Source organism: Schistocerca piceifrons, chromosome 2, assembly GCF_021461385.2.
Source record: "Schistocerca piceifrons isolate TAMUIC-IGC-003096 chromosome 2, iqSchPice1.1, whole genome shotgun sequence".
NCBI classification, from domain to species: domain Eukaryota; kingdom Metazoa; phylum Arthropoda; class Insecta; order Orthoptera; family Acrididae; genus Schistocerca; species Schistocerca piceifrons.
The window spans coordinates 188519547-188807904 of NC_060139.1; the positions used below are offsets into that span (position 1 = coordinate 188519547).

Sequence of the window (288358 nt, forward strand, 5' to 3'; positions counted from 1 at the left end):
ACTTGGGCTGCATGAATAGTACTACTGCTGCTTCACTTCAAGGAGCCAACACAAACACTTGAAGTAGAAAAACAATGTTCCTATCTTTCTGAACAATAGCTTTCTTTTTTTAGGTGTGCAAGAGGAATTAGTTTGGGGTAGCTGGAAGGGAAGAAAAATATGGAGTTGGAAAGTCACTCCAACCCTACGTTAAGAGAGCACCCCTCTCTCTCATCTTGTGGTCTCAGTGATATGACACCCCCACCCCCCACTTCCATCTCTTTGAACATCCCACAACCAATTCCTAAGTCTTCGCTAAGTTTTCAGCTCAGCTTTCTTGGATAATTATAAAGTGGTAACTACTGACAGACATATGGAAGATGCCTCAAGTCCACATAGGAAATGGAAAAAAAAAGCATGCTGTCCTTACTTGTATCCTTCCCCATCATACACACTGTGGTGCCACAGTCTTGGCACATACTGCAAAATATGGATCTTTAACTGCACCCCTTTAAACACTACCATCTTTTACCATTGATGCATACAGTCCTTTAAGACCACAATACAGTGGAGTTAAGAATTGTACTGGACACTAAGAACCTGCTCTACCAACTGAATCATTTATTTAAATCACTGAAGGAAAATGTTTGGTGCCAGATAAATAATGAGACGAGTAAAGGTAATACCTCACCATATGGCTGACCAACACATGCATAAAACTGAGAATATAGTTAGCTTTTAAATTAATATTTTTTCAGAGCTAACACAGTACACATACACCTGCACAGATAAATTGTTGTGACTATAATATAGCAATAGCTCTCTCTCTCTCACCTCTGAAGAGGGATTTATCTGAAAGCTAGCAACATTCTCAGTCTTTTTTACACGACAGTCAACAAATCCAATGACTCAATTATACTGCAAGTTGTTATCTTTAATTCTTCCCTTATTTACAGAAGGAACACAACTAGAAGCTGCAGGTTTCTCATATTATTTAGGAAGGATCACAAGACAAACAACCACGAATTATGGATAAGGTAAGTCTAATGTTCACATCAAATTATTATCTGACAACTCCCGAAGGCTTTGAAAGTTATGTAGGACTCAGAATGACCTACACTCAGAAAACACTGTGCGAGAGTGGACATTATTACAATGGAGTGACAGTGCAGTGAAGAGCAAGTCTAGAAGGAAAGTAATTTATGTTTGCCCTCACTATCCTGATACATCAGCCATTGCAAAAGAATTTAGAAAATGGCTTTGAATAACATCCACTAATACTTATGTTGCTAAACAGACTAGTTCCTTCTGGAACAAGTCCATAAAATAAGCTAATGAAATTAACGTAGCAGCATCCTCAAAAAATGCAGTGGCCTGTAGATGAGTAAATTGTGGCGACCAATCCATCAGAAGTCAAGTAGGCACAATGTGTGCAGAGGGAAAACAATGACAAAGGATAAGGCATGGTGATATGGGAGCACAACAATGGCAGGATGATACCATCAACCACACAATAGTCAGTAGCTGCTCATTGACAATGGCTAGGGAGTAATTTGCTGGAAGTTCAGTAAGCTGGGAAAGATTTAATTTAAGCCTTAACTGGCATCACATTTGTGAGACGGCTGTTGATCTTCATGGTAGCCGTCTCCTCCCATTCTGAGGTCATTTCGACTTTTCCCTCCAAGTACCCTTCAGATGCAATGCTGGCTTCTTGCAGTGAAGGTGGGGTGCAGTTTGTCCAATTTAACCATAAGTAAATATGTAGTAAATTTGATTTGAAGTCTTACAGATATATACCAGATTATTAAAGGTCCAATGAATTTACCAACAATTTGTGTTTATAGTGATAATTATGTACAATACACCATACTTATTACTGACAGTGCATCATAATTAATGTGCACTACCACATCTGTATCACCATTCACAACAACCTGAACCAACTGATTTTTCAATCAGTTCTGAGAAAATCTGAACCTAATCTTGAAATGATATTGATCCTGATTATAAGACAGAAAGAGGGGGTTTGGACCAAGTCCACAAACGAGATCTCCCATGCCATTTCCCCACATGCCCCCAATCCTCCCACCAACTCCGAGAGCCAGCCATAAAAAGAATGCCACCCCGAACTGGAACAACTTGTAACGCCGGAAATGCATGTCCTCCTATTTTCATCTATTGTACTATTATTTTTTTTCCTTGTTTTGTTACCTCAAGATATGACATTTCTGTCTCTTTATATATTGTAATTGTTTTACTGTTTGTATATATATATATTTATGCACTTATGTCGATGTATAATTGGTTTGTTTCGTAAATATTATTTGTATTTTTACGCTGGGTATTGCCTAGGGAAAACTGCTATCGAACGATTACATCGATGGGTCGTGTGAAGAATCAAAGTGTGTAGGATCTTTGGTAGTGAACTCTGCCGCGTGGAGTGCGGGCAGAGCATAGAGGGAGTCTGGCTGGAGTAGTGCAGTGGAGCAGGTGTGTTGTGTGACGCTCCCGCGAGTTGCCGCGCTTTCGGGGTTTGGCAGCATGTAATTGCGCTCGACTTGCGATGATAGTTTCTGACATGGTGTCGCGGACGGGAAGCATTAGCTGGCGCACATCAAGAGCCCGTTTCGTCTGGTGCCCGTGTCGAGAAGAAGGCGCGCCAACATCCAGCTTCTGCAACAGCGACGGCCGACAATGAGTGACTGTCGCCACCTCCTCGATCGACGGCTTCAAACCTTCAATCAACCAACAAGGAAAACTAAAAGCACGTAAAGTTTCAGAACTGTATGGCAGACCTCAGCTTTTCAAATTGTTCCATTTGCCTCGCAAAATTACAGCAACTTAGCATGAACCTTTGTTGCTCATTGTCCCAATTGCATTGCCAAGCAGGGTCCCTTCCTTTTCCGAAATGAACCCGAGTGTCGTTGAAATTCAAACGCCAGCATTAAAATAATATAATTAGATTTCACTGCTTTAATTTCAAAGTTCAGTTAAAGTAATCATAGCTGGCTACAATATTTAGGTTACACGAGCACAAATTAAGAGTGCGAGTTTTGTTAGCATATTTTAGCTTACCTGTGACTGCAGCTCAGCTTGGTACGTACTAAATTTTACTATTGTTAATTGTTCAGAATCATTTAATTCAAGTTCAAAGTTAAATCTCTTGTTTCTAAATTGCGTAGAGTCAAGTTGCTTTTGAAATGATTGTTGAGGTAGTCCAAGACTAACCGTATTTTACTGGATTTCGATGTGCTTCAGAAAGAAAGCTCACTATTAACTTCAGTCACTAAATTAACTTTCGATTTTCCGGTTTTATTAATTCTTTTGCTAAATTAAGTCAGAGTGTAGCGAAATTTATTACTTCTGACAAACTTTCAGTTTTCACACTACACGTGTCAACCTTCAGTTGCCACGCTTCTAGTGCTAATTATATATGTAATAACCTTTCTTTTTCAGTTACTATAGTAATTGTCCTTAGGACTGGCGACCGTAATTTCCCCCAAATCTCAAATATCTAATTACCGCTAGTTAATTGTTAATGTAACGGCCACACATTTACTTTCTTTATTAACTTTACCCCTTTTCAAAATTAATTTCCACCAGTTTCATTTGCATTTTTCCTTCATTTAGATGTAACCCTTTCCTCGCTCTTTACCGACAGATTAACTTCGGTGACGATTGCTTTTCCCAAATTTCCATTAGGTACACGCGGTTTAATTTTTCACTGTCATTAAGGTCGATAAGTGAGGGGGAGGTTACAAACTGAACCACTTCCTTTGTCAGGGCTTAGATTACCTATCATCATGGCTGAAATGATGGGCTTCCTACCCAAGATACTTCCCACCCCACCCAAAGTGTCGTCGTGTTGCCCACCCAACCTCCACAAAATCCTAGTCCATCCCTACGCCACTGCCAATCCCAACCCCTTGCCAGAGGGATCATGTTCCTGTGAGCTCCAGGTGCAAGACCTACCCAATCCACCCACCCACCACTACCTATTCCGGTAATGTCACAGGACTATGTTGTCCCACCCAAGGGGGCCACCTGTAAAAGTTGCCATGTTGTATACCAGCGTTGCTGCAACCACTGCACAGCTTTTTATATTGGTATGACAACCAACCATCTGTCCATCAGCAAAAACAGCCACTGCCAAACTGTAGCCAAAAGCAAAGTAGACCACCCTATGGCACAACATGCAGCTGAACATAATGTGCTTGATTTCAATGGCTGCTTCACAACCTGGGCCATGTGGATCCTTCCCTCCACCTCCTCCTTTTCTGAACTTCACAGATGGGGGTTATCCTTAAAACACATTCTCCACTCCCAAAATTAGCCTGGCCTATGGTAACCTACTGTCCCCATACCCTGCACCCAACAGTTTCTGCCCGCTTGTCCTATCACCACCTCATTTTTCACATTTCCTCACCCTCTTTGTGGGCCACACTCTGCCAGTGTAGCCACCCATCCTTTCCCATTCGATGATCCTCTCCTTTTCCACTCCCTGTTCTCCCCTCCACCCCCCTCTCCACAACCCACTTCTTGATGCTGCACCTGGCAGTCTGGTCCCTGCAAAACCTGCCAAACAACACTCTTCTCCCCATCCCCCCCCACCACCCAACCCATATCCCACTGTCCGTCCCCCTTCCCTGTCTCACTCTAGATGACTGTTCACATGACAGTCACATTCCAGTTGGAGCTGCCAGTGGTAGCAGCCATGTGCATGAGGTGTGCTTGCTTGTGTGAATGTGTGTGTGTTTTGTTTGCTGAAGAACGCTTCAACCGAAAGCTATAATGTATCACGACAAACAGCAATGTACATATTAAAGATTATGTATGACAGGCACCAGGACAAAGTTCTTACATAAAGGTTAACTTTATTCAGGAAAGGCCGTGATGGATAAAAACTCTCCACAGGTAACAGAAATTTAGTATCTCCTACAGAGTTCGTTCTGAAGCTTACCAGACCAACTGAAAAGACATGCTGAAATGTCGTAGCAGACAGCTCTACTGAACTTTTACGTGTCAATAAGCTTTTGAAAATAGAGCTCACATTTGCAAGAACTATGAAGAAAAACAAGAGAGAGATCCCACCACAGTTTCAAACAATTAAGAGATGTGCAAAGAAGTCTTCTGATTATGCTTTGCAAAGAACATTACTTTACTTTACTTTCTTTACATACTGAAGAAGACAACAGCAGTGATATTGGCATCTTACATGCACTACTGCACGACAGGTAATCCAGACACCAATAAGCCAGAGTTAAATTTTTTTTATAATTTAACTATGGCTAATGTTGATGGGCTAGTCAAGAAGAGTTCGAACTATGCATCAAGCAGAAAACTCAAAAAGTTGGTAACAGCAATATTTTTTACCATTATTGATGTAGGGTGCAGTGTTAATGCTTTAATTCATCAAGCCTACTCTCAAGTTAAGAAAATGACCAGACACTATTTTATAAGAACTCTTGTAGTCACTGGCATATCAACAAACACATTGAAGGATTACTGAGATGAAGAGTCTCTAATTAACATTTCGCATGAGGAGTATTCTAAAGATCATAAGGAACGTCAGATCTCAGAGGCTTGCATTTTCTGAGATTCGTAAAACATACTACTTTTGGAACTCTAAACTCAAAGAAAAGAACAAAGCACCCACATCAGAACTGCGGCAAACCGAACAGCTCGTACTGCACAAAAAAAATTGTGGAAAGTGTGTTGCTGATAAACAACAAACATAATACATGTGTGTTTTAAGCAATGGGAAATCTAGGATGGAATGTAACAATGTCAAAAGGATAGTTGCTTCTCTCCATATAGTGGAGATGCTGAGTCGTAGATAGGCACAATGAAAATACTGTCACAAAGAGAGCTTTTTGCCAAAAAGAGCTTTGTTGAAGGTGCATTTGGGTGGTTAGATGGAGGGAGGGGTGGTGGTAGCGGTACAGAAGAGAAGGAAAAACACTGACGGATCATTGTTGGAATAGAGAGCTGTGTAGTGCTGGAATTGTCCTTACACATCTAACCACTTCCCTGTTCCCACTCCATCATTACACAACCCTCTTTTCCACCAATGCACCTCCACTGTCTTTTTACTTCTCTCCTGTTCTGCTGTGCCCTCCTCCCCCTCTGCCCTCCATCTAACCTCCCGTCTGCACTTAGCTGCCCTACCCTCTCTCCACCTCCTCCCTGTCCAGTCTCACAAGCAGCACTACCCTACCCTACCCTACCCTACCCTACCCTGGTGTCCATCCCCCTCCCTGCCCCAGCCGCCTCCTTATCCACATCACCCAGTTGCCTCTCTCATCATACATGCTGCTGCTCGCACTTAGGCCTCAGCCACCAGCGACTGTGGTTTTTTTTTGTGTGTGTGTGTGTGTGTGTGTGTGTGTGTGTGTGTGTGTTTTGTCTATTTCTGATGAAGACCACATTGGCCGAAAGCTCACTTCCTGGCAGTCTTTTTGTTGTACCTATCTGCGACTCAGCATCTTCATTATATTGTGAGTAGCAACTATCCTTTTCATAATATTACTACATGTGTGTTTTATAAACATTCACTATGTGTGACACATTTTATATTTTAAAAATGTTAGCTGCAAGTGTGACATACATAATTTGAATATATAAGAAAAGAAATTGTATTATGAGAAGGAAAGTTGCTACTCACCATATAGTGGAGATGCTGAGTCGCAGATAGGCACAACCAAAAGACTCATTATTATAGCTTTTGGCCATTAAGGCCTTTGTCAACAACACACACACGCACACACACACACACACACACACACACACACACACACACACACACACACACACACGACTGCAGTCTCAGGCAACTGAAACCACACTTCAGTTGCCTGAGACTGCAGTCATGTGTGAGAGTTGCATTTGCATGGGTGTGGGTGTGTGTGTGCATGTGCATATGTGTGTCTATTGTTGACAAAGACCTTAATGCCCGAAAGCTATAATAGTGGGTCTTTTTGTTGTGCCTATCTGCGCCTCAGCATCTTTCCTTCTCATAATATTATTACATTCCATCCTGAATTTTCCACTGTTTGAGAAAAGAAATAGTGTATTATGTCACAAGGAAAATTGTGGTCTCTAACACACTGTAAAGTTAACATTAAAATATGAACCTATCCTTGAAATTTTCCAGAAAATTGGTTTCTGTTTCTCATTCTCAGTTGTTTATGAAAGACTGGCATGTGATAGAATTAATTATTAAAAGTGTAGTTCTAGATTTTTGAGAATTGTGGGGAAGTTCACGTTTTTGGGACACTACTTGCATTTTTTTCTGTAATACTCTCCTTATGATTAACATTTTACATTTTTTTCCTGTCATATGTTTGACAATATATGTTGTAACTAGCCAGTTCCAATAAACAAAAAAAGTTATAACAATATAGTATAATTTGGTAGTTACTTTAACTTCTGGAGCCTGACAGACACCTTGTTACAAAATCATATGATACTAGTTAAGAGTTAATTAGTATAGATCATTGACTTGTATGGAAATTTAAAGTTTGAAGTTACTGCTCTGAAGTGTCTGAATTTACTGAGTGTTGCAGACTGATGTGAATGATTTTTATCAGGAAATACAGCTATTTCCTCACAGCACTTTCTATTCAAGAGTTAGTTCAAAAATTGTAGGACAAACTCGGGCACTTTCATACAATATTTGTATGGACAGGTCTAAATATATACAAAATAATGTTTTCCTTTATCCTCTTACAGCTATTACTGCAAAATATTCCTTGCACCTTTTGCGTATACCACCTGAAATAAAGAAAGCTATACAATAATTTATTCAAAAAATATCAACATTTTATTAATTTAATAAAGTGCATGTAACACAACAAATGTGATAATACCTGCTCTTGTGGAGCTTTAACAGTATTTGTGGAATGTTGGGACAAATAAAAAGAAGAAAAAATAAACAGGCCAATTAAATAAGCATTACATAATACTGACATCCATACCAAATTCACAAAACAACCATTACAGTCTGTAACATGTAAGCTTTAAAAAATATATCATTTGTGTATCTGTCTTTGTAAATAACCATAAAAATAGTAAAAAAGAATACTACACTATAATTTCAGCTAAGTTCTTTGCAAAATAACTTATCTGTGACTGCAGAAAACAAGAACTATGAATAACAGTTTCATTGTTCTTAATGGAACTGTTCAGTGGAGTGCCCAGTTCTGGCTGCAGTGAAACATTTGTGGCAAGATCCAGTCTCCAGAGACACTTTAGTGACCATCTTCGTTGATAATCACAAATGAAGGAACAGTTTTCAACATTCTATTTTCTGAGCATTAAATGTTTTCATGTTGTATATTTGCATGCCATAGTCTAGTAATTCTGTATATATTTTCTGGTATTAATACTTGGATTTCAATCCATATTTAAATGCAAGAGGTATGAGGACTTCTTCAGTTAAGTATCACTGCCCATCAAAACAAAGCCATGGCATTTCCATTACAATATTCAAATACTTATGACCAATGTTGATGTAAATACCTTTTTACATTTACAGATATATCCTTCACTTATGCTGTACAGGAGTTATAAGTAACAAATTATTTTCAATAGATGAAGGGCACCTACTTCAGCAGTTGAATCTGAATTAATAAAGTTCGACAACCATGCAATACAGTAAACAATATTACATTCTGAACTTTGTTTTAAGGAACAATAGCATACGGAGAAAGAGTACCAGAATGTGAACTACATAATTAAAAAAAAGAGCCAATGTCCCACAATATTGCATCAAGAAAGGTTAACAAATACATAAATAACAGGTACCCAATAACTGAATTCCATTACTTTTGACTCTGCCACAGTTTCTCAAACATTTTATAAAATTTAGCATTCTGTTTCTAGGCACTGCCTGTTATTTTCTATATGTCCTTTAACACTTATGTGGTTTCAAAATTTTGCTTTATATGTATTAACTGAGTCACAGCTGATAAGAGGACTTGTTATCTACTTTAATATGGTCAGTGAACCTCATTTTCAATGCTATCAACTCAGCTCATTTGATTAGAGTGTTTATGACAATTTTCAAAAACTTTTATTGCTGACAGATACAGATTCCACAGTTGTAACCAATAACGACTGCTACTTTTACTGATATGTTTCAAAGTCAGTCTGTATTCTGACTAAAATTTAAAATATTGCTTCCCGTCAATTTTTATTATTATTTTTTCTCAACCAATACAAGATTCAACCATACCAAACTAACTTGCTGCTGTAGTTCTCTGATGGAGGAACATTAATGAAAATTTTAAAACAATTATGTATAAGGTTTTAAACATTTCCTTCTCCAGCACATGCAGACAAGATTTGGGGATAGTTTTAGAACAACTTTTATGCTGTAATAATGTGCCCAAAATGTGTGGAAGTCCAGCATAGATCATTTTACAACATACATACAGATCTGCCACACAATTTGTGACTGAGACACGTTTTTCCTCCCCAACACAGCTTATCACTTCCAAAAAATGTAAAGTGAATGTGCATGAGGAAGCACTTTTACGCTTTTTAGGTATGACCAGAATATTACTGTTCCAGTGATTACATCTCAGAAATAGAAAGATTGTTTTAGTTATTTTTAACAATCAGATCAATAATTAATATTTGCATAAAAATAACAAGTCCCACATAAATTTATTTGTTATGTTCATGGAAAAGTGCACTTGGCACACACATTTCATTCATGAAGATTAAATAACACAACATGAAATTCAATCTTAATATTCACACCTTTTATCACATTATAAATTGTATTTGTCACTTTAGATTTTCCACTTAATAATGAGATTGTGTTGACAGTAGAATTACCAATGCCCAATGCTATTAAGTACAAAATTTTCAATTAAAATGTTCAATAGATATGGAGCAGGGAGTGGCCTTCCACTGCTACGAGCTTCTGGCTTTGTGCTGCTACACAGTCATCAGTTTCCTTTGCACATTGTTGATGATGCAGAAAATCACCATTATATCCATTTGCCAAATACAGCTTCTGTAGACTCCAGCCATAAGAAGTCTTTTCCCCTCCAAAACCACTTCTGTAATTTTGAGTATCAGAAAATGCAGTCTCCAATCCAGTTAAACTGAGAAGGATGAGGCACACACGGAGTGTAAAAACATAAGTATTTACCATCACACGTCAGAATACTTCAGGCACATATAACAGCTGCACAGGCAGTCAACAGAAATACTGAAACAGCAGGGTGTACGTTTGTCAATATTTCACAGTTGTTCTTTCTGTTGCAGATCTGCCATGAGTACCGACTGCAGGTAGGATTGCTTTTTTCAGTTTTAGTGTAAGCTTGTAGCACACACTGGAAGGCATCAGGTGGCAGCCTGTGCGTGGTGTCAGATTCATCCCTTCTACTGTCGCTACCGTGAGGCCTGCCAGCGAAACTTTCCCTTCATTATCCACTGCTGTCCAAGGGAACCGTCACATGGCAGCAGCAAAGGTTGGCTCTGGTCCCGTGGATCCGGTTTTGACAAGCAGTGCCCCGTGTTCACATGCTTGATTGTCCGATCCTGGAAATAATAATATCTACATATTAGTTTCACTTTAACCATAAGCTGTATGAACAATGAAAGACAGAACCACTACACATTACTGAAAGCTTTGTCCAAAAATTATCTGTATTAATACTGAAGCCAGATTAAAGGTAGGGTGCAGGGCATGTCTACTCTGCAATTCATACTACTGCGTCTGGCAGAGGGTTCACTGAACCACTTTCACACTATTTCTCAACACATTCCACTCTCAAATAATGCGAAAGAAGAACACACACTTAAATCTTTCCATGCTAGCTCCGTTCCCTTATTTTATTACAATGATCATTTCTCCCTATGTAGGCAGGTGTCAACAAACAAAAACCCTTCTGTTTTAACGATTGCCACCCCAACTCATGTTCATATCTGACACACACACACACACACACACACACACACACACACACACACCTATGTCACAATAATACAAAATGATGACCTCCTTTGAACTTTTTTTGATGACCTCCACCAATTGTATCTGGTACAGGTCTACTGCTGCACAGCAACATTCCGGAAGAGAACAGACAAGGGTACTGTAAGCAGTCTCTTCAGTAACATTCTTCCAAGCATTCTGCCAATAAAATGCAGTCTTCAGCTCGCCTTTCCAACGATATATTCTACATGATCATTCAAAGTTGGGTCATTCTTAATTGTAAAGTCTGCGTGCATTTAGTTGAATTGACAGCCTTTAGATTTGAGAGATTTATTATGTGGCCAAAATTTAATGGATTGCTTTTAATGATCATGTGGATGACTTCACACTTTTCATTATTTAGAATCAATTGCTACTTTTTGCACCATATACATTTATTACCTAATTATTTTGCAATTCGTTCTGATCTTCTTATGATTTTACTAGATGATACATGACAGATTATCTGCAGACGGTCTAAGAGGGCTACTCAGATTGTCTCCTAATTCATTTATAAATATTCAGAAACAACAGAGGGCCTGTAACACTTCCTTGGGAAACACCAAATATCTCTTCTGTTGCTCTCAAAGACTTTCCATCAACTACTATGAACGGTGACCTTTCTGACAGGTAACAATAAATCTAGCTGCACAACTGAGGTGGTACTCCATAGGCAAGCGATTTGATTAGAAGTAACTTGTGAGGAATGGTGTCAAAAGCAGATGAAAAGGAAGATGGATTGAAGATTGATGGAGAGGGAGGAGGTTTAGTTCAAATCGAACATGACACATGAGTGTCTATTTGCTAACCATTGAGACAGTAAACATAAGCATACTAAGATAAAAAATGTGAGTTAGTATTCAGCAGTCAGAAGTTTGAAAAAGCACTTAAGCATCAACCACTTCCCTGCACCTATAACCTTGATAAACATCTTTTATAAAAGCTGTTTTATAAAATCTGACAATGTAATGTGTGTGCTTTCATAAAATATTTTGTAAAAATTTCACACTGGCTTAAAAGAAGTGGATAAAAACACCTTAGTCTGGCAACATCTGTAATGAATCATTTCATTGGTCTCCATTTTGTTGATAAAGTACCTACACTTCCTAAGAGATATGCTACTGCAGTTATTGGAAGACATTCCCTACACATCAGGCAATTCACATGATGTAAGATGACTTATGGTATCAAAATAATGCATCTCCCATCCTATTCACACAGATAATCACAGATCATCTAAACATAGCATTTTGATACTGTTGGATCATTCGTTCAGGACACACTAAATGGTCCGTACACTCACCAAACTTAACTCTTCAAGACTTTTATCAGCGAGGAAAATTAAAATACAATCTCTATGCCAATGACTGCTGAAGACATGACTTGCTATATAACACGGGCCCATACTGCAACAAGCCTAGGTGACATTCAATGTACAGTATGGTCCGTTCAGAATCACTGCATAATTCTTATCAAAGTTCTAAGTTAACATTTTGAGCATTTGATATGATCATCATAATAATAAGCACACAAACCTTGCCTGAATTATGTATTTGTTGGCATGTGATATGGTAGGCAGATGTTTGTAAGATCTTCTTTCCTGACAATAGGACAGGGGTTAGCATTGGTGTTATCTTTTTTGTATTTGATCAGTTAAACATGTCATGTTACTGATGTCCTCTCCAAAGGTTCATTCCAATGTCACAGATCAAATTTTACAGAACCACAAAAAAAGTTGCTTCCATAATTTGGCTCTTACGAATATTAATAACGGCTTGTACATGACAGAAAAATTGCCACATTATGTGATCTGCCTAAGCAAAAACAGCACCTTGATATATTTACACCTAACTGAAGTATGAGTTGTCAGCGGGAGTTCTTAACAGTTATATGCAGACATTACACTGCGAGGTATAAACAGTTCACAATGACACCTGGGAAACATAAGCCATGGATGTACCTCCATCCTCACCTGTGTATGATAAACCCATGCCTGGTTACCACCCATACCGTGGCAACGGACAAGCATCACAGGTCCCTTGCGACTCGATGCATCTAGGCAGTTGTCATCAGACATAATTTGCTGACGTTTCGTGTACGCGAATACCTGCAGGAAGAAAAATTTAATGCAGTTCTTTTAAAAAGCATACACTTTTTAAACAAATGTTTGTAGTATGCTGTAACACAGAATATGCTTATTACATTTTTACAATAACATCAGAGATGGCACTTCACAAAGTTGATGTTCTCAATAATGTTGAAATATACTTCACCTGATTGCCTCCAAGGCCATGGCAGTAACTCATTCCAACTTTCTCTCCTCCTTTCCGTCCCAACGTATCGAGGCAGTTCTGCGTTTCTGCATTTCTCACCTTAAGTGGGAAAAAAGTTGACTTTTAAACCCATAACAGTGATAGCTTTGTACATTAACTTATTCAGAAAAGGGTGAGTAAATACAAGAAAGTTGGACTATTGCAAATAATTTGAATTATGGCTAAATAACCTATATTCCATGAGGTTAGAAGAACTGATTTTATATTCTCCAGCAAATTTTGTTTCTTTCCCACGTACAGTTTAAGCCAGATTTTTGTCAAATCAGTATTTTTCAGATTATAGTGTGTTCTCCGGAATGTTTTCATGTTGTTGCAAATTTTCTCTCCTCACGGATGAATCTAGTTTCCAAACACAGATATCATAAAAATAGACTATTATGTGCATTTATTGTGGCAAAGACTTTTACTCCAACTTGAACAGAATTTCTTTTTTGCAAACTGTAAACAACAAAAAGAATGTTGATGCAGTCACTATAATGTAGCTTTATTCAAGTAAAGGTCTTAATTTAACTGTTCGTTTTCATTAATTATTATTTATGGCATAGATCTATAAAGATGACAAATGTCTTAAATTTACTATCTATAAAAGTCCTCTGATAACTATTTGGTACCAGCTGCAGTGTAACCAATAATGGAAGCTGCCGAGAACGATGGAATATATGCTGATAGTGATGAATACAGCCTGTACGAATTGTATGGTTCCATGTTTCACACCAGCATTATAATTTAACAGGGATTACTACCCACTGTGATATTTAAGGTTGCATTTAGAGTTCTGTGAGAAAGATTACTAGTTAAGTATTTCATTAATTTTAGAGGCTGTTGCTGAGGTATTTTTGAATTCTAACTCTGTCATCCCTGTACATACGAGGTCAGTTCAAAAAATTCTGGAACTTTGTCCACAAATTTTTTCTTTACTTACCTTTTACTTATTGTGCACGGTCTACTTCAAAATACTGCTCTACAACTGATACACTGCTCCCAATTCCGTTCCCACTTCCGGAAGCAGTCTTGGTATGCCTCCTGCTGGACTGCACAAAGTGCCGCCTGCAGTTTCTCTTTTATCTCATCTATCATTGCAAATAGTCATCCATTCAATGGGGTTTCAACTTTGGAAATTAAAAAAAAAACTGCAAGGGCCAGGTCTAGAGAATAAGGAGGATGAGGCAGCACAGTGATTTCGTTTTTTGTGCAATAGTCAAGAATGAATGTGCAGGTGCATTATCGTGATGCAAGAGCCGTGAATTGTCTCACCACATTTCAGGCCATTTGCTTCTCACATTTTCTCACAGACATCGCAACACGTCCCGATAGTACCAACTATAAATGGTTTGTCCCTGTAGCAAGGATTCACATTGAATTAATCTTTCAAAGACAAAGAAAACTATTAGCCTGGCTTTGACATTTGACCTGATAACAAAATCTTTTTTTGGTCTTGGAGAACTTTTCCCGACCCATTGTGATGACTGAATCTAGGTCTCAACATCATAACCATAGACCCACGTCTTGTCACCAGTTACGATCCTCTTAAGGAACATCTCGTTCTCATTTGTGCGATCAAAAAGCTCTTCGCAGATTGTGATGCCAAGATCTTTCTGGTCTTGACTCACAAGCTAGGGGATGAACTTGGCTGCAGCACGATGCATTCCGAGGTGCTGTGTAAGGATTTTATGACATGATCCAACTGAAATGGTCTATTCTTCTGCAGGCTCTTGGACAATCAATCTTTGATTGGCATGCACAATTTTTTTTGGGGTACAACATGTAGACAGCCTCATAGAAGGTGAACCCCACACAATGCAGTAACATGGGACAACAGCAAAAAGTCTACATAGCTACAGCAGCTGTATGCACTAATGCCTCCCGGCCCACACAAAGGCAAATGGAGCATGCAAGGAATTCTGACACGAAGAGACTGAATGCATGTCATTTCGACATAGAAGGCTACACAAGGACAAAGGGAGAAATCCTTGAAAAAATCTTAGCGAGAGAACGAGTAAGTGTCTTATTTCTACAAGAGACCCACCTCACAGATGAATATCAACCAACTCAAAATACCTGGTTTCACTAACGTAAGCTACAATGGCCACGGCAAATGTGGTGTGGCCACCCTAGTGAAGAATGATATCTTAGACACAAAAATGGCACCAGAACACACAATAGGCATAAAACTGGAGAACTGAAATTGTATAATGCCTATAAACCTCCAACACAGAAATGGTCCATGGATATCTTGCCCAAGGCTAACCACCCAGCAGTTTATGCTGGCAATTTTAACTCCCAACATACCAGATGGGACTACCAGAGTTCCACAGATGAAGGTATTGGACTGAATGACTGGGCAGACAACCAGGACCTACACTTCCTGTTCGACTGTAAGGACAAAGTGACCTTCAAATCAAAGGCTTGGGGCACAACATCCACACCCAACCTGACCTTCATCATACGTGGAGCAACAGGCATACCCGTGCAAGCAACGAGGAGAGTCCTTAAGGCTTTTCCACAGAGCCAGCACAACCCAGTAATAGTAGAGATTGGACTGTCAGTCCCAGTCATAAGAAGCCCTCCAATCCCCCGCTGAAACCTCAGGAAAGCTGACTGGAATAAAAACCGATCCTATGTCAAGAAGACAATAAATCGGATACCACCGAAACCTGAGAACTACAAAAGAGTCAGTAAACTGGTACATAAGGAGCCTTAAATGCTATTCCATGAAGGTCAAGGAAGGAATACAACCCCTGTTGGACGAAAGAGTGCGAAACACTAGTGGAGGAATTTGAGAAGTGTGGGGACATTGAGACTCCGTACCAACTGATAAATGCTATGAATGAGGAACAAAGGAGTAGATGGAAAGAGGCAATGGAAAATCTAAATTTCACCCATTCTAGCTGAAAGAGCTGGGGTCTGTCGAGGAAATTAGGCAGTACTACAGTGCCTCAGAGGCCGTCTCTTGGCACAAGTGCTTCTGAGATATCAGCCGTCCTGAAACACTCCTCCAAAATCCAACTAAAGGCAGGTGAAAAGAAAGAGGTTTCCCGAAACATGAACAATTTATTAGTCAATAATCCAACCAACATGGACATTGTGAAAGAAGTGGAGACAGAAGAGATTACTCAAGCTCTGAAGCTAATGAAGAAAGAAAAGCAACCGGACCTGATGAGATCCTGCCAGAATTCTTGAAGGAACTGGGAACTCTAGGAAGAAGGTGGCTTGCAAAACTCTGCATGGAATGTACCAATACGGGTGCTCTCCCCAAGATTTGGAAAGAAGCAAAAGTCATCACTGTGATGAAACCCTGAAAGACCGGAGATAACCCAAAGAACTACAGACCAATATCCCTGCTATGTACCTCCTATAAATTGTTTGAGAGAATATTACTGACTAGATTAGCTCTGTAAATTGACGCCAACCTTCCAACATACCAGGCCGGTTTCTGAGCAAGCAGAAATTGTTGCAATCGAGTGCTGTCCCTTACAACCAACATAGAGAAAGGCTTCCAAAACAAGATGAAAACTGGATTGGTTCTCACAGATCTTACATCAGCTTATGATACAATGTGGATCGAAGGGCTATTGTTCAAGCTAACTAGAATCATAAAATGCAGACACACCTACACACCACTCAAGAACACGTTAACAGGCAGGAAAATCAAAGTCTCACTTCATGGCACAAACAGCAAGAGCATGGTTCTGAATAATGGTCTGCCACAGAGTTCGGCACTAGCAACTGCTCTCTTCAACTTGTATATAGCTGACATGCCAGAAACCAAATCACGTAAATTTGCACACGCTGATGACCTGGCTATTGCATACCAAAATAAAAATTTCAATGATCTCGATGAAACAATGAATGCAGACTTGGAAGTCCTGAACACATATTACTCCAAGTGGCACCTACACCCAAACCCCAACCAGCACAATAATGCATCTTAACAACAGAAAAGCACATACAGAATTACAGCTTTCTATGAATGGACAGCAGATCAGACAGAAGAATAAGCCTAAATGTTTGGGTGTGAAACTAGATAGCGCTCTAACATACAATGCACACCTAGAAAACACAAAACAGAGACTAAAATTCTGCAATGCTATCCTCTCGAAACTGGCTGGAACAACATGGGGTTGTGGGGTGAGCACTCTGAGGACATCAGCACTAGCTCTTGTTTACAGCATAGCTCACTACTGCTCACCAGTCTGGATGAGAAATGTACACATAGCTAAAGTGGATGTCCAGCTGAGGGAGAATATGTGAATAACCTCGGGAACACTCAGGACCACTCCCTGTGCCTGGCTCCCTGTCCTAGCCAACATAGCGCCCCCTGATATCAGGCAGTCACAGCTAGCCTAAGAACATACTAAAAAATCCTAGACAATCTGGACATCCCTATCCAGGAAGATCTAACAGCTACAAACAGGCTTAAATCCAGGACAGCTTTCTGGAAAATCGGCAAAGAGCTTCAAGGCTTCAACTGAAAACAACTTGGAAGGAACTATGGGCTGCAAGTGCGCACAAGAACTGCAATTTGGTGGACGCCTCCAACAAGAAGATTGGAGGACTCAACCTCCCAAGGAAACTGTGAACAACTTTGAACCGCCTAAGAACAGGTATCTGCAGATGCAAGCAACTAATGAAGAAATGGGGCCTGTAGGACAGTCCTGAATGTGTGTGTGGTGAAATCCAAACAATGGACCATTTACTCGTGTGTAAAATGTATGAATATGATGGTGATTTGAAAGATGTACACAGACTCAGTGGCTCAGCCTTTGGTAAGTGGTTGGAGAGTATTTGTAAATGTTGTATAGTATTATAAGAGCACCTGTAAAGAGTATTGTTACCATAGTATATTGTAATTAATGTAAGAATGATTGCCTTTGTATATGCCGAACGAGTAAATAATGCACAATTTTGTTGACATACTTGACATGAGTGTCATCAGTAGAAGTTGAAGGGCATCCTGAAAAAGTTTTGTCTTTAACTTCCGTCCGGCCATTTTTAAACCATGTGAATTATTCATAACACTAAATATGTCTTAAGCATTCAGCACATTAGGCTTCCTGCATCACTTAGTGTGTCTCTGAAAATGTTTTCTTGAATTTCTTGCAAAATTTAATGAGGATGCGTTGCTCCTCTAACTCTGTTATCTCAAAATTTACAAACTGTGTGACAATGTTCTACTCAGTACAGCAATCAACAATAACTAACAGATACATAACAAAGAAACTTCCGGCAGTTACACGCTAAATATAGGCCTGTGCAGGGATGCAACTGCATTTTGCCCCAACACACAATTGGCAAGAAATTACGAATGTTCTGATATTTTTTGAACAGACCTCGTATACTCCATCGTTACATAATTTGTTGTTGACAATACTGACTTGTGCAGAAGGAATTGCACATTTCATTCAATGAACAACAACAACACAATGGTTTGCACTTAATCAACATACAGAAAGGTGTGTACTATTTAGCAGGTTTCATGTTCAACAGGTTTGCAACAGAACTAAAAAAACGGTGATGAACCCGAAGTGTTCAAACCCTAGTTAAAAGTTTCTTGGTGGCACATTCTTTTTATCCAGTGCAGAAGTTCCTCACAGTAGTTGAGAAATTTCCTCAATGTGTTATTTATTTACTGATGCTCTCAAAAATTTTAAATGTTTTATTAATTTTCTTTGTAAGTATTGTTATCATAATTCTATAAACTATGCGCTGACTCAGTCCATGACCAAGAAGCTTTGCCCCTGGTGGTCCCACAAATACAGACAAATAAATAAATACATAAAATTGACTTTTGAGCCTACAAAAAACACACTGACCCAATGTCAACAAAATCTGAAACAATTTGTACCTGCTACACCAAGCCATCATCAGCTGTGATTTTTTTATGTTATCAAAAGAAATGTGCTCACTGTTCAATAGAAATGTCTAGTCATACACATTATATTTAATTATGACGCTCAGAAATGAGTGGTAATTATTCTGCAATGCATATTTGACACAACAGTACTAAATGCAAATTGTCCAAAATTTAAGTCTCTACATCACAGTTCCCCAGGAAAGGGTAGTGATAAAATGAAAAGATTAGAACAACAATAGTGTTGTCAAAACATGAAGCCTAATGAGGAGGGAAACTACATGAAAAATTAAAAAATGCACGTTTCATCACCCTTTTGTAATTCATTCTTATTGGACAGAAAAATTAATTTATTACTGAAAGATACGTTTAGTGCATAATTATTGCAATAAAATAAATTTCACAACCAGAAATCAATAAAGGAAAATTATACACTTTCAGTACACAATTCGATCTGTTGCATCCAATGTGAAAAGGTGAATAAATAGATATCCACAAATAAATCTAGAAATGTCATACTCTGAATTTTCCATCAATGTAAAAGCTATTCCATTAATGCAAACAAGAAATAGCAGCTCATTCTTCCTACACAAACATTATCATCTCCCATTGCAATCATATGTAAATGCAGACACAGCAGCAGTTCCAAAGCAATTATTGTATTTACTCGAATCTAAGCCGCACTTTTTTTCTGGTTTTTGTAATCCAAAAAATCGCCTGCAGCTTAGAATCGAGTGCAAAGTAAGCAGAAGTTCTGAAAAATGTTGGTAGCTGCCGCCACAACTAACTTCTGCCGTCGTATATATGTAGCACTACACAGGCATGCTTTGTAGGCACAAAGATAAAATACTGGCGCCAAAACCTCTGTGTCAGTAAAAAAAAAAAAAAAAAAAAAAAAAAAAAAAAAAAAAAAAAAAAAAAAAAAAAAAAGGGGGTGGAAGACGAGCTTTTTCCTCCACCCTGAGTTTCGGCCACTGCATTTTCATACTTTATCCAACGAAGTAAATACAAATTCCGTATTGTTCATCATCGAATGTCGCAGCATTTCAATGCACTACAAAAATCTGACTGTCAAGACTGTTTGTGATGTTTGTCAATATGGCCAACTCTACATTCTGAATTTTTTCCTACCTGTCGCTAATAGGAACTTTTATGAATTGTGAATCACATGCAGTATTCTCTTCACCATAAGAATAATACGAATATAAACATTTTGCCATGTATTCTTTCGTGTTTGCTGCTATCTCATTTAAATCCTGTCTGCCTAATAAACTACGAAACTAGAATGACACAACAGCAAACGTGGAAGAATATACATATCAAGTAATGTTTATATTCGTATTATTCTTATGCCTAATAGTGATAAAGTCACAAAAGAAACACGGCAATTGAGTAGATTTTAAAGCTAAGATGACTCTGATTTCTGTGCAGAATGTAATGTACTAAAGAGGCGTCTGCAAAGATTTTCAAACAGAGAAAAATTTTCACTAAACTCTCATTCAGAACATCTTCTATCATACACAGTCTATTATTTGGTTCTTGTTGATCATTATCAAAGAAAGCAGCAGTGTAAGTAACAACAAATAGCAGTCTCTTGCCATTGTTTCGATAATGAGACGATTCCTCTCTCTCTCTCTCTCTCTCTCTCTCTCTCTCTCTCTCTCTCTCTCTTTTTAATTGTAAGTGGCGGTAGCATGCACAAAAGCAAGCCATGATGCGAGCGGCGACAGGCTGTAAACACTCATTATCAGAATGTGACAAACAATGCACAACACAGTACAGTAATGCATTTTCAGCTTAGAGTGACGTAAACACGTATAACAAAGAGAACGGCACTTATCAGTTCAAAGAAAAATAAGCAATCAATTCAAACCAGACGAAGCACGTGAAAACGGAAGGGTATCCGTATAAATATGGATGGAGCGCCTGATGCATAGCAATGGCTACCTGGTAAAGCTTAACTGCTAAGCTTACGACTCGAACCAAACTCCTATAGCTGTTCGACCTAAATTGTGTCTCATATTACAATGGACCAACTTTGTTTCGATTTGGGTGGGGCCTAAAACTTTTCTCTCCCCTTGAATTTCGAGTCTCAAATTTCAGGTGCGGCTTAGATTCGGGAAATTTTTTTTCCTTGATTTCGAGTCCCATTTTGCAGGTGTGGCTTAGATTTGAGTGCGGTTTAGATTCGAGTAAATACGGTAGATAAATAAATTGGTTACACAATTTTCAAGCCATAAAAATAAGTAAATAAAAAATATATCAAGCATTCTTAGTAAAAATATGTGCAGCAGAATGGCCACTTTAATGTGGGTCATTATAACTGATGAAAGCACTCAAAAATAAGAAATCAGACTGTTTGTTCACCATCACTCAACCTAGGTTGAACACTATGGCAGCACAACAGGAAGCAGCTCAGTATTGTGATCCAATGAATACAGTGCAACCATGTTGCACTCAAGAATGTAAAAACCATTCCTAATAAACTAACCACATCGTACTTTTCAGGTTAACTACTATTATACTACTCTATTAACATTATCAAAGTTGCAAGATTAGCTCTGATTAAGTACAAACCTCTCCCAGGTAGTAGTAATCAAGTGGCATCTGGGACTCAGGATATATATTTTCAAGATACCATCGGAAGCTCTTGCACTTCAGGCGTTCTCGAAGAGCTTTCCGCTCTGTCACATCACCTACATCCACTGCTCTTGCACCTGTTTGGACACACATACATGTTTTTCAGATGAATGGAAGAAAACAAGGGACATAAAATTTTACTATACTGAAATGTAAAATGCTTAAAAGACAAAAGCCAATACTGGATCCCTCTAACAGATGCAATTTAAAAAAGTTTGTTTTAAAAATACATCATAAGTTTATTATTATTATTATTATTATTATTATTGCTGTATTTATTATTTCAATGGTATTTGATGCCATATTAGGAGACATATATTGTGTCATTTAAATGAAAGCATTTTGATGTGTGATTCCACAATATTCTGATTTTCAATGAAAATATATGAGAACATAAATAGTATGGCAATCAGTGGAAGGTTAGTATGACTGACCCATATAAAATAACAGAAGTAGTGTTACCAATGAAATGTTATTAATGACTAGTTGCTAAAGAAGCAGAGCACACATTTCATCACTATACATTCACAAAAGAAGAGAGAGAGAAAAAATTTCCAACAACAGAAACAAAAATGACACAGTGAAGATAAGTAACAGTTAAAATGCATGGTTCTGGAAATCTATGAAAACAAATGATTTTAAGATTAACACATGACAGGAAAATCCAGGAAGGAAAATGAAAAATGTAATAAGTGACAATATAAACTCATCCCGGGAAAACACACACACACACACACACACACACACACACACACACACACACACACACACACACAAAACCTACAATGTCCTGATGCTGCATGTCAAGTGGTATAATTAGGAGCACAGGACTGAGAAAATGTTGTGGTGCTTGTTTGTGTTCTCTCTCTCTCTCTCTCTCTCTCTCTCTCTCTCTCTGTGTCTCTGTGTGTGTGTGTGTGTGTGTGTGTGTGTGTGTGTGTTTGTGTGTGTGTGTGTGTGTCCACTGTTCAGATCTTCACTATACATTGAACATTTAAAATTAGTTATTTCATTGTTTATACTTTTAGATTACATACATTAGTAGCAACATCAAAAAATTTGGACCCCCACCCCCCACATAAATACCCACACACTTGTGCACATACTAACTTTGGCATTTGCACAGACAGATACATAAAAGTGTTTACTGAAGCAGGAAAAACAACAAACATTCAAAAGCTAGCCATTATGCATTCTTTCTGCATGTCTGCATGTTTAGGCAATGGTTGTCTTGGCCTCATTTTTTGTAGGGTGTTTCTATCTTGCAATTTAAATCATCATAATATATAAGTGTAACAGGCAGTGTTTTAGTACAAGGTGGAAAGTGGTTTGCATATATGACTAGCCCAAAAAAGGCCAAATATGAATGTGAAAGATGTCCAGAATAAATGATTCTTTTCTTTGACCAACTATGCCTCATATTATTGGACACAGAATAGGCATCACTGCTTCTTTCACTTTCACTAGCACAAATACTGTTACGGATTTCAAAAAATTCAGCAGTTATATTGTGCTGCCAAGATATGTCACAAATCTCAACATTTGCCACTTCTAATGCAGATACTAATGACTGAAACAATAAGCTGTTACTCTACAGTTGCGAACATCCATTCAAGAATATTTCATGGCACAGTTCTTTCTCAGTTTATAATGTAATCCTATGATTTTAGTTGCCAAGTTTCTCCACTGCACAGATCAAATGCAGTGCATTGAAAGGACAGGAAAACAAACTTCTGGCAGTCCAATTGGTGGGGTAGGTGAGCAACCTGTATCCACTTAACTGAATCAGCAAGTCAAACCATTACATCCAAGCACAATCTTGTAGCGTACCCCAATATGAGAGGAATCTCCTACTGTGAGGACATGGGTTGTTTTCCCAACGTTGTCATAACAGTCGGATTGCTCTCACTGTAGGGTCTGAGTGATCAATTCCTCCTCTCTAACTTTCCTGAACTTACCCTTTTCCTCCTCAAGGAATAAACTAATAGTTTTGAAAGCTAGGAATAGTTATTTCACTTTTAAAGGTATCTATTGGTAGTAGTCGAATTTCACACCTTTAAGGTAATTATCAGTGGCATTATTAATTACCTTACACATGTTGAATTCCAGTACCCTCAATTGCCCTGTATGTTTTAGGGATGTCTTTTATGAATGCAAAATGTTAAGTCAATGATATTTGAAGAGAATACAGAAAAATTACCCTCGAGTGGAATCAAACTGCTGTTCAACATTAGGAATACATGGTAATCACAAAAAGTTATTTAAGATGCCTCAAAATAAAGGTTAATTTTGTGTGTCTATTGCTCTATCAATGGAATGAAAAATATATACAAAACTTGGGATAATTACTATCACAGTGAGACAGTTAAAAGCAGCTGACTCTATGATTAAGAGGTATGGCAATTTTGCTACATGTTCGAAATATTAATTCAACTGAGTATTTGGTGTACAATGGATATTTTGGTGTATCTTTCATGTAACAAAAGCAGGTATCATCATATAATGCTCAGTCTTGTGTGATAAAGGCCACCGATACTTATTATTGCATCTCATGAAATTTTGTTGAGACACAAAAGACGTAGCAGATGAATGTCCTGATAATTGAAGATTATTTGTCACTTCAAGCAATGTTTACTCTCACCTACATATGAGATGACAAAAGAAGTAGAAAATAAGTATGAAAAACATAATTTTGTTAAGATCAGATCAGCACCTACATTAGTTGGCTCCTATATTTAGAGCAGACCAATTAAATTTCAAGCGCATGAAAGAATATTTGCTATTTTGTTGTGTAAACAGATCATACCTTCTACAACGGTGCCTTCCCAAATGACATAATGTTCCAATCTCTGAATGTGTTTTTACTGGGCATGTTAGCACATGAACTAAAGAGTTGCAATTAGTGTTCTTTGTGTTTTACCATGCACAAATAAATTAGAATCAAATTACTGACAGTACTACTGAAATTTTAAAAGATAATTTGCTCTACACACATTAACACAGTAAAATTTCTCAAACGTAAGTGATATAGCTTTGTTAACAACCAGGTGATATAATACTTATTTTGTAGTATTAATACAATTTCAGTTTTGCTTATATTTGGTTAACAGACACAAATTAAGACGGGATTACAAAAAAATCATGCATTCATCTCTCTCTCTCTCTCTCTCTCTCTCTCTCTCTCTCTCTCTCTCTCTCTCTCTCTCTCTCATGCACACATCACATCACAAAAGCAACATATTTACTCAACTGATATAAAATATATTTATGGAAGTCAGTTTTCTACAAAGATATGAAGAAGAAAGGCATGACAAATATTAAGATACATAAATGGACCCGAAGCAATACAAATATTATATTCTTTCAAATCTTTGTTAAAGCATGCATGTTACAGATAAAGTGAAGTCATAAGCATTCTGTACTGCAATATCAAACTCCTGGATATCAAACTCCTGGAAATTTTTACACATAAAGACTGTTCAAGTGAAGCTGATTTAAGTCCATTCTGTTGAAAATTATTAGTACGCACTTCCCCAATTGGAAAATGTGCTATTTTGCAAATATTTGGTGTCTCCCATGTATACTGATGCTAACTGCTCTTTACTGTGAAGTATTTCACAGCACTACTGACAGTCAGAACTATTTTCTGTCACTGCTAACAGTCACACAAATACAATCAGATATGTGGAGGCAAGTAAGTACTATCTTGTATCACTTGCTGAAACGTAAATTGGTAAATTTAAAACAATATACTACCAAAGAAAGACAAATGAAATCATCTCCCCTGCTCATTTCCCCCCAGTTTGGACCACAGCCAAGAGAAAATGAATGTGTGTGTGTGTGTGTGTGTGTGTGTGTGTGTGTGTGTGTGTGTGTGTGTGTGTGTGTGAGTAGTACTAGTAGTAGTAAACAAATCAAATTCATGTTCCACCTTGTATGGGTGAGGGAACATTCAAATATACCCTGCTGCAAAATTGCTGTCCACTACCCCACTCCCTGACAAATAGTGCACACGATGAATTTAATTCTGGGGTCAACACTGTCCAGGAGCTTGATAGTGCAGTTTACAAAGATAGGAAGAAGCTCACAGCCTGACCTGGGTTAATGCTGTAATAAAAGTCCTTCCATTCGTCCAACCAGACCTCTGCGAGTCGTGCATTGTTGTGATTCACTATCCTAGAGGTACCACCAGGAAATGTGTAAGGAGTTGACTTGCGGAAGACGTGGCCTACGTGGGAACATGTTGCGATCTCCAGGCTACCTCCACACATCCAAACCTGGCACAGCAAAGGGAAGGCTCACTAAAAATCTGTGTGGGTATGAGGAACAGGGAGGTAAGGTAAGTGTGGGAAAACCACATTTATGGTTCTGGAATTATAGTGAAGTTAGATTTCCATGCTGAGTGGGTAGAACTCGTGCCTCAGAACAAAATCTGAAAGAACTAAAGGTATTTTACAACAATCAGAGTTTCCTGACCTTGAGATTATACAGTATACTTGAGAAAATAAGACAAATACAGATTTTCAGCACTGCAATAGAAGTAATGTGTTACCTAATTAATGGCAAGGGTAGTGGAAGCATTGTTAGTAAACTGCATTCCACTATAGGTGATGACAAAACACAAATGATATTGAATAATGAAGTGAATATTGTGCTGTTACAAAACATATATTATTCCTCAATATGTTACAATGCTACATGACACACAGTGACGAACTATGTACACCCACAAACTGCTGCCACTGAGGTCAACCAAACTGTAATCTCACAGATTCATTATTTTCTCTGCCATGTGACTGTCAGATTGCTACAGAAAATTTTTTATCTATGTGCATCATTCATCAATTAACTAATTTTCTCTGTTATAGCCCTTTCTATATACTTTTCATTTACGTACCAGTTGCAATACCGACAAACTTACCAGCACTTAGCAGTCTTTGAATGTTTTCACTTTCTAACACATCAAACTTTACATGCTGGAAGGCACAGTAAAATAATTTATACATTTTTGTATAATTTTGGTAGCTGACAGTGCAACAACTGTGACAAACACAGAAGAAGCATTTGGTTTTCTGCACAGGTATCAGTGATTACTCAAGTTCGCACTTAGATGTCCTACCAATCCCCTGCCATTAGCAGCGGCAGTATGCATTAACCTATCAAACCACAGGGTGCAAACTCTCACAAACCTTGATATAGCACAAACAAAATAAATTCTTTGTCATCATGTAAAGATAGTGCATGAAGAGAAAGTGTGTCATATTGAGAAACATGTAAAATCCAACAGGCTGCAACTACAATGTGAAGAATAGCATCAGCATTCCCATAAAACATGATGTAGCCAGCCAGACCTTACAGAGAAATGGGATATTTGTTATATTACTAAAATTATGGTGGGAGACTAGTATGTCAGTTGGCCTAGGTCCTGACTGCCCTTCTGATATTTCACAGTACAGTAGAATGTTCCTGTCTCTTAGTACTACACAATTTTTTATTATCTGTAAATGATGCTGTTTGATGTTCCACAGAAAATATCTTATTTACCACCTTCCCTGACACACATGTAACATCTGAGATTGTGAAAGCATGTATATCTGATTATTTATCTAAAGACACATTTTTCTGCTGCAGTATCTTAAGTGCTGCATTATCCTTGTTTGAAAACCCACAAAATCATCTACTACGTGAAGACCTATTTTTCACTGGAAACTAGTTTTGATCCATGAAAGATATTTGTAATCTTTTTCTTCTAGACAAATAATGGCCAAAGGTTCATTAAAAAAAGATAAACATATTTATGCAACTATGAAATCTTTGAGACAGAAGCACTAACTTTGTTTTTTGCAAATGGACTGCTTATAGATAATTATTTTCACCTCAGTCCACAGTAGAACAGAAAAGGGAATGACTAGTAGCAGCACAAAGTACCCTCTGTCATGCACTATAGTGCAGCTTATGGAGAATGTATTTAGATACAGATATTTTTTGGGTCAAAATATTATATATGTATGACACAAATACAGATACTTGACCCTCTTGAGAGTTATACTTAATAAGTGATTTTTGCATTGCTGATGTGGTGCATCAACTGGGAAGTTTACTAGACACTCTGTCAAGAATGGCATCAACGTCACCTGTCAGTTACATGTCTACTTCCACAGTGCTGCACCTAATAATTTAAAATAGCGATAAAAAAGAAAATACGGGGAGAGTGACTGGACAAAAGAGACACCTGTGAGTAGCCAGATACTGTCACAGATAAATTTAGCTGTGTTTACCAAAAAGACGACGACTTGTTGATAAGCAATTCCAAATGGTGCACTTCTTCAATTGAGAAGTACAAGGGAACAACAATGAATACATCTGTTGTGATTCACAAAATAAACAGGCACCTGAGAACGAAATGAAAGCTTGAACATCTCTCCTTCAAATGCCCTACTCCAAACTCATTTCGTTTTTTTCCCCAATAAACACTTAGGCGGATAATAACAAAGCAAGTATAATATCAACTGTAACCCTTCAGCAGCTGCATTACTGGAGACAATTACAGAGTCCTGATGAAATGTGAATAAAATCTGATGCAGTTCTGCAAATAGCAAACTAAAATAAGCTATTAAAAAAATACTTATAGCTGCCAATACATACACATAAAAGTACACACGCTATCCTAGCTTTAGGAACAACTAGTTCTGAACTACTTCACCCTTGAGAGGCAGACCTACAAACAAATCACGGGTATTGCTACAGGAACCAGGATGGTGCTGCCCTATGCCAACCTTCTCAAGGGCTATACAGAAGAGGCATTTTTTCAAGAGCCAGAAGATGTAACTTCTCCTTGGCTTGGTACAGATTTAGTAACTACACCTTTGTGGTTGAGATTCACAGTGAAGAAGAACACCTCCATTTCCTGCAAGAGCTAAACCTCTTTTCCCAGCTCAAATTCAGTTTGAAACTGAATCCCTGAACACTTACACTAACAAACTCTCCCACAAATACCCCATAGATACTGCTCACAAACAAATCTCCCATGCAGTATCCAGCCGTCAACCCATGGACAATACAGATCCCACATCCAAGAAGACTCAGAAGCAGTCCCTTTGTCACCCTGTACCACTCAGCACTTTAATACCTTCATACTTTACTCTGTCAAGGCCAGTGCTGTTTTTCTGGGAGAATGCTGGGGGATGCGTACCCCTAAACTTTTTCATCAACAAAATAATTTTTTTACGATGTTGAGAACTTGGAAGAGTGTTAAAGATTTATTTCACAGAAAAATTTTTTTATTTCATTTTTTCGTGTCGGTAATTGCAATACGAACGATGCCAGTGCAGTTTTTGGTGGGAAAAGTGATATCACTGACTGTTTCAAGCATTTTGAAGCTGCGGCAACCGTTCTCGGCAACTGAATCGTTGGCAACCAGTTCAACAAGCATGTAGTGCTCTCACCAGCTAATAGTGGGCGATGGTAGTGCTAAAAGGATATGCGTACGCTCAAACGCCAAGCTACCGATGGATGTCTCTACGGTCCCACTACATGGCTAAAAGCAGACGGGTGGTACCCCATGCTTCAGTTATAAGTAATTTTCGCTGCATTATATCCAATGTCGGAGCACCCTCAAACTTTTTTTTTTTTTTTTTTTTTTTTAGAAAAAAAGTGCTGGTCAAGGATATACATTTCTCACATCAAACCCCAAAATGAGATCCTCCCTCCCTAATAGCCTCCCAATATCAGCAACTGTCATCTTGTCATTCTCCTAAATTCCATAACTTGTTAGCCAAATCATATGATGTTCCTCAACCCTCATCCTTAGCCCAAGGTCCCTGCTTCTTGTGACAACAGCACAGTGTTTCATAATCACTATTAAACAGCATGAGTGGAGGAATGGGCATAGAGAAGAACTGTCTGCCTTTGTGTACATAACATCTCATTATTTTCTCTAGATCTTAGCTTTGTCTCTTTTTCCTCCTCTCCCCCCCCCCCCTTCTCATTTTCTTGTTTTCACTTTTATGATACACCCCCTCCCCCTTTTCATCTTTGTCTCCTCTCGTCCTCACCACTGTAGGTGGGTCCTGTTCACCCTGCATTGTGAGTGACTCTTTCCTTTTTAATATTCCCTAACTTATCACTTTCTCCTCTTGAAGACAAAATTAATAGTTCCTCACCACATACAGAAAGCACTGAGTCACAGACAGGTACAATGAAAAAGAATGCTAAAAATATTTCAGATTTTGGACAGTCTTCCTTCAGTAGTAGAAAAAACACTGGGGTCAAAGGCACCAACCACCTTACTACCCGGAGACAGTCGTCGTGTGTGCGAATTGTTTTTGTGTGGATGTGTGAGCGTTTTCTGCTTCTGAAATATGACTTTGTCCAAAAGATAAAATGTTTTTAGTGTTCTTTTTTATTGTGCCTGTCTGCAGCTCAATGCATCCTTTATGTGGTGAGCAGCTATCTATTCTTTCCACATGGTTGTTATCCCATCCTGGATTTTCCAATGGTTTTATTCTGATCTAATAGTTTTGAAAGCTAGGATAGAGTGTGTACTTTTACATGCACTCTATGTATTGACAGTGCTAAACACGTCACATCCTAAAGGTGATCATCACCCAACAGTTATCTCATATGTTTTTAGTTTTTCTGAGTTAAGTTTTCTTTTGATAGAATAAATATTTACTTCCAAGTTTGTTTCTGGCTTAATTAGGACACAAACACTCTCACAGTGAACATTTTCAACATCTGCACAGGAGAGTATAATAGCATTAAAGTAAATTCCCACACTTAGGAGCAAATTGGTTCATTACATTAGTTATTATTTCAGTACTGGCATACCGAATAAGTGCTTTCTTTGAACTGATGCTAACAAACATGTGTGTACTGACTACATGTTAATAATCACAGGTTAGTTAAGCATTCCCAAAACAATGCCTTCAAAGCAGTGCAACAAATTCATTACATGTTGAATACCACCCCACTGCAACCACACACAAGTAACATGTTAGCACACCAATGATACTCATGCTGCTAATCAGATTACCTTTTGGGACAGATGACAAAGATATGATAAGTACCTATAAGAAAATGAGATGAATGAAACAGTAAATTAAGGGTTTGTAAACACAGTGCATTTGGAACACACACTGGTTATTTCACAACAAAAGAAAGTCATTGCCAACACAGTCAATTACTCTGTTTCTTGGTTAAAAATACAATTCTGCCAGGATAATTGTTACAACCACATCTAAGGAAGTTAATCTGGTATGTTTATATCTACTTGTTATTAACCTGTCCATACAGAACACTTAAATTATATGGTTACTACTAGGACTCATAAATGAATAGCCAATGCACAGGTTTTAGAGTAGCTAACATGTAAAACAACAGTGAGGAATAAATTTTTATCTAATGATTGTTACCACATCTGTTTCCAGAAAACAAATCAGAAACAGAGAGAGAGGTATGTGCCTTGTTTCTTGATTTAAGAATAAAAACATAATGTATAAAGCACAAAATATAAAAAGGGTAGATTGCTATGTATCACATAGAGGAGGCATTGAGCCACTGGTAAGAGCTATGAAAAAAATGCTATATTTATATTCAGCTTTTGGACTAAGTCCTCCATCTCACTTGCGCACACGTACATGCGCGCTGCGCGCGCGCACGCACGCACGCACACACACACACACACACACACACACACACACACACGGCCACTGTCAACTAGCATTAGGGCCTCAGTGCCCGGAGCTGACAGCGGCCATTTTATGCTGATTGTGCTTGTATGAATATGCGTGCGTTTTCTATGTGTGATGAAAGACTTAGTCCAATAGCTGAACATAAATACAGTATCCTTTTCAGTGTGCTGTCTGCTACCCAACAGTTCCTCTATGCAGTGAGTAGCAATCTATCCTTCCCATATTATTTTTATTCCATCCAGTATTTTCCATTGTTTGAAAGCATAAATTATGACGTATTCCCAATTGCACTTTTCTTTCTTACTGAATTACATAAGCTCCACATAGGATTCAAACAACTGACGTGCACCAACATAACCGTTATTCGTTAGAGCAAAGAGTTATTGAAACCCGAACCCACATGCCGACCAAATGGCTAACTGCCATGATGATTATTCGGTCTGACCGATATGTCGGCAGGCCTGTAGCTGACCTGGATTCATGGCATAGTAAAAGTCACGCCACTCGTCCATCCAGACCTCGGCGACACGGGCGGCGTTGTGCAACACTATCTTAGACACTCCGCCAGGGAAAGTGTAGGGGGACTTGTCCCTGAACACGTGGCCGACGTGCGAGCAGGGGATGATCTCCAATTTTCCGCCGCACTGCCACACCTGCAAACACAACGCTCATGCTCCGCACAGTTTTCTGCAGCTTTATGTGGTACATGACCCAACATTCACAGCAATATAGTCTATTTCAAGCAGATGATCAGTCTGTCATAACAAAACAGGTATACTACCTAATATTCATGGGTTAATTTAACATTGACTATTTGAAAAGTTAACAAGTTAAAAGTAGATAACAATAGTTGTACAATACAGATTCTTTCTCTAGTGACACTATAAAATTATGTGTGTATATCAAATCAGTCATACACAGTATTTCCATTAACTACAGTTTCCTCTCTTCTATATTAAATGGGCCTTATTCTCACTCTTTAAACAATGATTATGACACATCCAATAAATGCAAAAAACAGTCCTGTCTCAATATTCTAAAAGGATTATGATGTTTTGAAGGAAAAAAAACAGACAATTGTCTTAATGGGAAAATCTCAACATTATCTTTTATCAGAAGCTTGCAACCATAATCCCTTCCACATGACTATGACCAAAAAAAAATTGTCGCTATGTGATTGGTGATTATAACTGAAGTCATTAATGTTGTAATTTCTCTTGATTCCCTTAACTGATGAGATTACTGTACCTTATGGTTTCATCAAACATACCTTTCATTGGTGTCCAAATAAAAATAGTCTATAATGAGAAACAACTTGTAACATTGGTCCACTGGAAATAGTGGTTATGTTCTCCTAGACAAAATAGGTTACAGGAATTAGACATGCAGTTTTCATGGAAAATGTGCTTCCCTCCATTATTGGAAAAGATTGCTTTAATTGCAAGACTGAATTGAGATCCTGTCCATTCTAGTCGGCACAACATGAAGCATGAACTAACAGATTTTTCCACCTCTTTTTGGTAGAACAACATTATAAATGAATAGCACAATACTATGCTTTTCATTAATAATTATGAAATATCAGCTAAGTCAAACATTATGTAAAACATTATGGCAGCAGAGACCGAAACAAATATAAAATAACACAAACAGCAACTTCCAGAACCAGCTTCTCCACCCTATTCCCACACAATTAAACAAAGGTCGATGTGGCACCTAGATTTTTATCAAATATTACTCCATTTTGCAATTTTTCTTACAGCTAGTGCTCAAAAATGATGTGCTAATTTAATTTTTATTAACTACCAACACCCTTCCCGCACCCTCTCATCCGCTTTATGTTTTACTCCACTAGATTTCTGTGAGCAATAGAGGCAACGAGACAGTAGTGTAACATCAATGATGTGATGCAAGACTGGATTACACAATGGTGGGATGGGAAACAGACCACGGCCTTTTCCAGAGGACCATCCCAGCTTTCACCATTTACAAAATTTAATTTTGGTTTATGGATCCTGAATTGCTAAGTTATCTGGTGTGCTTTTGTTCATTACTGTGATGTTTTATTTATGTACAGTACACAAGTAGCAGTAACTTCATACCTATTGAATACTGAACACACATTCATATTTGCATTCAAAACTGCCCATACTTTAATATTCTCAAACAACATGGGACAGCTGTGAAGTGATCAAATTTAATTCATTACTGAAACTACTGTTTTCCATGATGAAATAGTTCCTCTGCATGGAATTGTGTACTATGAGGGGGAAAAAAATTCAGCATAATTGTGTACTATGAGGCAAGAAACTCTAAAAAAAAAAAGTCAAAATAATTTAAAGAAACAGAAACAGTCCTAGTACACACGATACGACACAAATTGTAAACTAGTCCACTAATTGACTAGGGAAGGTACAGACAGTAGAGATATGCCTCACTGCAATAAAAATGTGGCATAAAAATCTATCAAAAATGACAAATTTTAAATCCCAGCTGCAACAACCCACAAGCATCTAAAATATAGCATTCACATCAGGAGATTCATAAAAGACTATCCATACAATTTCAATAAAACACAGCAAAATAACTAGATAAGATCAAGAATTAAATATCAGTGCACACACAGTTAAAAGGGTGCTGATTATTTTGGCTAGGTGCCTATTTAAATAAAATGGGTGACCAAGCCACTATGTGACACATTAAACTCTTACACTCAATATTTTGGGAAGGAGTCCTAACGTCACACAATACCTTAAAACATGAATCACACTCATCTCATTATCAGTTAAAATAGATGACAGCCCTGTTGGAGACCAAGGTCTATGATAAGGTGGTCTACAAAGATACTCAATTAAAATAGGCTGTATTGACACCTGTGTTCCACATCACTGATGCAGTAGTGGCTCCTTGCAATGGAGGAGAAAGCCATGTGTCAATGGGCAGTATCCTACTCTGGCCTGTAAGGTCTACTTCTTCAGCTCAGCTCATAATGGTCGACAGGAGGTAAGCCGTGGTCGCAATGAAGGTTTCACTGATGGCAGCTTATTACTCTTCACTACCAGCCATTTAGCCTCCCACAAACACATGGTCTTCTGGGTCACATATGTGGGGGTTGAACAGCAATCAGGAGGTGGAAGGGGGCAAGCTGCCTTGGCAGCCATGTCTGTGAGTTCACTGCCCCAAATCCTTGTATGTCCTGAAACGCAGTAGAAAATTATTTCCTTTTCATGTCTTTCCAAGAGAAAGAGAGTGTCCTGCACCTCTTGCACAATCCTACCTACTGGGTACATCAGACCAATGAAGAAGGGCACTTTGGGAATCTGAGCAGATGAGAAATTTCTTGCCACTACGTCATCTCATGTGCTCTATTGCCCTCAGGATAGCAACCAATTTTGCATAATAAATTTAAACTGCTCTGGGACCCCTATCCTAGGCCAAAGTCATAGAATATGGAGCACCTGATAAAATCCCCCTGCATAGGATCATCCAAGTAAACACTAATGAAATGTAGGTCGCAGTTTAAAATCTTGTAAAATTTTGAAAGTACAGGGTGAGGCAGTGAAACGGCACGATTTTGTAAAACCACCAAAGATTTATTTACAAGTAAAATCATAATAGTTGAACATGGATCTCAAGTACAAGAGTGGAAATTAAAGATTTAACTTAAAAACAATCATTTTTTAAATATGGTGTCAGTGAGGTGTCGTCCTTGGTTTTGCACACATTGTCTAAGCCTGAGATGAAATTGTCCCATGACGTTTCGTAGCATCTGTACTGGAATGTTGTTAATTTCCTGTCGAATTCGCTCCTTCAGGTCTTCTTTTGTTCTTGGTGGATTTTCCTGGAAGCCTTTGCACTTGAGGTAGCCCCAAAGAAAAAAAAGTCTGGTGCCGTCGGATCTGGTGAACGGGCAGGCCAGGGGAAATCGCCATTCCTGCTGATTAGACGTCGTGGAAATGCAAGTCTGAGCAATTCCATTGAGACATTAGCAGTATGGCTTGTTGCACCATCTTGCTGGAAGAGTGTTTCAGCATCTGGATCATGTCGATCAATTCCAGGCAGACCAAAAATGGTCAACATGTCAGCATAACGTCCAGAGTTTACCGTCACTGTGTTGCCATCTTCATCTTCAAAAAAATAGGGCCCCACGATTCCACGAGATGACATTGCGCACCAGACTGTTACTTTTTCAGAATGGAGAGGTTTTTCATGAAGTTCGTGCGGGTTATCTGAGGACCAATATCTGAAGTTTTGCTTATTTACGTACCCACTAAGATGAAAGTGGGCTTCATCACTCATCCATAAGTTATGCACTCTTTCTTCATTTCGTTCAATAACGTTAAGCATTGACTGGCAAAAGCATATACGGTTATTGTAGTCATTAGGTTTAAGGGCTTGCACTACCTGAATTTTGTATGGATGATAGTGAAGGTCACTCTTCAAAATCCGTCTTACTGATCGATTGCTGAGACCAAGTTCTGCGCTGTGCCGTCTCGCGGATTTTCGCGGACTTCGTCCCAACGCTTCGCGCACACGATTAATGTTCTCAGGTGTCCAGATTGTTTTTGTGCTGCCGCCTCTTTTCTTTGTTGTGCTAGCAGTAGCTTCAAAGGTTTTAACCCAAAGGAGAATGGCTTTCCTTGATGGCACGGGAGCCCGTGGCGGCAGGTTGAATTCACGACGAAAGGCGCGTTGAGCACCAACCACACTATCCGCGTTTTTGTAATATGCCTTTACGGCATATGCACGTTGCGCACTCGACCAACGCTCCATGGCTACTGAAACTTCCACCACTCTAGACGCCCTAGGTCACTTCCCCCACTCTCGCAACCCCCCTCCGCGCCCGACAACCACTATCTAAATCGTGCCGTTTCACTGCCTCACCCTGTATAAGATGGTGCACAGTTCTTCCTGTGCTCAGTGAATTCGAAAACTAACCTGAGCCTCTTTAGTAGCCAATGGACTCATTGCCCTGGTGATCTTGGAACAGCCAGAGTCCTGTGTGCTTGACATATGATGAGGAGGAAATATCAGACAGACAGCGGAGGCTTACTAGCCTCTGCACACAAACTTGCAACTGGACTCGTCCGACAAGCACAATACTCTCATGGTGAACTACATTCAGCATTCTGAGGTATGAAAGACTCACAGATCCATAAATCTGGCATCCGTATTCAAGCAAGGTTCCCGCAAAGACTTCGTAAAACTGGAGCAGAACTGCCCCGTCGGCTCCCATACACTGATGAGTGAGGCATTTGGAGATGTTTCAAGCCTTGAATTTTCTTAATTTCTGATCTTTAAGGTGTGGTGGCCACATTAGCCATTCACCAAATGTGAGGCACAGATATTTCAGCTTTTCCTAAAAAGTTTGAATAGTATCCCCCTGTTTTAAAACAAGACTCCAACTCCCAGAGAAAAAAGGCCAGGTGTTTCCTTCCATGTTAGTGGAATGGAAATCAAAACCCACCTTCTCCTGTGTCAACTGATAATGACAGAAAGTTGGGTCCCAGCTACAATCAGCTGTAATATTTGTATAATATTCAGCCAATGTCTGAGTGATGTCTCCCAGCAGTGTGAGGTGGCACCTCCATTCTCTTACAGCTGCTACTAGTGGATGGGAGCTTCACCTGAAAATCCTCCTAATCGCTTCCCAAAACTTTACTTGTGGATGTGGACCCACTGCTGGAGCTCAGGAACTCTTGCCAAGACCTTTCCTCATTTTCTCAAGTTATTCTCCTTCCTTTTTCCCTTGCCACCCAAAAGGTTGCAAGTTTCCCATCTCTAGGGCACCAACTGAACCTTCTTGTAGCTACCCTCCTGTCCCTGATTGCAGAAAAACACTCATCAATCCACCAAGGGACTTACTGCTTCCTCGGATTTCCTGAGACTTTGGAATGGATGCAATAGTGGCTTCTTGTATCATGGCTTTAATGGGATGCACCTAGTCATGGACGTACCCACATTGCTAAAAAACAGCTAAATAGCTGTAAAGGATCCAGTTAGCCTCTCTGAACAGGCATCTCAGCAGCCTCCTTTTGAGATCTGCTCCATCTGGCAGATGGATCCAGATTGAATAGTGGTCATTGCCATGAAGTTTGTCATCCAACTCCCACTGGGCAGTGCCCACAAAGACACGTGAGCAAAAGAAGAGGTCTACGGCTGTACATGAACCTGTACGGATGCTGAAATGAGTACCTTGACTCATGTTCATCAGTGTGATGTTTTCAGTTTGTGTGCAATCCTTAAGTACTTGATCCCTGAGACAAGTGGTGTTGGATCACCACAGTCCACTGTGTGTATTAAAATCTCCTAAAAAGAGAAAGGTATGGGGCAGTTCCAGCAACAAGCTGTTGAGGATCTCACCGTCAACTTCTCATGGTGCAGTAGGTACAACATAGCAGACTGTGACCTAATGCCGACCGCTAGTAGTGTTGCGATTAAGAGCACTGTTGAGGAGTGGAATGTGTCCTTAATGAACATCGCTACCTCACCTTTAGCCCTATCACCAATAAGGTAGTCTTTTCTGAGGGGGTGATAGCCTCCAAGAAGAGGTGTGTCAGTGGTTTTAAAATGGGTCTCCTGGAGACACAGGCAGACAGGCTTGTCCTCTAAGATGAGCCTCAATTCCCCAATCTGGATCCTGTATCCATTAATATTTTACTGAAGTATGGGAACCATTTCAATGATGTTGTTTCAATTTACTCCTATCTTTGTGTTGGGATGCTGAGGCACTTGTAGAGCAAGGGGGAGCGGAGGGGCTGTTACGGTCTCGTCATAAGGCATCTAACTCTATGACACCCTCCTCGTCAGTCAGATATGCCAGAATGATGTTTGATGACACCTGGAGACAATACTGTGAATCTTTCCCCGTCCCTTTTCCCTTCAAGGATGATGGAGCAAGGTGACATTGGAAGACACTCTGCTTTTGGGCTGCCTTGTCCATGTTCACTGCTGAAGTGTTGCACTTGTGTGGGTGTCAATGTTACCTGGATTGGTATGCCTTTTCTATGTTTGCTTTGGGATGTACAGCTGCAATTTGGGTGCTAGTGGTGGGTAATAGTTCACTCGGCATCAAACACATTGAAGCACTTTTTTGGAAACAGGTTTATTCAACGAGGAAGCAAAAAATGTAGGAAAGACAGGGGTTTCATAGCCTCATATTCCTTCTTGGCTGCCCGCATCTCGTGGTCGTGCGGTAGCGTTCTCGCTTCCCACGCCCGGGTTCCCGGGTTCGATTCCCGGCGGGGTCAGGGATTTTCTCTGCCTCGTGATGGCTGGGTGTTGTGTGATGTCCTTAGGTTAGTTAGGTTTAAGTAGTTCTAAGTTCTAGGGGACTGACGACCATAGATGTTAAGTCCCATAGTGCTCAGAGCCATTTGACCCTTCTTGGCTTCAGCATAAGGAAACCACTTTGTCACTTTTATTTCCTGGATTTTAAGCTCTTTGGCAAATACTGTGCAGTCTTTGCTCCACATTGGGTGACTCCCAGAGCAGTTGGTGTATACCACTGGAAAAGGGCAGTCAGTACCACATTCATGGGCTGCCTTTCCACATTTCCCCCAAGTTCCTTCACCTCTGTAACTCAGGGTTGTGTGGCAAAATCGATGGCAGTCATTTTTATCTCCCCATTATTCCAGCACATTCTTTGTACAATGTTGAATAAGACCAGTGACACCCACTCTTGCTTCAGTTCCGAGATGTCGAAGTCCATTATATCATAGGACTGACTACATCCGTGCTCGAGTTGAAGGAGTTTTAAGTCTCAACGCTATCACAGTGGCCCAGTTTTTTTTTTTTAAATTCCATAGAAGCCCCACCTGCTTTGACCCGTTAGTTTCAACCAAAAAGATTTTAAGGTACCAACCTGACCCTTTATGAATATAGAAGGGCGACACTTTTTCAAATGTCCCCTCCTCCTTGTTCAGTAGAAACACAATCTGGTTTATGACTCCTTGATCCCTATTACAAAATACAATCTCATTAACAGGAGAACCAACCTCCCTCAGTATTTTTGTTGAATAGGTGCGAATACTTCCAGATGGTACATCCACTGCATTGAGAGTGGAAGTACTAATTTGATTCACCATGGTTTTCCCTCGAGCAGCTAGGGACATGACAGTCCACCCAGACAGAACCCACTTGCCTGGGTAACCCTTACACAAAGTGGATGTGTTATTCTGATTATGATGCAAAGTTCCTTTATGCATGCATGCATGTCCATTGCAGTGACTACAGCTGTTATGAAATACATTACATGTATTCACAATTGTGAATAAGGACAACCATCAGCTGTAGAATGGAATGACTGCAATGAAAATTTGTGCCAAACCAGGTCTCAAACCCAGATTTCCCGCTTACTGCAAGTGGTCGCCTTACCATTTCACGGCCAGACCCATGGTTGACAACATATGGAAGTTTGGGTCTGGCCATGAGTCGTGCATGGATAGCCAAATGATAAGGCGACCTCTCGCGATAAGCGGGAAATCCAGGTTCGAGTCCCTCTCCGGCACAAATTTTCATTGTCCTCATTCCATTCTACCTGATGGTTGTCCTTATTCACAATTGCAAATAAATTTAATGTATTATATAAAATTAGGTGCGATGGCAGGTCCCAAGAGGTTGCTTAAAAATGACTTCCACCTCACCAGCCACACATCTCATCAGTGCACACCATACCTTGACACTGACACCTTTCTTTATAGAGGTTTTTACCATTCTCACGATTCGGGTGGTTAAGCCACGATCTCCACTCCCTGTGACACACAACAATCCACCAATGCACCACATGGTCGTCGCAAAAGAATAGCCACAGCTTACAGTTACAGAGGACTGGCGACCTTGGATCACTAAACTTCTCGCAACAAATGAATACTAAGCTCTCTCAGGTGCTCGCCGTTTGAAACAACTCGAGATGCAAACGAGGCTTTATCAAAAACATCACGGATGTGGCAAGCATTACACCCCTCTACCCCACAGGGAGGGAGGCAGGGAGGGAGGGGGGGGGGGGTGAGGGGAAGGGGGGATTTAAAATCGCATTCTATTTGACATCAAAGTTCCTACATGATTGGACATTTCTTTCTGCAACTATTTTCAGAGAACTGTTACCACCCAGCTGCTGTAAAAGCATATTATGTGCAAATACTATGCTGTAATGTTTATGGGCATTGTTATGGGCTTTGTCTTTGAATTCTATCAATAAATCATGTGACTGAACACCGGCTACTGAAGTAACTGTTTCTATGTTGTACAAACAACATTGTTCACCACTGTATTTAGTTCCAGGAATAAAGCAACAACTGCGAGCTCAAAGACAAGGTATCAAATGCCAACGGAACTCTATGTTTTCTGTGTACGCCAGTTTTCAAACTGTCCGCGAGTTCAGAGGCAGCACTAGAAACAGAGAGTTACAAATGGTCTTAAGACTCTATTTCAACTAGATACTGAAAAATGGTACATCTTGCAACTAAAGCTACTAAGAGTTAAATCTGCTTCCTCAATTTTAGGTGGACTTACCCTGAAAGACATTTCCAGATTTTCACCACCCCAGATGTCCATTCCTTCATCATATGCTCCTAATTCATAGAAGTAATCACGGTCAATTGAAAACAATCCACCTGCCATTGTTGGTGTCCGCAAGGGGGCAGTGCGATCTCCACTCCGCCTGTCCATTTCCCTCTGAGGCACCCGGTACCTGTAAAACACAGATGCTGACCACTGTTGGTATGAGCTTGATTTAACTTCCAGTGAGTCAATTACAAGTTACATGTTTCTGTCTTGTTCACTTGAACACTTTTACAATGTTATCACAAAACTTTTCCAGCAGAAAATTTTATATTACTTTGTTGGGATACACTATTCGGATACAGTTTGTATAATTATTATTAACATGACAGGTTTCTAGCCACTTTAATAATGTAGTCCTAACAGTTGAGGTGAATAAGGATGAAGACTTTTTAACTTTGTAACACACACTTTTCTCCAAAGTTAATCCCTAGGATCACTGTGATGCTATGGCCTAGAGAGTATGTGTATGTATGTGTGCATGCATATGCCCACATGTCTGTGAAGGTACTTGTTCTCATGCTTTATAAAAACAAGGCTATATCAATTATTTTGATTTGTTGTTTAACTGTTAGCATTTTTTCCTTGTGGTAAGTATTTGCCTACCTCCCAGATAACAGTATGACCTTCCATCCTGTATCTTCTACTTTTGCTGCTATTGATTTACTGACAATTTTTCATTCTTTACAAAAATTGTCTGTAAATATTACAGATGGTCCTTCTTTTACTGGCAGCAAACTCTAGAACAACCAACTGGATCCCTTTTTACGAATAACACTTTGTCGACAGTAAGATCATTAGACACACATAATTAGCTTAGTTTCAATACATTTACAGTCTATACACCTCTTCTTCTCCAATATCTAATTTTCCATTGTGATTTTACATTATTAGGACTCAAATATATGTTCAAACTGTTGTCTTTCTGCACCTTTTCTGTCTCATTCATGATTTTCTTTTCTGTTTTACCACTGTCTCATTCATCATTTTCTTTTCTGTTTCACTATTTTCCTTGTTTGCTTAATTGCTGCTGTTTTGTCTTGCACTGCATGCACCTGATAGACATATCACTAACTTGGTAATAGAGCTGTATCAGGAACACAGCTGGTAGGAAATGATTAAAGTACTGACAACACAAAAGGGAGTAAATTTCTCTCTTTCCTACCTGATAATCTTTGTGTTAAGTAATGTTAAGTTTCCACAGTTTTGCGCTACAAATATTTGTGAAAAAAAAAAAACCATTTTGTCACATGTTCAATTAATACCAAAATAGTAGGCAAATCATATCAGCCAAACACAGAAGATCATTTTGATTCACAGCAGATCGTAAACCATCCTCAACAATGCTAGCTGTGCTAGCAATGTAAGGTAAACTGCAGAGCAGTCAAAGTTCAGCAATCAGTTTCTAGTTGGTCCAGGTTTTATTTTATTTATTTTGACCTAATATCACTTTTATCTCTGGAAAAACTTTTCAAAATGTGGTTGCTCATCAAACACACACACAAATTCATGCTATTAAGAACTCGTGCCCATATTGTAACACAAATAATGTTACTCCAAGTAAATTATCTGTTTTTTATATCAAACAATGGAAAATCTAGGGCGGAATGTAACAATATTATGAAAAGGAAAGTCGCGACTCAACATAAAGCAGAGATGCTAAGCCGCATATGGGTAAAAAAAAAAAAAAAAAACACACACACACACACACGCACGCACGCACGCGCGCGCGCGCGTGCGACTGCAGCCTCTGGCAGCAGAAGCCACACTGTGAGCAACAGCAGCAATGCATGATGGGAGTGGCAATTGGGTGGTGGTAAGGAGGAGGTTGGGGCGAGGAGGTGCAGTCGGGAGGTTAGACAGAAGGCAGGGGAGAGGTGGGGAGGCAGCGGGAAAGGAGAGAAGTGAAAAGACTGAGTGCATTGGTGGAATGAGGGCTGTTTACTGCTGGAATGGGAACAGGGAGGGTGCTGGACGGATGAGAAAAATGACTGACAAAGGCTGAGGCCACGAGGGTTACGGGAACATAGGACATATTGCAGGGAGAGTTCCCACCTGTGCAATTCGGAAAAGCTGGTGTTGGCGGGAGGAGCCATATGGCACAGGCTGTGAAGCAGTCATTGAAATGAAGGATGTGTGTGTGTGTGTGTGTGTGTGTGTGTGTGTGTGTGTGTGTGTGTGTGTGTGTGTAAAACACATGCTGTTGTGTTGGGCATATATATGTATATATTTATCTCCTGAGCATGCTGGCCAACACGACATCCTTCATTTCCCTGACAGCTTCACAGCCTGTGCCATATGGACCCTTCCCACCATCAACAGCTCTTCTGAATTGTGCATGTGGGAACTCTCCCTGCAATATATCCTATGGTCCTGTAACCCTCATGGCCTCAAACTTCTTTCAAGGTGTATACACGGACAAGGAAAAGAAATTCACGGATTTATCCCGGATCTCCCGGTTAAAAATTCATTTTCTCCCGGGTGAAAACACACTTTTTCCATGTTAAATGACAGTATACTTTCCATCGGAACTGTAAAACGTATCCTTTGAATGGATATGGTTTTACACAGAAGCGTAGAATTTCCCGGCGCTTTAGAAAACGAAACTCAGGGCGAAAAAACATGTTTTGGAAAGATCTTTGATGTGCAGCAACAGGAAAATTTAATGGTTTAAATTAATATACATAGCAGTGCTACAAGAAAAGCAAAGCTTTCGCATATAGTATTTGTCTCAAAGATTAATATGCTACAAGAGAAGCTAAGCTTTCATATGTAATGTTGATTTGTTTAGCGCATGTTACACTTTAAGATACATCACACAAATATGCCAGTAAATTTTTTAATACCGACATAAATCTCTGATCTTCTGGGCTAGAAATTTTCTAAATGGCTTGTCATCAAAGAGTTGATTTTTAAAAGAGATTTAGGAAATTCATCGTACATTCTCGCACGTAGTTCATCTTGCGTAAAAGAAAATTTACTTTGAAAATAATGCTTTTTGAACAACAATTCGCAATATTTTCCCGCGACTTGTTAGAAATAGATTCATTTAAGGCTTCAGCTGTTGCCAGACAGCGCCAGATAAGAGGTGTCACCGCTTGCGCAGCTATAGTGACGTAGGATGCCCATATGTTCGTACGTGTAAAACATTAAAAGATCTTACATCTTGTTAATAAAAGAAACAAGACATCAGAGGATAATCCAAGAGTGTCGGAATTTCGTGAACCATACTAAAATGCATAGTCCGCCTTACAGTGCACATTCGTATGTCCAGATTCCCAATGACGTAGGACTTGACCTGATATGAAACTTTTCAGTGTGGTTTTCGGGACGTAAATTTTCTTCTACCAGTACTATATTATCTCATGTTTGCTTCTTTGTTATAGCATAATGCCATACGTGCTAGAAGATTAAAACATGCACTTGAAACGCAGCGAACAGTTGAAACTAGCCAATAGTGTGGAATTAGACACTTCGTTTCAAATAAATTCACTGCCTCAGCAGGAAACCCTTTTAAACGCCAAATTTCTTTAGCAAACTAACAAAAATAACTTTATTGTTCTGCAAGGCGATTAATGCTTGACTGTCAGAAAGGTGGAAACAAAATAAAATCTGAAACTAGTAACATATTTTAGCCTTCCGTAATTTTTTGAATGTGTTTTAATTCACTTGATAGCTCCCAGCCACAGAAATCTGTCTTGTTTTCATTTGACGTGAGAGCAGTAAATGAAGAGGAAACAGAAAAATCACTAAATGTAAACACGGGTCACATGGAGACTACTCCCCCTCCCCTCCCCCTCCCACTATAACTCAGACTGCTCTGCGCATCAGACATCTAAAAAAAGACTTTTCAAAAATAAGTTCATTTTGCAGCGCACATCTTTCTGAAGAGTCCGATACATAAAACATATATCTTTGAGGAAATGTAAGACACGTTATTTGGTCTTAAAGTGTGCAGTGCAGTGCCACGCCTCTTCAAACAATATTCTTATAGCGCACGTCACTGTATTTAGCGCTGTGGAACTCAAATGTGTATATTTTGTAATGGATGCCATCAAACTATTTCACGACAGTGGACATTAATATTTCCTTAAGTGCCTATCCTGCTCCCAGTGGGCCAGTTTGACATTCGGCCCAACCTCTCGCAATTAATACTGGATAGGATTGAGAATGAGGTCCCGAATTCAAGTCTCGGCCTGGCACACAGTTTTAATCTGTCAGGAAGTTTCAATACTGGATAGGATTATTTGCAACCAGGAGAATAAGTACTCTTCAGAAAATCTGGACTCTTTATTGCCTATTAGCAAATAACTTGCTCTTCTGTGTAACATAAAATTAAATATAGGATACCTAAAACAAGTAAAGACAGGAGACAGGCAAGACAGTACACATTTCTTCAATCCTTAGGTCCTAGCGATTTTTCTCTAATCTTGCTACAGCTTTACATGGCGTTCTTTCCTTTCTGCGAAAGAACTATTACCTTATCAAAATTCGTCAAACATTTTGCTACGTGAAAAATGGAAACGTCATTGTCTAATACTGAAAAAGCTGTTAATACGATTAGTACCTAAGACTGGTGAGGTTTCTAGATCTGATTACGTCTATTTTGTCACTGTGTGCCGCATAAAATGAAATAGGCCTTTCTAATATTGCAGCAACTGTAACACACACCAAATAAGCGACACTGTTTTGGCAATAATGCTCATTTTTATAATATGACAAAATAATTCACAAAGTATCAATAAGAAATACCTACTTGGCCTACTACAAGCAAAAAGCTTTACGTTAGAAAATAGTTTCACATTTCATTCATTCGCTCCAGTTTCTCATACACGAGACCGAAAAATAGAACGAAATTTTTGTATGAATTTGGGATCGTCATATTCTTTCATAATTTGTGTGATGTCCCTGTTTCTTCTCCTTCCTCGTTCTAACAAACAGTCTTATCATCACTAATTCTGTAACTATTCCTACCACTGTCAAAACTCTTTCTCCGGTTAACTTTACTACCCCTGCCACAATCACCGGTTTAGTTATCCAGAGATTATTCTCCGGTTAGTCGTTATTACAAGTTTGTACAATGCGTTTCCCAAGCTACTTCCAGAATGGGACTTAAGCGGCTGCTAGCCAGGGACTGCAACTGGCCCTGTCTAGTGTAACGATCTGGCCAAAAATTTTCTGTCAATATTTCACTTTCATGGATACATCGATAAGATAATACGTAATCTTTCTTACCTGTTATTCCTGTTAGTCGTTTATTTCCACTCTGGTGGTCTGAATCTATGGATTTCGCTAGTAATTATAACAATGCTGAACATTCGCAAAACGAAGCAACCACATAAACAAGCAGCAGTTGGCATTCTCCGGTTCGGTTTTATTCCGCTCAGCTCGTTAAGCCCTGTCCCGTTGCCAGAAGCGGGAAAAGGTACTAAAAAGCCTTTGACACATTCTGCTGTTGGCAGACGCTTGTACGAGCACTTTGTTATTTTATATGGTGCATTTCCTTTGCAATTTAAGTTTTATTTTTGTTTTTTTCACTCGTTCATGTTTTAACACTGCAGTATTATTCTGCAGTAGCGGGATATAGTAATATCCTTTAGTTTGAGTATCGGTTCTTACCAGTCAAAGTTACAAAAAAATTAACTGAAAACTTAATAAACGAAAAATTCCCGGAATTCTAAAAAATTCCCTCACAGATTCTTGATTAAGTTTAATTCTGGGGAGTTTGGTGACCAGGGGAGTACCGTGAACTCATCCTGGTGCTATTTGAACCATGCATTTGCACAGTCAGCTGTGTGACATGCTTTGCCTGCTGATAGATGCCATCATAATGAGGAAAATCAAACTTTATTTTGGGGGGGGGGGGGGGGGGGCATGGTCCCCAAGGATGGATGCATACTTGAGTTGATCTGTCTCTTCCAGAACCACGAGATCACCCACGGAATGCCACGAAAATGTTCTCCAGATGATAACACAAACTCCTCTGGCCTGTACCCTCTGAAGATTGTTGCAGGATGCTTACTTTCAGACATTAAACAATGGACACCTCGACAGCCATCTGTCATATGGAGCATAAAACATTTTCCTCAGAAAGCCACTTGTTGCCACTCAATGTATGTCCACATGTGGTGCTGTCATGCAAATTCTCCAGCCTTCATCATCAATGAACAGCAGTCAGATGGGTAAATGACCCATGCGCCTGCTGCTGAGGCCCATTCACAACAACATTCACTGACTGTGTCATTGAGGAGACGCTGTTAGCAGCCTCCTGCTTCATCTGGGTGGTCAGCTGCTTAACAGCCACATGTCTGTTTACTTGTACACATCTCAGCAGCCGTTTTTTGCCCCTGTTGTCCATGGCCCATGATATACCACAGCTGCTTCAGTTCCAGTTCTGGACAACACCATTTTGTCATGTTGATGTACTGTGACCACAGTGGCACACAAACAATTTACACACTTAGCCATTTCGGAAATGCTTCCACCCTTGGCCCAAAAACCAATGATCATGCCCTTTTGGATGTCAGATAAATTGCTCTGTTACCACATTGCAACAATGATTGCAGAGTTTTCTGCATCCCCGACATGTTTTATATACCCTCCACTGCTAGTGCTGCCACCTGCCATCTGTGAGTGGTTATTGCACATTGACATCGGACACAGGTGCTGGTCACAGTAACATGACTGGACTACGTACCTAAAGCAGAGTGTATGTATGTATGTATGTATGTATGTATGTCCAGGGTCGCTTCCCAAACCCCTGGATCAGTGTCAACTAAATTTCGCACAGAAGCAGAAGGCTTCACATATATCAGGACTGTGGGGTTTATAATGTCCTAGCTCCAATAGAAGCTGATATATGGGCAAAAACATGTTGAACAGAGCAAGGGGAAGAAGGAAATGGACAGAGGGAGGGGAGATGCATGAGGCACGTGGAAGGTAGAAGGTGTAGAGGGCCGGTGAGAAAGAGGGGTAGTGGGCAGATGGAAAAGGAAGAGGGGTAGTGGGCAGGTAGGAAAGGTAGAGGGTGAGGTGAAGATGGAAAAGGAAGATGCAAAGATGCAGAGGTAAATGGAAGAGGGGATGTGCAGATGGAAAAGGAGGAAGAGGAGGAGTTGTAGATGGAAAGAGTAGGGGAGGTGCAGATGAAAAGACGAGGGGGAGTGTAGATGAAGAGAGAGGAGGTGGTGCAGATAGAAGGAAAGGGAAGGTGCAGATGGTCAGGGTGAGGGTGGAGGAAGATATGATCAGAGGGTGGAAGAGATTGGGAGGGGGGGAGAGGGGGAGAGAGAGAGAGAGAGAGAGAGAGAGAGAGAGAGAGAGAGAGAGAGAGAGAGAGGGCGGGGGGGGGGGGGGGGTCATTATAGGGGAACACAGTGAGGGAAGAAAAAGGAGGTATGTTCAATATGTGCGTCAAACACATTTGTGTATGAACCAGTGGGGAGAGGCTAGTACCACAATAGACAAAAATAAACAAAAATGAAAATATGTAAATGGTATCAACATTGAATACATATATGCACAATTATCTTGGCTTATACTGTAATTTATACATTCAACTGCTCTGGAAAATTCTCATGTAGCACATGGATAAAACATTTTTGCTTTGTTTATCATTTCTATTAGTTGCTCTACTAAAACTGCACAAAAAAATTAAAATACATATATTAGTAAAAGCAAACCACATTAACTGAATGCTGTTGTAGAATGTCCTTACCATCTGAAATTGAGCTTCCAGTTGAAACCTCCCCACGTCATGTCTGAGGCTGTTATGTACTCAAAAGTCTCATCAGATATGACATCTATAATTGGACAAACAACAGTTTTCCTGAAACACAAGTATCATGAATAGTACTTCTATAAGTTATTTATATACAAAAAATATTACCCACATCTAACTTATTGCAATTTCGCTAGCAAGCAAACCCTGTTTCCATCGCTTGTTAATAAAAAAATATAGACAACTCTGAGGTACAAGTTTTATTCTACATCTACACTGATATTTTGCAAGTCACAGTATAGTGCATGATGGAGAGTATTTCAGAACAATATCAGCCATTCTTTGTCCGATTCGAATTTGGGTATTGAGCAAAGAAAAAGTGGCTGTAAGAATGTTTTTCTAAGTGTTCTAATGCCTCTCACCTTATTAAGATGATATACACATGAGATATACAATGGGAGCAGCAGATCTGCTGCACTGTTTACTAAAAATATCTTTGAAAGGAAGTTACTTTTCTGCAAAGGCAACTGTTTTATTTTTAAACACAATTTCATAATTTAGCAATTATCTAAAGTCATCCTGCTTGGGCATTATCAAGCTATCATCTCAGACACGGAGTCCACGTGTAAAATAGATAACACACAACCCTTGAATGTGTTTAGTCACCCCGCAAGCATACAACACATTAAAATATGTTACTACAGCTACAAATTTTACACATGTTGCTGCATCCGACTTAATATTTATTTTAACTGTAGTAGTTAAATTGGGAAAAAATTTACCTTCCACACAAATCTTATTATAACAAATGCACTCTCTCTCTCAATATTATGAAAAGGATAGTTGCTACTCACCATATAGCATTGATGCCAAGTGGCAGACAGGCACGCACGCCAAAAAAACTGTCAAACAAAGAGTTTGGCCAAACAGGCCTTCTTCAGCACACACACACACACACACACACACACACACACACACACACACACACACACACAGTCTCTGACTATCAAGGCCAGACTGCAGCCAGAGATGTGTGTGTGTGTGTGTGTGTGTGTGTGTGTGTGTGTGTGTGTGTAAAGCTTTGTTTGACTTTGCCTATCTGCAGTTCAGCTTCTTCACTGAAATGCGAGTAGCAATTACCCTTCTCAAAATATTGTCATTATTCCAGCCTGGAGTTTCCATTGCTTCTACTCTCAAGAAATCCACAGTGATTGGACCTGTACTATAAAAGACTATCAAAAACCTGTTCTTTACATTTCCCAAAACGGTTTTGTGAAAACATCACCATTTTTATTCCAAGTATTCCATTAAGTTCATTGAGCTTCTGTTATACTTTCTTATGGGCAATAGTGATAAAGTTACTTGCATGTTCTATGGATCACAAATGCAACCTGTCACTATGATATGGAAGTTCTAAAATTATAGTAAATCTCCTCAGAGGAAAACATGACAACATGTTGATCATTTTCATGAAATCTTTATCCTCCTCCTCCTCATCATCATCATCATCATCATCATCATCATCATCATCATCATCATCACTGATCTGTGTGTTTTGAACACTGTTCCTTTGAATTAGGTATGCTTCATTGTTGTACTAAGCCGACATCTCCAATATCTTCGAATTGTAAAATAATCCATGGATGAGTAAACAATTAAATTCTGTGATGTCTTCTGACAGGCCTATCAGGGTTGCAAACACTCAAGGAACACGCATATTTGCCCTAACACCTTTGGAGGAAGTTGCAATATTCAGCTTTTTGTTGACCATGTGACATGTACAACAGAAAACAAAAAGGGGGGGGGGGGGGGGGGGGAGAGGAGTTATTTTACGAATATTTTAATTGGATAGGTGAATACTTGCAGATATAAAAAGTGAACAAGCTGAAATTCATGAAAATTTTGCACTGGCAATGGTCATTAGGTCTTTATGGATAAATGACTTTAAACATTCAGTTGGAAAACAACAGATGATTTCACTCCGGACAGTCCACTAGAATCAAAACAACACAAACCATCTACAACATTCACGATAGGGCAATGGAATATCAGAGGCTGTAGATGCCCTAGAAAGGTGACACATATCCATCTTGGCTAAGTGAGACTACTATGTATGAACGAGAAACACAATGTGGATGAGCCCTGTACTCCACGATTTCAAGGCATATCTGACAATATCTGGACACACTCCTCAGGATGTCTTGTGTGTGTTTGGAACTGGATGGGACTTGAATCCATTACAATATTCCAGTGTCCAAGCAACAACCCATAAATAACAGTAGTTTTAAGGCTGTCGGGGTATCATCCACACCGATAACTTACGACTCAAGCAAACTGTGACTGGAACCTTTACTCCTTCACACAAAAACAAACAACACATCATATAAGAATGACCTCTCTCACAAAATCCACTTGCATAAACTAGCTGACAAAGTGTCTCTTCATCAGACACCTTGGTCTCTTGATTTAGCCCCAAGTATTTTCTTCCTACCTTCTGCCTCAAAACTTCAGCTTGCAAGGAACAAATTTTCATCAAAGACTGGGGGGCAGGGGGTTGGACATGGTGGAGGAAAGTGAATGTCTTCACAGTGCAATATTTTGCTGAGTCTCAAAGATTCTATTTTTGCTAGGGGGAACAGAAAGTTAGAATATTTGTGTGCCATGTTTACAGGCACCAAATGAGCCTAAATGTAGAGACAAGGTGGATTTTCTCAGTAATTTTTTTCTGGTTAGTCATTCTAAAATCATTAATTGACAGCATTAAATCCAGTCCAGTACAATAAACATTAATGTACCGAATACAGGAAAAGATCGTAAAATGGTGAACTGAATAAATAAATTCTATATTGACACACTTTAACTAGCTGAGTAAGTTCAAAGGGCAGAGGAAGGCACTATCTTCAATAGGAATATGCCCAGTAACACGCTGCCTTTTCAAATCTACATTTGAGTTGTCGACAGCTTTTACTTATGCAGACAACTGTGGTTTGGAGTGGGGAAAAAGTTACAATAATTTTTCCTGAATGCTCTAAGAAAACATTTACCTGATAGCAGAGCTAGTGACATTTAAAGTAAGACCTGTGCTATTTATTTCATACACACCTGTCCTCCGAGATACGAGCCAGAAGGGGTTCCAGCCAGCCTTCGGTGCACTCACAGTGTGCATCCAGGAATGTAATAACCTCGCCCGTGACATGTTTGGCACCCAGTAGGCGGGCACGGATCAAGCCTGATCTCTTGTCTGTGCGTAGAACCTTCACTGGCACAGGCAGCCTTGATACGTATTCCTCAAGCTGGTGACCTAAGTGCTCTGTAAACATGTGGAAGGCCATAGTACATTCCTCTATTTTATGAGTACACTGCAAAAAATAAAGAGAGAGAGAGAGAGAGAGAGAGAGAGAGAGAGAGAGATTTATCCATTTATTTTCAACATAGTATAAAAAATACTGCTTGTGCAAAAGCAGACCAATACTGTAGGATTCCTCTCAAAGCAATAAGAGTACTCCAAATATACAATGTCAACATGTAAACAATTACTCTTTGAAAGGATATTGCACAGTTAATTAAGTGATGAATATTTAGAAAAAAACCAAGTTACTTATTTCAGTAATGGATCAATGCATTTGATGGTGTACTGCCAGAGCTCGAACATTACAGTATATCAATTTTTCTGGAGCTAGGAAAAGAAATAACCTGCCTCCCCCACCCCCCCCCCCCCCCCTTCTCTCTATATCTTCACTTGAAGCATGAGTACGAGTCATGTATTTTATATTATTATTTCTCTCCTTTCTCAGACGTTATGTCTGGTTAAGAATGGAAAGTGACGGGGACCTTGATCAAGCGTGACTTCCTTTTAACTGTACGATATATGTTACATTGCATTTAGGAACTTTTGGGTAATTGAACACGTATCAATAATTACAGATTTATGTAGTTGTATATATATGTTGGATGCAGCTGTATTGCGTTGATGTACTGGTGGATATTGTGTGGTATGAGTCCTGTAGTTGATAGTGTAATTGGTATAATGTCAACTTTATCCTGATGCCACATGTCCTTGACTTCCTCAGCCAGTTGGATGTATTTTTCAATTTTTTCTCCAGTTTTCTTCTGTATATTTGTTGTGTTGGGTATGGACATTTCGATTAGTTGTGTTAATTTCTTCTTTTTATTGGTGAGTATGATGTCAGGTTTGTTATGTGGTGGTGTTTTATCTGTTATAATGGTTCTATTCCAGTATAATTTGTATTCATCATTCTCCAGTACATTTTGTGGTGCATACTTGTATGTGGGAATGTGTTGTTTTATTAGTTTATGTTGTATGGCAAGTTGTTGATGTATTATTTTTGCTACATTGTCTTGTCTTCTGGTGTATTCTGTATTTGCTAGCATTGTACATCTGCTTGTGATGTGATCTACTGTTTCTATTTGTTGTTTGCAAAGTCTGCATTTATCTGTTGTGGTATTGGGATCTTTAATAATATGCTTGCTGTAATATCTGGTGTTTATTGTTTGATCCTGTATTGCAATCATGAATCCTTCTGTCTCACTGTTTATATTGTCTTTTCTTAGCCATGTGTTGGATGTGTCTTGATCGATGTGTGGCTGTGTTAGATGATACAGGTGCTTGCCATGTAGTGTTTTCTTTTTCCAGTTTACTTTATTTGTATCTGTTGATGTTATGTGATCTAAAGGGTTGTAGAAGTGGTTATGAAATTGCAATGGTGTAGCCGATGTATTTATATGAGTGATTGCTTTGTGCATTTTGCTAGTTTCCGCTCGTTCTATAAAGAATTTTCTTAAATTGTCTACCTGTCCTTAATGTAGGTTTTTTATGTCGATAAATCCCCTTCCTCCTTCCTTTCTGCTTAATGTGAATCTTTCTGTTGCTGATGTATGTGATGTATTCTATATTTGTGGCATTGTGATCGTGTAAGTGTATTGAGTGCTTCTAGGTCTGTGTTACTACATTTCACTACTCCAAATGAGTAGGTCAATATTGGTCTAGCATAAGTATTTATGGCTTTTGTCTTGTTTCTTGCTGTCAATTCTGTTTTCAGTATTTTTGTTAGTCTTTGTCTATATTTTTCTTTTAGTTCTTCTTTAATATTTGTATATCTATTCCTATTTTTTGTCTTTATCTAAGATACTTATAAGCATTTTTTCCATCGCTTCTATGCAGTCGCTGTGGTTATCCAATATGTAATCTTCTTGTTTAGTGTGTTTTCCCTTGACTATGCTATTTTTCTCACATTTGTCTGTTCCAAAAGCCATATTTATATCATTGCTGAATACTTCTGTTATCTTTAGTAATTGGTTGAGCTGTTGATTTGTTGCTGCCAGTAGTTTTAGATCATCCATGTATAGCAAATGTGTGATTTTGTGTTGGTATGTTCCAGTAATATTGTATCCATAATTTGTATTATTTAGTATGTTGGATAGTGGGTTCAGAGCAAGGCAGAACCAGAAAGGACTTAATGAGTCTCCTTGGTATATTCCACGCTTAATCTGTATTGGCTGCGATGTGATATTATTTGAATTTGTTTGGATATCAAGTGTAGTTTTCCAATTTTTCATTACTATGTTTAGGAACTGTATCAATTTAGGATCTACTTTGTATATTTCCAATATCTGTAGTAACGATGAGTGGGGTACACTATCAAAAGCTTTTTGGTAATCGATGTATGCGTAGTGTAGCGACCTTTGTTTGGTTTTACCTTGATATGTCACCTCTGCATCTATTATCAGTTGCTCTTTACATCCTCGTGCTCCCTAGCAGCAACCTTTTTGTTCTTCATTTATAATTTCGTTCTATGTTGTATGTGTCATTAATTTCTGTGTAATGACTGAAGTCAATATTTTGTATATTGTTGGTAGGCATGTTATGGGGTGATATTTTTCTGGGTTTGCTGTGTCTGCTTGATCTTTAGGTTTCAGATAAGTTATTCCTTGCGTAAGTGTATCAGGGACTGTGTATGGGTCTGCAATGTAACTGTTAAATAATTTAGTTAGATGTGAATGTGTTAAGGTGACCTTCTTTAGCCAGAAATTTGCTATTTTATCTTTTCCAGGGGCTTTCCAATTGTGCGTAGAATTAATTGCTGGGGTGGCTTCATGTTGCAAAATTATCACTTCAGGCATTTGTGGTATCATCTAGTACATGTCTGTTTCTGCTTGTATCCACCGTGCATGCCTGTTATGTTGTACCAGGTTTGACCATATGTTGCTCTAGAAGTGTTCCATGTCTGTTGTGTTTGGTGGATTGTCTATTTTAATGTATGTGTTATCTATTGTCTGATAAAATTTCTTTTGGTTTGTGTTGAATGTTTGGTTTCGTTTCCTTCTATTTTCACTTTTTTTGTATCTTCTAAGTCATTTGGCCAATGCTTGTAATTTCTGCTTCTTTTCATCTAATTGCTCTATCGCTTCTTGTTGTGAGATTTTACCTAACCTTTTTCGTTTTTTGTCTGATATTTCATTTCTTATAAATTGTGTTAGCTGTCCAATGTCTTTTCTCAGTTTTTATATTCTGATCTGTAGCCTGTGTTGCCATGCTGGTTTTGTGGATTTCTTCTGTGTGTTGGTTGGTTCTGATCTCTGCCTAGTGTGTATATTTAGTGTAGTGAGTGCTCCTATATAAACAAATTCGTTAACATTGAATATAGATTTAAATGTTTAGGAAGACTTTTGTGAAAGCATTTGTCTGAGGAGTAGCCTTGTACGGAAATGAAATATGAATGGTAAGCAGTTCATGCGAAAAGAGAATAGAAGATTTTGAAATGAGATGCCACAACAGAATGCTGAAGACTAGATCAGTAGATCATGTAACTTAGGAGGAAGTACGGAACAGTCCTGGGGGAAAAAAGGTGAAGAGTCTTACACAGGACGGAGTAGCGTGGAGAGCTGCATTGGACTGAATACCACAACAACGAAATTATTATTATTATTATTATTATTATTATTATTTACATGTGATCCCACTAGACCACACACACAATGTACAACACAGCACACTTTAAAATGTTCTTTTCTCACGGCCATACTACTTCCATTCTTTCAGAAAGGGTACTTTTTCCTTTTCTCAGTCCAAGTGGTTCCATTCTCCTTGTGTTTTTCTGCCATGACAACTGTATAGCCACGAATTGTGTGGCTAAAATTTTCACGTTTTATATCCTGTTGGGTTAGCCATTCCTGTTTCAGGACTTCTTTTATTGCTGTGTTTCACCTTATTGTATCATAAGTATGGCTGCCAGCAGACATCGATATGGACGCAGATGATGTTACCACATGTGTTTACTTGTCAGTGGTGATAGACGTGGCTGGTCAGTTCTTATGATGACTTCAGCTACCTTGGGTACAAGTACGTAAAAGAGCCGTGGTCCTTCCTCGCAACAAAATGTTAAGGGCCCAAGTGTCTGCAGATTCAATAGTCAGTTTTTGAACTCTTCACTATAATTTATCGTCATAATTTGTGAAGCAAGATATAATTCTATCACCCATAATAACTGAAACTTCAAGGTCCCTGCAGAATATCAAAAATTTCATCTCCACAGGAAAATATCATTTTTCTTTCCTTCACGTACCAGTCAAACTGATTGCCTGACATCAAATATTCCTAATGACTCATGTTCACATTGATATAGTTCTATTTTCCAGCTACAGTGAACTGAATGAAGCACTTGTCTAACTAGAATTGATTGCTTCCACTCAGTTTTAGAAAGGAGGCAACAAAACAAGTTTCTATTGAAATAGTAATTAAACATAAAACAAAGTTCATAAGAAAAGGGAACTCTACCATTTTAACACATTTTTATTAGGTCTCTTTCTTGTGTATCTATCCAGTACAAATTTTGCAATTGGTTTTGAACTAACTTCCCAATGAGCTAGAGACTAGATAACTCGTAACTGGATGACAATGGAATATTAACACACTTTCTTGCCTGTCTGTTCAGTAGGGGTGGGTAATGGCTGACATCTCAATGGGCCTGGAGGAGCGGTATGCTGTTCAGGTACTATCTGGTATGCTGTACATACACTATCAGAATGTATTCCAAGTGGTATGCAAGAGGACAGGCACGACTGACCATATGGTGTGAGGTGGGGGTGGGGGTGGGGGAGGGGGGGGGGGGGGGGAGACTGACAGAGAGAAGGGGAAAAGCAGATGTGTTCAATATACATCATACAAGTATACAGACAATACCATGGGTACAAAGTCAGTATATATACCCTGACATGAGAAAAGTCATGGGATGCATGTTTACAGATGGTGGTAGTATCGCGTACACAACGTATAAAAGGGCAGAGCATTGCTGGAGCTGTAGTTTGTTCTCGGGTGATTCATGTGAAAAGGTCTTCGATGTGTTTATGGCTACATGACAGGAAGTAACATATTTTGAATGCAGAATGGTTGTCATAGCCGAACATATGGGACATTTCAGTTCAGAAATCATTAGGAAATTCAATATTCCAAGAGTCACAGTGTCAAGAGTGTGCTGAGAATAAAAAATTTCAGGCATTACCTCTCCCCATGACATGAATCCCATTGATCATTTATAGGACATAATCGAGGGGTCAGTTAGTGCGCAAAATTCTGCACCTGTGACACTTTCGCAACTTTCAATGGCTATGGATGCAGCATAGCTCAACATTCCTGCAGGCGACTTCCAACGACTTATTGAGTCCATGCCATGTCAAGTTGCTGCATTATGCCAAGCAAAAAGAGGTCCAACACACTCTTAGGAGGTATCCCATGACATTTGTGACCCCACTGTATGTAAAAAATTATTTATGTAAAAAAATCTGATTAAAAAGTTTAAATCCACTGAGAAAACACACACACACACACACACACACACACACACACACACACACACACACACAAGCAGAAAAATTATTATTTAAATAAACATTAGTTTTTAATATTAAACATTTTTTTAATCTGACTAAGAAGTACAATTTCTCCTAGCTCCCTACAGATTCCTAAGCCCTTATAGATAGTCCTGAAAACTTGTGCTTACAATGTTTTTACAATTATAGCCTTGACAATACTTGTTAAGGTTTAAAACAAAAATGTGGGGCACATACAACAGATAAAAGTTAGGAGGTGAACCATTTGTGCATCAATTATATGTTGCGTGTGCCCCACATTTTTTGTTATAAATCTTAGAAGTCTTGTTGTAGCTATTAAAAATTCACAAGCAAAAATTTTCACAACTATCTGTATGGTGTTAGGAATCTGGCTCGAGTCTCGAAGAAATTGTTCTATACTTTTTACTTCATTTTAAAATAAGTGCCATACTAGTTTTTTTTACCAAGTGGTGGCAGAACACACACATAAAAGAAGGTTGTCATTGGCAAGCTTTTGGAGCCAGTGGCACCTCCTTCAGGCAGAAGGGTTGAAGGAAAAGGACTGGAGGTCTAGGAAAAGGGGTAGATTTTGGTAAAATCACCCAGAACCACAGGTCAGGGGGGACTCACCGTACGGGATGAGAAGGAAAGATTGATTGCTGGGGATTGCATCAGACGAGATTTGAAAGGTTTTCATATCTCGTCTACATGAACAAATGGACATTGAAACTATGTACAAGGGAAGGAGGAGGAGGAGGAACAATAGGGTTTAATGTTTAGGTTTAATGTTCAGTATACTTGGTGATCATTAGAGAATAGCACAAGCTCAGACTGGAAAGAACAGGAATGAAATCAGACTTAAGGTGTAATATCTGGATGTCCAAATGGGAATTTGAACCTCCCTACTCCTGAATAAGAGTCAACTGTTTTAAGCTGTGCCACCTCACTTGATGCATACATGGAGGAAAAACCGAGCGAGGTGGCCCAGTAGTTCGCACACTGGACTCACAGTCGGGAGGACGACACTTCAAACCTGCATCTGGCCATCCTGATTTAGGTTTTCCATGACTTCCCTAAATCGCTTCAGGCAAATGATGGGATAGCTCCTTTGAAAGAGCATGGCCGACTTCCTTCCCTAATTCGATGGGACCGATGAGCTCACTGTTTGATCCCCTCCCCCAAATCAACCAACCAACCAATCAATCAATCATGGAGAAAAAAATGAAATACAGTAGGGGATTTAGAAATACTTACCCCTCTCACTGGCATCATCGACCAGAATTATTTCATGCAGAAGGGCACGAGGAGACCTGTTTATAGCACTCCAGATTGTCCGCAGTAGAGTTGACCAGGCCTCATTGTGGAAGACAATGACAATTGATGTGGACGGCAGTAACTCTGGATACTGTTTTGTTTTACACCTGTACAGAAAATAATAGAAATGACCAATAGACACAAAACATCTTTCAGCTAATTAATACAACAGAAAAACAGCCAAAGTTTCAACTTGTCCTGCAGTTACTCCAGTATGCTGAAAGTTCACATCTTTCAGCTACTTTTACACTAAAAATCAGGATACATAATCAGATAACTTGCTAAATATTTGCTATGATTACGTATAAGAAAATATGGTAAACCGCTTCTAATAGTGATACAATGTGTACATTAAATTCACGAAGAGACAGATAAACTGACTGTTACCTGAAAATTACCAGTACAACTGAAAGTCATACATACAAATATATGAGACAGTATCCCTAGCTTTTCGAGCTGCTGGTTCCTTCTTCAGTGGTGAAAAGAGGAAATGGTTGGGGACGACCCCTGGAAAAGAGGGAGTTCAGGGGCTAGAGGGGTAATAGATTTCTAAATGTAACTTTACACATTAAATAGCATGCCTGCTTCTTTGCAAGTTCAAATACACTACACTCAGAGTAAAGAACATCACATCAATTTACCACTATCTATGGATGCCAACTAAAATAGCAGCATTTGATTATTTCTCAGTGTGCCTCTCTCAAAATGGTTTCTCGTTGGCCATTGCTCATTCAAATTTTGCTTTTAGTAAGATAAATAGTCACTGATAACTTAAACCGACTAATATTATAAGGGGCATTCAAAAAGAAATGAGCCGGAGGAATAATTACAGAAACCAGTACCTGTATGTTAGAAATATTGACCTTAGCTGTTAGAAATATTGACCCTGGCTATTGAGGCACTTGTCCCACTGTGACCCAAGGCGGTGAATGGCTGTCTCATAAAATTCTTGGGGCTGCGATTTTAACCAGTTCTGCACATACAGCTGGACGTTGTCATCCGAGGCGAATCGTTTGCCCCTCAGAGCCTTTTTAAGGGGACCAAAAATGGCGTAATCACAGGGAGAGAGGTCCGGACTGTATGGCGGGTGTCTGAGAATCTCTCATTTGAATTTCTGCTGGAGTGCCACGACTGTGTTGGCCATATGACACTTTGCATTGTTGTGGAGCAGAATGACCCTACACGTGAGATTGCCTGGTCGTTTTGATTTGACTGCTTGGCGAAAGGTGGTCAAGGTTTGTGAGTAACTCTGGGCATTCACTGTTGTCCTGTGCTGCAGGAAATGAATCAGAAGGGGGCCATCTTGGTCAAAGAAGGACGCCAGATTCACCTTTCCAGCACTTGAGTGGATGGCGCGTCCAGCTGTACTTGCGGAACGGGTTAAAATTGCAGCCCCAGGAATTTTATGAGACAGCCATTCACTGCCTTGTGTCACAGTGGGATGAGTGTCTCGAGAGCCAGGGTCAATACTTCTAACACACAGGTACTGGTTTCTGCAATTATGCCTCCGGCTCGTTTCTTTTTGAACGCCCCTTATACTTAGACAGTAACATCCAAATTGTTTTGTGTCAATGTTGAGGTATGAAATTTGAGTCAAACTGAAACAAAGGGAGGAGAGGATTAGCAATGTTTACAAATGCCACTCAACCATGTCCTAAATCACGTGAGACAAAGACCTCACAGGGTTGTTTTTTAACACACAAATATACCACAGAAAATCTTACTTAATAAATTATTTTACTCAGTTCGTTGGAGGGGAGGGGGGGGATTAAGGATTAAGGGATAAACAGGGAGATAACCAGCCCCTTGTCAACAGATGGTTCAGTAGTAGACATTGGCCAGACATTTGACTGAACAGTGGAATCATGTAGGAGTAGTAAAATCTTGGCACTGAAAGCAATTTTGACAGTGCAGTGGATTCCTTATGAAAGAAATGTAAGGAGGCGTGCCACATAGCAATAGCCCACCAAATGATGTTCCACATCTGATTGAGGAGATGTCTTAACTGTGCCCATGAATCTGAAACTGAGGTCAGAATGTTGGGTGGGTGATTGCTTCTCTAGCCAAATGGTTGGCCAGTTCATTCCTTGGGATACCCATATGACTTGAGATCCTGATAAAGCCAGCAGAGCATGTATTACAAAGGAGGTCACAGATAGAACCTTGAATAGCAGCTATCACAGGGTGACAAGAATAACATTGATCAATAGTCTGGAGACTGCTCACCGAGTCACTGAAAACTATAACACAGTTGTGAGAGGGCTCTGTTAATGGTGTAAGACCAGAGCCTGGTAAATCGGGTGTCGAATAATGCGATCCACACTCCACGTGGTGTGGGTAAGGATGCAGATAGCGTTAAGCTTTTGCATGCATCTAGTCTTTAGTCAAGGAATGTAGGGCAGCCATGGCAGCTTTTAATCAAAGAGGTGTTCCAAAAACTGGAATGGGCAACCTAAAGCTGTGAGGGTGGGGCGTGAGTCGTGCTTGGGTAGCTCAGTTGGTAGAGCATTTGCCCGTGAAAGGCAAAGGTCCCGAGTTCGAGTCTCGGTCTGCCACACAGTTTTAATCTGGCAGGAAGTTTCAGATAGGTAGTAGTTCACATGGTGAATTTTCATGAAGTGGGTGGCCACAATACACCAGGAATACGTATGCCTGAAGTTATTTAAAGCACCGGCATTTAAAGCACTTTGTTTGATTAAATCTGGTCTACTGCATACCTTTCTGATAAACTATACTTTATCGGGCTTACTTCCCAGCAAGTGGATGATGATTTGACAAATTCCAGTTCATTCATCATGTGGGTATTAGTATAGGTACAGAACGAATTTTCATTCCGTAGCAGAGTGTGGCCTACTTCGTGGAAGGTTAGAACTGCATGCTGGACCAGGACTAGAACCTCAACTTTCACAGGAAAATGCTCTACCGACTGAGCTATCCATGCACAACTGATGACCCACTCACACAGCTTTAGGTCCGTCAGTACCACATCCCCCACCTTCCAAACTTCACAGACCTCCTGCAACCTTCCACGACTGGAACTCCTGCAAGAAAGACTGTTGCAAAGATGGGCTTAGCCACAACCTACGGTATGTTTCCAGAAACAATATCCGTCTTCCTGTTGTGTCAGTCCTGCAAGGTTGTAGGAAAACTTCTGTGAATTTTGGGAGTGTTGTGGCACCAGCGTGGAGTCATGAAATTCGGCACACTGTGTTCCAATTATCGTTCCGAAGAAATGCAGCTGGCAATACAGCCACCTTGCCGAAGAGCGCAAACTATTTCAACGTGCAGCAAGGTTCTAATAACAAACCAAGCACCGGGACGATAAATGGCTTTTTGAGACAATCTGACGGCACTTAGCAGACCGTTTATGTGACCTCGACCGCGACAAGACCTGCCTTTTCTTGCACAAAAGTGATGATGATGATCGTTTTGTGGGGTGCTCAACTGTGCAGTCATCAGCACCCATAGAAAATCCCAATTTTTACACAGTCCAATTTTTTACACAGTCCAATCTAGCCACCGTCACGAATGATGATGATGAAATGATGAGGACAACACAAACACCCAGTCCCCGAGCAGAGAAAATCTCCAACCCGGCCGGGAATCGAACCCGAGACTACGTAATCCAGAGGCAGCAACGGTAGCCACTAGACCACGAGCTGCGGACTTCCATAAAAGTGCCACCCGGCCAGACTGGGACATCGACATATTCGGACTTTGAACTGGCATACGCTGTGTACTGGGTTCCACCATGAAGACATCAAAGTTCTTCCTGGTTCAGGTTGCCACCAATGACGGTCGAGCCGCTGCCTTCCTAGTCACTAAGCAGCGGGGCACCTGACACTCGCCACAGCTTACAACTCTAAGAACGGCTCTTCCAACCCTCCGTAGCTGTCACTGCAACCCAGACCCGCTACGTTTTGGAGCCCAACTTGGGGCCACACCACACCGCTACAGGAGTTTTAATCTGCCAGGAAGTCTCAAATTGGTACTGGTCTCTGTAATGGTCTGCGAAGTTGTGGTTCCAAAATACTGTAAGTGCATTGGGGGATCAAATGAGTTTCCTAGTGCAACTGGTCTAACCACAACACTGTAGTGGAGTCACTCTCCTACGAACTAAGTGATATAAATGAGATGTCTTTACTGTGAAGATATACAATGCTTGTCCCAAAACCTTTCTTCGATGGAAGACATGGCATTTACTCTTCTTTTCTGATGCAGTTGCCTAGCTTCTAGAGCGGACCATAACTTGCTTTAAAAAATTCTCACAATTCTCCCCCACCCCAATCTCCTCTCAACCTCACCATCCTCTTCACACACACACACACACACACACACACATACACACACACGAATTTATATAAAATAAATGTAGTTTCACAGGTTGGCAACGATTACAACCTGCACGAAAACAAACGAACAGACATAAGCACTGTAATACTGCGCAGAATAGGAAAACACACACTTCAGTTTGATTTACGAAGGTGAAATGTAAATAACCCAAATGCAGTACAAGAAATATTGCGGAATGGCAAAAACTGCCAAGAGTATATGTGAAACGAAATCTTTCGATATCAACTGCTGCTGCTAGCAAGGAGGGAAGCAACAGCAATTTGGAGAATATGCAAAGAAACACCGTAAGTAACTTGCGCTCCAACTTAATAAACAAAAAGATTTTTTAATCTATAACAACAAAAAATATACAAATATATGTATCCAGTTTGCAGAATAACCGCGGAAGATGCTTTATACATAAAAGCGAAACGCATCTGGTGCAAAATTCTCTTTGTGATTGAATTGCAGTAAGCGCAAGACGGAAAAAACAATAATAACTGACCCCACAAAACATTTATGAAATGTAATAAATGTGGACTCAAAATATCCCGGCAGGTTTTGGCCTTTCATGTAGCACATTTACTGGATTGTTTTCCAATATACTTAAATACGAACATTAATAAATGTATCACCAAGCTATCGAATGTCTTTAGAAGTATTTAGTTCCATTTTAAAACCCATAGTTATTCCAAAACATGAATAAATAACAATATTATGAAGATTAAGCACACTATAAAAAATTGTTAAGATTTTCGTGGCCACTTGTTTGACAAACTGACCATTGGTTTCTGTCTCGGGTTCCACCGTCAGTAACAGACAATGAAGCTTGACACTGCCAGCCACTTCGTGCTGGACAAACTTCAGAAAAATCACCAAACAAAACGTCGGCCTAAGAATCCGAGACAGAAGCCAACAGGCAGTTTGTCATACTACACAAAAAAACTCGCTCGCCCGTTTGCGTTACCAAAGCACGCCAATAGGGTTATTTTGATATCGTGAACAATTAATGAAATGTAAGAGTACGTTGATACTATATAAAATAGAGGAGCCCTGTTAATGAGAGAGGCAATCGCAGTCGAAAAGAAATTAGGAGTACCTTCGAGATTTCTGACGACACGCAGGTCATTCGACTGCTTTAAGTTCAGCGCTGTACTGTTATCAAACGCAGTCAGCAGAATAGTTGTGGAAACCTATGAAGCAATTATATTTACTAGAGGATTTGCTACGTCTTTGCTACTTTATTAATTTGTAAACATAGCTTTATCTTGTTGAATACGACAGCGTGGCGAAAAACGCTTTTATTTCGAGGAATCCGTCAGATAAATGCAATGAGTAGTAAGATAGGTGTGAAATGCATGTCATATTCATTACATTTCACAAAGGGTAATAAACGGTTTATCAGTGCAGGGCCGATATAATGGCTTCACAGGCTTCCACAACGATTTTGCTAACTGTGTGTGCATTACAGCACTTACAGCACTTAACTCAAGCATTCGAATGACCCACCTGTCCTCAGAAATCTCGAAGTTACTCCTACCTTCTCGTCGACTGCGATTGCCTCTCTCATTAACATACCTGGCTTCCGTATTTCCTATAGTATCATCATTAACAATTTGTCATAAGATGCAGGACTTATCCTATTATAGTTTAAGAAATCGTAGGATCTATGGACGTGATTTCTGTCAGTAAATTAACATGCGACAAGTAGCTTCTTTTTTCAGCCATTCTCGGACCTATTTCCTCTTTTACGTTGTTAGTTGCCACATATGGCTAATATAATTGCGGCATATTCCATTGCCAACAGTCAATAGTATTTATGGAGTTAGAGTGGCTTCAATATACTGAAGATTTGACAAACTAGTACTGTCAATCAATAAATCTTGAAAGCGTGCAAGCCGCTTTAAGAATGACAAACGTGTTTTCTTCTTTCGTTATTGATACAACTGATTGTGCTACATGTGCTTTTTTAGTAAAACCCATGTCAGAAATGAAAATAAACGATAATATTCGCATTACTCATGAAATGTATTCGCAATTGCAAAAATGAACAACCGTCAGTTGTATAATGGAACGAAGACAGCGAAAATTTGTACCCGACCGGAACTCGAACCCGGGTTTCCCGCTTATCGCGAGCGGTCGCCTTACCATTACGCTTTCCGAGCATGACTCACGGCCAGACCCAAACTTCCATATGCCGTCATGCGTTTCCTTGCGAGATATAGGCGGAAAATCTGGATTCGACTCCCGGTCTTAAGCAGATTTTAATTGTCGTCATTCCATTATAAAGCTGATGGTTGTCTATATTCGCAACTGCGAATACGTTTCATGTATTCCATAACGGCTGTAGCCGGCTCAGTGCTTGTCATGCACGCATGTTCAAAGGAATGTTGTTTCGTACTTCTGAGCAACACAGGCACTCCATATATTGTATGGTGTAGTTTACTAGCCGCTTGGAGCGCTGCTGTCGCTATGCGCGACAGAGATGAGCGGGAGTATCGCTACTCGCGACTGTATGTATTAGCGGTTCTAACTTAAGGAGGATGTCAGTCTGCTGACTGTACATTAGTGTGGTATTATACACGCGGACGCCCAGAGACGCGCCCCCAAAAACGTAACTAAATCTGTAGATGGCGCCCGAGCACGCGCGTGCCTGCGCTTTCACTGGCAGCGCGGGTGAAAGCTCGCTCTTCTCCGCACTCCGCAAGGCTGCTGCATTCGTCTCGTGACTTCTGCTTCTCCGCTGCGGGTCGAGATAGGCAATCTGCTAGACGCGCTGTTCTTCCCACAGTGGTCAAAGCTCCACCTGGAGAGCGTTAACCACACTGCTCTCCGTCACCCTACTAGATTTCCACCTGCTTCCCGCGCCTCAACTGCCCGCTTATCTGTGCATAAAGCGTGATGCTGGCTGTTTTCGCTCACTGGACTTCTTTCTCCGTCTCGATGCCTTGGCGTTTCTCAACTAGCCGTGAAAGCAACATTAGAAAATCTGGTAGTAAAATGCACGAGGACCTGCAGAGCATCGACGCTTGGTATGGAGAGCTGGCTGTTGACCCTTAACCCTAGGCGGATCACAAGTGCGAGGCGGTGGGAAGGGGTGGGGGGGGGGGGGGAGACGTCCCCTCCCCCCAGCAGCACAGGAACCAGGGGTATTTATAACTCAGCCTGAAAATAATGTACTATTTTCGGTTTCCTGGTCGATCATACAACTGGTAACCGATCACTAGAAACGGTACCTACCATGAAATGTCGAAGAGTATATGTCCGGAGTGACCTAAAGGGGACGAATGTATAAGTGGCAATAAAATGAAAACGAGACAGATGGAAGAAAGTAAGCTGTTTATTATTTCGAAAGAAACGCTGTAACTGTTAATGTACTTATCCCATTGTGCGACAAGACGGCCAATCCTTCGTGTAAAAATATTTCCGGTTGCCTATGGAACCACGAATGTAATTAAGCGTGCACCTCTTCGTCCGAAGCAAATCGACAGCCACGAAAAATGTGGATAGAGCACGGGGATGGATCGGGACTGTATGGAGGATTTTTAAGCTATTCTCAACGAAACTTCTGCAGCGTACTCCAAACAGCCTTGGCAACATGTGGCCGGGCTTTATCCTGCCACATAATGATGCCGTCCGTCAATATTCCTTGGCGTTTGGACTTGATGGCCCGCTTCAAAATTAGCATGTGTCCACATACCGCCGAGCGTTAACTGTGGCGCCATGTTCCAGAAAAACTGGTGTGAAGCCATGATACATCTGTTATTCAACAAACTTGAGGATATTGAGCCCAGTTGTCAATCGTGCCCGGCCGCTCTGACCGAGCGGTTTGTCGGCGCTTCAGTCTGGAATCATGCGGCTGCTACGGTCGCAGGTTCGAATCCTGCTTCGGGCATCGATGTATGTGATGTCCTTAGGTTAGTTTGGTTTAAGTAGTTCTAAGTCTAGGGGACTGATGACCCAGATCTTAGTGCTTGGAGCTATTTGTTCCATTTGTCAATCGTGCGATTATTGCCACATATTTCGGGACATCATCATCTCATTTTCAAATGCTACAAACAAGGAAACCAGGTAATACAATCCTCCTTATACCGACAGACGCATGAGGATTAAAGACTTCCTGAGTTATAACCTACATTAAAAAAAAATTTTATGCCTTTAGGCCTCGTCACAACTTAAAAACAAACTGCACACTTGCACTGTCAACACAAACCACGAAACATGAAACATCAGAAGCTGGTGCATCCATCCTTCACGAGGTACAGTTTCAAACAAAGCCACTGTCATCACCTAAAAACGATAATATTTACGTAAAGACTAACGCTCAGCACCAATGATACTACTGTCTGTTATAAAATCTTTGAGAAATGCCTGTGTGGTCCTGTCCCATTCTAACTTGAAACTTACTCTACGCTGCGGCTGTGAACAGAGATAGCATGCGATAAAGTGAGATGCTTCGGAAATGGTATACTTATAATGAAACCTTTTCGGTTAAAAATACTAAGAAGGTAGCGCTGTTGATACAAGAAAGCAACTTACATGACGGTGCAATGTTGGCATCAGATGTGATACACTATGTGTCAGTGGAGAAAACGACAGACGTTATAGGAAACAACTTACGAGAGCGTGGTCAAGTATCTGATGTGGGAATTGATGAATTTATACGTTTATTAAAGTTTGTTTTATCATTCAACTATTTTAATTTAAATGATAAGTTTTATGTACAGGATAAAGGTTTAGCAATGGGATGTGCACTAGCACGCAGACGGCACACATCTTGGTGAATAAGTACGAAACAGCTTTTTTAAAGGCAAATGTCAAGTACACCGACAAAATACAGGTGTACATAAAGCACGTTGATGATATTTTCATAATATATCAGCAGTCCCTTGGAAGAAATAAATGAGTTGGAGAATGGCTTTAATAAGATGCAGAAGGACATAGCTTTATTAGCAGAGCATGAGCAACATGGAGTCTTAAATATCTGAAGCTGAGGATCGAGAATAAGAATAACAGGCTACAGATAGGAATTTTTAGGAAAGCCAAGAGTTCACAGGGGCTGTTACTGATAAGTTCTCATGCCGCCCCCTCCCCCCACAAACATGAATTAGCATTTTTCCAAAATGCGGTAGAAAATGGTTTTTTTTATGCATGGTTGATATATCGGTTGGCTGTAGCAGTTAGACTTGGTAACCAGGAAAATGATAAAAATCCGGACAAATATAGTCTTGCCGTATTGGCGGACCATCTCACATGAATTAGTGAGGTGGTTTAGCAAGGAAGGGGTTAGAATTGCTTTCAAGACGAACAACAAATTAGGACAGAGGCTGAGGCATAAAATCGACACAGATGAGGATTGCATGAGGAAATCGGGATTGTATGAAGTAAAATGTCAGGATTGTGAAGCGAGATACGTGGGGCAGACGGGACGGAATTTTAAAGTTAAATTTAAAGAGCATAATAACAAAGTGAACGGCTCGTCAGTTGCAGCAAAGTATTTCAAGAATGAGTAGCTTTCGCTGAGGGTTATAACGGAAAGCCTGAGGGTGTTGCACGTTGAAGAAAAAGGTTGGTTGCTATCAAATATAGAGGAAGTAGAGATTTTCTGTGCCTTGAAAGAGCTGTGCGTCGCCATTTTAAAAGAGAGAAAGGAAGAATCTAAAGGGCATTTCTGAGCACACTTCAGCGATGTTCTGCTCAAGAAGCAGCCACCTACATACAGTATATTACCTAGTGACACGGGATTTTCTCGTGCTATTTCCGTTCAAATTGCAGCGTAGATGCAATGTTAGGTTAGAATGGGCTGCGATCCGACAGACATTTCACAAAGTTTTATAACAGGCAGTAGCATCGTTGTTGCTGAACACAAGCCTTCAAGTAAATATCATCGTTCGTAGGTGATGGCAGCGGTTTTCAGTTTGCAACGTTACTTCGGGAACGGTAGATGCGCGGGCTTCTGATCTTTTATGTTTCATAGTTTATGGTTTGTTTTGACAATGCACGTGTGCAGCTTGTTTCTAAGTTGTGACGAGGTCTAATAGCATAAAAAGAATTTAAGGTAGGCTACAGCTCAGGAAGTCTGTAATCCTTATAAGTTTGTCGGTATAAGGAGGATTTGTTGTCTGGTTTTCTTGTTTCTAGAATGGAAAAACTGGTAGAAACCGACCTCGGGGAAGATCAGTTTGGATTCCGTAGAAATGTTGGAACACGTGAGGCAATACTGACCCTAAGACTTATCTTAGAAAACAGATTAAGGAAAGGCAAACCTACGTTTCTAGCACTTGTAGACTTAGAGAAAGCTTTTGACAACATTGATTGGAATACCCTTTCAAATTCTGAAGGTGGCAGGGGTAAAATACAGGGAGCGAAAGGCTATTTACAATTTGTACAGAAACCAGATGGCAGTTATACGAGTCGAGGGGCATGAAAGGGAAGCAGTGGTTGGGAAGGGAGTGAGACAGGGTTGTAGTCTTTCCCCGATGTTATTCAATCTGTATATTGAGCAAGCAGTAAAGGAAACAGAAGAAAAATTCGGAGTAGGTATTAAAATCCATGGAGAAGAAGTAAAAACTTTGAGGTTCGCCGATGACATTGTAATTCTGTCAGAGACAGCAAAGGACCTGGAAGAGCAGCTGAACGGAATGGACAGTGTCTTGAAAGGAGGATATAAGATGAACATCAACAAAAGCAAAACGAGGATAATGGAATGTAGTCGAATTAAGTCGGGTGATGCTGCGGGAATTAGATTAGGAAATGAGCCGTTTAAAGTAGTACATGATTTTTTTCTATTTGGGGAGCAAAATAACTGATGATGGTCGAAGTAGAGAGGATATAAAATGTAGACTGGCAATGGCAAGGAAAGCGTTTCTGAAGAAGATGGGTAGATCACATAACTAATGAGGAGGTACTCAATAGAATTGGGGAGAAGAGAAATTTGTAGCACAACTTGACTAGAAGAAGGGATCGGTTGGTGGGGCATATTTTGAGGCATGAAGGGATCACCAATTTGGTATTGGAGGGCAGCGTGGAGGGTAAAAATTGTAGAGTGAGACCAAGAGATGAATACACTACACAGATTCAGAAGGCTGTAGGTTGCAGCAGGTACTTGGAGATGAAGAAGCTTGCACGGGAAAGAGTAGCATGGAGAGCTGCATCACACACACACACACACACACACACACACACACAGAGCACTTGAAAATGTGATAATGTTGTCCCGAAACATGTTGTGACAATAATCACATGATTGAAAGCTGGACTGAATAGCCGCAATATTGTGTGTTCCAGGAAGTCAATGGGCAGCGGGTTGACGGACAGATTCATTGTTACATGATAATGTGCGCCCACGTGTCGCCAAGGTCGTTTCGACTACGCTGCACAGGTTTCGGTGGGAAGTCCTTACACATCCTCCACGTAGTCCAGTCTGGTCCTGATCTCTCCCCGTGCGATTTCCATATACTTGGTGCCCAGAAGAAAGACATTCGTGGCCGTCGATTTGCTTCGGACGAAGACATAGGCGCCTGGGTACAATCTTGGTCCCGTACGCAACCACAAGCATTTTTCCATGAAGGCATTGAGCGTCGTGTCTCTCAGTGGGATACATGCGTTAACAGTTACGGCGAATACTTTTGATATAACAAACAGTTTAAGTTTTTCCTTCTGTCTCGTTTTCATTTGAGGCCCTTTACCTGAAGCTAATTGGAAAAGCAGATGTCAGTTAAATTTGTTGGGAGAATGCTCAGGAAATGTACAGTCCACCTACAAAAGAGGTAGCTTAAGAAATTGTTTTTCCTCAGTTTAGGACCCTTACCAGGTAGGAGTAATACAGGAGATAGGTGAGATCCAAAAAATAACGACGAGTATCGTCGTGGTTTCGTTTAGTTAGTGCGAAAATGTCATGGAGATGCTCACCGAATTTCACTTGCAGGCACTACTAGAGAGAAACAATACGAGAAAACATTTCAAACATGTTATCTCCTCCTACATCCTTTTCGCGCAATCAGAGATATTCGAGCACCTATGGAAGCTTACCGTCGCCGACAGTTGACTTCCCGAACAACCATTCGCGAATGCAACAAGAAATGGGAGCGCAAACCCTCCGCCACACACCCTAACACGGCTTGCGGATTAGATGTAGGATAGAACCTTTTCTCCCAATATGACTTGGTGATATTATCCTGATCTCTCAAATTTTCCCCTTTGAACGTCATGCCGATCAGTACCACACTAAAACCGCGTTAAAAGAGCATGGAATGAGAGAGAAAAATTAAAAATAAACAGAAGAAATAAGTAATCACGATATATGCATCGGCCAAACTTGTGTCGCTATACAGGACTGTGACAACATTTTTCATTCTCAAAATTTGATACAGTTACATATTGGGTCCATGATGACGGACTGTGCTCTGGATAGAGTGGAAAATCAATTTAGTCATAAACCTGGTGGATAAAACCGGTTAATTCTTCCTGTTAGAGATAAAGGAGAATTTTCGTTGTCGTATTATGAAAAAACCGCGTTCGTTAAGATAAATCTGATGAACTATCGCCTTACACGAATAGATGTCACATGACTGCCGGGTTTAAAGAAATTTACTATTTCATCTCAGCATTTTCCAGGCTGCAACACGAAAAGTATTGTTTTCAACACCATGTATCAAACAGTTCCTTACAAGTTCTCTCTAGGCACATTATGCATCACGTATTTTCACATACTTGTAATACATTTTTATGTACAGTAGAAATACTAATTCACGACATTTATCAGCAACAAAGTTGAAACTTTTCCACTAGAGTAATACTGTTTACTTTCTTCGATGTTTGCAGCAAGTAGCTCCGACTGAACGACATTCTGGTTTCATTTTTGTTGTTGTTATTGTTCAGTTTGTGCAGAAATTTCCTTACGTCCTGAAAGCGAAATTACACAGCGGTAAGTGTCAAGATTAGAACGGGCACCCTTCAGAAGCAGGACACACATTCTCTGTCAACTTTCCACACTGTTTGGCAACTGTCCATGAAGCCACAGTTGTGAAAGTGAAGCATATGATGACGTCTGTGGAATATACGAGCAGAAAGCCTTTGTGTTCTAAAGAACTAATGCCGCGGCGTTGCCAATGAACTGTTCGTTGTGATGTGTCTTAGAAGTTGAAATCTCTCGTGACACCACTGTATGATTAACACTGCAGCTTCCACTAGACTTCTTCACGATAATGTGGAATTCAGAATAGAAAGAGAAGGTAGGAAATAAGATTCCACCTCATCAAAATCATTTTCGAAAGACCCACAAAGTTTTCAAATGACTGTAATGGGAAAACAAAGATGGAATAGGTGTCCCTGCAACAATCTCTACGTCCTTCTTTTTGCTGATGACACTGAACTGTTTGCCTCGAGTGCAGATAAATTTAAAAAATGAATAGAAGAGTGCAATAAAGAAACTATGAAAATAAGTCCGAAGATCGGTTATAATTAAACTAAAACAAATGTGTAATTACCACATCTAAGTGAAAATAGGATAAATTAACAAGGAAGTAATAGTAAGTTAATGAATTTTTTGTTTACATTATTTTATCGACGATGAGTGAGTGACAGCAAAGGAGAGAACAGGACAGTAAAAAGAGTCTGGTGTGCTCTTGGTAAACCAAATAAGGGCTTAAAAACATTCAAGGGCAGAAATCTTAAGAATTAATATGTGTTATTAGATTATACTTTGCCAAACACGAAAACCAATCAACAACTAAGAATTATTTAGCGATAAATGACGAGATGCTTGATGTGAAATATTTGAAAACAAACAAATGGCTTACGGGAAAACTAGAGTGGAAGACGTAACTATGACTGTAATGAAAATGAAATGAAAGTGGGCGGAATATGCAGACAGGTGGACACAGGAAGGATAAGCCAAGGAAGTTCTTTGTTGCATTCCAATAACTAAGGCAGACCGTGATCACGATCTAATAGAAGGTGAAAAGATGATATTCGAAAACATGCAGGAACCAAAGGGATGCATACTGTTGAAGGACGCATATAGTGGGGAAGTTTTACCTAGCTGTGGATGTCCAATGGGTGGTGGAGAAACCCACCGAGATTTGGGCGTTACATCTTCCTGCCAAGAGTGTCCACTATCTTGGTGGTTTCGTCGGTGTTGACTACAAATTCAGTGTTTCAGCATTCGATCGATCCTCCAACCCCTGTCCTGTAATTTCTTTCTGCCATTTACCTCTACTTTCATCTTCGCCAGCGTTTTTGTACATGAAAAAGTTTCATCTTGGTTCGGATTGCACCTTAAATTGCAGATTTCCTTATAAAAAAGCTAGAAAATAACTGGTTCCTACTTTCCTGCCAAATATTAATTACTGAGTAAAATTATCTACATAACAAATTTTATTCGTCTAAGTTCCACGCACGGACTGACCTCCACAGGTGTTTTACACCACTGGCTGGTTGAAACAGTCACTTAAATATACGATCTTATAAGTTCACGAATTTTTGGCCCCTTTCGTGTGCAGAATTTTTTTTACGTAGCGTTGAATGGGGATCAGTCTGAACATTTACATCTTATGGTGTGTGACAGAGGGCACAATGACTTAACATATGGTATCGCTCCCACAACCCCCACCCCCGTGTTTTTCTGTTCCATTCGCGAACGGAGCGCAGGAGGAATGACTGTCAGTAAGCCTTTTCACATACTCGGATTCGTCAGGGTCATTTAATAAGATACATATTGCTCTTGGAATGAGCGCTCTCGAGATTTTGTCAATTTAATAGTAAGCCTGCCTCTGAGGCACATCATCGTGATCCTTTCTGGTGACTTAACAGATTCGTGACTAAATGTTCTGCTGCTGGTATAATATTCCGCCCCCCCCCCCCCCTCATTACTCATAAATCCCAATCGCCCTCCCCGAAATACTCATGAATCAGTCGTACTAGGGTTCCATTACTAACTTCATTCGTGCTACTTAGATTTACTTAAGATTCTTCTAAATGTAAATTTCTGTGGTTCATCCATAGTCGATCCTAGAGTTTTTCCTGACACCTATCTGTGTGTAGAAGAAAAAGCCAAGTTGCACCGTGCATCTGAGGGTTGTTTGGTTTTAACAGACATGGCGTTGATGTCAATCCTTTTGTCATGTTGTTATATCTTGTGCAGTTAGGTAAGTGAAGTCTCATCATGGTCAGAGAAGTATTTTTTGTGATACGGCTTTGTAAAGTAGTCTTCTCGTCTGTATTTTGTTTAATAACATAAACGAGAAGACAGTGCCACCATGAAATTCTTTGTTTTGAAAGGTTTATCGTGAACGAAGATGCATCCAAAGTTGGCGAAGGTTACAAAGCGATGTTTTTCCTTCATTTTAAAATCTTAAGAAGTTGCGACTGAAATCAAAGGCAGGTTTTGAAGACAATGAACCCTCAGAACATAACACGAGGAAGCTTGATGCATTTGTGCCCGTTTCAAATGACCAAAAGCAGATGTTCAAACGAATTTTCCAGCGGTGTCCAGATAGTTTTCAAAAACTGCAACTGATCGTGTACCAGTCAGTAACCTATGGGTGAAGTGTGGATCTAACAATAACCTCTGTACTTAGACCACAAAAAGTAGAGCCACCATCAGAGAGTAGAGCCACAACCAAAAAGTAGGCTTCAGAAACGTTAATTAAACTGACTATTTAAAAACTATGCTTTATGAAAATTTACATTTATTGGAGATGAAACACTAAAGACGCACTTTTATGCAAGTCGGACACGAAAACGTAATCAAATAGGTGTGGTAAGCCAGTGGCAACGCATAAAAAATGGTGAAAGTCAATTTCATCTGACGAAAAGGTTACAGCTAGTGTCTCGCTGGAGGCAAAAGAAGATTCTTCTCATGATTACCTCGCAAATGGTGCGGCAATACTGGCCCATCGAAGAGGGGGAAAAGACAGAAAAGGTGTGGACATAATAATGAAGGAAGGAAAGATATCTTCTGTCAGGGCAATGCATCCGGCCACAACAGTACACTAAGGTGACAAAAATCATGGGATACCTCCTAATATTGTATCCGACCATCATTTACCCGGGTAGTGCAGGACCTCGATATGGCATGGACTCAACAAGTCGTTGGAAGTCCCCCGCAGAAATATTGAGCCATGCTGCCTCTATAGTCGTCCATAATTGATTAAGTGTTGCAAGTGCAGCATTTTGTAAATGAACTGGTCTCTCCATCACGTCCTACAAATCTCTGATGGGATTCATGTCGGGCGATCTGAGTGACCAAATCATTCACCCGACTTGTCTTCAAACCAAGTGCAAGTAACTGTGGCCCTGTAACATGGCACACTATCATCCATAAAAATTCCATGTTTGTTTGGGAGCAAGAGGTCCATGAATAGCTGCAACCGGTCTCCAAGAAGGAGAACATACCATTTCCAGTCAATGATCAGTCCAATTGGACAACAAGAATCAGTACATTCCACGTAAACATGGCCCACATCGTTATGGAGCCACCACCAGCTTGCACAGTGCCTTGTTGACAACTTGGGTGATGACTCCACGGGGACTGCGCGACATTTGAACCCTACCATCAGTTCTTACCAACTGAAATCAGGAGTCGTCTGATCAGGCCACGGTTTTCCAGTCGTATAGCCAATAGTCCGACTGATATGGTCACGAGTCCAGGAGAGGCGCTGCAGGCGATGTCGTGCTGTTCCCAACGTCACTCACGTTGGTCGTCTGCTGCCATAGCCCATTAACGTCAAATTTCGCCGCACTGTCCTAATGGATACGTTCGTCGTACGTCCCACATGGATTTCTGCAATTATTTCATGCAGTGTTGTTTGTGTGTTAGCACTGACAGCTCTATGCGAACGCCGCTGCTCTTGGTCGTTAATTGAAGGCCGTTGGCCACTGTTACTCTTGGTGAGAGGTAATGCCTGAAATATGGTATTCTCGGCACACTCTTGACATTGTGGATCTCGGATTGAATTCCATAACGATTTTGAAAACGGAATGTCCAATGCGCCTAGCTCCAACTACCATTCCGTTCAAAATCTGTTAATTCCGGCCATAATCGCGTTGGACACCTTTTCACATGAATCAGTTGAGTACAAATGACAGCTCCACCAATGCACTGCCGTTTTACGCCTTGTGTTCGTAAACCTACCGTCACCTGTATATGTACATATCGTTATACCATGACTTGTCACCTCAGTTTAGAAAGAAAGGAAAGAAAGAGATCTTCTGTTAAGGTAGTGCACCTGCCGACAGTAGTATTTTTTTTTTCTAATGAAACAATTCAGCCGAATACAAAGAACGAATCGTTCACCGTATTTGGCACCTTCTGGCTTCCATCTATTTCTGCACCTAAGGAAACTTGTGACTGGAAAAAGTTTCGAGCTCAATGAAATTGTAATGGTGGTTATAGACGGGTGTTTTGCAAACCTTCCAGAATCCAACTTAAAGAATTGACGTAGAATGTGATAAGTTCGAAAACCGTTCCTATTTTACCGACAAAAAAGTCTTTCCTTGCCAGGTCGAAAACTTTTAACCTCGCTCTCGTTTCTGCTGTAGTCTCTGTCCTTGGGCCATTCCATGCAAAGTGGTGTAATTTCGGAAAAAATTCCCACATGCCCATCACGGATTTTGCTGAAATTTTGTGTGAACATTCGCACATGTTCCTAAAGAACATTGGTAAAGATTTACTTTCACTGATTTAATACTTGCAAAGAAATAGTCATTTGTTATTACGTGTTAAGTTTCAGGTTTATCCCGCAGTTCTTTTCGGAGACATAAAAAGCTAATCTTCACATGTTTTTTGAAGCGTCTATTTTTTCGGTCGACTTTGCTTCAACTTGTTGCGTTTTAGGGCGTTATATGCAAGCACGTTAAAATCAAATGCAGGTTTTTAGATGGTTTAGAACATGGTCTTTCTAATGAAAACGGTTTAAAAGACTTTGCAGAAGACTCTTATTTGTAAAAGGGGACCAAAAATAACCATTTTTGGCATTTTTATAAAAAATAAAATGTGCCCTCAATCTGTTAACCACTAGAAATCAGGTGGAGAATGAAATTTTATATTCTAGGACCTCGTATTGGTAAGTTGTTATGTGCAAAGTTTCAGGTGTATCCCGCAATTACTCCCTGGATATATAAAAAGCTAAACGCAACTTTTTTTTTTTCGAGTGTCAATTTTTTCGGCCGCTTTTGCTTCAAATTATCCACATGCAAATCGCCCACAAAGTCATTTTTTTTATTATTTCGCTTAAGAGAACGCAAAATGTTGTGAAAAGATGGCCTAGTTTTCTTTCTTTCAAGAAACTACTGCCGGAGCTCATTATGTCTCACAGTTGCCGAAACGTCGCGGTTGCACTGTTGATGGCTGCGCTATGGGATCGAACAAATGACAATACCTCTGCAAGTATTAAATTCGCGAAAGTAAAACTTTACCAATATTCATCGGGAGAATATGCGTTTGTTCACACAAAATTCCACCACAATCCGTCATGGTCATGCGGGAACCTCTATTACCACTTGGCATGGAATGACCCCCGCGAAGCTAATTCTCACGGTACGCGCACACAGCGAGCGCCTGGCTGCGGAGGGAACTCGAGACGGGGAGGGCAGTGGCCCTCGCGGGGGCGGCTGGGAACGGGACGGTCACGCCCCGCCGACTTGGCTGGAACGCCTCGGAGGCCGCGGCTGCGGCTGTTGCCAGTTTATTATGCTCTGCTTCCAGCCAGTTCTACTGCCTCTCCCACAACACTGTATTCCTCCAACCACAGCAAATTCAGTTTCCAGACATTGGCGATCAGATGAAGTTCAGCGCTCCCTCGGGCTGGCGCCTCCTGCAATACGGGGAGATGCTGCCGATGACGTTGCCACCCTGTTCCAAACTGCTAAGAGGAGAGGGGCTTGTTGAAATATCCACCAAATCATCCCACCAAATATGGGAGGCCGGCTGCAACACCACAATTTATCACCATCACAGCTTCCCGATCTCAGATATATGTCCTAAGACTTTTTTCCCCTCCGAATTCGTTTTTAGGACAAATGCCAGAGTCTCAGTACTGTATTGCACTCTCTTCCGTCGTAACCGTCTTAGTGAACGGATGGAATAAACAGCGGTTTCTTGTGATGTTATTTTAAATAAGCTGAATTACACTAATGTGATTATTTACTTTATTCGTCTGTACTATTTCATTTTCTCGTTTGATAATTTTTAATATTTTTCAATAAATATTCGCTGATGATTGTTTTAATACGATGATGCAATGGATCGTCGGCCATTGTCGCAGTCCTAAGTGCTCATAGTACGTTCCAGAAAATGAATCTATCTTCATTCAGTTGCATGGTAACGAAGTCCGATGCCGATTTATGAGCGTCATTTTATTGTCAAGCTAATTCTGACACACAAAATTCATTAACAATCTTTCCACTGTCGTGTTAAAGTTAGATCTACAACCATAGGCTTCGCCGATTTTCGTCGTTCATCTCATCGTTATAATCGCTCTCTCTCTCTCTCTCTCTCTCTCTCTCTCTCTCTCTCTCTCTCTTGGGCCAATTACATTCACTACAACCAATATTAACGTAAACGGAAAGAGCGACTATAAGAATATAGGAGCAAAGTTAGATTCGTAACCGAGAGAGTAATCCAAATTACCATCTTGCTATTCCGTCCCTGCAGGTGTCACAAAACGCACTAACGTAAAGGCCTGGATTTTTCTTTCAGGCTGAGTTACGTTGCTTCTGCGATGTTTCAAAAAACTTTCAGGTGCCACCTTGTCATCCAGATTCTGCTAAGAAGTCCTGAAGCGAAATAAGTATTTCTGGTAATGGTAGAGTAAAAAATCCACATGTGGTTATTGTGGAAAAGAACGAGAGCATAACGTCAACAGCGTAGAGGCGCGCGCGCGCACACACACACACACACACACACACACACACACACACACACACACACACACACACACAGAGAGAGAGAGAGAGAGAGAGCGCTCTTCCCGTTAGGATGAACATGTTTCAGTTGTCAGGTGATTGGGGTGTTTTCGGGCCATGTACTGGCAGACATGCAGACATGTCGAGTGCAAGATATGGAAGACGCTCGATATATCGATGCATTTGATGGCGGCGATGGCAGATGCTCGACGTATGGGATGCATCCTCTTCGAGATCGAATTCAGGGGTGCCCATTGAGTACCCACTTAGCAATTCTTGCCTCACTTTCGGTGTTTCGAAACAAACTTAGTCTTATACATTAACAATTTCTAACAATGGCACGACTACACTTGTGCATACGTCGTATCGGGTAAACCATTGGTTTCCGGACCAATTTTTATTAGAATAATGTCTCTCTTTCATATCCTCTACCCGCCCCTTTCGATTGTATGTCTAATGGGCAAACACCCTGTATATTCCACTGAATACTGCGTCGTACTAATGTTACCGAGTATGTTTTCTATTCCATTCGCTTAATGAGATCAAAATGCCTCTACGTGTATTCTACTCTCATCTTAATCTCTATGCGATATGTACGATGGCGGCAGCGTAGTGGTCGCACAGTTTTGTTAGAATATTATAGATTCTCTAAGCATACCAAAAAGGGTTTCGCGGGAACTAACTAGTCTTGCAAGGATTCCCACGTTAGCTCCCCGGGAATTTCTGTTACAATCCTTGCATACCGTATCTCAATTCATTCCTTTCTGTAGTCATACCTACTTGACAAAGACTCCACACACTAGAACAATATGTAAACACTCTAGAATTAGTCGCTCTAGCGACTTGTACGCGATTTACTTTACAGATACACTTCATTTTCGCAGAACTCTTTAACAAATTTTTATCTTTCATTCGCCTTCACAAAATACTTATTTTACGGGATCGTCCCATTTCCTATCGGTTCTTAATATTACCACTAAATAATTGTATCTGACGTGCTCTAGTTGTTCACCACTGATTTTGTAATATTGTGCTGTTCCTTTAGATAGTTTAACGACACTATCATCCTGTCCACAGCAGAATCGTCAGCTAACAATCTTTTAGTGATTTTTTTTTTTACATCGTTTATATATACTGAAAACATTACAGTTCCTACTACGCTTCCTTGTATCAGTTCCTACTACGCTCCCTTGTATCAGATCCGATGTTACTTTCGTTTCTGTGGAGCATTCGTCAACGAGTATAACTTAGTGTTTCAATTATTTAAATAATATTTGTCGAGGCTGTCATGTATCAGCAAACACACTCGATATTATAGCACCTTCGTTAGTAGCAGAAGGTCGCCTTTTGGAAATCTAGGAAGACGGAATCTAACAGTTAATCGGCATCTACTGTTTGCAAGTTATGAATGAAGCAATGTGTGTATCACGCGAGTAGGTGACAGATCCTCTCTCATACAATGAAGTGGTACGGTCGCACCCAAATAGAGGAAACAGTAAGATAAACTATGTTCGTTGCTTGCATATTCAAGGCTAAGTAACGGCCTTGATAATAAGGTCGTGAAACTGATAGCTCTAACATTTGTATATGTAGAAATGCATCCAACAAGAGGCTGCTATTTTCAGTCGGATGATAGAGTGTTACCACGGATAGTGCCGAGGATTTTCTCACTATTTTCAGTACTTCCAAATTAAGTTAGAAATATATTTATCATCTCTTTTTTTCTTGTATTTAATGTAGAATGTAGCACTCTATGAACGCCAAGATCAAGATTACTTAACTCAGCTACCCGCAAATACACACTCTCAGCTTGCGTAATCTGAACCGTGAAAATCTGAAAAATATTTAAGAACCGCCTAAGTGGAATAACGAAAAGTGTCAGTCTGCAGTCAGTTAGAACACGATATGTCAGACATGGGTGGGTTTAGAGTTCAGCTGGTAAGCCTGAAGCAGCTACCAACTGAAATGGTGCATTGGACCTGCACTGGGCGACAGCGGTTCAAATCCCCGTACAGCCACATACATTGAGATATCCTAAATCGCTTACGGTGAATGCTACGTAGTTACTTCGAAATGGGCGGGGTCGAATTCCTTCTCCATTTTTTTTCCAATCCGACCTGGTGCTGCTTCTGTATTGACATCGTCGTCAGACAGAAGATAAATCCTATTCTTCCTTCTTTCAAGCAACTCCAGGTAACGCACACGCCTCGACGGTGCGTGGATGGCATGCAGTAACTTGGCATTCCGTGCAAAAATAATAAATGGATGTCATCAGTGGTTGGGAAGGTAGTGAGAGAGGGTTGTAGCCTCTCCCCGATGTTATTCAATCTGTATATTGAGCAAGCAGTAAAGGAAACAAAAGAAAAATTCGGAGTAGGTATTAAAATCATTGGAGAAGAAATAAAAACTTTGAGGTTCGCCGATGACATTGTAATTCTGTCAGAGACAGCAAAGGACTTGGAAGAGCAGTTGAATGGAATGGACAGTGTCTTGAAAGGAGGATATAAGATGAACATCAACAAAAGCAAAACGAGGATAATGGAATGTAGTCGAATTAAGTCGGGTGATGCTGAGGGAATTAGATTAGGAAATGAGACATTTAAAGTAGTAAAGGAGTTTTGCTATTTGGGGAGCAAAATAACTGATGATGGTCGAAGTAGAGAGGATATAAAATGTAGACTGGCAATGGCAAGGAAAGCGTTTCTGAAGAAGAGAAGTTTGTCAACATCGAGTATAGATTTAAGTGTCATGAAGTCGTTTCTGAAAGTATTTGTATGGAGTGTAGCGATGTATGGAAGTGAAACATGGACGATAAATAGTTTGGACAGGAAGAGAATAGAAGCTTTCGAAATGTGGTGCTACAGAAGAATGCTGAAGTAAGATGGGTAGATCATTAATGACGAGGTACTGAATAGGATTGGGGAGAAGAGAAGTTTGTGGCACAACTTGACAAGAAGAAGGGATCGGTTGGTAGGACATGTTCTGAGGCATCAAGGGATCACCAATTTAGTATTGGAAGGCAGCGTGGAGGGTAAAAATCGTAGAGGGAGACCAAGAGATGAATACACTAAACAGATTCAGAAGGATGTAGCCTGCAGTACGTACTGGGAGATGAAGAAGCTTGCACAGGATAGAGTAGCATGGAGAGCTGCATCAAACCAGTCTCAGGACTGAAGACCACAACAACAACAACAACAACAAAGATATTCACAGTTTATTTTACAAAAGGAGAATATATAAAAATACAACAAATGAAGCAGGTAAAAGGGAATACAGACGTCTAAGAAATGAGATTGGCAGAAAGTGCAAAATGGCTAAGCAGGAATGGCTAGAGGAGAAATGGAAGTCTGTAGAAGCACGAAGGATAATGGGAAAGACGCGGGAAAGGCAGATGTCAGAGAGAGCTTTGGAGAAAAGAGAAGCATCTGCATGAATATATGAACTCACAATGAACGCCTGCAGCACGAGATCGCAACAGGCCAATGATTACGGCACTCGACGCCCCACGTATCGTCTAGCACGCAACCACACTATTGGCAGCTAATGGCAACAGGGAGCGGGACTGGAGGTATCCAGTGGTGAGCACAGCATCAAGATACGGGACTAGTCGAACTGCTTAGTCAACTAGTAACTCACAACAGTGCTACAGTGCTAGTGGTGTTGATACAAAGCACGGCACATGCAACGACAAACAAAGCAAACATAGCATTATATCTACATCACCAGTTGCCGATGTTGACGTTTCGTCAGAAAGGAACCCAAGGAACTTCGTAGAGCGAAAAAGAAGTGGCAGACAACATATTAGCGTTCCTGCAAGATGGGTCAATGCAATGTGTAGTGTCGTATATGCTCGACTGTGCGGACAATGTGCATAAGTACAATGATGACGATACGAACTTAACAAGTAAAACTGATACTGAAACAGGTAGCCACAAATCTCGTCTCCAATGAAACGTAGTAAAAGATAATCGTCCAAGGAGCGACATAATTACGTATATTGACCATCATCCGCAGCACGATAAAAAACAATTTCAATTAAATTACGAATAAGTCTGCAGCAATATGACCGTTTAGTGTATAAGGAAAACTACGGACCTTCAAGAGAGGGCAAGGTGCACTTTTTACAAAAACTGGTGTTTGCGCTTTTCAAGGAAGCTCCGTACAATTTACATGATGTGCATGATAGTGACCGTCTACGTTAATGCACATCAAAATGCGCGTGACACAGATTACAGTGATTTCAAGGGAAGTAGTGGATCGTTGCTTCACTTCAAACAATATTGCAGATTTGGAATACTAAAATAACGAAATTTCAAACAAAGCATCATCTTGACGATGCACAGCAAACTGCAGAATCCGCCCGAAAATTTGTAGATGAGATAAACAAACTTATCCCATTGTTCAGTAAGGAATTTGTTTTCTACTCCGACCAATCTGGATTTGAAGAGAAAATATATATGAAAGGAACACTGGACATAAAAGGTACTCATGGAATTTTAACAAGATCAACTAAAGCATTCGTATACAATTATACCGATTTTTAATCTGGACGGTAAATCGGCTGGAAAGTCATTTATTGTGGTGTGAGAAGTTGGAGCTGCTCTGGCCGCTACGATCCTTTTTCGTGTGCGCGATCTTGTAATGGCAGTAGGGAATATTTACGTCACAGCAAGCAAGAGTGGGAAAATGGGCATGAGCACTGCTTTTGGCCAATAGCCGGTCTAAGTAACTTGCTTATGCTTGATTCCTGGTCTGCGTATAAAAATTATACTTCTTTAGAGCACACTATCATTAACGAAAGGCGTGTTACGTTGCAATTCATGCCACCTGGAAACACTGGACAAATTCATACTCTGTTTCATCCGTGCCTGTAAAACATATTATCGCGCTATCTGCAGCTACACCTTAAAGGATAACCAGTTTCACGATAAGCTCCACGCTCTTCGTAAGACCTCTTTACCCCATCCCCCCCCCTATCTCTCTACCCCCCCCTCCCCCTTCCCGCCATCCTATTAATCCGACCCGGTGTCTCGTTTGAAAAGTAATATCCAAGAATCGGTCGGACAAGTGTTTTGTACGTCACCTCGTTCTTGCATGAATTACATTCCCTGAGATTCTCCCAATGAACCTCAGCCTGGCATCCGCTTTTCCTACAGCTTAATGAAGTCATCCCACTTCTAATCGCTCGGGTTACTCTTAAGTATTTACGCTATTTACTGTTTTCAGTGACTGTACACTAATAGTGTAAACGAACAGTTGTGAGTTTCTTTTCCAATACACTGACCAGCCAAAACATTACAATGATATGACTAAATTTTGGGACAGCGATACGCCAATCTACAGATGGCGCTACTATCGCATACAAAAGGTAGAAAAGGGCAGTGCATTGGCCGAGCTGTCATTTGTACTTAGGTGTGAAAACGTTACCGACATGATTATGGACGCACGACGGGAATTAACTGACTCTGAACGCGAAATGATAGTGGGAGCTAGACGCATGGGACTTCCATTTCGGACATCGTTAAGGGATTCAATATTCCGAGATTCATGAAGTCAAGAGTGCGTCAACAGTACCAGATTTCATGCATTACCTCTCAAGGACAACGCAGTGGCTGACGGCCTTCACGTAGAGTTACACTATGTGATCAAAAGTATCTGGACACCCCCCAAAACATACGTTTTTCATATTAGTTGCATTGTGCTGCCACGTCCTGCGGGGTACTCCATATCAGCGACCTTAGTAGTCATTGGACATCGTGAGACAGCAGAATGGGGCGCTCCGCGGAACTCACGGACTTCGAACGTGGTCAGGTGATTGGGTGTCACTTGTGTAATATGTCTGTACGCGAGATTTTCACACACCTAAACATCCCTAGGTCCACTGATTCCGATGTGATAGTGAATTGGTAACGTGAAGGGACAGGTACAGCACGAAAGCGTTCAGGCCGACCTCGTCTGTTGACTGACAGAGACCGCCGAAAGTTGAAGAGGGTCATAATGTGTAATATGCAGACATCTATCCAGACCATCACACAGGAATTCCAAATTGCTTCAGGATCCATTGCAAGCACTATGACTGTTAGACGGGAGTTGAGAAAACGTGGATTTCATGTTCGAGCGGCTGCTCATACGCCACACAATTGCCAAACGCCGCCTCGCTTGGTGTAAGGAACGTAAACATTGCACGATTGAACAGTGGAAAAACGTTTTGTGGAGTGACGAATCACGGTACACAATGTGGCGATCCAATGGCAGGGTGTGGGTATGGCGAATACCCGGTGAACGTCATCTCCCAGCGTGTATAGTGCCTATAGTAAAATTCGGAGGTGTTATGGTGTGGTTGTGTTTTCATGGAGGTGGCTTGCACCCCTTGTTTTGCGTGGCACTATCATAGCACAGGCCTACACTGAGGTTTTAAGCACCTTCTTGCTTCCCACGGTTGAAGAGCAATTCGGCGATGGCCACTGCATCTTTCACCACGATCGAGCACCTGTTCATAATGCACGGCCTGTGGCGGAGTGGTTACTCGACAAGAACATCCCTGTAATGGACTGGCCTGCACACAGTCCTGACCTGAATCCTACAGAACACCTTTGGGATGTTTTGGAACGCCGACTTCTTGCCAGGGCTCACCGACTGACATCGATACTTCTCCTTTGCAGCACTCCGTGAAGAATGGGCTGCCAGTCCTCAAGAGACCTGCCAACACGTGACTGAAGTATGCCTGCGAGAGTGGAAGTTGTCATCAAGGCTAAGGGTTGGCCAACACCATACTGAATTCCAGCATTATCGTTGGAGGGCGCCACGAACTTGTCAGTCCTTTTAGTCATCTGTCCAGATACTTTTGATCACATAGTGTATTAGTGCTAACATACAAGCCACACTGAGTGAGATACCTGGAGAAATCAATGCTGGACGTACGACGAATGTATCCGTTTGGTCAGTGCGGCGAAATTTGGCATTAGACTGGAAAACCATTGCCTGGTCACATGGGTCCCGATTTCAGCTGGTAAGAGCTGATGACAGGGTTCGAGTGTGGCGCAAACGCCACGTAGTCATGGACTCCGGGTTATCAACAAGGCACTGTGCAAGCTGGTCGTAGTTCCTTAATAGTGTGGGCTGTGTTTACATTGATCAGATTGGATCCTCTGGTCCAACTGAACCGATTATTGCCTGGAAATGGTTCTCTTCGGCTACTTTGTGACCATTGGCAGCCATTGATGGACTTCATAGTTCTAAAACAACGATGTAATTCTTATGGATGACCATCTGCCATGTCACGAGGCCACAGTTGTTCGCGATTGGTTTGAAGAACATTCTGGACAGTTTGGGCGAACGATTTGGCCAACCTGCTCGGCCGACATGACTCCCATCGCACATTTATGGGACATAATCGAAAGGTCAGTTCGCGCTCAAAATCCTGTACCAGTGACACTTATGCAGTTATGGACGGCTACGGAGGCAGAATGGCTCAATGTTTCTGCGAGGGACTTTCAAAGATTGCTGCTACACTACGTCAGGCGAAAGGATGATTTAAGGAGGTATCCCAAGATTTTTGTCACCTCAGTGTTTGACCATTGGGCACCGCGAGACTGAGACCGCACCGTGGCATTTGGGAACGTAAAACGACCAGTATCGTGAGCAGAGACGAATGGGGTATCATTCTAGCGATAATACGGATCGTACGTGGGGAAACCCACTGGAAAAAGCGACTTTGACAAAAGGCTAGATTGTTACTGGGTGGGAACAAGCGTCTCTGCAACGGCGAAGCTGGTGGGCTGAGCGCGTGCTACTGTAGTGAGTAATCTACGGAAAATTGTTGAAGGTCGGTGAAACCACGAGTAGCGACAGGGTGTGCGGCCACGCCTCGTTACAGAACATGGAGGTAGCAGGCTTGGCTGCTCTGCAATGAACGATAGGCAGCCACTGTGGAAGATCGAGTACAATGCTTGTGCAAGACCATGTTTTTCGGAGCACACCGTTCAGCGCACATTGCCGAAAATGGGCCTCTGGAGCTGACGATCTCGTTTGAGTTCCCGTATTGACCCAATGATACCGCCAATCACGATTCCAGTGGGCTTGGGATCACTGAGATTGGTGAGTGGATACGGTCGTAGAGGCCTTCACTGGAAAAGGGCCTTCTCTCAATGAATCACTCTGCAGCGGAGTGTTGCTGTTACGAAACTTCCTGGTAGATTATAACTCTGCATCGTGCCGGGATGGAACTCTAAGACGCTCTTCGCAGGCGTGGCTCTTACCTACTGAGCTACCTGTTTTTTAAATTTATATATTAAGTCTGTCATTGCGCTGAAGTACAATGAACTACAACGTCGTAGAAACGCTGATGGAAAGCTTATATACTATCAACATTTGCTTCAAATTTTCTCCATTAAGCAAGGAATTCAAATAAATAAATAACAGATGACAGTACCAATATACATTTTTATCCACAAGAAAGTGACTTTTTTAAAACCATGTTCTATCAGAAAATTTTCTCTGTGCTATTGTGGTATATTGTTCGAAATGGTTTTCTACGAGTAAAAGAGAGAAATAAAACAGCAGACCTGCAACAGTTTGCACAAAATATGTCATCCTAAAACAACAATTTCTAGTGTTTCACAGGACAACGAATATATGATATTTATATTAATGATATGAATGGTTTGTTCAAATTTGTTGTAGATTTGAACGAATTACTTTAATTCGTTCAAATCTTTGCTATCTAAACTTTGTATGTGACGAAACTAACAAGATGTATCATAAAAAAATATGCAACGTTACACAAAACAATACTTTTGTATCTAGTGCATGCTCCTCTGGCAAACTGTTCATACTGTAGACTCAAGAACAGTCTCCATTAGGTGTTTTTGATGTTGTTTTTATTATGTCTCTATGCTCGTCGTCAACTATGTGGAGTCTAGGAATCCTACATACTATCTTCGCTAGACAAACAATTCAGACAAGTCGAGGTAAGTTTTACTACAAAAAAGTAAATGACAATACTTCGACAATTACACAGATGTGTGGCAAGCGAAGTGCGACATACAAAATAAGTTATCTCTTCAGTATAACAATTCCCAAGTCTGTATTACATTAAGTGTACAAGCGAAGTAACGAGCGCTGACGCTTGTATCCAAGTCGCTAGTCCTGCTTTTCAACTGAGGCGTTGCCAGTCGGTCGCGGCGCTTATGTCCTCTTCACACACAGGCCGCTGCTGTCGCGTTCTCGTCCTGGAAAGGAGTTGGTCAGCGTGCGATTCACTGACGTCTTCTCACAGCCGTCTCCTCTCTATCGTTCCCGACTAGCGGGCCGGCGCTTGACTTTACGCCGTAACAGTTTTGTATGCGAAATCATTTTTAGTTCTTAGCTAGTTCAAAGACGGATAATTGTGCGATTACAGTTTATCAACGGCTCCTAAGCCCCAATGTTGCAATGAAAAAGTGTCAAATTTCTGTGTGTCAATGCCCTTCAGTTTGGCGAGAAAATATGTAAACGACCATCAATGCAGCAAAGCTATTGTTCTAGTGTCCAATAAAATTTCCAGTTGGCCACAAAACTTAGTCGACGTTTATCGAATTTATGGCGGTTCTCGTAAAAGAGCTTTTTTCCTTATCCCGTTCCGAATGGTGATCGTTTTCTTGCATAGATTATGTGCGCCGTATTCGCATCGACATTAAAAGCACACATAAAGCTGAAGGAGCAATTTAATTTTATATCACTTGCAGCTTCACTTTAACCAGTACCTCTATCCAACGTTCTAAACTTCATACAAGTTGTCCTGCTAAATTATGAGACCAGAGCATCTGGAAGAAAGGGTATTGCAAAGAAATGACGTAGTCACAGCCGAGGGGATTGTTTCCAGAGTGAAATTTGTAAAGAGGGAGCCGTTAGTCGTGCCTGGATAGCTCAGTGGGTAAGAACACTGCCTGCAGAGGACAAAGTTCCCAGACCCAGTTGAGCACACAGTCTTAATCTGCTTGGAAGTTTCATGATAGTGAACCCTCAGCTATAAGATGAAACATTTATTGAGGAAAGGACAACATTTTCCACTGACGGCCTTCACGACCGGGTGTCTTAGCTGCTGATGAATCTTTCGGTTGTGTGGTCGTGGTCCATGAAACACTCTCGTTTCTGACGTTTCGTCCATAGCTATGCTGTACATCCTTCAGAGGTGCTCCTAGTTACGTTGAGTCTTGCTGACGCATGTGTCAGACGCCAGAGAGCTACAAAATACTGGGAAAAAGGGCGTGGTAGAAGCTTACGCAAGATTACCAGATATAATCTTTGTCAGAGATAAAACTTATCTATCGATTCTGTACAGCTATTGCCAATATATCGTGATGTTTCACAGCGGCTTCTTTTCTGTTAAAATCTCGCCCCCCCCCCCCCCTCCCTATATCGATGGGTTCTCTGTAACGCCATAGTAAATAGTTAAAGTTTCATTTCGGAAAACACTATTTCATGATTTCCTGACTGAGGAACATGCTCTGCTAAAGGCGATTTTTCTGTTCTCCCCAGTCGACAAAGACTTAGTGTTCCTTCAGCGGTGTATTTACGCTTCTATCGGTAGTTTCAATGTAGACCTTACCACACGTGCGCGAAGTTTTATACATTCCGTATGCCGACAATGGATGGTATTTACTCTTTACAGATTGGAGGGCTTGAAACATTTTCTTTGTTGGTCTAAAAACCGATCTGATGTAATGTTTCTGTAAGATCTTCCCGATCTGATCAGTTACTTTTTTAATAAAAGGGAAAGAAACATCTTTCTGCCTTCTTTGTATTTTAACTTTGTTCTTTCGACTACTGTTATTTCCTCGAAGAACTCTATTGACTTCTTCCCTTGCATATCACTTTTCTCCAAAGCGTGCTTCAGATGTTTTAATTCGGCATCTAGGTTACTAAACCCTGCTTCAGATGTTTTAATTCGGCGTCTAGGTTTTTGCTCTTTCGAGAAAACGTTTAATGACACCCTTCTTTTGTCCAGGATGATGATGTGGCTGCAAACATCTATCCGTATGTGTAACTTTGCGAAAAAACGTTATGTTCCAACCCTCCATTGGTCGGTCTCATAACAAAAACATCCAAGACGGACATTCCGTTGTCATTTTCCATTGTCATGGTAAACTGGATTTTTTGATTTGTATTATTTAGATAAAAGAATTCTTCAGAAGTTTTTTACTATATGACCAAACCACATATGTAACATCCACAAAACGATACCTTAGAGGTGACTTCTCATTTGCTTTTTTTTTAGAGGTGAATGTTCGAATTTTCCTACATAAAAATTAGCGATTGCACGACCTAATGGGTACATTGCGACGTCACCAAATTGTTTATAAAATTGTTAGTCCCACCGGAACTGACTATAAGTAAGGCAAATTGTAAAAAGGACAGTCAAATCTCTGAGAAAACAACAGCTATATAAATCATACCTTCATTAATTGGAATCACAGTAAATACAGACACTATGTCGAAACTTACAAGAATATTTCCAGGAGCCAAAGTTAGCCCTTCAAATTTCTCGATAAAAAAACTCAGTTTTCCCAATAAATGGTTGTAAACGAATTGCCAGATATCTGATACGTGGGAAATTGGTAGCAGTATCAATTGGTCTAAGATGAAGATCAATTTTATGACTTTTGGGTAGGCCATAAAGTCTGGTATATCCACTTTCCGTCTTCAAAAAGTTTTTCTTTTTTTTAATCTTCTTTCCGGATTGAGGTAGATGACTAAATCAGAATATATGTTTTCTTCAGTACATAGGCTGTAGCGTCTTTCTTAAGTCTTTTGCGCCGTACACATACAAAGAGATTCAAAATTTTCGCTTCAATTATCCTCTTTAATCATAATAGTAGTGTTCCCTTTGCCAATACCAATAACCACTGTCTGTTCACCTGCATTTACATATTTGTACCTTTAATGTGTTAAGACCTTCGATCAATCCAAAATTTTGTCTACAATGACGAACTATTGCCCACTGATATACAGAGGACTCATTGGAAACACATAATGATGGGAATGATTTCAACAGAAGAAGCGATGAAACTTAGTAGTATATGCACAGTAGACAGAATTGATACGTTTTATCTTTGAAAGACGACAGTTCGTTAGTAAAGTTTTACCTCTGACAAAGATTACCTCAGAATATTACCAAAAATACTGTAATATTTTACGAACAGTCGTTAAAATGTCAAGAAGTATATACGTACTGACAGGCACTAATAAAGCGAATAATAAGATTAAAACTATATGGGATATTGTCAAATGGGAGAGAGGACAGCCAATCAGTGTTCAAGATACCATACCAATCAAACTAAATGACAGTATGCGACTGATAATTCACAAGTTGCGAGTACTTTCAACAATCACTTTCCAAATATAGAAGCAAAAACAGAACTGAATAGTTCAGCAGAAGAAGTAAGAAAATATATTGAACTGTCATTCCACAAAATTTTAAAAAACTAGAAATAACAGCAACAGTCATCATTGAAATTAATAGAATTATGAATATTCTAAAAATAAATCGATGATAGGCAATGGAAACATCGTAACTACAGTTTGTTCAGTTTTATAGGTCACGCAAAACGGTTTCCTGAAGAAATATAATATACAGAAAGTTGATAAACGTGTAACTGAATAGTAGAAGCCTAGTCATAGACAAACTAGAGAAATACAGGCATTTTCAAATCTCTCTTTGCCTGCGGCATTTACTGGTTACTAGAAGTTTTCGCAGACATATGGAGTTACTAAGTTTTCATTGATTACCATCGAAATGGTTATGTTGTGCCGATGGAATTTCAAACAGAATTCTGAAAAGTTGTTCCTACTTAATAAGCAATGTCTTTAGCGATATATGTGTTGCATCACTGGCACAGGGAATTCTTGCAGAGAGATTAATACATGCAGTTATTAAACCTCTTCATAAGATAGGTGGCAAGACGAACTTTGTTTACCATCCAGTTTCCATACTGTTATGTTTTTCCAAAATATCCGAAGAAGTGATGTACACAAGAGTAGTCGCACACTTACACTGATGAGCCAAAACATTATGAATACCTGCTTAATAGCTTATCTGTCAGTCTTTGGAACGAAATACATAACTAATTCTGCGTATCACGAATCCGACAGTTTGTTGGTAGGTTTGTGGAGGTAAGTGGCGCTAAATGCCCACGCACACGTCATGTAATTCACGCAAATAACGGACCGCTGATTTGCGTACGCTGTGATGGCGTCCGATAGCGACCCAGATGGGTTCCATAGGATCGACATCAGGAGAATTTGGTCGTCGAGACATCAACTGAGTTCACTATAATGCTCCTCAAACCACGGTAGCACGGTCCTGGCTCCGAGGCACGGAAAATCATACTGTTGAAAGACGACGTCGCCATCGAAGAAGACATCAAGCATGAAGGGATGCGGGTGGTTCGCAGCTGTCAGCATGTCTCATATTACCAGGAGCCTGCGTCCCTCGTGAGCTGCACATTTTAGCCGCCGTTCACCTCGATGACCGGTTTGTGGAGACGACCATCGACCTAATGAAGCAAAAATGTGATTCAGCCGAAAAGCTTCCACTGATCAGCGGTCGAATCCCGATGGTCCCATGGCCCCATGCCCACTGCAGTCATAACTGACGATGTCGCTGGGTCACCATGTGAACAAGTAGGGGTAGTTCTTGTTCTGATTATTCTAATAAATTGCTTTGTCAGTCTGAGCGTCTTTACGATAGTACGTACACAAGATATGAGAAAATAATGGACATTTCCACTTTTCCAGTCCCCTAACGTTGTATAGGCAGATGAGTTCCCCTAACGTTGTATGCGCAGACGAATCTTCGTAAGTCACACTGTACGACTCACTGAGAAGAACGTTCAGGACATTGTCGTAGGCAGATACAGCTGCTTCCAAGGACCCAAAACGTTTCACAAATATTGCATTCCTTCACTTTTTGGAGGAGGAAAAACATCCCGTGGAGGTAAATTTCGCTGTAAGGCTAGTGTAATAAGTTATTTGGTTGCCTTGTGGAAAAACAGGCTTCTTGGTGTGGGACGGCATACCAATCTAGGTCTCTTCTACTCGATTCTTTTGATTTTTTTTTCCAAAATGTTTGGATGGCATACATCAGTATACCACTCTAAAAGTACCATCTTGTCCCGATCAAGTGTGTCAACATGCATCGAAAGAATAAGACTTACGTAGCCCACATTCCTCATTCATTGTGTGTGGCAATAAACTGTGTTCTAGGCGAGCGTTGGTTTCATGATTCGATGAATCTCGTTAAACATTATATCTATCTTATTTTCTCCGGTAGGCGTGCAAATTCTGCACGGATGGACACACGTATGGTTACCACAATGATGTTAATTTGTTTTTCCACATCCATCTACGTCAGTGATTCCCAATTTTTCTGAGATCATTACACCTGAGTGTTACAGGATATTATATAGTACACCCGCTCCACCCTCCCCCTACCCACATTAACATTATGATTAACTAAAATTTGGAATGAAAAAAATTCCTTGAACACTTTTATTTTTAAACTGACGAAAGGTAGATGTTATTTAGTTTTTTTAGGGGCTTTATTGGCCCACGAACTAGGTCATTCAGACAGTTGGTACAATTTATTTATAAAAACCTTTTTTTATACGATAACGAAGCAATATTTTCTGAGCATCACGAGTGCTACTCGAAGCTCCTTCCCAAAAAAGAAAGGTAACTATGCGCAGTGATGGTAGAAACCGCTTCCTTTGCAACCATTCCTCTCCCGAGCGACACGTGGTTGAACCATACCCTACACAGCCATTTAAATGCAACCAAATTAAAGTGTGTGCACTATACTTACTGTTTGTACATCACTTGATTGCAGGACTTAACTTAGGAACTGACAGAAATTGGAAGACTTCAGGCTGGCAATGCTTTTCTGAGCACTGCCATTACTACTGTTATTATTATTATTTTCGGTTATTCCCTTTTGAGAGAGCGATTGAACTTGAGTTGTCATTGTAACAAACGGAAGAAATATTCGGAGCTCGAAACAATCACAGTAACAAAAGAAGGCTGGGTGACCATCCCAACCAATTGTCAGATCACAATCTAGATAAACGCAGGTACGCCAGAACTATGTGACTGAATTGGTCGAAAACTTTGCTCGTTTATTTGTGTCACTTTTCTAGCTTTTGTGTTGTATCCTTCCTAGCATCGAAGGCAAAGTAATTATCTTGCTATCATCGGATGTAAAAACGAGGACGCGATTGTGTGAAACTATTTGTATTTCTTTGACATCGCCATTTCTGGGGAATTTATGATGAAGTAAGCGAATATAAAGTAAAGCGCCGTTCGAAAACGCTATTGCCTGCTCGCGTATCTCGTGCCTGCAGCCTATTAGCAAGAACGAAATATAAAGTTAGTGTAAACAGTCGAGCAATTTAACGAGCTCCCCAGGCTGTAAAACAGAGGCGAAGTCAGACCACTGTGCCCACAGTTTGCCAGAACTTTGCGAGGACCGAACTCTCCCCCCTCTCGCCGGACAAACATTTTTACAACCGTCCTTTGCAGTATGCTGCAAAGGATTCATTCCTCCCTAATAAGAAGTGTGATTAATAAAAAAACACGTCTTCATGTATCCAAAGCGATTTTAAGTTTGACAGAGTGCAAGGTATCTCGGACTCCAGCGTCCATTTTTAAAAGCCTTTGTTCTTCAGTTTTAAGATTCTAGCAGGATTTTATCGTTATTTATGTGGATGGGTCTAAGCAAGGGAATATACACTGATCAGCGAAAACATCATGACCACACCGACCTACTGCCGATATAAACCCGCCCAGACGATAGCAGGGTCACCTGGCGAGGAGTGGCTTCAAGTCAGACACAAGCACGGCGCACGTAGAATCAGTGAGTGTGCTGTCCGTTTTTAGAATGGGGAAGGTGGGATCTATCTGAGTTTGACCAAAGACAGATTGTGATGGCCCGGAGGCTCGGGACGAGCGCTTCGGAAACTGCACGACTTGTCGAGTGTTCGAGGAATACTGTGGCGAGTGTCTTCAACACGTGGCGAAACCAAGGTGAAAATACCTCCAGATGTCGTGGGATTGGGTGGCCACCCCTCATTACAGATGTCGATCGTCGTAGACTGGTAAAACAGGACAGGCGGCGAACTTAGGCGGAACTAACATCAGACTTTAATGCTGGGCAGTGTACAAGTGAGTCCGAACACACAGTGCACTTAACGCTCCTAACGATAGGTCTCCGCAACTGACGACCAATGCATGTGTCAACACTGACACCACGACATCGTGAACTACGACAGAACGTTGGGTTCGGAGGCTGCCGTAAGAGCACAGTGCGGGCGCGAACACTCACTCAAAACTCTAACGAGTCGATGATGAATTCGCTGATGTTGACGCTTTTTCCAAAAAAAAAAAAAAAAAAACATATATTCCGGTAAAGAGGTAGTCGAAACTGCAAACAATTTGGCTACAATTACCTTCAACGACGGCTTCATGGGACTCGCACAGACAATGAATGTCACGGGCATTCAACTTAGCAACACGGCGTTCGAATTCCGCAGAAGGCGAAACGAAGACCGCCTTTTGCTTTCAGATCACCGCGCGTCTACGGCCAACCCGATCTACGTACGGCCCGGGAGGAAACGGTGCACACGAACGAGATTTACGAGATCGAGGAAGGCATACTGTATGCTCAAGGCATCGCATACTGATGGTAAGTCCCAAAAAGTCAGAGAAAACCATTTCCAAAACTTTAAACGCTTTTTCCCGAAAGTAACTTTTTTTGCTAGGCGTTTGGACTGTCAAAAGTTACTCGGCACATTTTAATGCCGCTTAGCTATTTTTGTAGGGAATTGAATTGGCTATGATCGGAACCTCTAAAGGTTACACAACTTACAAAATATCGATTTTTATGTACGTTTTAATGCCCAAAAAGGTCGATTTCTCGTACTTTTTTCCCAAATAGCCGCCATTTGTAGCTACATCCACATATTTTAATAATTTTTTTGTTCTAATCTGTTTCAGACCACCAGTTACCTGAACCAGGTCCACCCGCCTGCCGGTGCATGGCGTGCATTACAGTTTTCGGCGCCACTTTGTTTAAAAAACCCTAATATTTTTGGAGAAAAAATTTTTAATGCAAGGAAAAGATAGATGAATAAAAGAATACAAGCATTGTTTAACTTATCTTTTGATTAGACCATTAAAAATGTTCAAAATGAGGTAAGAATCGGACCTCTAGGCCATAAAACTCATTTAACGATAGACTTTCCATTCGATTTGATGTGATATTGTCTGTTATATACTGTCTTGGTGCAAGGGTGTACGCGTACGTCGCAAGTGTGTGTGTTGCAAGACTTTGCTTCGAGCGGCGTTTCATCTATCATGTCTCGCCAGTGTCAAAAGGTCAGAGAACCGTAATGAATTGTATAAAGCAAAAAAGAGATACGTGTGTACTTACGCCACTGAGCCGTGTGTCACGTTTATTTTCCTTCTTGGTCGGCAACGAGGAGTCCAAGAAGGAACGCAGAAATGTTAATCAAAGAGGAAGATAAAACAAGTAGAAAGAAAGACGAAAAACTCTGTTTCAGTACGTAATGTATGTATGTGAAAACTATGGGACTTAACTGCTAAGGTGATTATCCCTAAGCTTACACACTACTTAACCTAAATTATCCCAAGCACAAACACACGCACCTATGCCCGAGGGGGGACTCAAACCTCCGCCGGGATCAGCTGCACAGTCCATGACTGCAGCGCCATAGACCGCTCGGCTTTTCCCGCGCGGCTCTCTGTTTCAGTATTTTAATTGTATGGTGTGCACTGCTGAGATCGAGGTCGCACTTTAAAAACCATTCATAAAGGCATTCGTCTTTTGCTGAGACATGTGACACAACGATAACTGCCTAGTGGCTCAAAATACTTTCAAAATAAAGAACGGTGAGCGACTTCTGCAGAACTTCAAGAAGCAGCAGCTCGCCTCATGGCAATTTTGATAGCGCGTTGTTTGGACGATATGAAACTGAACACCCGGCATATACGAGACGACGCAAGCGAAGAGCGAGACTGCTCGTGAGAGAAGTCTGGCGAACATAAACTAACAGACTTGATGGGCGGGGATGGCGGATCAACAAACAGCGGCTGTGGAAGGCGGCCAGCCGCCGCAGCACAAGCGCGAGTTCAGTGCGGAAGGGGCTGCACTTCGTCGTCTGCGTCTAAATCCGCCCCGGAGACTCCAGCCTCGCTGTGAGAGGCAGAGAACTCGTCTTCAGAATTAACTGTCTGCCGTCACAAGTGCCACCAAAATGGATACCGATAACGTCTGATGCCTTCATGCAACTTGCAGAAATGAGGATACTGAGGGACAAAGTCGACACTGCCGCAGACCGTCCTTTTACTAGGCGGACAGAAATTCTGTAGGAAACTGCTAATAGGTGACCTGAGTTATCTCTACATTTCAAATGACAGCATCGTCGGTTTTCACGATATGAACGAAGAAACAAGAAAAACGAGGGATGTTGGGGCTATATAACGACTAAGGAAAGTTTGTCTACAAAACTCCTAATTAAACACAAATTGACATGGAACTGACAGATCTAACTATAAACAACGTTCCTAAAAGAGACGACATTCCCTTGGAGTTAGTACGCAAAATACCTGAGACGAGAGAAATACTATTGGATTTTAAGAAGAACGTAATAATCTAATATATGAGGGTCACTCCAAAAGAAATGCACACTATTTTTTTTTTAAATCCATCTTTTATTCTACATGTCTGAAAGTTTTACAGTGTGTAGATACATCATTTAGGAAGAATATTTTCATTTCTCCACATAATTTCCATCCCTCTCAACTGCCTTACGCCATCTTGGAACCAGCGCCTCTATACCCGCACAGTAAAATTCTGGACCAACCTGTTGGAGCCACTGTTTGGCAGCGTGCCCAAGAGTGTCATCATCTTCAAACCTTGTTCCACGAAGAGTGTCTTTCAGTTTCCCAAAGATGATAGTCACATGGAGCCAGGTACGAGTTTTGTGATCGCTTCCATGGTTTTTAGACTGCCATGTGGCCGTGCAACAGCAAAACATCCTGCTTTTGCCGATGTGGTCGAACACGACTCGGTCGAGCTTGAAGTTTCTTCAGTGTCATCACATATGCATCAGAATTTATGGTGGTTCCACTTGGCATGATGTCCACAAGCAAGAGTCCTTCGGAATCGATAAACACTGTAGCCATAACTTTTCCAGCAGCAGAAGGTGTGGTTTTGAATTTTTTTCTTGGGTGAATTTGCATGAGGCCACTCCATTGATTGCCTCTTCCTCTCTGGTGAAAAATGAAGGAGCCATGTTTCATCACCTGTCACAATTCTTCCAAGAAATTCATCTCCACCATTCTCGAACTGTTCCAAAAGTTCGCTGCATACCGTTTTTCTTGTTTCTTTGTGAGCCACTGTCAACATCCTGGGAACCCACCTGGCACAAACCTTTTTTAATGCCAACGCTTTCAGTATTCTGCAAACACTTCCTTCCCCTATCCCAGCCGGCATTAGTGACCGTGCGGTTCTAGGCGCTGCAGTCTGGAACCGCGAGACCGCTACGGTCGCAGGTTCGAATCATGCATCGGGCATGGTTGTGTGTGATGTCCTTAGGTTCGTTAGGTTTAACTAGTTCTAAGTTCTAGGGGACTAATGACCTCAGCAGTTGAGTCCCACAGTGCTCAGAGCCATTTGAACCATCTGAACCCCTATCCCAACGTAGCGTGACAATTCGTTCACTGTGATGCGTCTGTCTGCAGTCACCAATTCGTTAACTCCCTGCACATTGTCTGGAGCGTGTGCAGTACGAGGCCTGCCGCTGCGAACTGTACTGCGATCGACAGCTGCATCTCCATACACCTTTTTCAACCTCTTGTGGATGTTTCCCACTGTCTCCTTTTCACAGCACGGGAATTCTACGACAGCACGTTGCTTCTGACGAATCTCAAGTGTAGCAGCCATCTTGAAGACACGCTGTGACGGTGCCACTCACGGGAACAGGTTGAACTAAGTTTGAAAACAAGCGGGAAGGATGTATCTACACACTGTAAAACTTTCACACATGCAGAATGAAAACAGTATTTTACAAAATAGTGTGCATTTCTTTTGGAGTGACCCTCGTAAAAAATACCAGCTGCTGAAAGACAGTAGTAGCTATCAGTTTCGTAAGTCTGCGAAGTACTAAAACGGTTTTCTGTACAAGAATGAAACGACTGGGAGAAGCCGAACTCGAGGTAGGATCAGTTGGGGTTCTGGGGAAACGTAGGAGGCGGCAAGGTATAGAGTCATGCATTTATAACATTTGAGACTGAGGAAAAGCATTTGATAACGTTTACTGAAATACACTCTATGGAATTCTGAAGTTGTCAGGGATAAAATGTAGGGACCGAAAGCTTGTACAGAATGCAGTTATAAGAGTCGAAAGGCTTACATGTGGGCGGTCGTTAAGAAAGTTATGAGACAGGGTTACATCCTGTCACTCATACTATTCAATATGCATATAAATCAAGCAGTACAGGAAATCAAACAGAATAGCTTTGTGTGTGTGTGTTTCGGTGGATAACTATTCCGAGGTGGCATAGACTGACGATTATGCTAAGCCTAATTATGCATGGCGTGAGATTTCTAATTTGTACTACTTGCGAGGATGACTTATCCACATACATGTGCCGTGGAGAATGAGCAAAGCTCGAAATAAAAAAAACTGTTTTAAAACAACAGCCCAGTACGCAGTGTAGCCTTGTACGGAAGTGAAACGTGTACAATAAACAGCCCAAGCAAAAAGAGAACAGAAGTTTATGAAATGCGGTGGCTACAGAAGAATACGGGACATTACATTGGTACATCTTGCAACTACTGAAGTAGTACTGGACAGAAGAGGGGTCAAAGCATTTATGGCACAACTTAATTAAACTAAGTGATCGGCCGATGTGAGACAACGAGGAATCGTCGGTTTGGTTCTGGTAGGACGAAATGTATGCCAGAATACCGAGTGAGTGCCACAGACTGGTAAAAAGCATATAAAATACGAGAGAAACATTTCTTATATTGCTCGTAGCAACAACTTTAGTAATTTCGTAAGCCTTCTGCAAAGTTAGAAACTCAATACTGTAAGACATTGTAATTCATTTATACTATGAAAGTCAACATGTGGTTTCAGTTTGATATCAACAACGAAACTTCATCTTTGGTCAACTCTTACTGTGTAGTATGTGAGCTTTTTCCATCTTGCCTGGAAAATATTGAGCTCGGAGTGAGGTGCAGACTTCTGGTGACGAGCAGTTATTAATATTTCATGATGAAGTCAAAAAAATTATAAAAATTCTCCCATCTTCTCTGGTAAGTTCTCCTCATACTTCCCTTTCTTTCTTCGTTGTTCGGTCATATTTTGTTAGTCAGTTTTTCTTTTTTTTTCTCTCTAGTACAAAAATGGGTACTTTTACGAGATCTACTCGCTTAAAACTGATGAATACTATATGAATTACACCTACATATGCGCCTACACGATCCGAAACGAATCGAACAAATCATAACAAGCTTTTCCCAAATTGAATGGAAAATTTTCAGCGTATTTCTCTTTAAATGTGAAACAGTTATATTTATCGGTGACACTAATGGACAACTACAAAGGAAACAAATTTAGGCAGTCTCCTTGGAACTAGGTCGCTTGTTCATTACTTAGGCCGGTCCAGTAACGGCTTCAGTCGTAATATAAAAGCACTGAAGGTCTTTGATAACGACGCGACTTTTTAGAGCGGATGCGAGCGTCAGCGTCGGCCGACGTTGGTCTTCGGGCCTTTACACCATTTCCGCACACCCTTTCTACAAAGCTGCTCGAAACTTTAATAAGGGATTTCTTTTTGTCATTCAGAACGCATCCCTCCCGGCGCGCTTTTAACTTTTGCAGGCACAAAGCGGGCGCCTGCAGCAACTTCAACCAGCACGGAAGCGTTCATACTCTGTAGCCGAACCAAGCTTAATACGAGCCAGGGTCTATTTATTCCAGCTACGAGACAGTTCAATTTTTTTATACTAATGCTTCTTACACATTTTATTTTGGCCTTCTCCTCCACATCGACCCTCAACTGCAGTCATTCCTGACGCTCCCAACACTGTTACATAAAATTGTAGCTTTACTTTCCTGTGCGGTGTTGCAACTGACCAATGTTAGCGAAATTTTGGAACAAAAAAAAGTAACTATATGAAATCGTAGTGAAAATCAAATTTCTATAACAACTAAAAACGCGTTCTGAAATAAAACTTTTACGGATATGTGCCGCGTTGTCTTTTTTGTGCTTATTGGCCTTTAGTTGCATCCGTACAGACAGTCCAGATACACAACGTCTTAGAATAATACTGAAATAAATGATACTAATTATTTACAAATATCTGAATTCTTCGTGAATAAGAGCACTAACACAAGAGAAGATTGACGCACTCCCATTAGTGTCAAAATACAGCGTACAGGGACAGCGTCTGCTTCAAAAGTGACGTTAAATTGACGAACTGTGTTGGTACCAAGTACGAGCTTGTTTGACAAATCCATGTCTAGATAAGAGCAAATTTGAGAAACAAGTCTGACTGCTTACGAGCACTGCTCGGGAAAGGCGAGGTTCCGTGTTCGAATTCAGATCCGGCTCTCCGTCCATCATCAGCCAATATCGCGTTCTTAAAACCCGAGATTCAAAGGTGAGCTATAAGGAAGGGCGGCAAACTACGAGGATATGGGACGTCAATAACGTATCACCGCAGCCACACTTGCGTGTTTTGTTGTACGGGATAAAACCATGAGTCTTTATCAATACGAAGCTGGCGTAAGGCAGTGGAATTTTTCCGTGACAAACATGAGGAGGAAAGTCATACAGAAGTGATTTCCTTGACGGAGTGCAGTTGATTAGAGGGAGCAGCAGCCAACAACTCCTGTTACAGTTGCGATGGATCACACCTCATCTGTGCCCGTCCATTATCTTCACCATACCGATTAAGGCCACTTGCAACGGTAGCCGAACCGTTGGTCTACGTCTACATAACAACACGACGAATCTCTCATATAGCCGGAAAAGCTTTATTGAAAGTAACAACCACTATGGAAACCTACAACAGTAAATGTGCGTTGTCTGCTGTTTTTATAATAATCACAGTGTGTATACGGGGATACGGGAACAGCAAATGTTTCACAGAACATTTTGAGATGGTATCTGCAAAAGGAGGTATTGGTGTACAAATGTCAGTTGGCAGGTGAACCGTTCACGACAGTAAATTTCTTTCCACTGATGTATTCTCTATAAAGCCCTGCGCGTGTAATTTACAAGTACGTATTTCCCAAAATACCTCGGAATCACTCTAGATAGGCATCAGTCTTGTGTACTCTGCTGCTGAAAACTGTGCACCTGTCTGGTTGGAAAGTGTACATGTGAAGAAGGTAGACACAAAACTTAGCGACACAATGCGCTGTATTACTGGTTCCATCAAATCAACCCCATGCCACTGATTACCTGTACTGAGTCACATCCCTCCACCTCACTTAAGGCGGAAACAAGCTCTACTGAGAGAGCGCCCAAGAAAATCTCTGCATCACCCTCTCTACCACTGCACCAGGAATTCTGTCATCCGCCACAGCAACGATTGCGATCAAGAAGACCAGCAAGTGTTACTGCAGGACAACCCATCGCGGATGGTTTTGATCTAAATGAAAGCTGCAAGCATGAATGGACAACAAAAACATTGGGTACAAGAGCCCATCACCTTGATCCCACAACGAAGCCAAAAGGTTTTGACCTACCGAGGAACCTCTGGTGCCGTCTCAACAGGTTAAGGACTGGACATGCTTGTTGTAGCTACTCCAGGTACAAATGGGGCTGATCAGTTCACGAATGTGTGAACGTAATCAAGAAGAGCAGACAACTGAACAATTACTCCAACGCTGTCCACTTCATTCATACCCTGGAATTCCCGACGATTTGTTCATTCTCACACCCAGCTTAATTAATTGGTTGAAAATCACGGACTTCAAGGTTTAAACCTGTCTTATATCATATGTATATTGTATAAAATCACTTGCCTTGTATCAACTGTATATTGTATAAAATCAACATACGATTAAATAAATAAATTGTGACCGTTCACAAGATGATTATGACTACGTTGCTAGTGATGATTCATAACAACGGAGATCCCTAGTGTAGATGTGCACAACCCGTATTTTCTGGATGTTGGAGGTAAGGTGAAGAGTCCTCTTGCTTGTCAGATGACTCTATGAAACCCTAGCGGACATGACCACCAGTTTAGTTATTCGAATTTTAGTTCCTTGTGGAAATATTTTAAAAGGGCCAGTGACATACGAATGTGTGGCCAATTCGAGCAAAGTGAAACTACGGGAAACCTCAATTAGTTTGCCAGCTCGGCCAATTGGACCTTGCCCCTCTCGTTATAAGAGTCCGATCCTCAACCCGCATTGCCTTGCATGAACTCCGAACATGTAGACTTGCACAGTCGAACCAGTATCTACATATTTTATACATATTATAAATTAAAATTCCCCACCGCGGCTTCTGTCTGTATGTTCCGCGTAATCTCAGGAATTACTATAAGCATTTTTATACAGCTTTCAATAATAGCCTGATTCATGAGGAAGGTTTCTGTATATTATTTATTATCGCTAGGTAACGATGATTGTGTGTTATTGTACTGTTATCCGTCCGATATTTAACTGGCTTTTGGAGATAACAAGCTGGTCAGCTACAAAGGAGGCGGTATCTGGAGGGAAAAGCAGTAAATAGCCGCTTCAACTCCAGAGAGCAGCGAAGCTTGACCAGAATATATGTTGGCCCCGGTGGTCTAGCGGTAAAGCCCGTGCCTAGAAGCCGAAAGGTCTCGGGATCGAATACCTGGAGCACATTTTCTCAGTGATGTGGAGATTCTGCAGAAACTACATGTGGGTTGGGATTTCACATTAATCTGTAGGTCCCCTTCCACCGGTTGGGTAGCGAGGGTAGTTCCGACAAAGGAGTAGGAGAAGTGGCGTTCAACTGAAAGACTTGCACCAGATCAGTGAGCCATATGAAATAATAATAATAACACTCTAAGAAAAAAACGACACCACGAAACAATTATCGGAACGGTACAGATTTCGGTAGATAATTACAAATCATTATAACTTCACAAAAATTTGATGATTTATTCACAAAAAAAGAACTTCACAAATCGAGCAGGTCAGAAACACATTGGTCTTCCTCTGGTCCTTATGCATGCAATTATTCGGCTTGTCACTGATTGATAGAGTTGTTGGATGTCCACCTGAGGGATATCGTACCAAATTCTGCCCATCTGGCACGTCAGATCACCAAAATCTCAAGCTGGTTTGAGGGCCCTGCCCATTACGTTCCAAAGCTTCTCAACTGGAGAGACACAAGGCGATCTTGCTAGCCAAGGTAGGGTTTGGCAAGCACGAAGACAAGCAGTATAGATTCTCGCCATGTGCGGGTGGGAGGGGGGACGCATTACCGTGCGAAATGTAAGCTCAGGATGGCTTGCCATGAAGTGAAACAAAACGGGGGCCCCAACTGAGAATGTTTAGAGCCTTATGCAGAGGATGTCTAACCAGTTCGGGATTTTGACGACCTAACGCGCCGATTGGACAGATCCCTGACGAGCACATCCAACAACACTATCAGACAATGCCAAGCCGAATAACTACTTGCATAAAGGCCGGAGGTGGACCAACGCGTTATTGATTTGCTCAATTTGTATAGCTCTTTCTCTTGAATAAAACTTCCAGTTTTTCTGAAATTGTAATCATTTGTTTGTATGCACTTGTGAGTCACATCTATGGATTTCTGTCCCATTCGGGTAATTCCTTCGTAGTGTGTCTTTTTTTCCTCAGAGTATATTGTTACTATCATTATTATTATTATTATTATTATTATTATTATTATTAGATTCTATACATAACTTCTTTTCCATGTTCTGTCTGTATGTGAAGGCTAATGTCAGGAACTGCTGCACGAATTTTGAAACGGTTTTCACTAATAGATAGGGTGATTCATTTTTCCGGTCGTATATACTTAGTGCTACCCGTGCGAAGCCAGGGAGGATCGCTGAACTTGCTCAATAGATTTCTACATCTACGGAGACAATAAACAGTAACTTCACACCAGAATCACTACGTAAACTCTCAGACTCTTCTTTCTCACCACTCAGAGCTGCTGAAATGAGGATGGTGTCTATCGTGACACCAAACATCAAAATTTTATTTGATTTCATACTAGCACGTCTCACTACGTAATTACTGGGCTGCGATACGCAGGAAATACTTCTTAGCGTTCTGGGTTCGTATTGACGTCACACGTATTACCGCTGACGCTAAAAAAGAAAACCTTTAGACGCCACGTTACTTTGATATCTCCGATCGAGCTCACTCGACAACAAAGTGCGGGCGTGGTCTTATTGACACCTAGCGAGAACAATCCAAGATTACAAGTCTTATCTTTGAATTATCTGCAGTGCTAACAGCTCTCGTTCCTTGAACACAACAGCCAGAAGACATGTTATTCTGAGTTCCCTGCAAGAGCGATGATGGTGCATCACACGCTTCGTGGACTTTACTGCACTGATATTCTGCCATATTCTTAAAACGAAGCATTTCGCTCAGACCGCGAAGTCATATCATACACGTTTCACTTCATTTTAAGTTACTAATTTTATTAGACGATTCAAATTAGCCACAAAAGAATCGCGTCATAACAAGGCGATAAGGTGATATCTGTAGCGCTTGTTGTATGACAATGTTATCGATTCCATCCTTACCAGCTGTTTCCCCGAACACCCGTTACCTACCTAGGTAAAGACGAAGGAAGTTTGGAGTATAACGTCCCAACGACGAGGAGGCCACTAGAGACGAAAAATACGAGTGGACTGGACGACAGGAAAGCCTCTGACCGAACACGCTGAGCTACCGTACCGGCCCCATTAGGCTATACGAGCATGACTCATAGCGAGACCCAAACTTCCACATGTCGTCAATCATGTGTCTGCAACCTGCACTCGTACATTGATTATGCATACTCCAGCACAGTGAAGAGATTTAATTGAAAATCGCTTGCCCGGTATCGGTGGATAAATATAATATTGCAGTGCCAGTGTTATTCTGAAGTACGATGGAATGTTCCTTCGGACACGCATGCATGTCTGATGGAAGAGGCACTACGGCGACTACAGCTGTTATGGAATATATGAATGAAAATTTTTACTCGAACCCGAAAGAACTTGCATCGTACGTCTGAGCAACACAGGCGCTATATCATCGAGACAGATTAGGGCCCGTACAGAGAGAGATCCATCCGCCGTATCGTACTCAAGTGGACTATAGTACAGAATCGTCAACATACGCAGGACTTTGATTGTTTAAAATGAACTGTGCACTACAAAGTCCCGACTTCTGTGAGGTCAGAGATTTTGCTTTGTTTATGAATGCTAAAGGAAGTGGGTGGTGACACGACAATGGGCGAAAGAAATGGGAAAGAAGAAGTGAGGATAGTCTAAAATAGAAGAAACCCGGACGTCCGGCACTCATCGCAGATGAACTGAAGAAATCATGTGAATAACGAAATCGTGCTAGATGCCTTTTACCAGAAAACTCAAAAAGGTTTCTTGACCTTTTTTTTTAAGTAATGGCGAGGTGAAGAATGCGGTGAATGATTGCCTTAACGGAATAGCGATAAGTAACTACATCTGAATGCTTTTACAGAGAAATGAGGTACATCGGAATGCTTATATAGAGAAATGAAGTACTTCGGAATGCTTATATTGAGAAATGAAGTAAGCTTCAATTTTGTGACGTTTCTTCCTTTATAAACCACATTTCTCCGATTTATTGAAGCCGAAGGACCTGGAATATCCTCGTATAATGGTTGAAATGGCTGTGAGCACTATGGGACTTAACTTCTGAGGTCATCAGTCCCCTAGAACTTAGAACTACTTAAACCTAACTAACCTAAGCACATCACACAAACACCCATGCCCGAGGCAGGATTCGAACCTGCGACCATAGCGGTCGCACGGTTCCAGACTGTACCGCCTAGAGCCGCTCGGCCACCCCTCGTATGGTGACCCGAAGGAATGGGACGATGTATGTGCCCTACTACCAGAAGACAGCTAGGGAAAACTATTTGTGCTGGGACACACTGAAAATAATGGTGACGACATGATCGTGTGTAATGATAAATTGAAAAAAAAAAAAAAATCGCAATACTCGGGGTCAGACAGTTCCGAGTGGCTTCCTCAAGCGGGCCCACAGTGCGAACGGAGTGACTCGCATATCCGCTACCTTGCGGTGGGCCGCAGAATGCTGTAGGCACCGTATGCTCCTTGCTGAGTGAAACCGCAACGCTACGCCCGCCAGTATCGGCGGTGCTATCGTTTTCGATGGCGGATCACGAAACCGCAGCGGAAGGGAAGCGCCAAGTCACGAGCGCCGCCACCAGGAGAAACCTGCTTGCGTCACGCTCAGAGGCAATCCTGGCAGCCAGCAGGTGTCTTCCGTGCTGGAACGGCAAACCGCACTCAGGTGCTGTGAACAACATTCACAAACAGCGTTTAATCGGCCCTACACTGTTTTTCTTACTGGTCGCTGGTATTTTACAAGTGAACTAGTTGATGTACACTGAGGTGAGCAAAGTCACGGAATAGCGTTATGCACAAATACAGATGACAGTACTATCGTGTACATAAGGTATAAACGTCAGTACACTGGCGGAGCTGCCATTTGTACTCAAGTGATTCACGTGAAAAGGTTTCTGAAGTGATTATGGTCGCACGACGGGAATTGAGTCTTTGAAGGCGGAACGGTAGTTGGAACTTGACGCATGGGATATTTCATTTCGGAAATTAATACGGAATTCAGTATTCCGAGATCCAGAAGAGCGTGCGGAGGACACCACTTCTGAGGCATTACTTCTCACCACTGAAAATGCAGTGGCTGACGGCCTTCACCTAACGGCCGAGAGCAGCCACGTTTGTGTAGGGTTGTCAGCGCTAACAGACAAGCAACACTGCGTGAAATAAATCTGTGTGGGACGTACGACGTACGTATCTGTTAGGACAGTGCGGCGAAATGTGACGTTGATGGGCTATGGGAAACAGCACGATAGCGGCTCTCTGAGCTCGTGACCATATCAGTTGGACCCTAGACGAATGCAAACTGTGGCCAGGGCAAATGAGTCCCTATTTCAGTAGGTAAGAGCTGATGGTAGGGTTCGAGTGTGGCGCAGACCCCGCGAAGCCATGGATCCAACGCACTGTGCAAGCTGGTGGTGGCTCCACAATGGTTTGGGCTGTGTTTACATGGAATGGTCTGGGTCCCCGTGTCCAAATGAACAGATCTTTGACTGGAAAAGATTATGTTCCGCTACTTGAAGTCTATGACTAGCTGTAAACGGTATCCATGTTCCCAAACGACGATGTCATCTCACTGGGCCACAGTTGTTCGCGACTGGTTTGAAGATCATTAGGGACGATTCGAGCGAATGAGTTGGCCACCCACATCGCCCGACTTGAACGCCATCCAACGTTTATGGGACATAATCGAGAGGTCAATTCGCACATAAAATCCTGGACCAGCAACACTTTCACAATTGTGGACGACTATAGAGGCAGCATGGCTCAATATTTCTGCAGGAGACTTCCAACGATTTCTGGAGTCCATGCCATGCCGAGATCCTGCACTTCACCGGGCAAAAGGAGTTCCGACAAGATATTAGGAGCTAGCTCACGACTTTTATCACCTCAGCGTACAGCATATGCACTGTTGCATATTTTGTTGTGCGTTCGCTAAAAATGAGGAAAGAGAATACAACACAGGAAAGCAACACGTGTTTGCCTATGTTTCGTTATATAAGCCCTCTTTCAGGGTAACTCCTTGGTGCACTTTGTGAAATATCGAAGAATCTACAACCAACAAAGAAAATTAATTGATAACTCCAAATACACCACTGTCTTACACTGTACAACAAAGAAATTAAATGATATGAAAAATCCATGGTAAGTACGTACTAGATTAGTTTTCCAATATATAGTGTCACGAGGAACTTCATATTTAACCTGTAATCTATAACACATTTAACCATCAATCCCTCATAACCCCACAGAACTTCTTTGTATCAAACTGTTACATATGGGTGTATGTCTAATTACCACTTAATTTCTCGACGGGAAGTACACTCTTTGTTTCCTAGTACAGCTGAAGACTTGAAAAACATCGGGACAGCAACAATAGAAAATGTTATTTTAACCTGAATGCCACGTCTTGTAAAATTAAAGGGTTGCGAAGTAATTGTATCTTTCATTGTGGAGTAATTTACGATGTCTCACGAAGAACAAACAATAAAGATGTTTGAAAAGAAGTGACTCTAGTTGTTTTCTTCTTCTTAATAAGAAAGTAGTCCATTACATTGTTTGCACATAACATTTCAATGAATTCATCTCTGGCGTTTACACAAGTAAAACGCCATCAAATTCACTGGAAATGAGTATCAAACCGTGCAAAATGTCGGGCTGTGACACAAAGTAAGGCATAGAAAAATATAGATAAAGAGTATTTAAGTTGACACTTTGACAACTGGTTTGGTCCCATGAGTGAGTAGTGAATGTTCATTTTTAAATGATCTCCAATTTACTTAATGAGGTACTTGTGAGACATACTATGAAGATTACATAGCGCTAAACACTAACGAACGTCCATTTCACTCGACGTATCGCAAAACAGTGACCAAGGACATCCAGTCATGCGGCATACCGAGTGCAATTACGAAACAAACGAGATGCCCGGTTTCTTTCGAAACTAGTTCCAATCGCTAACAACAGTTCTGACAGAGCTACATTGTGAAAGTAAAGGAACCATTAACCTGATGTTTTGTTGGGACACACTGAGCGGATCACCCACGGCTGTTTCGGTGAAGGACAGAGATAGTTGACCTTTTTACGGGAGCAGGGTTAGTAGAGCACTGTAGTGTGCAGGCAAGCCATCGACCTGAGAGAATCCATCGTTAGAATAATCTAACAACCGACTTTACGGACTGCTCCTCCTGAAAAATTCGCATTTGAAGATTTAATGATTTATGGGCGCTATTAAGTTTAGAACGTTCGTAACGCATGGGGACAGTCGCTAGTACCTCAGCAGTAGCATAAAATGTTTTGCAATCGTAAAGTCGCTGTTTCGAATATCGACAATAGGAACATTTAACTTTCTTTGAATTTTACATTTATTAACGAACAGAAATGTTGAATCATAATTTTAAAACATTTTTTTATTTTTGATCGTAATTCGCATAAAAATGCGAGATTTACAATAACTTTAAATTTGCCAAAAGTGCGAAACATCAAATAGAATAAGTTTTCTATTTCTCAGGATTAAATAGTATTATCGATGTAGTGATCTTTCATTTCACAATGTGGCATTTCGCGTGTCGTCAAATTTCATTTTCATACCACCAGTAATTACATAAGAAATGTCGGTTTTATTAAAAATTATGAAGCAATATTTGTTAATTAAAATTTCTATTTAATAATAAATATATAATTTTAATAAAATAAAAAAGTTACTCTTAAAGAGAATCAAACCAGCTACCTTTCATTAAGAGGCATGTACGGTATGCACTTAGCAAATAATCTACAAATATTTTCTTTTAACAGCGCTTGGAAATCTAATGTTCAAAAGTGATTTTTTTTTTTTTTAGAATTTTTTATGAGAATTGCGTCGCACTGCTTTAGGAAACTGATGCCCGGTCAGCCACTTTCCAAGTCTTATAAGTATAAAGAGAATGTAAGAGGGTAAATACATTAAGGTCCCCTCGTAAGCCAAATCTCAAGTTGCAGAATCCATCTTGCGCGGAAAGAAGGGAATGAAAACGGGTTTCAAGGCTCCTGGACAATACGGCTATTTTTTTGAGACGGAATAAATCTCGTACTGGACAAGGATGGGAAAGGAACTCTGCTGTATACACTTCTAAAGAACCAACCCAGCAATCGCCTGATTTAGAGAAACTGCGGAAAATCTGAAACGCGATGCTGGCTGGACTGAACGGCTCTCCTCATCCAGAATGTAAATTCAGCGTCTTTCCACTGGACTCCCTCGTTCGGTTTGGTACGTAGCGCTGGTTTTACGTGATCGTCAGGTAAACACATGATAATACGTTATGATTCAAACTAGAGCATCACAGTCCGCCTCGCCCCTACCAACGTCACCAAGCAAATGGCCCGAAACGCCTGAGACTGCAAAGAATGTATTTATCCTCCACCGAATATCTCTTGAAATAATTTTACAGACGCAGAGAGAACACCCTCCCTGGTAACGGCAGTGACGAAAAATGAAAAGTTGTCCTTAGATATGTCTGAGATTAATAATAGCCATTTTCTTAGTTTCTGCTGGTGGTTCAGACTAATTCGTTCTCTTTTTTGGCAGATTTTTTTTCCGTGAACAAGAGCTATTAAGCAAGTAACAACAACCACAGTTTGTGTGCATGCTCTAAAACCATGAGCCATCTCAATTAAATCGGTACTCACATCAAACCAGCAACCAAATGAATAGCCAAAGATTTATCTTAGCAACAAGTGGTGGTGGTGGTGGTGTCGTCGTCGTCGTCGTAGGCGTCTTCAATCTGATCACTGGTTTGATGCACCTTTCCACGCTGGGCTACCCTGCTCATGTCTCTTCATCTCTGTGTATGTGGAAATAAAAAAGTTAACTCTATCATGAGTATCTCTCCGAAGCCGGTTTTTTGGTAGCGTATTTTCCAAGAGCGAGACGTGACTGTATGGATAGACTTTTGTCACCTAATCATTATAGGATGAGTTCAGAAGTTGGCCCAAGGCAGTAATATTCGTACGCGCAATTCTTCCTCTTAAAACGTTACTTTGCTGCAGAAGATCGGCGTACCCGTAATGAAAGTTTAGAGCCTAGTTGGTAAATCAACTCTCTTACGACAGAGCGTACAATTCTTTCCTTCCTCTATGTTTCGCTGAAACGAAAATGGGGTTTGCCGTGCAATATAAATAGTTGAGCTCCTTAGGAAATATGGCTGTTAGGTACATGTTCTGGATTTCAGCCGTAAAACTTGTAAACGATGTAGCTCAATACGTATTTAAATCGTGTACTGTGAGAAACGTTACGCGTGGATTGTACATCAAATTTTGCGGCTGAGCATTTCCTTTAGTCGGCGTTTAATCTTATGGGACCTGTGACCTCGATATACACTGACACAAAAAAAAGCGACGTTCTCAGAGGAGGAGGAAACTAAATGGAACTTCCCGGGTCGAGAGGGTATGCGATATTTCAGTGAATACAAAACAGCGTCACACTTACAAAAAAACTTGGCAGTAACAGCCCAGTTATCAGTATGACGCTACGCCCCCTCCGGACTGCATGCATGCACTGATTCGGTTGGAGAGGCAGTCATAAAGTCGACGTATCCTCTCCTAACGCAAGCTGTCTCACAACTATGGTAACTGATCCTTGATATCCTGGTTACTGGCACCAACTTTAAATGGTATCTAACACCATATAAATCACAATAACATTTTAAAAAACAACTAGTGCCAACAAAATGTCGGAAAAATTCACCATGTTACTACAAGTTTTTCGCAGAGCACTTAATTCCGCAAAACACAGTTTGGGAACCCCTGGTCTACGGTCGCTGAACAGCTCCCTCAGTCATTCATTGTCCCGGTTCCGTGTATAGTATTCCACATCTACACCACACGAAAGAGGAAAGAAAACGAAGTCGCACTGAGGGAGTTGGCGTCCGACCGAGCGAGGTGGCGCAGTAATTAGCACACTGCACTCGCATTCGGTAGGACGACGGTTCAAACCCGTCCGGTCATCCTGATTTAGCTTTTCCGTCATTGCCCTAAGCCGCTTCTGGCAAATGCCATGATGGTACCTTCGACAGGGCACGGCCGCTTCCCATCTCCATCCGTCCCTATTCCGAGCTTGTGCCCCGTCTCTAATGATCTCGATGTTGACGGAACGTTAATCTCCTTCTCCTCCAGTTGACGTCGCAGTCGGTCCCACACATGTTCTATCGAGGGCAAATCCGTAAATCAATGCTGGCCAAGCAAGCGCCTTAATATCACGCACACAGTTCACAGAAATTCATGCCATGTGTCGATGAACACATCCTGTTGGAAAAGGACACGGGGATACTGTAACGTGAGAGGTAACAGACGTGTACGCAGGATATCCGTGGTGTACTATTGCGTCGTCGAGAATTCCTACAGTTCTTGCCTGCCATGGCCTGATGTCATACCTGACCGTTCCACACACCACGACACGAGGAGAAACACCGCCGTGCCTCCCCAAAATGTCGGAAGAATGGGATCTCTCCCAGGTCGCCTCCATGCAAAGCCATTCATCATCAGCACTCCATGTTTCCTGGTCAACTCACCACTTCAAACACAGCCGTTTGGGTTGTGCTGTTAACGGCAGCCTACGCATGGGACTCCCACCAATTATGCGGGATGCTGCAAATTGTTACAGGGAGTTCATTACTTGTTCTAGGATGGCGGCACAGATGTGAAGGGGTTAGATGTGCTTGAAGCACAGTCCTCTTATGGTGGTCAGACAAGTCGACAGGAACCTTGACGACAAGTATACGTGCTCTCATGTTTCCATACAGTCCAAAATTCCATTGCCCCGTAAATCAGCATATTGCACGATTCGATCGGTCGGCCAAACGAAAGTCTACAATGAAGCCCCTTTCAAAGTCTGTCAGGTGCTAATGCTGCTTCACATACAGACGCGACAACTGTGACTCATTCGAAGTGATCCCTGAACCTCTGACGCTGCTCACGCCCGTTATATAGGCCTACCCTACTATCGCGCTTGGAAACAACATTAATGCACTTTGATGGTCGTTCTACCTGTCACAGAGAACTGCTGAGAATACGCGCCGATGTATACGTGTACTAAATTATAACGACATCCAACCAAAATCTTCTGGGTGCTTCAATTTGTCAGGTAGTGTAATAGCTTATATGGATGAACAGAAATTAATCAACATATCTTTTGTTTTTTAGACCACGTCAAATTTATACAGACACATAACTGCGGAACAGTCTGTATGGTGCGTGGTGGAGTGTACACTAACGTACCATTCAACTCTACTTTTTCCCCTCTAAGCCTATTCCAATCCCGGTCGTGCGTGAGAACCTCTGTATTTAAACTATCTCGGTCATCGCATCGCGGATGGCAATGTTCTTTGATTACTGTGGGAAAGTGTTAGTCTTGGAATTAAAGGAGCTGTGTCTTCCTTTGATCATCTGCTATTAGTCTGATTTCCTCTTCATGGTCTCAAAGGGGGCGACACGTAAGGGGGAGGGAAAAGTATTTACTAAGGTGGCCGTTTTCTTTTCAGTTTCTCATGGAATATTTGAGAGGTAGATTCTTTCTTCAAGAGCGCTAGTTAGAAATTTTCTGCATTTCTTTTACAGTCTCTCGCCGATGAAACAAGCCTGTGACCATTCGCGCTGCCCTTCTTTGTACACTGAAGAGCCAAAGAAACTGGTACACCTGCCTAATATCGCTTAGGACCCCCGCGAGCAAGCAGAAGTGTCGCAACACGACGTGGCATGGACTCGACTACTGTCTGAAGTAGTGCTGGAGGGAACTAACACCAAGAATCCTGCATGGCTGTCCATAAATGCGTAAGAGTACGACAGGGTGGAGATCTCTTCTGAACAGCACGTTGCAAGACATCCCAGATATGCTCAATAATGTTCATATCTGCGGAGTGGCCAGCGGAAGTGTTTCAACTCAGAAGAGAGTTGCTGGAGCCATTCTGTAGCAATTCTGAACGTGAGGAGTGTTGCATTGTCCTGCTGGAATCGTCTAAGTCCGTCGGAATGAACAATGGGCATGAATGAATGCAGGTGATTAGACAGGCTGCTTACGTGCGTGTCAAATATCAAAGTCGTATATGGACATATCAGGGGTCCCATATCACTCCAATTGCACACGCACCACACCATTACAGAGCCACTACCATCTTGAACAGACCCCTGCTGACATGTAGGGTCCATGGATTCATGAAGTTGTCTCCATCCGCTCGACACAACTTGAAACGAGAGTAGTCCGACAGGTGACATGTCATCAACAATCCAATGTCTGTGTTGATGGGCCCAGGCGAGGCGTAAAGCTTTGTGTCATGCAGTCATCAAGGGTACACGAGTGGGTCTTCGGATCCGTAATCCCACGAAGTTTCGTTGAATGGTTCGCACGCTGACACCTGCTGACGGCCCAGCATTGAAATCTGCAGCAATTTGCGGAAATGTTACACTTCTGTCACGCTGAACGACTCTCCTCACTCGTCGTTGATCTCTCTCTTGCATGATCTGTTTACGTATCTCTGTATTTGGAAAACTCATTCCTATACCAGTTTCTTTGGCGCTTCAGTGTATATGCACGATGTATCCTGATCCTGATGATCCGACACGACACGATCTTTTCAAACGACGTTTTATTCCAGTAAATGCAACATAAGTGTATTAGAAAAACTCACTTTTGTTAGGTAAACAGTACTTTGTCAATATCCTTCCAAAAAAAAAAAAAAAAAAAAAAAAAAAAAAATCAAAGCCTACTATTCGCTTCGCCTTCGCTTTTCGGCTCCTTCGCCTAACATGATCGTTCCATGTCGAATCACCCTACATTATTGCTCTTTGGTTATTATTTAGAGATGGCCGTCACCGGATATGATTCATTAATCTTGGAGTCAAAAGATACTATAGTTTACATTCCGAAATTTCCAGACGGTTGATGTTAATTTCTCAGCGTGACTTCGTTCTCTTTCTTCTTTCTCGTGGTATAGAGATGTGGAACAATGAATGAATGAGGGAGCTCTTCGGATGTCATGTTCAAATGTGTGTGAAACCTTATGGGACTTAACTGCTAAGGTCATCAGTCCCTAAGTTTACACACTACTTAACCTAAATTATCCTAAGGACACACACACACACACACACACACACACACACACACACACACACACACGCACACACGCACACACCCGAGGGAGGACTCGAACCTCCGTCCGATGTTATACTGAAGACTTTGGAAAGTATGTCCATCACTGTCTTCCGTCGCGGTCGTATGAGCTAGTGGTCTCTAGTAAGGCAATGAAGATCAGTACCTCGATCGTAGACCATGGTTTCCCAAACTGCATTCTGCGGAAGTGAGCAAGTGCTCCGCGAAAAACTATTAACAACACGGTGAATTTTTTTTTTCGACATTTTAATTTTGTTGCGATTTCTGTGTTGCTAGTTATGATTTAAAATTGAAGTAGTCACTGAACCAAACATGTTTTTCTGATGTTTTAAAATTCTAGTAACCTTCAAAATAAGCAAGGTGCTCTATCGAAGTTCCAGGCTTCTCAAAGTGTTCCGTCGGAAGTAAAGTTTAGGAGCCCCTGCTGTAGAGGGTGGGAAAGCAGGTTCCATCGATCAAACCCACCGCTCTCTGAGGGGGGAACATGTTGGCATCGTGAGAAACGAGGACATTAGGATGTATATATACTTCAATAAATTAAAGTGACGAATATTCGCATCCCATGCTGTTTCCGCATACATTTTTGTCAGTTATTGCAAATGTATCACGATGTGTCGTCTATTGTATTCGATAGTCTACTAACATGGACATTCCCAGATCTAAAGGGCTTATTTCAATAGTGGTACAAGTCCATTACCTCCACTTTTCTGTCTATAATGCTTCTGCAATTAATGATCCAATCAAACAGAAAGAAAGGTTCATCTCTAGCAAGAAGGCATATGCTTGGATATTTCTCGTATCTCAACTGCAGATTTTTCAGCGCTCATTTAACTTTAGGACTCTGTATCTCACAATGAACAAAAATGGACTTGTACCACTATTGAAATAAGCTCTTCATCTAATGACTCCGTGGTCCCGATTAACTACCTACTACTAACGCCATTTTTCACTGCTTAGCGGACTTCTCCCCCTGTCAACTACTTCATGATTCACTGCTTCGTTATTGCCAAGTAAACAGTCTGAAGCGATATTCAGAAAGTACAGAGGACGTGGCTCATGGCAGTAGGACACTGACTTGACGCCCACCTCTTCCGAACACATTTAAAATCCTAACCAAAGAGCCATATCGCTACGTTCAATTTCTGGTTCTTTGTAATATTAGATCATTTCGCACTGTTGCCCTAAAAACAACACAATTTTAAAACTGTATAATAGCATACCAGATTAAATGCGAGTGCGCACCAACTGCTAATTTTCCCATTATAAGGAGCCGATAAAGTGAATGTATCCTGTCTTTATTGTAAGAGGAGAATATGTACACGGCTGCATCATTGCAGAAGTGCGCCTTAAAATGCAAAATAATGTTAATTTTAACACCCATTGTGGTCGTAGAATTACAGCACCAGCTGCAATTTTATTTTTTCAAGACCATTATCTGTTTCATCTACCAACGCCATTTCAAGATCAACAAGGATATAAAACAAAATTAAAAAAGGTACAAATGGAATAAGTTACATAAAAAGAGAAAGTAACAAAAATCATCAGGGCAAGATAGCACAGTATGAATTCACAACGAAAACTAAATAATGGTGTTAAAAATAAAATTAAAACGAGCTTTGTAATTTGTTTCCGTTTAATGGCTACAGTTGCGGATACCCAGAACCATCACGTTCAACATGGTTTGGGTGGTGGGCGAACTGCGTAGTTACGCACAATGGACAGGGTGAGGCAACGGTAAATAGCTGTGTGTGGACGAGGAGGGAGTTACGCTCAGAGACACAAAGAGCAATCTGCCGAAGTCTACACAGATCACTTTCATATCGAGTCCAATACCGTGGTGGCAAAGATGTCAGATTACAAAACGCGAAGTTGTCGCATTCGGTCCGGAAGTTCTCTCTCTCTCTCTCTCTCTCTCTCTCTCTTTCTCCTTTCTGCATCACTTATTCCTTCTTTCTCACCTCTGGTACAGAGCTGTAAATGTGAAAATGCGAAGTTGCATCGCGGTTAAAGTCTCGTTACACTGTAGTTTTTCACAGTGTCAAAGGTATGCAGGGGCACTCACCCTGCAAAAGGAGCATATCTCATAAAAAGATGCGGTGCTTTAAACAACATTCGAACTATCGGTTTGATGATTATTTACCAATCAAGAATCCACTATCATAACTAATTTGAGTTATAGCGCTCTTTATTGTATGATTTTCCCCCAAACGAAGCTCGTCCAAAGTAGAATGTCGCGAAAGAGCAATTGTCAGGCTGGTACACAGCTCAAGCATCTGTTCTCTCCGTGAGAATTTCCACATTTAAGTCTCCGGCAGCAGATTTATTATGTATATGCAAAATCTCTCATGCCTGTTTACCTGACCACTTTTTGTAACCAACGCATTGTCGCGCCAGCGCCTAGATCCCCGGGGGCAGCTATCTTTCGTAACACCACACCGAGAACACACCGCTCTCATCTTTCTAATTAGCTGACAGAGAGAGGGTTCAATGCTCCATCGCAACCCACATTGTTAGCGTTGGAACACTGAAGAAAATTGTGACAATAGTCTCTTGGCACACTGAAATCGCAATAATACTGCTGCAGCTTCAAAGGCCATGGTCTGTCTAAAGACCACGAATCCAGTTTCGTCTGGAAGGAAAACACAAACGAATATTTCTCTTTTACAAATGCACGCTGTATTTACAGGGCAAATAGACACAGTGCAAGACCTATTACGATTAACCCAAAAGAAACGAGAATACTTGCATGACTAAGAAAAGCTTGCAGTGCCGCGTTAGTGCGCAACTGGTTTTAGACGTTGAACTCTGGTCTCGCGCCGAGACATGTCTCAAGTGCTAGTAGAGAGAAGTTTATTCAGGCGTTTTCTTACTCAGTACCAAAATATGTTGAAGGCACTCTGACAGGGAAAAAAATCTGTTTTCGTTTATTCCGCTGATTTCTATACACCGCTTTTCGTGAGGCTGTGCAGGGCTCGGGCGTTTTTGCGCAGAGCCAAAGAAAACGCCTGGAATAAAATTCTCGATTCTGATGAAACTGGTCCAAGCAAAACGACTCAGTTCAAGGTTATCATCATTGGTTACACATGCAAGGCGAGATACACCCTACGTATCTCAGCACTGTCTGCTAAAAACACGTTGCATGTACCTGTCACAAACACAATGCACCTGATGACATGGCCATTGTAACCCGCAATGCAATTACAGAGACACTAAAGGACAAAACCGATGTTATTTGTGGACTAGAGAAGCAGTTTTAATGAGAGAGGACGCACTCGTCGTTGCCTTGCATTCGCAGTAGCATAAAGGTCCCGAAAAATCCTAAAGTACGACTTTATGTTGTTGTGGTCTTCAAAGACTGGTTTGATGAAGCTCTCCATGCTACTCAATCCTGTGCAAATCTTTTGATCTGCGAGTTACTACTGCAGCATATATCCTGCTGAATCTGCTTAATGTATTCATCTCTGTCTCCCTCTACGATTTTTATCCCAACACTTCTTTCCAGTACCAAACTGGGGTTCCCTTGATGCCTCAGAATACGTCCTGCCAACGGATCCCTTCTTCTAGTCAGGTTGTACCACCAATTTCTCTTCTCCCCAATTCTATTCAGTACCTTCTCATTAGTTACATGATCTTCCCATCTAATCTTCAGCATTCTTCTATAGCACCTCATTTCGAAAGCTTCTACTCTCTTCTTGTCTAAACTGTTTATTGTCGATGTTTCACTTCCATACATGGCTACACTCCATGCAAATACTTTTAGAAAAGTTTATTGACAATTAAACCCATACAAGATGTTAACAAATTTCTCTTCATCAAAAACGCTCTCCTTGCCATTGCCAGTCTACATTTTATATCCTCTCTACTTCGACCGTCATCAGTTATTTTGCTCCACAAATAGAAAAACTCATCTACTAATTTAAGAGTCATTTTCCAATCTAATTCCCTCAGCATCACCTGATTTAATTCTACTACATTCCATTATCCTAGTTTTGCTCTTGTTGATGTTCATCTTATATCCTCTTTTCAAGATACTGTCGATTCCGTTCAACTGCTCTTCAAGGTCCTTTGCTGTCTCTGACAGAATTACATTGTCATCGGCAAACCTCAAAGTATTTTAATTCCTACTCCACATTTTTCTTTTCTCTCCTTTACTGCTTGCTAAGTATACAGATTGAATAACATCGGGGATAGGCTACAACACTGTGTACTCCCTTCTCAACCACTACTTCACTTTCGTGCCCCACGACTTTTACAACTGCCATCTGGTTTCTGTACAAGTTGTAAATAATCTTTCGCTCCCTGTATTTTACTCCTGCCACCCGTAGAACTTGAAACAGAGTAATCCAGTCAACATTGTCAAAAGCTTTCTCTAACTCTGAAAATGTTATAAACGTAGATTTGGCTTTCCTTAACCTATCCTCTATGAGAAGTCGTAGGTTCAACATTGCGTGTTCCTACATTTCTCTGCAATCCAAACTGATCTTCCCCGAGGTCGGTTTCTACTAGTTTTTCCATTCTTCTGTAAAGGATCCGTGTTGTTATTTTGCAACCGTGACTCATCAAACTGATAGTTCAGTAATTTTCACACCTGTCAGCACCTGCTTTCTTTGGAACTGGAATTATTACATTCTTCTTGAAGTCAGAGGATATCTCGCCTGTCTCATACATCTTGCTCACCAGATGGAAGAGTTCTGTCATGGATGGCCCTCCCAAGGCTATCAGCAGCTCTAACGGAATGTTGTCTACGTTACTCCTTACAAGATTCCGGATAGGAAAATCCCGCGAGGAGGCTGTCACGAAAACAGCAGACAGATAGTTCCTGAACACTAGAGGCTGACTGTATCGCTGGAACGTCAACCACAGAATAAAGGTGGTGTCAGTAACCGATCTTCAGCTTTCTTATATGCGTATGTTAAGAGAGAGAGAGAGAGAGAGAGAGAGAGAGAGAGAGAGAGAGAGAGAGAGAGAGGGGGGGAGAGGGAGGGGGAGGGGGAGAGAGAGAGAGGGAGAGGGAGGGGGAGAGAGAGAGAGAGAGCGTAAAGGAAGTTCCATTCGAGCATTTACATGAATAAGCAGAGATCGAACAATGACATAGCAAAATGATGCTAATAAGGTTGTTACCGTTCTCTTCCACACGCATCGAATTTCTTTGTTCATTACTAGTATAGTTTCTAACGTGATCCATCCTGACACGCAGATTCTCATTTTCTCGCCGAGTAGATTCTCCCTCCGTGAACGTTAGGCACACGGAGAATCCGCCTGTTGCTTGAGACCGGCCCATTGACAGAATGTAGCAGACGCTGGAGGGGGTAGGGGAAACGTAGCGGAACGGAGCCCAGTCAGCGCGCTGAGGTCAAATGAATAGATATTTGAATGAACACACAATGGCATGATTCACACCGACTCCTGCCATCGCCAAACTCGCTACCCACGCCTCGTCCTTGTTTGGCAATAGGTGCAGGTCACGGACCAACGAACGACTGACGCCCCTATGACGCTGCAGAAAACTGATGAATACCTGTTGAAGGCCCGCCCGGTTGGCCGTGCGGTCTAACGCACGGCTTTTCGGGCGGAACAGAGCGCCTGGTCCCCGGCACGAATCCGCCCGGCGGATTTGTGTCGAGATCCGGTGAACCGGCCAGTCTGTGGATGGTTTATAGGCGGTTTTTCATCTGCCTCGGCGAATGCGGGCTGGTTCCCCTTATTCCGCCTCAGTTACACTACGTCGGCGATTGCTGCGCAAACAAGTTCTCCACGTACGCGTACACCACCATTACTCTACCACGCAAACATAGAGGTTACACTCGTCTGGTGTGAGACGTTCCCTAAGGGGGGGGGGGGGGGGGGGGGGTACACAGGGGGCAGAACCGCACAACAACCCTGGGTTCGGTATGGGGCGGCGGAGGGGTGAAGTGGACTGCGGTAGTCGTCGTGGGGTTGTGGACCACTGCGACTGCGGCGGGGACGGAGCCTCTCCGTCGTTTCTAAGTCCCCGGTTAACATACAATACAATACCTGTTGAAGACGAGAATAAACACACACACACACACCTTGTTTGTGTATGAAACAATTGTGTAATGAAAGTGGTGAGACCATTTCGAGATAAGCAAGCGTGTAGTGTTAGCGGTGAAAGTAATGAATAATGGCTTACCACAGGGGTCCGTCGTTGCTCCTCTTTTATTTAATCTACATATATCTGATATCCCTCCAACACTGTCAGGCAAGTTTGGCAATGCAGACGACTGGGAAATAGCTACACAACACAAAATTTTTGATAAAACTGAAGAGATCCTAGCTTCTGATCTACGTATCTTCGGTCACTATTTCCGCAAATGGAGGCTACAATGAAACTCAAATAAAACAGAAGTTTCATGTTTCCATCTGTCCAATGATTCGCACACAGAGCCCTCCATGTCTATTTTGAAGGAAACAAACTTTATAATAATATGCACCCAAAATACATTGGGAGCAAGTTAGATAGGACACTTCCTTTTAAGGAGCACTTGACACGGACATCTGCTAAGCTCAAAACCAGATACAACATACTCCATAAACTCTGCAGCTCCCGCTGCGGATCGTCAGCAGACACTCTCCGGGCATCAGCATTTGGCGTGGTATACTCAGCAGCGGAGTACTGTGCGCCTGTCTGGCTTAATAGTCCACACACAGAAAAGATAGACGTACAACTTAACGTGGCCATGCGCATTGTTAGTGTGTCAATACGATCTACTCCCACATACTGGCTTTGTGCCAAACAACTGTTTACCAACATGTCAGGTGCTAAACGATAATGAAATAAACTTCTTTTTAATTACATCCCTGAGCATTGTTACATGTCCTGAAGAGTATCGTGTTACGAGACACGGAAATTTTGCGAAATGGTACTGTACCGGGCTACATCAATATTGTCGGTTGCTGTTGGTAACACCAAACACTGGAACATCACCACGCCTTCTTCGTGCGACTTATCCCGCCTAGTCAGTGTGTCTGTCCCTGTTAACATATATCTTTAAATCCCTGTTAACACATATCTTTAAATCCCTGTTAACATATATCTTCAAATCGAATATCATACCAGACTATGTTCGGGACACTCTTTCGAATAGGCACATAAAATTGCGCTTTACTTGGTGCAAGAAACGATGTAATTGGTGACATGCAACGAAACGTTCCTTCTCATCCGTCGTCTAAGAGCGTTAAAATACATACAACCAAACCCCAACGCTAAGAAATAATTAATGTATATAATGAAATTTCGGGAATACATGTGTCTGATAAAATATTTAAGTTATTAACATTGCAAGATTACAGGTTAATGTAGGCGCGAGATAAGTCATCGCAAATGTGAAATGCTGGTACATCAACAACTGGTGTAACCATCAGAATGTTGAATGCATTTGCTCATGCTAGGGCCGTACGTCAGTTTGTGGTTTGTCAGTACAGAGACGTTAATGCTGTTATGGATGATGCTGGAGTTGTCGTCTGATGAAATCCCATTACGTGCTCAATTGGAGATGGATGTGGTGACCGTGCAGGCCAAGGCAACATGTCGACATTCTGTAGAGCATATTGGGTTACAATAACGGTATGTTGGCGAGCGTTACTTGTTGAAAAACACACTCTGGAATGCTGTTCTTGAATGGCAGCACAACAGATCGAATCAGCAGACAGACGTCAGTTTTGCAGTCAGTGCTCCAGCTGTCATACAAAATCCCATCCCAGACCATAAATCCATGTGTAGATCCAGTGTGTCTAGCATGCAGACAGATCGGTTGCAGGCCCCTAACCGGCCGCCTCCTAACCAGCAGACAGCTATCGCTGGCACCGAGGCAGAACCAACTTTCATCACGAAACACAATAGCCCTTCACCGTGCCCTCCCATGAGCTCCTCGCCTGACACCTATGAAGTCGCCAATGGCGGTGGTTTGGGGTCGGTGGAATGCACGCTACAGAGCGTCTGGCTCGAGGCTGTCCTTGGTTGGTTGGTTGGTTGGTTGGTTGGTTGGTTGGTTGGTTGGATGGATGGATGGATGGATGGATGGATCATTAAAGGGACCACACTACTAGTCCATCAGTCCCTTTGTCCTCGAACACACAGGTCTACATGACTGTATACCAGATATGGCTTAGCGCGCAAAACCCAGGAGAAGAAAATCCCAAGGTCTACCAAACGTCAACGAAGACTAGATAAGCGACAAAAAAAGAAGAAAGGGTAGATAAAGGAAGGAAGGCAGGCGAGATGCCCTATCTAGGGAGCAGCCGGAAGCCCCTGAAAGCAAAATGCAATGAAGGGACATACATCCCCCTGCCCCTCCACCATTTACTAGAGGTAAACCACCCAGAAACTGCCTAGAAAGACTGAACACTGACAAGGCAACAGAAGCACAGATAGACATACGATAAAAGAAGTCGAACAAACCATGCGAGAGGGTGGGAGAAAGAGTAAAAGAGCAGTTCGGGTGAGGGCCGAGGTGGAACGCCAAGCGCAGACAGCCGCAGCCTGGTCTGGGCAGAGGAGGCAACAGAGTGTACTTCCAATTCCTCGATGGACCGATAAGCTTAAGTGGCCCTCCTTCAAAAGAGTGCTAAAAGATCCAGTCTCGAATGAAACGTAAAACTAAGTCATCCGCTGAGGCATCGGCTCCCAATACCAGGGGTAACGAGTCAGGGAGATACAGTGTCCGCTGCAGGGCGGCTAGGTTGCATCAGTGCAGCAAAATGTGGACCACCGTCAAACGGGAGCCGCATCGACAGTGGGATGGGTTCTCGCGAGCTGTCCTTGAAGTAACAGTTCGTTGTGTCACTTTGGTGCCAACTGCTGCTCAAATTGCTGCTGCAGATGCAGTACGATGCGCCAGAGCCATAGCCGAAATCGACGGTCTTTTCTATCACAAGGGAACCTCCCCATCGCACCCCCCTCAGATTTAGTTATAAGTTGCCACAATGGATAGGCCTTGAAAAACTGAACACAGATCAATCGATAAAACAGGAAGAAGTTGTGTGGAACTATGAAAAAAATAATCAAAATATACAAACTGAGTAGCTCATGCGCAAGATAGGCAACACAAGGAGGGTCTGAGTTCAGGAGCGCCGTGGTCCCGTGGTTAGCGTGAGCAGCTGCGGAACGAGACGTCCTTGGTTCAAGTCTCCCCTCGATTGAAAAGTTTACTTTCTTTATTTCGGCAAAGTTATGATCTGTCCCTTCGTTCATTGACATCTCTGTTCACTGTAATAAGCTTAGTGTCTGTTTTGCGACCGCACCGCAAAACCGTGCGATTAGTAGACGAAAGGACGTGTCTTTCCAATGGGAAACGAAAACATTTGATCGCAAGGTCATAGGTCAACCTATTCCTCCACATGAAAACACGTCCGATATATTCTATACGACACTGGTGACGGCATGTGCGTCACATGACAGGAATATGTTGTCGACCCACCTAACTTGTACACTTGGCGAATGGGTAAAAAGATTTTGTCACATAAACTGAAAATAAAAAATTAAACTTTTCACTCGAGGGAAGACTTTAACCAAGGACCTCTCGTTCCGCAGTTGCTCACGCTAACCACGGGACCACGGCGCTCCTGAGCTCAGAATGTCCTTGGTGTTACCTATCTCGCGCATCAACTGCTCAGTTTGTATATTTTGCTGATTTTTTCATAGTTCCACACAACTTCTTCCTGTTTTCTCGATTGATCTGTGTTCAGTTTTTCAAGGCCTATCCACTGTGCCAACTTGTAACTAAATCTGAGGGGGGTGCGATGGGGAGGTTCCCTTGTCAGAAAGAAGTTAGTATGGTGTTTCAGTGTTTTCTAATGAGTTACAAAGATGGCAATTGTCATTTTTTAGTGGACGTTGTATTCAGCCAAGCACATGCAATGCAACATCTTAATGCAGTACTAATTGCAAGGTCGCTCTGTTCGATCCCAAAAGAACGGACTTGCGGTCGTATTGCTGCAGATGCAAATGCCGCTCCAGTGTAATACACAGATTGTGCACACCCTACAGGAAGACAGGTCAGCACACAACGCGATTTGGACAAGGTCACCGTTGCATTACAACCCCACGTGAAGACCGATATCTGGCCACCTCTGCGTTGCGGCGGTGTACGGATACCCTCATCAAGGCACTGCAAGACAATCTCAGAAGCGCCATTCGAGCCGCTGTGTCCGATCAGTCTGTAATGAACAGGACATGAGAAAGTACTTTACGACCCATATGTCCTGTTCGAACACCTCGCTTGGCATATCATCTTGCAGCTCGCCTTCAGGTCTGCCATTCACATGTCTATTGGCGACTTCGTGACGGGCGGAACGTGTTACTCACAGACGAGTGCAGATATCCTCTGACGCAAGGTTATGGCCGCTGATGATGATGACGTTTGGTTTGTGGGGCGCTCAACTGCGCGGTTATTAGCGGCCGTACAAATTTCCAACCTTTGCTCAGTCCAAACTCGCCACTTTTAGGAATGATGATGAAATGATGAGGACAACACAAACACCCAGTCATCTCGAGGCAAGTGAAAATCCCTGCCCCCTCCGGGAATCGAACTCGAGAGCCCGTGCTCGGGAAGCGAGAACGCGACCACGAGCTGAGGACGGTTATGGCCGTGTTCATGTGCGGAGACCCGTGGTGAGCGGTGCCAAATGTCGTCCAGGAAATTTCCAAAGACTTATGATAAACTGGGGAGGCTTCAGTGGTGACACCGACCACCGACACGGATTTTGTCGTTGTCTATGAGCGCGTTACCGCCAGGCAATTTATCGAGCAGATCCTGTTGGACCATGTGGTGCCTGCTGCATACGGTGGTGGGCCTGAATTCCTTTCTAATGCCAGGGCCTATGTGACGGGCGTCAGCAAGGATGTTTTGCGAAGCCTAGACAGTGAAAAAATGGAATGGCCGGTGGTGAGTCCCGACATAAGTCGCTTCGTGCAAATGTGGGTCATGCTTGGCAGACCTGCTCGTGGTCGACCTGTCCCACCACAAACTCTCCAAGAACTCTCATTGAAGAGTGATAACGGACACCATAGGGCGACTTCTGCAGAATTATACGGAGCTATGTTTCAGGCAGTAATAAACGCTCACGGAGGACATACAAGTTACTGAAGCTCTCAAAGTCCAAAGAAAAGCACCCAAGATGACGGAATAATTGTTTCCACAATGTCTTAGACACCTGTCGGACATTTCAGTTCTTTTTACGTAAACGATGGAGGATGTAATGATGTTTTGTTCCGTGCAATACTTTCTAAAGATAAAAGAATAATTTGCAACATATCCACCCTTAATTATTTCTCAATGGAGGCCGAGAGTAATGTTCCTCTAATTCTTTTGAGCAGTTTATTACCGCTGTAAGGTACTGCTACCTGCTGGCACTCCTAGTACACTACTGGCCATTAAAATTGTTACACCAAGAAGAAATGCAGATAATAAACGGGTATTCATTGGACAAATATATTACACTAGAACTGACATGTGATTACATTTTCACGCAATTTGGATGCATAGATCCTGAGAAATCAGTACCCAGAACAACCACCTCTGGTCGTAATAACGCCCTTGATACGCCTGGGCATTGAGTCAAACAGAGCTTGGATGGTGTGTACAGGTACAGCTGCCCATGCAGCTTCAACACGATACCACGGTTCATCAAGAGTAGCGCCTGGCGTATTCTGACGAGCCAGTTGCTCGGCCACCATTGACCAGACGTTTTCAATTGGTGAGAGATCTGGAGAATGTGCTGGCCAGGGCAGCAGTCGAACATTTTCTGTACCCAGAAAGGCCCGTACAGGACCTGCAACATGCGGTCGTGCATTAGCCTGCTCAAATGTAGGGTTTCGCAGGGATCGAATGAAGGGTAGAGCCACGGGTCGTAACACATCTGAAATGTAACGTCCACTGTTCAAAGTGCCGTCAATGCGAACAAGAGGTGACCGAGACATGTAACCAATGGCACCCCATACCATCACGCCGTTTGATACGGCAGTATGGCTGGCTGGCTCTGAGCACTATGGGACTTAACATCTACGGTCATCAGTCACGCCAGTATGGCGATAACGAATACACGCTTCCAATGTGCGTTCATCGCGATGTCGCCAAACAGAGATGCAACCATCTTGATGCTGTAAACCGAACCTGGATTCATCCGAAAAAATGACGTTTTGCCATTCGTGCACCCAGGTTCGTCGTTGAGTACACCATCGAAGGCGCTCCTGTCTGTGACGCAGCGTCACGGGTAACCGCAGCCACGGTCTCCGAGCTGATAGTCCGTGCTGCTGCAAACGCCGTCGAACTGTTCGTTCAGATGGTTGTTGTCTTGCAAACGCCCCAATCTGTTGACTCAGGGATCGAGACGTGGCTGCACGATCCGTTACAGCCATGCGAATAATATGCCTGTCATCTAGACTGCTAGTGATACGAGACCGTTGGGATCCAGCACGGCGTTACGTACTACCCTCCTGAACCAACCGATTCTGTATTCATCTAACAGTAATTGGATCTCGACCAACACGAGCAGCAATGTCGCGATACAATAAACCGCAACCGTAATAGGCTACAATGCGACCTTCATCAAAGTCGGAAACGTGATGGTACGCATTTCTCCTCCTTACACGAGGCATCATCACAACAATATTTCACCAGGCAACGCCGGTCAACTGCTGTTTGAGTATGAGAAATCGGTTGGAAAGTTTCCTCATGTCAGCACGTTGTAGGAGTCGCCACTGGCGCCAACCTTGTGTGATTGCTCTGAAAAGCTAATCATTTGCATATCACAGCATCTTCTTCCTGTCGGTTAAATTTCGCGTCTGTAGCACGTCATCTTCGTGGTGTAGAGATTTTAATGGCCAGTAGTGTAGTTTGTTCCCAAAGAATGTAAAACAGACCAGCCATCCAGTGGAAACCACTCGCCTTCGAAAACAGTCGGGTCTGCCCAGACAACTTCAATTTAGAAGGAGTAGGGGAACCTTGCTCTATCTCCAGACTGGAATATAGCTCCAGCAGTCCCGCGTAAAACGGCGCTGCCGATCACAGTAGCGACCAGCTATAGCCAACTGGCATGAGCCGGAAATGATAAGTTACACACACACACACACACACACACACACACACACACACACACACACACACACGAGCGCGTCCCAGCCGATATTGGAACACACTGGTCCCGGAGACTGCTACCTGCAGCTGCCGACATCCGGCCGGCAGCTGAGCAGGAATGTCTCGATTCGTGACCTCCAACTGCCCGCGGTGCTCAGCTTCCCGTAAGCGTGTGCGGCGTCTCTTGGGCTGGTGTGGGCTGCGTGTTTTAGGCCTGTAGGTAGGCGGCAGCTACGCTGCCTGACCTTGCCGTATAACGGTGACAAGAGGAGGGGCCAGGCGCCACACAAGCGAGCAGCACCGCCTCTTTCCCTTCGTTCCTCCGACCGCCGATAATCCCATACAGCTGGCGCACGCGATGCAGCGGCTAAACATAACCGACTCGTTCGTGTTCTGTCGCTAGCAAACACTTTTATATTAGTCACGAAGTGCATCTGCAAGCCTTATATCTACACAGGTCTTATTTTTTGGTGTTGTATTACGATACTGTGTGGTCCAAGGTCCACCCTGGAGTATATAAAATTTCCTCTTGAATACGGTGCTGCTATCGTTCGCACACATTACACTATGATGCAAATAAATGATTACATTTGTGGCCGGCCGGGGTGGCCGAGTGGTTCTAGGCGCTACAGTCTGGAACCGCACGACCGCTACGGTCGCAGGTTCGAATCCTGCCTCGGGCATGGATGTGGGTGGTGTCCTTAGGTTAGTTAGATTTAAGTAGTTCTAAGTTCTAGGGGACTGATGACCTCAGCAGTTAAGTCCCATAGCGCTCAGAGCCATTTGAACCATTACATTTGTGAAAAAATGAGCTGAGAAGTCCCAAGACAAACTAACATGTGTAAAAGCTGAAAATACTTGGCATCAACAACTACAAACAAAATTACTACATGGTAGTTCCGTTCTAATGCAACAGTAAACATTCATTTCAATTGCGTGTGTGGGAGGGGGGCTTTCAGAAAATAAAAGAACAATGCCAAGATTTTTCGTGATCTCAGAGATACACCTATTTGTAACCGACAGGGATAGTATCAGTAAACATGTTACACCCTCAGGAAGAAAAATTATGTGGTACGGTACGTGCATGCTTATGTAGTGTAAGGCATGTCTTGCAATAATACAGGATGCCAGACAATGTAGACGCTACGGCCACGCGAAATCACAGCAATAGCTTTTCCTCTCCATCTGTCTGTGCTGTGAAGATTTGAGTTGAAGTGGGCCTTCCACAGACTCTTCAACTAGAAATTTCTTTGGTCACTTTTTCCACAACACAGTTTAGAAACATACTTGCTTCACTTCTTTAAGCAGGTTTCCCGAAAAATCCCGCCAAAATTTATTTCGCTTGCCGATGTAATATCTAGCAAGTTAACTATATTGTTTCCTCTCTATGTCAGTTCCACAACCTTCGTATCATGTGGCCGCCTACTCAGTACACAATACTTTCGTTATAAAAAAGACATTTGTCATCATTGTTCATACAGTTTCCCAGAGAGAGAGAGAGAGAGAGAGAGAGAGAGAATTTGGATGGTGCGTGCCCCAGTACCGCAAATTTCGCTTTTGTCCTGCCCATTCGTTTAGTGGTTGTGGTACAATCTTCCACTTGAGTGTCACTTACCTAATTTAGACCGAGTTACTGCAGCCAACGTCTCCTGTAACATACTTACTAGTTCTAGTTGATTCTCCACAACGAGTACTGTTACAATTATTTGACTCACTGTATTGGCATGTTTCGCATTTTCTGCCAACCACATCCCCGCCGTAAAGATCAGTAATACTGAGGACGCCTGTTGGGCGCACGTGGAAGATAATGTTGAGAAGTCACACCTTGTACTGGACGGATAAACCTTAAACAAAAATTCTGATCCACTAGAAGACGTTTCTTCATTTTTAATGAATATTCTTGGCTTACCCTATACTCGCTAATATCTTCGTTTGTGTGATACTAGAATGAGATCTAGTGTCCACCCAGGGTGAACTCGCTAGAACTTGGATAATTGGTTCAATAAAGGTCACATCAGCCCACATAATGAATTCATGTTTCCCAGTAAATCAATGTCTCGAGTAATCGAAACCCGTCCAACCGCGCTCTGAAAACCTTGAATCGCGCCCATTACTTGTACTACGGTAATCCCAAAAGTAAGGTCTCCTACTTTTTTATAAGTACATAGACTTGTTTATTTCTACAATGGTTTACATCAGTTTACAGCTTGAACATTTAGCTATTTTTCGACATAATCACCATTTCTGACGATGCATTTTTGCAGACGGTGTGGCAGTTTTTATACGCCCATGTTACACCAGCTCGCCGCCATGCTGTTATGAAAGTTATGAACCTCTTCTTTCACCTCGTCGTCGGAGCTGAATCGCTGGGACCACAATTAACGCTGACAGGTACTGTGAGACTCTGAAAAAACTCAAACGGGCAATTCAAAACCGGAGAAGAGGAATGTTGAGCAAAGACGTACAGATTCTCCATGACAACGCTCGCCCACACATCGCTCGGCAAACCGTTGCTCGCCTGCAACTGTTTCAGTGGAACATAATCATACTCAACCCCCCCCCCCCCCCCCTATAGTTCTGACTTTGTGCCCGGTGACTGTCACCTGTTCCCTAGGTTAAAAAAACATTTGTCCGGAAAGCGATTCAGCTCCGACGACGAGGTGAAAGAAGAGGTTCATAACTTTCTGAACAGCATGGCGGCGAGCTGGTATGACATGGGCATACAAAAACTGTCACAGCGTCTGCAAAAAAGCATCGACAAAAATGGTGATTATGTCGAAAAATAGCTAAATGTTCAAGCTGTAAACTGATGTAAACCATTGCAGAAATAAACAGGTCTATGTACTTATAAAAAAAATAGGAGACCTTACTTTTGGGATTACCCCTCGTATAATCAACGGGTATAATATGCAGTCCTATTAACTACACATCTAATGGGTCCCATAGTTCATTTAAGCATGAATTTCCCAAAACGCATTTCATATACCTGTACGGTCATGTGACAGCCTGTGACGCGAACTCGCCGAAAAGTGAAATGTTTAGAGAGAAATTATTTCCTTGAAAGAAAAGCTGCAGAATTGTGTATTTACTGGATGTGTCCAGTTATTGGTACTGTCTTCAAAACAGCACCTAACACGTCTGCATTTGTTCTTTTCAGCTCCTCGAAGCACTGCTGCTTGTCGTTTCCTTTGATGTCGTGCAGGGACACACGGTCGCGCTTGGCTTTCGGCGGGAAGCGAGAATAAATCTGAAGTAAAATGCTCGTCCAGCGACAGTGAGTTGATCAACTTCGATGATAAACATCACAGCTTAACGACGCAATTCCAAGTCCAAAAGCAGTCACGCACGAACACGGTCCGTCGTTAGCTCAGTAAATTAAGTCTAGTTTGTGTCGAGCTGGTAGCTGTAGCAGTAAGTTAAAGACTTTGGGATTATAACTTATGATACCCTTTTATAGTAAAATCAACATGACTTTTAAATCGCTCTTTAGGCTACTTACCATACAAGGATGTCGTGAATAAGCCCAACAGCTTTTTGGGTTAACTCTCTCACTCCTTTAGCGAATGGTATGGGTGGTATATGAACCTATCTTCACGCCGATGATTTCTTTATTACTCGACAAAGCGAAGTGGAGACAAGGCCGTAGCGACAACTGGACTGATCATGTAATTAGGTACAGCCAAGTTTCATTTCCAAGGAGTGCGTGTTGTTACGTCGCAGTGCAAGAATGGAATGTGAGCGCGGAAAATGTCTTCTCGGGCATTCATGGCAGCTTTATGTTAAATGTCGTTAAATTTACTGACGAAGAGATGGAAAAAGTGCCTGTGGTGTCGGAAAAGATGACGGAACATGCAAGCAAAATATTACAATTAAGTAGATGGAGTGCAAATTGAGCAGGAGTGCCACGACGCTGGATTCAGGTGTCTACCCCAAGGAAGACGTAGCAAAATATACACAATAAATATTCTACTCACCATATGAATAACAGGCAGCAATTTCTGGGTTCGTATGAATGACAGAAATAAATACCAACTTTACGAAACTTGAGAGTTAATGGTCACACACAAACTGGACTTCACGGCTAGCTGGGACACGGAGAGAAATTATTCCGTTTATGAAACTTAATTTTAAAAGGTGCCAAAGGAAACAAGTCATCGTTTGCGAACGGGCCGATATAGTGTCTATTTGGCAGACAATACATTCCAGGCAATTTAGCCGGCATACCTGTTGTGAATGGTGCGCTGACTACCTCGACAAGAACTAGAATGCAAATTGACCACCACCTTGTGTATAAAACATTCTCGCAAAATACAGGGTAAAAACTCGAGCTTTCGAAGATTTCCTTCGTCGTCTTCGTCAAGGGCAACTGACTGTAAAAATTGCTGCTGCGGTGGCCTTATATGACCAAAGACGGCTTCTGATTGGTCGGTAATTATGTCGCAGATGGTGTCAACTTCTACGCTGGTGCCGCCACCGCTAAAACGTAAGCGTGAACATTGTGACGAATATCTCTGGCTCTTATCTGCATCGACAGCTCGCTTCCATCCACCGCTAAAATTATATCCACTATCACGGTTGTAGATTTTCCTCCACATTCTTATTTCTACAGCCTATGTAATTATAGTGTCCCAGTAAGCGGAAGTAATTACATCGGGTCAGTCCATACGCACCGTTTCCGACCGCTGTGCAGAACATCAACGGCCTATTACAAATCGAGAAATCGAGGAATCTGCTGTTGCTGGATACAGCCTTACACACGAACATAAAATACTGTTTGACGAAACAAAACTTTTGCCACAGGCTCCTGCATACTGGAATTAGGCTCCTGCATACTGGGAATCTATAATTAAAGAGGCTGTAGAAATAAGAATGTGTGAGAAAACCTTCAACCGTGACGGCGGACATAATCTTAGCGGTGCATGGAAGCGAGCTTTCTATGCAGAGAAGAGGGAGAGATATTCGTCGCAATTTTCACTCTACGCCGGGAGCCGTGGCACCAGCAGCGCACACGGGAACACCGTCTGGGACGGCATGATGTAATTACCGACCAATCAGAAGCCGTCTTTGGCCTATATAAGGCCACCACTGCACCAATTTTGATAGTTCCTCCTGACGAAGACGAAAGCTCGAGCTTTTACCCTGACTTGACACGGCAAGAGGTCCGAGAACGTTTTATAGAACAGTGCCGTCACGGAAGACTTCTCAAGCTCACCTTGTTTAATGCGCCAACCCGCAGTGATCTAGATAAAGCAGAAAAAACCTAAACAGGACAGTCGCGAATTCGGAATGAGAGACAAATGTCTTCTTCATTGAGCAACCACCATTTCACAATCCTTTACGCATCTAGCCTAGATTAGGAATTGGTCTAGAACAGAAACTGGCAGACCGTGACAGCGAACAACAGGTATGTTGCTGATGTTATTGACGTTCTTACGACACGCGATTGTAACAGTTACAGCGCACCTCGCTGCGCTGACCGTAACAATGCACTTCATTCATACAGGAGCAGGAGAGTTAGCGCGCTGAACCACACCTGTAGCCGTGCAGAGCAGCGTTATGCAAGACGAAAGCAGAACCTGACTGGCTGGCGACTGGCACGCGCGCGCCAAGCGTATCTCCGCAGATATCTACATTCTACGCGAGCGCGCCTTTCGGTCCGGCACGCGTTGTGAAGGACGAAAGCTCTCAGGGAGTTCCGTCCGCCTCTTACCGCATGCTCTGCTAGCGTGAGCCAAGGAGTGCTACTGTAGTACGACGAACATCTCGGGAACAGCCCAGCAGTCAACAACTGCGGGGTGGCATATGTTAACTGACAACACACAGTCAACAGAGCCGAATCATCGTCACTGACAGTTATGCGAACTAACTGCGTGATTTCTTTTTACACAAAAAAGTACCACTTTCACATGTGATAGTATTGCTCAAAACTAGAATAAACAATCCCAATGAAAGTATGGCTGAAAATAAATACTTCATGCGACATGGGTGATTTTATCCTTGGATAGCCATTTGTCTGTTGAGACTATACAACGTGTTCTTTTCGCTCCCCCTAAAAAGAATTACGAACGAATGTCGATGTCCTAGGATTTGGTGATATACATGTCCAGGTTATCGAAGGATGAGGAATATACGAATGCCTTTATATCTACAGAATTGGGGTCGGAGACGTAGGTTGGTTGGTTTTAGGGTCTGATCGCGGCTAAACATCGAGGTCATCGTCCCCTGTAACAGACATACTTGTAAAAGGCCTATACAGTAAAAGCGTAACCTCTGCACCCAGAGGGAGGGAACACCAAGGAGGACAGAGCTACAATGAACACCGCAACAACACAAAATAGAGGACACTGAAAAGGAGTAGAGCGAATAGTTGATTAGAGTAAAACAGACTACAGTGGTTGATGGATCAGGTAAAAGGTCAACCACTCAACGACAAACGAAGAGCCTCCAGCTAGAAAGCGTTGATAGAGATACCAACACAACTTGTTACCATAAAAGACACTATTTTGGTATTCACGTCACAATTAAAAGTGGCTGGAGTGGGTGTAGCCTGAGAAATCATGCGAGAGCGCCCACACTAGAGAGTGATAAAATCCAGCTCCACGGATAAAACGTAAAACTGAGTCGGCTATAGAGGCATCGTCACCTAGAATTAAAGGAAGTGCAGCTGGTAAATTAAAGGACTGCCGCAAGGGGGCTAAAAGGGGGCAGTCCATCAGAAGATGGACCACTGTCAACCCTGCATCGCAGCGACACTTGGGCGGGTTCTCACGGCGAAGGAGATAGCTGTGGGTCAACCGCGGGAGACGTAGGAAATGTGGTGATACCCCGCCGTGCGTAAACCGTATCCACAGTGTTTCTGCAAGAGTCTCCAATAAAGTGGGTGATATGTCTCACAGATACTCATGATAAACAGCACCTGTTAATTAGTTCAGTAAAGTTTGAGCCCTAAAAAATCTCATACACAATTCCCGCCCACAAACTGGTACTAAATGGAACCTAGTCCATAACTTCCTTGATCTTTAGAGGACTTGCGACCGCCCACGCAGCGCTGGCGTAATTTATTACTCCAAACTGTATGAAAATCGCCTCACACGGAAACAAAATGCAAGCAGCGAGCGAACAGCATATCTTTAAAGTCCCTCTTACAGTCCACTGCCAAACTGTAGTTCGGCAAGTTCGTCTTGTGCTCTGATAATTTACAAAAGGTGGAAATGACACGGGTAAATTGGTTGATTGATTTGAGGGAGAGGAACAAACAGCGAGATCATCGGTCCCATCGAATTACCGAAGGATGGGGAAGCAAGTCGGCTGTGACCTTGGACAGGAACCATCCCGCCATTTAGGGAAATCACGGAAAAGCTATTTCAGGATGCCCAGACGTGGGTTTGACCGTCATCCTCCCGAGCGCGAGCCCAGTGTGCTAACCACTGGGCCACCTCGCTCCGTAACACGGATAAAGTAACTGCTTCTGCAGAACTGCGCACACATGAGCGTCGTCAGCTGTCCCAATTCTTCTCACACTTACGTAGGAACCTCTACTTACCGTCAACACTATCGAATTACGTACCCGGTGTCGGAGCTGTAAAAGTGTAAATCGTACTCTTTTGTTTGTGGCTACAGATCTAACGTACAATGAGGTTACAAAAGTCATGAGTTAGTGATATGCACATATACCGATAGCGGCAGTATCGCGCACAAAAGACCGATGCACTGGACGAGCTGTCGTGTGTACTCAGGTTATTCATGTGAAAACGTTTCCAACGTGATTACGGCCGCACCACAGGAATTAACAGACTTTGAGGGCGCCATGATAATTGAAGCGAGAGGCACGGGACATTGCATTTCGGAAATCGTAGGGAGTTCAATATTCCGCGATCCACAATGTCAAGAGTGTGCCTCTCACCATGGATAATGCACTGGCCGACGGCCTTCACTTAACGACTGAGAGCAGCGGCGTTTGCGTAGAAGTGTCAGTGCTAACAGACATGCAACACTGCGTGGAATAACCGCAGAAATCAACGTGGGATTTGTGACAAACGTATCCGTTAGCACAGTGTGGCGAAATTTGGCGTTAATGGCCTACGGTAGCTACCATCACGACATCACCTGCAACGCCTCTCTTTGGACTCGTTACCGTATCGGATGGACACCAGACGACTGGAAAACCGCGACCTGGTCCAATGAGTCCCGATTCAAGTTGGTAGGAGCTGACGGTAAGGTGCGAGTATGTGCAGACCCTACGAGGTCATGGACTCACTCGTGGTACCTCCATAATGGAGTAGCCCACTTTTACATGGACTGAACCGACATTGATTGACAATGATTATGTTGGGCTCCTTGCAGAGCACTTGAGCCTGTTCATGGACTGTTCCCAAACAACCATTGAATTTTTATGGATGACAATGTGCCATGTTATCACGCCACAATTGTTTCGCGATTGGTTTGAAGAAAATTTTGGGCAATTCGAGCGAATGTTTTCGCCACCCAGATCGCCCGACATGAACCCCATCGAACACTTATGGGACATAATCGAGTGGTCTGTTCGTACACAAAATCCTTCACCGGCAACACTTTCGCAAATATGGACGGCTAGATATAGATATAGATGATGATTATTAATTTGTGGGGCGCTCAACTTCGCGGTTACTAGCGTCCGTACAAATTCCCAATCTTTACACAGTTCAATGTCGGCACTTTCACGAATGATGATGAAATGATAACACAAACACTCACTCAGTGCCCAACCCGGCCGGGAATCGAGCCCACGATTACAACGACTTGTTGACCCTATGGCACGTCGAGTTGCTGCACTACGCCGAGCAAAAGGATGTCCGATGCGATATTAGGAAGTATTCCATGACTTTTGTCACCTCAGTTTATATACATGTACAGGTTACCGATGGGTGAGGAATACACGAATGCTTTTAGAAATATAGAATCAAGGTCAGACACGTAGGAAACGGGGTGATACTACATCGAACCTAATTAATGTATTACTTGCTTGATCTCTAGAGGAATTGCGTTTGCCCACGCAGCATTTTCGTAATTTATTATTCCAGTATGTATGAATCTCGCCTCATACGTAAACACAATGCAAACTGCAGATCTCCAAAAAGCCCCGTGTATTGTGCTCTGCCAAACTGTAATCTGTTAAGTTGGTCTTATGGGCTTATAGTTCCCAAAAGCTGGAAGTGACACTGATAAAGTATCTGCTTGTGCAGAACTAATCACACAAGAGCGTGGTTATGTCTGCAGCAGCCCCCATTCCTTGCACACGTGCGTCAGGAAAATCTTTGTCGCCAACACTGGCTCCTCCATACCTGTGTCCGAGCTGTGCGAGGTGTAAATCGCACCATTTTGCTTGTTGCTACTGCTCCGATGTATAAAAGTCGCTGGAACAAGTTGCTGAAAATTTTCTTTGACAAAATGAGGCGTTGAAAACGCCATTCAGCGTACATCAAAAGTGGCTGCGATTAATGCCGTTGACTAAAACATAGCAGAATATCAGTGCCTACCATTCGCGCATGGAACAAGTTTTTTGCGTTTTTCACACTATACGGAATCACTAACTTTGTTCTGATGCCAGCATATCCTCGGTAACGCTACACATTGAATGGCTGCTGGTGTCAGTGGCGGAGCTAATACGCAAATAGCAGAGCAGTAGTATTTTTGTCATTAAAAAAAAAATATTTATGGTACGTTATGTTCAGAAGTCAAATGTCAATCCCCAAAACCATTTAGCTGCAACTCTCAAAAATTCTCGAGGAAATGGACGTTGGAAGTTTCCGAGCGTCTTTGATTCCGTAATTCACGGCTAAATTTGAGGATGGGGCTGCGTGGGTTCGATTCCAGGCCTGTGCAGATTTTTGAACAACATCTTCGACGATTATTTCCGTGAGGTGTTAATTTCATAAACATGAAAATAATATGTAGTGGTTTTTTACTTAATATTTATTCACAATTTCTTATAAGAGTATTATTTAAGAATTTATACTAATATTCTGTGTGGGATACCTATAAATAAGACGTGCAATTTTTCATAAAAAAGTTAGAGTATATTCGATGAAGTTTGTATTGCGATGAAGTTTGTATTGAAATGACGTAGGTATTAAATCTGCACGGAAAATATATAAAAAAAAAAAAAATACCGAAACGAGGCGCGAGCCAGTGCTTATTACCTTCGAGAACTGCCGATTTTTTTCATCTTTTGTATTTTACCCTTCTCGGAAATATACCATAGTTAAAAAACTAGCATCAGCCGAGCTTTCTACCACAGAGCCATGTGACTAGTCGAGAAAACCGGGCGTGAATCACTGAATTAAAGACCATCAGAAGATATGAAAGTAATTTTCTAGAGACTGGTATTTGAGTTCTGAACTTCACGTACCATAAATGTAAAAAATTACAAAAGCTCTATTGCGTCGCGGTCTCCTTGTAAGAGGGAAGGGGGTGGCTTCATGACTCCTCCCCAAAACGTTTTCGTACAATCGCTTATACTCACATTGACACGTGGTGGCTGTACTGTTGGATGTGTCCGACAGAACATACCAGGCGCCACTGGTGGTACACCAGCTATAAGGGAACTAAATCAGTCTTCAGCCACTTATGCGCATTGAAATAAATCAACGATAAAAATTGAATATTTGTGCCGACCGGGACTCGAAACTGGATGCTGCGCTTCTTAAGAAAGGTTGCCTTACCGCTCGGCTATCTGGATACGCTTCCCCTCCAACACAAATTCTCAACCTGTCAGGCAGCGCCCCAGTGTTCGTAACATTCGCTAGGTCCTGAAGGAGTTCAGAAGATATTGTGCTGAATTACATTTAATGACAGTCGCCGTCCCTATTACTTCGAGATGATCTGATATTATACAGTTGCTGCACTTTAAAAAACGATCCGGTTGAACCGGAGATCTGGATTAATGAGGACCGGTTAAACGAGTTTCCACCGTGCACGCCTATGACAGACTGCGACCATGTCGAAAACTGGGTCAGGCATACTGATGGTGGAGGAAATCCAGTATGGAGAAAGTTGGCATGGGATTAAATGTGTCTCCTGAAGACTCAGCCATCGTCTCCCACTAGCGAAACGGTACAGGCCAATAATAAAAACTTCGCGTGGCTCAACGGCCTGGTGAAGTCTTTCAATTGGACACCACTCCGGCAACTTGCGTGGCCTCCATACCAGTGATTCTGCTGTGGAAAAGTGGGGGCTAAAATTTAACGTGGAATCCGAATCGCGTGACGTTCCTTGCGAATCTTCACATCGTTGATATGTGAAGGTTAGGTTGAAGGCAGACGAAAAAAGAGTGGTCCGATCACGATTAGATCCCTCGACCTTTCGGTTTCTTACCACTAGATCACCAGGCCCAATTGACCAATGATGTACATCCGTCTGTATCCTGCAGACGATCTGAAACTTTGACAAACAGCAGGCTGTCGTCCCAGACTCCCAAGTCAAAAAAGTAGCTGTCTGTTTTCAAAATACTTTCTTTAATTATACAAGTTCGCACGGTCTCTCCCCCACCACACACACACACACACACACACACACACACACACACACACACACACACACACACACACACACAGAGAGAGAGAGAGAGAGAGAGAGAGAGAGAGAGAGAGAGAGAGAGAGAGAGAGAGAGAAATTTGGTCGACTAGGGATAGACTCATTTTATTTTCTCTTAGGCTGTTTTCACAATCTGTATTTTCCCCCCTTGTCTTACGCTGTTCGCGCATTGACCTGAAATAACTTCCACCACTTAAACCGAAACAGCAGCAGGGTTCTTTGGAATCTCCTGATTTCAAATACGAGTAAAAGTACCGAGGATCCAGAGAGTCAGGGAAACCTATACTTGAACATGTGGTCACGGGTTGCAGCTCAGATCCTCCCATTCGATCGGAGGTCATTTTACCAGCGAGTCACTCAACATTTCAGCGTTGCAAGTAAAGCCTCCTTGATAGCTCCTACATTCACCGGCCTAGAAGACTTTAGAAAGGCGTGACAACTGGAGAGTGTTCTTGCAGGAGCGGCGACTGGAAGGCAGTGAAAGGAGAACGACCCTAACCGCAACATCGGAACACACAAGCTGGAAACCCGTCGAAATTACACAAATCTCTTCGATTCTAGAGGAGGGATGGTTCTGAGACGATGTGAACAGTACGTCAAGCTATCTGTTTAATTAACTTGCAGACACCTGCTTTTTACAACCATACTGTCTGCTTAAATGCCGTCGAAATAATAGCGTTACCTGTTTAATTTACCTATATTTTTTGTTAAAATTATAATTATTTTGGCGTAACTTAAGTCTGTCATGATGTCCCTGTCATGACATAGCGGCAATATGAAGGCGTTGGCGAAATGTAGTCAGACTGGTTTTTTCACTGATACGGGCAAATGTAATACATTTAACTTAAAAGAAAAAAGGTGGAACTTTAAATGAAGTTGGCTTGTAATATTATTCCTTCGCAGCCCAATATCCAATGTAATCCAAGAATAGTTTTTACTTGTCGCTACCTTAACAGTAAAATCACCTTTACCGCATATAGGAAAAAATGTAAACATTATAGGTACGGGAGCAGATAGTGATGGCCATCTTAATTAAAACACTCCAGCTATGTTGGAAGAATGGGGAGAGGGAGCGAGGGGGGGGGGGGGGGGTCTCCCGCTGAACGGGATGGCTTGGCATGACGTACAAAGTTGAACTTGTTGTTTAATGACTGTTGCGCCGAGGATGGGCGGTACCAACATCTCAGCACATTTGCGCTGGCATTAGGGCTAGCAGTATGGGCATGCCATCGTAGGCGCCGTTTTGGGACTAGGCGTATAGGGACGAGATAGTAATGACGTACCGTGAATACCTCCATTGGTGGGATTCCACCAAGAGAAGATTAGAAAGCCAGGACCAACAATACGCGACGAGTGAGATCGCGGTTAGCTTGTTCGCACTGTAACTAGAGGTAGACGTTCTGCTGTACAACGAACCACTTACCAGTTCTCCATTTGACAGTTCAGTATGTTACTGGTCAATCTCCAGCAGTCGCCTTCCAAGACATACCAAAGACAGCAGCGCCCCTATGAGCACCTTCAGTAATAACACGTCGTCTGGGCTGATAACTTGCAATACACATCAAAGGTAAGGTACCAGTTGGAGAAGAGGAAGAAAAAAGAAAAAAAAACACACACACACACAATAACAGATCTGCTTGTCACAGAGTACAGGCTACGCTGCTGGTTATTTGCTCTTAAGACACCATGAGCTGTGACAGGTTACCTAAGATGTAAACTCTTTTCGTTCAGGGGAACAGAAACCTTAGATGCCCGAGAAACATTATCACTAGAACAGAAAAAGAAAAGAAAAATGAATTTTAACTATGACACACAACGTTCAGGGTCTGAAAGCTGAGATCGCATGGTAACTTTCGGTTCACAACAGCAGCAATTCCACCTTCAGTTTCGCAAGATATGCGCCAAACCGAATTACAGAGACGACGGTGTCTACAGGACAGAGTAGGTTAGAATGGTTATCATCTTCCATTTAGGTCATGGAAGGCACACAACCGACTGAGAAATGGAGTTGCAGGACTATTTAGGCCAAATAGGGCTGCACTGAAGGAAATGAGATTCCGGGGCTGCGACCAAGTGCTGGCGCCCTGACACTCCTGAACTTAAAATCACACTGCAACAGGGTGTACTGTGGATAATCTAGTAAAAAAAAAAAGGTTCAAATGGCTCTGAGCACTATGGGACGTAACTTCTCAAGTCATCAGTCCCTTAAAACTTAGAACTACTTAAACCTAACTAACCTAAGGACATCACACACATCCATGCCCGAGGCAGGATAAGAACCTGCGACCGTAGCGGTCGCGCGGTTCAAGACTTTAGCGCCTAGAACCGCTCGGCCACCCCGGACGGCAATTTAGTCTCTGCAAAGGATTCGACCTTCACACAGGCTAATGAACATTAGTCTGTTCCTCTCCTAGTTCCAATGTTATTTTAAAATGTACTCTCCCCTGGTTTCAAATTAAGGTAAATGAATAAACCACGGATGAAACGGGACCTGGATCAAGCGGAAGATCATGTGGATCCACTTGTCCAGCTAAACCACTCCGTTGACAAGCTCTACATTCAGTAAGGCAATCCATCACTTCTACACTCCCCGACTGTTTTCGGAAGACATAAAGGCCACTTCCATAGACTTCCTTCGTAAGTCATCTGACATAAGTATTACTGAGTGTGTCTGAAGAGTGAGATCACCCTGGAAGAATGTTTCAATAATCATCCGTGAACAGCACGCCTATGAATTTATTGCTCACGTTTATAACATAAAAAGATTTTCCATAAAGCCGTGGGCTCCGTAATCGTATACATAAACATATTTTTTGAGGTATGTGCACATCTCAGTCATTCCATCAGTTTCCCCCAGATGGGGACTACCGGCTAATAACGTCCCACACGATAACTTCAGTTCTACTTCGAGGCCGATACAGTCTCTTCAGAACCTGCAGTCCATGTTTTTATCCCGTTTAGACGCCACCTGATGATGATGTGTAAATGAAGTAGATAATTAATAAAAATCACCGAAACCCCTTCCGCGCAAGCCCTAGAGATCTTCAAAACACTTTTATAATCAAAGCATGGTACCGTTTGTTCCATTGTTCCGTGATTGGTTAAAGGTGTGGTTGCCTGTAGATTACAGTCTGTGTGTTCCACACTGCACCCGGTCTTTTTCGCAAATCTCGGTTGCGTGCAACCTTATTCTTTCCGTTCCTTAATTTATGACGTGCAGTGTAAATACAAACACTGTAGTAGCGAAATGAAGTGGATACTTCCTCGGATGTACCCACTCCCTGATAAACGTCCCACAATCGCCCTGTTTTTATTGCAGCATCGATCCTTGTTGTTTTAACCTTACCCACATTGCACTCTTGGCTTATGGTTTAACGCCCTTTTTTTCACTGTATGAGCGGGTTGTTATCAGAAACGTTTATCTACACGACACAATACTCCAAATTTCCGAGAATTTGAATAGACATGATATACTCGTGTAGTTTAGCACCGTATTTTGCGACTGTAACGAAAGTCTTATTTAGAAAACACGTGTTTTGCTTCATTTTAAAGCGTCTTCAGTGGTCACACGGTATAAGCCAAGCAATACCAACGCATTTTCCATAACGCGTACTACCAAGGAGGGGTGGGGGGTATTTTAGCCCTACTACAAAAATTTAAAAAATTTTTTAACTGCTGTTAATTTTTATTAACAACACAGTTTTAAATGGACACTGATGGGTAAGTTGTGTCCAGAACCTGAAAATATCCTTTAGCACAAACTTAGCAACACCGACGTATTTTCCGTAATGTGTACACTGTGGGGAAGGCTACTTTATACTCACCACAAAAAAATTACAAATTTCATTAACTGTCGTTGACATTTATTCACAACATACTTTTTAACGATATATAGATGTGTAAGAAGAGTCCTGAACCTCAAAATGTGGATAAGACGTTTCTTAAAGTAACATTCACTACTAAGACTTTTTTGGGTTAAGTTACACTGAAAATTTTAAAACAATTATGAAATCTAGTACAAGAAATCATTAAAACAATGCACAGTTTTTAAATAATTTTTTCAAAATTTTAAAACGTAAAGCACATGGCATATTATAATCCTCCCCCCTCTTGATATTGCGAGCATTAACCTACATAACTTCCACACTTACGACTGCGGAAAAAGAGCACTGCGCCCGAACAATCAACAGTGCAAACTTTCGCCGCAAGGCGCCTGTAGTTGTGTATGGCCTTCAGGTCTAAAGTCAAAATAAATAAATAAATAAATAAAACTGCCAGATTGCCATGCTGTGCCTTACGAGTTGCTTATTCCTTTACGCCATGTTCTACTTTGTCTGCGAATTTCGAAATGGTTGGCCCGAAGGAATTATGCTTCGTTTTAAGCTCCGCAAAAACTGCAGCTGGAACTCATCGAATGCTGGGCAAGATTTTAGTTCAGCAGGAACATGGCGATTTGAAGATGGCAGAGTCTGTGGAGGAAGACCAACACGCGGACCGGCCGTCATCATGGACAACTCCGGAAACGATTGCGAAAGTGTGGAAGTTAACTACAAGAAGAGGAAGCAAACAACCCATGATGTTCGCGCACGATAAATATTTCATACGGGGCACATCCACGCATTCTAGCTGATGAGTTGAATAAGGGGCGAAATTAAGTTCATTCCTCGTCTTTTGAACACCGGCGAGCAACACAGTAAGCTTCGGGTGCGCACTGAACTGCAAACAATAGTTCGAGATGATTCAGACTTGTTGTCCAGGGTATTATTGCCGATGAATCGTGGGTGTACGCTTATGACTCTGAAACAAAACAGCTATCTTTGCAGTGGAACATACCATCTTGTCAGCCGCCCAAAAACTCGCGACCAGTTCCTGGCAACATCAAGGCAATCCTAAATGATTTTTCTGACATCCATGTCCGTAAGGGAATTTCTTCCAAGTCATCAAACATTCAGACGGAAGTCTGCTGTTATGTTCTGAGGAGAAAGAGGTAATATGATGGATACAAACTGCATGACAGCTTGGTGAGTGAAGACGTTGTGTTGCATTATAACAACACACCTACGTAACACCTCGCTCACTGTGAGGGAATTCCTGACAAAAAGCAACAGGACACAGCCCAGCATCCACCTTATACCTTGCAATTCCTTCTTATATCCGAAAATGAAATTAAAGGTGAAAAGGCGGTGATCTGACTCCATTGAAGAGATTGAAGCGGAATCGCAATTCTGAACACGAATTAGTAAGCAGACTTTCAGCATTGCTTCCAATAATGAATTTTATTTTTTCCAATTTACTGGCTTTCTGGTACGGATGGAGGTTATGGCTGAAGCAACCGGTTTTCGGTAATATCGGTAGTTTTCAACGCCTGTGTTCCGGCCTATTAAAACTGCTTGTAATAACCGGTTTCTGATATTACTGATTTTCGGTTTTTTATTCCTATGATTTCTTGTACTAAATCGAAGAAAGACTGAAAAATTTTCTCTTTCTCAATTTTACAACTGATAAGTTACAGGAATTCTCCTCACACTACGTCACAAGTTTTTTTTTTATCTTTTAGGGCAATTTCGCTGAGGTCGCACTTCGTACTAACTTCCACACTAGGGATGCTGCCACTATGCCATACAACTGACTACGATAGCGAGAAACTACCATTAAAACCGGATGGGGCAAGTCTTACATAATGCATGTACTCACATGCCATGTTATCGGCCACAACACATGGTAACAGGTACATGAATGATCGTCTTACCAATTTTTATGCCGTGTGTTTGCTGCTCCTTTCTGTCAACACTTATTAAAATAGCACTGATCTCCTTTCCTACTTCAATAATAGCGTAGCATAAAATTTCCGAACAAAAAATATTCGTTCTTTTAAAAAATTATTTAAAAACGAAGAATTTTAGCGCTGCTCCTATCCCTAACTGTATTTTGGTTTTTGGCTGGTTATTAGAAAGAAATAAAAACGCCTATTAAAACCGAAAGGAAAACAAAAAACCGGAAAAAGATCGGTTTGGTTCAAATGGCTCTGAGTACTATGGGACTTAACTTCTGAGGTCATCAGTCCCCTAGAACTTAGAACATCACACACATCCATGCCAGAGGCAGGATTCGAACCTGCGACCGTAGCGGTCACGCGGTTGCAGACTGTAGCGCCTAGAGCCGCTCGGCCACCCCAAACATCGGTGTGTCGGAACTAAAATATCGGTATCGGTTTTTCCCATGCCTACTTTCAGCTGGTGCCCATTCACCCAGCTCAGCAGTGGAATGTCAATTATGACGATACGAATGTAAGAACAACACAACACCCAGTTCCCGAGCGGAGAAAAGTTCAAAATGGCTCTGAGCACTATGGGACTCAACTGCTGAGGTCATTAGTCCCCTAGAACTTAGAACTAGTTAAACCTAACTAACCTAAGGACATCACAAACATCCATGCCCGAGGCAGGATTCGAACCTGCGACCGTAGCGGTCCTGCGGTTCCAGACTGCAGCGCCTTTAACCGCACGGCCACTTCGGCCGGCTCGGAGAAAAGTTCCGACCCAGCCGGGAATCGAAATTCGGGCCGCCTCGCTTGGCAATCCGCCGCGCTGACGGTACAGCTACCGAGGCCGACAACAATGGGAAAATTACTGGAACCTTTGCATCCGAGCGCGAGGGAACTACTTTCACCGTGACGGCGGAAATAAGGATGTAAATTAAGTTCTCTGGTTTGTACGGGGATTTTCTCGGAAACTACTGGTAGCAACTCTTACAGCAGATGCGAATTGCTTTGTAGTTTTTGCTATTGCAATTGTGTTCGGCACTGATTGTATGGATGGCCGTGAACAACTGACGCCCTCGACGACAGCATCGCGCGACGGCATCAAATGGCAGCACAGGAACGGCTCGCTGGGTGTTGCCGGGCGCCTTCCGCGGACGATGTAATCAACTAGGCGGAAATTGCGCCTCGTCGCTGCTAACGCCAGCCTGGGCCGTGCCATCTGCCGTCGATCTGGAGCGCGTCAATGCTCCGTGAGCCACCGTCCGCAAACACGCTGGCGAGCTCCGCTAGGCGGTACAGTCTGTGTTTGTTCTACTGCCACTGTACAACGTGGTTCTTATAAAATCTTTAATGCTACTGCCCGTGCTTCTGTTCTTTAGTATACTAAGCAAAATCGTAACACAGGGTAGACAGAGGTATACGTTCAAAAAGAAGCTGCTTAAGGTCACGAGGTCGTGATGGAACAGTTAACAAAATTTTGAAACACTGAGCGATCAGGAGGTTAGGCCGCTATTACACTATCAAATTTCTTTGTCCAATATCTTTGTCAAAGATATTTGATGGTGTAATAGGGAACTTTGTCAAATGTCGTCCAATATTTGATCAAATCTAGGGCCTGGCTGTAGATTTGATCAAAGAAATCGCTTGTCTTCTGTTCACTGCAATGTGACATGTTACCACATGGAGCGCTAGCATCGCTGTATTCTGTCGTCTGTAGTGTTTTTATAAACATTGCCGGTAAATACAATTGGTGTGTGCCGACAACTACAAAATTAACAGAGGTGTATGAAGCTGATGAGGCGCTTTACAACGTGAGGCACGCTGAATACTAAAATAGATTACGAAGATTGGAGACCTGGCCTAACCTAAACTCACCTAACCTGACCTGACCTAACCTAACCCTCTCCTGTAGCAAGGGATCGGAGTGTTACAGTGAGCCTGTCTTCTGGAGATGTAGCAGTTCTTAAGTGAATATTGTGCTTTGTGATATGAGGATACACTTCATTAAGCACATACAGAAATGTATGCTCATCCATTCTTAAGTAAATGATGTACGACTTGACGTCCTCCACTATAAGCTCACGGAACAAGTTTTGTTGAATGCTTTTATCGTGTCGTCGTAAAACCCACGGCTTCACCCACGTATGTTTCCTTTTTTTTCCCCCGCCTCTCTTCCGCATGTGCACACAGTGCAATTGTGGTACATGCAACTGTTGCGGTTAATAACAAGTTGTTGTTGTCAGCCATCTTGAACTTTGACGAAAAATATGATGACAGTGTAATACTAATACCTCTTCTAGCGCTACGTCAAAGATCTTTGTCAAATATATTTGACGGAATATTTGATCACATCTTTGACCAAATCTTTGACAAAGAAATTTGATAGTGTAATACCGGCCTTACCGTCTGAAAAGGAAGGAGTCTGTATGGAAACAGTACTATTCAAGAAGGCTATTTGTCATTATGAAATCTAAGGAAGTCCTAGTTTATCTTCTGCAGATTTGTGATTGGGAGACATGCAGTATGGTCAACGGAGAGAGTATATGAGTTCACCTGAAGCACACGCAGGATAGTGCACATTACGAACGTGTGTAAAAAAACTTTTTGGATTACATAGAAACAGTCGATGATTTTAGTGTGCACAGTTATCTGTAAAGATTTGAGGATATCTGCTCATCCACTTCTAGCCCCGAAATATTATCATTAAATACAAAAAAAGATGGGTTTGTACTCCGTACTACTACGCGACTTGGCTACGTTAGGATTATTAAATCATTGCCAGGTGAAAGAAACGAGAGATTACAGAAACAAATCCTAGAATTGGTCATCGAACACCAAACCTTTAGATCTACCACAGAATCATTCCTTCCTTGCCCCAGAAATTCTCCTGATGCACTGTCTGTTGCGGACAGTTCGCAGATGTGGACTTTAAACGAACTGGCTTGCAGCTACAATGCGAGAAACCGGCGGTTTTGCTCAAGATCATGTTAAACTAAAAAGAAGAAAAGAGTAACCCCTTGTTTGAAAGACGCTACATTTCGTAAAAGGACAAGTGAGGCCATACTATTGTTCAGCGTTTCGCCTGATACATTTTATACTAATCACAACGCAAATTCCCTTTTCTGTTTACACTTTGCGCTATAAAATTTAGCACTGACAGGACAAAAATCACAATACAAATATTAATTATAGTGCAGAATCCAATTATGGGTCGACTCAGCAAGCGGTTGGAACACCAACACATACATATTGAGTATTGTTATTTTCATAGCTGCTCCTGAAAATTATACTAAGAGGGATCACAAGCACGAATGCAAGTGTGCTCAGGTTCTACAAAAGCTCTTTCGAGGTTCCGTGGGGCGTACTTGCTTGTTAAGGCAGCTGTTAGAAATTTCCCCTGATACATTATCAAAACGAGTTTGCAAAATGCTTGCCCCACGACTTGGTGCATTGTGTAATTGCTCGTCGTGAGAACATGTGAACAACGTGAAACGGCGCCAGTGGTATTCAAACAACATTCACTGTGTATACAGTCTGGGACACGTGAAGCAACTACATGTGTATGGAAGAGGCACCAGAGCGTCAAGTGCCTTTACAAAAAGGTTCGGGTCACGATCTCAAAAACTCTGCGTCCTTTCCGAATCCAATCACCATCTCGAAATCATCGTTAATCACCTGATTATGCTTTTCCCCCTTTATTTCACCATGTGAAAGATTACAGAATTCCTTAGGCAACACTTTACTGATGCTGATTTTTTAACAAACATACGATCGACTGTGGACTATACTCGTACCAGGAAGCTGGTGACCACTGATATCCACTTTATCATGTAGGAAAATCACGTAAATTTGTGCTTTTTAAAAATTTCTGTATTGTGTTTTAAAGCGCATATGAAAACGAACCGGACCGTGAAGCGTATAAACTAAATTTAAGGATATCGAAGAGGCTGGATTTAAATTCGAAAACCTTAATTTCACAGATGATATAGCCCTTTTTCGCGCAAAATCTGGATATCGCAAATAAACCAACAAAAGTCCTAAAACCAATAGCAGAGAAGACAGGCTTACAAATCCCCTTTGGAAACACAGAGTACATGAGCGTTGATGCAAGAGATCCAACGTGACCAATGAAGACATGGTGACATCAAGAGAACACTGAGGTTCAAGAATTTAGGTGAAATTCTCAATCCAAACATCAACGAGGTGTCACGAGTCTAAAACAGGACCAGAAAGAGGAAGATAGCATTCAGACTACTCCAGAACATGTTGTTGTTGTTGTTGTGGTCTTCAGTCCAGAGACTGGTTTTATGCAGCTCTCACGCCAGAACATATGCAAATCCATATCCCTATCTTGTCAAATTCAGGTACTACAGTACTATAGTTAAAACTGAATATTTATTTGCAGCAGAGAGAATTACCAGAAAAGGACTGCCAGGAATACAGAAAAAAAGAGAGGAAATTTCTAAGGAAGATCCTGGGAGCGAAAAAACTATCGGCAGGTGAGTTTACGTTTCCTCTGTGATAAAACACGGAATTATTTGAAAAGTTTGAAAATCACACAGCAAAAACAAAGAAAACACGGCTAACTTCCTATTAATTAAAAAATAAACCTTGCAAATAGGAGATTCTTATCGAGTGAACATAAATTCATAGTTCCAGTAGATTAAACTAGTACATCAGGATTCAGGGAAGCGTGGATCAGTAAAGACAGTAAAGGAAATAGCATGAATAACGAGAAGTGTTCTCAGAAGGTGATGAACGGAGGAATACTCGCGAAAGAGAAAATAACTTAAAATATGCAAACACCTGGATGTAACTCTAGTTATCCAATTGTTTGGGATCCGCACCAAATAGAGCAAACAATTACCGAACTTATACAGAGCAGAGCGGCACGAATGGTCACAGGTTTCCTTCACTCATGCGAGAGCGGCTTGGGAAAATTAAATTTTATATTGACAGATTCCTGAATATGAACGCAAATTCTACCGCGAAAGCTTACTTGCAAAATTTCAAGTACACCTACTTACATACTCCGCAAGCTATAGTGCGATGCATGGCGGAGGGTACCACGTACAATTATTAGTCATTTTCTTTCCTGGTCCACTCGCAAATAGAGCGAGGGAATAACGAGTGCCTATAAGTCTCTGTACGAGCCAAATTTCTCTCATCTTCGTGGACCTTACGCGAAACTGCTGGCAGTAGGACAGTTCCGCATCCGGCCTAAAATGCCGATACTCCGCAATAGTTCCACGAGAAAAGAAAGTAATATTCTCTGCAGCGATTGCCATTTGACTTCACCCAGCATCTCCGTAATATCTGCGTGCTGATCGAATCTACCGGTAACCGATCTGGTGACGATCGGAAACAATCTAGCAGTTCTCAAGAATAGGTCGCCGTCTCTTTTACAGATGAACCACACTTTTCCAAAGTTATCGAATATATCAAACTACACCATTCGTCTTCCTTTCTACTGACCACTCGTCCTCATTCCATTTCATATTGCTTTGCAAGGTTAAACCCAGAAATTTAATCGATGTGACAACCAAGCAGCGCACTACTAACGCTCCATTAGAAAAATATTGTGGCTTTTTTCGCTTATTCATCCGCATTAACTTACTTTTTTTCTACATTTAGGGCAAGCTGCCATTCATCACATCACCTAGAAATTTTCTCTAAGTACTCTTGTATCCTCCTACTGTAACTCAATGACTACACCGTTCCGTACACCACAGCGTCCTCAGCAACCAGCCGTAGATTACTGCTAACCCAGCCCGACAGATCATTTATTTATATAGAGACTAAGAGCGGCCCTATTACACTTCCCTGGAGCACTCCTGACGATATCCTTATCTCTGATGAATATTCGCCGTCAAGGACAATGTATTGGATTCTATTACTTAACAATTCTTCGAGCTATTCACATATCTGGGAACCTAATCCGTACGCTCGAACCTTCAACAGTCTGCAGTGTACCTTCGTGACAAAATAGAATTTGAAGAATCTACATAGAACGTGGAAACAAAGCAAGGATAATTACAGCGCGCACAAACGCATGTAAAGCAGCTATTCTTCCTGTGCTCCATACGTGATCACCGAGCGAGGTGGCGCAGGGGGTTAGCACTCTGGACTCGCATTCGGGAGAATGACGGATCAAACCCGCGTCCGGCCATCTTGATTTAAGTTTTCCGTGATTTCCCTAAATCGCTTCAGGCAAAAGCCGGGATGGTTCCTATGAAAGGGCGCGGCCGATTTCCTTCCCCATTCTTCCCTAATCCGATGGGACCAATGATCTCACTGTTCGGTCCCAGCCCCCCCCCCCCCCCCTCACCCAAGCCAACCAATCAACCATAAGTGATCGGAAAGAGAGGTAGTACGGACAGTGATACCATGCTGAGTACCCCCTGCAATACACTTCACAGTGCTTCGTATGTATTGTATGAGTAGACATGAAGGCAACTGTGCAACAGTTGCCCATACGTGGGTGTAAGAATCAAAATAAATAAATAAATAAAAGATGACTGCTTCAAGAAAAATTTATATCTAACTTCCTTCTTATTTGCTATGCTACTGCACTGAGGTGTCAAAGGTCATCAAATAGCTGTATACATATATACAGATGGCGATACTATCGCGTACACAATGTGGAACAGGGCAGTGCACTGGTCCAGCTATCATTTGTACTCAGGTGATCATTGTGAACAGGTTTCCGACATGATTATGGCCGCACGACGCGAATTAACGGACTTTGAATACGGAATGGTAGTTAGAGCTGGACACACAGGGCGCTCCATTTCAGCAATCGTCAGAGAATTCAATATTCCGAGATCCACAGCGTCAAGAGTGTGCCGAGAACACCGAATTTCAGACATTACCTCTCATCACAAATAACGCAGTGGCCGATGATGGCCTTCACTTAACGACCGAGAGCAGCGGTGTTTGCATAGAATTGTCATTGCTAACAGACAAGTATCACTACGTGAAATAACCTCAGAAATCGGTGTGGGAAGTACGACGAACGTATCCGTTAGGCCAGTGCGCCTTTGCTAACAGCACGATATCGTCTGCAGCGCCTCTCCTGGACTCGTGACCTTATCGGTTAGACATTAGACGACTGAAAAACTGTGGCCTCGTCAGATGAGTCCCGATTTCAGTTGGTAAGAGCTAATGGTAGGATTCGAGAGTGGGCACAAACCCCACGAAGCCATGGACCCAAGTTGTAAGCGAGGCACTGTGAAGCCTGATAGTGGTTCCATAATATTGTGGGCTGTATTTACACGAAGTAAGTTGCATCCTCTGGTCCAGCTGAAGTGTTCATTGACTGGAAATAGTTCCTTTCGGCAACTTGGGGACCATATACAGCCATTCATAAACTTCATGTCCCACAAGGACGATGGAATTTGTATGGATGGCAATGCGTCATGTCACTTGGGCCACATTGTTCGCGATTGGTTTGAAGAAGATTCTGGACAACTACAGCGAATCATTTGGCCACCACATCACCCGACATGAATCCCATCAAACATTTATGAGACATAATCGAGAGGCTAGTTCATGCAAAAAATTCTGCATTCGCAATTAGGGATGTCTGTAGAGGGATAATGGCTCAGTATTTCTAACGCGTACTTCCAACGACTTGTTGAGTCCGTGCCACGTCGAATTGCTGCACTGCGCCGGGCAGGTGGTCCGACACGATATTAGGAGGTATCCACGACTTTTGTTACCTGTGGGTATATATTTAGGTAGTAGAGCACCTTTTCGAGACACGCTGTACTGTGACCTATCGAAAGCCCCTGCCTCTCTCTCTCTTTCTTTTTTTTCTGTACATTAGCGACGACATGATAAGGAACGATAATACCACTGCCTCGGTGGGCCACTCCTCACAGCAGAGTGGCGGGCTGTCGCAATGCAGATGGGGGCGTGTGCGTAGGCGTAGCCGCCGGCAGGGCCGGATACCCGCCGCCCCACATCTGCCGCCAGATAAAGAAGGACCGCAACCACGGCCCACGCCCCGTGCCGCGTTTGCGGCAAGTGTTCGCGCGCGCTCGGCGCGTGACGGGGCACTGTCGTGGCCTGCTGTTCGTTCTGGCACGTGACGGCCATCACGAGAGAAATAACTTAACTATTATAATTACCAGCTGAAAAAACAGAGCAGGCTGGGGTGGCCGAGCGGTTCTAGGCACTACAGTCTGGAACCGCGTGACCGCTACGGTCGCAGGTTCGAATCCTGCCATGGGCGTGGATGTGTGTGATGTCCTTAGGTTCTTTAAGTTTAAGTAGTTCTAAGTCTAGGGGACTGATGACCTCAGATGTTAAGTCCCATAGTGCTGAGAGCCATTTGAACCATTTTTTTGAAAAGACTGAAGTCATCTGCCATTGATGGTCTAATTTTCATTCAAAATGCGTTTGTCGAAATATACACACATTTACGAATTAAACTACATCCACGCAACTGAATTGAATGGAGTCACTGAGGATGGAATCAATGAACTGCCATGTTACCAAACAACCCCACTGAAATCCGTTCGGGAATGCTGAACTTACAATATAATGCCTACCTAAAGCTGTCATCGATCCAAAGGGTGGTTTGAACATCACAGTGGTTTACCAGGTCCAGATGCTCTTCCTCCGACCTTTGAACCGATTAACCTAGTCAGTTATACGAAGGACCTACAGTTTAACGTGAACGACGAAGCAACTCAGCATTTTCCACGTTGATAAACACTGTCAGATGTGAATAAAGTGATAAGTGACAGAAAGTCCTAGCACTGGCCGAGGATTGAACGCGAGTTCTTCGAATAGAATGTGACACACTTAACCAAGGATCTCTGTATGTGACAAGTAGTGACTAGTAACAGACTGGGATTCGAACTCTTTCTCAGCCTAAATTATTTTTGTTATTTTTTCTCAACTTATTTTTTATTTATGTTTGGTTTTGATTTTTATCGTTCCTTTTCGATATTTTCGTACATTTCATTTTTTCCTCTTGGTTATTTTCTATTTGATATGTTACGTTTCTATTGTATTCTTTTTTTGTTTTTTGCGACTACCATTAGTTTATCAGCGCTAACTTCGAAGTCTGACTCGGATTTTGATAGGTGCAAATGTTTCTACCTATGATTTCCGAACAGTACAATCATATGTGGAACTTTAGATTCTCCCGCCGTATCTAATTTTCATATAACTTGAAGGAATGCAACCGGGTGAAGCCCTCGACAATCGCTTGTCGAGTAGTTTACCCAGTTCAAAAACCATAAGTTATTTGAAGAGGACAACCAGATGTTCTGTCACGGGGTATATGGGAATAACACCATTGGGAAAAAATTGTTGGAGGACCGCGGCTTGCCCTGCTTCACTGGCAGAACAGTAACTGTACCATATTCACTGAAATGAAATGAATCAAATCAATGAAATACAGAGACACAAAAATCATTGAAATAAGTGCTGAACCTGCAACGTAATGAATATGATGTGAATAATCCAAGTTGGTTCCTTTCTTACATATTGCATGGGGGAAACTACGGCTGTGTGTCTACATCACTACTCTACAATTCACAAGCAAGTGCCTGGCAGAGGTTTCATTGAACCACCTGCAAGCTATTTCTTTACCATTCCACTCTCGAACGGCGCGGAAAAAGGAGCACTTAAGTGTTTCTGAGCGAGTTCTGATTTCTCCAACAGAATATTTTCGCAGTTGGAGAAAATTCTCTACAAGATCCTGCCGCAATGAAAAAGGCGTTTGTTTTAATGATTGCCACCCCAACTGGCGTACCATGTCCGTAGCATTCTGTTTCGCGATAATACAAAACGAGCTGCCCTTCTTTGAACTTTCTCCATGTCCTCCGTCAGCACACGATGCGGATCCCACGCCTCACAGCATTACTCCAGAAACCGGAGAACAAGCGTGGTGTAAGCAGACTGTTTAGAGGCCTGTTGCACTTTCTAAGTATTGTGCCAATAAATCCCAGACTTTGGTTTGCTTTACCCACAACATTATCGTTCCAATTTAAGTTATTCGTAAGTGTAATCCCAAAGTATTAAGTTGAATTTACAGCCTTTAGATTTGTGTGATTTTTCATATAATTGAAATTTAACGCATTTCTTTTACTACTCATGTGGATGACATCACACTCTCTTTAGAGTCAGTTGCCACTTTTCGCACCATACAGATATCTTGTCTAAATTATTTTGCAATTGGCAGTGTTTGCAAACAGGAGGAAATATCAGAACGAGAATATTGTACTAGACTTCGAGGAGTGCTTAGATGGCCTACGTTGTTAAGACCAATGTTCACGATAAGTAGATCTGGATCCGAATCCTAGTCTGTTACTAATTTTTATTTGTCATGACGTACTCTTTCGATCACAACTGTGCTCGGTGACGTCGTTGTGGCCTGTCTACAATGTTAAACCACCCCTACAAACAAGAGGCCACTATTCCAACGACTGCACGGGCTCATCTTTGTGATTCACTTGGATCCTCAGCAATCACAGCATTGCCCTCGACTGCCTTCTGTAGCTACCTCAAGAAAAATTGTGTTTCCACGTTAGGTCTTTACTGCAGTTCTTTTAATATTCCACTGGTTCAATAACAGTAACTGACAAACTAACGAAATTAAACGAGCTTTAAGTAACGGTACTCGAAGTGTACGCAGAACCTTGAAAGCGAAATTTCAGAGTTCTTCAGCCGGTTACACGACAGTTGAAGACAGTAATTTGTCATTTAGCTTGAGCGTATATGAAGCATTGTGTGTTAATGAGTTAACGAGTGGCTTACTAGGTTGTAAGTCGAGGGACGATGATATTCCTTTTCCGCACTTTCAGAGCTGAACGTCAGCTCTACTCCCCAAGGCATCTTACGGTGTATGACAGAGGGTACTTCGGGTATCACTGTTCTTCCCCTCTTTCCTGTTGCATTCGCGAATGGTGCGTGTGAAGAATGACTGACAGTAAAGCTCCGTATGGCATCTAGCTTCCATGATTTCCTCGTCGTGATCATCTCGTGGGAAGTATGTGGGAGACAGTGGTACTTTGCCCGAATCTTAACGCACGCCCTCAAAATTTCAACAGCACGACATCTTTCTTCTAGCGTCTACGCTGGCGTTTGTTAAGCATCTGCGTAACGCTCTCGCACGGAGGATATTATTCCGCGATTCGTTGGATCTTCTCTACCTCCACTATTAACCCTGATTGGTGAGAGCATCAGGCTAATGAAAAATGCGCATTAATAAGTTGAACGAGTGTTTTGCAAACTAGTTTTTTCGTAGATGAATTTCATTTTCTTAATAATTTCCCTATGAATCTCATTCTGGCATCTGATTTCCCTACTAGTTGTTTTATGTCGTCGTTCCACTTTATGCCTGTACGAATGGTTACTCCTAAGTTTTTTTTTACGGTAGTCTCCGATTGGTGCGATCCGTTTCCAGTAGTGTAATCGAATAGTTGTGGACCTTTATTATAAATTTTAAATAGTAGCGTTCCTCTGGGAACTCCCAAAATTATCTTTACATTTGAAGATTGTGGAATTACAGATTTTTGTCTAATGGTCCCGAACCTCCACGTCTCGAACGACGTGCCTTAATATTCGTCTGGTTTTCCTTTCAACCTGACTGGACCATGTCGTGGGATTTCCAACGGTATGGACCGCCATATTCACGGCGTGACTTATACTGGATCTGGTAACGCATCTTGACAACTATCTTTGCGTCAGCTGCAATCAGGTTAGTTACGGAGCGATTTCAAACTAACAAAAGATGGCAAGACTTTCTGCTTTTCCTCATAGTAGGATGTGTTATTACGTCTGCTTCTTATTGGCGGTGGTGGTGTTTCGTTTTTCCCTTGGTCGTCTAATGATTTTCGCATCCTTAGCAGATTTTTACGTACATTTCTATTTGCTTATTTTCGGTTACTATTTCGCGCGTTGTACACTATGATCGTCTAAATATCTAGTCTTTAGTCTTACTGGTCGGGAAATGTAAAGACTGTGTTCTACTGATAGGCGAAGTTCATGAGAAGCCTTTTGTGTTGATACAGTTCGCTTTTTTGTCGCACGTCATCTTACAAAATAAGCAGTTGCACGTGGACAGCTAGATATCGCCTTCCTACATTTCCATACGGCTTTTTACACTGTACCTTACAGTTGACTCACAACCAACATTACCTTATCACAGTGTCTTCACTGTCGCGAAAACATTTTCACTGACAGAACAGCTAATTTTCAATAAAAATGAATGTAGCATTGCATGTCCTCCGCGGAAGCTACGAATACCAGTAGTCACATAAGATTAGCAGCACGATGGATTGTCCGTTGACGATTCTTTGGCTGAAGTATCGTCGCTGAGCGATCGCAACGAAATGTAGGCCCAAGACAGTAATTCCATTTCGTATGTTGAAATGCCAGCGGGCTTCAAATATAATTAAATGCATTAAGCGAGATGAAACTGAACGAAATAAGCAATTTTAAGTCGAAAGGAAGACTTAACATTTCTAGCAACACTTCCCGGAAAGTATAGCGTACTTTAACAAACAAGCGCTGCAGAAAATGTGATCGCATCATACCTTGTAATAACTCGGTATTTGAATTATTTGAGCCGGCCGAAGTGGCCGTGCGGTTAAAGGCGCTGCAGTCTGGAACCGCAAGACCGCTACGGTCGCAGGTTCGAATCCTGCCTCGGGCATGGATGTTTGTGATGTCCTTAGGTTAGTTAGGTTTAACTAGTTCTAAGTTCTAGGGGACTAATGACCTCAGCAGTTGAGTCCCATAGTGCTCAGAGCCATTTTGAATTATTTGACGTGTTTAATGACTGGGTTATTGTCACACATTAGAGAAAGAAACGGGCGAATAAAACCAAGCTTAGATACATTCTCCGCCAGATTCCAACAAATGGACACAGAGAAACTAAATGTTTGTTCGAATTAACGCTATTCTTTTAAAAAATCGTTCATGTTATCCTCAAAGCTAAAACGAAACACACTGTTCTGTAGTTGCAGCATCACTGCAAAGATATTTCCAAAAATTCTCGAAAAATCTTAAAAAGGCCTTCAAAAGTTTTTTTTAATGAATAAAAATTCTTGCAGGTCTTATTAGTTGTCTGGAGGTTCCTTCATTAGGCAACAACCGCGGCTTCACACCATTGTAGGTGGATTTTCAGGTTATGATAACTTTTCACTCCATGGGACTACAAAAAACGTACGATGTCTCAACATTCAAGTCGTAAACTGATTAGTTACGTAACCTCTTAAAAGGTTTATCATTGATGGTTAAACACGCAATTATACACCACAAGGTAAACGTCGGAAACGTCAAAACTCATGCTCCAATAAAAAAACCATCGTAGTGTTTTAATAGACACAGGGTCTAAAAGTTGACTTCGTATTAAACTTGGTCCTGAAATGCAGTTCCCATTAAAACACGAGTGCAGTTACCAAATACAAGGTCTCAGTCTGGCAGATAAAAAGCATAATTCATGTAGATCACTGTCATAGCTATCATATTTACATGAACTACGGTTTTATCTACCTGCTGGAGACGTTTTATGTGGTAAATGCACTCGTCTTTTAATGGAGACTGCATTAGGACTACGGTTAATAACCCTGAGCCTATTAAAATATAGCTTTGGTTTTGCTACTGGAGCAAGAGTTTTGACGCTTCCGACGTTCACCTTACGGTGTACGATTACGAGCTTAGCTATTTGATAATATGCCGTTTAAAAGGTTACGCAACTAATCGGTTTACAGCTTGATTCTTGGGACGTTTTTCTCTACACTCAGAGCGAAAAGTTATCACCACCTGAAGATGCACCTATATTGGTGTGAAATCGTTTTTGTTGCGTAATAAACGAACCTCGAAACAGCTAATGAGGCTTTGAAGAATTATGACTCATTTGCAAAAAAATTTTGAAGGATTTTTTGGGAAATTTTCGCAATATTTTTACAGTAACAACGTAAAACGAAACAGTTGAGAAAACACAGATCTGTGACACGAGATTCTAAAAACACACTGTATCTTCAACTGGTGATCATTTCTCCTACTTTCTAATTCCTGAAGACTGTCGTACGTGTTGCGGTCCCTTGTCAGCCGACACGAAAGCGGACGCCTCGCGCCGTCCTGTCTGCAGCGCTTCCCTCCTTACATACAACTCTCGCTCGCCACGTAGCCTTCCCAGCTGATACGAGACCAGTTAACGCGAGTAACAAGACGCGCCACTTCCGTGTTCACCGGCTTACCTGGCTAATTGCAAAATCACACAACTCTTCTCCTCGTTATCGCTATTCCTACGACATGGTGCAACATTACAAAGTACCGAAGTTAACAAGAACGTCGACGACATTTCCCTACTGACACGGCCTCACGGCTATAGCGTTCAGTAGTAATAATAATACACTACTGGCCATTAAAATTGCTACACCACGAAGACGCGAAATTTAACCGACAGGAAGAAGATGCTGTGATATGCAAATGATTAGCTTTTCAGAGCATTCACACAAGGTTGGCGCCGGTGGCGACACCTACAACCTGCTGACATGAGAAAAGTTTCCAACCGATTTCTCATACACAAACTGCAGTTGACCGGCGTTGCCTGGTGAAACTTTGTTGTGATGCCTCGTGTAAGGAGGAGAAATGCGTACCATCACGTTTCCGACTTTGATAAAGGCCGGATCGTAGCCTATCGCGATTGCGGTTTATCGTATCGCGACATTGCTGCTCGCGTTGGTCGAGATCCAATGACCGTTAGCAGAATATGGAATCGGTGGCTTCAGGAGGGTAATACGGAACGCCGTGCTGGATCCCAACAGTCTCGTATCACTAGCAGTCGAGATGACAGGAATCTTATCCGCATGGCTGTAGCGGATCGTGCAGCCACGTCTCGATCCCTGAGTCAACAGATGGGGACGTTTGCAAGACAACAACCATCTGCACGACCAGTTCGACGACGTTTGCAGCAGCATGGACTATCAGCTCGCAGAGCATGGCTGCGGTTACCCTTGACGCTGCATCACAGACAGGAGCGTCTGCGATGGTGTACTCAACGACGAACCTGGATGCACGAATGGCAAAAAAAAGTCATTTTTTCGGATGAATCCAGGTTCTGTTTACAGCATCATGATGGTCGCATCCGTGTTTGGCGACATCGCGGTGAACGCACATTGGAAGCGTGTATTCGTCATCGCCATACTGGCGTATCACCCGGCGTGGTGGTATGGGGTGCCACTGGTTACACGTCTCGGTCGCCTCTTGTTCGCATTGACGGCGCTTTGAACAGTGGACGTTACATTTCAGGTGTGTTACTACCCATGGCTCTACCCTTCATTCGATCCCTGCGAAACCCTACATTTCAGCAGGATAATGCACGACCGCATGTTGCAGATCCTGTGCGGGCCTTTCTGGATACAGAAAATGTTCGACTGCTGCCCTGGCCAACACATTCTCCAGATCTCTCACCAAATGAAAACGTCTGGTCAATGGTGTCCGAGCAACTGGCTCGTCACAATGCGCTAGGCACTACTCTTGATGAACTGTGGTATGGTGTTGAAGCTGCATTTGCAGCTGTACCTGTACACGCCATACAAGCTCTGCTTGACTCAATGCCCAGGCGTATCAAGGCCGTTATTACGACCAGAGGTGGTTGTTCTGGGTACTGATTTCTCAGGATCTATGCACCCAAACTGCGTGAAAATGTAATCAAATGGTTCAAATGGCTCTGAGCACTATGGGACTTAACAGCTGCGGTCATCAGTCCCCTAGAACTTAGAACTACTTAAACCTAATTAACCTAAGGACATCACACCAATCCATGCCCGAGGCAGGATTCGAATCTGCGCCCGTAGCGATCGCACGGTTCCAGACTGAAGCGCCTAGAACCTCTCGGCCAATGCGGCCGGCAATGATCCATCGAGCTATGACGGGACAAACAGCACGAAGTTGAAACCGAATCACGGAACACAATCTAATTTTTCAAGTATGAAAACAGTATCAAATCCGAAAATAGTGTAATGTGACAGGAGAAGTCCTAGAAATAATGGACTTCCACATATACTGGTAATTTCTGACGAAGTGACACTGAGCAACAATAAGTTGTGAGTTTATAGTAACGTACGATGCAAGTCTCATTTGCACAGTGAAATTTAGTTAACGACCGGTTTCAGGTTACAATTAGCGGCGAAGTCACGACTTCGTCACAGTCTTGAGGCGCCTAGACACTGTGACCAAGTGGTGGTTTCCATGCTAATTGTAACTTGAAACTAGATGCGTGACATCCGAAACCGGTAGTTAAATTTCGCTGCGCGAGTGAGATTATATATTACTCCACATATTTAGTTAGCCTGACATACATTACTCCGTCAAGTCATATTGACTTAGAGTAGTAGTGTTAACAACAATATATACAGGCTTTTTAATTAATGGGTTAATTAACCTTAAATACAGCAACCGCAAGTTGCTCGCGTGCGTGTAATTAGCATAAATGCAGATAAACGGTTACTAATGAGCTCTCCCTAACGGAGTAGGGGCGGTGAGTACCTGATTTGGTAGTTACGTACTCTTCGTCCGCTGAGGTGTCCCGTTAGGGCCACAAGAGTCCAGCTACCTAAACTCTCCAGTTAACGGTTTCAGCCATCATACTGTGCGAGGAGGCACAGAGCTTAGCATACTGGACTCGCATTCGAGAGGATGTTCAAACCGGCATTCGGTCATCCTGATATAGGTTTTCCGTGATTTCCCTAAATCGCTTCAGGCAAATGCGGAGATGATTCGTTCGAATCTTTCTTTCCACGAACAATACGAGACTGGAATAGAAGGGAGAACCGATAGAGGTACTGAAGGTACCCTCCGCCACACACCGTCAAGTGGCTTGCGGAGTATCGATGTAGATGTAGATGGGCAGGATCGATTTCCTTCCCCATCCTCCCCTAATTCGAGATTCTGCTCCGTCTTTGATGACCTCGTTGTCGACAGGACGTAAAACACTAATTTCTTCCTTCGCCAGCCATTCATTCTAAAGCTACATCGGTTCCCTTCCAAAGGCGTGATTACAGCTGTGCGCCTTGTGGATAGTCACCGCGTGACTACGCTTGCCTCACACGCAAGCAGAGGCACGCGTGTACTTGCGTGCCCTTTCCTCAAGATGTGCGTGAGTTACTCCTTTCACACCTGTGTTCACAATGGGCGCCATATGAGCCAAGCTACAGCCACACGGCGACTAGCTGCAAGATGCACAGGTGTAAACGCGCCAAAAAAACAAGCGGGCGGGCACGCGCGCGCGCGCCCACACACACACACACACACACACACACACACACACACACAGTTCTGTTTTAGCACCTTAGGCACGGAAGCCTGTTACAGAATAGCATACGCAACCATTTCTTCCGCGCTCCACTACCAAAATAGCAGAAAATGTAATCTTCCGCGCTACGTAAGTTTTTTAGAGGTTATATCTGTGCAGAATTTATTAATTATTATAGAGCTGCGAGCGTACATGTTAAGACGATTTTCCTGCTTTAGGAAGACTGCAGTGCCCATTCCATTTAAAGTGCGGGATACATGGAAAAGCGACCTCACGATGACTGGACTTGATATGAACTCATGTCTCTCCACATACGAGCCAAGTGTGTTAAACAATACGCGCACCAAGGAGCTTCGGGTGCTCAAAGTACCCTGCACCTCACGGTCACTTAGGGAGTTATTGGTACAACTAAATCATCCAGAAGTAACAGACATGTACCTTACACAATGATTTTATCTTGGAACTCTTCCATTTGGTCCGTGTTTGCATAGCAAAACAGTAATATCAGAGATTGAGTCCGCCTTGATGCAAAACACCTTGTTATTCGTTTATTTCTTTATTACCCCAAACTAGTATCGGCGACAAATATCACCATCATCAGTGTTTTTTTAATCTTATTTATTGTATGTTACAACATGTTCTGGATCAGAAACAAAGTGCGAAAGTTTTGTTTTTCTGTGTATAAAAGCAGCCACATGCCATCCAACGAACATGACATGATGTTCGCTAAGTAAAAAACGACAACAGATAAAAAGAGCACATAAAATATGCCGCAAACAGCACCAATAATTGCTTAAAACATGTTGTAACATACAATAAATAAGATTTAAAAAAACCACTGATGGTGATATTTGTCGACGAAACTAGTTTGGAATAATAAAGAAATTAACGAATAACAAGGTGTTTTGCATGAAGGCGGACTCAATCTCTGATATTACTGAGTTACTTTACAGGTTTGACAATTCAATTATTCCGTGGTATACCCGGTGAACCCGAAATCCGACAAAATTTCAGAGTTTGTTATGGGTCATTTTCTGCATTTGTGCGAGGGACACAGAGCTCCGCTAGCTCGTTCCAGAGAAATAAAGCAATTATGATTTACTAGGTTTGTTACTCCAGTTACCTTTGTCTCTGTGAATATAACCTCACATCAGTGAAAGCCTGCAATACGCATTCACCAAAAAGTAAAACATACAACGGACTGATGTAACAAGCCTCGGATGCAAAAGCTCTCTGATGTGGCTGGGGTCGCTACGGGGTACGCTCAACATGGCATACACGAAATTCACATCGGCCAACTCTGTCCATACTGCTGTGTATATCTGTCGAAGAACAAATAACGGTTCCGGAAAAACAGACCACAGACACAATCGAGCAATATTTCATGCAAGCTTGGAGGCGAAGTGTAAAGTGGGCATTACTGTCATCAATTGCAGATACCGTGAGTGAACGGAACAAGTCTGTTTACAAACAACACACACAGCGCGTATCGTTGACATTTGTACCGTTGGGCTGCCTTTTTTTTTCAGCGTAATAGAGATACAAAGATACTGTTGGTAAGAAATCAAACTATATGCAACTATTCTGTAGCGGGCCAGCGGAGACCAAGAGTCATTTTACACTCGAAAATACCAAGAAAATATTTCCGAACAATCTTGTCGGCGGAGTTCAGGTCCACCCTGTACGTCAACAGCTGATATATTCGTGTTCGCTAGCAGTCTCGAAACGCAACACCGGAAGATTTTTTTGGTACGAGGGTTGCCCAGTAAATAATGCCCCATATTTTTTTTCTCCAGAAGTATTTATTCCACAACAATCAAATTTACATATGTGAAAGACTGATGTTTTGTCTACTTGCTTTATTTTTCCACATAAACTCCTTCAAGTTCCACGGCCTTTTTCCAGCGAGACACAAGAGCGTGTATTCCCTGCCGGTAAAAATCTGTACTCTGCCTACGGAGCCAGGTTGTCACTTCGTGAATCACTTCTTCGTCATCGGCAAAACGTCTTCCACGAATGAAATTCTTCATTGGCCCAAACAAGTGAAAGTCTGAAGGAGCCAAATCGGGGCTGTAGGGTGGATGGGGTAACACTATCCAACCCACTTTCGCGATGTGTTCACAAGTCCTCAAACTGGTGTGAGGACGAGCGTTATCATGCTGAATCAAAACATCCTGTGGGTTAACATGACGCCCAAGGCGCCGGAAGCGCTGCTTAAGTTTGTCTAATGTTTTGACATAAGCCTCTGTCGAGTCGTAATGCGTCGATCCCGTCGAATGAGAACATCAGCCCGCTGCAACATGTCAGGCGTGACAGCCGTGGGAGGCCTTCCCGACCGCGGCAAATCTCGGAGCTCCGCAGCACCGCCCTCTGATGCTTTCACCCTCTGTGCCCAGCGACCAACAGTACTCCTATCGACTGCAGATGTTCCGTAGACTTTGCACAAGCGTTTATGAATATTGTCCACGGTTTCTTCCTCTGCTACGAGAAATTCAATCACTGCACGTTGTTTATGACGGATGTCACCTGCAGACGCCATTTTAGAACATTCCTACACCACCGCTCTCTGTCGGAGGAAATTGAAACTTTGCGTACACACGCGGGAAACTTCAAATAACTCGCACCTAAAGTGTCACATTTCTAATATTTTTTATTTCGGAGAAAAAAAATATGGGGCATTATTTACTGGGCAACCCTCGTAATTACGAGGGTATGCTGATAAGTAATGCCTACGAGTTTACGTGAAAGTTTTTAAACCTCTTTAAATGAAACGAACGTTATCAACGTTCTACATATTTATTATTCATGTCTACATATTTATTTCTAACTGGTCATCCAGGATATTGCAAAGGTTGCGACTTTACGTTGTCTTATCTTATTTAAAGCGTTAACTTTCATCAGGGACGTATTGAAATATCCTCTTCCTAGTGAAGTCATTATTTAAAAAAAGACTCACGGAATTTAGTGTTCCACCGGGGTTTATTGATTCAAGCCTTAGAGTTTTGTAATTCAAAGTTATTAACAAAATTTGAAAAAGAACTTAGTACTTAAGTTTTGATGAAGTGAAAGTGAAGAGTGCTCTATGTTTTCATCAGGCAGAGGATATTATCGAAGGAACACACAACAATGCTCAAATTATGGTCATCATACGTTTGGTAGGAAAATGGATGCAAGCCTATTTATTATAACTTTGTCATAGCCGTTTCTAAGGATTCGTTGGCTGAAACGATTCAAGTAATATAAAGCGTTGAATTTACAATGAGAGAATTTGTGTGTGATATGGGGGCCATCAAAGAAAACTTATGGGGAATCTAAAGGTTACATTTAACAACTCAGGATTCGAAAATCAATCGCCTCAAAAGAGGAAAGTATGGTTTTATGCGATGTGCTTCACGCCTTAAAATTGTTACGGACTATCTGCATCAGTCGACACCGGGTTGTAACTGATCTACCCGAATAACATTACATCTGTACGAGTATTTACGTCATTTGCAGACTAATTGTTACAGCTATTAAATGTCTTATATTTTTAGGTTGTGTAGCACTTCCAAGTACATATGCCAAGAGCAAGGCATTAATGCTTATTTTCCGCTGGCAGCAGGTCGGGTGTTGAAGTGTAGACCCAAAACGGTTCGTCTGCTCTCTACAGACAGGAGTAGTCTACTTAGTGGTGCAGTTGCGTCCGTGCTTAAAACGTCAGGTCGCAAATTTTGTGACGTGTTTGTGGAAAGCCTGTTCAATACAGAGAAAAAACACTGATGTGTTTACATATTAAAATAACATACATAAATTGGACGTCTGCGGAATGAAAGGGATCGGAAAGCGACGTCACCGTGCAAAGACGGTGTGTTCATACCACGGGTACGTCAATATGCCACTTGGCACGGCACGGCACGGCACCGAAGAGTGAACGTGCGGTTATGAGATACCACCCCGCGATGCAAACGGTCAAAGTATAGTATCAGAATTCGGGACTTGCAATAATCTAATTTACTAACGGCCAAAGCAGAATTCGTAACGAATGTTTTGACAAAATTTGCACATGAAACAATAGGAAAAGCGTCATCCAAGCATCGATATTTACTTGCTAGAAAACATATAATCGCATATACATGCCAAACAATGTTTAGAACGCTGTACGTAAAGACTTTATCTCTACGATTGTTTTCCCTCCAAGTAACAAATAACGTCAAAAAGAACTGTATTTTTCCTCGTCAATAGAGATGACTTTTTCACGGATCCAAAAAAGATTTTTTTCATTTATGTGCTTACTTATGTACAATAAAGCTTTTTCTTTGTCCAGATCTTGTATAACCTAAATGATTTTTCGCTTTCCGATTCCTGGTCTCTCTTGTAGAAGAAAATAAAAATGCGCTTGGAACTTTTGCAATGTGTCACGAAAACAAAGCAAACAAAATAAAGGCTAAGAAGGCACAACACCACAAAATCTACTACTACTACTACTACTACTACACGACGGAATGCAAGTTAATAACTGGTACTAAATTATAAATTTGTCTCAATAGATAGACAATTATTTTTGTGTAAATTTATCCCCCCCCACACACACACACAACTGCCTGTTCCCACCCATCCAACACCTATAATTATATTTCGGCAAATGCTGAGATGACGTAAACAGAAAGCAGGTAAGTTACAATTTTTTAATTTGTTTGGTGACTTATTGCTTTTCAAGCATAGACTGTCCCTCGACTGTAGTACTTTTATGCGAGAACTGTTTGTCATCATTCGTTAATTTTCTTAGAATTTATTTAACTAATACAGTTCTGCAATACCAGTCATTCTTGCAGAAATCGCACTTTGTACATCGCACTGAATTTATCTTATGGATCACTTTTTATCCAGTCATGATTCCTTGCATTCCCACGCCATTGAGCGTTTCGGCATTCTGACCCAAACACAAAGTTCACTATTAAGAAAACAGCTAGTCACAAGCAAAGGCGAAAAACTGAACTGAAACCCAGTTATTCGCACTCAGTAAAAAGCAGACATGCAAGTATGGGAATGACAATAACAGTGACAACAGTGCAGTCAACAATGCCATGGCATAATGGTTCAGTCTCCCATGCAGAATGGAATGCACAGGATTGCTCTGGCCGTTTTCATTCTGTTGCTCCCGCAGACTGGTTTTACTCGAAACAATGGACGAACTGATTGTGGACGCTAGATTGTTTTCATACAGTTGTTCCGATACACTCGTTTCACTCAAAAGAATGAATGAATAATTCAACCGAAACGTTGTTTTTGAACAACCAACTGAATAGACTGTTTTCATTCGGTTGTTATCAGCAGACAGAACTCTGAACTGACTCTCCCACGCAATTATAACGGGACCTTAACTGTAAGTGAGCTCCATACTATTTTTCGTGACGGTGGTACTATGGCGGAGAAAGGTAATCCGTTGTGTGTTTTTAAAAGAACAATCCGGCATTCGCTTTAAACAACTTAGGAAGAGCAAGGAGAAACTAAATCTAGTAGTACAAGCGAGAATATGAACTCTGCTCATCCTGAATACGACTCAAATGTCTTACTCACTGTGCCATCGAGACAGACTGGGTTCGAACTGCTGGCCGCAAAGAATTTAGTTTTTAAAACAGTATCCCAAATCACCCATTTGTGGATATTTACATTTTTGCTTGCATCGCGCAATGGCCTGCTATGAAATCGATAGCGATTTCGCTTACGGCGAGACGATATCGCGAAACCACATTGCCCACCGGTAAACGCTTACTTTTGTCCGTGAATTGTTGTGTTGGTAAAAACAAATCGTAACACTAAACAACCCTTAGTTTCCTGGATCTCGTACCTAATGCATAGTTTCTGCTGAAATTCTGGTTTACTGGAAGTAGTATGAGTCAACGACCACCATTCGATTTATTTGCGTGCATGTGCGAATATTATTCTTTTGAGAAGCGCGGCTCATATTATTGTGCTGGCGTTGTATGTACTTCGTCGCATTTTACGTTCTCACGTCATCGGTGAGACTGTCACCAACTTCTTTCTGGGTTTTGATGGCGAACATTGCGTCGTTTCTACAATGAGGCGACAAAAGTCGTGGGACGACTCCTAACATCGTGTCAGACCGCCTTTTGCCCGGCGCAGTGCAGCAGGTCGACATGGCATTGATTCAACAAGTCGCTGGAAGTCCTCTCCAGAAATGCTAAGCCATGCAGCCTCTATAGCCGTCCATAATTGCGAAAGCGTTGGCAGTGCAGGATTTTGTGCACGGACTGAGCTCTGGATTACGTCCCATAACTGTTCGATGGGATTCATATCAGGCGATCTGGGTGGCCAAATCATTCTCTCGAACTGTCAGGAATGTTCTTCAAACCAATTATGAACAATTGTGCCCTGGTGACGTTTGGGAACATGAAGCCTTTGAATGGCTGCAGATTGTTTCCAAATAGTAGAACACAACCATTTCCAGTCAATGATTGGTTCATTTCGACCAGAAGACCGAGTCCATTCTATGAAAACACAGCCCACACGTTCATGGACCCACCACCAACTTGGACAGTGCCTTGTTGACAACCTGGGTCCATGGCTTCGTTGGGTCTGCGCCACACTCGAACCCTACCATCAGCTCTTACCAATTGAAATCGGGATTCATCTGACTTCTTAAGTAATAGAACCCAGTACGTTGTCCTCGATGGTGAGTGTTCATAGGAGTGCCCCAGGGAAGTGTGGTAGGTCCACTGTTGTTTTCTATCTACATAAATGATCTTTTGGATAGGGTGGGTAGCAATGTGCGGCTGTTTGCTGATGATTCTGTGGTGTACGGGAAGGTGTCGTCGTTGAGTGACAGTAGGCGGACACAAGATGACTTGGACAGCATGTGTGATTGGTGTAAAGAATGGCAGCTAGCTCTAAATATAGATAAATGTAAATTAATGCAGATGAATAGGAAAAGGAATCCTGTAATGTTTGAATACTCCATTAGTAGTGTAGCGCTTGACACAGTCACGTCGATTAAATATTTGGGCGTAACATTGCAGAGCGATATGAAGTGGGACAAGCATGTAACGGCAGTTGTGGGGAAGGCGGATGTTGTCTTCGGTTCATTGGTAGAATTTTGGGAAGATGTTGTTCATCTGTAAAGGAGACCGCTTATCAAACACTAATACGACCTATTCTTGAGTACTGCTCGAGGGTTTGGGATCCCTATCAGGTCGGATTGAAGGAGGACATAGGAGCAATTCAGAGGCGCGCTGCTAGATTTATTACTGGTAGGTTTGATCATCACGCGAGTGTTACGGAAATGCTTCAGGGACTCTCTGGAGGAAAGGAGGCGTTCTTGTCGTGAATCGCTGCTGAGGAAATTTAGAGAACCAGCATTTGAGGCTGACTGCTGTACAATTTTACTGCCGCGAACTTTTATTTCGCGGAAAGACCACAAAAATAAGATAAGAGAGATTAGGGCTCGTACAGAGGAATATAGGCAGTCATTTTTCCCTCGTTCTGTTTGGGAGTGGAACAGGGAGAGAAAATGCTAGTTGTGGTAAGAGGTACCCTCCGCCACGCACCGTATGGTGGATTGCGAAGTATGTATGTAGATGTAGACGAGGCTATGGTTTACCAGTCGTCTATGATCCAACCGATACGGTCACGGGCCCAGGAGAGGCGCTGCAGTCGATGTTGTGCTGTTAGCAACGGCAGTCGCGTCGGTCGTCTGTTGCTGTAGCTCATTAACGCCACATTTCGCCGCACTGCCCTAACGGATGCGTTCAACGTACGTCCAACTTTTCGGCCGCGATTACAGTGGCCTTTTTCTGAGACTACTGGTGTGTTTCAGATGTGTAAAGTCACTTATAACTTGCCATTACTGCTTGCTGAGCATAATGTTACGTCACAGTTTTAAAACTTCGCTGTTATGATTGGTCTCTTGAGGCGAAATGACCGGGAACGATATTGTGGTAGGCTGTTATAGTGGAGGGAGTGGGGATCTGCTGTGATCTATTGCTTCTTGCATTGCATACCATGATTTGTAGTCATGCTGACAGCCAGGATAGGGCAAGGCTGAGTCCATCATATCTATTCATGTTGTTAGGGTATTTTAATATTTCGATGGCTTCTCTGATATTGGGTTTTATCAAAACCGGTTACTTGGCAAGTAAGCTGGTTTCGTTAAATTTTATTTCCATGCCGCATTTTTGCTGTTGGTCGGCCGCTGCAGATCTGCTGAGTTCCCCTAGACGAATGTAACGCTAGTGTTTTGTAATGTCTCTTGCAGCGGTCTCTCCGTGATATTGTCAGAAATTTTATAAATTATATAACTCAGCACATATCTCGAAATACCTCTTCTTATCTTACCGATTCCTAAACTTTAATATACGATGATTATCAATGCAAAGTAGTTTCAAGCCCTATTATTCCTTGGAGCGTCCATTTACTCCATGGAATAGCTTCTCTGCTATCTATGTTTTTTCTTAGGAAAAAAATGAAGGAGATCTTGCCGATTAGCTGTGAAAGAACGAAGATGTATATGTATGTATTGTTGAGCTAGTCGCCATCTTGATGAGATTCTGTATGAGAAGGAATTTAATACATGAACTACACTAAAGTAAGTGTGTTCGTGTATTATTTAACCGATTACTATTGACAGTGTCTGCTTACTACGCTGTGTTGCACGGGATCAGTGGGGAACGTCTGCTTTACACTGGACGAACCTGCCGTTTTGTATGCTCAAGATATCCAGCTTATTACTTTCAATAAATAGGCTAACAAGGTCTTACCAGCAGATCTCCGGTCTTCCCCATGTGATCACCGAACGTTAATAATTACTACAAATGTTTTCAGGAGATCGACTGACAATTTTCGTCGCACCGAGGCTTCAAAATTGCTTCACTGCCTTATGGAATTTAAGTTAAGCTCAATTTAATCAGGATAGAACAGTATTGAACTGTGTGAATGTGATAAGCCTGCTTTGTGAATGAAAATTCCCATAATATACGCATGTTTTTTACTATCCTGATCAGTGAAGCTACATCAGGCCGGTGTGTGAGAGGTTTTTAAATTTTACATCCCACAAAAAAATATAAAAGTTTTCGTATGCGTTAAATTTACAACATAATTAGAGCAAAAAGAGACGTTTTATACCCCAAATGTTTCTGCTACTGCTGTCTCATAAGCAGCAAGGCGTAACTGTAAGTCAACACATACGACACCAAAGTCGACTAAAGCCTGAAGACGACCGCTGTGAACGACAACGAAGCCCGAAGGCCCTACGATCGCTTGGCTCACTACAGGAAGTGTGAAGGAAAATGGCCACAAGTGTACCTAAGAAGAATCAGTAATAATAATATAATGGCGTGTGACGAGGGCCTCCCGTCGGGTAGACGGGTGCAAGTCTTTCGATTTGACACCACTTCGGCGACTTGCGCGTGAAAGATAATAATTCTGATTCGACGTCATGCTGTCTGGAGCCAGCAAGATATTGTTGGACCCGACAGCATGGCCTACATGGTGCGGGACGTACAAAAAAACTAGATACATTACGAGGGAGGGAGGGGGAGAGAGAGAGAGGCAGAGAAATGGAAATGAGCGTATGGCATTGTTGGCTGGGAGACCACATGCGGGGGAGTTTGGCCGCCGTATTGCAAGTCCTTTTTAGTTGACGCCACTTCGGCGACTTGCGGGTCAATGATGATGAAAATGATAAAGGACACACAACGCCCAATCCCCTGCCGGGAATCGAACCCGGGCCCCCTGCGTGATAGGCGGAAATGCTACCGCTACGCTACGGAGGCGGACAGAGAGAGAGAGAGAGAGAGAGAGAGAGAGAGAGAGAGAGAGAGAGAGCGCTGCAATGCTGCTCGAGTTTGTGGGGAACGACACCTGGACTGAGGTGTGATTGAGAGTTTGGACTGAGGAGGGAGGCATGCTAGGGTAGTCCGTGCAGTTGAGCAAAGCCATTGCGCCAGCTGACGCGCATCTGCCTAGTGTGCAGAGGAGTTAAGTTCTAATCCTAGCATTTCATTCATCGCTTGTCCGCATATATACGTTAAGAAAAATTAGTGTGTTGGACACCGCAAACTTACTTTTGTTGATGCAATAAGTTACCAATAGCCGTATGTATTGTACAAATTTATTTTATGAACTACTTCTGTGCTACCAATTTCGGAATTACAATTGATGCCATCTTCAGGCCCCACACGTCGTAGTCGTAAATTCGCTATACACGGAAGAAGCCATATAACTGGATCCGTGAATCAAATCGCTATGCAACAGCGCTTGGTGGCCAGGCGACACCTGGCCACGAGGAGCTGTTGCATAGCGATTTGATTCACGGATCAATGTAATGCCGAAACTGGTAGCACATAAGAAGTTCATAAAATTTCTACAATATATAGGGCTGTTGGTAACTTATTGCATCAAGAAATACATTCCAGCCGTTATCCCACAGTCCATATTGGATTAACACAGACCGCAAACTTTGTTCAACATTCAGAATAGAAAACAAATAAAAAGAAATGATTACCACACAGATTCAGATAAATGTAATTTTATACGCAATATCCCATTGTTGTCCTCCATAAAGCTGACCAGAATAAATAAATGTGAACCTCAATAAAATGACTTCCATTCTTACGCGAAGTGGTATAACTACGTGGACTGAAGTGTTGCTCATACTTTTTATGCAAAGAGGACTGGAGTAGTCGCAAGAGGGATAGAATAATCCACGAGGCCGAAGTCGAGAAGCGTGTAAGGCAAGATTGCTCACTGTTACTACCGCTATTTAGATTGTATACTAAAGAGGCAATGAGAATACTAACAGACTATCTAGGTGTAGACGTTGCTCCTCTGAGACAAGAAGTCGGCATGTTACGGTTCGCTGACGACAAAGCGATAGACTCAGAAGTTTAAAGAATTGGAATGCGTGCTAGCTGATGGCTGTGATATGTACATGAAGAGAGAACTAAGATAATAGTGACCGCACCGAGTAGACATGCTGAATGGTTAAATATTGAATTTTGACAACACATTCTTTAAGCGGAGAAAGAACAGATAGAGGAGGAGCAAGATGAAAGACTATCAACAGCCGCACGCAATAATAAACTTTTTTTTTTTAAAGAAGACAACTGCTAATATATAAAAATATAAATCTTGAGACCAGAAAAACATTCACGCTAAGCTGTTTGGGAGACACGTGTGTACAAGTGAATGTAAGTACGACCAAGCACTCACGTCTTACAATCAGTCAACGAAATGTACGCTTCAGCGCCTGCAATTGCCAGCTAAGCAATGTGTCAGTCATAAATAAAGGTAACGTAGATTGGATTAGCGAAAGCGTGATGCCGTCGCTCATGTTATCGACGTTATCGACAAAGATAAGCAACGCGTCATAGCGAATGAGCAACTTCTCACTTTGTTCGATGAACAAGCTGTTGACTGCGAGTAAGTATCTCTGTCAAATACCAACAAGGAAACTCAGAACGACTTTCATGAAATTTCCACTTAAAACTAAATAAGTGTAGGGTAATGCGCGTGAACAGAAAAAAAAGAAATATTGTGCCATCGATCCCATAGTTGACAAAGGTATAAGCAGTACTCAAGAACTGGCTCAGAGATCATTTTGCATTTCCAAAAAGAGGCTACCCGCAAACAAAATTTCAGAAAGACTTCCTAGAACTTTCATTTGTGTCAGATGCGAATAAATTTATCTTTTCCAGAAAAGCTTTTCTTGCTATTGCCAATCTGCATTTTATATAGTCTTTAGTCTAATTGCGTGCTTTCCGCTGTTGTTCCGAGTAGTGAATTCAGTTTTTCTGCACGTTATTTCGACCAGAAGTGAGTGGACGTAACAGCACAGACTGCACCACCACCCAGAAAACTGCTCGGTCGGTCGAAGAAATGTCGTAAAAAATTGAATAACAAATTCGATTGAACACCCGAAAGCACGCAGAGAAAGCCTGAGACCTCAGACTTTGTTTCTGCCTTTGTCAGGTATTTTGCAGTCCAAATAGTACATCCCATCAACCACAACTCTAATATCCTTAACTTCACTTGATTTAATTCGTCTGCATTTCATTACTCGTGTTAATCTTCATGTCACAGCCTCCATATAAGCCGGCATCCATTCCGCTGAACTAACCTACACCTACATAATTGCTCCGCAAGCTACTGTACGATCTATGGTGCACCGTACCTTGTACTTCTGCCAGTCATTCCCTTTCCTGTTCCAATCGGCAAATGGGTCAAGAGAAAAACAACCGCCTACATGCTTCCGAACGTACCCAGAATTCTCTCATTTGTCACGTTCCTTCAAAGACCTTGTAAAAAATAACTAGACTCACTGATGGCGCTGCAGTCGCGGGATAATTTGAACCTTCGGCTGGACGCCATTATAGTGGTTGTAGTCTGATGTGTTGTGTAGAACTGTTGTTTATGAAGACCCTGATTCAACGTTGTATATTTGTTGGGGCGTACATAAAGTATTTGTTACTCGTAATTCTACTGTCTGTACGTTCCAATCAAAAGAAGTACGATGGTGAAGAGTTGTGCAGCGATTAATTGTACAAATAAATTCGAGAAAGGAACGAATATTACATTTCACAGGTATGTGGATATTTTAAGTTGTTTTGTATGTCAGTGCACTTGCTTAGTAAATGTTTTTGTAACACGGTATTAGCATAATGTCTGTGCATATATTTGCAGGTTTCCTTTCTCAAAACCACAGCAGTTACAAAAATGGTTACACGCTGTCAGGAGGCAAGATTTCCGACCGACAGAATACCATTTTATATGTTCCGATCATTTTGAAGAAAGTTGTTTCTTGAAAATTACGTAAATCGCAGAAAGCTGAAAGATGATGTGACTTCTGAATGAATCGTGGCAGAATGTCGACGGGATCCGGCTGCATACGCGGAAATTATTAGAAGCTGAAAGATGATGCTGTTCCATCCATCTTTCGTTTTCCAGACCATATACAGCAGAAGATAAATTTTTCTTTGTGAACCACATTTTATTTTAACTATAAAAGTTGAGTTGCAAGCAACACGAAATTTGAGTTAGCAGGCTTTTTATCGTTATAAAATGCAACTGAATGTGTGTAATTGTAATCTGATTTCACAACTTCTCTCGATGGAACAGTTGTTGAGTTTTATTTATTATATGAAAAAACCACACGTATAAACTGAAGTGCATATCTTCGAAAGTAAATATTGTGACTAATGCGATACTGGATACCTGCCTGAAGTCTTGTTTGTTGTAGCTGGCTGATCGGTAGTGTTTTCATGGTCTAGGTTAGGTTGAAACTTGATAATTTAGTCGTGAGTTGCCAAAGCACTACGCCACATATAACGCACTTTTCGTCATAAAATCTAAAGCAACGTAGAGTCAGAAAATATCTATTAACATAGTGGGCAAATCTTCGAGTATTTTGATGCATTTTGCATACATCTATCGTAAATGAACTACGAAAAATGCTAGGGGTCTAGTGCATAACTTTTAGCTACGGCAGATTCCATGTACTACGTAACATAAATTCATAAACAGTGACTAGTTGCTGTTTGTTCATAAATTAAAAACTATATTGTAGTAACGTATTTAAATGAGGCATTATGTTTGTGACCTAACTCTAGGGAAGGCATTTTATAACCAAAAGCGATGTATAAACATTCGAAATCCGCGCGTCAGTTTACCACTCTAATGGCCGCCGGCCAGCTATTCAATTTGTCCGCTCTTCACAGTCGACCACTCGTGCGGTTGTGGGGGCCTGCGTTCCTTACGCGAGATGTAAGCTGACGGTAGGACCATCCATTAATGACGCTTTTACCGAAATGAAAAGCAAGGTTTCGTCCCTCCCTAACATTAGCACAGAAATCAAAACTGTACGTCTGGACTCTGGGAAGTGGAGCGTGGGCGGTCGACAAACCAGAAAATATTTTCCCAATACTACACTGATAAGCCACAACATTATGGCAAACTGCCCACCGCGAAATTTAACGCCACCTGGTGGCGTTGCTGGCACGTTGTGCCTGAGGAAAGTACAAAGTGCGCCCAGAATAAAAGGAGATTACAGTGATATGTAAAAGCCTTTAACAACAATAATATTATAATTACAAATATACTTAATTGCCATTGGTGCTGATACACCGATCCAGGTGGGTAGGAAGGGAGTGGATGGCTTCAGTACAGAAACTCATGGGTTGCAGACTGATCAAGTTTTCCCCGGTGTGCTGCACCTCCTAGTCACAGGTGAAGCTATGACCTACCAGAGATTGTTTTAAGGGGGGTGAAGATATGCGGAGCACATGGAGAAATATCGGGGCAATAGGGAGGATCTTCCACGACACCCCATCGAGCTCTAGGGTCGTCTTGGCCACATCTGGCCTAGCGTTTTCCCAGAGAAGCACTATCCCATTCGAGAGCATGCCCCCTAACGCTTGTTCTTGATGGCCTTTTTGAGACTCAGCAACGTGTTGCAATATTTGTCAGCATTAAAAGCTGGTCCCTGTGTTACCCAATCGATGAGTAGAGGTCCATCTTCGTCGAAAAAAGAAACTGAGCACCAATTTTCTGGCCTCCGGGGAAGAGTTTTTATTTAATTTTTAGAGTAGAGGGCCGCGATGCTACCACTCCATGCCTCATTTGGACTCCGGGTCGAAGTGATGACACTACGTTTCATCGCGTACAGCAATCTGAGCGGTGACATCCATTCCTAGTTCAGTAAATCCCAACAGATGGGTACAGCAAACAGTTTCTCACCATCTTCTGATTATCTGGAAGATGCTTGGAAGCCCACTGTTCACAAACTTTGCCGTAACGAAGTTTCTCTTGGATTATGCGGTGTTTGTTTATCGACAGTTGAACAGCAATGTAACATATGGTGATCCGATAATTCGTCCGTATGAGCTCCTCTGTAGACGAAATCGTGGCCACGTCCTTCCTCATATCGCTGACACAAATGGAATATTGTTCACCGTGCGAGACACTGCTCTCGGTACACCTCTTTCATCCCGCGATAATTTTATGAAGCATGCTCACCTTCTGCAGGAAGAAATTGGATAACCGCTCTTCGTGCTTATCGAGACGAATACACCATTCAACGAACTGCGGAAACAACTATCGAGATACGAGGAAACTGCTGAGAAATCAACTCCGGTTGTGCAACTGGAAATACCAGCACACCATACAGTGCGACCGCTGCGAAGGTCTCCTTTTCAGTTGGGCATATCTTATATCTAAGCGGAGCAGAGAAGAATGGGGAACATTCTAGCGACGATACGGGATGTATGTGATGAAATCCACAGACACACAAGCGAGTGTGATACAGGTATTGTTATTGCCTAGGAACAAGCGTCTCGAAAACGGCAAACCTGGTCGGCTGTTGGTGTGCTACTCTTCACTGCACTAGTTGAAGGACAGTGAAACCACAAGTAGGCGAAAAGGTGTTGGACGTACGCGCCTCAGCACAGAATGTGCAGGTCGCAGGCCTGCCCAGTCAGCAAAGCAGGATAGGCGGCGATTCGTGGAACACAGAGTACAATGCTGTTGCAGTCACAAGCATTTTGGAGCACACCGATCAGAGCACATCGTTGAACACGATGCAGCAGCAGCCCATACGTGTTACCATGTTGACTCATTGGTAGCGCCAATTACGACCGCAGTGGGCATGGGATCATCGAGATTAGACCATAGTCAGTGGAACGTGTCGCCTTGTCGGAGGAATCACTTTTCTTTTTACGCCTTGGCGATGTTTGTTCCCAGATACGCCGTCATCCAGGCGAACGGTTGCTCCAAAAAAGCACCGCGCGACGGACGCAAGGTGGTGGAGGCAGTTTTAGCCTTTGGGTGACATTCAACTGGGCTTTCATGGGACTTGTTGTAGTAATGGAAGGCACCGTGACAGCTGTGGACTACATGTAGATTATTACGGACCACCTGCGCATGCCTTCATGCATGATGGCTTCGTCAACGACCGCGGCGTCTTCCCGCAGGATAAATGTTCAAAAATGGTTCAAATGGCTCTGAGCACTATGGGACTTAACAGCTGTGGTCATCAGTCCCCTAAAACTTAGAACTACTTAAACCTAACTAACCTAAGGACATCACACCAATCCATGCCCGAGGCAGGATTCGAACCTGCGACCGCAGCGGCCGCGCGGTTCCAGACTGTAGCGCCTAGAACCGCTCGGCCACCGACGGCCGGCGCAGGATAAATGTCTGCGTCACAAGGCCAGTATCGTGCTACAGTGGGTACAGGAGAGTGACAGTGAACTTGGATACTGAATCCCCTGATCTGAAACCGATGGAACATACGTGGGATGCTATCGGACGCCCGATGCGCTCCTACAAAACACCGACCCGCAATTTAATGTAATTGCGTTACCTGTGCGTACATATCCTATGCCATATACCTCCGGAAACCTACCCAGGGCTTGCCGAATTCATTGCAGGCAGAATCCCTTCTGTATTACGCAATTAAGCAGGTGGTCATAATACCATATGATCAGTGTATGTCGTAATTTTCGTAAGTGTATGGTAAAATAGGAATCTGTAAAACTGCTACCAACCACAATGTAATGCAATATTTCAGTAATTACGGCGCATAAGCTTACGATCGCCAAAATGAGGAAGGAAGACTGCAGATGAACGTCCCATCGACGAAGGAAAATTTCAATTTAACATCTCGACGACAATGGAGTCTTTGAGAATAAGCACAGCCCGCATTCAGGAAGGATTGAGAAAAAATAATCGAGAGTGCCTTTTTAAAGAAACCATACTGGCATTTAAGCCATTTAGGGGAATCACGGACTACTGCACGATCCCGATAGGTCCCACGACTCTTTCAGTGGGAGGACGTGGTGCAATTTGGAGAGTTTATCTTCGTAGGCTCCAGAACATTTCCGAACAAGTGATAATATCAAAGACTGTTACTTCTTAATGCAATGGTGTAACTAAACTCGTCCCGTTCTGGTGCTCTGTTTATGCTCGATCGCTTAGTAGGAACTCTCAACCTAGACATACAAAGAAGCAGGTTTCGACCACCGGTCCGTTCTAGATTATTCGTTTTACTTGTAGCTTATTAGACATCTGGAAATATGTACATATGTGAAAGAAGGCAAGCCAACCGTTGACTAGAACCCATGTTAAGCAGTAGGTCCTCTTATAAATGGATACGGAAGAAGGAAGGCAAAGACAAACCGTCTCCCATAATACCTGTTATGATTCTCGTCGTCAGCTGATGACAGGTAGCCAATGCTAAATAGAAAGAGAGATTGCAGGTTTGGCAGTGACAGGTTTGGCAGTGAGGTCGGTAATATCTAGAGAGGCATTCCCTATGCCATACTTGACTAAGCGCCTTGTTAGAGGTTGCTTCCTATCAGCTGAAGGCTATGCTACATTCCTAGTTGATGTCCCGAGGAAGAGTGGACGAGAACTCGCTAGATACTTTTCACAAGCCACGGAGCGGCGCTAGGGGGTGCTAGTCGCGACTCGCGGGTACAGCGATATCTATTACGGACCGCAGTCGATATCTGCAAGCCCTAACAAGTATGGTACCGAACGTCGATACCACAGTACCATGCTTAGTAAAGCACTGTGGTGTTCATATCAACCTTCCGGCTGACGATATCTTTATTTATCTAAAGACAAAACAGTACTGCAGGAAAATGTGAACGAATCTTTCGTACTTTTCACTGTCAACAACACGATTCTTTGGACAAAAATTGTAAGTAGTGCACGACACACCAATGAGAAACCAACAAGACCTTTCACTATTCAAAACGTGATGTTATAAGTTTATAATAAAAATATAGACTGAGGCGACAAAAGACATAGAATCCCTCCGAATATCGCGTCGGATCTCCTTTTGCCCAGTGCGGTGCAGCAACTAGATGTGGCATGGACCCAACAGGTCGTTGGAAGTTCCCTGAACAAATATTTAGCCATGGTGCCTCTACAGCCGTTCATAATTGGGAAAGTATTGCCGGTGCAAGACGATGTGCACCAACTGACCTCTCGATTATGCCCCATAAATATTCGATTGGATTTATGTCGGGAGATCTGGGTGGCCGAATCCTTCGCTCAAATTGTCCGGAATGTTATACAAATCAGTCGCGAACAATAGTGGCCCAGTGAGATGACATCGTTGTTTGAGAACATGAAGTCCTTGGATGGATTTAGATCGTCTCTGAATACAACCATTTCCGGTCAATGATAGGTTCATTTGAACCAGAAAACCGAGTCCATTCCATGTAAACACAGCCCACACCATTGTGGAGCCACCACCAGCTTGCACAGTGCCTCGTTGACAACTTGGCTTTGTTGCGTCTGCGCCACACACTAATCCTACCATCAGCTCTTACCAACTGAAATCGGGACTTATCTGACGAAGCGACGGTTTTCCAGTCGGTCTACGGTCCAACCGATGTGGCCACGAGCCCAGGAGATGCGCCGCAGGCGATGTCGTGCTGTTGGCAAAGGCACTCGCGTCGGTCGAATGTTGCTACAGCCCATTAACGCCACATTTCGCCGTGCTGTTATAACGGATACGTTCCTTCTACGTCCTACATTTTGCTGTAGCTCACCAGCACGCGAAAAAACTTCTATAGAACATGCGACTGAGATTTCTGTGTCAATGTAATTTCAAAAATCATCAAATAACACATGTATTACAATCTGAAATTGAAGCAGTCATCTGGAAATCAGTAACATGTTTATTTCAAATGAATAGGACAACTATGGGGCATACATCTAACAAGTCTGGTTATCTGTTCTTTCGGACATGTCCTTTCAGGTCTCAAAGAACAGACACCACACATGTAAATATACGCACGTTGATGGCAATTAATGATCATTCGGTGCAGAAGCACTCTTCGTATTAACTATTGCGATAATTAGCGTGAGGCTGTAAGCTATGAAGACGGCAGGAGACGCTACATCTATAGTATGGGACAAGTTGGGAATTTGGATTGGACGGGAAGCGTACTCTGATAGCCGAAGCGGTTAAGACGACGGCTCGCGTGAAGCGGGAAATCCAGGTTCGAATCCCGGTCAGGCATAAATTTTCACTTGTCGCCAATGAATTTATTTAAATGTCCGATTGCGGCTAAGATCGGAATTTCACTTTCATCTCTCTCAAGAGCACTTGAAACACAGTACTGAATAACGCTCCAAGCTCTCGCTTGAAGTCCCGCAAAACTGGTGTTCTGTTGCAGGGTCAACCTTTTCTCCAGGAGGAAGCACGAAAAGAAAAAGAGAGAAAGATAGAATGAGAATGAGAGAGAGAGAGAAGGAAGTCTACTGAATGTTTCCATCGTAACGGCTACAAAGACCCTATTCATGCAACGTCAGGGTCTGAACTGCCGAGGAAGATACGCTGCCGTCCAAACAGGCCACGACAAAATTTGCGCTACGCTACACAAATGGGGTATCGTCTATTGCCCTGAATGTGACTGCGGAGCTGTAGAGTAGACGGGAGGACTTTGTCAAACAATGCTCCAAGGGACGTTACTGAGGGAGGGAGGGAGGGAGATTGGGTTTAACGTCCCGTCGACATCGAGATCTTTAAGAGACGAATTGCACGCTCAGATTGTATGGATGGGGAAGGAAATCGGCCGTGCCCTTTTAAAGGAACCATCCTGGCATTTGCCTGAAAGCGATTTGGGGAAATCACGGAAAACCTAAATCTGGATGGCCGGACGCCGGTTTGAGGCGTCGTCCTCCCGAATGCGAGTTCAGAGTGCTAACTACTGCGCCACCTCGCTCGGTGAAAGGTACTCTCTGCAATCGAGTCATGTCCTGGAAGCTTCAGTTGAAGATGTTAATTGGATATGGAATACTGATATGTATATGTGAATTTAGAATGCTGTGACCGTTTTTTCGTAGAATTTACGATTTTCATTGTTTCTTCCGCTGAAATTGTAATTTGTAATTTGTTTCTGTTTCGTAAAAAATAATCAACACAGTGTTGTGAGTGTTCAATGGTGCCGAGCAGAGCTTTAAACCTTTAACGTGGAGCCATCAGGGCCGTAAATACGAGGGTTGGAACTTTGATAGTAGCAACTATTTATTTACAGCTCGTACAAAATAGATAGGTGTTTCAAAGTTTTACTGACCTTCAAAGTAGTCACCAGCATTGTGTATAACCGGTTGCCAGCGATGTGGAAGTCGTAGGATACTCTTAGCAGCGCCAGTCGTGTTGACAGTTCGAGCGGCGCGGTCTATTGCCCGACGAATTTGTAGCAGTTCTGAAGCGAATGCTGTGAAGTGATTCCTCCAGTTTAAAAATCGAGTTGAACTCACGAGGGCTTAAGTCAGGGGAGTGAAGTAGGTGATACAGCACTAAGCAGCCCCATCAGTCAAACAAACCAGTAACAACTTGTGCACTGTACGTGGTTGACCATTGTCCTGCAAAATGATGGTCAGCTGTAGAAAGTGTCTGTCTCCAAGCTGGTCGTAGGTTGTGTTCCAAAAATGAACAGCATAGAGACAGAAGTGATGACACTTTCTGCAGGACCTGACCATCATTTTGCAGGACAACGCTCAAGAACGTAAAGTGCAAGCTGTTACTGATTTGTTTGACTGATGGGGCTGCTAAGTGCTATAGCACCTACTGCACTCCCCTGACTGAACTCTCGTACGCTCAACTTGATTTCTAACCTCAAGGAAACACTTCACGGCATTCGCTCAGAACTGCTACAAATTCGTCGGGCAACAGACCGCGCCGCTCGAACTGTCAACATAACTGGCATTGCTAAGAGTATCCTACGACTTCCACATCGCTGGAAACAGGTTATAAACAATGCTGGTGACTACGCTGAAGGTCAGTAAAACTTTGAAACACGTACGAGCTGTAAATAAATGGTTGCCACTATTAAAGTTCCACGTACGAGCTGTAAATAAATGGTTGCCACTATTAAAGTTCCAACCCTCGTATATATGAAAATGCTAGCGTGGTAAGAGTGAAATTAGAAATAGAGGGGTTGGATAAAACATGGAAAAACAGCAAGAAATGCATGCTTGAACATAAATGCAGATGTTAGCCAAGCCCACATGTGGTGCTGTTATATTTAGCCATGAACGGCACCTCTGCTATGTCCGCGATACGTTGCAAGTGTCAGTCGTGGTCAGAATATTGTTTTGTGTAGTTGTGAGTACCTTACGTCGGAGGTCAGTAAATTAGAAGGTGGGCAAACTGTTGGCTCTCTTATGGTGTAGGTACTTCTGTAACCAAGGTAGTCTAAGTGTTTCAAGGGACAACGTATCGAAGATTTGTACCGCCTACAAGGAAAGAGGAAAAACACCGTCCGTTAAGTCACGACGTGGACGAAAGAGTATGTCGAGTAATCGTGACAGAGGGTCATGAGGAGTAATGCGGCGAAAAATAAAACGACGGCAGCTGCAAAAGTAACTGCAAAACTGAATGTAGATCTCGTGAACCCTGTAAGTGCCAAAACACAAAGGGAGCTCCACAAGCAGGGAACTTCAGAGGAGCTGAAATTCCCAAACCACATAACAGTATTGCAAATGCCTGTCACACGAAAACGTGGTGCCGGGGCCATAAAAGATGGTCTATGCAGCAACGGTAGGCCATTTGGTCGGATTAGTCTTGTTTCCAACTTTTGGCCGAGTTTATGTCCCAAGAGTGAAATATGGCGGGGGTTCGGTGATGATTTGGGCAGTGATATCTTAGTATTCCATGGGTCCCGAGGTTAACCTGCAAGGTTGCATTACTGCCACGGATTATGAGATCATTCTGATTCATCAGTACATTTCGTGGTGCAATGTTTGTTCTCCATTCTCCAACGCTGATGCTGTGCTACAAGACGACAGGGCTCCTAATGACAACGCTCGCATCGTCCAGGACGGTTGTGTGAGTATCCTGACGAATTGATCGCATGTCCCCTCGCCACAACAGTCACCAGATCTCAGTATTATTGAACCTTTGTACTCCGCTAGGGAGAGAAAGGTGCGTGATCGCTATACACTTCCATCGTCGTTACCTTAAGGTTATTTTGCAAGAAGAATTTATAGGATTCCCACGAAAACCAATAGGGCCTGAATTTATCCATTACGAAATGACTGGAAGCAGTTTCGAAGGCCCAGTTCCTACACCGTATTAGGCAAGGTAATGTGTTTATCGAGTTTCCATATATTTGTCTATCCCCTTACATCAAATACACTACTGGCCATTAAAATTGCTATATCACGAAGATGACGTGCTACAGACGCCAAATTTAACCCACAGGAAGAAGATGCTGTGATATGCAAATGATTAGCTTTTCAGAGTATTCACACAAGGGTGGCGCCGGTGGCGACACCTACAACCGCTGACATGACGGAAGTTTCCAAAGGATTTCTCATACACAAACAGCAATTGACCGGCGTTGTCTGGTGAAATGTTGTTGTGATGCCTCGTGTAAGGAGGAGAAATGCGTACCATCACGTTTCTGACTTTGATAAAGGTCGGATTGTAGCCTATCGCGATTGTGGTTTATCGTATCGCGACATTGCTGCTCGCGTTGGTCGAGATCCAATCACTGTTAGCAGAAAATGGAATCGGTGGGTTCAGGAGGGTAATACGGAACGCCGTGCTGCGTCCCAATGGCCACGTATCACTAGCAGTCGAGATGACAGGCATCTTATCCGCATGGATGTAACGGACCGTGTAGCCACGTCTCGATCCCTGAGTCAACAGATGGGGACGTTTGCAAGACAACAACCATCTGCACGAACAGTTCGACGACGATTGCAGCAGCATGGACTATCAGCTCGGAGACCATGGCTGAGGTTATCCTTGACGCTGCATCACAGACAGGAGCGCCTGCGATGGTGTACTCAACGACGAACCTGGGTGCACGAATGGCAAAACGTCATTTTTTCGGATGAATCCAGGTTCTGTTTACAGCATCATGATGGTCGCATCCGTGTTTGGCGACGTCGCGGTGAACGCACATTGCAAGCGTGTATTCGTCTTCGCCATACTGGCGTATCACCCGGCGTGATTTATGGGGTGCCATTGGGTACACGTCTCGGTCACCTCTTGTTCGCACTGACGGCACTTTCAACAGTGGACGTTACATTTCAGATGTGTTACGACCCGTGGCTCTACCCTTCATTCGATCCCTGCGAAACCCTACATTTCAGCAGGATAATGCACGACCGCATGTTGCAGCTCCTGTGCGGGTCTTTCTGGATACAGAAAACGTTCGACTGCTGCCCTGGCTAGCACATTTTCCAGATCTCTCACCAAACGAAAACGTCTGGTCAATGGTGGCCGAGCAACTGGCTCGTCACAATACGCCAGTCACTACTCTTGATGAACTGTGGTATCGTGTTGAAGCTGCATTTGCAGCTGTACCTGTACACGCCATACAAGCTCTGTTTGACTCAATGCCCAGGCGTATCAAGGCCGTTATTAAAGCCAGAGGTGGTTGTTCTGGGTACTGATTTCTCAGGATCTGTACACGCAAACTACGTGAAAATGTAATCACATGTCAGTTCTAGTATAATATATTTGGCCCATGAATACCCGTTTATCATCTGTATTTCTTCTTGGTGCATCAATTTGAATGGCCAGTAGTGTAATAACGCCACCTATAGCGGTTTCACCTGTTCACTAATTTTTATTTTCAGTACGAAATAGAGTCTCAAGTCACTTATCGACAAGATAGCACACCTACTTTAATTCCTCACCGTTTATTTCGTCATTTCTCCTTTTGTATCTCAGCTGCTGTGCCTATGACTTGGTTTCGCGGTGCCAGTTTGTAGGCGAGGCAGTGCGTACTACGTCAGCGGCTTGTGACCACCGCCCTTGCGCCGCAGTGTGGAAACCGGTTACAGCAAGCAGCAGGCTACCAGAGCGGAGCGTGAAGTGGCCGACGTGCCAGTCTGGGCCGCTTCCAGAGGCCTCTGCGGATCGCATGAATGGCTGCTTGTAAACTGAGCGTGGGCGCACGAGCTGCACGTGAGGGGCATTGCTATTTCACAACGAGGGAACCCTGTTTGGGAAACCCAATTACCCGCGTCCTCCATCAAGCTCACTGCCAACCATATCTTGTTTTCACCTGATCGTTAACTTGGATGCAATTATCGCGGCTCTCGGGTACACAAGTTGACTTACTTCTGCGAAAAACCTTCGGGGCTAGTAGTATACCAGTGAACACCCCCCCCCCCTCACTCCCACGATTCTTTGAACAATGAAATCCTATCAGGAAAGTTTGTTGGAAGTGATCAAGCGCTCTCATTCTAAAGTACTGGATGCATTTAGGCTGGCAAATTCGCGTGCAATGAGTATCGCTACCTCAACACCTACGTGGTGTGTGAGGAAAGTAATGAGACTGATTTTTTACATGCCAAGGTTTTTTTTCGGACAACGATACTGTCCCTTCAAAGTAGTTCCCTTTGGCAACTACACACTGGCGGAATCGTCATTCCCAATCTTGGTAGCAGCGCTGAAAGGCATCAACTGGTAGGGCCTGTAACATGTCAAAAAAATGGTTCAAATGGCTCTGAGCACTATGGGACTTAACATCTATGGTCATCAGTCCCCTAGAACTTAGAACTACTTAAACCTAACTAACCTAAGGACATCGCACAACACGCAGCCATCACGAGGCAGAGAAAATCCCTGACCCCGCCGGGAATCGAACCCGGGAACCTGGGCGTGGTGTAACATGTCAGCCACATTCTTATAAATGTTCTCCAGATCCCCAAATTGGCGTCCGTTTAAGATATTTTTCAACTTCGGGAAAAGAAAAAATTCACACAGACTCAGATAAGGTGAACAGAAGCGCTATGGGACAACAGGAATGCCTTTTCAGGTCAAAGATTCCGCGATGAAAGTGGCCGTGTAACATGGGGCGTTGTCATGATGCAGCACCTACTTGTCTGCAACGTCCGTTAAATTCTTATGCACGATACTCCTCCTGTCAAAAAGACAAATCAGCATTGTTTCGATTTTTGATTTGATCATTCGAGCTTTTTTCGATCGGGGAGACGTCTGAGAGTGCCACTCTTCACTTTGCCGCATTGTCTGAGGACCGTACTCAAAAATCACCTGTGATCACACAACTGAACCATTCGTGGTCATTGGCAATCCACTCAAGAAGATCAACACACACATTTATTCGATTTTCCTGCGCAGTCATGAGGCTCTTTGGCACAAAATGGTGCAAATGGCTCTGAGCACTATGGGACTTAACATCTGAGGTCATCAGTCCCCTAGAAGTTAGAACTACTTAAACCTAAGGACTTCACACACACCATGCCCGAGGCAGGATTCGAACCTACGACCGTAACGGTCGCGCGGTTCCAGACTTTAGCGCCCAAAACCGCTCGGCCACACCGGCCGGCGCTCTTTGGCACCATTTCAGCACAAACTTTGCTCATTTGCAAACCTACGGTCAAAATCTGATGTGAGGGTAAGCTTTTAATTTTAACAGGTCAGCCATTATCTGTTAAACGCCGATATGATCTCAGAAGTTGAAGGTCTCCCTCAGCGAGGTTCGTCTTCAACGTCTTCTCGGCCCTCCAAAAATGGTTTGTACCGGCGAAAAACTTGTGCTCTCAATAAGGAAAGTTCCCCACAGGCCTGTTTCATCTTTTCAGATGTTACAATCACAGCTTCCCCACGTTTAACACAAAACTTGATGGCATAACATTGCTCTAAATTCCGCGGTTCCATTTCCGTAACACACAACAAAAACACAACTTCATTGACGGCACTATCACAAGTCACTTGATGGCTGTTCGGAACTGAAATTCAGACTGGGCATTTGGAAGGGATGAATACACCGGCCTACACAAGCAGAACAACACAGCGTCGCTCACAGAGGTGTCAGTATCATTACTTTCCTAACACACGTCGTACATGCACTTTATAACTTTGATACGTGATGTATTGCGTTAAACCTATAATGTACAATTATACCGCTTAATAATTAGATTATAGCAGCATTTTAAATTTTTAAACTCGGTTAGCAACTAAATGATATATTAAAAATAACATTTTTGTTTCCCCTGGAAGCCCTACCTGAAATTGGGATCGGGTGAGAGTTTTAGTCGTTTGTTAATATAGTGTGGAATTTGACTTGCTCGCAGAGCTTTAAATTTGAGCTAGACTGAAAACCTTTGGCGACCGCCAGGAGCAAGGGAACAATTCAGGAACGGCATCTACGCTATTTTATCGTGTGTCATTAGCTATTGCAGAACGGTTCAATCCACGAGTATATTACTCGTAAAGTAGACATAAACCCAGAGGCTTCATTATGCAAGACCCTGGCGGAAATTGTGCCCCGTTACCTTCCTTCAACCTGAGACCGAGATCTCACAGCCGACGTGCTAACATTGTACTTTCCACAATGAAGGAAAACTACGATGTCACGTTCCGTCTACAATTTGATTATTGGAGTAACAAGGATGGAAATCGGCCATGTCCTTTACAAAGGAAACAGCCCGACATTTTTGGCCGCAGATGATTAGGGGAAACCATCAAAACTCAAGAGTCTTTGAGAGCAGATATAAATTTACACTCCTGGAAATTGAAATAAGAACACCGTGAATTCATTGTCCTAGGAAGGGGAAACTTTATTGACACATTCCTGGGGTCAGATACATCACATGATCACACTGACAGAACCACAGGCACATAGACACAGGCAACAGAGCATGCACAATGTCGGCACTAGTACAGTGTATATCCACCTTTCGCAGCAATGCAGGCTCCTATTCTCCCATGGAGACGATCGTAGAGATGCTGGACGTAGTCCTGTGGAACGGCTTGCCATGCCATTTCCACCTGGCGCCTCAGTTGGACCAGCGTTCGAGCTGGACGTGCAGACCGCGTGAGACGACGCTTCATCCAGTCCCAAACATGCTCAATGGGGGCAGATCCGGAGATCTTGCTGGCCAGGGTAGTTGACTTACACCTTCTAGAGCACGTTGGGTGGCACGGGATACATGCGGACGTGCATTGTCCTGTTGGAACAGCAAGTTCCCTTGCCGGTCTAGGAATGGTAGAAAGATGGGTTCGATGACGGTTTGGATGTACCGTGCACTATTCAGTGTCCCCTCGACGATCACCAGTGGTGTACGGCCAGTGTAGGAGATCGCTCCCCACACCATGATGCCGGGTGTTGGCCCTGTGTGCCTCGGTCGTATGCAGTCCTGTTTGTGGCGCTCACCTGCACGGCGCCAAACATGCATACGACCATCATTGGCACCAAGGCAGAAGCGACTCTCATCGCTGAAGACGACACGTCTCCATTCGTCCCTCCATTCACGCCTGTCGCGACACCACTGGAGGCGGGCTGCACGATGTTGGGGCGTGAGCGGAAGACGGCCTAACGGTGTGCGGGACCGTAGCCCAGCTTCATGGAGACGGTTGCGAATGGTCCTCGCCGATACCCCAGGAGCAACAGTGTCCCTAATTTGCTGGGAAGTGGCGGTGCGGTCCCCTACGGCACTGCGTAGGATCCTACGGTCTTGACGTGCATCCGCGCGTCGCTGCGGTCCGGTCCCAGGTCGACGGGCACGTGCACCTTCCGCCGACCACTGGCGACAACATCGATGTACTGTGGAGACCTCACGCCCCACGTGTTGAGCAATTCGGCGGTACGTCCACCCGGCCTCCCGCATGCCCACTATACGCCCTCGCTCAAAGTCCGTCAACTGCACATACGGTTCACGTCCACGCTGTCGCGGCATGCTACCAGTGTTAAAGACTGCGATGGAGCTCCGTATGGCACGGCAAACTGGCTGACACTGACGGCGGCGGTGCACAAATGCTGCGCAGCTAGCGCCATTCGACGGCCAACACCGCGGTTCCTGGTGTGTCCGCTGTGCCGTGCGTGTGATCATTGCTTGTACAGCCCTCTCGCAGTGTCCGGAGCAAGTATGGTGGGTCTGACACACCGGTGTCAATGTGTTCTTTTTTCCAATTCCAGGAGTGTAGATACAGATTCTCCATAAACAAAGTTCAGTGTGTTTCCCAGTGCTGGCTAGTCGGTATTTCGGTTTTCTTACTCGGTCATTAGGAAAACATAAAAGCACCTGTTATAACCGAGACCAAACAAATACCAAAAAATGCCGATTATTCAGAACTAAAATAGTGGTATTGGTTTCAACAGTCCCACCTTTGCTCCATATGCAACAATTCGAAACAATCTGCGCTGTTGGCTTGTCGGACGCAGTAATGTGTCATGGCAGGAGCTCTCCTTACCTCATCCTAATTAATTAATTAGTTAGAAATAGGTTAGAAGTGGAAATTCTTCGCGAACTCAAATGGAAATCCCTGGAGGAAAGAAGACATTCTTCTCGCGAAAACTGTGAAGAACGTTTAGAAAACCGCTGTTTGCGATGGACTGCGCAAGGATTTCACTGTCAGCATCATGTATCTTGCTTAGGACCTGCGAAGACAAGAGAAGTGTGGGCTATTACAGAACTATAGAGGTATCGCTCCATTTGCAAGTGGAACAGGACAGGGAATGGCTAGTAGTACGAATAGTAGTACACAGTACCCTCCGGCATGCACAGTGTGGAGGCTTGCGAGGTATGTATGTATATGTACACAGAAGCGCCAAAGAAACTGGTATAAGCATACTTTTTCAAATAGAGAGATAAGTAAACAGGTAGAATACGGCGCTGACGTCGGCGACGCCTATATAAGACGACAAGTGTCTGGCGCAGATGTAACGTCGGTTACTGATGCTACAATGGCAGGTTATAAAGATGTAAGTTTGAATGTAGTGTTATAGTCGGCGTACGACGACAGGACACAGCACCTCCGAGGTAGCGATGAAGTGGGAATTTTTCCGTACAAACAACCATTTCACGAGTGCACTGTGAATGTCAGGAATCCTGTAAAACATCAAATCTCCGACATCGGTGCGGCCGGAAAAAGATCCTGCAAGAACGGGACCAACGACGAATGAAGAGAAACGTTCAACGTGACAGACGTGCAACCTTTCCGCGAATTGCTGCAGATTTAAATTCTGGGCCATCAACAAGTGTCAACGTGCGAACCGTTCAACGAAACGTCATCTATATGGGCTTTCGGAGCCGACGGCCCACTCGTGTACCCTTGATGACTGCACGACACAAAGCTTTACGCCTCGCCTGGGCCCGATAACACTTACATTGGACCGTTGATGACTGGAAACATGTTGCCTGGTCGGACGAGTCTCGTTTCAAATTGTATCGAGCCGATGACGTGTACGGGTATGGAGACAGCCTCATGAATCCATTATCCCTGCACGTCAGCAGGGGACTGTTCAAGCAGGTGGAGGCTCTGTAATGGTCTGAGGCGTGTGCAGCTGGAGTGATATGGACCTCCTAATACGTCTAGATGCTATTCTGACAGATGACACGTACGTAAGCATCCTGTCTGATCACCTGCATCCATTCATGTCCATTGTGCATTCCGACAGACTTGGACAATTCCAGCAGGGCAATGTGACACCCCACACATCCAGAATTGTTACAAAGCGGCTCCAGGAACACACTGTGTTTGAACACTTCCGCTGCCCACCACACTCTCCAGACATGAACATTATTGGGCATGTCTGGGAAGCCTTGCCACATGCTGTTCAGAAGGTATCTCCACTACCTCGTACTCTTACTGATTTATTGATAGCCCTAGAGGATTCGTGAAATCCATTCCCTCCAGCTCTATTTCAGACACTAGTCGAGTCCATGCCACGTCGTGTTGCGGCAGGGGGGTCCCTATACAGGGTGTTACAAAAAGGTACGGCCAAACTTTAAGAAAACATTCCTCACACACAAAGAAAGAAAATATGTTATGTGGACACGTGTCCGGAAACGCTTACTTTCCATGTCAGAGCTCATTTTATTACTTCTCTTCAAATCACATTAAACATGTACTGTAAACACACAGCAACAGAACGTACTAGCGTGACTTCAAACGCTTTGTTACAGGAAATGTTCAAAATGTCCTCCGTTAGCGAGGATACATGCATCCACCCTCCGTCGCATGGAATCCCTGATGCGCTGATGCAGCCCTGCGGAATGGAGTATTGTAAATCACAGCCGTCCACAATACTAGCACGAAGAGTCTCTACATTTGGTACCGGGGTTGCGTAGGCAAGAGCTTTCACATTCCCCCATAAATGAAAGTAAAGAGGGTTAAGGTTAGGAGAGCGTGGAGGCCATGGAATTGGTCCGCCTCTACCAATCCATTGGTCACCGAATCTGTTGTTGAGAAGCGTACGAACACTTCGAATGAAATGTGCAGGAGCTCCATCGTGCATGAACCACATGTTGTGTCGTACTTGTAAAGGCACATGTTCTAGCAGCATAGGTAGAGTATCCCGTATGAAATCATGATAACGTGCGTACGTGAGAGAACATGGGGCCGAATCAAGACATCACCAACAATGCCTGCCCAAACGTTCACAGAAAATCTGTGCTGATGACGTGATTGCACAATTGCGTGCAGATTCTCGTCAGCCCACACATTGTGAAAATTTACAATTTGATCACGTTGGAATGAAGCCTCATCCGTAAAGAGAACATTTGCACTGAAATGAGGATTGACACATTGTTGGATGAACCATTCGCGGAAGTGTACCCGTGGAGGCCAATCAGCTGCTGATAGTGCCTGCACACGCTGTACATCGTACGGAAACAACTGGTTCTCCCGTAGCACTCTCCATATAGTGACGTGGTCAACGTTACCTTGTACAGCAGCAACTTCTCTGACGCTGACATTAGGGTTATCGTCAACTGCACGAAGAATTCCTCGTCCATTGCAGGTGTCCTCGTCATTCTAGGTCTTCCCCAGTCGCGAGTCATAGGCTGGAATGTTCCGTGCTCCCTAAGACGCCGATCAATTGCTTCGAACATCTTCCTGCCGGGACACCTTCGTTCTGGAAATCTGTATCGATACAAACGTACCGCGCCACGGCTACTGCCCCGTGCTAATCCATACATCAAATGGGCATCTGCCAACTCCGCATTTGTAAACATTGCAGTGACTGCAAAACCACGTTCGTGATGAACACTATCCTGTTGATGCTACGTACTGATGTGCTTGATGCTAGTACTGTAGAGCAATGAGTCGCATGTCAGCACAAGCACCAAAGTCAACATTACCTTCCTTCAATATGGGCCAACTGGCGGTGAATCGAGGAAGTACAGTACATACTGACAAAACTAAAATGAGCTCTAACATGGAAATTAAGTGTTTCCGGACACATGTCCACATAACATCTTTTCTTTATTTGTGTGTGAGGAATGTTTCCTGAAAGTTTGGCCGTACCTTTTTGTAACACCCTGTATTTGGTAGGTGTACCAGTTTCTTTGGTTCTTCAGTGTAAGTCACGGAGGAAATAAAAAAATTATTTACTGCCTGCGCCGTTTAGGGTCGCAAAAATCGGAGGAGTAGGAGCGAGTCGCTTCACGGGGAAATGCGCACGAGGTGTAAACGCAGGGAGACGGCGGACAGTGACGGATGAGCGCGCGGCGCCAGAAGCGGGTAGAGGGGAACGGCTGCAGCGCCTGACCACAGCGCAGCCAGAGGGGCTCGCCTCGGTGGGCGCGTCCATTAGAAGAGCCGCACAGTGCGGGCGCGCGCACAATGGCCCGGAAAACCCAATAACGAGCCGCCCCCAAAGTGCGCGAAGCCGCGACGAACTCGCCGGAACACGGCGAGTGTGTTTGCTTCTGCAGCCACCGGCGTGTACGAGCCGGCAGGCGGTATTCTCTTCACGTTTTTGTTGACGTCTTTAGTCCGAAGAGAACTAGCACTCCCCGCTAGTCTATTCCGTGCATGGCTCTTAATTCTGTTAACTACTGCAACCCACATTCGTATCAACCTGTTTACTTCAGAAGTCTCTTAGTCTCCATCCACAATATTAGCATCGTCACTTCCTTCCATTACCGAACTGACGATTCTTCGATGTCTCTGAATGTGTCTTACCAACCGATCCTCACCTTTAGGCACGTTGCGCCACAAATTTCTTCTTTCCTCAACTCTACTGCGTACATCCTCATTGGGTAAACGATCTGTCCATCTAATTCTCACCATTCTTCCGTAGCGCCACTTTTCTAGGGGACTGGTGACTCAGAAGTTAAGTCCCACAGTGCTCAGAGCCATTTGAACCAAACAGGAAATAATCAAATAAAACGGTTTCGACAAAGTATTAGGTTGAAATTACAATGAAATCAGACCTGTAGCTGCTTACAGGCATTGATAAATACCAACGGCGACAGCTGAAAAATGTGTGCCACGACCGGGACTCGAACCTGGGATCTTCTGCTTACACGGCAGACACTCAATCCAGCTGAGCCATCGAGGACACAGAGGATAGTGCGACTGCAGTGTCTTATCTCTGACACGATCCCCGTGAGACCCACATTTCCCACTTGTTGTCCACACACTACATTAGTAGTGCCCCTGTCCATTACACTCATTACTTCGGACATGTCCGAAAGAACAGATGCCATTGGTGGTCTTGCAGCTGTCGAAGAATGAAATTACAATGAAATCCGGTGGCACTACAAATGTAGTGCGTGGACAGAAAGTTGGAAAGTGTGGGTCTCACGGGGAGCGTGCCAGAGATAAGTCCCTGCAGTCGCACTAACGTCTGTGTCCTCGGTGGCTCAATCACTTGCTGGCACGGTAGCTCAGCGTGTTCGATCAGAAAGCTGGTTGGCCTCTGTAATAAAAAACTGAGTGAAAGGATCAACTACGAACCTGAACGGATGTCATGTGACGTCCGCAACGACCAAACAACGATCAACAACGAACAAAATGAAAAAAAAAGAAAAAGATAGAGCGCGCGCCCGCCATATAAGCAGGTGGTCCCGAGTTCGAGTCCCGGTCGGGGTACACATTTTTCAACTGTCATCGTTGATATATATCAACGACTGTAACCAGCTAAAGGTCTTATTTCACTGTAATTTCATTCTTTGTGAGCAACAAGATCACCAATGGTGTCTGTACAAATACCTGCTTCAAGTAAGTATTTGGCTGGTGCATAAGTTCGTTGCGCTTTTGTTTTGCATGTTCGTGTTTCGGTTGCTATGGATTTATTTATCGGCGGTCATTTTCTATTTGTATTTCACTGTTGCTACTCGAGTTAACATATTGTCATTTTATCGTCTGGAGATACAGTGAGTGCAGTTGTGGACGCTAGAAAATAGAGTGCCAAGTGGAAAACACTGAACATTTCCGACATATTTTTCTGTCTGAGTTCAACAGAGGGATGACAGCAGCGGAGGCAGCCAGAAACATTTGCGCCGTGTGTGGGGATAATGCAGTTGGACAGAGCACGACAAGAAAATTATTTTCTCGTTTTCAGGAGGATCGTTTTGTCGTCAGTGACCCTCCACGTTCAGGAAGACCTTCGGGGTTTTACGAAGATCGTTTAAACGCATTAATCCACAATCATCCACGTCAGTGAACTCGAGAACTGGAAAATGGGATGAACTGTGATCGTTCCAACATCGTGCGACATTTGCTTGCAATGGGAAAAGCTCAGAAATTGAGTGTGTGGGTACCGCATGCCATTAGCCAAAATCACAAAAATCAGTGGGTGGTCATATTTGCACCTTGCTTGCTCGTAATCAATTGACTCGTGAACAACATCCGCCTTTCCTATCCCCTATCGTTACTGTTCACGACAAATGGCGTCTTTATGCTAACATAAGGGAAAGGGAGGAATGACTGAGCCCAAACAAAGTAGCAACTTCACGTAAAAAGACCTGCGCGCGTCCACAAAAGATAATGTTATGCATCTGGTGGAACATGAACAGTGTGGCGTGACATTTGTTGTCAACAACTGCGACGTCTTGCAGACGCATCGGAGAACGACGACCGGGAAGACTGCGTGAAGTGATGCTACTTCACGATAACGCATGTCCGCATTCTGCTAGACTGACAAAAAACACGATACAAGACTTGGCTTGGGAAGTCATTTCGCACCCACCTTCTTCACCTGATCTTGCGCCCTCAGATTTTCACCTTTTCCGCTCTCTAGCGAACAACTTTCACGGAAAATGCGCTCCGAACACGGCTCGATGAATTCTTCACCTTAAAACCACGTGATCTCTACAGCTGCCGAATCGAAGAATTACCCCAGTGTTGGCAGACTGTTGTGAACAGTGAAAGACAATATATCATTGATGACTAAATTCTCTGTTATTTTGTATCTGTTGCGTATATTAAACTTATGAAAAAACGCGAAGCACTTATGCAGCAACGCAATATTTAAAGTAGGGAATAGAAACTGCTTAAAGAGTACAAAATGAACTTTTTAACTGATACAGCTAACCTAAAGAAAATACGGTCAGTTATTGCCCCACGAAGCAATACAGCAGCACATACAACGAAAGGGAATATTTTTAACCATGGTGTGTATGAGCTGTATTCGAAATGAGTGCTAGCTAGCTCTTCCTGTAAAGCTACTTTCGGTGCAACAGGTATTTGGATAGAAGGACTGCGGGAAACAACTGTACCACAGTGTGAAAGCTGAACTGTTTGTTTTTGAAGTTACTCACTGACGTGAAGGGTCGTGTGTGCTCGAACAGTAGTTTCTTGTAGAATGGATCGTCTGCTGCACTGATGTAAAGAAGGGCATAAAACATCGAGAATACCACCTCCACTACTCCTACGTATGAGCGTCTTTCTCCGCAGTTCTGTATATCTACGTGCTATAAACGTGAAATGGTGCTTCAAGAACGGTCGTCAACGTTTTCAGCTTTTAATGTGTAGTTTCAGCGAAATACTACCGGCAGTGACGTAAGAGGCATGTGCCATCAGGCGATGGAACAAACAGGAAACTAAGGAGGCATTCGTGTCTTGAAGCCGCCGGGTAGACACAAAACGAACACCTGTTTTAAGAGAGGTTTTTTCCAGATCGTAACGGTATTCTAGCGTTGGTTGACGAAACAAGACTCGTGGGAACCAGGAAAATTTTAAGTTGCTGCTACTGTATAACTATCGGTAATGGGCCAAGCTCATAGCACTGCGACGAATCTGCTAGCACTAACATCTGATTTTGTGCTACAGAAATTGCCTGCTTCGTTAGATGGTTCAGCAGTAGCATTAGAAGCTATTTCAGACTTTTTTGGGTTGAAAATTGCAAGATAAATATTTCGTTATTGCATTAGCTGCCTAGGAACTGAGGCGCCGACAAATATAAACTGACTTTACGGTGAGTAAATGCCTTCGATTAAATTAGTATCTGGAACCCCTTGTAACAGACAAAGAATGCCAAATTTGCAACTACATATTTACTCCCCAGGCTTCCAACGACTTGTGGCAGACGGCATATTTTGTTCAAGTGTGATTTTACTCTCGCTGTATTTTATTTTCGTGGGCGAGAAGTACAGCTATCAATACATTTTTGTGTAGAGAGGAATCTACGTAATTTTGTAGAAATGATCACTGTGCGAGATGTACGTGTGAAGAAGTAACATGTTTCTTGAGTTTTGGCTGAAAGTTCGCCATCGCATTTTTAAGAGTACACCTGGCATAACTTTTGTTTCACGTCCTTCACTAGAATTCGCTGAGAATTTCAGTAGTCTCCAATCAATAAAAAAAGCTCTGAGCTCTTCTCTAAATCCCCTCTTACTTCTTTATTAAGGTAACTTGGTGAGGGTCCCATACAATACTCAAAGATCAGTTGAACGAGTGTTTAAAGCAATACCCGTTTCGTATGGACTATCTTCTATTACGGCAAGAATCGCTCCTGAAAGCTGGATTTCAAAGAATGGTGGAAGGAAGAGGCTGATACGCGACGCAGGATGAAGAAGCTATAATAAAATAAAGATTCCTGACAAGCAACAATAATGCATCAAACTAGTATTAAAGGCTGCTGAGCGACACAATAGGTTCCATTATAAGGAAATTGAAGGTGGGGGGAGCGGGGGGGGGGGGGGGGGAGGGAGGGAGGGAAGAGATTACTGACGTGCGCTGCAACGGTACATTACGTGGAATCAGCGGCGATGAGTGGAAAATGTAACCGAACCGGGATTCGAACCCGGGATCGCCTGCTTCCTAGGCAGGTGCGTTAACCACTGCGCCACCCGGAACACACTGTTGTCACAACTGCGCAGATATCTCGGCACGCCTTCCGGCCGACCCACAATCCCACCGAGCGATATCTATCCGCAGTCCTTGTCCATTTTCTCCATGTTCGCTACTCAAGAGTTCTGCAGGAGGTCGGACGGACTTGTACATTAGCATAGAAGAAGGTGCGCATGTCCGAAGGAACAGGCACCACGCATACTCACAATAGGTTCCTTTCAGTGAATTTAGCTTACCATCTGCCCTTTCCACAACTGGATTTATGTCGTCGTTCTATCTTAGGTCGCTCCATACATTCACACGGGCGCCGTTAAATATTTGAAGGTTGAGTGTGTCACCAGCAATGAAATAATATTGTGGCTTTTCTCCAGTTTCCTGGGCGCGCGAGGTTGCCGCGCGTTCTTGGGCGCCTTGCCACGTTTCGTGCGGCGTCACCCGTCGGAGGTTCGAGTCCTCCTTCGGGCATGGGTGTGTGTGTTGTCCTTAGCGTAAGTTAGTTTAAGCTAGATTAAGTAGTGTGTAAGCCTAGGGACCGATAACTCAGCAGTCTGGTCCCATAGGAACTTCCCAGGAATTTCCACATTTTTTTCAGTGTCCTGCCACTACATTACATATGGATATATTAAGTGTCTGATAGCTTCATTGAACCAAGTGTTTTTCTTAAGTCGCATCTAGCAGCCAATATAAATGTTTGAACAGCTAAGGAATGACGTCAGCTTTTGTTCACCGATGAATGACACTACACCGGATGACAATCGTCTGCGAATGTGGCAGCGACGTTGGATGAGATCGCATTCTTCCGATGTCTTGGAAAGCACAGCTGTGTCATGGTAGGGGGAGCCATCGGGTATGACCTCAGGTCACGGCTAGTAGTGATGCAGGAAACTGAGGACACGGCGGTGTGCCACAGACATGCTGGGACTTCACATGTTACCTCTCATGCGCCAACGTGTGGTGCCATTTTTCAACAGAACAATGCCCGTCCACACACGGTACGTGTCTCTTTTAACTGCATGCGTGATGTTGAGGTAGTTCAGCGGCCACAAAGATTCCTATATCTGTCCCCGATAGAACGTGTGTGGCGCCAGCTCGGAAGTCAACTCAGTTTTAGCGTTCAAGGTATCAAGTACCTGATACGCCAATTGTGGACCAGCTTGTCTCAGGACAGGATAAAACGGTTTTGTGGCACCCTTCCCAATCGAAGCAGTGCATCCATTCAGGCCGAGGGTGGAGTGCAACATCATACTGGTAAGTGGGTTTAAACTCCCCAGTTGGTTGTAAATTTGATTTTGTAATCATTGGAATAACATCACATACGATCTCAGCCAGTCACGTTTCATTTCACCTCCGCTTCCATGTGCTTAATTTTTGTCAGGCAGTATACAGGGCGATTCTTATTAACGTACAAAAACCTCCGAAGCGACGTAGATGACGCTGAGACAAGTAATTTAATATAAGGCTCACGGACCGTAAATGTCTGGAAATATCCCAAAAATAGAAGACAAATGTTCAGCATGTAACGTCACCAGATGACTTACCTCGCCGCACGTGCAGCGGGCAAGCATGGGCGTGAAGGGATGACTAAGCGATGCAATACTTTCACACGAGCAAACCAGGCATATTTCCAACACCTTTTGTAAATGTGATCTGTTGTAAACGCCTCGTTGAAACCAAGTAAAAGCTGTTCTTATTTCCTATTCCTTACGTCTCTTCTTTATTGTTTACACACATTATTTAGTATAGAAAACATGATACTTACTAGTAAGGACATAATTCGGAAGCTTATACCCATTTACTTGTGAAGCAATACGGTATGTTTTTCTTGTACTTTACTTTGCAATAAACCAACGGAAGCAGCGAGACGGGCAAATAAAATAAATTTTACCTAAATGTCAATACAGAACTGTCTAACGCAATGAACAGAAAAATGCCAAACGCAAGACTCAAACCTTGAGCTGCACGCGCTAAAGTCGACGCGAACTCTTGACTTGGGTTGGGATGTTCAGGTGCGAAAGACCGATTGGCTCAACCGCAGCACGTGCAGGGAGGAACTTCATTTGGTGACGTCACATGTTCAATATTTGTCATCCACTTTTGGAGTATTTCCCGACATTTGCGACCCCATGTGTCTCACATTTAATCATTTGTCCCAGCGCCATCTACGTCATTTCGGAGGTTTATAAACGTTAGTACGTATCACACTGTATATTCATGGTGTCCCATTTATCTTTACCGCCCCAAACAACTTTCTGTCCGGAAGCAAAAGCAAAATACACTGAAGCGCCAAAGAAACTGATATAAGCATGCTATTCAAATACAGAGATATGCTAATAGGCAGAATACGGCGGTGCGGTCGGCAACGCCTATATAAAACAGGTGTATGCCGCAGTTGGCAGATCGGTTACTGCAGCTAGAATGGCACGTTATCAAGATTTAAGTGAGTTAGAACGTGGCGTTACAGTCAGCGCATGAGCGATGCGACACAACATCTACGACGTAGCGATGAAGTGGGGATCTTCCCGCACTATCAGTTCACGAGCGTACCATGAATATCAAGCAATCCGGTAAAACATCAAATCTTCGATATCGCTGCGCCCGGAAAAAGATACTCCAAGAACGGGACCAACGACGACTGAAGAGAATCGTTCAACGTGACAATTGCTGCAGATTTCGATGCTGGGTCATCAAAAAGTGCCAGCGTGCAAAACATTCAACGAAACATCGATATGGGCTTTCGGAGCCGAAGGCCCACTCGTGTACCCTTGATGACTGCACGACACATAGCTCCACTCATCGCTTGGGCCCGTCAAGACCGAAATTGGACTGATGGTGACCGGATACAAGTCGCCTGGTCGGACTAGTCTCGTTTCAAATTGTATCGAGCGGATGGACGTGTACAGGTATGGGGACAACCTTCTGAATCCATGGACCCTGCATGTCAGCAGGGGACTGTTCAGGCTGGTGGAGGCTGTCCCCGTTGGTATTTATCAACGCCTGTAAGCAGCTGCATGATTCGTGGTGTCAATTCCCCCCAGCACTACTTCAGACATTAGTCGAGTCCGTGCCACGTAGTGTTGCAGCCCTTCTGCGTGATCGTGGGGGTCCTACACGATATTAGGTAGGTGTACCAGATTCTTTGGCTCTTCAGCATATATGAGATAGGGGTAATACCCTCAGACTTCAAGAAGGATGTAACAATTCCAACTGCAAAGACAGCAGGTGCTAACAGGTGTGAATACTACCGAATCATCAGTTTAGTAAGCCATGGATGCAAATCACTGACACGAATTATTTACAGGACAATGGAAAAACTGATAGGAGCCGGCCTCCAGGAAGATCAGTTTGGACTCTGGAGAGCTGTAGGAACACGCGAAGCAATACTAACTCTACATACGTTGAAGAAAATCAAACATACATTTACAGGATTTGCAGACTTGGAGAAAGACTCTCAATTTCTGGGATATGGCCCGTGATACGCAGCTAAATGAAAGGTTTTTCATTTAGTGCCTTGTTGCATAGCCCGATCGTACCTCCAAGAATATAGAATCAACTGAAGAGCGAGTGAAAACATAAAAAACTATTATTTTTACGATTTTAACTGGAATATACTGTTTGCAACTCTGAAGGTAGCAACGATAAAACACAGGAAGTTACACCATCTACGCAAACGAAACTGTAGTTATTAGGGTTGGTGGACGTGAAAGGGAAGAACTGACTGAAAAGGGAGTGAGACACTGTTGTACCCTACACCATTTTATTCAGTCTGTACACTGAGCAAACAGTAAAGAAAAATTTGGAGAAGGAATTAAAATTCAGGGAGGAGAAATACAAATTTTGAGGTTTGCTGATGCCATTGTAATTCTGTCAGCCAGCAAAGGACTTGCAAGAGGATCTGAACGGAATGGACAATGTCTTGAAAAAGGAATATAAGATGATCAACAAAAGTAAGACAGGGGTAAAAGAAAATATTCGAATAAGGCGATGCTGAGGGAATAAGATCGAGAAATAAGACACAAGTAGCCGGCGTTATTTGTTATCTAGGCAGCAAACTAAGGAAGTAAAGAGTATGTAAAATGTACACTGGCAGTAACAAGAAAAGCCAAAAGAGAAATTTATTAGTATCTAATATAAATTTAAGTGTTAGAAAGTCTTTTCTGAAGGGCTATGTGTGGCGTATAGCCAGGTACGGAAGTTAAATGTGAGCGATAAGCACTTCAGACAAGAGGAGACATAAGGTTTTGAAATATGGTGCTACAGAATATCGTTCGAGATTAGGCTGGCAGCTCGACTAACAAATGGTTCAAAATGGCTCTGAGCACTATGGGACTTAACTTCTGAGGTCATCAGTCCCCTAGAACTTAGAGCTACTTAAACCTAACTAACCTAAGGACATAACACACATCCATGCCCGAGGCAGGATTCGAACCTGCGACCGTAGTGGTCGCGCGGTCGACTAACAAACAACGATGTTTTGAATCGAGATGAGAAGAAACGAAACTTATGGCACAACTTGATGTAAAGAAGGGAGCAGTTGATAGGATACATATTAAGGCATGAACTATTCGTCAATTTGGCAATGGAAGGAAGGGTGGAGCATAAAAAATATACAGGAAGAAATTAAGTAAGCAGGTTCAAATGGATGTACTTCCAGGTTGCAGTAGCTATTCAGAGGCGAATCCGGACTGAAGACCACTACAATCATCATCTATTGGGTATTTCACTACGATGTCAGAACCTGAACCAGAACCTGGTTCGCTGGTCATTCTTGAAAATTTCTAACAACTGGCAAGACGTTGTATTTAGTCCTTGTGAACTCCACGATTAACTTTTGAGACTTGTTGAAGGTAATTTTTAGTGATCGAAAGACTTATTGATAGCGTGTTTTTAAAAGGAGTCATCTACTGAAGTCACAAGCATCAGTGTTCCCTCAATGATCTTAATCCGTCCACAAGTTGAACGGACTCTGTGACGGGTTGCTGCAGTCCGAAACTACTTCCTTGGTACAAAAAAAGCTCCACAGTTCGCTTCAACAATGCACCGCGAGGTGCATTATTGCGCGAGTGTCCGACCTTCAAGCACGTCTTCACGTTGTGGTAAGTTTCATCGAAATTAAGTCAGAGGCAGGAGACAAGCACTTTACAGCAGACGTAAACTCGCTCTCCCTAAGTCAAAACTGGCGGAGTCTGCGCAGCATCGCAAAACGAATGATATTTCCCGTACCCAGCAACAGATGGCTGCACTTATCTCTAAGCTTTTACATGCCTTCAAATGTTTTGGGCAGTGGAAGGAACAAGTGCAGGCGCGTTTGCGTTCAAAGAAGTCCTACTTTGAAGGCAACCACCACTAAATGATCAAAGCTGGTATGTCCACAAAATTTGGTGTGGCACCCACGTTTCTTTTGTGACAGACCTCGTGCGGGCATTTTGTACAAAGTCCCATGAACCTCAGCTGCCAGTCTATAAACAAAATTTTCGGCATTATTTTAGGGAAATTAAACAAGAAAAACTTAAGCGCATCTCTTGCCGAAATTTCATATGCTATTCTAGTGCATCGCCAAGTGGGACTGATGGCCTTCGTCATTGGTAAGCTACACGCTTACAAACCTGAGTCATTGCAAATGTCAGTAATGATATGAGCAATACACCTACTATTCCATGTACAGTCCTGGAGGGAATAACAACAATAATACGAAAAGGATTGATTGCTACTCTGCATACAGAGGAAGCAATAGAGTCGCAGACAAGCACAACGACAAATCTGCTATACCTTTAAGCTTTCAGTGAAAAGACCTTCCGTAGTAGAAAAAAAAACACACACACACACACACACACACACACACACACGACCACTGTCTTTCGCTGGTGTGTCTGGACTGCAACTGCGCTTCATGGGAGCAGCAATCTGGCGTGGATGCGCCATCCCATCAGGAGCAATTGCAGTCCGGCCACGCTGGTCAGAAACAGTGATCATGTGTATGTACATTCTACTTCGGAAAAAACGCCTTTTCGCCGAAAACTTAAATTTATAGCAGTCTTTTCTTTGTGTCCGTGTGCGATGCAAAATCTAGCAGTCTGTCCTTTTCATAATAATGTTGTTCACCCATTATTTGGTTAGACCAAGACAACCATACTTTCGTTTTTCTCGTACGAATTAACCACAGGGCCCCTATACTGAACAATGGAACAGCTCACAACTGAAAATTTTTAAATATAAGATATATTTCACCACTGGCCAGCACTGGTAAGTTGCTTAGTTGCATTCTATTCAGTACAGGACTCTACTGATCACCCAATGGTTTCCATAAAGCATCCATAACATACAGCAATGTGAATGAGTAACTACATTTGCTTCAACTGCAGCGTATCTTCACGGAATTGCATTACAGCTTTGATGTCAACAAAAGCTAGTAGGCAAAAAAGTTTCCTGGAGACATGCTAAAACAAGTACAGTTATCAGCATCTCAAAGGCTGGGTCGACCATCACAGTGTTTTGCTACGCACAACTGTATCGGAGGTGGTGCTCTGTCGCCTTCCTCTGACTTTTGAATTGATTTTCCTGGGAGTTTATAGGGAAACCCCTATAGTTCAAAGTGTACTCTGAACAACAGTGAAATTCAGCATTTTTCGTGTTAACAAACATTGTCCACATACATGAGATGTCCTCAGTTGTTATCACAAAATTACATATTTTTGGAACCTTATAACAGGTGACCCTGTTATAGATTATTAATTAACAAGGGCATGATTATCCCATACAAATATCTCTTACCATTGTTTTCAGAACACATGTGCCTGCTCTGTCTCCTTAAAATTTACTTAATTAGCCATGTCGCTTGGTGCTATTCTTTGACAGCTGAAGTGGCTGAGCCACTGGTATATCAGGACAGAAATGTGATTGTTACTACCTGCTAGACCCACATTCCTAAAAGCTATAATGGCCAAATTAGCTTCACACAGAGCTGATAGTAAAAGTTATTCTCATTTGAGTAAAAGCTACTTTACTGGGTGGAGGGCACATTAAGATTATCTATCAGGCAGTTAAAGCACTCTGTCATTGTTATCATCTCCATTTTTAATTAGAGTAGACACACATTTCTGGTAAATCTACTTTCCATCAAGACCAGGAATGATATGAAATCAAACACACTAGCCTATTTGAAAGTTACATATCAACTGACTGCAAAAGCCTATTTAATCTCTCATCCATTGAGCAACCATTCAGTCAAGAGTAGCAACCAACTTTTGAACAACAAAGTTGCCAGCCTTTTTGGAAACATCTCGGCTTTCAGCTAAAAAGCAAACAGAATTCACAGTAGACCCCAACTAGCAGCCATAAAGATGTTCGGATCCTTCCAGTCAGAAGTTCAGTGCTCGCTGATACTCTTTTGAGCAAGATAAAATAATGCAACCGACTGACATCAAATTTGTGACTATAATTTTAGCTACCACAGTTCATTTTACCTAACTTGCCCTACAATGTCACAGACAGAGTTTAACCCTCAACACATTTTTCAATCAACTGACATTTGTGTATAAATAAAAAATTGACAGTTTCTCCTAAACTGTTATGCCACCACATACTTCACCGTGCAGCAAAACATCTGTTACAAGACAAATCAAAGAACTAGAGCCTGGAGCAACTACTCTATGGGTACACACTGGATTCACAAAATAATTATCGTGTGACTTTAGGTTGTAATTCCACATAAATCTAGCCATGGGAAAGGGAGATGCCAGACAGATGTATTGGAAGAAAGTGAAATCCAGTCTCCAAGAAGATAGCTTAAAATTCAATTAACCAACCAAGCTTTTAGTACTGCCTGGAATTTTTAGCACGTGTGAAAAAATCCTATAAACGTTCAACAAATTCCAACAGGATTTACAAGCTGGATATTATTATACATTGTGAAGAGTCTTACTCTCAAAATATCAACAGGCCATCTCTTAACACGAGTCAAGAGAAATGTTATTCCTTCCAACATACTTCTTGCTTAGAAGCCACAATCATAAAACTGGATGAAATTCATGCTGCACAGAAGGCTACCAACAACTGAGAACTATGGATCTCGTGCATCATCCACAAACAGTAAGAGAGAAAATGATTTTAATAGCCTGCACTGTGTGTTCTGCATCATAGTGATATTCAAGCATTCTAGATGCTTAGTGTTTTTTCTCTGAAAGTGCTCCATCAATCAAATAAAATATGATACTTCTTTAGTCACTTTGGCAGTTTAATGATGAGTCACTGAGATTGTTTACTGAAAGGCACAATACCTGATCAAATGAACATATATAAGTATTTTAAAACAACAGTTCTAGTATTATGTTAAAGCACATTATGTAAGCTGCAAGATACCTAAATCTTTGTAATTGAATCAGGATGTGAATGCAGCTGCTCTCTAATATCAGGCCACAATTTTACGCCTATGCCTTTCCCAATTACTGCTTATCTTGCATAACTTCTCTCATAAAAAAGTAAGTTACTCAGATCTTGTGAATAATGCAGATCAACAGTGTATTCTTTTAAATACATCATATCTTATGTAACTGGCACCTGCAATATTTTAGTTGTACAAATATCATTTGTGTTCTTTAATAATAAGCCCCAAGATATTTAATTATTGTGGGTGGTAGCTTATAATGTGTTGAATGGTAGTTCTACCGGTACACAGGTCTATCGGAGATGGCAAATGTATTGTAGATCACAATACTGCCATTCTGTTTTGCACTTTTGTTTTTAGTGACTATTCGAGTGACAGACTGACCTGTAGTATAACCTGAGGTCTTTGTTAAACAGAAAGGTGGTAGCTTAATTGAGAGTTGGCGAAGCCAACAAAAATGTTACAATAGAAAAGCTATTTTTTAAAAATGAAGGTAGAGATGTCAACTGATCTGTAACATAATGCAACCCTTAGGTTAGATTGAAAAAAGTGAGAACCATTTTTTTTGTATGACACAAAGGAATTACAGACATTGTGTTAATTCATAATGGCCGCTGGATCAAAATCATGCATGCTCATTTGAACTTGTCCAAAAGGGCACACACCACAGATACATTTTTTTACACATTACATTTTCTGCAGTTATAATTATGTCCATGGCAAAATGATATTTTACTACTGAGATCTAATATTTTTCAAGTTTTCAATATGTTTTGAGGTGAATCACATTACTTTGCAATTTTTTGGTTCACTAATGTTTCTGTGTCATTAGTGGCATCATCTATTGGTCACTTCTTGGTGCTCTCATCTCTGTGCCATTAACGTCGTCATCAGACTGTCAGTGCAGTATCACATTATTTACAATCTCCAGATACTCCACACAATAACTGCAGATCCAAAGCATAAGTACATATTAGTACTAAAAAGTGAGTGAATTTTGTACAAAATAAACCACTCAGAAGACGAACTGTACAATGCTTTCTTTAGTCTGTGAAACTACAGTAGGGTCAGTGAAAGAAGATCCTTGATAACTGTCACTGTCGTTGCCAGCTTTCAACTGTGAAGCACAAATGGCTACAGGCAAACACAACAGTCAACTACAGAGGTGTTACAACATTTGAGGCATTCTCAGAAAGACACATTCAAAACTGTGTTACTTGACTGATTGGAGCAAATGTTTGGAGCAGCCTGCAACTGTCAGAGATCTTTCACAGACTCTAACACAGCACATATTCTTCATTTGGACAGTGATGGCCATGTCTTACACTGGTTTCTTCAGTGCAACAGTCCAACTTCCAGGCAAAATAAAGACTGTTCATTAAATGTACATGTTTTACACCAGTAGCGGGTAACAAAATTGCTTACTAGCAATATCTAAAACATTATATGGAATACTGATGCTCTGTGTCTACCACATTTATGTTGCTGTCCTGACCAAGCATGTAAGGAAACTGCATCCCATCTCATTTCTGCATCTAAATACAGATATGTCCTTACCTAAAACCTTGCTATTCCTGCAGGAACACTGATACTTCAGAAGTTTTTAATGTGACGTCATATTTGTCATGATTTTTATAGTGCTGGCATATGATACCTTCTTTGTAGTGTCGCCAGTCGAAGCTCTATCATATTATTCACTACTTCCGACATGGGAGAGTCAAATTACAGATTTCTTTAACGCTGTAAAAATGTCACTGCTACAGTCGACCATTTCAGGAAGTCCTCCAGAGAGGTTTTACACCTTATGGAAAAATGTAGGCTACTCTTAAAATTCCAAGAAATGACTAACTCTTGTACAACTCACATGACAGTGAAATTATATTAGAGAAACTCAGACATACATGTAAATGCACATGAGGGGGGGCAAAACAATTATAATAAGTCTGTAAGTGGTGGAGATTGGGGGGGGGGGGGGGAATCTTGCTAGTACATTATGCACCCTCCATCACTAACTGTAGAGTAGCTTGCCAAGAACAAATAAGGATACTGTAATCCATGGACAACTAGTTGAAAAATTCTGGCCATTATTCAGCGGGTACTGGAAGAAATGTGGGTCCTTCAGTTTTGAAGCAATCAATTCTGGGATGTAAAATACACATATTGTAGCAACACATACAGAAGTTTGTTGTTGCTGGCTAAAGACCACATCACCATCACTTGTTTAAATCTTTTCTCTACCCAGTTTCCTGTGGAACTCAAAGTGAACAGTCTCCCTGAATGGTTCAAAAAAATATTCTGTGAGTAACTAACTTCATAAATTAATACTCCAAATGAATCTCAGCTTAGCAACCACTTTCCTGATAATTATATACATCCCAAAACTGTATGTCATTTCCACTGGCCTATATATTGTCTGGCTGAAGGCTTCATAATGCAAATTTAAAGTGTTCTGGCTAAACAATTAACCAACATGCAACACAAAATCTCTTATCTAAGCATCTTATTCCTTACAGTTGACTAATATTAACTTCAAAAGTGGTCTCACAATGGTATTTCATTTGAGGTGAAATCATGAATTATACTAAACACACAAAGCAAGCTTACAGTTCCATTAACAGACTCCCAGAAACCACTTTAGATTCAAAACCTGTAACTTCTCTCCAGAGATTGGCGAGAAAGCTGACGTGAACAAAGCAGTGATAATATTCTGTGCCGCCAAAGTCGCACCCCCAAAGACTTTTTTTCACTTTTTGTCCACATGCACGTAAAGATGACTCGTGGTTTTTCAGGTTTTTGACAGTTGTTTCCAGTTTGTTTTGCAGCAGACAGGAATTGTTTGAAAACATAGCTCTGCTTCATGTAGTTTTTAATATATAGCCACAGTACAACATGGCTGCATTGTTGTTACAACGACCAACAGAGAGATTATTTGACAAATAAACTAAAGGAAAGGAATTAGTTTCACAGTAACACACACACACACACACACACACACACACACACACACACACACACAGAGTGTAAGCCTTAAGCCTACAGATGAAAACTGAGTGTTATAAGGTGCAACTTACCCCTCTAGTCTGACATCAGTCAGGGATCGGTTCAGCGAGATCATATCACTGGCCAGTAGGTTGAACTGGTTCAGCTTGAACTTCTCTTTCATGACAGCTTCTTGATCTGATGGCACTACCACTGGTTTCCCCCTCTCACCTGGTGAACCGTGCACTTCTGGTACAGAAGCCGCTGGCCACCACCGCTTCAGTTTCGACAGTGGGTACCGTCCAAAACCTTCAGTCTGCTGGGACTCCTTGTGCTGCACTGCATGGTCTCCTCGTTCTAGTGCCTCAAATCCATGTGCCCCCTGTCTCGAGTCAACACTGCTGCCTGAAAGAGCCGCAGGAGCGGCAGGCGGGTGTGATGGCACTGCACATCCCCAACCATTGCCACCGACTGTGCAGTCTGAGTAGTATGTCAGTATCCCCACAAACACCAGCAGCCACACCAGTGAGGTCACTAATATAACTTTGCAAGTGTGGAAGCGCACTTTAGTCCGAAACATTGTGCACAGGGCTGTGAACACTCAACTTGCTACTTCACTGATTATAGCATGTGCAACTTATGGAACATCTGAAACTGGGATGTGTGAAGGGGGGGAAAATTAAATTACGAAGTCTTGTCCGGACTAAAACGAAATGTGGTCATATGTCTTCAAATTCACGTATTCTTGATTTCAAACCTGAAACAAATGTTGATGCAATTCAGTATAGGCCCAATCCTTCATAACTATACAATTTTTTTACACATACTTCTTTGGGCATTACAATTAAAGAGACTTCGATTCTGGATGCATCCTTAAGCATGCATATCATCAAAACATACTAATATATTAATGTTAACCATAAATATTATTAGCATGGTGTATCACACTATGAAAATTTAGGATTTTCAGAAAAAGAGAACCACGTAAAGTGTGACTAAGGAAAGACCATACAATTATTGTGTGTGTTTTTGTGTTTAAATGATTGCTTAGATAACACTGCGTCTGCCAGACTAGCAGTTATTTATCTCTCAGATACGTTTCCATATTAGCCTAACTGTTCAGTTCTATTCGTTGAAAACGTACGTATAAGGTTAGATAATGGGATCGAACTTCAATAAAACATTTTTTCCTCGTTTTACTCATGCTGTTGACAATTCTTCACTTACAAAGCCGGCACCAACAGTTACAAAAATGTCAACCTGTATCATTTCGTGTTGTCATTCTCATACATGCGTTTCCAACCAATAAAGCTTTCCTTTCTCGATTAACAGTGCCAAACAATGACGTGTACTAATCATTCGCAACGTTCTTGGTCAATCGCTGAAAAAATGATACGGTTTTTCTTTCACGCACTTCATTCGGGACGCTATCTACAGACTGTTAAAGTAATTAGAATTCGGAATCACAAATATGTTACGCGGTACTACTGCGTTAATGTCTCTGATAAAAATTGTATCATTAGTAATGATGAATGTCGTACGCAGAATAAAAAATACCGATAAGCTTCCTCGACTGGACTACAAACAGCAATCGGCTTTCTCACATGATGCTACAATAAATGGAGATATTTTACATGTCTGAAGATTCTAATTCACATTTAGCGCCAAGAAATGTTCGGTGTCCATGTATTTGGTGAAATGTATTCTTTTAATGTCAACTAACAAGGCGAGATAGCTGCGCTGTTTGAGACATAGAAGCTGTGATATTTTATGCCACTGAATTTAAGAAGTTGATAAATGACAGATGACGATAAACTGTAAGTGGTTACGGAGCTTTCTTCGGCACGTAAGCAGCGCATTTCACTAAAGCAGAGTAAACTTTTGAACAAAAATAAGAAAATACCGTCACTCAAAGTCCGCGTCTCACTGCAGCAGTTTAAAACAGAACACAGTTACGTGTATTAGTCATATCAAAATGCACACTTAGAGAATCAAGCTTTGTACAACTCGGTTCCTCGTATTCAAACAAATTTTTCAGTTGAGCTTGAGGATTACTGCTGTCAAACTAAATGTTGTAAAAGCAACTGAGCGACCCAGATGTACGTCAAACTTACGCTTGATACGTCATCTTCAAACAAATACATTGTACCGCAAAATTCTACGTGTGCACTCGCCTATCTTCCGTATCTTCACGTTAAGGGACAAGAATATAGCTTTTCTAACCAAACCAAACACCTCGCAGGAGGCAAAAGTCTTTAAACTTTGGAAAAGGTCGTCTGTGATACTATAATATTCGCACATACAAATATTCCAACAGTTTACGTCCGGCACGGCTCACTAAAACAACACACGCATGACAACTCTGCTTGTCACTTTAAACTCACCAACGCGGATTCTCGTGAAAGAGGTTTCTAAACTTAAGCTACTGCAAAATCTTTGTTGTCAGAATATCTTACGTGACACAAAATGAAATATTTAAACCGTACCTTACACAGTATTTTTCAAAAATTGCCCGCACAGCGTTCCTGCCACACGCATCCTTTTCGCATCACTTTCCATGACCTCACAAAACACTTCGCTCACAAAGATACGTCGCAGAGATATGCCGAGCTACCCATAGGTCTGAAAACTGGCGCCAGGTGGCAGCGCGGTGCAGCCACGTCAGGCGCCCTGAGGCACAATGAACTCAACCCGGTTCGTCTCCCACGCCCCAGGTACTCTCTTAACGAGAAGTCGCCGACCGGTCACGCAGCGGTTCGTCCTTAACAAGCTTCTAAACACAGTTAAATCTCGTGGAAAATCAATGTTCAGATTATAAAAGTCCTGCCCATTCGTGAAATTGAGTCGTAGAAGAGTAGTTTGTGTTTCCGTAGTGCGGTTTCTTATGGCTCAGTGACGTGTCGCACAATTTTGCTACACAAAGATGCTGTGAACACGAATGATATTTTGACGTCGCAAGAAACACACCTTTGTATATGATTACTATGCTTTTGCAGTAGCTTACTTTCGCTGAGTGGAACAGTTCTCTCACAGCTTCATGTATCGCATGAACTGGTGGTTTCCACAAATTCCTCCGTCATGAGCTCTCGGATAAAATATTTTAATACTGTTACTGGTACCCGAGAACGGAAGGAAGCTCAAAAGACTGTGTCGGAAGTATCGGCTTCGGATAAGTGTATTTTATTTTTTCTCTGGATTACAGACACATCTTACCAGTATTATGATTACTCTTTGTTTTAAGTCTCATTTACTACCTAAATGGAATACTACTGACTCATTGAATCAGTATTACCAATTAATGGAATGATACTAAAATTTCGAGTACATGTCAGAAGATAACTTGAAATTCATTGTACCGTTTGCTTCAGGTTGGATAGTTTACACAGATGTCAATGAAATTATGTTACTAACATTACGTGCGCTTGTGGTGTAAACAGGCAGCTGACTATCGTATTTTAAATGAGCTTGTCCTGTAGAAGATACTGCATATTTAAACCAAATGTCTCCATAGAAAACTTATAACCTGTTGTAACTATTTTTGACTTAGTAGTGACTGTTTACTCGTAGCCCATTCGGTAGATACGACAGATAGCTTCCACGAGCAAATGTCTAGCGAAAGTTGACATTGATAAGATTCGCTACCTCATTTGAAACTCTGCACGGTTTCGGCGATGGCGGACAATTTTGAAAAGACCCAAATCGTTGTTTCAGGGACAAGTATGGACGGTACGCGCAAACGTATGACTTCAGATAAAAACGGGTTACAAATAAGGAAATCAGTTCTTTCGAAATTGGAAACGTAGAAAAGACGTCTATTCTAACAGTAATTATATTACCAGCACGGCAACTTTGCATCCGTTGTCCGAGATAAAAAGACGAATACCAGAAGTGATGTGTGGTAGGTCATTTATATACGTCAGGAAATACTGCGGCTCTGTCACACTACTGAGGTGTGGGCGACGAACTGAGCACTGTCTGTGAAGAAGTCTACTATCTAATCGTCTATCTGTTAGGATATTCCGTAATGTGTACCTAGTTAGTATCTTAGGCGACGGTGTAAAACTGTATCCAAGGTGTTCTGGAAGTCAAGGGACAACAACTTGAGCTCCACCATGCCGTCTGCATGACATGGACGAGCACAGCAGGTTAGTTTCACATGATCGGTGGTTGCGGAAATCATATAGATCCACACAGAGAAGTTATCGTGTTTCCAGTAAACTCATTGAACACGATCACATAATACGTTCCTTAATTTGTTAATAGGAGTGAGATAAGCTTGTAGTTCTGTGTATTTGTCCTGTGAAACTTCTTCTAGATTGATACGGTCTGCACATGTATAGTTGTTCTAGTGCACAAACTCTTGGTAGATGATGGATCTGTTCTCTCGTATATGTGATACACAGCCTAAAGGATTTGCCAGCAAATTTAGTGGTCTCTCTAATAGTGAGCGAGCTGATTTTCAGTTCTGTGCTCACCAATTTTTACGAGAGGTTTAATCATGATCTTGAAAAAGAAAATAATGGAGTTAATTCTCTGTTTGTTTGCCGATACACGTGTGCATGCTGGTCTCGCGCCATTGTACCGCAGCGCGCCACTAGAGGGTCAAAAACAAAATGGCGCAGTCCATTGATAGAGTATCGTGCAGTTATCACTTTTCTGTTTGTAAAAACGAACAAAGCTGCGACAAATGCTTGGTGAGTTCGTGAAGCGACGAATCCACGCTGAGTTCAGGGAAATGAAAGGCTCTGTCCGCTCTGGGACCCATGTTGCGCGTCTTTGTTGTGCGGCTGAGTCGAGTCTGAATTGCTTCAATTTAGGGATGGCGGTTATAGCTGAAACAACTGGTTTTCATTTATATTGTTTTTTTCCCTGTTGGTTTTTGAACCTTTTTAAATACATTCTAAGTTGATTTCTGAACGAATCATAAGTTGATTTTTGAATGCGTGCATAGTGTACGTGTGTCTGCCAGGGGAATCCCCATCGCATCTAAAAATAAAAATAAACTTTCCCTCAGACAAAAATGGGCGAGGCTCAACGAACTGGGCCGAATAAACACGAATGGGTGAATGCCAGTTGCTGTTTGTTTATGTTGTTGATTGGGTGAGCGAATGATCAGCGTTGTTATAATTATTAGCGGAATCCATAGTTTCAGATTATCAGAGTGGACATAAACGACTAACAGGAATAGCATGTAACAAAGTTTACATATTGTCTTCTTGGTGTTTTCAAGAGAATGAAATTTTTGCCAGATCGCTACACTAGCAGTCGTACAGTCCCCGGTCACCAGCTGCTCTAAACTCTGTTCTAGAAACGGCGAAGAAAACGCGTCGTACGAACACGTAATAACACGTAACCGGAGAATATACGCGGGTTAACTAAACCCATGATACTGGCAAGGTTAGTGAAGTTAATCTGAGAATAAGTTTTGACAATGCAAGAATAGTTAACAGAGTTAGTGATGACAAGATTGTTTGTTAGAACGAGGAAGGGGAAGAAACAGGGATAACACACAAATTATATGGAAGAATATGACGATTCCAAATTTATATAAAAATTTCGTACTGCTACTTTTCGATCTCTTGCTAGAGAAACAGGAGTTACGAATGAAACGTGAAACTATTTCCTAATATAAAACTTTTTGCTTGTAGTGGGCCTAATAGGCGTTTGATATTGGTATTTTGTGAATTATGTTCTGTTGTGTTATTTATATAAATGAGATACATAAAAATTACCATTTGTGCCAAAACAGTCAAGCTTATTTGGCGTGTGTTACAACTGCTGCAATATATGAAAGGTCTATTTCGTCTTATCTAGCATACAGTGACAAAATAGACGTAATCAGATCGGGAAACCACCCCAGTCTTGGGTACTACTCGTATCAACAGCTTTTTCAGTATTAGTCAACAACATTTTGATTCTTCGTGTAGCAAAACGATTGACGAACTTTGTGGTAATAGATTGTTTCGCAGAAGGGAAAGCACGCCGTGTAAAGCTGTAGCAGAATTAGAGAGAAAAAAATGCTGGGGCCTAAGGAATTAAGAAATGTGTACTGTCTTGCTTGCTTAACTTCACTGGTTTTATGTTTTCTATATTTAATTTTATGTCACACAAAAGATAAAGTTATTAGTTAACAGGCAATAAGGAGTGTAAATTTTCTGATGATGTCTTACTTTACCAGTCACAAATAATCCCACCAAGAACACTACTGGCCATTAAAATTGCTATACCACGAAGGTGACGTGCTACAGACGCGAAATTTAACCGACAGGAAGAAGATGCTGTGATATGCAAATGATTAGCTTTTCAGAGCATTCACACAAGGTTGGCGCCAGTGGAGACACCTACAACGTGCTGACATGAGGAAAGTTCCCAACCGATTTCTCACACACAAACAGCAGTTGACCGGCGTTGCCTGGTGAAACGTTGTTGTGATGCCTCGTGTAAGTAGGAGAAATGCGTACCATCACGTTTCCGACTTTGGTAAAGGTCGTATTGTAGCTTATCGCGATAGCGGTTTATCGTATCGCGACATTGCTGCTCGCGTTTGTCGAGATCCAATGACTGTTAGCAGAATATGGAATCGGTGTGTTCAGAAGGGTAATACGGAACGCCGTGCTGGATCCCAACGGCCTCGTATCACTAGCAGTCGAGATGACTGGCATCTTTTCCACATGGCTGTATTGGATCGAGCAGCCACGTCTCCATCCCCGAGCCAACAGATGGGGACGTTTGCAAGACAACAACCATCTGCACGAACAGTTCGACGACGTTTGCAGCAGCATGGACTATCAGGTCAGAGACCATGGCTGCGGTTACCCTTGACGCTGCATCACAGACAGGAGCGCCTGCGATGGTGTACTCAACGACGAACCTGGGTGCACGAATGGCAAAACGTCATTTGTTCAGATGAATCCAGGTTCTGTTTACAGCATCATGATGGTCGCATCCGTGTTTGGTGACATCGCGGTGAACGCACATTGGAAACGTGTATTCGTCATCGCCATACTGGCCTATCACCCGGCGTAATGGTATGGGGTGCCATTGGTTACACGTCTCGGTCACCTCTTGTTCGCATTGACGGAACTTTGAACAGTGGACGTTACATTTCAGATGTGTTACGACCCGTGGCACTACCCTTCATTCGATCCCTGCGAAACTCTACATTTCAGCAGGATAATGCACGACCGCATGTTGCAGGTCCTGTACGGGCCTTTTTGGATACAGAAAATGTTCGATTGCTGCCCTGGCCAGCACGTTCTCCAGATCTCTCACCAACTGAAAACGTCTGGTTAATGGTGGTCGAGCAACTGGCTCGTCACAATACGCCAGTCACTACTCTTGATGAACTATGGTATCGTGTTGAAGCTGCATGGGCAGCTGTACCTGTACACGCCATCCAAGCTCTGTTCGAATCAATGCCCAGGAGTATCAAGGCCGTTATTATGACCAGAGGTGGTTGTTCTGATTTCTCAGGATCTATGTATCCACATTGCGTGAAAATGTAATCACATGTCAGTTCTAGTATAATATATTTGTCCAATATATACCCGTTTATCATCTGCATTTCTTCTTGGTGTAGCAATTTTAATGGCCAGTAGTGTATTAATTGTGAGTCCGTTGTTTTTTAGCAGGGTAGGATGTCAAACCGGCCGACTCGGAGCAGGAGAGGCACCACAGGACGTTTTAACTTCCTCTATCCTTAATATACGAGGGTCGTTCAATAAGTAATGTCACACATTTCTTTTAAAAAAGCCATTAATATACATAAACAAACGTCCTTATTGGTGCTTCACATTTGACGTTTGTTCTGTGCGCCGGTGAAGTTTCGAACCGTTCCTGGCAGATGGCAGAGCCGTAGTACAGCATCGAAATGGCGTCTACATACGACTCACGTTACAAGCAGCGTGCTGTTATTGAATTCTTGTGTGCAGAAAAAGAAACTGTGGGGAACACCCATAAACGCTTGTGTGCAGTGTATGACGATTCTGCAGTTGATAGGAGTACAGATGGATGATGGATAAAGAAAGTTACAGCCTCAGGAAATGCAGAAACAGAGCCCTATGATCAGCCACGCTCGGGACATCCTGTCACAGCCCCTGCTCCAGACAAGCTGAACCGTGCGGATGCCACTATCTGCGCCAACCGGCGCATCACAACTCGACAGTTTGCTCTACAGTTATCGGTCAGCATTGGAAGTGCGTCTGCAATGATCGAGACTCTCGGATATTCATAGAGGTGCCAACGATGGGTACCAGGAATGCTCACAGCGGACCACAAGATTCAAAGAAAGGCCATTTCGTGTGAACTGTTGGAGCGTTTTGAGACCGACGGAGAGGCCTTTGTGTCACGGATCTTTACGGTGGACGAAAGCTGGGTGCACAACTTTGTGCCGGGAAAAAAGGGTAGTCCATGGACCGGAAAAAGGGCAGTCCATGGAGTGGCATCATCCTCATTCAACACAAAAGAAGAAATTCAAGACAACCTCCTCTGCTGGAAAAGTCATGGTGACAGTCTTCTAGGATTGTGATGGCGTCATTCTCGTGGATGTGTGCCAAGAGGGTCAACCATCAATTCAGAGGCATGTGTGTGGACTCTGAATAAACTCTGAATAAACTCAAGAACCGTTTCCGACGTGTTCGATCGGACAAGAATCCACCAAAAATCCTGCTCCAACACGATAATGCACGCCCACACACAAATCTGAGTACCCGGGAACACATAGCTAAACTGGGTTGGGCATCATTGCCTCATCCACACTACAGTCCAGACCTGACACCCTCGGACTTCCATCTCTTTGGGCCGCTTAGAGATTCTCTATGCGGAACAAACATTGAAGATGACAAGATTGTCAGTCATGCAATGAAAACATGGCTACGCCTACAGGACAAGAGCTTTTACCAGCAGGGAATACATGCTCTTCCACAACGTTGCCGTACAGCCATAGAACGTGATGGAGACTACGTAGAAAAATAGGACATGGTCAAGACACGTTGATGTATATTGTCATCGAATTCTGCCTCTTAACAATAAATATATTGTAAGAAAAAAAAGTGGGGCATTACTTATTGAACGACCCTCGTAGGTTTGAGGGCTTCCATCACAAAATATAACGTTTGAATTTCACAGAGGGAAATACAATGACGTGCGATGACGTGCGATGGAAGAATGCTCTGTGAAGAGACGTATCATTGCACTTTGACGTACTGAAGATAGAATAACATGTCTTACATCTCCTCGGACATAAATGTTTTAGCCGGCCACGGTGGCCGAGCGGTTCTAAGCGCTTCAGTCAGGAACCGCGCGATTGCTACGGTCGCGGGCTCGAATCCTGCCTCGGGCATGGATGTGTGTGATGTCCTTAGGTTAGTTAGGTTTAAGTAATTCTAAGTTCTAGGGGACTGATGACCTAAGATGTTACGCCCCATAGTGCTCAGAGCCATTTAAACCATAAATGTTTTATACGAGGGTTGCCCAGAAAGTGATGCACCACATATTTTTCTTCAACAATTCTTTGTTGAAGATAATGATAATTACACACACGAAAGAATCCCGTTGTATGGCCTTCCTCCGGCGCAAAACAAATGCGTGTATGCCCTGTCGGTACCATTCCATATCCTGGTGGCGGAGCCAGTGCTTAACTGTGTGGATCACCTGCTCATAATCTTCAAAATGTCTTCCACGAATGGCGTCCTTTAATGGTCCAAACAAGTGGAAGTCCGAGGGGGCTAGGTCAGGGCTGTAGGGTGAATGGTGCAACACTATCGAACCCTGTTTTGCGGTGTGTTCAGCAGTCTTGATACATGTGTGGAGCCGAGAGTTATCGTGTTGCAGCAAAACATCTCCTGGGTTGCTGTGACGCCGAAGTCGCCAGGAGCGCGTATCAGTTTTGTTAATGTGTTGACATATGCTTCTGAACTAATGGCACCTCCTCTAGGAAACACATCAATGAGAATCACACGTTCACAGTCCCAGAGCACAGTGATCATGACCTTACCGGCGGAAGTAATTGCTTTGAATTTTTTCTTCTATGGGGAGTGGGAATGACGTAATTCCATCGACTGTCGTTTTGTTTCGGACTCAAAATGGCGAACACAGGTTTCATAACAAGTCAAAATCTGGGACAAGAAGGCCTCCTCAGCTTCAAAAAGTTGCAACATATCAAGACAAATGTTTTTTCTGTGCGATTTGTGATCCACCGTTAGGCACCGTGGGACCCACCTTGCACACACTTTTGAATATCCAAGAGTGCAGATAATTGCATCCACACTTCCTTTGCCGATTGACACATGCAGCGCCAACTGCCGAGTCGTAATGCGTCTGTCCTCGCGAATGACAACATCAGCTCGCTGCAACATGTCAAGTGTGACAACCGTGGATGGTCTCCCCAACCGCTACAAATCGTGGAGCTCCGCCGAAACGCCTTCCGATGACCTCACCCTACGTGCCAACGACTAACTGTTAGTGGTGTACATGTTCCGCTTTTAACCCGCCCATGCTTGCCCGGTGGCCAGGCGGGCAGGCCGCCGCGCGTTGTCAACAGAACGGGCAGGCTGCTTCACTCCCAGCCAAGCCAAGCAGAACCCAACCCGGGCAGGCTGCGGGAAACTTGCTTGCCTGCCCATATTACTGCTGAGCTGCGCTACGCAGCCGTTTAGTCTGCGCGCTTCATTGTCGTATTATGAACGTTAATCAAAAGTTTTTATTTTACCTGAGCACCAAAAGACAAACCCCAACATTATATATATATATATATATATATATATATATATATATATATATATATATATTAATTTCAGGTAAAAAAATATTGGGTGTTATTTGTATATTCTCCCTTTACGCGTATATTTCTGGCTTCTTATCTATATAAATAAAAATTAATTACCAAATGTGTTGATAAGCGTAAAACTCGAGAACGGCTGGACCAATTCGGCAAAAATTTTTTTTGCTGTGTTCGTAATTCTCAGGACAAGGTTTTTATGAAGTAAAATTTTTCGAAAATCGACCGAAAAATTGGAAAATTTGACAAAAACTTAAAGTGCGTTTTCATTGTGTCCGTGAGTTTGTATTGCATACAATCTTGATGAAATTTTGCACACTATACCTTGAAATCAAGAGGAAGGTCACAGTCTACATAAAATTTCGTGTGGTGCATGGCAGAGTTTCCTTTACATAACGGAATTCGACAAATTGTACGTATTTATTCCGATCTTGATGAAATTTGGCACACTTGATATTCAAAGCAGGATGAAGGGCGCTGTCTGCTTAAAATTCTGAATGGTGCATGGCGGAGGGTACTTTACTTCCACACTTCTGCACGAACCTACAATTTTATTCCGATCTTGAGGAAATTTTGCACACTTGACCATCAAGAGGAACATCACTGTCTACATAATTCGTCATCGTGTTTGACAATTCGCTCACAGCAAATGTCGTTTAACAGTTGCAAACCATTTTTGGTTGAGTGAACGTGTTATATTGGCTGAAAAAAACCTTGATGTTAACGAAATGAATTTTCAGATTCAAAATATGACACCTGGCGAATTGCTGACATACAAGTCGGTTTATTCCGTTACTAACCAAGATGATGTAGTCAACTATCCTACAGAATTTTTAAATTCGCTGGATTTCCCCGGATTACCGCCTCCCAATCTGTAAATACGTCGGATCGGCAATCATTATGTTGCGAAAGGTAAACCAGCCGCGTCTTTGTAATGGCACCCGGCTTGCGGGGAAGAAATTAAAGAACAACGTAATCGAAGCCACAATTTTAAAAGGAAAGTACAAACGTGAAGACAGTTTGATTCCAGTATCACTAAGATTCCGACCGACATGCCATTCGACTTTAAACGGTTATAATTTCCAGTGCAGCTTACATTTTCCATATCGATAGATAAATCGCAAGGGCAGTTGTTATATGTTTGTGGCATCAATCTTGAAAATCATGTTTTTCACATGGCCATTTGTACGTCGCATATTCCCCTGTCGGGACACATTCAACTTCATTTGTTTATGCACCAGAAAACAAAACTATCAATGCTGCGTATCAAAAGGTATTACAATAAATGCTAGGCTACCTAGCAATAAACTTTGACACTGATTCACTGACCACCACAGAAGTTGACAGATATATATGAGTTTTCATAGATAGGTGAAGAGGAGATGAACTGAGGTGGCGGAATCCAACAGAGAGAGGACGAGGAGAAGGATAGAGGGTGGGGGAAGATGGGCCAAGGGATGGGTTCAAAAGTGGTTCAAATAGCCCTGAGCAATATGGGACTAAACTTCTGAGGTCATCAGTCCCCTAGAACTTAGAATTACTTAAACCTAACTAACCTAAGGACATCACACATATCCATGCCCGAGGCAGGATTCGAACCTGCAACCGTAGCGGTCGCGCGGTTCCAGACTGTAGCGCCTAGAACTGCTTGGCCACTCCGGCCGGCCAAGGGACGGGGAGGGGGGAGGGGAGGTGATCAGAGAGATACTGGGAGAGGACTAAATGGATAGAGAGAAAATAGGGGAGGGAAGATGGACTACGAGAGTATGGAATAAATAAATGCCCAGGCAACACAACGCAGTCTGTGCTGCACTTTTCAACACCGAAACGGATGGATATTTGTACTAAAGAAGTGAACCTCCACCCCTCAAAAAGAAGACTGGTCACCTCCCCAGAAGAATAAATTATCTACGCCCCTATTAACCACTGTACTGCAATGAGAAGTAAATTAAGATTTTGGAAGTCTAGATTCTTTAACTTTAGTATGTTTCAGCCAAGTATGACACCAATCATATAAATATTTAACTACGTTTCCAGGATATATTTTACTGGTTCTGTGAATTCATTCGAAGTTGGCAAAATCATTCTAAATTGCCAAAATGCACTTTAACAAAATCGAAGTACTTGTTTCGTATCCAGTTCGTCTAAAAACTATAGTACTGGGAATACAATGGCGATCCTGAGTCATTTTTCGCGGCGCCTACGTTTGCAGCATGAGAGTCCACACTTGTAGTCTAGGTCTTCGTCATGAGGGACCATATTTCGGACCATCATGATGCAGACTAAGACGTTGAGTGTTTACTTGCATGATGCAAACCTAAACGACGACTGTAGACCCTCATAACACAGACCTAAACGACGAGTCTGAATCCTCACGACGCAGATGTAGACGCTGTGGAGAGTGGCTCAGAGTTTCCATTATATTCCCACTACAATACATTCATGGAAAAAGACGCTCTTCGTCTTAGGAGCATTTGTAGTGTCTAGGTCTTCAGCATCTTGACTCTGCATGTGGGGTTCCCCTTAATATAGAAATACATGAATAAAATTACATTTTGCAATGTGTGTGGAACTCAACAAAATAAACTGTAATTTAAACTCATAATGTGTATTGCCTTAATCCACAAATGAATATTTTATTTTGCAGAACACTTTTCAACATAAAATATTTACAAATTTTCCTTCAGTTCCCCTGAAAGTATTATTTAGGCCAAACCAGATACTCTTAAAAATATTTGGCTACTTTTGCAAACACAAGTAACAGAAAATGGTTTACAAACAATAATAAATGTCACTTGAGAGGATTGAAATCCAAAAGTTTAGTCTAAAATAAAAATGAACTGTATGCATTACAAAATTTCTATCTCAGAAATTGTCGCCCAGAAAACACAAGAAAGAAATCTGCACTCTTAGTTAGTAAATTTGCGCTCAAACTCATAGTTTCCTGTCTAATGTTCTCCTGTATTCTTAGTGTTTCTGCTGATTAGTGTTTGAATTAATTATGACGAGATCGTTAAGTCTGTCTACATTAAGACGTGATCGTTTTTCGCTAATTAGGGTTCCAGCGCAACTAAAAATTCTCTCACTAGAGGCACTAGTGGCTGGTATATTTAATATTTTTCTTGCCACACACGCAAGTCTAGGAAGTCGTTGGGAGTTATTTTTCCACCACTGTAGAATATCTCCCTCGTTCACACAGTGTTCTTGTAAGTATCTGCTGACTTCATCATGTAGGAGAGGAGGCTCTTCTGCCCAGTCCTCAAATTTCGCCATTTTGTACGGCCCTGGATTTGTTTCTTGGGTGCAGTGATTGGGCACTTTTACTGACACTGTACAGGTTCCAATTAATATTTGCAGAATAATGTGAAGATCGTACTACACATAGTTGAAATTATAATAGTTTTTAGATGATGCTATCATTTATCGTCCAGTAAAGTCACCAGAAGATCAAAAGTAACTGCAGGACGATTTAAATAAGGTATATATTTTTGGTGTGAAAATTAGCAGTTGGCAATAAATAATGACAAGAGCGATGTTATCCCTGTGTGTACTAAACTAAGTCCGTTAAACTTCGTTTACAAGATCAACCAGACAAATCTAAAGGCTGTAGATTCTACTTAATACCTCTGATTACAATTACGACCTACTTAAATAGGAATGGATACGCAGTTGGAGAGCCTTACGATTGACGGAAGAGGTCGAAAGAGTTTAAATAAGGGCAGCTGGTTTGGTATTATCGTGAAACAGGGGAAAGAGTGTCGCGGAAATTACACAAGAGTTGGGGGTGGGAATCATTACAACAATGGCGTTTTCTGACGTGGCGCGATCTATATACGAAATTTCGATCACCAACTTACACCTCCGCATTCGAAGATGTATTGTTGAGTCCCATCGACACTGGAAGAAATGATCATCAGAATAAAATACAAAAAAAACAGCGCTCAGACGGAGAGATGTAGGTGTTCTATCCCGCGCGAAATTCGAGAATAGGAGACGAATAAGTTGAAAGTGGTTCGATGAACCCTCAACCAAGCACTTGCGTGTGACTTGCAGAGTAACCATGTACATGTAGATGAAGAATATATGCATTATCTTAGGAGCTTAACTTCAGCACACATCTGTCGTGCTGCCTGGTAAACAATTTTTTCATCCTCGGTTAACTTTCTTAATGTGCAGTAGTTAGCCACCACAAACGTTGCAATTTTATGCAACATACTAACGCACATTTTCTGTTCTAGGAAGGCATCGGCGGCTTGTTTCAAAGGTTTCATGTGCTGAAAATACATTTTCTCAACATACATATTTCACAAGTGGTTCTATAATATTCAGATGGAATAAAATTACAAACCTCTTCATCGTTATCCCGTACGGTACAGTGAGTTTTTAAGGCATAAAACCACGGTAGAACTAAATGTAGGGTTGGCTCCCTGTCACCCTCTAGATCAACTGTGGCTTCTTTAAACGGCTTAATAAATTCTATAAGCTGGCCAGTTATATGGTGGTCATAACCCAGCATCTTATCAGAGGCACCTTCATTATGTAAAACAGCCTTCACTGAATCAATCTGAGAATGGACTGATACAAACATGTCAAAATAACTATTCCAACGAGCTGAAACCCACTGCTTTAAAGATGAGTTCAGTCTCACACAGAGACCTCTTCTCTTGAAGTACGAAACCGTAGCCCGCACTGTATTAAGAATGGCTAATATATTTGGAAAATTTTCTTTCAAAAACTGTTCGCTCAGAACATGTTTCAAGACTGTGTTTATACTATGAGCCATGCATGGAAGACGCTGATATATTTCGAGAGCTTTGACAATGTTACTGCCCTGGTCTGTGACAAACGTAATTTTGGCAATGTCTTCACGAGAAACACCCATAGTTTCTAAGCCATCTTCCAACTCGTTTCGAATATTCGAGCCAGTTTTTGGGCAGTCAGGAAACGCAGAGCACATCAGTACATATTTATTCAAACGCCAGTCTGAATTTATGTAATGCATTGCCACGGACATGTAATGCACCCCTTTGTAATTGTCTGTCCATAGATCAATTGTACTGGCACATATACTAGAATGAATCGCATGCACTATATCTGGGAGCATTTTGCTGCGCACTTTATCAGCTAAGGTTTGAACTTTCCTAGCTACTGTCACTCGGGAAGGCATAACATTTTTAATATCAACTGACCAATATTTTTTACCTATGTCGATCAGTGTCTGCCCTAAATTAAGAAATCCTTCTCCCTCTATACTGCTACATGGTCTCAGGTCCTTAGCACACATTCCGACGCACTTTTCGGACACTAAATCTTTGTCCTCTTTCAAGATATTTATGGAGTGAGGGAACTGCTTGTCAAATTTGCACACATGTCGTAACATACTCGAGGATCCTAAATAAGTACTTAAGAGCTTTTTACATAGTTTGCATTGAGACACACCTACCGATTTATTTGAAGCGGCCTCATAAACACACGAAAACGTTTCCCATGCGGCACTTGTGCTCTGTTTCGTTACCAGCATGTATTCGCCAGTTGTCAATTTTTTTTCAATCTCACTAAAGTTCGACCTATTCATTGTGCTGCCTCCACCGTTGCGATAAATGAACTGCGGGCTAACTACCTGGCTACTCTAGTCACGGTAGCTTGACAGCGCAACCTGTTGTCAGGCGCAGCAAGCTGAGCGGGTCCCGTGAAGCTTGGCAGGCTTGCGGGAACCCAGGTAGCCCGGGCTTGCGGGAGCCCTTGTCGACCGCATGCCTCAGTACACGCGCACTTTTGTGTTTACGTCGCGGCAGGCTGACCTGCATGAATGGTTGCAGAGGAGCTAGGAGCAAGCAGGCTACAAGGGGAATTTGTACATCTCTACTAACTGTACTTCTGTCGACAAGTCTTTGCACAAGCGTTTGTGAATATTCCCCACAGTTTCTTTCTCTGCAGTGAGAAATTCAATGACGGTACGCTGCTTGTAACGTACATCATCTACAGACGCCATTTTGAAACTGTCCTGCAGTTACGCTATCTGTCGGAAGTGACAGAAACTTGTCACGCTCACTCAGGGGACTTCAAATAATCCAAAACTAACGTTTTGCGGTCGTAGCATTGTTTTCGGCTGAGAAAAAAAAATGCTGTGCATTACTTTCAGGACAACCCTTGTATTTCAAACTCTTCAGAAATACATGCGCTAACAAATGAACATATTTTTGAAAAATCATTTTTTTTTAATTTTCAGTGTCCTATTTCAAATACTCAAGGGTGGGAGGGGAGCGGGCGCCACTATCAAGTTTTTGCCCCGATTCGGAAATATGGTAGATCCGGAGATGCCTGTAATACGCGTAGAAATCGAACAAAAAGTGAAAATTTTCGACTCCCTTAGTTCAAGATACATAGAATCAAAATATTAAATTAAACAGGCAAATAAAAGAAAATTTAGTTTGTACATCATTCACTCTTTTTGTTGAAGAGTGATAAGTGGTTGAATGCTACAAAATTCGGCAGTATCCTCCTACTGAATCGAATTTTTTGAAACGCTGCTCAAGAACCATGTTTGGGCATGCTTCGGTGCTAAAGGGTGACAACTGAGGTAGAAGAACTGTAGTCTTTGTATTGATTTGTGCGTTTTCAAGCGCTGCAGGCAGATAAAGGCATATTATGCGGACATATGCTGCAGATCAGATACTTTGTATTTTTGTTGTGTAACGGGAATGAATTGGTATTAAGTTTTTAATTCATTACTGTTATAATAATTTCCTTTCTCTAAATATTTTCGTAGAAATGGCAGAAATCTTTTAAAGCAAATGAAGCATTGTACTTCATTTCTACATCAATTCGGAAAAATATTTCAAGACTAGTGTTGTTATCATTTTGTAGTGCAATGGATTTATGGCGATGATAGTGAGAAATTACCCTTTAGACTAGGGGGGCAAATTTCGCACACCGCAAATACACTTGTACCTTAAGACAAGACACAGGGCAAGGGGGACATTATGGTCTCTTGCACTGCTGTACCAATTCTCATGTCATGTGTTTGTTGCTCCTCTGTCGGCATTGTTATTAAATACCACTTCTCGCTTTTTCCGTTATCTGTAATAACGCAATATTTTAAACGAATGCAAATTTTACGAATAAAAATTACTCCTTTTCCAAAAAAAAGTTTATTTATAAAAGAAAATTTTTTGCAGTGCTGCCATGGTTGACTGACATTTCGGTTTTTGTAATCGTTTATAACTGAGACCAAACAAATACCGAAAAATATCGGTTGTTCAGTACTAAAATATCGGTATCGGTTTTAAACGGTCGGTTTTCCCCGTCCCTACTGCGATTTAGAACCGCAATGTGTTCCCAAGTCCATGGAGTGTATTGTGGGTCTAAAGTGATGTGAGATTTGAATCCCTTCGAAAGGGGATTCTCTGAAATAATGTCGCGCAACATTCCAAGTGTGGTCGTGCTCTGGGAGAAGTTTGGCTCGTTATGGCACGTGGTCACCAGTGTTACTGTCGTAGTCTAGCGACGTTGGATTTTATATTTTATAGTAAGCGGATGTTTGAAGCTACTTTGAAACTAGTTCAAGATCTTCATATGAACAACTGTTTGTGGAACATCACATATCGAAAGCAGCAGTGCAACAGCAATTGAGAGTTTTTTAAACCTTGTCAAGGAACAAGTGTGGCAGGATGTTTATAGTGCCGATAACATAGATGATAAATATAATGCTTTCCTTAACACATTTCTCATGCTCTTTGAGAGTTGCTTTCCATTAGAACGTCATAAACGGGGTACTAGCAGTAATAGGCCAGAGGTGTACAAATTCCCATTGCAGCCTGCTTGCCCCTAGCTCCTCTGCAACCATTCATACAGGTCAACCTGCCGCGACGTAAACACAAGAGTACGCATGTACTGAGCCATAGTGGGTAATGCGACCGACTTGGGCTCCCGCAAGCCCGGGCTACCTGGGTTCCCGCAGGCCTGCCAAGCTTCACGGGACCCGCTCAGCTTGCTGCGCCTGACAACAGGTTGCGCTGTCAAGCTACCGTGACTAGAGTAGCCAGGTAGTTAGCCCACAGTACATTTATCGCAACGGTGGGGGCAGCACAATGAATAGGTCGGACTTTAGTGAGATTGAAAAAAAATTGACAACTGGCGAATACATGCTGGTAACGAAACAGAACACAAGTGCCCCATAGGAAACGTTTTCGTGTGTTTATGTGGCCGCTTCAAATAAATCGGTAGGTGTGTCTCAATGGAAACTATGTAAAAAGCTCTTAAGTACTTATTTAGGATCCTCGAGTATGTTACGACATGTGTGCAAATTTGACAAGCAGTTCCCTCACTCCATAAATATCTTGAAAGAGGACAAAGATTTAATGGCCGAAAAGGGCGTCGAAATGTGTGCTAAGGACCTGAGACCATTTAGCACTATAGAGGGAGAAGGATTTCATGGTAACCCGCAAACGATGTCAAAATCTTTTGTAAGGTACTCTTTTCCATGCACTGTCCGAAATATTATGTAGACAGTAATGTTCCTCTTGATGGTCAAGAGTGCAAAATTTCTTCAAGATCGGAATAAAACTGTAGGTTGGTGTAGAAGTGTGTAAGTAAAGTACCCTCCGCCATGTACCATTTAGAATTTTAAGCAGACAGCGCCCTTCATCCTGCTTTGAATATCAAGTATGCCAAATTTCATCAAGATCGGAATAAAAACGTACAATTTGTCGAATTCCGTTAGGTAAAGTAACCTCTGCCATGCACCCTACGAAATTTTAAATAGACTGTGACCTTCCTCTTGGTTTCAAGGTATAGTATGCAAAATTTCATCAAAATTGTATGCAATACAAACACACGGACACAATGAAAACACACTTTCAGTTTTTCTCAAATTTTCCAATTTTTCGGTCGATTTTCGAAAAATTTTATTTCATAAAAACCTTGTCCTGAGAATTACGAACACAGCAAAAAAAAAAAAAAAATGCCGAATTGGTCCAGCCGTTCTCGAGTTTTACGCTTATCAACTCATTTGGCAATTCATTTTTATTTATATAGATAATAAGCCCGAAATATACGCGTAAAGGAAGAATGTACAAATAAAACTCAATATTTTTTGACCTGAAATTAATATATATATAATGTTAGGGTTTATCTTTTGGTGCTCAGGCAAAATAAAAACTTTTAATTAACGTTCATAGTACGACAATGAAGCGCGCAGACTAAACGGCTGCGTAGCGCAGCTCGGCAGTAATATGGGAAGGCAAGCAAGTTTCCCGCAGCCTGCCCGGGTTGGGTTATGCTTGGCTTGGCTGGGAGTGAAGCAGCCTGCCCGTTCTGTTGACAACGCGCGGCGGCCTGCCCGCCTGGCCACCGGGCAAGCATGGGCTGGTTAAAAGCGGAACATGTACACCTCTATAATAGGCAGCCCAGGTGGCTGACTAGTGGAATAAGGATATCATGTAGAACAAAGCGGGAATTATATCAAAATGTTAGAAGTAGTCACAATCAAGTTACAGTAGCCCAATACAAACAGTATTGTAAGGTGCTTAAAAATGTTATTAGGAAGGCAAAGAGTATGTGGTATGCCAATAGAACAGCTAATTCACAGGATAAAATTAAAACCATATGGTCAGTTGTGAAGGAAGCAAAAGTTATTGAAAAGGCTGTGTATGTAAGGACAATTGATCATTTTATATCACACGATTTGCTATCAAATGTACAGTTCGGTTTTAGAAGTCGTTCAACAACTGAAAATGCTATATTCTCCTTTCTCTGTGGGGTACTGGATGGGTTAAACAAACGGTTTCGAACGGTAAGCATATTTTTTGATTTGACTAAGGCATTTGATCGTGTTGATGACAAAATATTGCTCCAGAAGTTGGACCATTACGGAATATGGTGAGTAGCTCACAATTGGTTCACTTCTTACTTTAGCAACAGACAGCAAAAGGTCATTATTCATAATGTTGAGAATGGCTGTGATATGGGGTCTGAGTGGGGTACCCTCAAGTGGGTGGGGGGGGGGGGGGGGGTGCCCCAGGGATCAGTGTTGGGGCCACTCCTGTTCCTTATTTATATAAATGATATGCCGTTTAGTGCTACTGGTAATTCTAAAATATTTCTGTTTGCTGATGATTTGGTAGTAAAGCATTTTGTGTGCAACATTGGCTCAGTTTCAAATAGTGCAATTCGTGACCTAAGTTCATGGCGTGTAGAAAATAAACTAACGCTAAATCACAGTTAAGACTCAGTTTTTACAGTTTCTAACACGCAATTCAACAAAACCTAGCGTTTTAATTTCATAGAATGGGCATACGATTAGTGAAACTGAACAGTTCAAATTTCTAGGTGTTCAGATAGATAATAAGCTGTCGTGGAAAGCCCACGTTCAGGTTCTTGTTCAAAGACTTACTGCTGCAATTTTTACTATTTGAACGGTATCTGATGTGAGTGATCGTTCGACACGAAAATTAGTCTACTCTGCTTATTTTCATTCGCTTATGTCATACGGTATTATGTTTTGGGATAACTTTTCGCATTCTAAAAGGATATTTTTTGCTCAGAAACTGGCAGTTCAGCCAATAAGTGGTGTAAGTTCACGAACCTCTTGTCGACCCCTGTTCACGAGTCTGGATATTTTGACAATGGCCTCTCAATATGTATATTCGTTACTGTCATTTCTTGTTAACAATATTAGCTTATTCCCAAGAATAAGCAGCTTTCACTCAGTTACTACTCGGCAGAAATCAAACCTGCATTTCGATCTGACTTCCTTAATGATGTGTTGGCGAATGTGCCAACACCTTGTAGATAGAGGAGGCCGAAATGCACGCTATCTAACGCAGACGGGCGTGAATTCTGGAACAGGATAATTAGTGAATGTTAATAAGAAAAGTATGCAGCTCCTCGAATACTTAACTTTAATCTATCCTTGTTGTATACATCGTTCTTCTTGAGACATTTATACGATAACTATCAAACTATGTAAGCCTAATGGCGCCTTGCTAGGTCGTAGCCATGGACTTAGCTGAAGGCTATTCTAACTGTCTCTCGGCAAATGAGAGAAAGGCTTCGTCAGTGTAGTCGCTAGCAAAGTCGTCGTACAACTGGGGCGAGTGCTCGTCCGTATCTCGAGACCTGCCTTGTGGTGGCGCTCGGTCTGCGATCACACAGTGGCGACACGCGGGTCCGACATGTACTAAATGGACCGCGGCCGATTTAAGCTACCACCTAGCAAGTGTGGTGTCTGGCGGTGACACCACACTTAACTCTTGTGCAGGAAGGTGTGCAGCATACTGCTGCAGCCATTTTCAATATGCAACCACTCGAATTCAAAAATCTTAGCAGTAATCTAAGCGTTTTCAAATCTAAACTGAAGAGTTTCCTAGTAGCTCACTCCTTCTATTCTATCGAGGAGTTCCTTGAAAAATTAAGCTGATTCTTTTGTATTGTTGATTGCGTTTACTTAAACTTATGGATTGACTTTTTTCGGGTTCATAAACATTTATTTTTATCTGTTACATCTTTTATGTTGTAAGTTCATGTACTGACACGTTCCATGACCTTGGAGATTTGCTTCTCAATTTGGTCCTACGGAACTTGAGGTGTACATAAAATAAATAAAAATAAAACGTGACAAACCAGGAGATGCATGAAAATGGAAACGCTTGGCGTTTTAATAGCGGAAATCGGTAAAAAGATTCATGCTTTCAAAAGTCAATTTCGGCGGAAACACAAGAAATTAGTGGAAAGCAGTAAGAGTGGGACTTCTCCTAAAAATATTCGTGGTTCGGATAAGAACCTCTCATATTTCTTCTACCTGCCCATCAATTAACAGGAAATCATAGGACTGACTAAAAAGAATATAAGGTAAGAGAATATAAAATTAATAATTGTTATAAACTTCATATCACATTTACTTTAAAAAAATACAGAACATATATTAGTAAAAAGCAGTTCACATCCATTTTTTCATATCATTTCATCCTTCCAAGGTACTGACGCTTCAGCTGGCACAGAGTAATCTCTACATTCATGTATGATTCCTGCACTTTATTTGGTGCTCTCCTCAGTACAGGCTGTAGCTCTAGAAGTTGTGATTCTTGAAGTTCTAATCTCCTCGCTCCATATATAAAATTCCCATCTCAATCCTCCTTGTCAAAAGCGCCTGCTGGAGTGTAATTTGTTTTTGAATGGCATCTTACAAAAATTATGTTGATAGACTCTTGCAAAAACCAATATTTCCACTTTACTGGGATGCAGTGTTATAGGTTTCAACAGAACCAGGAAATTTTTACGGCTTATATGTGGTATCGATAGCTACGATGCCACAACGTAGGTGCGCTCTGTTAGGTTGGCACTACGACACCGACACCAACGACAGCGCCCTCTAGCTGGCGCTGTACAGTTCTACGAGTGCCGCTCTAGATTCTACCCATTTGATTCCGAGTAGACGACCAAGTAACATTGTTTCTATTTCATAGTGGGCGAGCCACTACAGATTTTGCCTTTGTAACTTGATGTACAGCTTCGCACCAACGTGCTCATCTCAGCCAAAGTTAAGTACAATTAATGTAATCCTAACTCTAACTATAGTAAAGGTGATTTAAAATGTACCCGCAGAACAGAAGTATTTCACCTTTTCCAGCTCCTACTCACTTCCTACATTCGGCCTACCCTTCCGTTTACAGGAGCAGACCTACGCGCCGCCTTCCAGGCCGGATGCAAAATTATATCCCAAAAACGTTTTCAGTAACGCAGCGTGCACGACTTAGCTAAGGTAAATGAATATTCTATCAGCATGAGATAATGATCGGCTTTTGTAGTCAGGGTACCGCTTCATCAAATTTCGCAGCAGACGAATCTGCCACAAACATCAACAACACGGAGTTTTCCCTCCCTGGCAATGACGTGGACTGAGGTAAATTTAACGTTACATTGTGTATTTTTTCATGTAATGTTGTATATTTAAAGTTTCCATTATCAGAAAATCTACCTTCACACCCACATCCAAGCGTATTAAATTGTGTTGTCCGATTAAAATTACTTGATAGTTGAGACTTTACTCGTTAAAGGTGCTTTCCTCCAATAAGAGCTCTCCACGTCACGCCCAAATCGTTGCCAAACTGCCACAACAACTGGTCAGTTCACCTCCAGTTCCTTGTCCAGCATTTTTCTTGATGTGTTTGGATCACGAATCATGGGTCTGGCATCTGTCTTTCGTATTTCATCGTACATGGTGACCGTACAAAAAACAACTCACACAAACACACACACACAGCGATGCTAATGAAATATCCACGTTTCATGTACAGCACTAACCAAATACTACTAGATATTTCTGCACTAGACGCGACTCAGCGTCACATACACAGTTATCATAGTGATAGAGATCGGCTTTTATAAGATAAACTTCGCACAACATTTTGTGAAGTCGAATTTTTGAACGTTGCAATTCATCGTTGCGACTGGAGCGCCACAGTCGTAAATAAAACCGCTTAAACCAATGTTGTGACCGTGCCGATTGCTGTGTAAGAGCGCAAGAGCACGTGAACACCATAACTTTCGACATCTTGCGGACGGTTCTACTGCTTCTTTAGAGCCGTAAAACTTGGCATCAGCGTCGCGAGCACACCTTAGATTGTGCACGTTTTAAGGAGCCTTTGTGCGTGCGTAAATGGCGTGACGTAATTGCCTTACGGGCCACATACATGCATTATGTGATCAAAAGTATCCGGACACCCCCAACAACATACGTTTTTCTTATTGCGTGCATTGTGCTGCCACCTGCTGCCAGGAACTCCGTATCAGCGACCTCAGTAGTCATTAGACATCGTGAGAGAGCAGAATGGGGCGCTCCGCGGAACTCACGGACTTCGAACGTGTTCAGGTCATTGGATGTCCCTTGTGTCACACGTCTGTACGCGAGATTTCCACACTCGTAAACATCCCTAGGTCCACTGTTTCCGATGCGATAGTGAAGTGGAAACTTGAAGGGATACGTACAGCACAAAAAAAGGGAAATGTCGTGTGACGAGGGCCTCCCGTCGGGTACACCGTACGCCTGGTGCAAGTCTTTCGATTTGACGCCACTTCGGCGACTTACGTGTCGAACGTACAGCACAAATGCGTACAGGCCGGCATCGTCTGTTGACTGACAGAAACTGCTAGCAGTTGAAGAGGGTCGTAATGTGTAATAGGCTGACATCTATACAGACCATCACTCAGGAATTACAAACTGCATCAAGACACTCTGCAAGTACTATGACAGTTAGGCGGGAGGTGAGAAAACTTGGATTTCATGGTCGAGCGGCTGCTCATAAGCCACACATCACGCCTGTAAATGCCAAACGATACCTCACTTGATGTAAGGACCGTAAACACTGGACGATTGAACGCTGGGAAATCGTTGTATGGAATGACGAATTACGGAACACAATGTGGCGATCCGATCGCAGGGTGTTGGTATGGCCAATACGCGGTGAACGTCATCTGCCAGCGTGTGTAATACCAACAGTAAAATTCGGAGGCGGTGGTGTTATGGTATGGTCGTGTTTTTCATGGAGGGGGCTTGCACCCCTTGTTGTTTGGCGTGGCACTACCAAAGCACAGCCCTACATTGATGTTTTAAGCACCTTCTTGCTTCCCCACTGTTAAAGAGCAATTCTGGGATGCCGATTGCATCTTTCAACACAATCGAGCACCTGTTCATAATGCACGGCCTGTGGCGGAGTGGTTACACGACAATAACATATCTGTAATGGACTGGCCTGCACAGAGTCCTGACCTGAATCCTATAGAACACCTTTGGGATGTTTTGGAACGCCGACTTCGTGCCAGGCCTCACCGAGCGACATCGATGCATGTCCTCAGTGCAGCACTGTGTGAAGAATGGGCTGCCATACCCCAAGAAACCTTCCAGCACCAGGTTGAACGTATGCCTGCGAGAGTGGAAGCTGACATCAAGGCTAGGAGTGGGGCAACATCATACTGAATTCCAGTATTACCGATGGAGGGCGCCACGAAGTTGTAAGTCATTTTCAGCCAAGTGCCCAGGTACTTTTGACCACATAGTGTACGTATTTGATAAACAAAGTGCACAGTTCACCATACGAACAGTTAGCCCCAACCAATCAACCACAAATTCATGGTAGTACCACCAGATGGTAGCCCACTGCGGCAAAGGGGATAACCTTTCGCTCGGCATAAAACCCGCCATATAATAGCACACTTCTCAGATATGCCAATTCACTCGCTATATAGTGAAATTAGGTTCGACATCAGCATATGTTATAGTTATACAGGCAGAAAAACCTATTTTGTGGGTTTCTGAATGAGTTATAGTATATTAAGTTTTGAATTTTATCGTCCAGTAGTCCATTTGAGGCACTGAGAATCGTAAGAGCCTGAAGCACGTTACCGTCGATTGTGAGACTGTTACATTTATTCATGTTTCTGAAATCTGTGGGCCTTATGGTGAGTCAAGTTTATCTGTGCTGTAGGCCCACGTTGTGTATATGAAAATTCCCGTCGCTGGGTTTCTTTTGATGGAAATCCAGAGCATCACAGATATTCGTAGGCGCTTGCGGAATGTTTACGGAGACCCTGTAGTGAACAAAAGCAAGGTGAGTCGAGGAGTGAGGTGTCTGTCATGGTCACAACAAGATCACGGAAATGTGTCTGATCTTCTGCATGCCAGCCGGCTGCACACAGCTGTGACTCCTACAATGTTGGAATGTGTGGACACTCTCATTCAAGGTGATCGATGGATCACAATCACGAATGTCCGTGCGTCCGAGTGAACAGAAGCACGGTGAGTCGTTGGCCGAGGTGTCTGTCATGATCGCAAGATCGCGGAAACATATCTGATCTTGTGCATGTCAGCTGTCTGCACACAGCTGTGACTCCTACAATGTTGGAATGTGTGGACACTCTCATTCAAGGTGATCGATGGATCAAAACGAGCGTCTGAGTGAACAAAAGCATGGTGAGTCATTGGGCGAGGTGTCTGTCATGATCGAAACAAGATCGCGGAAACCTGTCTCATCTTCTGCATGCCGGCCGGCTGCACACAGCTGTGACTCCTATAATGTTGGAATGTGTGGACACTCTCATTCAAGGTGATCGATGGATCAAAACGAGCGTTTGAGTAAACAAAAGCATGGTGAGTTGTTGGGCGAGGTGTCTGTCATGATCGCAACAAGATCGCGGAAACGTGTCTGATCTTCTGCATGCCGGCCGGCTGCACACAGCTGTGACTCCTACAATGTTGGAATGTGTGGACACTCTCATTCAAGGTGATCGATGGATCACAATCACGAAAGCCCGAGCGTCCGAGAAGTGGTCAAAAAACTTCCTTGACCATTCTTCCTTGTCCACCCTACATTCTGTATCTCGCAGCTTCCGGTTTTCGTTTGGCCCAGCGGAGGATGCTCTCCGTGGGAAGCAGTACGTCGATGATTCGGTGGTTATTGATGCAGCAAGACGTTGATTCCAATGTCGATCAGTAAAATGCTACCACGTGAGCATACGGGTCCTCCCATGGAAGGTGGTGTAAGGCCGTCGCATTGAAGGGAGATTATGTTGGATAATAGGGTTTTGAAGCCAAAAGAGTGAGGGATATCATGGTGTATTGGAATCGTGAATAAAACCAACCTGCTTTCAGAAAAAGTGTTGCATTACTTAATGAATACTCTTGGTATTAGTTTAGCGTCTCAACTCATGGATGGGTATATTTTGGGATACTGTATTCTGGGCTAAGATTTTTATCATTGCCTGTCTTTCTTGTGATTCTTTTCTTGTTGCAGGACAGCTTTGTTTGTTGCATACTGTCTTTATACACATACACACACACACACACACACACACACACACACACACACACACAGAAAAATGGAATAAAGATCAATATAAATATCATTTCCGCCCTTTTTATTGCTCATGAAAACCACACATTGCATGTTGCACCTTCAGAGGTGGTGGTCCAGATTGCTGTACACACTGGTTCCTCTAATACCCTGTAGCACGTCCTCTTGCACTGATGCTTGCCTGTTTTCGTTGTGGCATACTATCTACAAGTTCATCAAGGCACTGTTGGTCCAGATTGTCCCGCTACTCAACGGAAATTCGGCGTAGATCCCTCAAAGTGGTTGGTGGGTTACGTCGTCCTTTAACTGCCCTTTGCAATCTATCCCGGGCATGTTTGATAGGATTCATGTCTGGAGAACATGCTGGCCACTCTAGTCGAGCGATATCGTTATCCTGAAGGAAGTCATTCACTAGATGTGCACGATGTGGTCGCGAATTGTCATCCATGAAGACGAATGCCTCGCCAATATGCTGCCGACAAGGTTTCACTATCGGTCGGAGGACGGCATTCACGATCGTACAGCGGTTACGGCGCCTTCAATGACCACCAGCAGCGTACGTCGGCCCCACATAATGCCACCCAAAAACATCAGGGAACCTCCACCTTACTGCACTCGCTCGACAGTGTATCTAAGGCGTTCAGCCTGACCAGGTTGCCTCCAAACACATCTCCGATGATTGTCTGGTTGAAGGCATATGCGACACTCATCAGTGAAGAGAACGTGATGCCAATCCTGAGCGGTCCATTCAGCACGTTATTGCGTCCATCTGTACCTCTCTTCATGGTGTCGTGGTTGCAAAGATGGACCTCGCCATGGACGTCGGGAGTGAAGTTGCGCATCATGCAGCTTACTGCGTACAGTTTGAGTTATAACACGACGTCCTGTGGCTGCACGAAAAGCATTCTTCAACATGGTGGCGTTGCTGTCAGGGTTCCTCCGAGGTAGCGGTCATCCATTGCAGTAGTAGCCCTTGGGCTGCCTGAGCGAGGCATGTCATCGACAGTTCTTGTCTCTCTGTATCTCTTCCATGTCCAAACAACATCGCTTTGGCTCACTCCGAGATGCCTGGACACTTCCCTTGTTGAGAGCCCTTCCTGGCACAAAGTAACAATGCGGACGCGATCGAACCGCGGCACTGCCCGTCGAGGCATGGTTGAACTACAGACAACACGAGCCGTGTATCTCCTTCCTGGTGGAACGACTGGGACTGATCGGCTGTCGGACCCCCCCCCCCCCCCCCCCCCGTCTAATAGGCGCTGCTCATGCATGGTTGTTTACTTCGTTGGGCGTGTGTAGTGACATCTCTGAACGATCAAAGGGACTGTGTCTGGGATACAATATCCACAGTCAACGTCTATCTTCGCTTTAAATAAAGTCATTGGTTTATCAACTGGTATTTAGTGACCAATACAGCAACTGTGCAGTACGTTATTTAATTCTATGCCTCCCTGTCGCAAAGTTGAGGAATCTCTCAGGGGCGGATGATTTTCCGTTGGCTCTATAGTGTTATACATTAAGTTATGCATTTTGGTTGGTTGAGCTCTGAATACTTACTTATGTTCGTCTTGCACATTTGCTCGGAGTTGTTGCATTTGATTAATAGATGTATTTATAAATTGTTAAGGATTTATGTCCACACGATCCTCAAGCCACTGTTTTCTGCGGCACATCGTTTATCTGTGAAGAAAGTGTGATCGCTTCGTGGGTGTTGGCAGCCGGTGTGTTTCAGCGTACAGCGGCGTTCGGAAATGTAGGAAGGCAGACTATAACTGTTGATCAGCATCAGCTGTTCGCAAGATATCGCGTGTGAATAAAGCTAGCTGTGTGCCACAAGATTCTCTGGGAGGCGTTCGTTTCGCTGCGTAAACGGCATAATGTTTGAGCTTGGAATATGCAGTAAACGCGTGTTAAGGGCATTCTGTGTCGCTGTTGCATCAATCTATTCACCCCTATTGGTAAACAGGAGATACCTGCGCTCTTTTCCAGTCAAACGCCAGTGTTCTCTGTGTGAGATATTCTCAATAAATAGCCAGGAATGACAACTGTGACTTAAGGTTGCGCAGTGTTCCTTCTTAGCAACATACACTCGTGAACATAACCACTATGGCTACCTAATTAATGCCGTGCAGGTCTACCTTTGGAACACAGTACTACTGTGATTCTGCATGACGTGTTTCCGTAACTCCTTCATAGATTTCCGCAGGTACTGGGCAGCTGATGTCCACGCACGTTACACGATTCCCAAAAAATTACAGGCTGGTGGTTTGCGGGAGAGGAGCTAGCGCTCTATGGCGTTCCAGAAGTGTTCCATCGGATTCAGATCAGGCAAATTTGGTAACTAACACATTAACGTTAGTTGACCTTCACGCTGCTCAAAATTTATAGCAGAATTTTGGCCTTGTGAAACGGACAGCTAACATACTGAAAAATGCCATCGCCGTCAAGCATGAAGTGATGCGGTTTGTCCACAGTAATGTTCACATACTCCACAGTTCTCATGATGGCTCCGATAACTACAATGGAAGCCCAGGCGAATGTTCCCTACAGCATAATACTGTCCCCACCGGCCTGTTCGAGCAGCTGGTCGCCTGTTTGGCGGCAAGCAGTTGTCGTTATACACTCATGCTCATAAATTAAGGATAATTGCAGAATGTGGTGCCACACAACGTGGCACTAAGAAAAACTGGCGCCAATATAATAGGCAGATAGGGAACACACACGACACAGATCTGTAAGTCCACAGTATTTGTGATAAGTTGAGAAAACCGTCCCGAAACACATGTGCTACAAAAGGCCACTGTTTCCTGCGCATGTACCCCGACTGAAATATGGAATATGATCACCATGCACACGTACACAGGCCGCACAACGGGTTGGCATACTCTGGATCAGGTGGTCGAGCAGCTGCTGGGGTATAGCCTCCCATTCTTGCACCAGTGCCTGTCGGAGCTCCTGAAGTGTCGTAGGGGTTTGAAGACGTGCAGCAATACGTCGACCGAGAGTATCCCAGACGTGCTCGATGGGGTTTAGGTCTGGAGAACAGGCAGGCCACTCCATTCGCCTGATATCTTCTGTTTCAAGGTACTCCTCCACGATGGCAGCTCGGTGGGGCCGTGCGTTATCATCCATCAGGTGGAGGATGGGACTCACTGCACCCCTGAAAAGGCGGACATACTAGCGCAAAATGACGTCCCGCTACACCTGAACTGTTACAGTTCCTCTGTCAAAGACATGCAGGGATGTACGTACACCAATCATAATCCCACCCCAAACCATCAAACCACGACCTCCATATAGCTCCCTTTCAAGGACGTTAAGAGCTTGGTATCTGGTTCCTGGTTCACGCCAGATGAAAACCCGGTGAGAATCACTGTTCAGACTATACCTGGACTCGTCTGTGAACATAACCTAGGATCACTGTTCCAGTGACCATGTACTGTGTTCTTGACACCAGGCTTTACGGGCTCTCCTGTGGCCAGGGGTCAGTGTAATGCACCTTTCAGGTCTTCGGGCGAATAAATCATGTCTTTTCAGTTGCCTGTAGACTATATGTCTGGAGACAACTGTTCCAGTTGCTGCGATAAGGTCCCAAGCAAGGATACCTGCAGTACTCCGTGGCCGTCTGTGGGCACTGGTGGTGAGGTATCGGTCTTCTTGTGGTGTTGTACACTGTGGACGTCCCGTACTGTAGCGCCTGGACACGTTTCCTGTCTGCTGGAATCGTTGCCATAGTCTTGAGATCACACTTTGTGGCACACGGAGGGCCTGTGCTACGACCTGCTGTTTTTGACCAGCCTCCAGTCGCCCTAGTATTCTACTCCTCATGACGTCATCAATATGTGTTCTTTGAGCCATTTTCAACACACAGTCACCATTAACACTTCTGAGAACATCTGCACACTTACTCGCTGCACCGTACTCTGACATGCACCAACACACCTCTGCGTATGTGGACTACTGCCAGCGCTACCGTACGACGACCGCAGGTCAAATGCACCGCATGCTCATACCATGAGGTGATTTAAACCCGCAAACCGCCCACCAGAGCGTTGTTTCACCATGTATCAGCATTACCCTTAATTTATTAGCATGAGTGTAGTAGCGACAAGAGGTATGCCACAGTGTTCTGGTTCCTAACAGATAGAGACACACACAGAGAAATTCCGAGAAAAGCTGCATAATTTCTAGTGGCCCTGAGGTCTGTGCGAGACATTTTGAAGAAGGGGACATAACAATTTGTGTTTATAAAGATATGCAATGAAGTGAGTAGAGGTAGGGGCCTACTCACAACCTCAATCAAAATTACGCGACGATGGGATTCCAAGAACGTGTCCTTGGATTCTTTCGCTGCGACGTGTTTAAATAAAATATTCTCGGTTTTCAACCCGCGTCAATTCGAATGAAATTCTCGAGCTTTCGCTGGCTATCTCCACCATCGTCGTCAAGAGTGGAACTGCTGACAGCCGGGGCCGGTCCTCATAGCTGCTCTTCCCGTCGAGTGGAGGGGGGGGGGGGAGCGAGTGACGTCAGTTGACGCGAAGGGCCGGCGCCAGGTTTGAAACTGCCGCTCCCGCCTCCCTACAAGACTCTCGTGTTGTCGTACTGTATTTTGAGTCCAATTTCCAGGAAATGGTCAGCTATGGTCGTCTTATCGAGCTCTCTTTGTTTAATATGTCTCATGTGCTCGGTATAACGCTCTGCAATTGTGCGGATTGTCCGCCCTATATAGATGCTGCCACGCTCGCAAGCGATACCAGGCACACGAAGAAGTACGTCGTCTTTAACAGAGCGCAGCATACCTCGTATCTTTGTGGCAGGCTGGAACTCTGGTCTCAGTCCACGTCTCAGCAGTACACGTCCTCACTTACTGCTCGTTGCCCCACAATATGGCAGGAAAGCCGCCGGGTTGGTTTCTTCTTTCCATTCATAAGGCGTCCTTCTTCGGCGACACCTGAAAGCGTTTACAATGTCTCTTTTGCTATAACCATGCTCTCTGAACACATGTATCAAGTGCTGCAATTCAAACTGTAGGTGGTCGTCGTCAGGAATAACTTTGGCCCTGTGTATTAACGTGTTCAGGACCGCTTTCTTGTGTACAGGGTGTAGAGAACAGGAGAGTCTTGGCTCATGCATCAACAAACAGGGATTCCGTTATAAAAGAGGCGGCTGAGGATAGAATGAACAGCAACAATTTTAACAGAGACCAGGGATACATACTGAGTAGGGCGTGGAGGCGGGCTTTGGATGTCGAAAGGAAGCAATGGCGGATGCTTAACTCTTGCAGGGAGGCGGGAGCGGCAGTTTAAAACGCGGTGCCGGCCGCTCGCGCCATCTGACGTCACTCGCTCCCGTGCGAGACCCAAGAGAAAGACAGGCCGCAGCGCGTACGTCACGAAGGTAGGCCGGAGCTCACCCGCTCGTTTAACTCAGCAGATAAATTGCGTTTCTGCACCTGTTAACTGCGTGTGTATGTACAAACGAGAATTTCATCTTCTACTGGAAACCACTATTACTGTTATTAGTCCTTCAGTGATCGGAAGTCCACAGGCTTACTAATAATTTGTTACGGCTGTACTGCGGTATAATACAATTAAAACCATGCCAAAATGATTATCACTTACATAAGGTACCACATCTTGTATGAAATGAGGACTGTTATGCAGGAGAGACCAAATGCTGGAAACAAGCCATTATACCATTTATCTACATCTACATCTACATCTATACTCCGCGAGCCACCTTACGGTGTGTGGCGGAGGGTACTTATTGTACCACTATCTGATCCCCCCTTCCCTGTTCCATTCACGAATTGTGCGTGGGAAGAACGACTGCTTGTAAGTCTCCGTATTTGCTCTAATTTCTCGGATCTTTTCGTTGTGATCATTACGCGAGATATATGTGGGCGGTAGTAATATGTTGCCCATCTCTTCCCGGAATGTGCTCTCTCGTAATTTCGATAATAAACCTCTCCGTATTGCGTAACGCCTTTCTTGAAGTGTCCGCCACTGGAGCTTGTTCAGCATCTCCGTAACGCTCTCGCGCTGACTAAATGTCCCCATGACGAATCGCGCTGCTTTTCGCTGGATCATGTCTATCTCTTCTATTAATCCAACCTGGTAAGGGTCCCATACTGATGAGCAATACTCAAGAATCGGACGAACAAGCGTTTTGTAAGCTACTTCTTTCGTCGATGAGTCACATTTTCTTAGAATTCTTCCTATGAATCTCAACCTGGCGCCTGCTTTTCCCACTATTTGTTTTATGTGATCATTCCACTTCAGATCGCTCCGGATAGTAACTCCTAAGTATTTTACGGTCGTTACCGCTTCCAATGATTTACCACCTATGGCATAATCGTACTGGAATGGATTTCTGCCCCTATGTATGCGCATTATATTACATTTATCTACGTTTAGGGAAAGCTGCCAGCTGTCGCACCATGCATTAATCCTGTGCAGGTCCTCCTGAAGTACGTACGAGTCTTCTGATGTTGCTACTTTCTTGTAGACAACCGTTTCATCTGCAAATAGCCTCACGGAGCTACCGATGTTGTCAACTAAGTCATTTATGTATATTGTAAACAATAAAGGTCCTATCACGCTTCCCTGCGGTACTCCCGAAATTACCTCTACATCTGCAGATTTTGAACCGTTAAGAATGACATGTTGTGTTCTTTCTTCTAGGAAATCCTGAATCCAATCACAAACCTGGTCCGATATTCCGTAAGCTCGTATTTTTTTCACTAAACGTAAGTGCGGAACCGTATCAAATGCCTTCCTGAAGTCCAGGAATACGGCATCAATCTGCTCGCCAGTGTCTACGGCACTGTGAATTTCTTGGGCAAATAGGGCGAGCTGAGTTTCACATGATCTCTGTTTGCGGAATCCATGTTGGTTATGATGAAGGAGATTTGTATTATCTAAGAACGTCATAATACGAGAACACAAAACATGTTCCATTATTCTACAACAGATTGACGTAAGCGAAATAGGCCTATAATTATTCGCATCTGATTTATGACCCTTCTTGAAAATGGGAACGACCTGCGCTTTCTTCCAGTCGCTAGGTACTTTACGTTCTTCCAGCGATCTACGATAAATTGCTGATAGAAAGGGGGCAAGTTCTTTAGCATAATCACTGTAGAATCTTAAGGGTATCTCGTCTGGTCCGGATGCTTTTCCGCTACTAAGTGATAGCAGTTGTTTTTCAATTCCAATATCGTTTATTTCAATATTTTCCATTTTGGCGTCCGTGCGACGGCTGAAGTCAGGGACCGTGTTACGATTTTCCGCAGTGAAACAGTTTCGGAACACTGAATTCAGTATTTCTGCCTTTCTTCGGTCGTCCTCTGTTTCGGTGCCATCGTGGTCAACGAGTGACTGAATAGGGGATTTAGATCCGCTTACCGATTTTACATATGACCAAAACTTTTTAGGGTTCTTGTTTAGATTGTTTGCCAATGTTTTATGTTCGAATTCGTTGAATGCTTCTCTCATTGCTCTCTTTACGCTCTTTTTCGCTTCGTTCAGCTTTTCCTTATCAGCTATGATTCGACTACTCTTAAACCTATGATGAAGCTTTCTTTGTTTCCGTAGTACCTTTCGTACATGATTGTTATACCACGGTGGATCTTTCCCCTCGCTTTGGACCTTAGTCGGTACGAACTTATCTAAGGCGTACTGGACGATGTTTCTGAATTTTTTCCATTTTTGTTCCACATCTTCTTCCTCAGAAATGAACGTTTGATGGTGGTCACTCAGATATTCTGCGATTTGTGCCCTATCACTCTTGTTAAGCAAATATATTTTCCTTCCTTTCTTGGCATTTCTTATTACACTTGTAGTCATTGATGCAACCACTGACTTATGATCACTGATACCCTCTTCTACATTCACGGAGTCGAAAAGTTCCGGTCTATTTATGTAGAGAATTGATCTTGAATTTTGTTGTAGGACCCGTAATCGGCAAGAGTTCGTAATATCAAATTCCAGTAGAAGATGCAATTCTCGTTAGTACATAGGCCCGCAGTTGTGAGTTAACTGTCTGCTGAGTTGAGCGAGTGAGACAGCGGCCGTAATCGTGGGTATATAAGCGGAAAATATTGCCATCCCCGGCAGTGAGAAGTTTTACTCCTGACGACAATGGCGGAGATAGCCATCAAAAGCTCCAGAATTTTGTTCTAATTGACGCGGCTTGAAAACCTAGAAGATTTTATTCTTCGGTTCCAAGATTCGATTATTTAAGTAAACCGATTGGAGTCTGGGAAAGATCCAAATGAAAAAGAACTGAAGCTAGAAGGTCTTCGTAAGAAACCGCAGAATGTCTTGCAGAAAATGAGATTAAAAATAATACGCATGTGTCCAAGAACGTAGGAAGGAGTGTAGGAAATGGCAAATGGTAACATATGAGCTGTGCCCGAGTCGACACATCGCGTCCGGATGCGAGTGGGTACCTCTTTGGCCAAAAGGCGCGCACGCGTGGTGCACTGAGGCTCTGGCGGACTCTCTCGGTGTGGAACAGGCGAAGAGTGAGGTGGTGTTAACAGCAAGCAAGCGGCTCGGGCTGCCCCGTGGCTTTTACGTGGCGTTGGGTCGTGTTGACTTTTCCGGAGTTCTGAGTTCGTCGCTGGGCACGTCCGTCGGCACGCCGGACGTGTTTTGGCGCAAGTTGGAGGAGAGCAAGTTAAATGGTCAGTTCGGCGGGACTGTGCGAGGTCCGGAGACATCCGCTGGCAGCAGGCGTACCGTTGCGGGCTGAGGGACGCATTTTGCAGTGCGGCCCCAATTCGAGGGGCTACAGCGGTTGACATCTTGGCGTCGGCAGCAGTCTTCTGACGAGCCTCTACTGAAGATATCGGGTGAGCGAGTTTTCAAATTCACGAGAATTCAGCTGCCCTGTGATGTCTTTCCCACTCTGCTTTCACGTCGTACAATTCCGTCTATGTGCTTGCTAACTTACCGTGTTTGCTGACTGAAGTTTCCTGGCGCCAGACTGTCAGTATTGCGACTGTAACCTATCGTCTCCTTTCGGCTATGCTCAGTCTCCTATGAGAGAAGTCCTTCTGGTGTGTTTATTTGTTGTTTATTTAATGCCTTCATCTTTTATATGAACGTACTTGGTGTACAACTTTGCTTTCGCCGTTTTTTCCCCAACATTTGAGGCTTTAATGAAACAAATTGGTTACACATGTATCATTCAGAGTATTTTCCATCGCTGGCCACAACTTTCTACCATCTTTCGGGCAGTGTACGAATCCCGCGTCGAAAAAATTGTTCATCTTTGGAAGCGATCCACGAACCGATCCAATTTGTGACTTCTTCATGAGATTGGAAGTGTTGGTCAGCCAGGCCATGCGCCACTGATCTAAACAGGTGATAGTCAGAGGGAACAATGTCTGGAGAATACGGCGGGTTCAGTAGGACTTCCCATTTTAACGTTTCCAAGTACGTTTTGACCTCTTCTGCAACGTGGGGTCGAGCGTTGTCGTGCTGCAAAATCACTTTATCGTGCCTCTTGCTGTATTGCGGCCGTTTGTCTTTTAATGCTCTGCTCAAACGCATTAACTGCGTTCGATAACGAGCACCTGTGATTGTTTCACATGATTTTAACACCTCATAGTACACGAAGCCGAGCTGGTCCTACCAAATGCAGAGCATTGTCTTGGAGTCGTGAATATTCGGTTTGGCCGTCGACGTGGAAGCATGGCCGGGATATCCCCATGATTTTTTGCGTTTAGGGTTATCATAATGAACCAATTTTTCGTCCCCGGACACAATGCGATGCAGAAATCCCTTCCGTTTTTGCCTCTGAAGCAACCGTTCACAGACACACAAACGCCGTTCAATGTCTCTTGGTTTCAGCTCACATGGGACCCAAGTTCCTTCTTTCTGGATCATGCCCATAGCCTTGAGACGTTTTGAAATCGCTTGCTGTGTCACTCCCACTAATCGTGCCAATTCTTCTAGAGTTCGACGCGAGTCTTCATTCAGCAATGTCTTCAATTCTGCATCATCGAAAACATTCTCTCTTCCACCAGTATGCCGGTCTACGACGTTAAAATCACCGTTCTTGAAGCGTTGAAACCACGCACGACACTTTCTTTCACTAATAGCGTCCTCACGATACGCACTTGAAAGCATTCGATGAGACTCGGCCATTGTTTTCTTCATATTGAAAAAAACAGTAACACCTCCTGCAAATGACAAGTATTAGGCTCGTAAACTGACATTTTCAATCAAGAACAGCTTTATGATGCAGACACAAATCGACTAATGTTTGAATGAGGTTATGTTGACCGAGGTCCAAGCTAACTGCCTGACGTCTGCGATCTGTTTCTTTCGACTGCTACTTACCGTTGTCGCCACCCATCCTCAAACGGCGGAAGGTATGTTGTTGACGGGCTTCGCGCCTAGCATTTGAATTTCACTGCTTGCTTGTGACCGCTCGCGCCGTAACAGTTTACTGAGTAATTACCAGTAGCCGCCATTGACTTCGCGTACGGGAAGTGTTCCGCTTGTGGCTGTTATTTAGTACACGTTCAAGTTCCCTTTTCTTGAATTATCATTGGGAGAGAGATTCCTTTACTTAACCTGCGGGGAATTGGAGTTGGCATATAGCCACTGTTTATCTTTTCTCCTGCTTTAAAATTATATTTTATGTGTTTTAGAGGGAGCTAATCTGAATTGCTCGGGCAGTCTATTATGAGGCGTCCCGGTTCCGAGGCCAGAAAAACAGGTCCTATCGCGTACGTCTCAGCACGTTACATTGCAGGTCTTACTACTGCCAGCAGCCGACTCGGGTGGAGAGCTAGTAACTATTTCAGAAGAGTGTTATAAATCTTCACTGCGCGTTTAAATGCATGCAAGTTCTCGACAGATCACAACAAAATTAATTTCTTTAGTTGGTACCTTTTCAGTTTCTCGCGTCCGTCGGCCGTCGTAATTTAATTTATTATTAACTACAGAAATTGATTGGTAATGGTGATTGTTGCCGACTTACGTGGTGGGCCTTAATCAAAATGATATTTCATTCAATTGTGATTTACAATTAAATGCTTTTGTGAAGTTCTCTTTTTTTAACAATATTAATCTTCAGTGGAAATTATTTGTTACGTTAATGGGCGTTAGACTCGCTGAATCTTAAAATATGAGCATATAAGTTGAACAATGGAACAAATTTTTCATATTAATTTCCTCGGCTAGTCAGTTCACTTTAAAGCAAAAAATCTTTAGTTATTAATTCCAACTGCGGCCCACACACACGCGAGAGTATTTTTTCTTACCTCCGTTAACCATTGCATTGTAGTCGGAGTCCTGGCTCTGGCTCTCGGCTGTTGTACTGAAAATAAGAATCTTAAAGCTACGTATTTTCTGCAACGTCGAGCAGCTGTGGAGAAAAATGTATATTATGTTAATAGCGGGCGAGTTTTTTCGCTTCCGCTAATTTTTGTAAGTTAATATCACTACGTAATGGCGTCGTTGGCTGCATCGGCCTCTGCGATTGTTGCACTGTGAATTACTCGAATGCAGATTAATTCAAGGAAGGCGGACATGAAATCGGGATCACTTCTTACAAATTAAAAGCGCACAATAATATTAAATCAATATATTATCTGCTTAATTAGTACAATTATGCTTACATTTGCCAGCACTCGCAAGATGTTCGTCTACACGCAACCAAGACAAGAGAAGAAGTAGAAGACGACTAAAAAATTAACAAAAGAGCGCACCTTGTCGTCTTTAGATCATTTTATCATATTTCTTTGCCCTCGAAATTTACACAGAGAAATTATTATAATAAGGATACATGAGAAAAATACATGTTCGCCTGAGCGGCTAGTGTCCACTTATTATTCAATTTTTAAATGTCTCTCCTTTCTTAGTATTTCACTGGGGACGGTATTGAAAGGGTACAGTACCGCCCGACATTGAAAATAGGTACAACATTCTTCGTTATTCTTGTCAGTACAACATATTTTTTCTATAATAACTCAATTTCAATTAATACAGTGAAGCCGGATACCAGTGTGGGAAAGAAGGACAATTAATTTATTTAATTGATCACATGTGCACTCCCACAAAATAAATCCCTACATCCAGTTTGGTGAGATCTGTGAAATGAATAAATGAATGTATGGTCGTCTGATAACCGCAGATAGTGAATGTGAATATATGATCATCTTTGAGACGATCCTTTGGTCACCTTTGGTGGAACCAGAGAGATGAAACTTACCAGAGCTTTGAGCGCCTGAAATGTGGCTGACCAATACGGTAGCATGGTCTTCCCCCACCTCGACAGAGGTGCGAGATGACCTGAAGAACAGCCATGTTTCAGCACTCTGCCGCTGGATCTTGTGTTGGTAAGACCCGTCTTAGGTGTGCTCCGTAAAGAAAAAAGAGTGGAGACATGGTATGCATGTGAAATACTTAAGTGTAGTTTGGAATAATAATTTCTCTATTTCAGGAACTTTTGTGGGGAGAATTAAATGTCAGGCAGGTAATATTAAGGGGATCGTAGTAAACTTCGGAAGTGACCAACGGTCACAATGAAACCACGTGTAGCAATAGGTTGAAATACTTCCGAGTGCTTAAGTTAAACTGAATTACTAGCGACCGAGCGAGGTGGCGCAGTGGTTAGACACTGGATTCGCATTCGGGAGGACGACGGTTCAATCCCGCGTCCGGCCATCCTGATTTAGGTTTTCCGTGATTTCCCTAAATCACTCCAGGCAGATGCCGGGATGGTTCCTCTGAAAGGGCACGGCCGACTTCCTTCCCCATCCTTCCCTAATCCGATGAGACCGATGACCACGCTGTCTGGTCTCCTTCCCCAAACCAACCATCCAACCAATTACTAGCGTGTGTACTATAAGTTGGAAGTATTTAAGAAATGGCGTGTGCAGGACTTGAAATTTGAGGCGAGTACTTCCACGTGGTGAGTACTGTGTGAGTCTCAATCTGTGTATGAGACAAAGGATAAAGAGGAGTACTCGTCCATGGCATGTTCTTAATATTACTTTGCGTGTTATGTTTCCGTGTGACGCTTGATTCAAACTATAATACTCTGAGTGAGCCGTCTATCCAGCAACGCCACTTGGCTTGCATTGCACAGGAAGACGTGTATATATCCTCCAGAGTTCATAGTAGGAAAGAAAAGTTACGAAGTAGGGAATCTTCGTGTGAAACTGGGATAAATACTAATTGAAGTGGGAAAGCTGAAAGTAATGTGATTATAACGTTGTGACTATTTCTTTGTATTGTATGTTGCCAGTGTGATGTATTTCATGAAATTTAAGTATGTGTGGTTGGTATGGAAGAGTAACAAGATAGGTTCAGAGGCAGTGGTTTATGCATGTTCCTTTTTGTACCGCTCGGTCTGGAGGAAAGTTTCGTGATGATGGTTGTGAGAGTCGAAGTGTGAGATATAGCAAAAGATCCACCATCCTATACAGAAAGTGCACTGTAGTATTAGATAATTACGAGACCATAAGACACGGAATCACCAATGTAAAGCCATCCCTACTGGGCGGAATTTCTCATGTGTTATTGTTGCAGGTTATAGAATTTGTGTGTTTAGGTTATAGAATTTATCGGAATAAATAAGATAGTGCAAAAGAAAAAGATTGGTGGCCTTTTCCTTCGAATAGTATGTTGTCATGATACCCAGAATTTATAATGTGTGCGCCATTCATATTCAGTGCGATGGCCACGTGTTGATCAAAGCCGTTAAATAAGAAAGAAAATGTGGTATTGCCAGTGCGTAGTGAACAGTCAGAGTTGTGTAAATTACTAATAGTCAGATGTGCGTTTCCGTTTCCGTTGCGTAATATTCATACAAGAGAATAATTTGTAACTTAATTGTGAGTACTAGAGTTGATGTTACTTGATAAATAAGAATGAATCCACTCGCTTGGCAGACCACTCATCTTGCAGGCCTGACTGCTTGATGCCACAGTATGAGCAAGGCATGTGGGTGCCTCTCAGTATAAGTTGAATATTGATTTCCGGGGGGTCCTGGAGGGAACCGAGAGCTCCTGAACTGTGGCGGACAGGCCTACTCAAGGCCCACGAGAAAGACAGGCCGCGGCGCTTACGTCATGAAGGCAGTCCTGAACTCGCTCGCTCGCTCAGTTCAGCAGACAAAATGCGTTTCTAAACCTGTTAACTGCAGCTGGGCGTGTAAGTACTAACGAGAATTGCATCTTCCTCTGGAATCTGCTATTACGAAGTCTTACTGACTAACAGTACTATAGCAAAATTTAATTTAAAATCAGTACTCGATATAAATGGTATAACGGCTTGTTAATAGCATTTAGTCTCTTCTGCTTAACAGTACTCATTACATGCTGGAATTGGAATCTTATGCAACTGATAATCACTTTAGCATGATTTTATTTCATTGTACGCCAGTACAGCCGTAACAAATTATAGGACTAATAACAGTAAGATTCCATAATAGCGGATGGCAGTAGAAGATTCAGTTTTCGTTTGTACAGACACTCCTAGTTACGAGTTAACAGGTGTAGAAACGTAGTTTGTCTGCTGATTTGAGCGAACGCATGACTACCTTCCTGACGTACGCACCGCGACCTGTCTTTTTCGTAGGCCTCGGGCCTACTAGTGTGTCGTCGCAAATTCGTTGCAGGGCCCATATATATCGCTGGCCCCGCCCAGTTCGTGGTGACGTCAGTGCCTATGTCGTTTACGGTCGTTTGCTTCCATAGCTGCTTTGGGAATTTGATAGCCGATTTTACAACATCTACTGGTCTCGAGATTTGATGTCTTATTTAAAGTATTTACTCTCTTCAAGATTTGTTGCCCCTTTTAAAGTATTTTGTGTTCTCGAGATTGTTGCCTTATTCAAAGTATTCATTATTAATTCCTGTTTGATTTCTTTTGCGTGTTCCTAAGATTAACTACTTTATTATTCAGTCTTTGCTGCTCCTGGGATTTACTGCCCAGTTTAAATTTAACTGGTTGCCCCTATAATCTTACTGTGTCTTCATTAATGTAGTTGCTGCTCTCTTTAGACACAAAATTATTGCCTTGAGTCTTATAAGCTTTTGGGTTTTAACTGAATCTGATTTTTTAAATAAATGCCGTTTAGGGCTCTTCTTGTAACGAATGCTTTTCATTCTTCACTTGGCCAATCGATCCTCATCCAAACTCAATAATCGTGCAGTGACACGCAACAAACAAATAAAAAGGAAGCACTGTCCCAACAGGTCTTGAAGGTCGGTACCGTTCGGCCTGTGGCACGCAACACCACAATTTTAGAAACGGTTCAGTTTGCTTCTTCATTGTATCGGTGGAACGAATTCCAAAACTTCAAAACAGGTATAAAGATTGACAGCTACAAACTTATTATAACCTTACACATTTCAGCTGCAAGTAAGTGAAATAAACCCACATTTAAGTAATCTCATAATTTAATTTCGTTAACATATTAGATGTTTTGGGAAAGCCTGAAGCTGTGTCATCAGTGATCCAAATATTGAAAACTACACCAATTTCTTACATTTTGCTACTCAGCACAAACAGTGTAAGCGATGATTTGCATTTGTGTGATATTGTGTATATGGAGGAGACGCAACACCTTCTAATTCGAAAAGGACGCAAGGTAGGAAAAAATTCACACGTGCAAACATCACCAAACGTATTCATGTAAACAAAAATGCGCTTGGAAATGAGAATAAATTCTCGAAACGCGTTGTGCTAGGCAGCAAAAAATAGGTAACTGGTGCAGTTTTCGCTATTTAGTTGATGAAATCTCATAATTTGTTCTCATATTATATCCCGTTCTAGTTTTTGCCTGTAGGGCTTTTCTGATTAAGGAACTGAGGTGATAAAACAGAATTAGGTACTACGACAACACTGTCACATATCACTACACAATACAGGGTGTTTCAAAAAGGATTTTACAACTTTGAAAATCTATATAAATTAATTCATAGTACCTGCAGAGGTGATTTTAGTGTCAATTTGTAGGGAAATACATCAAGTTTTGTCTTGCGTAGGTCGCTAGTGCTGAGCTGCCCCATAAGGAACTGTAATATATTGATTATTACTTACTACTATAGTGTTATCTTGAAGCTGTGAGAAGGAGGACAGTCGTTCCAAGGCGCAGAAGCAGAGACGATGCTGAGGGCAGACGAAACTAGGAGAGATATCGTTACATGAAGTAAACCGTAAGGGGAGAGCCTTGCGAAAATGCAGACGCCCCCAGACGCGGTCCCAGGGCGTTAGGTACTCTTCAAGGAATTAACCAGTAACTTCATATGTCGTCTAGACACTGTGGTAGGTTGCAACCGTATAACTTTGTGACCAACAGGCAAGTACTAGCGTATAAAGACAGCTTGATACCAGCCCTGAGAACAGCAAAGTCACTAGGCTCCCAAGGGTTAGAAAGAGAGCGAAAATGCCAAAAAACTGTAGACTTAGTAGTCCCTACACCGGTGAGCCCGAGGGGCGAGGCTAAATGAGTGTAACAATACTGTTGCAAACCTTATTTCGCAGAGCAGTTACGTTTAGCTTTCAGCTGAACAATGTTGATACCAAATACGGACTTGGTGCAACTGCATTAACATCCCCACCTTAGGAACAGAAGAGGGGACCTAACTAAATCGTGATTGGCAGGCACCTACAAGAGACCTGCGGGATTGGCTGGGTGGCTGTAAGTGGGAAAAACAGTACCCCCACGCGACTCTTTAAAACCCCTAGATTCTGCATTTTGGCGGAGTTCTCAGTCTGACGATCTGGGCGCCGAATCCGCGTACGTCGACTCCAGCCTTGGTCGAGCTCCGCGTAAGTCTGCTCTCTCACCTGGAGTGCCTCTGTGAAAAGTGTCATATTCAGTGTGTTTTGTTTTGCAACTAAGTTGTTGCCTTAAGATGCTGCTAATGTTTGCTACTGTGGTTAGCATCCACTCCTGGGACTTCTGCACTGACTTCTGTTGTAACAGTGTTATTCATGCGTTTTGTAACCCTAGAACTTGCCTCCAGTGTATTAGTTAGTCCTGTCTGGAATAAACAACTATTTCAAAACCCTGTTTGTCCAAGAGTCTCCACAACGAGTTCCCTACCAAGTCTCACCACCTGCATTTCTAGTAAGTGCCTGTACCAGTGTTGGCTCAGATAGAAGAAAACAATCAAATGCCTTCACTGTGAATTGTCCTTCTGCCTTCTGCTCTGTACTGCTCGGAAGCGCAGACTGACCAGTAACCCCTTCTCTCCCTCTCCCACCAATGTCAGGACACGACAGAACGACTGCGGCAGTTACGTTAAGGATGGCTGCCTTCACTGGACCCCAGTGTGCTAGCTGTGTGTTTTGGTTTGAAGAATCGAAGTCGGCGACAACAGTTCATCGTAACTTCGGTACCAAGTACGCTAAAGATCCTCCTAGTAGGCCTACAATTTGTGAGTGGCATAAATGTTTTGTAAAAACAGGGTGCTCAGTAAGACACGGGAAATCGTCAGGTCGTCCAAGCACATCTGACGACGTCGTTGAGTGAGTGAGACAACGTTTTGTCAACAGTCCTACAAAATCGACCCGGCGTGCATCTCGCGATCTGCAAATTCCACGTACGACTGTTTGGCGTGTGTTGACAAACCGTTTGATTTGAAACCATACAGACTGACGATCGTACAAGCAATAAAAGACCCCGATAAAATTGCTCGAAAGAACTTCTATACGGATATGTTAAATCGATTACATGATGATGAACATTTCTTGGTCAAAATCCTTTTTTTGACGAGTCGAGTTTTCACTTAAGTGGTAAAGTTAACACACACAACTGTAGGATTTAGGACAGTGAAAATCCACATCAAACATTGAAACATGCTCATGATAGCCCTAAACTGAACGCTTTTGTGCTTGAGCAAGAACAAAGTGTACAGCTCCTTTTCTCCACGAGAGAACCATCAACAGGATAGTGTACCTGAGTAGTGGAACAAGGGGACCTCGCCCCACATTCCATTGTTGCCAGATGTATCCGAGATGGTGGCGATTACGTCATCCAAGATGGCGTCGTGTAGACTTCACAGCAGCCCATGATGTCATTCACATAGCTAAGAAAAGGGGGTTACTATACTTTCAACTACCTAGGTTCAACTACTTTTCAAGGTCATCCAACTACCCACTTTCCACAATCGAAATACTTGCCCATGGATCAATGTATTTTGGAAATGTCTTACGAATTTTGATAGATTAGCGAATAAGACAAACAAATATTCTAGTACCAAATCTTTATTAACTTTTGCATATGCATTTACGTACAGAAAACAGCTCTTTCCTTATTTTTGGTAGGTGTAGCTTTAATAATGTCCAGTTTAATTTTTGGCTTACAACTTAAATCCATATCTGAATCATCGATTAATTTGACAATTACAGAGAAGGTATGTTTTCGAACTCCAGTATATATCTAATTTTTTTCCTGTAAAATACCTCTTTTAAGGCTTTAGTTATGTTCCTTCTGGCAGCTCTTCTAGACGAGAGCATTCAGGGACTTTAATTTTTCGTCTTATTTCCTGCATGACACTGTTGTTATAACAGTCCACATCCTCCTGGGTATAACCTGCAAGTTCTTCTGTTGCTCATTCTTGCGGTATTTCGGTATAGAGCTTTAAGTTTACAACTTTTGAAAACGAATTTCCATTACAGGTTGTTATTCCATTGGTTTTAAGCTCTGCAAGCGGCTGTTCTGTTGCTAAGTGCATGACATCGAGCCCACCACATTTCGATATAATGTATCCATCCTTTTTAAGCATTTCTGAGGAGGAATGGAGTTTTATAAACACATTTTTCGTATGTCCCTTAATATAGTAAACGTTCTCGATCCCACTGATTTCGGCCAGTACACCAACATATGGCCACTTAACACTGCTCGTTATAGTAAACGCTATTACCTTGTATTCCCCCTTTGTAGTCAGATTTTTCCATACAGAATGTTTAAATCCGTACGTAAACCTGGCCTGCAAATCGGCAATAGCTTCTTCCTTTCCCAATTGCACCTCATATTCCTCCTTTATAGCAGCTGTCTTCTCCATATACTCCAGTTTCCTTTTCTTTACTTCGAGGTCCTCCATTTCCAGTTTTCGTTTCCGTACACTTAATGCATTAACTGCACTTAAAGGAGTAATTTCTTTAATGGGGAATGGTTAAGTCTGTTTTCTTAGGACTTGGGGTATAAAATGATTTGTAGGGATCAGTCCCAATGTGGCGATAGCTATATCGGACGGTATTGAGGAGAACAGGGTTCTAGACTGAGAAAAATAAGTTTCTTCTGCTTTAACATAACATTTATGCGTAATACTTATATTGTCTTTGTTGGATGGCAAATGGCTCTGAGCACTATGGGACTCAACTGCTGAGGTCATTAGTCCCCTAGAACTTAGAACTAGTTAAACCTAACTAACCTAAGGACATCACACACATCCATGCCCGAGGCAGGATTCGAACCTGCGACCGTAGCGGTCTCGCGGTTCGAGACTGCAGCGCCAGAACCGCGCGGCCACTTCGGCCGGCTGTCTTTGTTGGAGTCAGAGTTAAGAATCTCCAAGTAGTTTACAGGTAGACAGTTAGAACTGTATGGAGACAGAGCATAACTTATAAGCTTTTCTCGGTGCTAAGAGTCAGGGTAAGAAATACTTCAGTTGATTGATGAAAGGAGGAAGTACAAACATGTTCCGGGAAAATCAGCAATACAGAAATACAAGTCGCTGAGGAATGAAATAAATAGGAAGTGCAGGGAAGCTAAGACGAAATGGCTGCAGGAAAAATGTGAAGACATCGAAAAAGATATGATTGTCGGAAGGACAGACTCAGCATACAGGAAAGTCAAAACAACCTTTGGTGACATTAAAAGCAACGGTGGTAACATTAAGAGTGCAACGGGAATTCCACCGTTAAATGCAGAGGAGAGAGCAGATAGGTGGAAAGAATACATTGAAAGCCTCTATGAGGATGAAGAGTTGTCTGATGTGATAGAATAAGAAACAGGAGTCGATTTAGAAGAGATAGGGGATCCAGTATTAGAAGCGGAATTTAAAAGAGCTTTGGAGGACTTACGGTCAAATAAGGGAGAAGCGGTAGATAACATTCCATCAGAATTTCTAAAATCATTGGGGTAAATGGCAACAAAACGACTATTCACGTTGGTGTGTAGAATATATGAGTCTGGCGATATACCATCTGACTTTCGGAAAAGCATCATCCACACAATTCCGAAGACGGCAAGAGCTGACAAGTGCGAGAATTATCGCACAATCAGCTTAACAGCTCATGCATCGAAGCTGCTTACAAGAATAATATACAGAAGAATGGAAAAGAAAATTGAGAATGCGCTAGGTGACGATCAGTTTGGCTTTAGGAAAAGTAAAGGGACGAGAGAGGCAATTCTGACGTTACGGCTAATAATGGAGGCAAGGCTAAAGAAAAATCAAGACACTTTCATAGGATTTGTCGACCTGGGAAAAGCGTTCGACAATATAAAATGGTGCAAGCTGTTCGAGGTTCCGAAAAAAGTAGGGGTAAGCTATAGGGAGAGACGGGCCATATACAATATGTACAACAACCAAGAGGGAATAATAAGAGTGGACGATCAAGAACGAAGTGCTCGTGTTAAGAAGGGTGTAAGACAAGGCTGTAGCCTTTCGCCCCTACTCTTCAATCTGTACATCGAGGAAGCAATGATGGAAATAAAAGAAAGGTTCAGGAGTGGAATTAAAATACAAGGTGAAAGGATATCAATGATACGATTCGCTGATGACATTGCTATCCTGAGTGAAAGTGAAGAAGAATTAAATGATCTGCTGAACGGAATGAAGAGTCTAATGAGTACACAGTATGGTTTGAGAGTAAATCGGAGAAAGACGAAGGTAATGAGAAGTAGTAGAAATGAGAACAGCGAGAAACTTAACATCAGGATTGATGGTCACGAAGTCAATGAAGTTAAGGAATTCTGCTACCTAGGCAGTAAAATAACCAATGACGGACGGAGCAAGGAGGGCATCAAAAGCAGACTCACTGTGGCAAAAAAGGCATTTCTGGCCAAGAGAAGTCTACTAATATCAAATAGCGGCCTTAATTTGAGGAAGAAATTTCTGAGGATGTACGTCTGGAGTACAGCATTGTATGGTAGTGAAACATGGACTGTGGGAAAACCGGAACACAAGAGAATCGAAGCATTTGAGATATGGTGCTATAGACGAATGTTGAAAATTAGGTGGACTGATAAGGTAAGGAATGAGGAGGTTCTATGCAGAATCGGAGAGGAAAGGAATATGTGGAAAACACTGATAAGGAGAAGGGACAGGGTGATAGGACATCTGCTAAGACATGAGGGAATGACTTCCATGGTACTAGAGGGAGCTGTAGAGGGCAAAAACTGTAGAGGAAGACAGAGATTGGAATACGTCAAGCAAATAATTGAGGACGTAGGTTGCAAGTGCTACTCTGAGATGAAGAGGTTAGCACAGGAAAGGAATTCGTGGCGGGCCGCATCAAACCAGTCAGTAGACTGATGGCCAAAAAAAAAAAAAAAAAAAAAAAAGAGTCAAGCAGACTCACCTGCACACCAGTCAATGTTCAGGTGTTCTTATTACCCCAGTAGACAAATTGTAGAATGTTGTTAAACACCACACAGCAACTGTTCTGTAAATTATTAGTTAGCTGACACCACATGGATGCAATTGGCACAGAGTAAAGTGGAGCACATTGTAAATACTGCTTGTTGGTGTCTAATACACTCAAACAGCCTTGCACTGGGTCGAACACACGGTCCATTCTGTAGTTGTATATTGTGGCCTCCAGCCTGGTAATGCCATGCTCCTTAGCCAAAGAAGACGTAAAAGTTTCCCGCAGTCGCGTTTCTGGACACTTTATAAAATCTATGAGATGGTTACCTATAACTTTGTTTACTCCTGGACTTGTCATTTGACATATAAATTTGTTATATACCTTTACCCTTCAAGTGGAGCTCATCCACGTGAAACAGTCTATTCCAGCTGTTTTATCGTTGTCCACAATCACATTGCTGCGTCCCTGATGCTCTCCTTCCATGCAAAAGTCACGGAGTGATGTTAGGTAGTCGCACATCTCCGTTTTATTAAAAATTCCGGGAAAATCCTGCGTTATGTCTAAATCCAAAAGGTAATAATCGCCTACAAGTAGCTGCTGCAATATCCCGGGCAACTCCTCCATTAGAACATCCAATTTAATGTCCGCTAATTCCACTTTATATGGTATAGCTACAGGATTTTCATATTTCTTGGAAATCGTCCCCCGTCCTTCCTTGCCGATTTTGTCCAATATTCCTCTTGCCATCACACTGTCGCTTCCATGTAGGAGAAATGGTAGCTTCGCCTTGACACCATGTCTTACGGTGACAAACTTGAAGAATTTACTATGTAGATAATAGTTAAATGAGCGACACATTTCCTTCTTTAACATTAGAGATCGTCCCATCTCTAACTGCTGCTGATAGTCCTATTGATCATAGATTTTAACCACCATAAAGTTATCGCAAAAGGGCTCTGTAATAGCAGAAAGCACATTTAAATTCTTCTTGCTAAGGAGCGTACCATTTTCGGTGTAATTTATGTTACCAATGTCAGTAACAAGATTGTCCAGGTTCTCCAGTAGTAACCATAAACCAAAGCATTCGTTAGTTGGTCTCGTCCAGCTCCCTAATAGTTGAGGCATATTAAGCACTGTGGAGTAATCAATGTTGACACTTTCAACTACCACAGAAGACTGATTACATTGGGCTAGGATCTAAGCTGACCGTATGACCGTAAATCACGTGATCGGAAGTGCAATCATCTCGGATTTGTAGAGTATAAAAGGATGCATGTTGGCCACATCTAATCAGTGCCTCTGGTGGTACCGATATGAACTAAGCCAGTTGGGGTCTGGAGCCTGCGGTGAACACACTGGGTGAAGCCATCTTGAATAAGGGTACTTGCGTCATGATCTGACGTCACAGTGGCGCTCTCTGGCGGCGACAATGTGAACTAAGACAGTTGTAGTTCTGACTCAGTGGCGGACACATGTGCTTGAAATTGGTTAAATAATAAAGACAAGTCCGATTTTCCCGCCGTTATCGTAGGTGTACTACATTATCATGTTGGAATTTGAACTTCGCGAAATTTTTATTGGGGAGGGGGTTAGGTTAGTGGAGATAGGCCAAGTGTCCAATCTTACACCATGTGGTGGATACACTGGGTGCAGCCATCTTGAATAATGGTACTTGCTTCATTAGCTGATGTCAGGAGAGTGTCCTCTGATGGACCGATATGAACTAAGCCAGTTGGGTTCTAGAGTTCGTGGTGGACACATGTGCTTGAAATTGGTTAAATAATAAAGACAAGTCCCTTTTTCCCGCCATTTTTCTTGGTGTGACGCATTATCCTCCATTTTTCTTGGTGTGACGCATTATCCTCCATTTTGTTTGGTGTGACACATTATCCTGTTGGAATTTGATACTCGCACCATTTTTCTGAGGGGAGGGGGGCGTGGCACCTTCCCACCAATATTCAAACTTCCCGCCAAGATCCGCCGTCCTGGATGACGACATAGCCGCCATCTTGGATAACTGTACTTTTGGCTAGAAACCCTGTTGTTCCAATACTCACAATATATACAAATGATTTAATAGAAAGCGTCAGATTATCTTTAAGGCTGTTCACAAATGATGCAGTTGTTTATACCCAAGTAGCAATGACAGAAGATAGTAAGAATTTGCAGAACGACCTGCAAAGAATTGATTAATGGCGCAGACTCTGGCAGAGCTACACTATTGACGACAAACAGCCGGAGACAGCCTCTGCCGTAAAATATCTAGGCATAACTATCCAGAGCGACCTTAGGTGAAATGACCATATGAAACAGATAGTAGGAAAAGCGGACACAAGACTCAGATTCAACGGAAGAATCTTAAGGGAATGTCACTCATCCAGGAAAGAAGTGGCATATAAGGCGCTTGTTCACCTGATTCTTGAGTATTGTTTATCTATTTGCATCAGGTAGGACTGATAGAGGAGATAGAGAAGATCCAACCAAGAGCGGCGCATTTCTTCATGGGATCATTTAGCTGGCGAGAGAGCATTACGGAGGTGCTAAACAAACTCCAATGGCAGACATTACAAGAGAGGCATTGTGCATCACTGAGAGATTTACTATTGAAATTTTGGGACCACTTTTCAGGAGGAGTCGGACGACATATTACTTCTCCCCACATACTGACGACGAGGAGAAAATTCGAGAAATTAGAGCTGATACAGAGGCTTACCGACAATCATTCTTCCCACTCACTATTCGCGAGTGGAACACAGTTAAAGGGATCAGATAGTGGTACCGAAAGTACCCTCCGCCACACACCATCATTTGGCTTGCGGAGTATGATGTAGATGTAGATGTAGGACGGGAAACTGTGGTGGCGCCCAAACATCGTAAGAAAGCTGTTTGCTTTCGCTCCAAAATTTTGGTGCCTGCAGTCGAGGGAATTGCCCCTGCTGGCGTGGCAGGCACGAAGAAGTTGACTGATCGGCGTCACACTGCTCCAGGAAAGTACCAACTCTTGTTTGTTAATGTGGGTTTTGTATGCCAATAGTGGAAAGTTTCTGCTGCAGTCTATTGCTTTTATCGTGAAATAAGCGATATTCTGGTTCAATACATTGGCAACAGCATAGAGTTCTACATTTATATCTACATACATACTCCGCAAGCCACAGTACGCTGCATGGCAGTGGGTACCCTGTACCACCATTAGTCGTTTCCTTCCCCGTTCCACTCGCAGATACGGTGAGTGGAAAACGATTGCCTACATTCCTCCGCATCACCCCTTACTTCTTGTATCTTATATTCCTGGTCTTTACGGCGAGGGCAAAACGATTGCCTACATTCCTCCACATCACCTCTCACTTCTTGTATCTTATATTCCTGTCCTTTACGGCGAGGGCAAAACGATTGCCTACATTCCTCCGCATCACCCCTTACTTCTCGTATCTTATATTCCTGGTCCTTACGGTGAGGGCAAAACGATTGCCTACATTCCTCCGCATCACCCCTTACTTCTCGTATCTTATATTCCTGGTCCTTACGGCGAGGGCAAAACGATTGCCTACATTCCTCCACATCACCCCTCACTTCTTGTATCTTATATTCCTGGTCCTTACGGCGAGGGCAAAACGATTGCCTACATTCCTCCGCATCACCCCTCACTTCTTGTATCTCATATTCCTGGTCCTTACTGCGAGTGGAAAACGATTGCCTACATTCCTCCGCATCACCCCTTACTTCTCGTATCTTATATTCCTGGTCCTTACGGCGAGGGCAAAACGATTGCCTACATTCCTCCACATCACCTCTTACTTCTTGTATCATATATTCCTGTCCCTTACGGCGAGGGCAAAACGATTGCCTACATTCCTCCGCATCACCCCTCACTTCTTGTATCTTGTTTTCCTGGTCCTTACGGCGAGGGCAAATCGATTGCCTACATTCCTCCGCATCACCCCTTCCTTCTCATATCTTATATTCCAGGTCCTTACGGCGAGGGCAAAACGATTGCCTACATTCCTCTGCATCACCCCCTACTTCTCATATCTTTTATTCCTGGTCCTTACAGTGAGGGTATCAGCTTTAAATGCCGATTCTCTAAATTTTCTCAGCACTGTTCCTCGAAAAGACCGCCACCTTCCCTCCAGGGATTCTGGTTTGAGTTCCCAAAGCATCTTCATAACACTTGCTTGTTGTTTGAACCTACTGGCAACAAATCTGAATTGCATCCAGGTTTTGCTTTAATCCCACACACTCGAGCAGTACTCAAGAATAGGTCGCACCAGCGTCCTGTATCTGGTCTCCTTTACAGATGATCCACACTTTCCCAAAATTCTCTCAATAAATCAAAGTCGACCATTCGCCTCCCGTACCACAATCCTCACATGTTGGTTCCATTTCGCATTGTTAATTCCGAGATATTTATACGATGAGGCTGTATCAAGCAGGACAATACTAATGCTTTATCCCTACATTACAGGTTTGTTTCTCCTACTCATCCGCTTACATTTTTCTACATTTACAGCCAGCTGTCAATTATCATATCAACTAGACATTTTGTTAAGTCATCTTATAACCTGCTACAGTCACTCAACTTCAACACACCGTACACCACAGCATCATCTGCAAACAATCGCAGATTGCTGCCCACCCTGTCCGCCAAATTATTTATGTATATAAAGAGTAATAGCGGTCCTATCACATTTCCATGGGGCTCTTCTGACTATACCCATGTCTCTCATGAACACTCGCCGTCGAGGACAACATACTGCGTTCTGTTACCGACAAAGCCTTCGAGCCACTCACATATCTGGGACCCTGTTCCGTATGCTCACACCTTCGATGACAGTCTGCAGGGAGATATCGTGTCAAATCCTCTTCGAAAATATAGAAATATAAGCTCCGCCTGTTCCCCTTCATTCATAGTTTGCAGAATAGCATATGAGGAAAGTGCAAACTGAGTTTCAAACGAGCGAAGCTCTCTGAAACCCAGCTGATTCGTGGGCATAAACTTTTCGGACTTTAGGAAATCCATTATTTCGAACTCAGAATATTCTGCAACAAACCCACTTTAAGGATATTAGTCTGTAATTTTCCGAGTCCTTTCTTTTACCCTTCTCATACGCAGTCCCCACTATGTGGAGTTTTTTTCCAAATTTGGAAGTTGAGGACGGGAAAGGAAGTCTCTGGAATATTTACCTCCTCGCCGCTGTTTGGTGCTGACTGGCGCATTCTAGGTGATTTTTGTGGAAATGTAAGTGGCGCAGTCGCGACATCGTGATCTGTATTCTGAGCAGCTCGGAACTTACTTGTTCTGCCACGAGACTTGTGTTGTCTATTGGATTACAGTTTTTGGTCTCTGTGGTCTCGTTAATTTTGAATCTTCAAGCTGCTCAGATGAGAAAATTTTGGTGCGTTTTCTCCATATAGTCTTCCATATAATTAGCTAACACCATCCCCCCTCCCCCAAAGTATTGCTGTCATTTTGCGTAATTTACATAAAGATTTTAGAGAACTTTACTCACTGTCAATTTTATGTGAATAGTGCGCATCATAAAGAGCAAATAAAAATTTGTTACACTCGGAGTTGATTTACATCCCACGATACCTTAATTGTCCTACAATTTTCCCATGATCAGGGGACCACGAAAAAGAAATCTAACCTGTTGTGTACCTAAGTTGTTGTTCTCACTGTGACGGCGCTTTCGTTGTATATCGTGGCCAAACACAAGCAACTGTTGAATGAAGTTAAGAGAGACACAGTCGCGTTTCTTTGTATACTGCACCAGTTTCAAACAACACCATGCAAAATCTTAATCTACCGTAAAACTTCTAAAATAGTTATTCAAAGAAATGGTGCATGCAGTTATAGTGCAGTCCCTATTTCTTAAATATCCCTCTGAGTAATTGCTTCTGGACATAAGACGCCATCATCTCCCTAGCTGAGTGGTCAGCATAAATGGCTGTCACGCGGAGGATCCAGGTTCGGTTCCCGGTACTATTGAGGATTTTTCCTTGGTGGGACGATTGGTACGGGGTCCACTCAGCTTCGTGATGCCACTTGAGGAGCTACATGACCGAGTAGTCTGCAATACGGCCAGAAGAACATTGTGCCCACCCATACCGCATCCACATAATGCCGTAAGGCAGAGGACGACCCGGCGGCCGGCAGACAGCCCTTGGGCTTTCAAGGCCGTGCGAGGAGCTCATTTTATGCAGTTACCAGGAATGAATGTATCTAAGTAATTTATCATACGCATTATGTTTTAGAACTACGATGGGGTTCCCAAAAAAAATAGTTAAAAGCTATATATTTTCAAATTGTTTACAAAACAACCATATCCGCTTCAAGATACTCTTCATTACAACTAATACACTTGTCCCTACCGGTGCTTTTACTGTTTGAAACATTTTTTGTAGTCATATTTAGAAATGGCTGACAACTCCTCCCTCGTTTTTTTCTTGACTTCTTCAGTACTGTCAAATCGACGTCACTTCATGCAGCTTTTCTCGTGTGGAAATAGGAAAAGGTCGCACGGAGCCAGGTCAGGCAAATAGGTGCGTGGAACAGCGGAACCATGTAATTTTTAGCCAAAAACTGTCTAACAGAAATGGCTATATGTGCAGATGCGTTGTCGTGGCGGAAGAACCAGTCTCCTAACTGCCACAAATCGGGTCTTTTTTTGAAGAAAACTGTTGCGAAACCTTCTTAGAACTTCTAAATATAAGATCTGATTGACGATCTGACCTGGGGGACCAAACTCTGAATGAACTACGCCCTTGGCATTAAAAAAGAAAATCAGCATTGTTTTGATGTTTGATTTGACTTGATGACTTTTTTTGGGCGGGGTGATGAAGACGTATCCCATTGGCTTGACTTTTGCTTTGCTTCTGGCTCGTAACCATAGCACCATGACTCATCACCAGTACTGATATTAGACAGAAAATCTTGAGCTGTTATTTCAAAGCACGTCGTGTGTCATCTCGACGTTTCTTTTGATTGTCAGTCAGAAACCGAGGAAAATAAAACTTGGCAGTAACCCTTTTCATTCTCAAATCTTCCATTAAAATTCGCTGAACCGAGGTCCAAGATAACCCACCGATCTCTGACAGTTGATCAATTGTCTGTCGACGGTCTGTGAGCACAAGCTCTCGAATTTTTTCAATATTTTCGTCGATTCGGGCGGCTGATGGTCGTCCAGAAAGAGATTTGTCACCAATCGACATGTTGCCATTTTTAAATCGAGCAAACCATTCGCACACTGGAGTTTTTCCCGTAGCGTCAACTTGCAAAGTTGTTTTCAACATTAAAATAGTTTTAGCAGTATTTTTACCGAGTAGAAAACAAAATTTCACAGCTGCACGTTCTTCACTTAAACTTATCATCATACAAAACGAAACAATCACAAAACAGCGCTAGCAAAAACAATCACTGCACATTGACAGAACAAGCGAGGTCGACAACATGGGCGGGTCTGAACTGACAATGACTTGCGCTATACACAGCTAGCGGCCGAAATACCTACTACACAAGCTCCGTCCAGGGCATTTTTTTTGTACCCCCTCGTATACTCTGCTCATCGTAAGAGTAAACCTCATGTAAGCATTACTGTATGTGTTCTTTCGTGTTTGCTAGAACCTCATTGGATTTCGTTTCACGTGGAGCGGAAGCCAGTTAGTCTCGCGTACAGTCAAGTGCGATAATAAGGATAGATTTTATCCTGTACGATAGTACTACTCGCGCAAGCAAAGTTGACACTCGGCGCGTTGGCTGATGGGAGCGACTGTAAATGGAAAATGCCTTTACAGTCGTCCCCATCAGCCAACGCGCCGAGTGTCAACTTTGCGCGTGTAATACATCGACTCAGCGATGATATGGGTCAACAGCTTTACCGGAGCATTTAATTTGGACAGCAGTGGCCACGCAAGTGATACAACTAACCTGCAATGATGTGAACTGTTGCAGTTATGACGTGAAAAGAGACGAGCAGAGAACTATACAGTTTCGATTGGCATTTAATTTTTAAACAGAAGGAAATGATACATGGAAAACGCAGGCAATACGCTTCTTAGGCGACTGGACGGAAAACGTAACATGCTCTCGATCTTAGCTAACGCAGTATTGTAATTAAAAACAAGAGTGATGAAAATTCTTGAAATTAACAAAGATAATTTTTCTGCATGAGATATGTGTGGGGTAAAAGCGCAGTGTTGGGATTTCCCATGTAGCTAAATACTGAAGCCACTGAAGATAGCCGGCCGAAGTGGCCGCGTGGTTCTGGCGCTGCAGTCTGGAACCGCGAGACCGCTACGGTCGCAGGTTCGAATCCTGCCTCGGGCATGGATGTGTGTGATGTCCTTAGGTTAGCTAGGTTTAACTAGTTCTAAGTTCTAGGGGACTAATGACCTCAGCAGTTGAGTCCCATAGTGCTCAGAGCCATTTGAATCATTTGAACCACTGAAGATATTACAGTCAGTCATACGGTAATCTCTGAACTCCTTCCGTATCCGATTCCGAGGAATACATTTCAGTACTGCTGCGTTGATAACGAGGCGATCAGCAACAGAATCCCTATCAACGCAAAAATCCTCATTTCCTCTTCCTCTTTTATGGCGTGCTGTTCTGCATTTCGGCATCGTTCTGGAGTGACGTGTCACAAAGCTCGCTGCATTAGTCGCAGTACGTGTGGCAGCTTAAATGTTTTGTTTCTCGCGGCAGATCTATTAACTTGGCTTCAGATCGGTTCTGTTGAGTTCGTATTGCAGTGTTACGGTGACAACTGTAAAAATGCAGCATTTGTTGCAGTGTGCTCGACGCCGTGAAAATGATTATTTTCCGTGTTTCTATGATGCTTATCACTCTGGCTTGTGAGAGACCACATCTGCCCTACAAAACAATGGACGTAGCCAAATAAACAATATTTGATTTTTCATTTTTCTCCCAAAAATTTAATAGCGTAATGTCTCCTTAACTTAAACAATCTTTTATAAAACATAGATAATTAAGAATTTCAATTTGCAGCCAGCCTTTGTGGCCGAGCGGTTCTAGGCGCTTCAATCTGGAACCGCGCGACCGCTACGGTCGCAGGTTCGAATCCTGCCTAGGGCATGGATGTGTGTGATGTCCTTGGGTTAGTTCGGTTTAAGTAGTTCTAAGTTCTAGGGGACTGATGACCTCAGATGTTAAGTCACATAGTGCTCAGAGCAATTTGAACAATTTTTTTCTATTTGCAATGAAAAGCAGAATTTTGCTTGCGATATGTGATTAAAAACGAGAAGACCTGCATTTTTCTTGAAAAGTAGTAACGAAATTTCTTTGAATTAAACGACTGTATAATAACATTGTAAATCAGAAACTTCCTGGCAGATTAAAACTGTATGCCGGAGTGAGACTCGAACCCGGGACCTTTGCCTTTCGCTAGCAAGTGCTGTATCATCTGAGCTACGCCCCGTCCTCACAGCCTTCCTTCTGCCAGTACCTCGTCTCCTACCTTGCAAACTTTAGAGAACCTCTCCTGCGAACCTTGCAGAACTAGCACTCCTTAAAGAAAGGATTCTGTAAAGTTTGGAAGGTAGGAGACGAGGTACTGGCAGAAGTACGGCAGTGAGGACGGGGCGTGAGTTGTGCTTGGGTAGCTCAATGCCGGCACGGTAGCTCAGCGTGTTCGGTCAGAGGGTTAGCTGCCACCTGTAACAAAAAAACTGAGTGAATGGATCAATAACGAACTTCAACGGGCGTCAGGTGACGTCCGCCACGAACAATTGAAACGAACAATAACGAACGAAAGGAGATTAAAAAAAAAGAAAAAGAAAAAAAAGTTGGTAGAGCACTTGCCCGCGAAAGGCAAAGGTCTCGAGTTCGAATCTCGGTCCGGCACACAGTTTTAATTTGCCAGGAAGTTTAATATCAGCGCACACTCCGCTGCAGAGTGAAAATCTCATTCTGGAAACATTATAAATCACTTGGTGCCTGCTAATCAGGTACGTGCGTTAAGTTTGTAGCATTTTTATTTTGCATGCTGGTATTCCAGTTGCAATGTCAGTTTAAATATTGTTATTTTGTCGTTTAGAGATAGTGAGTGGAGCTGTAGACGCTAGAAAATGAAGAGAAATCTGAACATTTCGTATATATTCTTCTGTTTGAGTTAAATAGAGTGGTGGCAGCAGAGGAGGCAGCCAGAAATATTGGCGCAGTGTATGGGGATAATGCCAGTGGACAGAGCGCGACAAGAAAATTATTTTTGTCGTTTTAATGAGGATCGTTTGACGTTAGTGAATCTCCATGTTCAGGAAGACGTTCGCGGATTGACGAAGGTCGTTTAAAGGCATTGATTCACACTGCTTCACATCAGTGTACTAGAGAACTGGCAAATGTGATGAACTGTGATCACTCTGCCATCGTGCGACATCTGCATGTAATGGAGAAGGTTCAAAAATCGGGTGCATAGGTACCGAATGCTCTAGGCAAAAATCACAAAAATAGCGGGTGGTTATATGTGCATCTCTGCTTGGTCGTCGTCAATTGGCTCGTGAGCAACAGACCATTCCTACCCTGTATCGTTACTGGAGACGAGAAACATAAGGAAAAGAAAAGAATGCTTGAGCCCAAACAAAGCAGCAACTCCCCGTACGAAGACCTACGGTCATCCTCAAAAAATAATGGTATGCATCTGGAGGAACAGTGGCGATGTGGTTACTGTAAATTGCTTCGCCGGGGTGTAACCATCACTGCTGACATTTATTGACAACAACCGAGACGTCTTGCAGAAACAGTACAAGAACAACGACCAGGAGGACTGCTTAAAGTGATGCTACTCCGCGATACGCCCGTAAGCATTCTGCTGGACTGACTAAAAACGCTGTACAAGCGTTGGGTTAGGAACCATTCCGCACCCATCTTATTCACCTGATCTTGCGCCCTCAGATTTTCACCGTTTCCGCTCTCCATCGAACAACATGCAATGAACTTCCTTTCCGAATGAAAATGCGCTACGAACATTGTTCGACGAGTTCTTCACCTCATAACCACGTGATTTCTACAGTCGCGGACTCGAAAAGCTACCCCCGCGTTGGCATACTGTTATAAATAGTGAAGGAGAATATACGAGGGTAATCCAAAAAGTAAGGTCTATTTTTTTATAAGTACATAGATCCGTTTATTTCTACAATGGTTTACTTCTGTTTACAGCTCGAACATTTAGGTATTTTTCGACATAATCACTATTTCTGTCGCCGACCGATGTGGCCGAGCGGTTCTAGCCGCTTCAGTCTGGAACCGCGCGACCGCTACGGTCGCAGGTTCTAATCCTGCCTCGGGCATGGATGTGTGTGATGTCCTTAGATGAGTTATATTTAAGTAGTTCCAAGTTCTAGGGGACTGATGACCTCAGATGTTAAGTCCCATAGTGCTCAGAGCCATTTGAACCATTTCTGTCGATGCATTTTTGTAGACGCTGTGGCAGTTTTTGTATACCCATGTCATACCAGCTCGTCGCCATGCTGTTCAGAAAGCTATGAACCTCTTCTTCACCTCGTCGTCGGAGCTGAATCGGTTTCCGGTCAAATGTTCTTTTAACCTAGGGAACAGGTGATAGTCACTGGGCGCCAAGGCAGGACTAAAGAGTGGGTGGGTGATAATGTTCCACTGCAGGAGAGCAACGGGCGAGCGTTGTCATGGAGAATGTGTATGCCCTTGCTCAACATTCCTCTTCTCCGGTTCTGAAATGCCCGTTTGAGTTTTTTCAGAGTCTCACAGTACCTGTCAGCGTTAACTGTGGTCCCAGTGATTCAGCTCCGACGACGAGGTGAAAGAAAAGGTTCATAATTTTCTGAACAGCATGGCGGCGAGCTGGTATGACATAGGCATACAAAAACTGCCACAGCGTCTACAAAAATGCTTCGACAGAAGTGGTGATTATGTCAAAAATAGCTAAATGTTCAAGCTGTAAACTGATGTAAACCATTGTAGAAATAAACAGGTCTATGTACTTATAAAAAAATATGAGACCTCACTTTTGGGATTACTCTCGTATTAGTGATAACTGAAGTGTCTCTTATGTGTATCTGTTGTGTTTAAAACTTACGGAAAACCTCAAGAACTTACGCTTCAGTCTAATATTTCATATAAGCTGCAATTATCGTTTACACTTTTTGGGGTGGATACTTGTTAAAATTCCATTTGTGGCTATTTCACTGGGAAGATGTCAGTGTTTCGTTCTTGTGGGCATGTGTTAAATACACAACTGCGTACATTAGAGAGTAAAACAGCGTTGGTTTTAACATGCTACAAGAAAGAGATGCTGGAAATTCGGCAATATTTTTGACAGCTGCGAGGTGTTTTCATATTGATGGATCTGGCTTAAGCGTAGTCGGCTACGACACGACAATCGACACGGCGCAAAAGGAAACGGAACGCATTCGACCAGGCGGCACGATTCCACTGCCTCGTGGACCAATGTACACCACTGGTCATTAAAATTGCTACACCACCAGGAAGAAGATGCTATGATGTGCAAATGATTAACTTTTCAGAGCGAATGCCGGTGGCGACACCTACAACGTGCTGACACGAGGAAAATTTCCAACCGATTTCTCATACACAAACAGCAGTTGACCGGCTTTGCCTGGTGATGCGTTGTTGTGATGCCTCGTGTAAGGAGGAGAAATGCGTACCATCACGTTTCCGACTTTGATAAAGATCGGATTGTAGCCTATCTCGATTGCGGTTTATCGTATCGAGACATTGCTGCTCGCGTTGGTCGAGATCCAATGACTATTAGCAGAGTATGGAATCGGTGGGTTCAGGAGGGTAATACAGAACGCCGTGCTGGATCCCAACGGCCTCGTATCACTAGCAGTCGAGATGACAGGAATCTTATCCGCATGGCTGTAACGAATCGTACAGCCACGTCTCGACCCTGAGTCAACAGATGGGGACGTTTGCAAGACAACAAGCATCTGCACGAACAGTTCGACTACGTTTGCAGCAGCACGGACTATCAGCTCGGAGACCATGGCTGCGGTTATCACTGACGCTCCATCACAGACAGGAGCGCCTGCGATGGTGTACTCAATGACAAACCTGGGTGCACGAACGGCAAAACGTCATTTTTTCGGATGAATCCAGGTTCTGTTTACAACATCATGATGGTCGCATCCGTGTTTGGCGACATCACGATGAACGTACTATGGAAGCGTGTATTCGTCATAGCCATACTGGCGTATCACTCGGCGTGATGGTATGGGGTGCCATTGGTTACACGTCTCGGTCACCTCTTGTTCGCATTGATGGCACTTTGAACAGTGGACGTTACATTTCAGATGTGTTACGACCCGTGGCTCTACCCTTCATTCGATCCCTGTGAAACCCTACATTTCAGCAGGATAATGCGCGGCCGCATGTTGCAGGTCCTGCATGGGCCTTTCTGGATACAGAAAACGTTCGACTGCTGCACTGGCCAGCACACTCTCCAGATCTCTTACCAATTGAAAGCGTCTGGTCAATGGTGGTCGAGCAACTGGCTCGTCACAATACGCCAGTCACTACTCTTGATGAACTGTGTTATCGTGTTGAAGCTGCATGGGCAGCTGTACCTGTTCACGCCATCCAAGCGCTGTTTGACTCAATGCCCAAGCATATCAACGCCGTTATTACGGCCAGAGGTGGTTGTTTTGGGTACTGACTTCTCAGGATCTATGCACCCAAATTGCGTGAAAATGTAATCACATGTCAGTTCAAGTATAATATATTTGTTCAATGAATACCCGTTTATCATCTGCATTTCTTCTTGGTGTAGCAATTGTAATGGTCAGTAGTGTAGATGTCACAGCGACCACAGCAGTCATAATTGTCGATGTGACTGTGGTAACATGTTGACCCGTGTGGGTCGTCTGCCGGAGTGTCCCGTGTTTCACAATGTGGCACTGAACGGTGCGGTGTGAAGCGCTTCTGTCTGCACCAGCATTGTCATCTGCCGTCAGACCTGTCACAGACCGCCACCTATCCTTCTTTACGGAGCGAGCAAACCTCCGAACCCCAGGTACTGTGATGAGACGGGAGTTTCCAACATCTTGTCATTTACTCGTGGTTTCACCGACCTTCGACCACTTCCCACACATGTTCATGACAGCAACACGCCAACAACCGGCCAGGTATGACGTTTCTGAGGTGCCCGTTCCCAAGCGCTGGGTGATATCAATTTGTCCTTCGTCACTGTCCCTTATGTCAGTGGATTTCCCCATTTGTGACCCCTATCGTCGCTAGAATGATTCTGTATTTGTCTCTTCTCCCCTTAAATACGAGCGGCGTTCAGTAAGTACTGCAAGATGTTTTTTCTCGGTCAGTTTCTGCTGAAAAAATGCAGAATTTGCTGTCGGACATTGTGGAATATTCCCGCTTCAGCCCCTATAGCTTCATGAAGTTCCAATTGGCGGCTGCGCTATAAGTAGCCTAAAAAATGGGAGCTGCAACAGAAGTACTTTCCAAGCAGAGAGTTATTTTATTTACGTAGCTTATGGCATGACACACTGCACTGGAAACAGCATAAAAGAGCATATACATTGTTAAAATATACGACACAAATATAATAAAATACTGTAAATTGAACTTTGGCTCATAACAATAAATGTGTAACTATATTACAAAACAGTAAGATTGCATAAAGTTCAGATTCCAGCATTTTCAGCAATCACAATCCCACACTTAGATTCTGCAGCCACTCCACAGCTTGTGGTGTTTCCCTCAGGAAGTCGTCATCAGTGTCGGTGAACGCCCTCAGTGGAGACTCGCTGATGGTGTGGTGTATGGTTTGTTCTTTGGCACCACAGTCGCACTCAGGGTCAGGTCTCAAGTTCCATCTGTACATCGAGGATCCGCATCGGTCATGACCTGTCCGTATTCTGTTCAGTGTTACCCAGGTTCTCCTTGTGAGGTGAAAGCCCGCCGGATCGTTGGGAGTCTGAAATAAAGTATGCCATCTTGGATCGGATCTGTTTCTCCAGTCCGTTCGCCAGATTTCAACGCCGTTGTAGTTTTGGCTCAGAAGTTGTGTGCAGTCTTCACAGGGGGATTTCTGGATTTGAGTCTTTTAAATACAGTAAGGTCCTGGTGGATTGGCAGGGCTGTATTAACGGAGATCTTTTTAAACTCTCTTATGAGTATGTTGCATCGTCGTATATAAGGCAGTTCGATGTTACTGAGGACTGGTAGCCAGTAGAGTGGGGTGGTTTTAATAGCTCCAGCAATTATTCGCATCGTCTGATTTAGCACATCTACTTTTCCCACGTGCGGGCTGTTCAGCTACACCGATGCACAGTATTCAGCTGTTGAGTAGACCAAGCTTAGAGCGGTGGTATGGAGTGTCTCTGCACTTGCTCCCCAGGCCGCTCCCACTAATTTGTGGAGGATGTTGTTTCGGAATTTCAGTTTTGTGGCCAGGTTTGATAGGTGTTTTTTTATAGTTTTTTTTTATAAGAGAGAGTGAGATCCAATGTTGCGTCCAGATATTTTGGATGGGAATTGTAAGGAAGCGCAGTACCATTCAGAGATATCTGTTGAGGTGTTCCACCCAGCCCTATTATTTAGGTGGAAGCAGTGAGGTCTCCGTTTTACGTGCGCTTGGGATTAGTCGTCATTTCCTGAAGTATTCAGCCATCAATTCCAGATCTTGGGTGAGAGTCTGTTCAAGAGCAGTCATATTAGTATGTTGGCATGCAAGAGTGATGTCATCTGCGTAATTAAATTTTCTGGATGCGGTAGTTGGTAGGTCAGCTACATAGATATTGAACAGCAGAGGCGCAAGCACTGATGCTTGGGGGAGCCCATTACTCAGAAGTTTTGATTTGCTAAAATAGCCTACCATTGAGATTTGCAAGACTCTATTTGACAACATGTTCTCTAAAAGAACCGTCATCGTTTTACATCTAGTAGCTTTTAGGAACTTATGAGTTAGACCCTCTCTCCAAACGGTATCAAATGCTGCTGTCAAGTCGACGAGACGAAATCAGCACCATTTTTCGAGCGTTGTTCATACCCCGCTCAATGAACGTTGTAAATGCGAGGACCTGTTCCTCACAGTTCTGGTTGGGTCTGAAGCCGGGTTGGTCGATAGGCAGAGATTCCAGTATGATTGCACTTAATCTCTTGTAAATGAGACCCTCAAGCAGTTTATATGCTACTCTTAAGAGAGCGATGGGTCTATAGCTTTCCGGTTTATCGTCTGGCTTTCCTGGTTTGAGGATGGGAATGATCTTTGCGCTCTTGAATTCTTTTGGCAAAACCCTTGACTGGAGTATGTGGGAGTAAAATGTCGTCAGAGAGTGTTACGGCGTGAAGTCAAGCGCCGGCACTCCAGTCGGGAACAACAGAGCAGCGAGGGCTGTGAGAAGACGTTAGCCAACTGCACACTGACCAACCCTTCTCCAGGACGACAACGCGACAGCACCGGCCTCTATGTGAAGAGGACACAAGCACAGCACCCAAGTAGTTGCGGCCCAGTTGAACAGCAGCCTCAAGACTAGCGACTTACACAGAGTGTCAAAGTTGATTACTTCGCTTGTACACTCTATGTAACAAACTTGGAATTGTTATACAGAAGAAACTTGATTATTTTGCATGTCGCCCTTTGCTTGCGACTCATCTGTGTAATATTCATAGCTAAGTAGTGTCGTTTACCTTTTTGCAATAAAACTCATTAGTACGACTCGTTTGAATGTCGTCTAGCGATCCGAGGAAACAGGTTTCCTAGGTACCCCATATCTGACGACTAGGCAGGGTTCAACAGAGAGCTGTCATTGAGTTTCTTTTGGCGCAAAACCAGAACGTCGCAGATATTTTGGCGCAAAACCAGAACATGGCAGATATTCATAGGCGCTTGCAGAATGTCTACGGAAAGCTGGCAGTGAACAAAAGCACGGTGAGTCGTTGGGCGAGGCGTCCGTCATCATCACAATAAGGTAGCGCAAACCTGCCGATCTCCCGTATGCTGGCCGGCCACACACAGCTGTGAGTCCTGCAGTCTTGGAATGTGTGGACACTCTCACTCGAGGTGATCGACGGATCACTATCAAACACCTTGTTGCACAACTGGAGGCTTCTGCTGGTAGTCTAACGACCAACTCGGTGCTACCCTCAGGTAATTGAACAATGGAGCTCAGCATGATCGTCGCCACAAAAATGCCGACGAACTTCTTCGACATGACAACTGACGGCCTCACGAAAGTGTGCTCACTGGAGAGGAGTTCACAAAAGTTCATTGGAGTTTTCTTCCTCGTCCACTCTGCATAACGGATCTTGCACCTGTCAACTTCCATCTGTTTGGCCCAATGAAGGATGCACCTCGTAGAAAACAGTACATGGGTAATAGGAACGTTATTGATGTAGCAAGACGTTGCCTCCAACGTCGACCAGTAGATAATGATGATGATGATGTTTGGTTTGTTGAGCGCTCAACTGCGCGGTCATCAGCGCCCGTACAGAGTCCCAATTTTTACACAATCCATTTCGTTACACAATACAATTTGGTCAATGTCACAAATGATGATGATGATGAAATGATGAGGACAACACAAACACCCAGTCCCCCGCCAGAGAAAATCCCCAACCCGGCCGGGAATCGAACCCGGGACCCCGTGATCCAGAGGCAGCAACGCTAGCCACTAGACCACGAGCTGCGGACTCGACCAGTAGAGTAGTACCATGTGGTCATACAGGCCTCTCAATTAAGGCGGCATTGAACAAAAATCATGTTAAAAAATAGGGTTTCGTGGTCAGAAGACTGGGGAATAATATGGTATATTGGAATACCGAATAAAATCAACTGCTTTCATAAAAAAGTGTTGCATTAGTTATTGAACGTCCCTCATACTTCCTTACTGCTTCAGGTGTCCCCAACGCCAGTAGGCCACATTCAAATGGCTCTGAGCACTATGGGACTTAACTTCTGAAGTCATTAGTCCCCTAGAACTTAGAACTAGTTAAACCTAACTAACCTAAGGACATCACACACATCCATGCCCGAGGCAGGATTCGAACCTGCGACGCTAGCGGTCTCGCGGTTCCAGACTGCAGCGCCTAGAACCGCACGGCCACTTCGGCCGGTAGGCAGCATTCAGTCTGGCGGTTGGCAGTGTCATGTTTTGACTCATCAGTATACATCTTTTTAAACGTTTTATTTTACTTTCATATAATATGTGAACATAACGTCAAACAAAATTTAATTTCCCTAATTTAGTCATTGTCCACCGCCGCACCTGATTGGACAGTGTGCTTGACAGTGATGACAGGGACCTGGGTTCGATTCCTGTTGCCACCAGGGATTTTTCCTCGGTGGTAGAAATGGAACGTGGTGAACTCATCGTCATGAGGTCAAATGAGGAGCTACTCGACCGATTACCGGTAGTGGCGTCCCAAGATCAAGAAAGCAGACAACTATCAGGTGAATGGTGTGCTGACCACATGTCCCTCCGAACCACGTCCGAAATGTCATTGGTGAAGGACGACACGATGGTCGGTCGGTCCCAGTTGGCTCGTCCAAGGTAGAAACTCGGAAATTTAAGCACTATAGATACTACATACATTCGTCTGGCCACAATGACAAAAATTAGTCAGGACACTAAAATTATCCACCACTGTTGACTACTGTAAGTGTCAGTTACATAGCAAGGAAAAACTACTGTTTATACTGGTAAATAAATATATTTGTTAATACGCTCAGCAAGCTTTTGCGATTGTAACTCCCTTGTGGGTTGTTATAGCCTCTGATGATGTCACCAGCACTGGCAGAGATACGTGGTCCAAGGCGCCATGGCCTAGCGCTCATAAAACAAAACTTAATTATTAAATTCCACATATTCATTATCATATATGTTGCCGTTTTTGTTATTATTATTATATTGCTCATTTACCATTCAAATTGTAATGTTGATTTACTAAGGTTGTCCAGTTAGATGTAAGAGAGACCGTGAAGCCATAATCTTGCAATGTGAAATAAGTTATAATACTGCACTTCCTTCTACGTCAATGCACTCAAAAGACGTAGCCATTTATCTCACATATTTAGAGACTCGCAAACTCACTTATCAATACTTATAGGTAATTTCCGTTTACCTAGAATCATGAAGTTGGACAAGAAGCAAGGTTTCACACTTGAAGTAAAGGAAAAAATTTGAAACTTGTTAATTTGTAATTATATAACATAAAAATTATGTTTCTTGTCATTTGATGTTCGTCTGTCTGTCCGTCTGTTAAGACCCCTTCTCTCTCAGGAACAGGTAGACGTATCAAGATGAGATTTATGTCACATGTTAAGGTCTACTTTATGTATTATCATCGGCTAACTTCCGTCTCGGCATGTTCCAGCTGTTTCTTTCGGTCCAACAGGAAACCAGTATCTGTGTCACATTGTAAACTATCGATGCTTTTCTCATACATTTCTGTTCTCTTCCTCCCATCTCATTTACTAATCTTACCCTATTATTTTTTGCTCTTCCTTAGACCAGTCAAATTCTACTCTGCATTTGTCCTTCTGTAGCGCTGTGATACATATCTGTTAGATGTCACACTACTCACGTTCGACAAAACGTAAATTGTTTAATCTTAATGAAACTGTAGTATGTGGCATATATTTCAACTTAGACCCTCTACCCATTCCTGAGAAGAAAAAAGGCCTTAACAGTCGGATAGATAGACAGACAGACAGTAGGATAACAAATGTATGGTATAAGGATTCCATTTTTCCGATTGAGGTTGTGCTGCTGTTGTGGTCTTCAGTCCGAAGATGGTTTAATGCAGCTTTCCATGCTACTCTATCTTGTGCGAGCCCATTCATCTCCGAATAACTACCACAACCTGCATCTTTCTGAATCTGCTTACTGTATTCATCTCTTGGCCCCCTTCTATGATTTTTATCACATCCCTCCCCCCCCCCCCCATGCCGGCCGGGGTGGCCGAGCTGTTCTAGGCCCTACAGTCTGAAACCGCGTGACCGCTACGGTCGCAGGTTCGAATCCTGCCTCGGGCATGGATGTGTGTGATGTCCTTAGGTTAGTTAGGTTTAAGTAGTTCTAAGTTCTAGGGGACTGATGACCTCAGAAGTTAAGTCCCATAGTGCTCAGAGCCATTTGAACCATTTGAACCCCCCCCCCCTCCCCCCCCCCCCACACACACACACTACCATCCAGTACTAAACTGGTGATTTCCTGGTATCTCAGAATGTGTGCCATCAACCGATCCCTTCTTTTGATCAAGTTTTGCCATAAATTCCTTGTCTCTCCAATCCCATTCAGTACCTCCTCATTAGTTACGTGATCGACCCATCTAATCTTAAGATTTATTCTGTATTATCACATTTCGAAAGCTTCTGTTCGTTTCTTGTCTAACCTGTTTATCGTCCGGCTGAGGTACTGAACCCTAAAAGGGTTGTTTGTCCTCCTCGCTTTGACGGTCGAGACAAGAATAATGCTCTCCCTACTCCAAAGTTAGTAATTAAAAGACTGTAGTGGTCTACCACTTTCAAGAAATATTGCGAGATGGGACCACTGGACTGGAATGGGTTCACCGCTAACACTTCTATTCGCCATTACAATGGGATACTGGAAACTTTCGCTGATAATCACCACAGCAAAAAAACAGGAATACAGTTCAAAATCAATAGGGAAAGAGTCACACAAAAACACCAGCCTCAAATTTGCACAGAAACGAGTGAAGTTTATTGGTGTCAATCAACCAGTCACTTTTACCCAACACCACCCCCAGCTAGAAAATGGCTCCACACCATTATGGTCTAATGGAGATTCCTATAAATAAAGAAAATTCATTAAATATCCGTCGCTATTAAATGATTGCATTAAGCTAATGCTCAGTGTTGACATGGTCATCGTTTGGTAACGTTAGACTACGTAAGTTCACTGATATTCTCATACGTATAATTGCTAAATGGAAACTAGCGGAATTCATAGATATAGGTTCACACTGCAGTCAAGAAATAATCAGTGATGGAGAGCAAAAATCATTCGATCATTCAGTTACCAAACAATCCGTCACCAACTTATTCCACAGGAAGAGGAAATTAAACCCTTAATTAAATAAAACGGCAGGAATGAAAGGTTATCGTTTACAGGAAAATTATACACTCCCTTGAACTTAATAACATCATTATTAAAAACTTACTTCTCGTTCAGACAACAGACAGAAGAAGAAGAGTGACCCCCCCCCAGGGGCTCAGCATTCATTTGCTGAGTACGGGCTTGGCGACCCCTGGGTCCTGAGCTGGGGACTGGTCAGCGCCGCCAGTCTCCTGTCACCGTAACCCCCGGACATGCTTCAGCGACTACCGCATGGCGCGGTGGAGTGTTGTGTGCTGCGGGGAATGGTAATCTTGGCTTGACCGCCTGGATTGCGAGGAAGGTAAACCTCTATAAAAACCCCTCAATCTTACGGTGTGCTGCGCGCCTATAAGATGCGTGGCTGTTGGGGTGGAACAGTCGCAAGCGGGCAACCTCTGGGGCACCTGCCGCATCCCAGTTGTATAAGGCTTACTCAGGCACGCGGGGCTCTGTCTGAGCGGACCTTTAGTTCCCTAGCTGCTCGTGGGACCACAATGGACCCTTCGACCTCTACGTTTCCCCCTACTAGTGGATTGGGTGGGCCACTGGTAGGAAAACACACACAATCGAAAAAGCGACTTCGTGCTGCGAGTTCTCCAGCGCCTGGTGTTACTAGAGATTTATCAGACTGTCGTAACAGAGCACATGCTGATAACCAGAATGTGTTTTTGATTGTCAAACGGAATGAAGGTAGCTTTGAGAGAGTTTCTCCCTTTTACATCCACAAGAGTCTTGAGGGAATTGCAGGAACACTGAAATCTGTGAAGCGACTGCGCAATGGGACTCTTTTAGTTGAAACTTCTAGTTCCCGTCAAGTCACTTCTCTTCGGAAAGCAACCCGTCTCGGAGAGTACGCTATCGAGACCGAGCTCCACTCCACTTTGAACTATAGTAAGGGTGTTGTGACATGTAGGGACTTGGTGGATATCCCCAAGGACGAGTTGAAATCTGAGTGGGCTGACGAAGGTATTGTCGACGTGCAGCATATTATGAAACGAGTCGATGGGGGCCTAGTCAAATCCGACTCGTTTATTCTCACGTTCAATTGCCCGAGACTCCCAGAGCATGTTAAAGCGGGTTTCTTACGTGTGCCAGTACGGCCATATTTCCCCAACCCAATGCGCTGTTTTAAATGTCAGCGCTTTGGGCATACTACGTTTGGGTGCAATGGGATAGCCACTTGTGGTAAATGTGGTCAGCCTGCCCATGAAGGAGCCGATTGTTCATCGCCTGTGAAGTGCGTGAATTGCTCTGGGAGTCACCCTGTCTGGAGCCGGGTCTGCCCCATCTATCTCGAGGAACGGAAGATACAGGAGATCAAAACATCTAAGCGCATCCCCTATGGTGAGGCCAAGAAGCTCATTAAGGCCACGCAGCCTCCTGTGTTTACAGCATCTTTCGCTTCCACTCTGCAGAAACCGGTACAGTTGGCCACTGTTGCTACACAAACGGATGTTGCTAATGTCAGCACTAATACCTGCGTTTGCCAGTGCACTTGTGCTGCTGCGGTTGTTTTGCAACCTGCAGCTCTCCCCACAACGTCGGACAAGGCCGTGGTTGCTGACATTGGGGTACTTCCTACCCCTCCCCATATGGCACCTTCTGCCCAGGCGGGTAAAGCTCCAACTGTTGACAAGGTTCTGCATTCTAAGCCCCCCAAGACGAAGACGCCGAAGGTGAAGGTTTTGCCACCTGAGGAGACTAGTCAGGGTCAGTCCGATGACGATGCCATCGTACTGTCTGACATCTCCCTTGGGTCGCCATCAGAGCTGATGGACATTGATGTCGACTGGGGGCGATATTCTCGCCCCAGGTATAAATCTCCAGCCAGTACGGGCTCTCCTCCAAAGCACAGAGGCAGGGTGAAAATTCAGCCACCCTGATCACTGGCTCCCATATTACAGTGGAACCTGATTGGGTTCAGGAAGCATGTGGCCGAATTACAACTCCTTGTACGAGAGCGCCCCTTGTGCTTTTGTCTCCAAGAGACACATTTTCGGGCCACTGATGCTCCTTCTTTACGGGGCTATACCGTGTATCGAAAAGATGATCTGATGGGGGAAAGGGCAAAGGGTGGTGTTGCGGTTTTTGTCCGTGACATGCACCTCATCTGAGCTCCCCCTCGTTATGGACTTGCAAGCAGTTGCAGTTGACCTTCTTGTGGGGCAGAGGCTCACAATCTGTTCCGTTTACTTACCGGCTCAGGATGCAATAGACTCTGAGGCTCTCACAGACCGTATTAGCCAACTCCCCCGCCCATTTCTCCTTCTGGGGGACTTCAATGCTCATAATGTCTTATGGGGCTCTACGACTACTTGCCCCAGGGGTCGCATTCTGGAAATCCTCATGGCGTCCGAAGAACTGTGCATCCTCAACTCTGGTGCTCCCACTCATTTCTGTACTGCTTCTGGGTCGTCGTCAGCTATTGACCTTTCCTTTTGCTGTCCAGCACTCGCGGATTCTGCTCTGTGGGAGGTTGCCGCTGACCTCCATTCGAGTGACCACTTCCCCCTTTGGATTCGCCTCCTGGATGAGACTGTGGCATTACCAGTGCCGCCCAGGTGGCACCTCTGCAGAGCTGACTGGACACTTTTCAGCCAATTAGCTGTTTTGGAACACCGTGCCAGCATCCTCGAATGGGTCGGCCATGTTACAGCTGTGATCTTCCATGCTGCTGAATTGTCGATCCCACGGTCCTCAAGTCATCCCAAGAGGCGTCCTGTCCCTTGGTGGACCACTGAGTGCCGCTCAGCCATCCGAGCCCGCCGTGCAGCTCTGCGCCGCTTCAAGTGCCGTCCCTCAGCTGACAATCTTGCGGCCTTTCGGGTGGCAAGGGCCAAGGCGCGGCGAGTGATTAAAGAGAGCAAACGACGGTCATGGCAATCGTTCTTGAACTCCATTACCCGCTCCACTAGTTCTACGAAAGTATGGGAAGCCATCAGGAGGATTTCCGAGAAACGCAGCCAACTACCTGTCACGGCATTGCTGCATCAGGGTTGTCTACTCACGGCGTCGAGAGACATTGCCCAGACACTGGCCATGTATTTTGCCGAATCTACTGCCGCTATTAACTGTGATCCAGATTTCTGCCGCTACCGCACTGCCATCGAGAGGGATCACTTGGACTTCCGGTCTCCAAATTCTGAACCCTACAACTGCCCCTTCACAATGTGGGAACTGGATTCGGCGCTGTCTGTGGCTCATGATACTGCGCCAGGTGATGATCAAAACCTGTACAGCATGCTGCAGCACTTGTTGCTGCCATCCATGGAAGTTCTCCTGAATTGTTTTAATATGATATGGTCATCCGGCACGTTCCCTGACTCGTGGAGGGAGGCGATTTTAATTCCCCTCCTCAAACCGGGGAAGGACCGAATGCATCCCAGTAGTTATCGGAGTATTGCTTTGACGAGCTGTGTCGGGAAGACATTGGAACGCATGGTCAACCGTCGCCTGGTTTGGCTGCTCGAGACCAGGCAGCTCCTTAGCCACTCTCAGAGTGGCTTTCGGACATGTTCAACTATAGACAACTTGACCCTGCTTGAGGCGGCCATCCAGCAGGCCTTCCTGCGTAACCAGCATTGTCTAGGTGTATTCTTTGACATTAATAAGGCGTATGACACTACTTGGCGCCGCCTTATCCTCAATCTTCATTCGGTCCTTTCTTTCCCGCCCCCTCTTTCGATATCGGGTTGGTAATGTGCAATCTGATTTGTACGTGCAGGAGAATGGTGTTCCTCAGGGAAGCGTTTTAAGTGTCACCCTCTTTGCCATCGCCATTAACAGTATCACGTCCACTATCCGGAGTCCTGCCCAGTGCTCCTTGTTTGTGGACGATTTTGCTGTTTTCTGTTCTTCCTCCAGTCTTGTCACTGCTAGTCGGCAGCTGCAGCTTACGATAAAGCGATTAGAGGCATGGACTGCGAAGACGGGTTTTACCTTTTCTGCAGACAAATGTGTGTGTGTTCATTTTAATCGTTCTCGACGTGCTTTTACCTGCCCTGAATTGCGTCTGAGGGACACCATTCTTCCTTTTAGAGACACTGTGAGGTTCCTGGGCCTCACTTTTGATTCCAAGTTGTCGTCGTTGCCGCACCTTAAAGACCTCAAGGTGCGGGCCCTGAAGGCGCTGAATATTTTGAAGTGTCTGAGCCATCGGTCCTGGGGATCAGATCGGGTGCGTCTGCTGCAGTTTTATAGGGCTTTCGTCCGGTCGCGTCTTGACTATGGATGCACCGTGTATGGGTCAGCGAGGCCTTCGTATCTGAAGATTCTTGAGGCAGTACACCATGAGGGTATCAGGCTGGCCACTGGTGCAGTCCCATCCCCAGCCTGTGTGCTGAGGCAGGGGAACCGCCGCTCGCCATCCGGCGAAAACTCCTCATGGTGCGACGGGTGTGTCAATTCCTTGCCTTTCCTATCTCCCCTGCATACCCTACTGTTGCCCGACCGCCTATGGAACGTCTCTTTTCCAGTCGTCCAAGGGCAACGAGACCATTTGGGATTCGTGCCAAGCATTTGCTTGAGTCCCTTGGTGTGGAGCGTGTGGCACCCCAACTCCAGGGTTTTACCCGCCTGCCTCCCTGGTTGCTCCAGAGGCCCAGCGTCCTTTTAGACTTGTCAGAGTACCGGAGGAGCTGCACTCCTGCGTTTGTTTTTACCTCCTTATTTTACGATATTTTAAACCAGCATCCCGACCATGTACCAGTATTTACGGATGGCTCTAAACAGGGGGACTCTGTCGGTTGTGCTGTTGTTTTCCCTGATCGAGTCGTCAAGTTACGGCTTCCTGCGGCGTTTACCATCTTTGATGCCGAATTGTTTGCGATCTTGCGGGCATTGGAGCAGATGAAATGTGTTCCCAGTCTTAAGTTTCTCATCTGTTCTGACTCCCTGAGTGCCCTTCAGACCATGCAACACTTGTACCCAGCGGATACGGTCGTCCAGAACATCCATGATGCCCTACTCCACCTGCAACGGCAGGGGAAGGAGGTTTCCTTCTGATGGGTGCCGGGGCACGTGGGTATTAGGGGAAACGAACTGCCGGATGTGGCTGCCAAAGATGCATGTTCCCTCCCTCACGTTGTTGAATGTGCCGTCCCCCTCCATGCTGTTACCTCCCTTTTGCGTTTTCGTGTTATGCGTCAATGGGAAGAGGAGTGGCTGGCAGTTGGTGAAAATAAGCTGCGTTTGGTCAAGGCCACCACGCGGCCATGGCTTACGTCCTACCAGTCGTGCAGGCGGGATGAGGTTCTCCTCACTCGCCTCCGCATCGGGCACAGTCCCTTAACGCATGGTTTTTTACTCCGGCGGGAGAACCCCCCAATCTGCAGTGCTTGTGGCGTCCAGATTACTGTCCGCCACATTTTACTTGACTGTCCTTTATTCTCTGACCAGAGGGCGGTGGTTTCCTTGCCACTGGATTTGCCCTCTATTTTGAAAGACGACGCAACGACTGTGGTTAAGGTCTTACGGTTTTGTGTCCTGTCCAATTTGTTGCCTCGGATTTTAGGGAGAGGATTTTAATGTGCTGCTAGGTGACTGGCTCATCCAGGTTTTAGGTAAGAGGTCCGCCAGTCACGATTACCTACTTGTTTCACTTCGATTTCTGTTCTCTTTTCCTTATGTTTCCTTTCCTTTTTTAGTGCGTTTCTTCTCCTCTTGTTTTGCCTCTGTATGTGAGGATTTGGAACTGCGTCAGGCCTGTGTCCTTTAGCCGTTCTCCTTGTTCGCTGTCCGTCTTCGTCCCTTCACCGCATGTGTTCCCGTTTCTATGCGTTTGGGCGCTGATGACCACGCTGTTTAGCGCCCGAAAACCTCAAACCACACACACACAAGAAGAGTGACGAACGTATTAGAAAAACGAAGTGCACTCTCCTGAAACGCATAATTAGCAGTCTCTTTGGATTGTAATTACAGATCAGTCTCTGATGTGTCTTCCAGGCTGCGTCGCCAGGACCACCTACGAAAATGCCCAGCGCAGCTGTAGACGAAGCATCAGGAACCGAAAAGTTTCTCCGACCACGGTCATACAGCCCGGATGACTTGTTAGCAACTATGATATCAGGCCGTGAAAGACTTCACTGTAGGAACAAATCAGACTGCTAAGCCATCGGCACACGGGACGAGGCAGCAAACGTTGCCATGTACGCAGACGGGCCATCCAACGTCACGAGACACAGCACCGTCGACACACGGCATGAGCCGGTTAACGTGATTTTGCGATTTCACCGCTCTACAGCGGCAGTTGTCGGCTTTAGTTGGCTCCCAAACCATAGTTTGTTCCCGGAAATGGACGCGCATAAAATTCCTACGTTAGCTCTATTAAAACGCACATTTTCTCCCTTGTTCATATGCTGGTCGTGTTGTTCTGCATGTAGTATACATTAATAAAAACTTCAATATCTGTGAACATGTAATTACAAAAAAAGGAAAGATACATGTCCATGCAGTAAATTCAAAATGGCTCTGAGCACTATGGGACTTAACATCTGAGGTCAGCAGTCCCCTAGAACTTAGAACTACTTAAACCTAACTAACCTAAGGACATCACACACATCCATGCCCGAGGCAGGATTCGAACCTGCGACCATAGCAGTCGCGCGGTTCCGGGCTGAAGCGCCTAGAACCAGCGGCCGGCCATGCACTAAGGACTTGAGCTTATAAAAGTTCACCAAATGGAACGAACTCACTCCTGACAGAGAAAGCACTTATACGAGTATTTACACAACATCAGTTATTACAGAAATTATTTCTATTAATTT

General features: G+C 42.8%; 1 protein-coding gene across 3 annotated transcripts; it reads right to left on the reverse strand.

The window, feature by feature from the left end:
- Window positions 1-7778: 7778 nt before the first annotated feature.
- On the reverse strand, window positions 7779-213921 carry LOC124774955 (polypeptide N-acetylgalactosaminyltransferase 5). Of its 3 annotated transcripts, none has more exons than XM_047249672.1 (11): window positions 213803-213921; window positions 211404-212068; window positions 58865-59031; window positions 51866-52073; window positions 48761-48871; window positions 40996-41173; window positions 31955-32135; window positions 21728-21867; window positions 13240-13338; window positions 12939-13073; window positions 7779-10533 (listed from the first exon to the last, which is right to left on the reverse strand). In XM_047249672.1, the coding sequence occupies exons 2-11, from the start codon at window positions 211889-211891 to the stop codon at window positions 10384-10386; spliced, it is 1857 nt and encodes a 618-aa protein (XP_047105628.1). In that variant the 5' UTR covers window positions 211892-212068; window positions 213803-213921; the 3' UTR covers window positions 7779-10383. The 3 variants fall into 3 exon arrangements, with proteins under 3 accessions (XP_047105628.1, XP_047105627.1, XP_047105626.1); XM_047249671.1 differs by lacking the exon at window positions 31955-32135 and adding an exon at window positions 25887-26067 and having other exon boundaries at window positions 213798-213917; XM_047249670.1 differs by having other exon boundaries at window positions 213798-213917.
- Between the last annotated feature and the right edge of the window lie 74437 nt (window positions 213922-288358).

What these genes read in the sequence shown, in the direction of transcription:
- LOC124774955 (XM_047249672.1), bottom strand. Translation starts at nt 211,891, where the DNA reads ATGTTTCGGACTAAAGTGCGCTTCCACACTTGCAAAGTTATATTAGTG. An exon ending in ATCTGGAAATGTCTTTCAGG is followed by an intron (nt 32,136 to 40,995) that starts GTAAGTCCACCT and finishes TTGTGTTTGCAG; the next exon opens with GTGTGGCAGTGCGGCGGAAA. An exon ending in ATTACTACTACCTGGGAGAG is followed by an intron (nt 13,339 to 21,727) that starts GTTTGTACTTAA and finishes TTCCCACTTAAG; the next exon opens with GTGAGAAATGCAGAAACGCA.